We start from the raw sequence: 288,358 nt of genomic DNA on the forward strand, positions 1-288,358 counted from the left end.
AGAAAGAAGGGAAATATTGGAAATCTCCATTAGTTTAGCTTGAATTTCATTATTTCCTGTCTCTAAAATACTATTTCAAAGCCAGTGTTACAATGTACACATTAGGTCGGCTTGTTTTGGTATATAGAAGTTCAGAAAGAAGGGAAAAATTGGAAATCTCCATTAGTTTAGCTTGAATTTCCTTCTTTCCAGTTATTAATATTCTACTGTAAAGCCAGGTTTACAGTGTATACATTAGGTCGGCTTGTTTTGGTATGTAGAAGTTCAGAAAGAAGGGAAATATTGGAAATCTCCATTAGTTTAGCTTGAATTTCATTATTTCCTGTCTCTAAAATACTATTTCAAAGCCAGAGTTACAATGTACACATTAGGTCGGCTTGTTTTGGTATATAGAAGTTCAGAAAGAAGGGAAAAATTGGAAATCTCCATTAGTTTAGCTTGAATTTCCTTCTTTCCAGTTATTAATATTCTACTGTAAAGCCAGGTTTACAGTGTATACATTAGGTCGGCTTGTTTTGGTATGTAGAAGTTCAGAAAGAAGGGAAATATTGGAAATCTCCATTAGTTTAGCTTGAATTTCCTTCTTTCCAGTTATTAATATTCTACTATAAAGCCAGGTTTACAGTGTATACATTAGGTCGGCTTGTTTTGGAATGTAGAAGTTCAGAAAGAAGGGAAATATTGGAAATCTCCATTAGTTTAGCTTGAATTTCCTTCTTTCCAGTTATTAATATTCTACTGTAAAGCCAGGTTTACAGTGTATACATTAGGTCGGCTTGTTTTGGTATGTAGAAGTTCAGAAAGAAGGGAAATATTGGAAATCTCCATTAGTTTAGCTTGAATTTCCTTCTTTCCAGTTATTAATATTCTACTGTAAAGCCAGGTTTACAGTGTATACATTAGGTCGGCTTGTTTTGGAATGTAGAAGTTCAGAAAGAAGGGAAATATTGGAAATCTCCATTAGTTTAGCTTGAATTTCCTTCTTTCCAGTTATTAATATTCTACTGTAAAGCCAGGTTTACAGTGTATACATTAGGTCGGCTTGTTTTGGAATGTAGAAGTTCAGAAAGAAGGGAAATATTGGAAATCTCCATTAGTTTAGCTTGAATTTCATTATTTCCTGTCTCTAAAATACTATTTCAAAGCCAGAGTTACAATGTACACATTAGGTCGGCTTGTTTTGGTATATAGAAGTTCAGAAAGAAGGGAAAAATTGGAAATCTCCATTAGTTTAGCTTGAATTTCCTTCTTTCCAGTTATTAATATTCTACTGTAAAGCCAGGTTTACAGTGTATACATTAGGTCGGCTTGTTTTGGTATGTAGAAGTTCAGAAAGAAGGGAAATATTGGAAATCTCCATTAGTTTAGCTTGAATTTCATTATTTCCAGTTATTAATATTCTACTGTAAAGCCAGGTTTACAGTGTATACATTAGGTCGGCTTGTTTTGGTATGTAGAAGTTCAGAAAGAAGGGAAATATTGGAAATCTCCATTAGTTTAGCTTGAATTTCATTATTTCCAGTTATTAATATTCTACTGTAAAGCCAGGTTTACAGTGTATACATTAGGTCGGCTTGTTTTGGAATGTAGAAGTTCAGAAAAAAGGGAAATATTGGAAATCTCCATTAGTTTAGCTTGAATTTCATTATTTCCAGTTATTAATATTCTACTGTAAAGCCAGGTTTACAGTGTATACATTAGGTCGGCTTGTTTTGGTATGTAGAAGTTCAGAAAGAAGGGAAATATTGGAAATCTCCATTAGTTTAGCTTGAATTTCCTTCTTTCCATTTATTAATATTCTACTGTAAAGCCAGGTTTACAGTGTATACATTAGGTCGGCTTGTTTTGGAATGTAGAAGTTCAGAAAGAAGGGAAATATTGGAAATCTCCATTAGTTTAGCTTGAATTTCCTTCTTTCCAGTTATTAATATTCTACTGTAAAGCCAAGTTTACAGTGTATACATTAGGTCGGCTTGTTTTGGTATGTAGAAGTTCAGAAAGAAGGGAAATATTGGAAATCTCCATTAGTTTAGCTTGAATTTCCTTCTTTCCAGTTATTAATATTCTACTGTAAAGCCAGGTTTACAGTGTATACATTAGGTCGGCTTGTTTTGGTATGTAGAAGTTCAGAAAGAAGGGAAATATTGGAAATCTCCATTAGTTTAGCTTGAATTTCCTTCTTTCCAGTTATTAATATTCTACTGTAAAGCCAGGTTTACAGTGTATACATTAGGTCGGCTTGTTTTGGTATGTAGAAGTTCAGAAAGAAGAGAAATATTGGAAATCTCCATTAGTTTAGCTTGAATTTCCTTCTTTCCAGTTATTAATATTCTACTATAAAGCCAGGTTTACAGTGTATACATTAGGTCGGCTTGTTTTGGTATGTAGAAGTTCAGAAAGAAGGGAAATATTGGAAATCTCCATTAGTTTAGCTTGAATTTCCTTCTTTCCAGTTATTAATATTCTACTGTAAAGCCAGGTTTACAGTGTATACATTAGGTCGGCTTGTTTTGGTATGTAGAAGTTCAGAAAGAAGGGAAATATTGGAAATCTCCATTAGTTTAGCTTGAATTTCATTATTTCCTGTCTCTAAAATACTATTTCAAAGCCAGAGTTACAATGTACACATTAGGTCGGCTTGTTTTGGAATGTAGAAGTTCAGAAAGAAGGGAAATATTGGAAATCTCCATTAGTTTAGCTTGAATTTCCTTCTTTCCAGTTATTAATATTCTACTATAAAGCCAGGTTTACAGTGTATACATTAGGTCGGCTTGTTTTGGAATGTAGAAGTTCAGAAAGAAGGGAAATATTGGAAATCTCCATTAGTTTAGCTTGAATTTCCTTCTTTCCAGTTATTAATATTCTACTGTAAAGCCAGGTTTACAGTGTATACATTAGGTCGGCTTGTTTTGGAATGTAGAAGTTCAGAAAGAAGGGAAATATTGGAAATCTCCATTAGTTTAGCTTGAATTTCCTTCTTTCCAGTTATTAATATTCTACTGTAAAGCCAGGTTTACAGTGTATACATTAGGTCGGCTTGTTTTGGAATGTAGAAGTTCAGAAAGAAGGGAAATATTGGAAATCTCCATTAGTTTAGCTTGAATTTCATTATTTCCTGTCTCTAAAATACTATTTCAAAGCCAGTGTTACAATGTACACATTAGGTCGGCTTGTTTTGGTATATAGAAGTTCAGAAAGAAGGGAAAAATTGGAAATCTCCATTAGTTTAGCTTGAATTTCCTTCTTTCCAGTTATTAATATTCTACTGTAAAGCCAGGTTTACAGTGTATACATTAGGTCGGCTTGTTTTGGTATGTAGAAGTTCAGAAAGAAGGGAAATATTGGAAATCTCCATTAGTTTAGCTTGAATTTCATTATTTCCTGTCTCTAAAATACTATTTCAAAGCCAGAGTTACAATGTACACATTAGGTCGGCTTGTTTTGGTATATAGAAGTTCAGAAAGAAGGGAAAAATTGGAAATCTCCATTAGTTTAGCTTGAATTTCCTTCTTTCCAGTTATTAATATTCTACTGTAAAGCCAGGTTTACAGTGTATACATTAGGTCGGCTTGTTTTGGTATGTAGAAGTTCAGAAAGAAGGGAAATATTGGAAATCTCCATTAGTTTAGCTTGAATTTCCTTCTTTCCAGTTATTAATATTCTACTATAAAGCCAGGTTTACAGTGTATACATTAGGTCGGCTTGTTTTGGAATGTAGAAGTTCAGAAAGAAGGGAAATATTGGAAATCTCCATTAGTTTAGCTTGAATTTCCTTCTTTCCAGTTATTAATATTCTACTGTAAAGCCAGGTTTACAGTGTATACATTAGGTCGGCTTGTTTTGGTATGTAGAAGTTCAGAAAGAAGGGAAATATTGGAAATCTCCATTAGTTTAGCTTGAATTTCCTTCTTTCCAGTTATTAATATTCTACTGTAAAGCCAGGTTTACAGTGTATACATTAGGTCGGCTTGTTTTGGAATGTAGAAGTTCAGAAAGAAGGGAAATATTGGAAATCTCCATTAGTTTAGCTTGAATTTCCTTCTTTCCAGTTATTAATATTCTACTGTAAAGCCAGGTTTACAGTGTATACATTAGGTCGGCTTGTTTTGGAATGTAGAAGTTCAGAAAGAAGGGAAATATTGGAAATCTCCATTAGTTTAGCTTGAATTTCATTATTTCCTGTCTCTAAAATACTATTTCAAAGCCAGAGTTACAATGTACACATTAGGTCGGCTTGTTTTGGTATATAGAAGTTCAGAAAGAAGGGAAAAATTGGAAATCTCCATTAGTTTAGCTTGAATTTCCTTCTTTCCAGTTATTAATATTCTACTGTAAAGCCAGGTTTACAGTGTATACATTAGGTCGGCTTGTTTTGGTATGTAGAAGTTCAGAAAGAAGGGAAATATTGGAAATCTCCATTAGTTTAGCTTGAATTTCATTATTTCCAGTTATTAATATTCTACTGTAAAGCCAGGTTTACAGTGTATACATTAGGTCGGCTTGTTTTGGTATGTAGAAGTTCAGAAAGAAGGGAAATATTGGAAATCTCCATTAGTTTAGCTTGAATTTCATTATTTCCAGTTATTAATATTCTACTGTAAAGCCAGGTTTACAGTGTATACATTAGGTCGGCTTGTTTTGGAATGTAGAAGTTCAGAAAAAAGGGAAATATTGGAAATCTCCATTAGTTTAGCTTGAATTTCATTATTTCCAGTTATTAATATTCTACTGTAAAGCCAGGTTTACAGTGTATACATTAGGTCGGCTTGTTTTGGTATGTAGAAGTTCAGAAAGAAGGGAAATATTGGAAATCTCCATTAGTTTAGCTTGAATTTCCTTCTTTCCATTTATTAATATTCTACTGTAAAGCCAGGTTTACAGTGTATACATTAGGTCGGCTTGTTTTGGAATGTAGAAGTTCAGAAAGAAGGGAAATATTGGAAATCTCCATTAGTTTAGCTTGAATTTCCTTCTTTCCAGTTATTAATATTCTACTGTAAAGCCAAGTTTACAGTGTATACATTAGGTCGGCTTGTTTTGGTATGTAGAAGTTCAGAAAGAAGGGAAATATTGGAAATCTCCATTAGTTTAGCTTGAATTTCCTTCTTTCCAGTTATTAATATTCTACTGTAAAGCCAGGTTTACAGTGTATACATTAGGTCGGCTTGTTTTGGAATGTAGAAGTTCAGAAAGAAGGGAAATATTGGAAATCTCCATTAGTTTAGCTTGAATTTCCTTCTTTCCAGTTATTAATATTCTACTGTAAAGCCAGGTTTACAGTGTATACATTAGGTCGGCTTGTTTTGGAATGTAGAAGTTCAGAAAGAAGGGAAATATTGGAAATCTCCATTAGTTTACCTTGAATTTCCTTCTTTCCAGTTATTAATATTCTACTGTAAAGCCAGGTTTACAGTGTATACATTAGGTCGGCTTGTTTTGGAATGTAGAAGTTCAGAAAGAAGGGAAATATTGGAAATCTCCATTAGTTTAGCTTGAATTTCCTTCTTTCCAGTTATTAATATTCTACTGTAAAGCCAGGTTTACAGTGTATACATTAGGTCGGCTTGTTTTGGTATGTAGAATTTCAGAAAGAAGGGAAATATTGGAAATCTCCATTAGTTTAGCTTGAATTTCATTATTTCCTGTCTCTAAAATACTATTTCAAAGCCAGAGTTACAATGTACACATTAGGTCGGCTTGTTTTGGTATATAGAAGTTCAGAAAGAAGGGAAAAATTGGAAATCTCCATTAGTTTAGCTTGAATTTCCTTCTTTCCAGTTATTAATATTCTACTGTAAAGCCAGGTTTACAGTGTATACATTAGGTCGGCTTGTTTTGGTATGTAGAAGTTCAGAAAGAAGGGAAATATTGGAAATCTCCATTAGTTTAGCTTGAATTTCCTTCTTTCCAGTTATTAATATTCTACTATAAAGCCAGGTTTACAGTGTATACATTAGGTCGGCTTGTTTTGGAATGTAGAAGTTCAGAAAGAAGGGAAATATTGGAAATCTCCATTAGTTTAGCTTGAATTTCCTTCTTTCCAGTTATTAATATTCTACTGTAAAGCCAGGTTTACAGTGTATACATTAGGTCGGCTTGTTTTGGTATGTAGAAGTTCAGAAAGAAGGGAAATATTGGAAATCTCCATTAGTTTAGCTTGAATTTCCTTCTTTCCAGTTATTAATATTCTACTGTAAAGCCAGGTTTACAGTGTATACATTAGGTCGGCTTGTTTTGGAATGTAGAAGTTCAGAAAGAAGGGAAATATTGGAAATCTCCATTAGTTTAGCTTGAATTTCCTTCTTTCCAGTTATTAATATTCTACTGTAAAGCCAGGTTTACAGTGTATAGATTAGGTCGGCTTGTTTTGGAATGTAGAAGTTCAGAAAGAAGGGAATTATTGGAAATCTCCATTAGTTTAGCTTGTATTTCATTATTTCCTGTCTCTAAAATACTATTTCAAAGCCAGAGTTACAATGTACACATTAGGTCGGCTTGTTTTGGTATATAGAAGTTCAGAAAGAAGGGAAAAATTGGAAATCTCCATTAGTTTAGCTTGAATTTCCTTCTTTCCAGTTATTAATATTCTACTGTAAAGCCAGGTTTACAGTGTATACATTAGGTCGGCTTGTTTTGGTATGTAGAAGTTCAGAAAGAAGGGAAATATTGGAAATCTCCATTAGTTTAGCTTGAATTTCCTTCTTTCCAGTTATTAATATTCTACTATAAAGCCAGGTTTACAGTGTATACATTAGGTCGGCTTGTTTTGGAATGTAGAAGTTCAGAAAGAAGGGAAATATTGGAAATCTCCATTAGTTTAGCTTGAATTTCCTTCTTTCCAGTTATTAATATTCTACTGTAAAGCCAGGTTTACAGTGTATACATTAGGTCGGCTTGTTTTGGTATGTAGAAGTTCAGAAAGAAGGGAAATATTGGAAATCTCCATTAGTTTAGCTTGAATTTCCTTCTTTCCAGTTATTAATATTCTACTGTAAAGCCAGGTTTACAGTGTATACATTAGGTCGGCTTGTTTTGGAATGTAGAAGTTCAGAAAGAAGGGAAATATTGGAAATCTCCATTAGTTTAGCTTGAATTTCCTTCTTTCCAGTTATTAATATTCTACTGTAAAGCCAGGTTTACAGTGTATACATTAGGTCGGCTTGTTTTGGAATGTAGAAGTTCAGAAAGAAGGGAAATATTGGAAATCTCCATTAGTTTAGCTTGAATTTCATTATTTCCTGTCTCTAAAATACTATTTCAAAGCCAGAGTTACAATGTACACATTAGGTCGGCTTGTTTTGGTATATAGAAGTTCAGAAAGAAGGGAAAAATTGGAAATCTCCATTAGTTTAGCTTGAATTTCCTTCTTTCCAGTTATTAATATTCTACTGTAAAGCCAGGTTTACAGTGTATACATTAGGTCGGCTTGTTTTGGTATGTAGAAGTTCAGAAAGAAGGGAAATATTGGAAATCTCCATTAGTTTAGCTTGAATTTCCTTCTTTCCAGTTATTAATATTCTACTATAAAGCCAGGTTTACAGTGTATACATTAGGTCGGCTTGTTTTGGAATGTAGAAGTTCAGAAAGAAGGGAAATATTGGAAATCTCCATTAGTTTAGCTTGAATTTCCTTCTTTCCAGTTATTAATATTCTACTGTAAAGCCAGGTTTACAGTGTATACATTAGGTCGGCTTGTTTTGGAATGTAGAAGTTCAGAAAGAAGGGAAATATTGGAAATCTCCATTAGTTTAGCTTGAATTTCCTTCTTTCCAGTTATTAATATTCTACTGTAAAGCCAGGTTTACAGTGTATACATTAGGTCGGCTTGTTTTGGAATGTAGAAGTTCAGAAAGAAGGGAAATATTGGAAATCTCCATTAGTTTACCTTGAATTTCCTTCTTTCCAGTTATTAATATTCTACTGTAAAGCCAGGTTTACAGTGTATACATTAGGTCGGCTTGTTTTGGAATGTAGAAGTTCAGAAAGAAGGGAAATATTGGAAATCTCCATTAGTTTAGCTTGAATTTCCTTCTTTCCAGTTATTAATATTCTACTGTAAAGCCAGGTTTACAGTGTATACATTAGGTCGGCTTGTTTTGGTATGTAGAATTTCAGAAAGAAGGGAAATATTGGAAATCTCCATTAGTTTAGCTTGAATTTCATTATTTCCTGTCTCTAAAATACTATTTCAAAGCCAGAGTTACAATGTACACATTAGGTCGGCTTGTTTTGGTATATAGAAGTTCAGAAAGAAGGGAAAAATTGGAAATCTCCATTAGTTTAGCTTGAATTTCCTTCTTTCCAGTTATTAATATTCTACTGTAAAGCCAGGTTTACAGTGTATACATTAGGTCGGCTTGTTTTGGTATGTAGAAGTTCAGAAAGAAGGGAAATATTGGAAATCTCCATTAGTTTAGCTTGAATTTCCTTCTTTCCAGTTATTAATATTCTACTATAAAGCCAGGTTTACAGTGTATACATTAGGTCGGCTTGTTTTGGAATGTAGAAGTTCAGAAAGAAGGGAAATATTGGAAATCTCCATTAGTTTAGCTTGAATTTCCTTCTTTCCAGTTATTAATATTCTACTGTAAAGCCAGGTTTACAGTGTATACATTAGGTCGGCTTGTTTTGGTATGTAGAAGTTCAGAAAGAAGGGAAATATTGGAAATCTCCATTAGTTTAGCTTGAATTTCCTTCTTTCCAGTTATTAATATTCTACTGTAAAGCCAGGTTTACAGTGTATACATTAGGTCGGCTTGTTTTGGAATGTAGAAGTTCAGAAAGAAGGGAAATATTGGAAATCTCCATTAGTTTAGCTTGAATTTCCTTCTTTCCAGTTATTAATATTCTACTGTAAAGCCAGGTTTACAGTGTATAGATTAGGTCGGCTTGTTTTGGAATGTAGAAGTTCAGAAAGAAGGGAATTATTGGAAATCTCCATTAGTTTAGCTTGAATTTCATTATTTCCTGTCTCTAAAATACTATTTCAAAGCCAGAGTTACAATGTACACATTAGGTCGGCTTGTTTTGGTATATAGAAGTTCAGAAAGAAGGGAAAAATTGGAAATCTCCATTAGTTTAGCTTGAATTTCCTTCTTTCCAGTTATTAATATTCTACTGTAAAGCCAGGTTTACAGTGTATACATTAGGTCGGCTTGTTTTGGTATGTAGAAGTTCAGAAAGAAGGGAAATATTGGAAATCTCCATTAGTTTAGCTTGAATTTCCTTCTTTCCAGTTATTAATATTCTACTATAAAGCCAGGTTTACAGTGTATACATTAGGTCGGCTTGTTTTGGAATGTAGAAGTTCAGAAAGAAGGGAAATATTGGAAATCTCCATTAGTTTAGCTTGAATTTCCTTCTTTCCAGTTATTAATATTCTACTGTAAAGCCAGGTTTACAGTGTATACATTAGGTCGGCTTGTTTTGGTATGTAGAAGTTCAGAAAGAAGGGAAATATTGGAAATCTCCATTAGTTTAGCTTGAATTTCCTTCTTTCCAGTTATTAATATTCTACTGTAAAGCCAGGTTTACAGTGTATACATTAGGTCGGCTTGTTTTGGAATGTAGAAGTTCAGAAAGAAGGGAAATATTGGAAATCTCCATTAGTTTAGCTTGAATTTCCTTCTTTCCAGTTATTAATATTCTACTGTAAAGCCAGGTTTACAGTGTATACATTAGGTCGGCTTGTTTTGGAATGTAGAAGTTCAGAAAGAAGGGAAATATTGGAAATCTCCATTAGTTTAGCTTGAATTTCATTATTTCCTGTCTCTAAAATACTATTTCAAAGCCAGAGTTACAATGTACACATTAGGTCGGCTTGTTTTGGTATATAGAAGTTCAGAAAGAAGGGAAAAATTGGAAATCTCCATTAGTTTAGCTTGAATTTCCTTCTTTCCAGTTATTAATATTCTACTGTAAAGCCAGGTTTACAGTGTATACATTAGGTCGGCTTGTTTTGGTATGTAGAAGTTCAGAAAGAAGGGAAATATTGGAAATCTCCATTAGTTTAGCTTGAATTTCCTTCTTTCCAGTTATTAATATTCTACTATAAAGCCAGGTTTACAGTGTATACATTAGGTCGGCTTGTTTTGGAATGTAGAAGTTCAGAAAGAAGGGAAATATTGGAAATCTCCATTAGTTTAGCTTGAATTTCCTTCTTTCCAGTTATTAATATTCTACTGTAAAGCCAGGTTTACAGTGTATACATTAGGTCGGCTTGTTTTGGAATGTAGAAGTTCAGAAAGAAGGGAAATATTGGAAATCTCCATTAGTTTAGCTTGAATTTCCTTCTTTCCAGTTATTAATATTCTACTGTAAAGCCAGGTTTACAGTGTATACATTAGGTCGGCTTGTTTTGGAATGTAGAAGTTCAGAAAGAAGGGAAAAATTGGAAATCTCCATTAGTTTAGCTTGAATTTCCTTCTTTCCAGTTATTAATATTCTACTGTAAAGCCAGGTTTACAGTGTATACATTAGGTCGGCTTGTTTTGGAATGTAGAAGTTCAGAAAGAAGGGAAATATTGGAAATCTCCATTAGTTTAGCTTGAATTTCCTTCTTTCCAGTTATTAATATTCTACTGTAAAGCCAGGTTTACAGTGTATACATTAGGTCGGCTTGTTTTGGAATGTAGAAGTTCAGAAAGAAGGGAAATATTGGAAATCTCCATTAGTTTAGCTTGAATTTCCTTCTTTCCAGTTATTAATATTCTACTGTAAAGCCAGGTTTACAGTGTATACATTAGGTCGCCTTGTTCTGGTATGTAGAAGTTCAGAAAGAAGGGAAATATTGGAAATCTCCATTAGTTTAGCTTGAATTTCCTTCTTTCCAGTTATTAATATTCTACTGTAAAGCCAGGTTTACAGTGTATACATTAGGTCGGCTTGTTTTGGAATGTAGAAGTTCAGAAAGAAGGGAAATATTGGAAATCTCCATTAGTTTAGCTTGAATTTCCTTCTTTCCAGTTATTAATATTCTACTGTAAAGCCAGGTTTACAGTGTATACATTAGGTCGGCTTGTTTTGGAATGTAGAAGTTCAGAAAGAAGGGAAATATTGGAAATCTCCATTAGTTTAGCTTGAATTTCCTTCTTTCCAGTTATTAATATTCTACTGTAAAGCCAGGTTTACAGTGTATACATTAGGTCGCCTTGTTTTGGAATGTAGAAGTTCAGAAAGAAGGGAAATATTGGAAATCTCCATTAGTTTAGCTTGAATTTCCTTCTTTCCAGTTATTAATATTCTACTGTAAAGCCAGGTTTACAGTGTATACATTAGGTCGGCTTGTTTTGGAATGTAGAAGTTCAGAAAGAAGGGAAATATTGGAAATCTCCATTAGTTTAGCTTGAATTTCATTATTTCCTGTCTCTAAAATACTATTTCAAAGCCAGAGTTACAATGTACACATTAGGTCGGCTTGTTTTGGTATATAGAAGTTCAGAAAGAAGGGAAAAATTGGAAATCTCCATTAGTTTAGCTTGAATTTCCTTCTTTCCAGTTATTAATATTCTACTGTAAAGCCAGGTTTACAGTGTATACATTAGGTCGCCTTGTTCTGGTATGTAGAAGTTCAGAAAGAAGGGAAATATTGGAAATCTCCATTAGTTTAGCTTGAATTTCCTTCTTTCCAGTTATTAATATTCTACTGTAAAGCCAGGTTTACAGTGTATACATTAGGTCGGCTTGTTTTGGAATGTAGAAGTTCAGAAAGAAGGGAAATATTGGAAATCTCCATTAGTTTAGCTTGAATTTCATTATTTCCTGTCTCTAAAATACTATTTCAAAGCCAGAGTTACAATGTACACATTAGGTCGGCTTGTTTTGGTATATAGAAGTTCAGAAAGAAGGGAAAAATTGGAAATCTCCATTAGTTTAGCTTGAATTTCCTTCTTTCCAGTTATTAATATTCTACTATAAAGCCAGGTTTACAGTGTATACATTACGTCGGCTTGTTTTGATATGTAGAAGTTCAGAAAGAAGGGAAATATTGGAAATCTCCATTAGTTTAGCTTGAATTTCATTATTTCCTGTCTCTAAAATACTATTTCAAAGCCAGAGTTACAATGTACACATTAGGTCGGCTTGTTTTGGAATGTAGAAGTTCAGAAAGAAGGGAAATATTGGAAATCTCCATTAGTTTAGCTTGAATTTCATTATTTCCTGTCTCTAAAATACTATTTCAAAGCCAGGCTTACAGTGTATACATTAGGTCGGCTTGTTTTGTTATGTAGAAGTTCAGAAAGAAGGGAAATATTGGTAATCTCCATTAGTTTAGCTTGAATTTCCTTGTTTCCAGTTGCAGACGTACAATGTACACATTCGTTCACCTTGTTTTGGTGATCATCAAAATAAAAAAATGATAGTACTATTTATGAAGTCAACATTAGGTATACCCACAATATTAATCTTATATATTCTATTGAATGCAATACAATATAATAATTGTATTTTCTTTAATTAAATATGTATTATTGGGTTCAATGTGTTGTCCAATAAACGTGTAAAAGTAAATTGGTATGCTATCTAGCGGCGATTTGTAAAATTACAATTCTTTTGTAGTTCTAGCAAGCGCCACTAGATAGTCTTGGTTTGGGCAATTATTGGTTGTTCTAAGTAATTGTTTCACAAAGTAAACCATTATCTTTGGCTGTCGTTATCTTTGAATAGAGATTTGAGAAACAATGGTAAGTGCTTCCTTTCAGGATAGGTGATGTGGGTAGGATTAATGGATACGTATTTTTGTGCTTTTTATTAGGTGATAGTCTTAATTTGATGATGGAATCGTGTAATCGTTTTTGTTTTTTCTAAGTACGTGTGTTGTATGTTTTTGTTGATGAAGTCTATCGTTTTGTTAACATAGTCTGAGTGTGTTAAGATTATGAGTTACCTTTATCCGCTTTACTTTATACGAGATTATTATATCTTATTTTATTCTTAGATTATTTGCTGTTCGTAGAACCTGATAAGCGGCATAGTTCTGTGTCTTCAGTTTTGTATGTATATTTTTGATAGTATGAGCAGCTAAGTGATTGCATGTTCTTGAGTATCATGAATTTGATGAATAAGTGAATGTTACTGCCACTCCTGCCTGGATAGTTAGATGTTCATTGTTTTTGGTGTGGTTATTATTTTGTTGGGTATTTAAGTCCTTTGTTATTAGCAGTTGTGAATGTTGGTTTGGTGAAATTCAAATGGACACTAAGCAAACACAAAAACACTAATTAATAGCATTTTCATTTATGTCTTTCAAAATATTACTTATTTAAGTACTTTTTAAGTAATTGTAATAATTATTTCCCTGAACAAATAAAAAAAAATACAATTTTGCGTTTTCAACTTAAATTCGCAGCCCTCCCTTAATAGTAGAACTCTAACTTAACAATTAAAAATGCTCTAAACGTACCAAACATAGTAAAAAGTACTATGTTTAGTAATTTTTATTTCATTATTTTTTCAAAATATTTTACGATTTAATTAGCATTTGTATAACCACCATGTAACCTTCCCCACTAAGTCAGCAGGTGGTGTGCAAGATGGAAGCATGGCGTAGTAATACTTTATCGCTATGGACTAAAGTAAAATCTTTGTTGGCTTGCTGCTCAGTAATGCTAAGCTATCATGTGGAAGTTGGAAAATGTTAGATGGACCTTATCCTTTCTATTCTGGAGAGTGAAGAAGTCAAGGAAATCTACCTTCCACTTGGCATTTGGAAATGATCTTCAGGTAAGCTTATCCATCATTTAGTACGTTTAAAGTATTACATCATTAACTAACACCTTTTTTATAGTGATTAATGTTTTCATTTGAGTCGGAATAAGTAATATTTCCACTTTCGTATAAGATAGGTTAAGATCAATTTACATGTACAACGTGCTGTACCAATTTTTAATCAAATGAAACTTTTTCAGTCAATTTAAATCTTTAGTTAATATTATTAACTCTTTCTTTGATTTTTTTGGGGAGGGGCTTAAAAGTTTTCTTTAATGGAATAAGTTTAAATTGTATTCAAACGTTGTTTATAAAAATGTTTTTTAATTTTTTAGACAATTAAACCTAATTAACAGTAAAATAGTTATTTTACAAAAAAACTTAGTACTTTTAGAGTGTATTTAATTGAATTTTGAATTGATTAAAATCTGTATATTTTTCGCATTTGTGCTCTCCAGAGTGCAGGTTTATTCAAGTTAGAAAAAATTTACTTTTACTTTCGCGAAATTCAGCAGTAATACAGTCTACTACTTCTACAACAATATTTCTTATTGTGGTAACACTTGTAATAATGGTAGAGCCAATGCTTGAACTGTCATTTTTTATTCCTTGCAGTTGATTGTTTAACAGTGTAACATCCTGTTGAACCATTTTCATTTATTTCACTTCTTAAACTTCTATTTTTTATTTAGAAATTTTGCTGTAAGGTGGTGTTAACTTTGTAGGTACGTAAATAAAAGGGAGCTATTTTTAAATGCAAAGGTTTTTATTTACCCTTATACCATTTGTACATTTATATATTTTTACATATAACTTTTAGGCAAAATTTTCACTACAGAATATGAAGTACATGGCAAATTTATATATTTATAAATCAATTACAATCTTCTTAATTTAATATTTATAATATACATAAATTGTTATAGCTTTTTTTTCTGTAGCTTCTTAATACTAGGTAAAACTCAGTAAACATTACAATATTACAAAAAACATTACATTACATACAATATTACAGAAACATTATAATAAATAATGCTGATTTTCAGAAAGACTACTGTTGATACCAGAGCACTGCCTGCAAAACTGTTCATCAATGGAAGCCCAAGTGAAAAAGACATAAAACACCAACCCAATGTGAATATATCAACAAACATTGGTTAGGAATCTATATTAAAAACAAAAAAAGTAAGTGGTTATTGTACGTAATGCATGTTTTTATCAAAAGTAAAAAATTGCATGTTAAAACTGTCCGGTAGAACAGTTGTATAAGGGTTGATCGTCAAAAAATGCCCGAAAAAGCGTAACGTTGAAAAACACCAAACTTTGACAATTTTTTTCTCTTTTTCTATAAAAGATAAAATTCCCTAATTTTCTTTATAATATAGGGCAAATCCTCCTTTATGACTGTAATTTTTTGCAACAACACAGATCTAATAGATTTCGAGAAAAAAGTTGCTGAAAATGAGCAAAAACGGCATTTTTAAAAATTGTTCTTGTTCTTGTTACCTTTTTTGTAAACAACGTAGCGCCTGAACGCGATAACCGATTTTCATGAATGAGGGGTCATTCGATTCGGACTTTTATGTAGATGTGCCTTTTGGGGGTCTCGATGCTGTACATTGAATGGGAGAGGAGTTAGCCCCCTTTATGTAAGGCCCCCTCCAAAATGATTATTAAAAATTTGGTAGGTTGATAGGGTTATGGCTCCCCTACGTAACAATAAAGCGACGATCTGCTGTTACACTTATTAAGGGGAAGTATAGCAATCGTTTCAAATTATCGACATGTGAACCGATTTTCATGAATGAATTATCATTCGAATCGACATTTTGTACAGATTTACCCTTTAAAAGTCACGACGCTGTGCCTCATAAGGAGGGGAGTTCGCCCCACCCAAATAAGGCCCTTTCTAAAACTATTATTACCAATATTTCTATAACGCTTAGTCCGATTTTGATAAAATTCAGCTCGAATAAGTGGTTAAAGCTCCTCTACGTTGCTGTGAAGTGCTATCATGCTCTTGCACCTACTAAGAGGAAGTACTGTAATCGTTTAAATTATCAATGAGTGAACTCTAACTTTGTCTTTTTCTACTTTAACATGCATGTACGTATATGTGATTTATCATAATTATAACAAAAAAATATTATGAATGAAGTGGCCAGCATAAGGGTCTGTGACATCTAATAAATTCTAAAAAATAACTTATTAATGAAAATTAATGCAGTAGAATTAATTAAATATTAATGAAGTATTAATGAAATGTTGGGTACTCGCTGATTTGTGTACCTTTTGGCATTTAATCAACCCTTATACTTAACATTTTAAACTGTAAGTTTTTGTTAAGGAGATTTAAAAAAAGTGTAATTTTGTTACTAAAAAAAGTGTCTTTTAAATCTAAAATTATTTAATTTATTTTTCTATTTAATCTGTTAATTAATGTGAAAAAGTAAAAATACAACGTAAAAAATTAATAATAATAGGCGATACATTTTACATTAAGGTGAAACTTGCGCTAATATTCTAAAACTATTCTAAAAAAATTAAATTAAATTTTGTCAAGAAAACTGAATGTAGAGTGGTTTATTTTGGAACTGCTTGACAAGAGATTTAGTTAAACTGGAAAATAATTGATTGGTTATAACTAATTCGCATTCATTCTATTTCCGTTAATAAACTATGTTCTTGGGGGTAATTTTATCGATTATTTAATACGATTAAAGTAATGAAACAAAAAACTAAATTTTTTAAAAAATATTATTTGAATCTTTTCCTTTGTATCTGAAAAAGAAGTTTAATATTTTTGTTGTTTCAATTTGGATTAAATATTAAACATCAAACGTGCGTGTTAATTCTGTATCATTTTCCAATTACTTAAAGCTATATTTAGTCGAGCTGATGATTTTTAAATTCATTTTCATTAAATATACAGGTTTAAGTTCTTAAATAAATTATTTTAATCTATATATCAATGTTTTAATTCAATTACAATCAACAGTTATTTAATTTTTATGGATAATACTTTACCAATTGTTACAGTTGTTTTTCTCAAACTTCTAATTCAAGATCAAACTTAGTAAACACCGCTGATACTAGAGTACAGGCTGCAAAACTGTTTATCAATGGAAGCCAAGTGAAAAAGACGTAAAACATCTATCCATAATACATTTTGTCAGGAATCAATGAATAAATCAAGTATGTAGTTATTATATTTAATTTGTTTGTTCATTTGTAGCTAATGCATGCAAACTGCTCGAGTGCAACGACTAATTTAGCCGTTAGTAAAATTTTTTATTGTTCATCATTGGCCTTAGCCGTGATTAGCTTATAATTTTTTAATTCATTTTCATAGAAATAATTCCATAATAATGTTCGTAGATTATGTGTGTTATTTTATTTTTCCAATCAAATTAATTTTATTCTAAAGGAATAAGTGTGTTTTATGGAAATTTATTTCATTATCATTGAATGAAAAGATTTAGGTTTTTTTAAAAAAAGTCAATTCTTTAGGTTAATTACAGTCTTCTTTATTTAACTTATATAATATACATCAACTTGTTACAGATGTTTTTCTCTAGCTGTTTAATGCTAGGTAAAACTCACTAAACATTTTAATTGTTTAAATTACAATAAATAATGCTTTTCAGAATCAATGCTGGTGATATCCAGAGTACTGGCTGCAAAACTGTTCATCAATGGAAGCCTAAGTGGAAAAGTCGTGAAACATCAATCTCAACATACATTGGTTAGGAATCTATAAAAAAAAAAAGTAAGTGGTTATTGTACGTAATATGCATGGTTTTATCAAAATTAAAAAATTGCATGTTAAAAAAAAAGTGTAATTTTGTTGCTAAAAAAGTCATAAAAAATTATTTAATTTATTTTTCTATTTAATGTGTTAATTAATATGAAAAAGTAGAAATAAAACGTAAAAAATTAATAATATTTTATTAATATTTCAAAGTGATGAAGAAAATGCGAAAAAATAAAAAGGATAACCTAAAAGGAAGGTTACAGGGTCTAGAGAGTGGTAGAAGTAAGAAAGAAAACCTTTAGGGAAGGTTTAAAAGTGGCTGGCAGAGTCGTGAGAGTGTGCAGGAGCAACTGATCAGCTGGACGATCTGGTGGGCACTGGCGATCAGGTGAGTTGACTGCCGCCATCTTGCTCTGGGAGGCTATATAACTAAGTTCGTTGGAAGGGCGGGGTAGGGTGGGGAGAACCGTCGAAGCGACAACATCTCCTCACCTCACCTTCATGATTCTTTGGGAGAGAGGTGATGAATGTTAGACTAGACTAGATAAGATAGTTTTGTTTGGAGCGACAGAGCGACCTTCCCCCCTGCATCACTCAAGTCGTACTGACGAAAATTTCTTCTGCTGCCGTATATATAGGGAAGGCTACAGCACTGTTATCTACTTTCTAACAAACAGCTGGTAGGTGGCGCCCTCTGGCGGATTTCTTTGGAACTAACAGTTTCTGTTTTGTGGCGCCCTCTGACGGATTTTTCTGGAACTAATCTTTGATTCCTTTTTTTGTTACTTTTACCTTTTTTAGCACTTCTTTTTGCACTTTATAATTGAAACATATATTTTTTTTCTTACAATTAAATATGTAAAAGAATAGAGATGCAAATAAATATTTTTTTTAAAAAAAATTAAAGGTTTTTTTCTTATTCTCCTACTAGAATATAATTTTCTTTATATAAAAGTAAAAATATCATATAAGATTGCAACATAAACAGGCACATTACATATTACAACTAAAAACCTTTTGTTGGCTTTGATTCAGTTTAACAAATTTTACAAAAAATAAAACGTTATTTATTCTGACTCAAAGGAAAAGATAATTTATCAAAAAAATACGATTAGTTTATGTTGCAATACTTAGAAGGTATAAAATAATAGATAAGTCTACCTGAAAAACAATCTTACAAAGGCAGAGAGGTAAGTAGAGATTTCCTTCTTCATTCTCCAGAATAGGTTTAATGAGAATCTCCTAATATTTTCGGTTGGATATGAAGTAGGGTTCACAGAGATAATCATTTCCAGATGAAAGCTGAGCATTACTAGGCTGCTACTTGGTACATATAGGGAGAATACAGCACTCCTATCTGGTGGCAAATATTTACGTTTTCTTTTGTATTTCATTAATTTATATATACATTTCTTTAATAAAACATTATCAAAACTAGGTCTTCGTAAAAATAGGACGTACATAAATATATATTTTTTAACATAAAGGTTTTTATTAAACCTTTTATTAAAAAACCTAATCCACTAAATAATAATCATTAAGACAAGAAAGAAAAATCTCGAGTGAAGGTGGTATTAATTACTCTATTGTCGAATCCTACATAATTTAACAGTCATTTAATGAAAACATAAATAAAATAGTTACTAATTGGTTAGGAACTATTTTATTGAAAAAAAAGGTTAATTTTACATAATCAGAAAAGTTACTTACTGAATAAGTAAGTCATGAAGAAGCAAAATAGAGATGAAACCGACACTTTTATAACAAGATACGTTCAAATGTATTGAAATAGTTTATTTTCAAAGATTTAACAAATCAAATGGCAATTAACATATTTGCAGTTATTTACGACGTATATAAAAATGAATTCTAATTATATAAACACAATAAAAGGTTTTAGTAACGGTATTTACTACAGAACAATATAACAATGGAATGTTCACTTACCTAGAAATATAGGCCATCATTTTGTTTGAGAGAAAAACTCAAAATGTAGACCTTCGTAATGTAGAAGACGTTAGTGGTAACATGGGATGGAAGATTGAACCGCAGTATGGATTTTTCACTAGCTAAAATTTACCAATCTAAATTGCTTGAAAAACTAGAAAAGAATACATATTTGAAATACAACAGAGAATAGATATCATAGTCACAAGCGATTTGAAAAGATTGATATGAAAATATAAAAATTGACATGCCCGCACAATCTAGCGGCACAGTTAGAAACTATAACTATTTACAGTTCACAATTACTCCGCTAGATAGTGATCTATGTACCAAGCTTTTAAATCTAAGAGAAAGCTCTGGTCAGAGAAAAAAGTTTTATTTTCTGTTAAAAAGAATTTAACTTATATTATCACGTTTGTTGGCAATCATAGAAAGGAGTAGAGCTTCAGTAATAATAAGTCTTAAGAACTAATGAGAAATAAATATTTTCTTACTTAATTCTCCAAAAGCCTGTCACCTCCGCCATTTCTATTCGAGGTAAGTAGAGATTTCCTTGACTTCTTCATTCTCCAGAATAGGTTTAATGAGAATCTCCTAATATTTTCGGTTGCTGGATGTGAAGTAGGGTCCATAGAGATAATCATTTCCAGATGAAAGCTGAGCATTACTAGGCTGCAACTTGGTGGAGTAGGGTGAGGACAATAGTTGCTTTCCGACAGTCAAAGCGACATCTCCCTAACCATTATACTACATCATGATTTTTTGAGAGAGTATTGGCTTTTTCTATCAGAAAAATCATTATTATTCAATGAAATAAAGAGTTCATAAGAGTTAATCTTGAATTGAAAAGAGTTCAATTCATTGACACTACAAATTTTAACTGAACCATTTTTAAGTATGCATTTTTTACTTATTCCTTTAGGAATTTAAGGAATTAATTTAAAAAAATGAAAATAAAAATATAAAGTTTAATCTTTTTCGATGATGATCTTTTCTTTTTCTTTGATCTTTTACGATGAACTCGTAGCATTGTAAAACATCGTAATAGTATATTATTTGAATCTGAATAGCTCCAACGTTGCAATTTTACTTTCTATTACACTTGTTCTAGTCAAGTTGCACTTACTGCCATAAATTAAGTTTTGATTAAGTTTTTAACAAAAATAAACCGTTTTACTGTTAATTTTGTTCAAAATTATTTAATTTTAATTATAAAACCTACATTTGGTAAAGTATTATTCATAAAAAAGTAAATAACTGTGAGTGTAATTTAACTAAAGCATTTATATGAAATTAAGATCTATTGGAGTAAAAAAATACATCAAATTTAAAATCTTCTAATATTTTCATTCTAATTCTATTATCTTCTAATTTTTTTTTCAAGAAAATGAAATAAAAAAATGTTTAACTGGACTAGAAATAGTTCAATCTGATTGAAAAGATATTCAGAATTCACATGCGCCTAGGACGTTGAATTTTGAATCAAATTAAAACCTACTTTCCACAAAAATTAAAACTTTTTTCAAATTAAATATAAAAAATTTAATATTTCTGGAAAAAAAGGATTTAGTTTCTGCTGTAATATTGATACATATGAAATAATAGATTAGCCTACCTAAACAACAAGTTCCACAGACTGAGCGATAGATTTCCTCGACTTCTTTATAGTCCGAATAGAATGAATGAGAATCGACTTACATTTACCAGCTTCGTGCAGCATGTAATGAAGGGACAATAGAGATAATCACTTCAGACGAAAGATGAGCGTTAATGTGCTCAAGCTGGTTGGAAAGGTCCATGGATGAAAGCACTGGATAATGGAAAAGAATATTGTATTAACAATTACAATTTAATTCTCATCTAGAGTAAGATTGTAGAAATCGGAGCATTTTCTGCTAAGGAAGCAGTTCTAGTCCGTGGCAACCAATATAAACCATTCAGTTTTCTTTTTGTTTCAGATGATTAACTTTTTTCATTAATATTATCAAATAAATAGCTAATTTGCATCAGTACAAAAACCAATAACAATAGGAAGCAGAAGAGAAATAGTAGAGGAGAAGTAGGAAAATAAAATTTTGCTCAATATTTTTAGCTATTAAATCTTAAGGAATATTTAATTGAAATGAACGAATTGAATAAAGCTACTGCTTTAACATGTACCGTAAAACTAGTTATTAAGAAGTTTAAACTTTTTTCATTAATAAAACAAAATATACACGGATAAAATATGATTTTATTAGCGATTGGGTTAAACTGTGATAAATAAATTATACATAAATTGTGTGAACCTCAAAAATTAAAAAATTTTTAAGAATAAAAATGAAAAGTTTTACACGATATGTAAAAAAATGTTTTGCTTAATTCAAAACAGTAAGTTTAAATCAACAGAATTATCGTTTTATTTGACCGAAAATGATAGGAATAAATTCTTAATTTCATTTAATACTCAACATTACAATTAATCTTAAACCGTTTTTGTAAAGATTAATAATCAAAATGTTTGTTTTTGAGTAAACACTTCATCGCATTAAAGCTATCTGAAGGACATTTCCACAGGCAAAGTGGTTACAAGATTTTCTTTGTAACCAGAGAATAGACAAAGATAGCCTTGGTAACCAAAATAATGGAAACCATAGATAGGGTGTAATCCAGTTAAAATAATCAACTTAAAAAAGTTACCTTCCCTAAAATCTCTTTTCCATTTAGGGAAGTTGGTTTGTAATAGAAGTATTAATTTTTAAATAATATCTTAAAACATGCTCATTTTGAAATGTCACTAAGCATTAATATTTATTTTACCTGAATGAAAAGTGTATCGCTGATTTCGTCCATTGTAGTGCACTATTTGTTGAATCCCTAATAGGTTTTGTACTTTTTATTAACTATCAGACGATAATTAATCAGTTTAAATACATATAAGTTGGTTTATCCTACTTGCAACTATGTTTCCAATACACACTTCACTCGGTAACTGAGGAAGGTTATATTCATGGTTACAAGATATCACATGTGTTGATGAGTAAGATATTAAAATGTAAATGATCTGTAAATCATTTTTGGAAAAATACTAAAATAAAATTAATGAAACTTAGTATGTAAAGATAAAAAAAAATAAACTTGCGTAATTTTTTTAATTTTAATAATTTACAAAATTGTATTTTATATGAGGGGGCGCGCTTATGAGAGCAGAAGACACTGCATTTTACCAAGTTCATTTGTACTTACAAATATGGTAAAATTAAAAGAAATTATTATAAATAAGTGATATTATTTAATAAATAATGCGTTAATATTAAACTCTGGAAAACCTTGAACAATAAAGATCAAACAACATACTAAAACAGATACGCTTTTTATTTTATTTTTTGTACAATAGTTTCGGTAAAGTTTGCTCAACTCTTTCTTCGTTTGGAACGGAATGACTTTAAATAGCGTGTCCGAGTTATATGTAGTTAATTTTGGTCGCTAAAGTTGTTATATTAATTTTTTTAACGGCTTTCTGTTTGTATATTTCTATTCTTTCTATGATGTCCATACGTCTTTCTTTTCTTTCCTATGTATTAGCATTTTGAGGCCTAGTTTCAGTAAAAGGTAACTTAGTTTGTAAGACCCGTTTCTGATGTAAGTAATCTTAGAGAACTTGTTGGATGGTTTACTGGTTTTGGCAATTTTATTTGTACTAGGTATTATTTTAATGATGGAATTCTAATCGTTATTTGTGAATATTGTTCGAATAGTGTTGAGTTCTCACTTGTAGTTGGTTGGTTTAGTTTTCAATCTGTCAGGAGTCTGAGTGTGGCTAGTTTATAGTGAGCACGATGAAGGGCACTCAGTGTATAATAATGTCAGTGGCCGCAGACTTTCTTGGATTGTTTATTTCGTATTCTAATTGTTGTCATTTCTAGTAAGTATGATATCCAAATAGTTGAAATTTCTGGCATTTTTTATAGTTCATTAAAATTTTAACATAAACCTTCCTCACACATTTAGCAAGACGTTAACGTAATTGAAGACAAAAATCTCTACGCTAAACTGATTAATCTACTTCTGTTGATGGAGCAAAAAACGAAACCGTTAAGGGATACTAGAAATACGCACGCTACGACAAGTAAAATCAAAGACAAGAGACAATTCATAAAGAACTATCACTAGACAGTAAAGAAGTAACAGTAAATGAAGAAAAACATGAACTTGTGCTTTATATTTATGATCTAATTGCACCTGAGTACAACTAAATGGTGGCCGTGCACTCTGCGCTATTCTCAGTAAATGAGCGCAAGATAATTTGTATTTACATTTCACAAGAGTAGGTAAATGGAAAATGTTATCTGCTTACACTGAACTTACCTCTTTGGTAAAAAGACTTTTTCACAAATTGTTACGAAATCTGTACGCTTCTGAACCCAAAAATATATATAACAAAAATGTATTTTTAAACTCGTCAAGTATCTAAAAACAAATATAAAAAGTACGCAATATCTTTTTAAAAAAGAAGAAAGAATGTTGTCAATTTCATAATTTTTTATTTTTTCTACCGAAGATCATCTTCAGGGCTTAATATTATTATAACAATTATTATATTTGTTTACATTGTTAACATCTAGGGATAGTATGTCTTCTGCCTGATTTTTTTACCCTAAACCTAGACAGTCACGACAGAAGCTATTTATAAAATAAATAATATACTATGCATATAATATATAACATATCCCATGATATTTTGATGAGTCAGAGAATTTTTATACACGCAAGTAAAATTTTCTAAAACATCTAAGATAAAAATGAATTAAAGAATAAAGTAAGGGAATTAGAGAATAGAGTAAAAGGATATCTTTTTTTAAATTAAACGTAACAAGTAACTTACCATAACAACAAAAATTAAAAAAAAATTCTGTTATAATGAGCAGATGTAGATGCAATAAGTCGTTAGTAAATCCAATAATGCTTTTCATCCAAGCATCATTCCCGGTATTTTGATGCAATAAATATCTCTACGTTAATATAAAGCTTACTATATTTCCTGTAACAAAATGAACATACCGTAAGTTTTACAGAAAAAAAATTGAAGTGGATTATAACATTAAGAAAGAAAAAAAACTTAGTTCTGAACTTCTATTAAACAAAAGAATTTTCATCTATCAGAGGCTTACTCAAACTGTTTAGGATTTGTACAAAAATGAGCACATTATTAATCTGGACCAATTACATTTATGATAATGCTAAATGCAATTATTATAAAGAATTTTCTTCACTTTTAATATTTTTCTATCAAGTATGATATTCTCTTACAAACCTGGAAGTTCTAATTCTATCATTTAACATAGTTCCTATTTTCTTTAATTAAAATGACAAATTTTCATAACTTCTTACAGACATCTGGCAAGAAGTAACTTTGAACCAGGTTTGAAAACAAAATCCATTTAATAATATTAAACCTTGCAAGTTAAAACAACTAGTCTTATTACTTTTAAATGTATCAAACAATTCAATAATGTACGTTTTATGCACTTATAAAGTTTCTACTAACGACTTTTAACATTTTAACTATTTTTATCCAAATTCTCACGTACTTGAGTGAAAAATTAATTTTGTTTTCAGAGTCACTTTATTTTAAATGAGACTACTATAATGCTTTAAGTGAGAAAAAACAGCCCTTTTTTCTAAAAAAAACAAGTTAGCCAGATAAGTTTTTTACAAAATTGAAAATTCTCAATGTCCTAGTTCGAGATTCTCTTAGTAAAAATACGTCTCTGGACACCCAATGTTGAATAGAACATTAGATGCAACCAAAATAAATATAATGGCTCAGCCGATGCCTAAACATAACTTTTTTATTTAACAACTTTTAAGCATTAATTATTGCCTCTGAAAGAAATTAATCTAGAGCTGTTAATTGGCAGTGTACTAATTTTGAAACTACTAAATCGCTAACAATAAAGTTTCCGAACACCTGTGTAAATACTTTTATATTATAAAATAGGAACCTTTGTACCTTATGGTTTGTTCTATAATACACTAATACCTTGAAGTGATTTAGTTTGATATTAGCCTTCAGTAAGGAAATTCCCTGCCCATATGAATAGAGATATAATAGCTGAGAAGCTATTATTAATTTACATAAAAAAGGCAAATCTATTCGTAAAATAGGAAAAATCTTTGAGAAACCACCAGGGATGATTCATAACATAATTGCTCGGTACAGAGAGCTTGGCACAGTCAACAACAGACCTCGTACTGGCCGCCCAGAAAGTTGAACCGCATCTAAAAGCTAGCAGTTCTCAAGGAAATTCATAGCAACCCATCAACAAATGCTCCAGAAATAGCAGCTACTCTTCAACGGGAATATAATGTTTCAGTTACACCCCAAACGGTTCGAAACACTTTAAAAAAAAACATAACTTACATGGTCGTACGTCTAGAAATAAGCCGTACATCAGTAAGAAGAACAAGGAAAAACGCCTTGCATTTGCAAAGGAATATTTGAATAAGCATGAACATTTTTGGGAGACAGTCATTTTCACGGATGAGATCAAGTTCAACGTATTAGGGTCAGATGGGAAAAAAGTGTGGCGTAAGCCTGGGGAGCATTTAAAACTAAAAAACATGTAGTCACACGGTAAAACATGGAGGTGGTGGAGTGCTTGTATGGGCCAGGCTGGAGTTGGCAATTTACATATTATAGAAGAAATCATGGATTAAATTTGTTTACATATACATTCTGAAAAAAAAATTTAATTCCCAGCGTAATTAAACTCATCCTAAAAAGCATTTTCCGTTTCCAACATGATAATGATCCCAAACAGAAAGACAGAAGAGTGGCTGCTCATAGTGCTCCTAGACAGGTTCGGACTCCAGCTCAATCACCTGATTTGAATCCTATAAAACACTTATGGGACCATATTGGAAGTAACTTCAAAAAATTAAAAACAAAAATCAACTGAAAGAATAACTTTTACGGTGTCCTGATATACCGCCGTCTGTGACAACATTAGTGCAATCCACACAGATGTTTTGTCTGTAAAATTTTGATGTTCGGAAACATTTTTTGCCTGACATTTTAATTGTGAAGGCTATTGTTATAGTTTCATATAATCAAATTTATGATAGTTCTTCTGCTGTACGATTATGTTAAATAAAAAAGTTTTAAGTATCTATAAAAGTCCATTTTACTTCAATATTCACCCATGACTTATTAAATTAAAGGTGTCACATAAATTTTCCTAGAGGAGTTCGAAGACGTTTTTTACTGAGTGTTCATCAGCATTAATGCAGACTGTCATGATTCATTGTGATGTCAGTATAGAAGCTTCTTCCAGGCTTCTTTTGCTGAAAATTACTTCCAGCAGTTCAACTGCAACCACAAAATAGAATAAAAATAATTGGAACCAATATTATCAGCTGTTAGTTTTGTTTTTAAATATTACGTCTATATTTATGGTCACACAACTATTAACTACAGTTCACAAAAGACCCTTCTATATATTGAGCATTAAAAAAGAAACGAAATATACAATCTTAGTTTTATAGTTTAAACTTTTTGAAAAAACGAATTTATTTTAGAACATTTACCTGGTTCTATGAACTTATTTGGTTTTATCTCCCGAATAGTCCTCAATAGTTGCCGAATAGCAACAATAACTAATAAAATGATAAGAGAATAATAATTTAAAACAAAAAACTAGTTTTGTTGAGTTTACATTTGGTGTAAAAGAGTTTATCAGTAATTACCGTTCATTATTTTAAGTGACTGATTCATTCATTATTGCCTTAGGTTGAAAAAGTAAATATCAATTTCAGTCATGGTATTTATTTATTGTACCGAGCTTTCGACATAGGGACTAGTCATCTTCAGGGCTTATTGTCTAATGGTATTTTTACATTGTTATTGTTAAGTTGGTGTATCCACTGTCTTGTCTGCTAAGGAACTGACTGAAATTGGCATTTATTTTTTTTCAACCTGTTATTAGTAATAATTAAAAACAATACTAAAAAAAAAGAAAATGCTGTTACTATTCTTTTTCCAATTTTTTTAAGTTAAAATGTTTAATTTGCGAAGAGGTGCTAAAAGTGAATGCCCATGCTATATGTTAGAATAAGTAAGATCGACTTACACTTGATAAATTCCGATTCATTTCCAATATTTTTTTTATCATCACCATTTCAATTCAAAAACACATACAATCCCTGAAAGATTTAAGCTAGACTTGCGTTCGGACGAATCGCAATACTCTCTCCTTCTTCCAACATTGTATTTGAAAAAGTTGAAACCAATCTATAACCTCCTGTGAGTTGATATGCGCATGTCCAGTGGGCTCTCTAGGTACCCAGAGCACAAGACATAAAAATGCTATGCAGCACTTTCTAACGGACTAATCAAAAACTATTCTTGAGTTTTAGGACTACTCTAGCCACTAGGCATGAACAGACTAAAAAATAAATTGTTAAAATATAGGAGCACCTAAGCCATTACATAAATAATATGCATGATTTTTGTTTTATTAAGGAGTTCCCTAAATGAGGAATTCCTCAACAAATATGTATTTTTATTACAGGTTTTCCCTTTGTACTCATACGTTTCTCAACTAGTGCTACCTACTCCAGCAAAAACCATATCATATTCTTAATCTTCAAGGCAATCTTGGCTTCCCTTTCTTCTGATACAAGAAATATGCGTACAAGACGTCTGATAAAAGACGGATAAAATCAAAGATACTGTTTTATTAGCATTCATTTATTAGTATGTCTCTTCAAATACCTTTAATATTCTCATTAACTCTTAACTTGGAATTTTTAATCTTTTAGGCTATAGCCTAGTAACATTTAACTCCCATCTTCTAAGTTTCGTTCCAATTATGCATCAAGCAGCAACAGAGAGATGTAGCTAGCTAGTCCTTAGGTCTATTACATGGGTCATTCTCTTTTGGATAAGGCGCCCATGACAATTTTATATTCTTCACGCTCTTCTGAAAAAAGAGGGCTCCAAGGAGATGAATGCAAACAATATTTTTTGGACGTATCACATTTGGATTTATAAATTTTTTGAAAAATAGTCTTTAGATAGACAAATATTAAAAGAAAAACTCAGTGGTCGTTAACTAAGGTGACAAAAAATTGAGGATTTTCTCACAAATGTGCTAAAGATGTATAAAAGGAAAATTAAAAAAAAAATGAAAATATTTATAGGAAATTGATATTCTTTAATAAATTTTTATTCTCCAATACATCAATAGTTTACTACACAACATATTTTAGTAGGATTCTTTCCTTGTTTATTTTATTTTTTGTATTTTTTTTTGTATTTATATATCCATTATTAATAATTTAAAGGTTTCATTTTTTATTTTCAATCATTGATAAGACATAATAATGTTTCATTAAACAAACAACTTATGCCAAAATACATATTTCTACAAAATAGAGTTTTGAACATCCAAATGTTAACACATTCATTGAGGAAACAAATGTTTACCATAATGCCATTAGTTTATTTTTTTTTTTAAATAGTTTTGTTATTAAATATTTTTATTAGTTATATTAATAATTTGTCAATTTTATCAATCATAACCGTATAAATATTATTTGGAGATCTGTTTTCCACATTTATTTTTAGCCCCATAAATAATATGTGATTTTTCCCCCGAAATTTTTTATTTTTTGTGATTTTGATTTACCTTGATTTGATATTTTCAAATTTTCTTGTCGTTCAGATTTAGGAAAGAACATAATTACAAAAAAAAAAAAAATCAAAATTAACAATAAATACGTTTTTAAGAAATGAAAAAAGACAAACTAATCGAAAAAGTTTTTGTTGTGAAAAATGTTAATAATTATTTTCCTCTTTTAAATAAAAATTTATAATTGATAGGCCTACACAATGTTACCCTTTTTGTTCGGTCATAGGGAGTTTTTAATTTTTCAAAACACTTATGAACAACTCTTCAAACATACACACTGAAATTTTCTTTTCTTTTTTTCCATTATTTTTTCAAATGCTACAAAATAGATTTTATAATTATTATTTTTCAGAAAAGCTATAGGAACTAAATTTTATTATTTTTTTAAGCATAATTAATTAGCTTCATTTTTGTTCTTTTTTTTTTTTTAATTTCCGTAATTTTAGGACATTAATTTCCGTGGGGAGTGTTTTTTTGGGCATTTTTTTTTTTTTGTAATTTAGCTTGAATAAAATCCATAAAAAAATAAAACTTTGCACAGCAATTTTTGTAATTTTAATTTCATTTTAGAGTTTTTGTCTGTAAATGGACGTTCTATATTTTTTTCTAATTAATTTTACACGATTCTATTAAAAAAATTTACATAATTATAAAATTTACAATACAGACTATAAATTTTGTTTTTGCTTCAAATATATTTTTGTGTCTTTTAAATACTATTATTATTTTGGAACATTAACCATTAAAAATTTCGCGATTCTTGCAATGTATGTTTATTTTAATTATTAAAAAAAAATCTAATGAAGGAGATTTCGTCTTCTTTTAATTTTGTATTAACATTAAAGCTTCTTTTTTGTTCTGAAATAATTTAAATTTTAACTACTTTTTTCCCCTAAATGTTGTCCTATGCTTTACATTAAGAACTGATCGTTCGTAGAAAATGACACTTCATAACCAAATATGAGCGCTACAAAATCCTCTTGCTAATAGATCTTTTCTCATTAGATTCACAATTGATCAACGCTCGGATAATAAATTTATTATTGAGAAAGAGTTAATAATAATTCTATATAATACCTCTAAATAAAAAGAGCCAAAGAAGTCCATGTGTTTTCGCAACATTAGAAAGCAAAATTCATAAGCTAAAAATTGCGCCAATCTAATTTAAGACCCAGCAAACTGAAATATTTTAGGAAACCAACACAAATAGAGCTAACGTTTTAATCAGGAGAGACCTTTTTAAAAGTAAAGTAGCCTAGATTGTAAATGATGAACAGATTTGCAGGATGATAAAATCATGACAAAAACTAGCTGGCAGTAATTTTTACCAGCTTGTACAAGTTTTAAGTAACGAAACAAATTGTCAAGGTTAAGGATCTTCTAAGGTGAATTGACTACACCAAATAGAGGCAACTTTGGATAAGGAGCGGCAACTAAAGAATACAAAAAAAAAAAAAAAAAAGGTGAGGGAGTATGATCAGACGAAAAGATCTTGTATATAACATGGTTCCCGACTAAAGAAAGTGGAGCAAGAGCGACATAGATCAACCAAAGTGGTTCCTCAACAGAAGAGATGGAAGACAAGTGATATATTGTAAATTTCTTTTTCATTGAACGATCTTACTTAATGTAAATCAATATTTCAGTCAAATAGAAATATTTTCAAGTTGTTTTTAACAAACAAAAATGCTTACAAAAAAAACAAAGAATTAATTAAAATAAAAATGAAAATTAAAAAAAATATTGATCCTTTTTTTTAAGTCATGAATTCATGAAATATAATTTTCATTTTAAACATGGAAAACAATACTATTAGACCAAAAAACTTCTTTTCTTATTTTAATACCAAATAAATTTTGATTCATTTATTTTTTTTCTCAATTTTGCTGTTTTTATAATTGATTGTAATGTGTTTCATTTATTCATTATTATTATTAAATTGATTTTGTTTAAAGAAAATTTCGGATTTCTTTTTTTTTGGAAGATGATTTTGGTTTTTCTTCTTTTTTTTTTTGGAATTTTCAGAAAATGATTTTTGTTATTGTGTACGCATAAATGTTGTGTTTTTTTTAAAGCAATTTTTAATAGTTTTTTTTGCTGTTTATGTAATGTGCTTTAGACAACCATGGCAAACAAACAAACAAACATTAACATTTCTTACTGATTACACCTATGAGAATTAGAGAGATAGAGCGATAGTGAAGAGTTTTGTTTTCAGAGAGAGAGAGAGAGAGAGAACGAGTGAGTGAGTGAGAGAAGAGTTTTCAGAGAGAGAGATAATGAGAGAGAGTACTTATTATTTATATAAACTGCATTATGGTTATTTGTTTTATTAATATTTTAATGTTTATCTAATAAATACCGTGGCTACTAAGTTTTAATAACCTGTAAACTAGTTTTGTTTTAAAAATTACTGTTACAAAAAAAATTAAAAAATTGTTTAAATATACTATTAATTAATTTCTTTTTATTTAATTATTTATTACTGTCATAGCAATTACAAAATTGGACTTATTGTACCAAATTTTTTTTTTTTTTATTATGTAAATATAAAATAGTAACCTGACTTTTATTAACTATTACATATTTTTCATGTTCACATATATGTGAGTGTAATTATCATAATTGATTATTATGATAAAAAGAATCTATTGTAATTTTATATTTAACTATTGTAATTTTTTTAAAAGTGGAATATGGCATTGAAATTGCTTATATAGTTGAGACGGAGAAACAGAATTTTTGCAAACAGATATTTAAAGATATCTGGTTTTTAGAAATCAGGTTACTATTCTAATCAATTTGTATCTGACCAATATATTACTGGTTTCTAGATCCCACATTATTCATACAGTCTGCCGAGTTGTTTGTTTTTTTAACACGCAAATTATGGTTAACCATTTTAAATTATATAACAAAATTGTTGCCTAAGTATTTGTGTTCAACAGTTTATCTCACATAAATAAATTAAAAAAAAAAAACAGAATTGTCCTAGTTAACAAAATTGCACTAAATTAAACAAAAATTGAAGAAAACAAAAATATATAGTAAAAAAAAAATATAACAGGTTTTCTTACAACAAGGTTTTCCAATTTAAAAAAAAATGAATAACAGAAAATTTACGGTCTATTCTTATGTTATGTTTAGTTTAATTAGACTAAAACCTATTTTAACTGCAATTATTTATTTTAACATAAAGAAGAAAAAATTAAATTAACAATAATAGACTAAATCTCGGCGAAAAACGAACGTTTTCCTGTACGATATAATTGTGGGTCCACACAAAATGGTTTTTGCGTTAATTGATGCGTTTAAATAGTTAAAAAATGTAAAACATTCATTTGTTACTTTAACAGTTCCTTACTTAGCAAAGTAAATAATAATCATAGAAGCAAAAAACACTATTGTACTAGAATATGGTATTTTGTTTTTTCTTACATTTTTCAGAATTGTTTTGTTTGGTTCAATCAAATGATTTTTTTTAGGAAGGCTATATCTGTTTTTGTTTTAGAATGATGTTTCAACGAGTCCTGTACAAGTATTTTTCCGAATTTGGAGGTCTTTTTTTTTTGCCATAATTAATAAAATATAAGGAGGCCCGTTTATAGATCAGCAATTTTTTCCCCTTCAAAATCGTAAGATTTTTTTTATTTTTAAGAACTAGAATCCGGATTTTAGTAAAAAATGGTTTGGATTTTTTTAATAAACTGAAATGTTTCTAATTTTTGAAAAAAATCAGTAAATGAATTAAATAAATTAAAATTTATAATTTACACATAAACACTTCCCTCTTCAAACACTGAAAAAGATATTCTTTGTTTTCTTATAAATGAATTTTATCTTTAATAACCAGTACAAACTCACCTGGTTCTGGGTTGCTGGAGGTAAATGGCAAATAGGCTGACGTCCCATTTAGCTTTAAAGGTTAGGTTCCCTATTATCCAGTTTCACATATAGGAACTGTTTAAGCATTCCCTACGAATGCTTTTTTCCTCAGTTTAACCTACCGTCACCATACAGCTGACCGTTTTTCAAAATTACGAGTTAATAGCAGGCCTTGGGAGGCAACTAAGTTAATTAAGTAATTGGGTGGGGCACCTTGTCCTTGGTAAAATCTAAAGATGTGCCTCGACGAGTCTTGACAGCTGAAGAAAATTGTAGGAAGAGGTCAGCTGATCCAACTTCCAATGCCCCCTAGTCTTCCACTCGGAAGGTTATGCAGCTTATAAAATCCAAACCATGTAAAAAAAGTCAATTAAGCTTGGGCCTCATGATATAAAATGTTAAACCTAGAAATCAGCTTATTAATAAATATATATTGTACTTAAAAAAAAAAATATATAATTCGATATTCACCTTTTTGAATTTTTAAAAATGCTGATCTTACAAATTTTAAAGAGCACATTTATTTTAAAAATATGAGATCCAATTTTCTTTTTTTTAAATTTAAATAGCAGCCAAAAGAGGATAAACATTTCAAAGATTTTTTACTTGTACAGTAATCGCTTTCCAAATAAAAAATACAATTTTTTCTTTTTTTTTTAATGCAGACAGTAAAAATTGAGATTTACAAACAATCTACTCAATCAAATTAATTACCTAAAAAGGCAACAAATACTATTAAAAAAAACAAAACAAGTATTTTTAATTTTAATGGAAGGAAAGAATGGAAGAGTAAATTTGAGGAAAGGATTTTATTAGAGGTTAGTTTGTTTCTCAAAAACAAAGAAGGAATTCAGGTGTAATTTTGTTGTTTCTGTTCTGAAGTTTCACAATATAAACTAAAAAAAAAAAAAAAACGATTTGATCCTGTCTTTTGTATAGTTTAATGAAAGGTAATAAAACAAATAGCAGAAAAACGTAAAAGAGAAAACAAAAATCTGGAGAAACTGCACAGCAAACAAATTTATAGTTAATTAAATATTACTGAGAAATATAATTTCAACTATTTCTTTAAAAAAAGTGATTCATTCAAGAATATTACAGCTTATTAATTATTTGGTTGTGTTTGTTATCATCTGTAACTTAACATATTACTAAGAACAAATTTATTACTAATTAATATTTTGTTTTAATGGTTTTTTTTTTTGTATATAATTAATAATTAACATTCCATTTTCAAGAAAAAAAAAATTAAACGGATTTTTCTTAGGAAGGGTTATTATTTAAATATTACTTATTGTTTTTTTTTTTTGTGGCAATAACGGGCTTCACTTTAATAACTTTACTTTACTGTATTTTTATTGGAGTCCGAGACCGCCTTTATTTTTTTAAAAAATATTATAGGGAATATAAGTACGCTTTTTTTAAATTTTTATAAAAATTTTAAAACCGGCTATTTTTTTTTTTGGAATTTAAAAAAAAGCGTCCCAAGGGTTTGTGCAAATACTCTTATTACATAATAGTATTTGACAATTATGTATAGACACTGATAGAGTAGTAATAAAATCCAGATAAGTAGTTTAATTTTGTTGTCTTTCTTACAACAAATGATGTAGTGATATCATTCCTTTTTTTTTTCAAGCCTAACTTATCTGGTTTTTTTTTTTTTGTGATATAAAGGGCTTATGCACATGATGTTTTGCTTCTTTAAAGTTTTAGTTTTACAACATCATGCTTTAATACCCTTTACTTTAGCGTATTTTTTTTGGCAAGAACTGTATATTGTAATGCACTATACAGAAGAATCTTCCAAGCAATTATTAATATTATTATTTTTTTTTTTGTTATATTTCAAATAAATAACGAAATAGAGGACAAGACAAAGAAAATAATTTTGTTCTAGAAGATCCTCTTGTACAGGCTGTGTATTGTAGATACGTAGAAATAATTTACAAAAATCATATTTTTCTTTTTGTAAACATTTCAACGTATTTGGGCTATTGTACTTTAAGAAAACATTTTTGTTATTTTTCTCTCTTTTTTTTTCATAATATTGTGTATTATGGTGTGCCAGCTTTTCTAACGGTTTACCCCTTAAAAGATTAAACTAAAAAAGAAAGTGAAAATACTAAAAAAGTAAATTATTTCATTTCTTTTTATTTTAATCTTTTTATTTATTTATTTTTTTGGTATTATAGTGAAGGGTTTACCCGTGTAAAAAAATCATGACACAATGGGCTATTGCAGCGTTCAAATAAAATGACTCGAATAGACCAACAACGGTATACGGAACAAATTAACAATTACTTATATATATGTATAATTATATGTATATGTCTATTTTACAAGTATTAAATACGGTCTATTGCGGTCTATTAGTACATAATAGTGCCATACTATTTATGTAATTATTTTTTACTTCTTTTTTTTTTTAAAGCAAATTTCAAATTTAATTTAAAAATGTTTACTTTCAATTGTTTTTAAGATATATACAACATCGGTACACAATAGTGTCACTATTATGCGTTGAACACCGTTACTATTTCAATCCATTATTTGTGTATTTGTATGTGGAGTACATATTTTTTAATTAAAAAAATATATGTACTTTTGTTTATTACTATTGCGTCATTGGGAAAAAAAGGTGAGTAAATTGAGCACATCTCAGCGTCCGACTGAGATGGCTTTGGGCTATTGCAATCTTAAGTCCGTGAATTGTTTGTATATGGTACACGATACAATTTTCTTTCTATATACTTTATTTTATATTATGTATTATATAATATATATTATTAATATTACTTATAATCTAATTATATAGAAATACGATCATATCGTGTATTAGTAACTATTACATAATATGGAAAATTTTTAATAAATAAATTTGTATTTAACCAGCTTTGTACACAATAGTGATTTGACTATTTTGTACTGATATCGGTACACTGTGAACAAAAATTTAAATTTTTAATTATTTTGATGGGCGGTTCAGAGAATTTAGAAATTAAAAAATTGTGTGTTTTATTTTTTAGTATTGGTATTTCTTTTTTCTTTTTGTATTGACTGTATTATTATATTTCTATTATGTGTGGTTATGTATTGTTTCATTTTTTCATAAAATTTTGATGAACTGTAATTAAAAATGAAATGTTTTCTTAACGAAAAAAAATTATTTTAAAATGAAACTAGAATTCATTATTTCTTTTTATGTATAAAAGCTGCAGTATTTCAAATTTGGCAATAAACAAAAAAAAAATATTTAAAAAAGTGTACACAAATAACAAAATTGTAATTATCCAATTATTCCGAATTAAGGACAGGGAAATTGATAATATTTTGTTTATATAAATTTTTTTAATTATACGTTTCTCAAAACTGATTTTTTTGGGGGGTTTCACTGAATCAAAGGATTTTTTATTTATAAAAATTTTGATTTCTTAAAAGAAAATTTAACTGCCTTCCACGTGCTGTTTAGTATAATTTATTTTTCATTTCATAAAATTTTAATTTTATTAGAGATTTCTGTGTAATTTTTTTTAACATTCGGACGCGGAAAATACAAAAATAATAATAATTAAATAAAGTACATAAATCCGTAGATATTAGAAATTTTATTAGAGAAACATTTATTTTTTTAAAAAAATAATAAATTAATAAATTGGGGCGGAATCAAGATTTTGGCTTTGTTTTTTTTTTTTTTTTAAAAAAAATTATGTTTTACATGTGTCTTTTGTTTGTATTTTTTCAGTTACCTTCTAATGTATGTTATGTGTATGTCTTTGTAGAACAAAAATCCTGGTTCTACTTTTTGAGCGTGAGTTAAATTGTGTTTTATGTTGTGTGTAATGTAAGAAGAGTCAAATCCGGGTTTTTTTTTTTTAAAATTACTTTGAGAGTCACATCAGTTTTACTTGATTTCTTTCACTTATATAGTTTCTGCAAATGGCTCTATTATTATTATTTTTTTTTCTTATTATAAAGTGTGACAGCCCTTTAAATTTAGGTCCTACTCCTCTTTTTAGATAAATTTCTTAAGACCTAAAAAGGCTGTTTCCACTTTTAAAAAGAGCCGTGCAAAAAAAAAAAATTAAAAAAGAAAACTATAAAAATGAAAATCAAAACAGAAAAATTTGAAAAAGCTAGTATCTGTAATTAATATTTCTATTAATATTTATATTATTTACAATTAATATATAAAATGACGAAGAAAAATTGTTAAAACTAAAAATCGTAAAATATGTATTTGCAAAAAATTCATAAATTTTACTTTCAACCTGGCACCGCCGCCTCAGCAATCATTTTCTCTCTATTATTTTATTAGGGGGAGCAATAGGATTGGTTACAACTAGTTTTATTTTGCTTTACATTATTACTATTTATATTGTATTTTTTTTTTGTTTTATTGTAAAATGTTTCATTTGTATTTGTTACAACACTATAAATACCGGGAGAAGCGTATTTACAAAATATGATTTAAGTAGGAAAATATTTAAAGATTAAAATATAAAAAAAAAACTTTGGTGTGTAATTAATTAAACTGGGTCTATTTTCAATTATTTTTGGAGTTGCTTTTATTTTAAATATATAATATATAATTTAATTTTTTATATTTTATAATTAATAAAAAATAGGCGGTGGGGTTGGGGCATTTTTTTTGTTAAAAAATTATTTTCATTTCTTCCTAAGTATTGTCAACAAGGCTTTTCTTTTTTTAAAATATCTATATTTTCAATATTTTTTTTTTGTCCTTAAAAAAAGGTATTTACGATATTTTTGGGATTAGGATTTAGTAGGGTCCAACGTTTTTTTTCTCTCGTTTTTGTTTGTGCCATATTTCTTCTTTAGAGAAGTTTAAAGCCAAAAAAAGATTTGTTAAGCGAATAAAACTTTCCGAACGTTTTTTTTTTTTTAAAATCGTACAATTAATACTTTTTACGACATCTTTAATTGAATGCAATAGTCTCACCATTTTTTTTAGCATTACCACTATTTCCCCTAATTAGCTCTCACAAATACCTCTGATTATTTTTTATGCTTTATAGCACAACTTGGTTCGTTTTTTTTTTTTGCTGGCCTTGGTTATGTTCGGATATCTAAAGTATACACCCTGCCGCAATACATGGGGGACGAAGCATAGACTAAATACTGTCTGGGGCTTACGTAGAAATACACATGTACGAGGCTGGCTGGTTACGCAGCTTGGAGAAGTCTTTAACCTTTATTTTGTGCTCTATGAAGCTTCCGAACAAGGAAGGGAAAACAGGGAGGCAAAGAGTATACATGAGCAGGCCGGGAAGCAAAGATATAAAGAAGGCCAGAATCCAATTCATTGATTTCTAGCGTCACTGGTGAAGGAAGATAATGCGAGAAAAAACTCTCGAGGAAAATGCCTACAAAAAAAAATTTTTGACCTATCAAAAAATATTTGGACAACTAGCTTATTTAAAGAACCGGCTTGGACAAAGTCAAGAAGGTAGACTCTGCATGCCATAGAACACAAAATGAGAATGAGCTAATTGAATTCCAGGGTAAAATGGGCTAGCATCAGTATAATTCATCGCCAGGAGGCATTAGAGGTCTGGAAGAAGAAGTACTGAAATAAGAGCTAGGACCCCCTAAGTTGTTAGTTGCTTAAGATGGAAATAGGGCTAAACAGAAGATGACGTGGTCAACGCATACTGCAGTTATTTCTGCATTAAACGATGTAGATTTTAAAATGGTAAAAAAAAAAAAACAGCAGGAGTTTTATTATTAAAAAAAATAAAACACAATTAAATCAGAAATTTTAGTTTGAAACTGCTTCATTCAAATCAACTCATAAAGGTCCAAATGAAGACTCTATTAGAAATTACAGTCACATGATGATTCACAAAAGATGAGGAAGGCCATTTAATCCGAACCCTATAAAAGTTTAATTATACAAAAAAAAAAAATAAATAAAGCAAAGGTAATGTGATATTTGGAGCTAATTAGAAAAAAAGGTGTGCATGGAAAAAAAAAAAAAATGGTTCGACTAATTTGCACCATACAAACCAATGCCGTACATTCACTGTCATGGGAACAAATGTCATGGAGCCTAAAATCATTGTGTAGCAAATATAAAAAGCAAACGATCATATAAAACAATTAATAAAACAAAAGAACAAATAAAAAAAGTTTAAAACAAAGAAAAACAAACAATGGATTTATAAATAAAAACATTTAAACCCTTCATTGCAAGTCCTCGCGCAATTTTTAATTTAATTTTTTTTAAATTATTTTTCTCCCTTAATTTGTTTTTTAATTTTTATTAACTACAACAAATTAAATATATTTCCCCTGATTTAGTTTTTTAGTTTTAATTTTAATTTTCGTTTAAATACTAATTATAATACGGTCAGAATCTTTTTTTAAAAAAAATCGTAATCGCTTCATTTATTTATTCTTTTTTTTGTAATTTCCGAACTCTAAATATATAATATACTTTTTTAAATATATAAAAACATCTCATATAGGTATTAATAATATATAATATATTTTCTGACAAGTCGAGGAATCTTTTTTTTTTTAGATTTAATTTAATTTCTTTAATTTAAAATACAAAATTCTAAAAAATATCCCCAATTAAAAAATAGGGTAATAAATATATTTAGTAAATCCATGTGAGAAACAATAAACAAATAATATAAGTAACATTATACTAGGTAGTGTACTTTCTTTTTCTCTTTAGTATTTAAATTTACTTTTTTTAAAAAAAACTATTCTTTTTATTTATTTTTGTACATAAAAAGGAAATTATAAAAAAAATTAATATCGTTAATAAAATATAAAATAGAAAATAATAAACTTCTTTTTCTTTAATCATTGCAAACCCCGGTTCTTATAACAAAAATTTTAAAAATATATGTATATCTTAAGCCAAAAAGCAATTAGTTTTCTATCAAATGGCTGTTCGTTTTTGAACATTGAGACATCAAAATCAATCTTGATCTCTTCAAAACTATCAGTGAAATGACAATGAAAGAATGAAACAGTCAAGAAGGTTCTAGAATAAAAACAAACCTCCAAAAGCAGATAGAAGACAAAGTACTCTTTTGTTAAGACATACCTCCCTTTGCAGGGAATTAAAAAAAAAAAAAATAATAAAGAAAAGAAAACAGGACGAGCATAAAATCCCAAACTGTTTATAATGTAGATAGTTTTTAATTGGTAATTTTTGAAGTTGTCACCTTTATTTAGTAAGTAATCATGAAAAAAAAATGGGATCTGCTATACTCGAACAATACTTGACACAACTGGTTACACTACAGTTTTGGACAACTCAACGTTGAGCTTTACACTCATGTCAAAAGTTATCTTTAGAGTTAATACTTAACAAAAGAAGAGTTCCTCGGACTTTCTAATGCGAACTGGACTGTTTTTGTTTCGTTAAAATAGCTACAATAATAAATTTTCCTTTAAATTTTTTACCATTTTATCGACTTGAACTTCGAATTTTGTTTAAACAAGTATAAAATAAAATTACAAATTTTCTCCGTTAACCAGTTGTTGCAGAACAAAAGAATCTGCTAACATTAAAAATACAAAGAAACCAAAGAGATGTTTAAAGATAGCAAACTAAACATTCATCTAAAAAGATTGATTAAGTTCCAGGTCTAGTTTTATAATTTTTTTCCCCTCCAATAACATTAAGACGTTTTGAAGAATTCATGATATTCTCAGAACTGGTTTTGAGGTAGTGATAGTTTTAAAATTGGAAAAAAAAAAATCTCGCTTAATTTTCAATTTAATTTAACTTAAAACATTGTTCAAAATGAATCTAAACCTAGAACACGATCCCCGAATAGAATTTTTTTATTTTTCAGAACTGTTTTAATTTTATGTATTTTAATTAATAAATAAATTACTTTCAATTCATTCCCTTCCTATTTTAATCAACTTTCTACTTTATTGAGGTTGTAAAAGAATAGCATGAATCGTTTTCTAAATATGCATCCCCTGATTATAATAATGAAGACACTTCAATTTAGGATATTGAATGTGGAATCGGCAATTCTTCAAGAAGACCTTAACATAAAAATGTTTGTAGCCGGGCAGGACCTTTTACAAAAAGTTTAATTTCAGAATGAGGGATGTCATTGAGCATAACTAAAACTACCAAATTTTCAATTTCGAAGAAATAAATTTAAAAACGTAACCAACACTAAAAACAGAAAGGAACTTCTTGCGCATCCAAAATTTTAAAAAAAGAATCTAATTTTAATTAAACAAACAAACAAAAAATTAATTAATCAGTCGAATTAGATTTTTTCACTCTTTTAAATATGATATATTAATTAAAAAATATATATATTTTCAAAATATAAACAAATTATTGTATTTATATTATTTATAATTAACTGGTGTTGATAACTAGACGACTGTACACAATTTCATACAAGCGTACACGACGCAATAAAACAATTAAAAAAAAAATTAATAAGAAAAAAATAAACAGAAATCGAAACTAATGATAATAAAGGGGGGAAAATAGAATCAATAATAATTAAAAAAAATATATATTATTAACGATCACTATTCGTTGGTATCTAATTTCATTGTTTCAAAAAAATACACTAATTTACTATTCTTATCTCGTCAATATTTTATTGTGATGCTTTTGTGTGTTGTGTGTTTTTTGTTTCATTTAATTTTTGAGAGCGGCCGTTTTAGTTAGAAATAGAAAAGAAAAAACCCTAAAGACCCTATGTGATGAAGAAAGAGAGGTATAGCCGTAGGATTCGGTGGGGGTCAGGCAAGGGGGTTTTATTTTTGGAACCTTTGGATATTAGAAGAAAAACGGCCTGATCCTCTTCTGTTGGCCGGGGGCAAGCTAACCGGAAACTAACTTTTATCACTTCTTTTCAGTCGTATTTTTTTTTTTTATATTTTTTTAAATTTTTTTGCCAAATTCACTCCATCAGTGTAATATCCGGCTAGCCATAAATTCCAATTTAATAATATTTTTTGTTTAAATTAATTTTTTTTTTGTATATTTTTTTCTCTAAGATAATTATAAAATATCCTTAACAATTAATAATGCCCAAATAGGAGGATTTGAATTTATATACTCCCGTCAACAGAAGATTTGATAATTTAAAGACCAGGCCGTCCTGCAGAAGGGGGAGGACGGTGTTAGCCGGGGCTATTTCCAATTTTATATATATTTATATTTATATATATATATATGTATGTATATATTTACAACGAGTAAATCATTTGTACATATTGACTAAATTGTAATAACTATACAGTGAAGAGGGATTCTCCTAAGTTCAGAAATAGGAGAACCCTCATGGGTTAATATGGTGTTGCTGCGTATTGGACAGGGAGAACCCTAGGGCTCGAGGATCACCATGTAGCCTTAACGCCTGCTCTAACCTTTGTTCTTGCAGCCTCAGCGCTTCAGTTAAATCAGGTGACACTTGACCCGTGTGATGATGATACTGTGGCGTAGCACCACCGCCCTGTTGTCCGGCAGACACCTGTTGTTGGGCCGTTTGGCTAGTTGCGTTCGTACCAGCTGCTCCTTGGTTGGTACCATTACCTTGGCCCGGCTGTCCACCTTGATTCGTTCGCATACCATTGTCCGACGAGGTAGAGGCGACCACAGCTTGTGTAACCGCCAAACGTAAGGCTGCTTCAGCCTGTGATCTAAGAATAGCCTCTTGCATGCGCAACGCTGCTGGCGATTCCTGTTGTGTTTGCAATTGATGGTTATTTTCCATTACCATAGAAGTCATTGAGGCCCTTACCGCTGCATTCATCAGTTGCATAGCAGAGGACATGCTTTCGGCGTTCGTGCCAACCTGACCGTTACTACAGTAATAAAACAGAAAATATTGTTAATTTTTTAAATAAAATGTAAAAGGAATTTATGTCAGTATCATAATAATAATTAAACGTTCTTTGATTAATGCTAACAATAATATTTTATTCACACAACACTCTCTACACCGAAAGACAGTAATGTATCTATTTATGTATTTTAATTAATAAATAAATTACTTTCAATTCATTCCCTTCCTATTTTAATCAACTTTCTATTTTATTGAGGTTCTAAAAGAGTAGCATGAGCCGTTTTCTAAATATGCATCCCCTGATTATAATAATGAAGACACTTCAATTTAGGATATCGAATGTGGAATCAGCAATTCTTCAAGAAGTATTATTAAAACTTAAATTCTTTTTTTAAATCTTTCCAAAATCCAAAAATCATGAAAAAAAGTCAATACAATTGCGTTTCCACATCAATTAATGAAGATTTTACGGTTTTAATGAATGAGTTGAGTTTTCGTGCAATCAGATCATTAAAATAAAATCTACATTAAGAAAGCCTCGAACCTAGAAATCTATTAAAACTGGAAACCAATTGCAGTAAAATAAAATAAGTTGAAGAACTTACCTATGGACCTGTTGGTTTTGCTGCAGTGAAGATGCTGTAGTCATTCTCATTGCAGCAGCGGCGAAATTAGCTGCAGCAACTTGGACTACAGACGCCGCCGGATTGTTTGTATCCTGGCCCATAGCAGCTGCAGCAGCTACAGCAGCTTGCTGCTGGCCAACCGCTATCAGGGCACTTGCAGCACGTTGCAGATCATCCGGATTGTATTGACCTGCTGCTGTCTGGTTCAGGAACGGCAGTCCATTGCTGCCGCCCGCATCTACCAGACCTGCAACCAGAGCTACATTGTAGGAAACAATATTCAGATTAATAGTCTGTTCCCTCTCTGTTTGCATTAAATATTTTTTTTAAAATGAAACCAATATACCAATATAACCAACCTGATCTAGCTGCCATCAGTTCTGCTAATTTAGCTGTTGCCGTGTTGTTATTATTGTTGTTATTATGTAAAAGTAGTGCGGAATTTGGTGCTGTATCAGAACCAGCCGAACTCAGTCTACCTTCACCTCCCTGAGAAGAACTATCGGAGGCGGCAGAAGGAGATCCAGGCTGTTGGTTGGGCACGCCTTGGCCGGGTCCACCGCCGCCCGCAGCTGTGGGCGCACCGCCTCCTAAGCCTGCCAACCCTAGACCGGCTCCTGCTGCGGCCGCTGCTATCATACTCTCCCGCTCTCGCCTTTCCGCTGCCGCTCGAGACAAAACATATTGCGCTGCAAACTGGTGCTTCGGGTCCATTCTCATATGCTCCATATGAGTCAGTAAACCTATAAGAAATGACCTTCAATTAGCTCACTTGAAATAAAATAAAAAAAGGTTGAACAAAAAGTCCTTAAAATTGATCATGAATAAATTATACAAAGAGTGAGACAAAAAGACTATCGATTAAAAAAAAAAGATTATTACCTAAGTACGTTCACTTATGGAAACTTAGCTGGTAATGTATCAATCCTTTATCTTTGATACAATTTTCTTTAGACACAATTTAAATTTGTATTGCTCAGTCAAAATTTTAACTTCCGTCTGTGCAATATGGCTGTTATATACGAAATTTTACTGATTCTGAGAAATTTTTGGAAAAAGGGATGTTCTACCGACGAAGTACTGAAGAAAATTTATGAATGACTCATTGGATGACCGAACGCTAAAGTTGGATTCACAAATTCAAGTATAAACTCTAGCTTGGACAAAAAGTACTGGCGAACATCACTAGTAGATAAGGACAATTTAATCCGCTCAGAGCAAAAGATCAAGTCAACTTTCTTCAACGGACACAGTCTCAATCTACTTGCTGTAAACTAGCACTCATACAACGGTAAATAGGAGAGAGTGGTAAAATTCTTCACGAGTTCACTTAAGCACATGTTCAGCGTCGTTTAGAAACTTACCGATAATCCATTAGGTGATCGCTTTTTCAATCGAACGGTTTTAAATGAGATTAAAAGAGAATTTACTGGATTAATCTAGACTACAGTCACCAATGGTTAAGTCGTGATCCATCAACTCAGTTCATTAGAAAACATGCTAAAATTTTCTTATTTTATTTTATTATTGTTTTTTTAATGATATAAGGCGCGTCTACATCTGAGGTTATTTGCGCCCGGAGCTTTTTTCAGTGCACTGCCGGCCTCCGGACAGCCTTATCTCGTTACAGATAACAATGTCCATCACCAGATAGTGAGCTGTAAGAAGCTCCTAGAAAGAGAAAATCTAAGGGTCAGCAGCTGGATTCGAACCCGGGTCCTCCGCGTGGGAATCCAATATGCTAACCGCATAGCTAATCCCTTCCTTTCTTATTTTATTATTATTATTTTGAAAGATTTGGTTATAAGAGAAAAAAAAAATGATGTTACAGCCAGTTGGAATGATGTAGTTGTAAGATTCTAACTGCAGCGATTTCTCTGATTTTATTTTTTTAATCATTAAAATCTATATTTAGTGCAGATAATTGCTGCAAACGCTTCATTAGAGCCTTATTATATCTGATGGTAAAAAGAACATGTAATTTTAGTCTTCGAATGATAATACTCTCTATGAGACTTATTATCTTTAGTCAGATCATTCGAAGAATTAATAATACTAATAAAAAAGAACTAAAAAAGTATGTACTTTGAAAGGGTAGATCAAGGATAATTCTTTACTACTTATTTCACATAGCCTGTTAGAGGCAAAAGTAAGAAGCTTTAAAGAGCTTTCTGGTACAAATTTTTTATAAAATAGGTCGATGTGGTTTCTTTGCTTAATGAAGAATAAAAATATCATGCCAGATCCTCAGTTAATAGTGAACAATTCAAGTGAATAGCTAACCTGATTCATGAGTGAATACCGCTTGACACACCGAGCATGGCCACATCCTAAGAGTAGTTGCAAATTGTGCAGTCTCTGGATGGCAGGCTAAATGCTTTCTAAGGGAACCTTCATTCACATAATGTTTACCACATACTGGACATGGATGGTTAGCTGTACGTCGCTTGGCAATGTACGGACTGCCCGCTGTCACGTCAGAGTATCCACCGCCTGGATAAACGCCTACTCCACCTGTAAAATATATTTTCAGAATTAGAAACTGGGTTAGTAAAAAAAAAAGGAAACCTTAAGTTATTTTATTTCTTTTAAGAAGTTTGCCATATTCATAAGTAACTTTATGTAATGGAAATGCGACCTTTTAATGAAATTGGTAAGGCACCTGACAGGCTGAGGAGTCAAAATAAGATCAATCATTATGGATTGAGTACATAATTTGATGCAAAAACACCGAAGAAGTATAAGATTTTTCACGAGGAAAGCTGAGTAAGGCAACTTATTTGTCTTACAAGCGTTAAGCTTTGTAAGAATATCGCCATTATTGCGTACTAAATGAACCTTCAAATTCGTTATTAAGTTTACCAACAATGAACAATGAACTGCCTACCTCAACAACTTTGAATTAATTTAAAAAAATAGAAATAAGAATATTTAATTATTTAAAAAAAAAACTTAAAAAGAACACTACTTTTCTTTTTGGATAGTTCCAAATATGACCAACAGATGAGCTAGATTTCAATATTTGAGCTAGCATATTACAATATTTTTTACGCAAAATAAATCAATCAATCTGATATATTTTCTCTTATGTAAGAGCAAATATTCTCTTATACTTAATAGTTATGCTATAGTTTCCAAATAGTTAAGAATGACAATACACCATAAATTTATTGTTAGAGAAAGAATTACTATTTCTATGTTTCATACACTAACTAATAGGGTTCCCATGAACACGGAAAAGAGAAAAGGTTTTTACAATGCAGAATGTTTGTGTCTTTTGGTTTTGAATAAAACGAGCTTACCTCGTTACTAAGTAGATTTTCACTTTAATTTTTTTATAATTATAGAGTGTTTTAGTTCAATGGCTCACACGTATATTGTTGGGAAGAATTATTTTAATTTTTTTGAACCATTTAACCTTCAGATTTTTAATAAAAGAAGGTCGTGTTCATTCCAGATTTAGATTTGCATAGATTTTGATCAAATAGTTTCAAATTTGTGTGCCTTTAATTCAGAAAATAGTTTGGAATAAATATGATATTCTACAGGTTATAAGCGAACCTTTAAGCGATCAATACCTTGATTCTTCCTTTAATCGAACATGAATTTACTCTGTATCTTTGCATTTAATTATATATAAATAATTATTATTTTTATAACTGCAGGACAAAGGTAACAAATAATAGGGCTTTGTAGTAATGTGAAGGGAATATTATTGTAACGCTGTTGCATTCATAATGCAATGCAACATAATATGACCAAGCAAGGCATAGTGCAGGTATTTTCAGTTTTGGGCTTCAGCACAGGCTCTGTTTGGGAAATATAATAACAGAGTAGTGGTGGTATTGATCTGTAAGGCTAATTAATGTCCTCTGCTCACATACTGTAGCCCCTAGCGGCCGCACGCATGTAACTTCAAATATAACATGCACATACGCGCGCACACTCTCTTAAAATATACACATAGTAACTACTACATATACAAGTTTACGCGTAATAATTTAAATGCGCAACCCTGTTATAGTCTGGGCTCACCCTGCTAGCAGTGCATTGCCGGTCAGCTGACACTACCCTCCTTTCTATCTTCAAATTCCCCAGTCAAAAACCATTTCCCAACGTCACATGACCCACTGGCCTCTCACTCTGCAACTGTACGGCCCTTCCTCCCCACATCATCTTGTATTTGACAAACAAATGACAATTCAATGTTTTGCCAGAATTCTATTATAAATACATTCTATCCTGAAAACTCGATAGTAAGTTCCAGAACTCTCCCAAAATTGAAGTGGTGATTTGAATGTTATATGCTTTCTCGCAAATCTCTCCTACCCTACCAAAAAAACATTAGCCTGTCCCAGTGAAAACCAAAAGCAGCGCAGCCTAAAACCACCAACCCCTTTCTGTAGATCTGACTCTACAGACCCGGGGTGTGTAACCTCCACAAAAGCTTTTGGATATAAACCTGTTGGACTTACCGCGGTATACTCGGCCATCAGAGAGCTTGTTTATTATTTATAGTTAATCAAACAAATGAAACTGGTCGAGCGAGCGACCATGTTTGAATAACTTACACAGCTTCTCACTTATAAACAACTAAATTACACACACACGCACGAACTGTAGATTTACTTGATTTTATGCACATAGTAACAACTGCTGTGATGTTTGTATACTGCATAAATTTATAATGCACTTGTTCAAAATATATTAATACGCAATTCTATAACATTAAAAATATCTAGAAGAATGATTACTAGATTTGTTGAGTACTTTACAAAATAGCTAATATCAACAAAACCTAAAAAAACGCAAAGGAACAACAAACTTACATTTTTATTTATATTCATTCTACTTAAAAGAAGATAAAGAAATACAAACACCATATAATGCAACCTTAAATGAAGTACTTGGTAACTGAATGGAAAAGGTAATTATACTGTTTACTTATCCTACACATTATTCAATCAATAGTTGCCATAATCGATAGGAAATTAATAGTTTGCTGTTTTATTTACGGGAAAGTTAAAATCCTACAACTTCATAGAACAAAAAAATCATCCTCTCCTTGGAGAATAACTTACATAAAGCAACGCACAGACCTGATCAGCAATTTGGCTTTTTCCGCTATGGCATCAAAAAGTTAAAATTGATACGATATGCAGTAATCGAGTTGAAGACTGGTTACATCTTTCCCATTTAGTCTTGTTAGCTGTTATCATGAAATTGATACAAGACCACTACTTCTACATTGCCAACCATTATCATTTATTTTCTCATGCAACAATAGAAATAAAATCGGACAAATCAGTCAAGGGTTGCACTTGTATCAGTGAACGAAACGCTTAATGATTCCTAATGCCTATTTGTTACAAGATGTTGTTTAGTTGGAAATAAAAATTATGAAAAAATGGAAACAAATGAACAATATCAAATGCCTCAGCAAATTTCTTATTTCGATAGGAAGTATTTTGCAGAAGAATTCAAAGTTGCCTTATGTGTAGAACATAAACAAAGGATTGTTCCAAATTAAATTAAACTTAAAAAGGAAATAAAACTCTGCATTTTTCTCCTGAACTAGTGTCACTTTGGAAACTCAGCAACGAATATTCATTAACCAAAAAATATGTTCACGGTTTCAATGAAACTGAATAAATAACATTTTTGATTATAACTCGGTCATTCTTAACTTATCTAAAAAAATAAAATATTACTCACCTGTGACTTGGGCACCAGGATTATTTGGATCCTTATGTGAATGCTTCATATGATCCATTAATGCTTCAGTTCCCAAAAACATCTTGTGGCAGACAGGACATGTGGTTGTGTTCGGCCCGCCGATCAATGCAGCATGTTGCTGCAACACATCTACTCGTAGCTCTGCCTCCTGTAACATTAATAACATTCTAGGTCATAAAATAGGTTTGGATAAATATTAACAAAACATTAGAAATTGGTGAAGTAACTTAGTAAATTTATCTTATAAGATTTATATAAAAAGAAAACTGGTACTGGATTCTTTAAACAAAAAAGCTAGAGAGAAAAATTATTAATTACTACTTTACTTTAAAATACAACGTTTAAACTCCTATAAAAGTAAAATAGGAAATGTATAAGAAAACCTTATACGTAAGCCGCTTGATTCCTAAGTATCATCAGTGTGCCTCGATTTTGGTTTTTACTTTTTTCACATTTAGAAATCTATTTCGTTGAATTTAGGCTCAGAAAATTATTTTATATATTCTGCTAAACTATTTTGGCACCTTGGCTAACTACTACGATGGCTAGTGGCTCTCTACTGTGCTCACGTGCGAAGTGATACTACATCTGTTCAGGTTATAATAATAACTGCAATGGTGGCACGTTGCTACGGCCTTCTTGATTGAGTTTGATTAAGTATATATAATATATTATTATTATGTTTTAAGTATTTTCTTTTTTATTTTATGTAATTGTTTTTATTTAATGATTTATAGGTATCAATAGATAAATGGAATACCGAAATCTTCTAGGATTTTTTAAAGACTTAAACACAAGTCTTTATCACTTTCATCAATATTAATAATAAAATTTCGACTTATAGTTCACAATTTTATGATGATTGCTAATCTATGTTCAAGAGAATCTGGTTTGTAAGATTCTTACTTTAAGATTGATTCTAGTCGTGCCATTTCATTCAACAGTACTCATTCATAATCACAATATTATTTTAAACATATTTTGGTGTTTAATATATTTTTTAAAATAAAAATCTGCCTTCAAAATATGGAATGTAAATAAAATATTCGCACTTATAGAATGAACACCAAGAATAGCGACATGCAAATTAGAGATTTTTTCAAAAATAAAAATAACGATATCAATTTTACAAACGGAGGTGGTTAATAGTTTTTTAAAATTGTTAGAATGCAAGAAGCCATGGATTGAGGGAAGAAGCCATGGATTGAGTGGACAAAAAAGGAAGAAAATAGGTTGGCGCCGCACTGGTGTAGTGCGAAGCTCTAGAAAAGATACCCCAACTGGTTTTGTTGGATGCGATGAGGAAAGAAGTACAGGATCGTAGGCAAAAAAGGGGTCGATTTATGATATAAGAGAAGTGGGTGGTTTGGGCGGAGGAAAGGTCATTGCCTAAACCCTTGGCCCTTATTATTTCTCGTTGTGCGCGCCTCTCTAGTCCATCACTTGGTACGCCACTTAAAATTATCACTTCTTCTCCACGCGCTGCCTACCAGTCTGAGAGAGAGAGAGAGAGAGAGAGAGAGAGAGAGATATTCACTGCTTTTGTTGATTACTTGAGCTTACCCGGCGCATCAAAGCAATAAATATGCGGTCCTCAGAACGGCATTGTGCCTCACTGTTTGGGGAACAGTATTTTTAACCGGTCCATAACCTCACTTCCCTCATCTTAGTAATATAGCGTTTCACAATTCCTTTATTCTTTTTTTATTCTCGTATACTACAGCCCCGATAGACTAACTTTTATATCAACCCACGGTAAAATTGACATTATTTGAATCATTAATTTCTCTGTTTCTTTTTATTAATGGAACTTCTTCAACTTTAAAAAAAGTTATGAATTGGTTATTGACAAAACTTGAAATATTACTTAAAAATTAAGGGATTCCTTAAATGTCAGTGAGACAGGAAGGATTCAGTTCTCTCCAGGCCCAAATATATTTCTAACTTCCGGCACAGTGATGGTGTGACGAAGAGTAAATTTATTGCTTACTTATGGTTATTGTAAATGATAATGCAAGTTCATTTTTTTTTTTTTAACTTCTCGAAAGAAGCTTTTAAATGTTGGGCCAGTGAGCAATGAGAACTGGTTTTTCATCTGACTCCTAGCGCTCGCACAAATACCCGTCTTACAATGGAGAGTGGAGACTGTAACAAAAATAAACAACCTGCACACGACGAGAAAACGTAAACCTAGAGCAAAAAGGGGAATGACTCGGCTAGTTTGACCGTCTCCAGCCGGCGCTTCGAGAGCTTCCGCTTCTTCATTCAAAAAAAAAGGATCTAACTCTCTCTCTCTCTCTCTCTCACACACACACACATTCACTTTGCTCTCAGGTACTGAGTCTTCAGCGGAGTAGGTAGAGCATCCATCCTCTAGCTGGTAACGTTACACGAATAAAAACAGAAATAGACTAAAGGAATGTGACGAGTTCACGTTATTGAAAGAAGAAGAAGAAAAAACGAATGTCTTTATACATTGGACCTATCCCAATAAGTACTTGGTTAACACGTTAGGGTTACCTGGTTCAGATTAGTTGCTTTTCTGGTCCCTACAAATCTTTAAGCTTCATAGTTGAGCCGTATTTTACAAAATACCAATCGTAGCTTTCATTACTATCTATATTTCAACCCACTAACACAGTTATCATTAAAAAATAATTATTATTATTCTTTTTTTTAATTTTTTATAAATTTGCGACTGCAACGGTTGTTGCAACAAGCAAATGTGATGTTATGTAAGGTTTTGAATGTAGATTGGAGAAGGCACCCAGTGGCGACACTCCATTAACGTGAACAGATACACTATACTGCTCTTATGAGGGAGAGTAGATCGCGGGGCCATCTTCTCTTCCAATCTCCTTGGAGGATTGCCTGGTAATGTGGAAGGAAGATAAGTGTTCAATTAAAGGATTAGGATGAGCTGCTGTAAAGGAATGAAATTTTAAGAAACGGGTTTTTGTAAGGTCGTTAATGAAAGGGATGTTGAGATCATTATGGATAGTGAGGTAGAATGGTAGAATGGAGCGTTAAGTAGTTTTCGTAGTATTTTTGATTGAACGTTCAGTCGATCCCCATACTTCGATGCCGTATGACCAAATAGGTCGCAGTAACAATTATATTGTTTAAATTTAATTTTCATTTAATGAAGACAAAAAGTTAAAACTAAACTATTTACTCGAAACTCGTAACAATGCTTGATCGGAAATTGACACGCCATTTTCAAAAACGGTTTCGTGTGTATTTCAGCCAGGTACTTAAAAAAATGTACAGTATTATTCAGTAAATTATACATATTTATTCGCACACAAATTAATCTTTTCTTAATTTCACTTAAATAGAATCATTTTTATTTACTTAAAGCTGTTTTTAAAATATCGGTAAATATGTTTCTCTTTCACTGATGCGCAATCGGTAATTATTTTAGATAATTGTGAACAATAAATGAGACATAATAATGAATCAATGGTTAATTTAGGTTCAAATCACTCGTAATAAAAAAAATAAACGATTAAAAATAAAAAAAAATTACAGTCAAGATAAAAAGAAGAAAGCTGACTCCATTTTGTCGCCAGTTCGTGGCAGATAAAGGCCGGAGCTTTGGTTTGGGACAGTGAGCAAGTAGATAATAAAAATTGGCCCAACCCCCCCAGGGTTGGAATGGAAAAAAAATGGGCAGGCCAGCGGACAGGGCAAGCGCATTTCACAAGGGTTGGAAAAAAAAATTCAGCAGTGGGGGAGAGGCCACCGAAGGCGGGTAAAAAAAAGTCTCTCCACCCTTCTGTTGCAGTCAGCAGGGTGGCAAATGGGCGGGCTTTTTTTTAGATTTTTTTCCCTTTTTTTTTATCCCTAGCTCCACCTATAATACGACCCCCTTTTGTAATAGGTGGAGATATTCCTTTTTGGGACAGTACTAATGCCAAGAACTATTGGAACGTATGTTTACTGCGTTTAACGTATTCAGTTTACTTCTACGCAACATCAGTAATAAAACTTTTATTATTAAGTTTATTGCATCGATAAGCAGGATGACCTGAGGGGATAAGCCTCTCACTACTTCTACAAAAAAATAATTCTCTAGTCTCAAATACCAACGCAACAATAAGCTAACTTATGTTAACTCACAACTTCTAATTCTTGTAAAGCGTAGAACTGACCCCACAAAACTATTGTAGGGTATTATTCATCTTTTTTTTTTTGGTGACTGATTTATTAATCCAAAAGTAAGAATTTCAGTCATAATTCAGCCAATTTCAGGCACAATTTTTTTATTCATTTTATTGCTAAGCTTTCGGTTCTAGGGACTGCGATATATACAGAGGGCTGTGAAACACATTTTTTACAGAAACAGAATACAATGTAAATTGATTCGATATAAAAAATTGATAACAAAAATTATTTAACATCATCTAATCAATTTACTTTGTAATCTATTTCTGTAAAATATTTTCATCAAGTCCTGAAGATGACCTAGTCTCTAAAAGGTTCCCAACCTTTTTTATGACCAGGGACCATTTTAATATTTTTGTTCAATATCACAGTGAACTACTTTTAGATTTTAAAAATAAACTTCAATTAACATTGTGATGATTATGTTTTCAGTTATATTAATTTGCTTTTTGAGCTTGCATTTTCTTAACAATATGGGTAATCCTGGGATTGATGAGATTGTTCAAAGCGATACGCACATCATCATTTGCTTTTAGTCGACCCCTGGACTTGTTTTTTAGGCGCTCTACGCTCGCTCGATGTCTCACTCACCGTGCCATCGTCGCACACGCGGCCGCATGTCAAATAAATATATTATTATTTTAAAAATGTGTTTCGCGGACCATATTTTACGTCTTGCGGACCACAGGTTGGGAACCACTGTTCTAGATAGTCCCTAAATTGGCAATGAAACAAATAAAAGAAATATGACTGAAATTGGGAAGAAGAAAACTTATAGTTCAAAATAGGTCTTTGTTAAATTTAAAATGAGATTTAATGTAAGGGATTTTGTTGAAATCTAAAAAGTGCATCGCTCTGCGTCCTCTAGATACTCTCTTTTCCGTTTAAAATAATAAATTTTAATGCACAAAAAGAACTGTAAAGCTGATATGTATTGTGGAAACTGGGTTCGATTCCCGGTCTCAAGGCCTTGGATTTTATTTAATGGTTAATAGGGGAATTTACAGTAAAGTATGTTTGCTAGTCGCTTCCGTCCACGACACCTAATTAGGTAGTTGGACGTAAAGTCCGCCTGAAAAAAATAGGCATTACTTTAAATGCACAAAACTCCATAAAACACTATTGAATTGGCAAATAAAGAAATTACCGATGGAGAATAAAAAGTTCTTGTTCGGAACAAAGAAAGATCTACTGTACGTCTAGTGCCAGTAGTTTTTTTTAAATTTAAACGAGAAAGATCACGGTAAAATAAGATGAACCGGTAATAGCATAGGGCCCCCTCCGGCCGGGGTGACCCCTTGACCAATGGCCAACTTGCCCCCCCCCCAGGCGATGTTAGAGCTCTGTCTTGCCCGGCCACTCTAGGGCTAATATTCAATACTCCCACAACTGCGGCCGGTACACGGCTCTAAGACTTCAGTCCAGTAAAACCGGTCCCTTTTAATAGCGTACCTCCGATCGGACAATACTCTCAATTTACCTATAACTACTCTAAGCTCATTATCTATAAGCTTTTTTACTCTCACTCACAATTCCTTGTTTAGTTTCTTTTAAAATAGCTTTATTCACATCTTACTCTGGTTTTTACTATTGTACAAATCATAATTTAGCCAGCTAATTGTTGAGGAGAAAAGCAACCTTTTACAGTTTATATTACCTAAATTCCCTAATGCTAACTCCAGCTCAACATCAATAACACACCTTACAAACTACGGATATCGCTAGGCTAAAACAAGCGACGCTCAAGCCGTTGGAGATAGCAGAAGATCTTTTACTTACACTTCAAACAAATCTTGCAAGGAAATACATGAAGAAGTAAAGGCTACGCTTAGTGTGAAGAGTGACAAGAACCACCAACAGCGCTTATATCTTATTTTCAAAACTTCTCAAAATTTGGGTACATAACAATATATATAAGTATATATATAATATTTCCCCTAGAACTACATGATCAAACAATGTCCAATATTATTAATGAATTGATAGAATGCCCTTGTATTATATACGAATTATAGTAGCGATATTCTATGTAATATAAACAATATAGTATAAGGTAGATTGTGTTTATTAATGTTCGTTCAGACTCGATTAGTTATTCACGAGAATTGCTGACAAAACAACTAGCTCGAAACAAGGTGTGTTACTAAAACACTAGGCACAGTTCAGACAGACAATTTGACAAAACTAAGCTGGTTTCATAAGTTAAAAAAAACAGAAATCTTGTGCGACCACTTACATGACTTTGTTGCACTTTTCAAGAATATTCCTAAATTAACTTGAAAATAGGAAAAAAGGGAAATAGTAATTCAGGCTGGTTGATTTTCTTTAAAAGAAAAACTTAGTAGTCAAATTACTAAATTACTAGAATATGTTATGTTTCAAAACGTATGATTACGAAAACAAAGTTGAAAGCACAATTATCTGAAGCCTCTGATGCTTGCAAATTTTTTGAAGGAAGAACCCAAAAAATCAATATTACTTAATATTCTTCGTACATGATAGAAAGCAAAATACTAAATAAGGATAACAAAGCGCTTGCACAACATATGTTAAATCAAGATAAACAGAACCAGAGAGGAAACAGAATTGTAATAATGAATAAGAAAACAATATATTTTTATATAGTTAAAACAAAGAGGTAATATACTCGAAGCAGGTGTATGTACGCAAGACTTCGAGTCATTGCGTTCTTACTTCAAGTGTTTGGATACTGAACAGGTGCTTCTTATGTTGGAGCTAAGCAATGATATATGGACTGATCATCCATATTTTGTTTCTTAGTATTTTCTAATTTACATTATACTTGTACTACAAGCAATGGTGAGTGTTATTTCGTTGTTTTTTTCCCTTTCTTAAAGTTGTAGAAAACATTTTTTTCAGTTCGATAATAATCTGTCATTTTCTGTCTTAAGTGATGAGAAAGAATAATTAAGGGATATACATAATACAAAGATAAGTTCAATTTAATCTCAACAATAAGTTCCAAAAATTCTGAAGAATCTTACCAATAAACAGCCAGGGCTATCATTAATGTACCGGGGGGGGGGGGGCTTAGCCAATCCAAAAATGATTTGCAAATTGACTAATTCAATGAACTGGGCACAGAAAAAGAAGTCACCCTTTATGCAAGCTGCTGAAGGATGCTGGACGTGATACGAAAAGGTACATACATACCTAATTTGGTTCAACAGTAATTTTACCTTGCAGGGCCAATGGAACTTTTGTAAATAACAATATGACTATTGAAGTAAACACTTAAAAGAATGATTAATAACTTACATGTATAGAAAAAACATTGATTGATTGTTGATTGAATGAGAAAAAGAAGCAATCAATTTCCTCTAAATAAGCGAACAGAAGCGAAATATAGGTTACTGGAAATGGCAGCAACGTCTGATCATTGTACTAAGGTAGTACATCAGCTGGTTTACAGCTGTGACGTAGCTTTCTCATTGCCATCTAAATCATTAAATTAATAATAACAAAAAAAAAAACGAAAATTGCGTGGGTTAAAAATAGAGAGCCACACTTCTACTGATGATTAACGGACAAAGATGGAAAATGAAAAGGAGAGCTGAAGAGGAAGTGAGAGAGAAATAAAATTGAAAAAAAAGGGGAGAAGTTGATAGGAGTGAGTCATAAAAAGACTATGGGGCTTACACTTAGTCTTTGCACAACCCTTTCAAGTACTAACAACCGTAAAGGAATACTGTCACAGTCTGTAGGGTACTCGATCAACAGGGAGAGTGAGCACTGTCTCAATTCATCTGGCTCTTCTTGTTGAATGGCTCCGAGTTTTCCGGAAATCTCTTCCAAATATTTCGGCTCTTTGTCCCCAAAAATACTCATAATAATCTGCCTGAATTTAGTATTTAGCTTTATTGGAAACTTTATTAAGAACTGGTCCATTTTGGACTTGGGGATTTCTAAAATTTGAGCAATTAAGGGCTCAGAGTGGTTTACGTCTTAGTTCATACTCACAGACAAATAAAAAAACGTTGATTGTGTAGAATCAGTGTTACAACTAGATCTTTTTTTTTTTATCACGTAGGTTGATTTGATTTGGGACGTCAAGACATCACTCTTTGAATAATATCTTCCATTTAATCCGTCGTGGAACGCATGTTTATTGTATCACTGACCGAATTGTGCCCCTCATCCATCATCAAAGGTAGATAAATCACTTTGGTGAGAGACTTGATTTAATGGAAGACGCAAAACATAGGTGAAGTCAAAATCTCTTCACCAATCTGATTAATCTATTTCTTATAAAGACTGAAAGGCACAAATCGATCAGTGATACAATAAACATGAGTACTACGACTGATTTAATCAACGAAATTTATTATTGATAGAAATTAATCATTAAGTAATTACTTACAATAAAAAGCTTGTGCCCGTTCTGGGTAAGCAAAATCAGAACTTAGAAGACGCTAAGGTTTGATAGCGAATCAGATTAGTTTGATGACTGATTTCCTTACAGAACCTACTAGGTTCTTGAAACCATCTTCACAGTATGAGGGTTTATTTAACCCGAAACCTTTGAGGAGGGCTCTGCCAGATAGAGAAGGAAACGTCTTAGCACATCCCATTGATGTTACTCTGTTACCAGAATATTAGCGGAGAAGTTCCTGAGCTTTGTAATAAGAAACAGGGATTTATCTGGATAGACCTATCCAAGGATTGGTACAATAAGCCTTCAGGGGCTGTTTGTGGGAAAGGAGTTAGATCCGCGCTCTTTAGGTCAGTAATAAGAATAATTACATTAAACTTGAGGACTCTGTAAGAAGCCTGAACGGCACCAAGACAGATAATGGGGTTGGGAGCCAAAATTTACGGCATTAATAAAAAGTATTTGATCAAAATCTGCCTTCGGGAAAAGCAACACTTCATGGAAATCACAGAAGAACAAAGAAGAGCCAAAATTTACTGCATTAATACAAAGTATTTGATCAAAATCTGCCTTCGGGAAAAGCAACACTTCATGGAAATCACAGAAGAACAAAGAAATTTAACTATATACTGACCGAACACGCTAAGGGTTCTGTAAATATCCTTTAACGAACCCAATCGTGATGATTCTTAATCCCTCAGGTTACTCCTACTTTACCATTCATTAACTGATCCTGGAGAACTTCCAACTTCTTGTCACCTTTCGTTATTAATATATATATATATATATATTTTTTTTTACTGAAAATAAACACTGAAGCTGCAATCTTGTTTTAGCCCACTCTTATCTTTCTCCTTGATACTTCAACCCCTTGTTAAGACAGCAAGAAAGAAAAAGAAAGGGTTACGTACTAATTTCTTTTTCAATCTTCCCGAGGGATAATATTAGCAACAACAATGTTGGTAAAAAAAAGGAGGTAAAGGCGATAATGAGGTTATAAATAAAGCTGAGAAAGAGGAAAAAAAGTTACACTTTTACAGGTTACTTCTCTCATTAACCAGTGATTGCAGCTGCAGATAAATAGGCATTACTCTTACTTTATTAGAGAGAGATGTAGATGCAGGACTTAGTTAAATACTTTGTAATTAATTGAAATTTTAGAGTGTTTTATTATTTGTGAAATCTTATTGAAATGCAGCTCTTAAAATTAAAAAAACAAATTAAAACCTAGTTGTTTGTTATTCACCAAATTAACATCAGTGTAATTTCTTTTTCCAAGTTTTTATGCTAGAACTGAATTTTGGCATGCTAATTAAATTTGATTTACGAGAAAACTGAGTGAACAGAATGGAAATTTTATCATTATTTAAGAGCGCTTAATTATATGGCTGGAATGACTAGAAACAACAAAATTTTGGTATAAGACTACATTCAAAGCTTTTAGAAATAGTATTAAACGAGATAATAATCAATTTATGAATTAAATTGTGTTTCTATTTCCATTAAGACTCTGATTAAAAGAAGTAGAACTTGAGAATGATGCAGCAGCTAGCTATAAAATGGATAAAGCTAGGATCTTTACGAACTACAATATTCTTTGCGGTACTGTAAGGATGCACAGAGTTTACCCGTAGAATACACTTGTCTGCACAGGGAATACGATGGGTAACTTGGAATAATTATAGAGATACCCTTCAAGGATGTCAATGATTCTACTGATTGCCTCATGAGCTGTCTTACAACTGCACCGTCTCAGTTCAAAGAACGTATGTTTTACCATACTTCTACGATGTCCATTGCTGCTTACAATATTGGTGCACCATCACTTTAGACAATCAATGCAATTTATAATGATTAGGATAGATGATTTGATTGCATTTAGGGCAAAACGTTGAATTTTACTGGCAACTTAAAATTGAATTTAATATGGAACCTTGGACGCTTTATATATTCAAATCCTTATTTTAAAAAACCTGTATTTTTCGCAGTGAATTATTACATTGTAAAAAGGAAATTTCAGACTGTTTTTTTAAGAAATATAATGAATTCCTCTTTTAAACACAATAAGAAATTAAATAAACAAAAATTAAAATATTCTAGATCTACCTTTAGCGTAGTTAGAGTAAAATATTTAGCCATAAAAAGTGAAACGATGCTTCTTTAAGCTTGCCGAACAAACTTTTTAAAGTTTCCTTGAACTTTTTGTTGATATTATTGCGGTTTAAAAAGTAAAGGAACTCAAGGGGTGGGGGGAGTAATGGTCGGAATTTTTGTTTATTTATTTTAAAATGGGGGCGCCGGTTAACAAATTTTTATTGATCTATATACTTTACATACTTTGCACTTTTCTTACCTTAGTAAGAGACAAATTTTGTGATTAGCTGAACTGTAATATAAAATCAAGGCTAGTTAGAAATTAGGGTACCGATATATCGATTAGGGAACGCGATATTTGGATTTAAGTCACCAGGAAATGCGACAAGATTTTAAGGACTTTACAGAAAGGGTTTCAGATAATTTTCTTAATCAGAGATAAGAAACTGTTCCTTAGGCCGAACTTTTCCCGCCTTTATAGGAGCTTAGTAAATGTTCTAAGTTTAAAAAACAAAAATTATGTAAACTGCGGTTAAGAGCAAATCTTCCTTAATGTTTATTCAGTTTTTTTAAAATATAATATTAACTGTAAACCTTCTCTGAATGGCTAACCTTTTTTCCAGTCAATAAATTTTAATGTATATTTTCAAAGTGATCATCTTGAACAGGAAATTAATGAAATAGGACGGCAAATTCGTTTAAAGAACAAGAGGGACGGTCCTGGTAGAAAGTGGAGGTCTCTTCAGAGCTCTGGCTGGCTCTGACGAGGAATAACTTCAGGGCCAGAAGAGAGAGAAAGAAAAAAAGGGAATAGGACTTAACGACGATCGGATACAAGCCGAGAGGGGTGGACAACTGTCGTGCTTCCCCCCTAGAGGTAGGCTGGCTGACGGGGGGAACCTCTTACAGTTTAGATTTAGAAAATGATGAAAAGGGGCCATAGTCAGTAAGAGAGAGAGAGAGAACGAGCGGACGAGCGAGAGAGAGAGAACTTAGGAAGAGGAGGACAATTTTTATGATTGGAGACATTGCGTGATATTTGGATAGATAGGTGCTCCCCCATACCTCGAAGATAGATGGACTCTGCTGAAGAAAATTGAACGCTGCACGGAACTACCACAAATTATATATACATATATAGAAAAAAAAGCTGGTTCTTCCCAATAATTTTATATCATACGGTAGTAATCTTGTAAATCCTACAAAATCAAAAAATCCATTTGCCACCACAACGAATACCATCCCTGAGAAGATCTATAAGGAAGTGGAAGTGAGTATTCCTTCCTCAAAGAAGGGCAAAAAGGAAACCCCAAAAATCTGGTTGCGAGCAAAATCTAAATGAGATCCGGGAATAGCTTTTAATTGATTTACTTCTTCTATATTGTTCCTCTATTTCTTGAAAGAGGTAGCCGAAGAACAGGTTATAATATTGGTATAGTTTGAAATGAAATTCATTATTATAGGATTGGCCCTTTATGGCCCTGTACATGATGGATAGAGTTAGAGAATCAGGAAAACCGGGAAGTATATGCTTTGTTCAAGGAACCGGATATCGCCAAAATTATAAAACTCGGAAGGCTGCGATGGGCAGGGCACGTGGCAAGGATGGGGGATGAAGAAATACCCCCAAAAAAATTATGGATGGTAGCGAACAAAGCCCCAGGAGGGTAGGCAGACCAAGAACGCGATGGCAGGACTGTGTGGCAAGAGATGCTTTGGCAATGCTAGGATTTTGTAACTGGAGCGGCGGACTCTACAGGAGTTGTAGCGCCATTTAAGAAGTAGAAGAATTGGCGCTAGGTCAAAAAAAAAAAAAAAAAAATTGGGATTTTAAGATCAAACTGAATAGACTGTAAGTCCAGAAAGGAGCGTAGGATGCGGTTAAGATTAGAACGCTTTGCAGTTAAGTACAGTTTAAGTCTGCATTTCCAGATTGGTGATAATAGGTCTGGGTACAGTTTCTTATTGTTTGTTAAAGACCATTTGGATCGATTGTCGAGTAGGGTCATTCCATGTCAAATCAACACGGGGTCTGAACCTCACCATCTCGGATTTTCTTGAAATTTGGCACATGTGTACTATTGGTATAGACTTGGAAAAATATGAAATTTTACTGTGATATGTCAACTGGTTTATGAGTTACAGGGCTGTAAAGTTGCCAAAAATGGGCCGAAAAACAGGGAACCCCGTGTTTTTGAATTACTGTAGAAGCTTTCCTAAGTGAGCTACAGACTTGGGATTGGTGTCATTTTATAGCATATATAATGCCCTTTCCTGTGATATGCGACACCATATGGGTTAGGATTAATAAAGTTTGTTAAATTTAAATTTAAAATTTAAATTTTAAATTTTTTAAAAAGTACATATTTTAAAATTTTAAAATTAATTCTATGAATAGCTAATAGTGTTATGAATCACTGGGCAAAATATTAATTTGGGACGACAATGGCTTCATTGTTAAAAAAAATTAAGTCTAAAGCTCCAATCCGATTAATTCAACTCTGAATTCATGTTAATATAATAATGCTAATAATAATTCCACTAATAAGTCCAAAGTAAAACATACTGTTAAGTAATAGGATCTCTTTATTATTTTAAGCTTGAAAAGGCTTCATTTGTTTGATATGCATCACTTTCTAGAAGGACATATGTAAGTTCTTCCTGTCAGAGTCACAGGATCAATTTTTATCAAAACATCCACTACTGAGACCCAAAGAATATCAGCATTTCTTGGATACGAGATAATTTAGAGGGTCCAGCTGGATGAAGAAAAGTTACTTTTACTTCATCAAGTTCTTCATTTTTCTCTAAAACATATCCAAGCCACCAGTTTCTTTATAGACTACACTGATATAACCTGATATGTCGGCTAATTTTAGTTTATCAGGGAATTTTGAAACTTCGCAAGCTTCTGATTTCATAGAAACGTTTTTAACCAATATTTTGGATTGACTTCTGGGAATGAAAGCATGGTATTGCTGTGTTCCTTTAATAGCCAATGCTTGAGCAAACCGATTTTTTAAAAAGCACTCAGATTCAACATAGTCTTCCTGGGTTGAATATGCAAAGTCTATGTTGGTGATGTTTTCTACTGCCCATTCAAAAAGTTGTAGTGAAGTTTGGATTTGATTTCCATAGGGTCGTTGCAAACTGGCACGAGCTGCCAGTCTCTTTACCGAACCCCCTACGCCATCACAAGGCCCTTTGCCGACTTAAACCAACTTAAAGAGGCTGTTATCTCAGCCAAAGAAGACTGTTCTTAAACAAAGATATTGAATTGAATTATTTTTGTATAATTTGATTAACTGCATAATTTCATTAAAATAATATATTATAATTAATATGAATAATTACTGTAATCATAATTATTAATTCTAAAAATGATTTCAAAATCAATATTTTAAATCTTAATAACTATTAATTATGATTCATTGATTCATTATTACTATTTTCAATTTATTTATTACTTTAATTTTATTAAAATATATTTTCCATGAAAAGGAGCTTTAGTCTTAAATTTTTTTAACAATGAAGCCATTGTCGTCCCAAATTAATATTTTGCCCAGTGATTCATAACACTATTAGCTATTCATAGAATTAATTTTAAAATTTTAAAATATGTACTTTTTAAAAAATTTAAAATTTAAATTTTAAATTTAAATTTAACAAACTTTATTAATCCTAACCCATATGGTATCGCATATCACAGGAAAGGGCATTATATACGCTATAAAATGACACCAATCCCAAGTCTGTAGCTCACTTAGGAAAGCTTCTACAGTAATTCAAAAACACGGGGTTCCCTGTTTTTCGGCCCATTTTTGGCAACTTTACAGCCCTGTAACTCATAAACCAGTTGACATATCACAGTAAAATTTCATATTTTTCTAAGTCTATACCAATAGTACACATGTGCCAAATTTCAAGAAAATCCGAGATGGTGAGGTCAAAAATGGTCTTTTTTTGTGTTGATTTGACATGGAATGACCCAGTAGTCTTTTTATAATTCGAAGATTTAAGTTCCTGTCGATTGGGTCGGATGTGAAGATTATCTGTTGATGGCCGAAGTTATAGTCCGAGATATCTCAGTTTATTTGCCGGAAGGATAGGAATATGGTTCAGATAGATTGTAAGGAGTACTTTATGATACAGCGTAAATGTTATGTCGTGGAATATCAAATATATTTTTTAGAAGATCTGAAGTTGTCACAAGAAAAAGGACCTCAATTTTTCCCTCAAAAAAAAAACAGTCCGAAAATTCCCCCTAAAATAAAAAAACTAAAAACGATCAGAATATAATCCACATAAATGATCTTTTGGTTAAATTAAAGCAACCCTCTAAACAATACTAACTAACCGAATACGATGCTAGCGGCTGGCTAACAATTGTTGTTGTTTGCTTATAGTCACACATGCATTTCTGTAACTGCTTTGTAACAAACTATTGCCGTTGGGTGAGAATCTCTTTGGAATGATAGTCTCTTGTTATTACAACTGAATTACATTGTGTACATAGAGTGTTCGAAATTATGTAAATATGAGAGATAGGAGTTGGGTTTGTTAAAGGGGATGACCCATGGTTTATAACATTAATTGAGAGTATTACACTGTTCAATATTCCCCAACATATTTGTGAAGATATGTTGTTTTGAAGTAGATAATATTATATGCATCTACAAAATTCATAGTGGGAAAACAACAAATATGAAATATACGCAGTTTTGGATTCGTTTAAACATCAAAAAATTTGTGAAAAGTTACACAAAATATCATGCTCAATTGAATTAAATATAAAAAAATCTTTTAAATGAAGAATGATCCACACCGAGAGCTCGTACCGCTTTATCATCATACAATGCGAAGGATTGATTGTTGAGATAATGAAAAATCGATTGTGCCTACTCTAAATTATACATTATCATTGTTACAATTCCAAAAAAGAAAATGATAATTTTATGTTTACACCATGCGATCTTTATCTGGATGAACGGAGAACAGAAATGTGCATGTTCTTTGGTTAGATAATGAGCCGTAAGTATCTACACGAAGTAATCACCTTCCGATCTAGAAGCGAGCAGCTGTTTATTCTGATCAGGTACTCCAAAGGTGTAAAAACTATTTCATGCAACATTTTTATGAAGTCGTAATCTTTTTTTTCCTGCATTTTCTTCTCCGCAAGCGTATGAGGCGTCGAAATTTTCAAAATTGGAGGAAGCTAAATTTTGTTCATTTTCAGATTGTTAATACTATTCTTCGGAAGTGTCATTTTGGCACAGATAATAACAATGTACCTCAATGGGCAGCGAGTCAAAGGGGGTACCCAGGAAATGATACTTTAGTGGCAAGATGAGCTGGGCTTAATCTCGGGGGGACTTCCGGCTAAAACCTCTGAGCTAATCCTTTCCATTATCTATTTAAAACCTAAGTATCGCCTTCGAAATTCTCAGATAGGACGTCAACCAAAAAATGGGCATTTTAACTTTGAATTCTCTCAAAGAGTTATTTATTTATTTTGGAGGTGAAAAAGATCCCCTTAAATCGTCCCCTTTAAGTGGGGGATATTTTAGGTGATATTAATAAATAATGAAGTAAAATAACTACCTGATTCTTCGGGGGGGGGGGGGAATTAAATTTAAATAACGATATCACAGCTCAAACAGTTCATCCAAGTCGCTTAAGTCTCGTTCTTAATTCTTCTTCTCTCTTCTCTGTGGTTTGAAATATGTAACCTTAGACACTTCCGAACGCCATTTTTTCCTTTTACCTTTTTTTGGTTTCCAGCGTAAATTTGGCTTGCCTCTTAGACAAACGAACTACAGCAATCTAAATGTATCTGCCAAAGCCACAAGATCGGGGTTGTTGGCCAGTTTTTGGAGTGTCATACATGATAACCTTCTCCAGCTGTTTCCATTTTATATTTTGTTTGTTGGCTTCCTGTCTGTGCAGATTAGCCAGGGATGTACTAATGTATTATTTAATGGGATGTGTTATGGGTACTATTGCTATTTTTGCTTTTAGTTACGGTTATTTTTTTAATTTTTTCAAAGTTTGATTTTGTTCTTAGTAAAGAAGTGTAAAGTAGCTAAATATATTTCGGGTGTTGGTTCTGTGAGGATGGCATGTAGGTTGGCAGGAAGTGGACATTTCGCTTTTATAACTGCGTTCCATAGTTTGTCCCTATCATCCTGGTGTCTAGTGCATTCTAGGATCAGGTGGTTGGCGTCTATTATATAGTGTCAGAAGAGCAAGAGCAAATTGGAGGGACTGATATTCCTATAGGGCTGAGATGGTGGGGCGAGAAGTTGAAGCGCAGTCGTGTCAAAGTAGTAAAGAACTTTCTACCTTCTGCGAAGTCAGTGAACCACGTGAGGTGTAAAATTTACCTTTGGCATATTTTGATTTTTCTTACTCTATAGACCATTCTCTGTAATAGGTACGTTTAGAAAGGTTCTTTATAACTGCAATTAACATTTTCTCAAGCATTAGGTTCTCCAGGTGTATTGCCTCCTTAGCCTTGGAGTCTGCAATTTCATTACCAGGTAACCCTGAGTGGCCCCTAATCCATATCAATCGTACCGTCTTTCCATTGAGACCCGCTCTCTTTAGGAGGTGGACAGTTTCGAGGACGATGAATTCAACGTTATGCCCATTTTATGTTGACCATTTATTTTATTGTTGCTTTAAAATGTTTACCCCCCGGAAAAATTTCACGTACTTCAAGATTTTTGTCTTCTTTTTTCTTCCAGAATGTAACAATTAATGGCAATTGATGTAATAAAAATATAGTTAAAAGTCTTTATAAACTGGCCGCCATAAGAATTGAGAAATAAAAGAAACGCGCTCTAATTTATTCATAAAAACAAAAGAAGTATAAATATTGTTGCGGCGATATAATCTAATATCTGGAAGGCATAGGTTCCTTTTTCTTTTTTCCTGATGCCTCAGTTTGTTTTATTACATCTGTTAATCACAACAACAACTCAACAACCACCAAGTTCTACTTCTTTTTTCTACTCTTGATGACAAGATAAACACATTGCTTTACTGTTAAAACAAATTAATTAAGTATTTAGACAAGTGAGCGCAGAGGGGAAATGAAGTATACTTGAAGGTGGTTGAGAGGGAGGGAGATAACCACTTGGTCAGCGCACTTAGACAGTTCTGGTTGCCCAGGGTCTTCTGGTGTGGTCACAAAAGCCTTCTCTACTGAACTCACAAGTACACATGTAAAAGGGTCTTGAGTTAGTACTTCCTTGGCCATTTGTCTAACCCTTTCTTTTCCTTTTGCTTTTTTTCCCCTCCTCCTATTATCCCCTTCACTGAATGTTTCTATCCCCCACAAGCTTCACTGACCTAAGTAAATTATCTTCAATATTTGTACAGGAAATTAATAAAACAATTGGAAATAATGAGTGTGGTGTACGATTAATGTTTTTGAATGGTTCCGCTTTTCAAGAGGTAGAATTGCATGGAACCACCCAGAATAAGGATATAATAAATAGTCTAGTTTAGTGAAAATCTTTGAAGCCATTTTCATGGAAATAAGGAAAAACAGAAAAATTGGTTCAAAAAATTGGCATTTACGGGTAGCAGATTTGGTCCAAAAGATCGATCTTACTGTGGCATCGATTTGAAATATTAACTTTGAACATTCAGCAATTTTCTGTTTTTGAATTATGCTGCTTATTCAGGGTGGTAACATAGAGAGAGGGTGACCAACAAGTAAAAATCCACTTTTTGGGACTTAAAATTCTTAACTTATACTTTACAAAACACTATAACGACCAATATGGACATATGGAGCAGAATTGTGGGGCTCCGCTAAACCATCCAACATCCAACCTATCCAAACTTTCCAGTCTAAAGTCCTCCGCTGAATCGTTAACTATTCTATGTCCTCCAATTGCATCCTCCATCACGATCACAATATTTCTCTATGTAAATAGAATTAATTCACACCCGATTCTCTAAATTTTCACAGCAAAACTCTCTGATCACCCAAAAACCCCTGGCTCAATCACTATATCCTGACAATCCTCCACGTCGCTTAAAACGGCGTTGGCCACGTGACCTCACATTACTTCCTAAACCCCAATAAGTTCCTAGAGAGTTCCAGCGCTGGCTGGTTTCTCTCATCCCGTCATCCCGACATCGAATGTTTATTTATATTACACTTAAAAAGAAAACTCCTTAAATGGAAATAGCTAAAGAAAACCCCAACTGCAGCATCTATACAATTGCAATACCGCTTTTTACGAGTAGAGTAAATAATTAAAAAAAAATCCTTACTTAATTAAATTTAATCAATTAAATGGAAATAGTTCTCAAAAAAATTTCAGACAGTTTTGAAACCTGTCTTCTTCATCAAACGTAATTTTACTAATTTAAGTTAAGCACATTGATTTTTTTGCCTGTTTTCATTTTAATCGACATTTCAGCTACATTGAGATGAAACAGTTCAGATATTGAACTGGGTCCGATTAAAAACACCCTTCTAGCAGCACGATAATACCACACCGGATGAGCGATGTACAAACATTATAAAAATAATGTTGTGAAGTGAAAGCGTCATTTATTTTAGTATGAATGGGGAGTCGAGGTTTTGTTAGGGTGGTAGTTCGCATCCGGTACCGCCAAAACAACGCACTTCCGTAAAAAGCAAAACAAACGTCCCACTTAATGGGCGCGTCGTATACCTTTAATCGTAGTTTTGTTTTTAACCCATTTGCTATACTTGAGTTATATACTTTAGAGGATGGGAAAGAAGATAGGTAGGTGAAGGAGGATAGCTATCAGAGTGAGATTCTTGAACCCACCCTTCTGCAGCCAAAGTGGAGTCTATCATCAGTTTGATGGAGCTGAGAGCAGGCAATTATTATCATCTCTTTTATATTTTTATACAATATTATTTTTGACTAGTAAAAGCGCAACATAAACAAATAATCAATGAATTCCGCAGGAAAATTAATTAAAAATCTTGCATATAAATTGAATCTAGTGTAAGTGTTGGTTATGTCCCAGCACTGGGATTACTTCTAGGAGACATGAAGATCACTTGAAGAAGTGGTTTTGGTCGTTTTCCGCTTCCTCGAAACAAACGAGTTATTAAATTATAACAACATAAAAGTGACGCTCTCAAAGTTACTTAAAGTTTTGGAATTTAGATGATCTTTTTCTGAAGGGTGATTGTTGAAAAAGCTCTAGCCGTGTCCCATTGAATTGCTATAGAATATCACACACTCTCACTAGAACAGTATTTACTACAACTCGCACAATCACAAAGAACAAAGAGACGAAGGTAAGGTTTCCAATCAATTTAGGATCACCGCCTCTGGTAAAAAATCTGCTTTAGAAGACTCTTTTATAGGTATCTTGTACAAGAAATGGAAATAACAAGAAGACTTCCGTTAGACTCCTGAAGCTTTAGAGAGGCGTGATCATTATGACTATGACTTACCTAAAGTATCTTCAGACGGTAACCCAAAAAGATAACCTCAAATTTGTATGTAACCTGGTTACTTGAGTAACCAGTTTCTAAAAAAAAATACTTCATTAAACTGTAGAAACCTTAACAATACAAATTTACGGCGAAAATTCTGTCTCAACTTAGTTTTCCTTTGAGAAGCTTTAAAGCGTTTACAAGAAAAAGTTCTACAATTTATATATGTATATATAGAAATATAAAGTAGTCTTAATTCGGAGCTTTTTTAGAAGTAATAAATCTAAACAGTAAGATAAAATAAGATTAATAGATTATAGACTTCTAAAATAGAATTAAGTGCTTAAAACGAGAACGAATGGTTTTTTGGTATCTTCAACGCACAACTACGTTATAAACAAAGAATCGATAATATCATTTGAATAGTGAGTGTGAATGAGCCAGAAGGCATATTTTTCTCTCGCAAGATAGATAAAAATGTAATTATCGAATCGAAGTATAATTATGTTGATATATGGGTTGAAGTAGATGATTGGCACTTCTTACTAACTACGGAAGTAGTCGACAAGAGAGCAGCCAAAGTCGAGGAAGGTTACTGTTGTGTGTTGTGGTTTTACTTTTAGTGTTTATAAATACTAAGACAGTAGTAGTACGGTGCTACAAGTATCTTATGCAAACTAGCAACCGGGGCTGGCTATAGTAACCACGGACATCGAGGTACTCTTGCTTCGTCGGCTGGCTGGCTTCTTCTAAGAACACATTAATCTCCTCATTCCCTTCTGAATTCGCCAGCACACATACAATACTCTCTTCTCCAGTTTCTTCTAGGGTTGGGTACTCCTTTTTCTGGTTCTCCTGCGTTAATCTAGTTACTTCCCTGCAACCCTTTCTCTAAGCTACATCCTCAACCCACTACATCCTCGCAAGCCATAGTTATTTGTATGTCACGGCAATATATTTTCTTGAATAAAAATTTCCCTTTTTGCTCAGCCGACAGAACGGCCAACCCTTTTTCTTTCCGGTTTTTTTCCTCTTGTTCCCTTATACGTACTTCCTCTAAAACCCTTACACTGACGCAATACTCGCGTTCACTTTAGGGGGGAATGCAGGCAGTATTCTTGCAGTCAAATTAACACGCTGCAAACCATTAAAATAATCATTGAATAAGAGAAGTTTTTATGAGCAGATGGGACTCCTCTATGGGATTGAAATCTCAAGATAGGGGAATCGTGAAGATAAGGATGATAAAGAAGGCAATTACTTAACAAACAGCCTTCTTCTGATCCTTATCCTTTTTCCTTCAAAAGAGAATCAGGAATTTTATCTATTGATTAGCATTTACCATTCTATATATACATAACTTGCAGCAGGAAATGAAACTTGGACTATCAAGTCAAACTTCTTGAGCACCAGTTCGGTGGCCAGGTTTTAGCTGAGAAAGACGTTGCATCTTATACTCTGCAAGTGACAAAGCGAGGTTCCTGAAATTGGGCATGACCAGCTTTTGAACATTATGCTAGCAGCCTACCTTGCCTCTAACCGGCAAATGTTACAACAGAACTTGATAAATCACAGGTGCAAACTATGAGGCTTCGAGATCCTGATTATTATACAATTTATTTCTATTTCTGGAAACTAGATACAAGAAATTGATTCACCATGCCGTTTGCATGCATTTGAATAAGATATTCAAGCATATAACAATTGCATTTTACACTGCAGTTATTATTTAAAGTTCATGTTCATGTGGAGTATATGTTTTTACGTTAATGCGTCAGTAACATGTATAAATGCATCAAGAAAGTCCTTGGATTTACCGTCCCTTATCCTTTATTTTTTTTCACCTCTCCCCATCCATAACTAAAAATCAATGGCGTAAAAGGAAAACTTTCTGTTCTCTATGGCCGTACAGAGGTGAAGGAAACTGAAAAGAGGGATTGCCAACACTCACGTCGTACCGTTCAGATAAACCCAGGGACTAGTTGGATAGGCTGTTACCTGGGCTACGCACGCAACGCCTCCAAGCTGGATATATACCTGCACAAGCCGTAGGCCAGTTTGTATGGTGGAAGTGACGTGATTTAGGCGTCAGTCGCCTGTCTCGCGAAGATCTAGATATCCATTCTTAACTTCCCTTTCTAATCCTTATTTTATTGCTGAAGGTGGTAAAGCGTCAAGCAAACTTCTATCGCGCAACCCCCACTCTATCCACACTTATAGCTCTTCTCTTAAGTACTTTGAGAGATTTTAAACCTCATTTTATAGTCTATAAACACGGCAATAGAAATTATTGCATTCTTTGCTTATAGATCTTAGTTTTTATACAGAAATTTATTATTATTATTATTATTATTATTATTTATAATTTAATGTTAAAAACAAGAATTAATTCCAGTACCCACGGTTTTCTTATTTTGATACCCTTTCACAAATACCCATTTACAATCACAAATAAGTAATCATATGTCTTACCCCAGAAAGCTTCTATTGACTACCAAGCCTTTTCTATCTTTGTCGGATTTTTCGATTTCTGGGACAAATTAAAATTAGAAGATAACTATAAATGAAGTCCCCTTAATATTTTTTAGTATCTATACAGGCGCCACGGTAGCCGAGCGGTTAGAGGCAAGATTCCTCTAAACCTACTATCTGAGCCGATCCTTTCATTGCCTCTTTTTCGGGGCATCAGCCTCCGTCCACCAGGGATTCTAATAGGGAATCTTTCCACCTGGTCCTAGGTATTCCTCTTCTTCTTCTTCTTCTTCTTCTTCTTCCCTCAACCGTCATCTCGTACATTCAAAACTGTTCAAATGTCCGCATTTCTTATATTTCCTTCTTCTGGATCTACCTGCTGACCTCCTCCAGTAGTACATTTCGGAGGATACCCAATCTATTTCTTTCTGTTTTTTATTTAGAGTCCAGGTTTCTGCTCCGTATAGCACAATACTTTCAAATATAGCCTTTTAGATGCTTTCTGCTTCAGGAAATACTCTTATTCCACAGCACTGGTTTTGAGCAACCCTATGACTCTTTTCTCTAATTCTTCTGTAACTGTAAAGCTAATATGTATTGTGGTACTGGGTTCGATTCCAGGTCTAGGCCTTGGCCTTTAATGGTTAATAAAAGAAATTTATAGTAGTTTGCTAGTCGCCTCCGTCCACGTCACCTAATTTGGTAGTTGGACGTAAAGCCCACCTGAACAAATAGCCATTACTTCACTTTTTACTTTAGTATCTATAAGCTTTTGAGAAACATAATTCAAAATAGAAACAGCGAAGAAACCAATTCAATTTATTTAAGTTTTCTATAAAATTTCTTATTTCCCTGAAAAACTTACAGTTTGATGAAAAGAAACTTAGAAAAAGTTTTAAAAAGAAAATCTGGTTTCCATGGCTACAAACCTGTTATTAGCGCAATAGCGGTAACTACCTGTTCTCCACATGATATAAAGCGGTACAAATTCGAAGAGATTTTGTTCATGAAAGACTTTTATAATCGCTTTAATCTAATCATAAAAAAGAAAAACCTTCCGTGCTCTGAGTTCTTGCTAGTTCGCCGTCTTTGAATTAGCCTCATTCTTTAACCCCAGCCATTTTCACAACAACCTTTTCCAAACTTACTAATTAATTTTAATTAAAAACGATAACAATTAACAATCCATCATTGGCTGTTCACAATCCGGACGGACGGCAGGTAACCGATATAGATAGAGCCCATGAAGAAGGGTGGGTAGTGAGATACAATGATGGCCCTCTACTGGGGCGTTCTCTCCCAGCCCCAGAAAGGGGGTCTTAACTGGCTCCTGAGGAAAGAAAAAAAAAACCCTCTAGTCAGGAAAGGATCCCAGTTCGCGTGATAACCGACAGTTCTCCGGCTCATCCAAACCCCTCGTCACAGCTGGAAAAAGAAAAGCTAGGGGGGGGGGGGTTACAACTCGTGGCGATTTATTCTACTACCTGCCGCCTGCTCCCCCAGAAAAAGAAGCCTAACCCAACTAAACTTCTGGGTTTAAACGAGTCAGCTGGTAAAGGTTTGGAAAGAAAAGTAAAGTTGGAAAATATAATATTGCCTTCAAAGTCTTGGGCGGGGTAGGCTAAGGGGGCCGCCGAAACGACTCCCTCTCGCCCATCACAGACATGAACTTTAAAAAATAATAACAAAATGTTTGGGGGGTGCCCCTACTACACCCAGTAAATTCTAACAGTATTACCAACAAACTTTATGATTTATGTAAATTGTTTGTCAAAAACTTTTTATTGTACATTATTATTATTATCAGGGTGATTTGATGATTCTGCTCTTTTATTTTTAAACTAGGGCAATAAAAAAATATTTTCTCTCCAGTGAATTAACTTTATGAGTTCATAAATGCTGAGTTAAACGAGGAGAGACAGAATATTTCCCTGGTTCACGTAATCCCGCCGTTCGATCTCTGAGAGCAATCCCAATATCTAGGGAGGAGATGGTGCTAGATTTTTTGTGGTTTTCTTATGGCTGTAAATTACAGATATTGTTCGTAAATATGTAGTTAACGATAACTTTATAAATCCTCTGTTAACACTGAGTCACACGAAGTCAATGGAATGAAGTAAAATCTCACAAGAAGATAGATTCTTTCAATACTTTCAATAAGTCATGGAGAAGATCACCAAGGATTGAATGACCTACGGACTAAGTAAACCGAGTAAAGAAGACTGGATTTGGCCAGACTAGTGTTCAAAATTTTGCTGCCAAGTCTCTGTGAAGAGATCGCTGATTACTGTAAACGTTCAACAACTTAATTAAGCATTTTAAATAAATTCCCCCAAATCGTTATTATAATTAACCCTTATTATTTGTTAATCTGCAATCTGGATGAGAAATACAAATAGAATGAAAAAAGATAAAGTAAAAGAATGCTTGTAATTTCCAATTCTTCATCATTCCAATGAATCACCGCTATTCTTTTTGGTTAATTTGTTTAAAACTTAATATTTAATTTTCTTTGCATTTGGGGGGGGGGGGGTTGCCCCTGAAATCCCAAGTTTCTAATTTAAAAATACTTCTAAAAATTACAGCTCACTCTAGAATACTTCTGTAATATCAACAATATCACTTATTTTATTTAAAGAAAAAAAAGAAAACATAAAACATATAGATATGTGTATAGGATAGTAAATAAAAATGTGAACTTTAAAAAAGATAACACCCATGCACATTAAAAACAACAATTTCCCAAATTTCCCAATAAGTAAGTCTACACTAATATTTTCTATAATACCAAAATATTATTCTGTATTTCGCAACACAGAATAATTGACAAAAATAAATTAATAAGACAACAAAAATTACGAAGGCACAATTTAGTTACGAATATTACAATCATACCAATGTGTATTTGTAAAATTGCCAATAATAAAATGTAATAAATTTTCATTGAACAAAAAAGTAAGAAAATAGTTAATAAAGGAATTAAGGATTCTATCAGCTGAATTGCTAGCGTTCATAAATGATTTCCCAGAGCAGGAAAATCGCCGGTAGCAATAGAATAGAATGGTAGGAGAATTGAAGCAGTTAAACTCTGAATTAATGTCAGTCGTTTTAATGATTCCTGTCTTAGAAAATTAAAAAAAGAAAATAGAAAAACTAAGTGAAAATAAATAGCTAATAAATAAAATAATAACGGCTAACAATTAGTTTAAGCAGCAGACGGTGATTTACAGGACGTCCATTGGGCCAGCGTGTGAGATAAGGGGAAGGAGACAGTTTATCTAAAACGGAAAGTGTGAATACTTACTGACGTAATCATTTAGCTTGTTAACGGAAGTTAGAACAGTGTTTACTATTGCTAGGCCTACAATTGGCCCACTGAGAGATGGTTTAAAAGTAGCCTTCATGGCGGCCCAATTAGTGGTGGCCGTTAGTTGATTTCTCATTCTGTTTCTCATTAAAATGTGATATTCCGTTTTCTCTTCTAACAGATGTGTACCAGAATTTACATTTTATACAAATAGATCAGTATTTAAGGATAGGGGGGGGGGGTTGTCTGTTTTTCGCACCGCAGGATGGGAACACTATACGGAAGTGGCCAATTATTGAAGCAGAGGTTTGAACAGAAATTGGTCTGCTCCATTACACCCCGAATGTAGGTACATATGAAATTTTTAGTAAGAGGGGGTTAATGTCAATGAAGAATACTCGTGAATATTTGGAAGGGTAAGCATAGTGATCAGTTTAATCTTCAGATACTGAAGGTAACAAATCTGATTTTTTCCCTTAACTGATCTTGAAGAGGTACCCTTGTTCATTGTAAAGCAAAAAAACCCTCGGGTGTTGAAATGGTTCCCACAGTAACAGTATTGTACTATTTCTAAAACAATCTTCTGAGAAGTTGTTGATTAGATTGACCCAAAGTTTACCCCATCTAGAGCAACAAGTTCCAGGCAAACGATCTTTCGCAGTAGATAATTCTCCGGAGAGTACTCGCGGAAAACTCCCCCCCCCCCCAATCTTAATATATTCACAAGACTTTCCTTCTGGGGAAAAACTTGTTTCCCAAAAATAAAAATTAAATCAATGAATCCGCAAATGGTCTGTCTCCTAGTTTTTTTGCAATATTGGACTTTCAAATGGGTTTTTAAGTCCATAGTTATTGAACCTAAAAAGGCAAGACTAACCCGTTAATCCCATGTTAGTCAGGGTTTATTAAACCGTTTTTCTGAAACCGATAACAACGCAAGCAAGCCCAGCCTGTTAATATTTCTCTAAATTTTTTGAAATAATTTTTTATAAACTAAATATTGTTAAAAAAAAAGATTTGAATTTTTCACAGTAGACATCATTGCCCATATAACTCGCCACAGATCTGAGGCCACTTTTTTTTGGGGGGGGGGGGACTAAAATACACTTTTAGAGAAAGCCGTGTGTGTATGTGTATTCATATAAATAAATAAAAACAGCAAAATCTATCAACCAAAAAAACACTGGGTGAAGGATGTGCAAAATTTAAATACCAATTAATAAAGATATAAAATAAATAATTGCTTTTTAAATATAGTTGGTATTTGTTCAGTTATTATGCTCGCAACAATTAACAATAAAACAAAGTGAAGTTTAAAGAATTTAAAAAAAATAACACAAAAGTAAAACACAAAATAATGGAAACTAAAAGATGGGGGTGAATTGAAAAGAAGAAACAAAAAATGGAAATTTTTTTTGCTAAAATAAACAGAAAAAAAAAATAAAGTAATAAAAAAAATAAACAAAAATAATAATAAATAAAAAAAAAATGTTTTAAAGAGAATAGTGTAGCTACTCACCGGCTGCTGTTCATTGAGCTGAGTTTGACAGAATCTCCAGAGGATGGTCGGGTCCATAGCTCCGACCCTGGCCGATTGTTCGCACTAACCACACAGAGATAACAGACAACCAGTGAGTAACACAGTTTCTATCCAGTTACCTTTTTTAATTTTTTTTTTTGGTTGTTTAATATTTTGTTTTGTTTAAATTAAAATAAATAAAGAAAAATTGAGGCAAAACAAAAGAAAACTCATGAAAGCACAGAGAGAAAAAAGGCGGGGGTGATTTATATGAAAAAAACTAAAATAAAATAAATAAAATAGAAATATGGGGGCTCCCTCGAGTGTAGCCGCCTCGGTCGCTTCTCACATTTATTTAAAAAAAAAGAAAAAAAAAGAAGACAAACTGTACTTCCGTTTCTTTTTTCATTTATTTATTTATTTTTTTGTATCTCCACATCCTGACTATTTCGAGTTTAAACTCTTAATAAAAGGAGATAAAGCGTCGAAACACCACAAACAGCATTTTGAGTTCAAATACCACCCACCAGTAGTAGACAAAAGTTTTACCAAAATTAATTCCAAAATAAAAATTCTGGCATAAATATGCTATAAGACAAAAAAATAGTATCATTAAAAGTTTGTAAAAATAAGTATAAAACAATTTATTAATCATAAATTCATTTTATAAAAAATATAGCCTACTCTCGATTTTAGAGAAACTAATCATCATAGCTCGTACTCTAAAATTTTTCTATCTGAGAATATAGGAAATTCAACTACCACAAATTCGGTGTCGAAGACTGAGGCGACTAGACAGCATACTTTATTATAAAGTTCTAATATTAACAACATTAAATAAAATCCAAGGACTAGAGACCAGGAGAATCGAACCCACTAAACCAACAATACATCTTAGCTTTGCGGGTCTAGCCTATAACCGCCTAACATACTTTACTATAAAGATCTCATATTAACCATTAAATAAAATCCAAGGCATAGAGACCGGGAGCAGAACCCACTAAACCAACAATACATCTTAGCTTTGCGGGTCTAGCCTATAACCGCCCAGCATACTTTACAATAAATTTCTCATATTAACCATTAAATAAAATCCAAGGACTAGAGACCAGGAGAATCGAACCCACTAACCAACAATACATCTTAGCTTTGCGGGTCTAGCCTATAACCGCCTAACATACTTTATTATAAAGATCTCATATTAACCATTAAATAAAATACAAGGCATAGAGACCGGGAGCAGAACCCACTAAACCAACAATACATCTTAGCTTTGCGGGTCTAGCCTATAAACCGCCTTGCACACTTTACTATAAATTTTTCATATTAACCATTAAATAAAATCCAAGGCCTAGAGACCGGGAGCAGAACCCACTAAACCAACAATATAGCTTAGCTTTGCGGGTCCAGCCTATTAACCATTGGGCGCCTTGTAGTTTCGCTTGACAAGTTGGGTTTTCTTTCCATAAAGGCCAATTGGAACTTCAGCGGCCAATAGGAACTTTAAGCTTCATATAATTATTAAAAGAAAGCTTTAAATATCTGGACACATTTGGCGTTGAAATTTTTATTAGATTGTAGTTTGTAGATTGTTTTAGACGGGCGGCTCCACCAGAAAAGGGTAAGGAACGCAGGCAATCCAAAATGCCCATTGTTCCCCGCTTTAAAACAACAAATCCGGCTAAAGTTTGCCAGATGCCGAAACAATAAACTAATAAAGTAGTAACAGGACACTAGAGAGCATGGCGACTCAATTGCTCAGCTGAAATTTTTCATTAAGGAAAATGTAGAAATAAGCGTAAGATTCAGGTCTGAAAACGGAAGTTTCTTTGCTGCTTGAAGGTCACTTCCTCTGTAGGTCAAGTTGAACCACAATTACGTAACGAGTAGAGTTCAATAAGGATAATGAATGAGCCTTAAAGATAAGGGTAGAAAGATAGGTTCCAAAAGAAAGAACAAACACACAAAGAACTATAAACGAAAATGGAGCCCGAAGGAAAAGGAAATAGGGATTATGATTGCGTATCTTGAAAAGTAGGATGAATAACTCAAGAGAAGAGCTCCACGAAGTGGTCCAGGAAGGCGGCGGGCAGGAGAATATAAAGAAGAAGAAGGGATAGACTTCTTGGATTGCGGTACAATGTAAAGCAAGATCTACCAAAGAGATATGTGTGAACGAATTTGCGCACTACTTCTGAAGCAGCAATACATTGTAGGCCTACTGAAGAAACTGGACTATAGCACCCACATTATCCTGGTAATTGAACAAAACTCATCAGAGATTCAGGTATCAAAAAACTGAAGGAACAATACTTTGAGGCATCTTTGAGCGCAGTATAACAACCCTCCCTCTTCAGCTAATGAGAGAGGAAATGTAAGGCTGGATACATAGTGGAGCGGCGAGCAAAGCGGCGATGATAGCGAAGAGCAAAGCGGCGAAAACAAACACAAGTTAACATATTATGAGACCGCGCATAGTGGAGAGCAAAGCGAAGATAGAGCAACGCTATCTATAGAGAGTGTTTGTTTTCGCCGCTTTGCTATTCGCTATCATCACCGCTTTGCTCGCCGCTCCACTATGTTTCCAGCCTAAGGAAACAAAGGAAAATCTTTAAGGCAACAATTTTGTGGCTGGTAATCAGATAAAGAAAGAGAAATTCACATAGATCTTGGATCTTGATTGGTTCTACCGGCGACTGATGCCTAAAATAATGCCTAATAGTTCTAACTGAGGAGAGGAGCTGCCTCAAAGCGGAGATACTAATGCTTTAAAATGCAGAAAACTTTCCCCGGAAGTCAGATTTTGTTAAAAATAAAAAAGAAAACACTATAATACCTAATAAATTTTTGGGAAAAAGCATGTATGTACTTCTTTTTTAATAAATATATAACATTTATTAGTTAGAATAATCATTAAATGTTGTAATTAACTTAATTGGAATTTTTTATTAATTTTATGACCTCTAAGCCAACTAGTTACTGTCTTCTTTTTTTAAACTCTAAGAAATCATAGAAGTGTGAATCCAATTTCAGTCCAAGAACGTAATTAAAATGAAAAACACCTTTAGACTTGAAAACTGTAATTATCGCACTAGAGTTCACAATAGTTTTCGCAACATAAACTATTTGCGTAGAAAACTATAAAAAAAAAAGAAAGAAAATCTCTAGCAGTTTTTTCTGAATATTCAGTTAAACAAAAAAGATAAGAGAAATTGGGAAGCTAAATAATTTAGAAACGTACCTTAGTAGTATGAGTCCTCAGTGAAGATTCAGTGGCGAATCCTTTGCCACAGATGGTACAATGAAACGGCCGATTTTTGGCACGTTCCACTTGGGCGTCGTGATTTCTGAGGTGCTGTTGCAGATTCGACAATTGGATGAACGCACGGCCGCATTCGGCCAAATGACAACGATATGGTCGTTCTCCTATTAACATATCAAAAAAGAGAGAAAACCCAAATTAAATATATTTCATCTAAATTTTATTAATAATTAAAAAAAATTTTTAAATTATTTTTCAACGATTATTCTATCCTTCAAAGGAATGATTATTTTCTATATATTCTGGATGTGTTTCGGATTTTCATCTATGTTCAGTTTTTGGTTTATTCAGAGGTTTTTAAAACGTAATTTAATATTTAGAACATACAATCTTGATAAATAGATCTCTGAAGATGGTAGAAAGTTTTAAATTAGGCCAATTTAAAGCATTCCTTGATGAATATAATGATCGAAAAAAAATTATATAAATACTCAAAACATTTAATTAACAAAGTTATATTATACTTGGATTTTATTGGTGGTTAAAATGTGGTACATCTTGGGATGATTCCTGATTATTATTATTTTTTTTTGTTATTTAGCTTTTGATTTTACTCTAAATTCGTTCGCTTTTTAGTCCGTCTGCAAGATGAAATTTTTCAGTTTGTATGGCGGCCAACAAAAATTTGTTGCCCAATCGCAAAATGACCTGCAGTTACTGGCAATGGACAACTCTAGTCAAACCAATTAACAAAATGTTGTTTAAAAATAGATCTTGAAATAGTTTTATGATTTTGTAAAAAACAAAAAAGGAAAAAAAAACCTGCCTAAAGCGCGATGTTATGTGAAAATAAAAAAATAATTTAGATTTTAAAGGGTGAATCGAACTACTCTACAAAACAACGATTCTTTAGGATTTGATCGTGAAATGATGCTTCATTTTTTTTTTTTTAGGATGACCCAGAATGGATTGAGGAAATCTAAAAAGGTCAACTCACATGGGAACTGTTTATCCTGACACTGATCCATCTAATTAAGGAGGCCTTGGAGTAACACATAATGTTGAATATAAGAACTTTTAGAGGGTGTCTAGACCAAAATGCATCCTAAGAAGATAGTGCGAAGAACCATTCTGGAACAGGACTTCTTTATTTTGAGCTGAACTCCAGGGATAAGGGAGGAGACACGCGTTGAAACAGAAATCTTTGCTTTTTCTTTTTTGGAAGTTTCTTTGTTTGGTAAGAGGTCGCTATCAAATACGAACTATCTTTCTTCTAGGGCAACATTTCGTGAAGATTATTCACTTCTTCTAGGGCTACGAAAGAGCAAATTTTTAAAGGTCAACAAACGGAATTGATAACATTATTAGTATTATTAATTGTTAATATAAATCTGTAAAATGTTTTGAACCTGAGAAGTTTAAGAATACATCTGAACTCAAGTTATTCTTTTTTGTTTTACATCTATGCATTTTTACAGTAAATATTGCTCACGTCAATAAATTTCACGAAATTCTGGCTTAGAAGATAGAAAGATTACATCTGATTAACCTCTTTTCAAAATAAAAATTAAAAAAGAAAAAGTATCTCAAAAAGAAGAGAGATAATCAAACCGACAAACAGAAATCTCGATAAAATTTTTCGACGTTCACAAAACTTATAAAATATTATAAAAAAATGTAATAATAATTAATCACTTTTTTGACTACCTGTCCAAATATTATCTAAAAAAGTATTTGATTCAAGTTGGGAAAGTCAGAATTCTTTCTAGTTGCTAATTCTAACCAAATTAGTACAATCATTCCGTGATTTTAAAGTAGTAGATTGATTTTTAAGAGGTCAAATAATTATTTGATTTCTCTAAATGAAGTCTTTAGTAGTTTTTATCTCTTTTTTTTTTCCAGCAATAGAAAAAAATCCGCGAACAATTTACGCGTTCGGAGGGCGTACTTGAATTCGATTTCCGGTAAACCAAAAAAAAACAAAACAAAAAATTAAAGGGAAAAACAAAAGTAAGGCCTAGAATTAAAATGTATACAAAATATACTAATATATTTATATAGTAATGTATGTTGCAACTCACCTCCGTACACGACACCTGACCGGTAGTTGGTCTTAGAGCCCGCTTGAAAAAATAGAAATTACTTTTACTTAACTCGTTGGCAAAACAGGGTTTTCTTAGTTTGGGGTGGGTGCAAGGAGGGACAAGAGAGAGTAATTATATTATTGGGGGGGGGGGGGGGACAATAAACCCGAGTTATTCTAAATTTTTTTTGGGGGGGGGGGTTGAAAAATAAATTCAAAAAAATAAATAAATAAACTCTTTACAAACTTTATTTTTTATGAGAACTTTCTTGACTCGAATGTGTTATTTTCAAGATCAATTTCATCTTGTTACCGTCTCAAGTTTTTCTTACGCTTTTAATTGAGTTTAGAAGAGAGTATGAGTGAGTGAGAGAGAGGTATGAATTTCCGAAACGCGAATAAACGAGGGCTTTTTTTATTCCAAATTTCACGATCACCCTAGGGCTTCACGATTATGCCAATTTAAAATAAAACTATAATTCAATTAAAGAATATTTTTTTTAATTAAAACATCCTGAAGTTCTTTACTAATTTTCTACTTAATAGTTTTCAATCATAATCTCACATATATAATAAATAAATAAAATTAAAAATAAAGAACATATTGAATGGTAATAAAATATTTCTTATTTTTTTTATTCATACGTACATTCATCATTCATAGACATGTAATAAACTCCGAGTAAATAATATGTGATTATTGTAATTGGTAATAAAAACCAGTTAATTGATGGGTGTTAATTGTACATCTTTATATTATATATTGATACTGCAGCTAGCTATAAACCAGTCAGTCTATCATGTGTTTAAGAGGGAAGAATTACTCTCTCTGTTTCTTTCATTATTTTTGCCTTTAATTTATCCACCAGTTGTCCTTCTGACCAATCACGAAAACGTTCAATTGGTTGATACTAAGTACTAAATAGTACTGTTCTATCAATCAAAGTTTTCTTTTAATAAGTCACTTCAAACCAGAGAAGTTATAAAACTGGTACATTTAGGAAATAACAACTTTTACACTTGTTCTTAAGCGAAACAAGATCAGAAGATGCTGCAGTACTTTTTCCAAGCTAATTGCCAACAAGAAACGCTGGTACCAGCTATTAGGGAGGTACCCAGGGCTAAATAATGTTGTCTTCTATTTTAGGGTCTTCATCTTAAATCCCAGGATTCCTTTCAAGTTTACGAAGTCTGAATCTAATTGGACTACTAATAATACATAGTTTATCACAAATTGCGAGTAAATCACATTAATTTCAGGCTTCTTTCCAACTGTGATTAACAATATTTACCCAGGCTATCATTTTTAAGGCTCAGCGATGCGCACTTTTTTGTTTCTAACAAGGACTTGTTATGTAATCTACCCCTGAAGTTCTTCTGTCTAGACCAAAATGCATCCTGAGAAGATAGTGCGAAAAACCATTCTAGAACAGGACATTTGTTTTTATTTTGAGCTGAACTCCAGGGATAAGGGAGGAGACACGCGTTGAAACAGAAATCTTTGCTTTTTCTTTTTTGGAAGTTTCTTTGTTTGGTAAGAGGTCGCTATCAAATACGAACTATCTTTCTTCTAGGGCAACATTTCGTGAAGATTATTCACTTCTTCTAGGGCTACGAAAGAGCAAATTTTTAAAGGTTAACAAACGGAATTGATAACATTAATAGTATTATTAATTATTAATATATATCTGTAAAATGTTTTGAACCTGAGAAGTTTAAGAATACATCTGAACTCAAGTTATTCTTTTTTGTTTTACATCTATGCATTTTTATTGTAAATATTGTACACGTGGTAGTCTCGAGTTAGTGTTCTCTGTTCACAGGAATGGACAGTGGTCTCTTGTTCTTGTAAAAGAAGGAATTCTGTGGGAGCAAACTTGCATTACGAGTACCGGTGTCTGCCAATGAGAAAATCTTCTCTCCTTTCCGTCCTAATTCATGGTAAAATTTGGACACGGATTGTAATAACTGGGGTCACATACTTTCTGATAAGGCCACAAAATGATTCCAGTTTTATGACTTAAAGTTAAGGGCATTGACGTGCGCAAAATTAGTTTTGATTATCAATCCTTATAAGGAATCTCAATAATCATCCAAATTGAATCCAATCAATCCTAAATTAAGACAAGGCTTCCAGAGAGCCTCTTTGGCTTACTGAACATTCTAGATTCTCATTTAAAAATCGCACAAATAATTGCACCACAATCCTGTCTCACAGCAAGCCAGAGATTCTCCCCTCTGCTAATTTTTTAATGAGGTAATTATTTTGAATTTAGCCCCTAGCACAATGTCAATACAATTAGTGTCATTGGCAGAGTTAGGTGAATAACCAAGCCTGGAGTGAATATAATAGTGTAAATAAAAATTTAAAAAAAAGAAAAACGAGATTACCCGAATTTCGAGCTCAGTATGTGTGGGTGCAGTTTAACTAGATATCCGCAGTGTGGGTGGAGCGCTGTGTTGCCGCCCTGACAGAATTTTTATTTGTTTTTATCCTTTTTTTCCCTCCTTTTTCCGTTCGCCCTCCTAATTCCTGGCCGTGCTGCTGGACAATTGTGCTCATGTGCCAAGGGGTGGGCTCTTCACACACCCCTTCACACGAACGGCGCCCCGTAAACAAAAAAAAAGAAGGAAAACCTAAGGGGTGGTAGTAAAATAAAAGAAGTGGAAAAAAAAGGCTTCTGTGGAAAAAAAGCCTCTGCGTTCAAAGGGGGCGTGGTTTGTCAGCCGCAGAACTGGCTGTCTCTAACTGTTCCAACATCGGCTAGCTGTAATTTTGTATTTCATTTCCTTTATTACGAGGTCTCCCCTTGTTCCGTTCATTATTATTACTTTAATGCTATTATTTCAATCGCAAGAAGAAATATCAACATGGTTTTTGGAAATATTTATTTTGGAATACGAGTGAAGAGATTGGAGTTGATTAATTCTCCCCAGAGAAGGTAACCCAGTTAAGTCTAGTGGAGGGGCCGCAGATGTTCATGTACGTATATGACATGATAAAAGAAAAAATGGAAAAAAGAAGCGAGTTCAGGTATCCAATTGAACAGGTAAGAACAATCTAAACATCTTACTCTATGCAGACGATGTAATAATATTAACAGAAGAATGAGGAAGATTTACAACGCTCAGTGTATAAAACTTCATCAACTTGGCAGACAGTATAATTTAAATACATCAACTACAAAGACAAAAGGTTATGGCCCACTCTGGGAAGCATCCACTTCGTTCTAAAATAGTAATAGATGATAAGCCACTGGAACAGGTCTTGAATTTCAATTATTTGGGTTGAGAAGGGTTAGCTTTCATCCAGATAATGATGTACAAAATAAAATAAGTAAATTTCAAGCTATCTGAAGGTGCAATAAACAGGACACTCAAAAATAAAACAACACCGGAAACAAAACTAAAATTTTACAAAAAAACTATGGCTGTGCCTCTGCTCACTGACGGAAGCGAGTGTTGGGTTACCAGAGATAAAGATAAAAGTAATATACAAAGTGCAGAGATGCAGAAGAGTTAAGGGCTGCCATAAAAAGAGAAGAGGATACAGAATGTTGACATACGGGAGGAATTGAATAAATTTAGTATCAACGAATTTATAGATGAAGGTAGATATAGAGAGATGGTGAGAGCACCTAAATCGTGTGCCAAGTACAAAAAAAGTACCTGCAATGGTCATTTTTTCGTTTTTAAAAAAATCATTTTTCTGAGCACTCGATTTGAGTTTTTCTTTGAGAAAAGTAATTTGTTTTTCTTCCCTTTAAAGTGTCAAGATTATTTTTAATTTTACCCTAATAAAGTTGAGAGAAAATAAAGAAGTTTATATAACATATAAGCGTAGGTATAGAACAGAAAAGTTGATTTCAACAAATCAGTTTTTCCTTGTTTATTTTTATTTTAATAAAGGAAAAAGAAAATGGAAGAGATTTTTCTCCGAAAATCAATTTAAAGGAAAGCCTAAGGATGCTCCATATTTCAGTACCACGCTCTCAAGATTGTGAAGGCACGCGCGCCCGCTAGGCCGTGAGAAAAGAGAAGTATTCCAGTCTCTTTCTCCAGTTAGTCCAGCTAATCGATTCAATGAGAAAGATGTACCTTTTTTTTTTTCTCAAGGTTCTGCTCCACGACTTCTAGTTGAATATAAATATAATTACTTTATTATTACGGCAAAGAGGATTGAGGATTCAACCAAAGTGTATTTATAAGCTAATTCTATGAGGGAAATCTAATACTTTATAATAAACTGACTAGCCTAATCTACCACTATACAATGATTCATCAATTTTTGGTTATTTTGCTAATTTCAGTCACAATTTTTTTTAATAATTTTATTGCCAAGCTTTCAGTCTAGGGACTGAGATATACAGAGGGCTGTAGAACATATTTTACAGTAACAGAATCTGTTTTCCCTTATTAAATTCCGATTTTTAAACTGTAAAATAGCAGTTGAACAAGAATAAAGCCAAAAAATATGAATTGTGCAGACAAAAAAACAAGCGGAAAACTGCAGTAAATTTAAATAAATAAATAATAAAATGCTCACTACAAATAAAACTAGGTTTCAGTGGAAATTCAACTCTAAATACTTATTTGAAGAGAAAGTGGTTGTGGAAAAGTGAGCAGAGAGCGGATAAAAAAAATTTCCCGCCCACACTTAAAAATTTTCTATCATCAGTGTATTGATTACAAGGAAAACTGCTTGTCCGGCTAGTTCAAATGAACTGGAATAGATTGAATATCATTACTAGGAATATACTGCTTAGTATCTAATTTTCACAAAAATTTACTACAAGTAAAAAAAGTCAAAAATAGTTAAAGTAATAGATTAATAGAGAGAAAAATAATTCTGAGTAACTATGAAACAAATATTTTTCAGCCAGCGTTTAGCACATGTGACAGTTAGCAAAGATCTTTCTTCAAGTTACCTGGTTGCTCTGCAACAGTTACCTACTTTGTGTAAACGGAAATAGTTTTTCTGAATGTTCCAGCTATAGCAGAAACTTCCGCTATGCCAACTAATTACATAAAATTCCCCCTAAAACTTAAAATTTGAATAGTTTTTGTTTGATTAAAGTTCATTACATTACTATTGGTAAATTTAGTTTACCTGAAGGAAAGATAGTGTTTTATCTCAAATTGTCCTTAAGTTTCAGCAGGGGTTGTATGGCTTTATAAGGAGAATTGTAATGGTAATGGTGGAGGACCATCCACTCCTTCAATATCCTTTGCATCCCATCCTAACTCAATAAACCCAGATCGCCAACATTTACAGAGACTCAATAAGTCCAACTAATTTATTAAAACGGCCTAAGATGTTGCCCATTCAGTGGGCAACTTGTGGATTACCGTAACCCAACAGCCCAAACTTACCGTTCATTATCACCCAAAACTCATTTCCATTTAAAAAAAACGTCTACATTCTTTTGTATAAATCACTTACAATTATGGAAGTCACAATTAATATGTTAGGATTGCTTTAGATTTAGGCCACAATAAGTCATCCACTCTCTTCAATCTACAATCTGTGCGTGGAGGTTATAATAACCTACTGTTAAGGTTATTATCAGCTGTTTGCTACCCGTAATGGTGTAGATCTAGTTTTCAAGGAAGACGCTTTTTATGGGAGTTCCTAGAGAAAAAAAAGTGTCACATAAGCGTAATTGACTGTATTATACATTTATATAGGAATTCCAAATTATGTAGGAATTCAATACGTATGATTTCAAAATTTTAAGAAAATTGAGTGAACTGAAATGCAATTTTATTAAAAATAAATTTTATATTAATTATTTTGAATTTTATTGTTATTGCGCAAAGAGCAGGTCGCACGTTTCTCTAACCAGACCACTTATTCAATTATTTTTTAATTTTTTAGCTATATAAAATAAAAAATAAATAAATACTGTGTTCTTTTTTAATAAAACAAAAATTAAATAAATGTACGTATTTAAATGGAAGAACAGTGTGTTAATATTTTGCATGAATTAAAGTGAGAACGTTCCTACTATTTGAAACATGCATAGTGAAAGGACATTTCGAGTTCGGTTTATGGGTTTAGTTATGTGCATATACACACTGATGTACACTTATATATACATATTATATATATAAATGGGAGTGTGTGTTATTTTGAAATATATGAATGTTTAATAGCTACAAGCAAGTAAAGCCTGGGTACAGAGAAATGGTATATATATATCGTATGGTGTGCAGGAGAATGCAAACATAACACCAAGTATATGTTAGTATGTGTGAGTGCAACTGGACACTATGCAGCAGCAGCAACTGCAGCAGCAGCAGCCCAGGGGCACCACCAATGTCCCTTCATCCATATAGGAGAGCTGGCCAGAGCAAAGGGGAGGGGCAAGCCTGTGTATATACACTGGACACTCATCTGACATGACACCTTGACACTTAATAATTAGTCACATTTTAGGGAGTGCGAGGTAGGAGTCGACGGCCACACCGTTCGTTCGCACGAACACTACCACGCCAGTCGTACATTTTGCACAAGTTCTATTGCTGCTGGTGGCGGTACTAACTTCCACAACGAAACTAGACTGTTTCCAGTCCGCAGAGCTACACGACAAGGTGGAAAACATAAATTTAGTACCCTCCTCTGTCCCTAGGTGTACATTAGTCAGTGAGACAGAGGGAGGTGTCCAGTTACACGTCATGACTTGCCTAAAACATTTAATTTATTTAAATTAATTAATGGTGGCAATTATGACGAATTAAATTATCTACTTATCAATTATCAGCCAGCCAGGTTTCAGTTTGTATGTAGAACGTTTTTTTTTTAGATTTCTCGCATTTACTTGTTAGATTTTCTATAAACTAAATATAGAGAAGTGGTTAAGCTCAGCGGTTAGTGCACTGGACTCCCACATGGACTGAATTCAACCATTTTTTAGGAGCCTACGCAATCCACTGTCCAAGATTGACAGGGCACTTGAAAAAGCACTACGACTTGTTTAAAACGCCTTGAATAAAAAAGAAATCTTTACTTCAACAATTCTTTCCCAAAAATGAAAGAAGAGCAGCTTTTTCTTTGGGGGGAGGAGATATCTGTAGGCTAAACTTCTAACGTATTATTTCAGAAATATATACGACTTTACAAACTCTAAGAAGTTACAAAAATTGTAATTATTTTTTTCCAGCAAGTTCAGTATTCGAAGTGTACTAAATTATTTTTTAATTAAAGTATTTATTCCAATACAAGATGAAATGCATACAATATTTAAATATGATAAGCAGCTAACGGAAACTGAATGCGATAAGATGTGCATTATTAAAATATAAATATACTTAACGAAACGCATTCTTCGAGGAGGAAGAAAGACCGGTTTCTGGGTAGAACTAGAAACGCACCAGAGAGAGGACGGATGAAAAAGAAATCCTTCTTGATAAGGAATATGTATTTAGAAACAGAACCAAGGATAAAGGACGAAGAAGAAGAGGAATAGCAAAATGTGTGTACCATGTACCACACACTCACAACAGTATATGCTGGCCATCTGCGGACAAGATTCATCCATGTCTTTGTGCTGGTAGTGGGGTATGAGCGGACATTGAAGAGGTTAATAGGGTCAAACAAATATCTCAATAAAGTATATACTCAATACTGGCTCTTTTATACTACTTATATATAAAAGTATAAAAGATCTAAACATTATGATAACAGAAACCAATAATCGAACAAGACAAATTTGTGATTACTTTTCTAATTATGTTTCTCGGAGATGGCTCATTTAATTTGTTATCATTCTTTCTCCGTTTGTTCGTTTTGTTTTAATCTTTTCTTCTCTCAATAATTGATTTTCTCAAGAAAAAGTTGGCAAATCAATTATATATTAAGAAGTTATATTATTTGCTCTCTTGGCTGACCAATGCAGGAGTCTTTGATGAACAATTGTGTTTATCAAGACATTCCTGGAAGATCGTTATAAAGATTCGAATAAAATATTTACTAACTTTCAATAATAACTGAACATTTCAAATTTCATTTCGGGAAGACAACTTAAAAATCACTTCCGCTGCATAAAAGAATCTGGTAATATGGGCATGTGATTCTCTACGTGATGGAAGTTACACTTTACATAAAGCCAATACTCGTCCATCATAACTCAGTACCAAAAAAGAATATAAACCTGAAAGTTTTTGAAGCTTTGTAAGGCAAATGAGAAGTTTAAAATTGAAAGATAAATTTTCGAAAGAGTCTCAGAAATGTGATCTTTCTATTCAAAGAAATTTTTTGCTGGAATCTACTTCAAAAATTGGAATTTGGAATCAACCATTTATTAATCTGCGCCCATAACTTCCTCAAGACCGGAACTTTGGTTAGTAGACAAAGCGGAAATGGCACACGTCCAAGGCCTTTACCTGGCCTTACTGGCTTCCAGAAGAACAGATCGAGTGCTCATGTCGGCTTAATTTGGGCCTTAGCATTTTTTCTGTAGGGCCCTACACAGAGTTTAGTCTACAAGGTTGGGTCTAGCCTCTATGCTGCATGTGTAGCACAGGAGTTGTAGCAAGTTAGATGCAGTCTGATTGCTTTTAATCGCTTGTTTGCGATAAACACTTGTCAAGAATAGAGGAACAATCGCCGAAACGACTAGACGGAAAGAAAGGTTAGGAGAACTGTTAGGCTGTAATGCCTAGAAAATAGAAACTGCCCCTTATTGCAATCTGGTAGAACCAAGATTAAATAAATAAGCAAAGTATGGATTTCGAAAAATACGTAATAAAATCACGAGGTTTTTTTTAAACATCAATGAGCTTAAATTTGTTTTTCTCTGCCACGTGGTAACTCAATAAAGATTTTTTACTTTTTAAAAACAGAAAACATTGAATGGAATAAATGCAGTCGCATCAATTGAAGCAAATACGCACGCACCATCAATTTAAAAAAAAAAAAAAAATCAACTTCAATTACCAACTATTGAAGAAAAGAGCCTTACGACGACCGAATTAAGTTGTTCCATGTGTTAGTGTGTAGTGTGTGTTCTGTTTTGGACAACCGATGAAATATAAATATGCACCTTTCAGACCAGTGAATGCGTCACCAACAAAACAAGAGAAATGCATTCATACAGAACGCATGCCCCCACCTCTCTGACCCGCCGCTATATATGCGTAAGCCCAGCAAATGCAAAAGGCACGCATATGACTTTATGACCCTTCATATGTTGACCTCACATTAATCAAAACAAAATATAACATTTATATTGTTTTATAAATAATTACGGTCAAATAAATATTGTCCGTGGGTATTTAATTTTAAATAATCGATAAAAAGTTTCGATCGTACGTCGATCTTTTTCAAATTCTGTAAACGATCTCCATTATTATTTTATTTTTTCTCAAAATAGTGCAAGAAAATAAAAATTCATAATTTATTTTAATTCGTGAAAGGTAGGAAATATAATGACGCTTCATGTAAATAAGGCGGGAAACAGGGCTAACTCAGGCCAGGTGGATGCACCCTCTCTCTCTTATATATATATTGTATACATATGCAAATAGATCTAATTTAACTAAGACAATAGTGTAAGCAAGGCACCCTCTTTTGTTTTGTGTCTGGCGTGTTACCTCACTCTAGTCAGTGAGACGGCAGTAACCTTCCCGGAGGACTCCCTTTCAAAGGCTCCTTACGTCCCTTTTTCGACGCAAACATTCTTTCCCTTTCACATAAGCATATTTTTTGTCTTTTAATTTTAATTTTTATTTCCCCATCTTGCAGCCTCCTAGATATGTTCTCTACTACCAGGGGATTAAGTATTCTTTTGTTTCCTGCAAGTTTTATTTCTCTTCGTTTTTTCTAGTCATTGTTCTAGTCATGTTAATGATTTATATTTCTCTCAGTGTCCTTTTTCTTTTTTTTACATTCTCTCCGAGCCCCTTTTTAGCGTGTTCTTAATCTCGAAAGTAAGACAATAAATTGTGGGTTTTTTGCTACTTGTCATGTTACATATTCTGTAAGACAAATTCTCTTTCCTGTATGGTCTAGAGCAACGGACCCATCTCTTACTAAGAGAATGAAGACGACAGCTGGAAAGCTTTTTTTTCCCCCCTATTTCCTTTCCCACATATTCCTCTTTGTCTAAAGTTTAACAGTCAGTAGAAATATTGTCTTCCGATGAAGAAACACCTCCTACTTCACGAAAAAGCAAAAAAAGAAATTGTATTTCAAGGTTTGCGAGAAACTAAGTCTTAAAACCATCATGTAAGAAAAACCTTAAACAACCTTCCAAAGATCTCGAGGTTTAAGGGATCAAAATTTAAATTTTTTGAAACACTTAATTCTAGTTGGTAACATTATATAGTTGGTAGAACTATACAAGATACTGAAAAGGCACTTTATAGAGACGCCTACCAAGATTATTATTTTGTTATTAAAAATTGTTCAGATCGTAATTCTTGACAAAAATCATTAACATAAGAACTATTGGATCAGAATGGGTAGAATTATTAGTAGATGTTCTAATTATTCATAAAAAAATAAAATAATTTAATTTGGATAACTAAACTTAATTATTTTTCTGTTTTTCATCTAGCAGACCATTCAATAAACTAGGGAACGGATTAGCTATGCGGTTAGCTAATTGGATTCCCACGCGGAGGTCTAGGGTTCGAATCCAGCTACTGGCGCTTAGATTTCCTTTTCCTAGGAGCTCACTGTCCGGTGATAGTGGTGTCTGTAACGAGAGAATACTGTCCATAGGCCGGCAGTACACAGAAAAAAGCTCCGGGCGCCAACAACCTCAGATGTTGACGCGCCTTAAATCATTAAAAATAATAAATAAACTCTTATGATTTTATATATCTTCAATAATATAATTTTTATTTGACATTTTAGAATGACTATCGTTTAAACCGAAATCTATGATTCAGATTTAAACCTCGAATAGACCATACTGTCTAATCCAAGCAAGAAAAGAAGCTTCATCAAAGTGTGAGGTATAAGGACAACGTTTCGTGAGCAGTTAAAGTGAACTTCGTATCAAAATTTATATTTTTATTATTCAGAAGGCTTTTTCTGTTTTATCTCCTTCTATGAATCGTATAAAGATAGAAATCTCAAAACAGCTTATTATTATTTGTTTATTATATATATATATAAATAAAACAAAGAACGAAGCAAGATAATAAACAATAAATTGAGTTGCAATAAAACAACAGATAATCCTGGCTGGGAATTAACAATAAAGAGACATTTTCCCTTGAGTTTTTTTCTCCCTTCACCTTGTCTTTTCAAATAATGGGATAAGGAACAGGTGAGGGAGATAATTTCTGAGAAATCTGTCGTAAAAAGTGGACACACATGGGATGAACAATATGAGCAAAAGACAGTTTGGAAGCTGTAGATCTGGCTATTAGCTACATGAAGCTTATTCTTTCAAGAAAGCTATTCTAGGATTTTTAGGCCCAAAAGGCTGTTCTAGTCTTTGAAGGAGTGTCCTGAAGGAGGCTTCCTATTCAAGCCAGTAAGACATTAAGACTTCCTCTGCTACAACGAAGGCAGGTTTCACAAGAGAACCATCGCAGTTTCTTGTTGAATAACGTTGCATCCAAAAATTCTGAATATACTTTGTAGCGCATGAAAAGAATTCAATGAAAATGTTTATTTACACAAAACTTAGCGCATATTTACATATAAAGAAAAATGAATGCTTAGGAGTCAAACTTCTGAGATCGCTAAACTTTTTTTTATTAATACAAGAGTTAGAACTTGGAAGAGATTTTCAAAGCACGCCTAGGCTCCGCGATTTTTTAATAGTAGAAATTGTTGCTGTTCTCTATCGTACAGACTAAGAACAATTTTGTTTCCTTCGAGAGACTACGTTGTTTAATCAGCTCAAGGCCCAGAACAATATGGATTCCATTTTAATTGAATTCAATTGAGTTGAAATGACAAAAAATATTCAAAAATGTTTAAATTCAATTTAATTTAATTTCAAATCTAAAAAAAAGATAATGGGCTATCAAACTGAGCGAAACAAAATCTCAAAACATTATCTTCGACGCATCACTCTTCCTCCTGTCTTTTACAATCCTATTCCTTTACTAGTAGTCAACGTAGTCCGCTACCTTGGGCTTTACCTTGACAGAAGACTTACATGGAACCCTCATACTCGACTTAAGAGAACAGAACTCAACAGACGTTTCCGACAACTGAAAAGACTACTCGACAACAGATCAAAACTCACTCTGGACAACAAAAGACTTATACATGTAAGTATATTAGAGCCAGTCTGGGCTTATGGCATCGAAATGTGGAGGTTCAACCAAACGTTCAAATCTGCAAAGGATCTAGTCTTTTGAATATTTCTATAGTAAACACACAGATTTGAACATTCCTTTCGTGCAACACAAGTTGCAAAAACACGTTACAGAAAATTGCATCTTAACATTCAAACACATCACAATCCAATCGTACAACATCTATCTTCCAGAACATTTCCAGACAACACTTCCGGACGTCTTAAAAGACAGTGGCCTCGCGATCTCCTCTCTGATGAAGAGAGTCAGTAGAATGTAGAATGTTATTGGAGTGTTACCGCTGGGGTAACTTCTCCACTCTGATATGTGAATGTTATTTATTGTTATCATTGTTACTTATAACGCGAAATGCGTTGATTGTAACTAAATAAATGATTTTTTTTTTAAAAAAAGGCAAAATTAGAAAAATATTTTATTTAGATAATAATAATTTTTAGTCATATTTAAACATATTGTTTTATTAAATATTATAACATATTTACCCTGTTCAATTTCAAATTAGAGGGAGCGAGAGGGTGGAGAAGCGATAAAAACCATCGCCATCATCATAAAACAACAGAAAAAAAAAGATGATTTCGAACAGGAAATAAGAAGACAAAAGGGAAGGTGTTATTTCCGGAACAAATTATATTTGTTGATTTATTCACAGAAGAGGTAGTGTGTGACAAACGTGTTATTGTAGTGTGTTAACAGATCATCACCTTTAATTCTTTATTGACGTTACAGGAACCCACACATATGCCATCCCCATTTCTTTCTCAAATCATCAGACCGTCAGCAATGAATGATATTAAAAAGAGAGTTGGTAAAAAGCACACAAAAAACTGGTCTAAGATAGAACAATAACTCGAGGTTGGAGAAAAAAAGTTACATATGAAACGAATTGAAAGGGTTGCTATGGGAATCATGAAGGTAAATAGGGCTGAGTTACTTTCATTTTAAGCGCACAGAACACTTGTACATACAGACAGACAAAAGCTACTATAACTTGTAACACAACTCTGTATAACACTTTCTCCACAACTCCGTTATAAATAAAAGTAAAGCCGGGAGGGGCCAAAACGGCAGAGAGAGAGGCTCCAAATTAAAACAATAACTTTTAATTTTATTCAGATCGCTGTCACAGAGTTCATTATGAATACAAAAATATGAATTAAAAATTAAAAAAAAAAATAATAATAAAAAAATTGAAAGAGAAAAAAGTTTAGGATAATGGTTAACTGGAAGACTATAAAGCAATGTTATTCAGTGGGTAACAAAAAAACTCTTTGTGAAAAACTTACAATAATGTTTTCTCTTTTAACTAAAAAGTTTTTCTCAATTTTGAAAACCCTCAAAAGAGAAAGATAGATATACGTACGAAGTATCAATCTACCAAACATTGCAACCTTCTTAACAAGTGAGGATAACAAGAAAGATTAAGGTGTAGGTTAAGAATGCAGGGAAAAAGGAAGGAAAAATCTGCAGGTAAGTTAGAGAAGGATGTATAGGAGGCTATGTCGCGGCAGAGTGGGTTAGGATGACAGTCTAGAGTGGGAAAAGGAGTTTCAGCAGACTGATTTTGGATGTAGGAGTGTACAGGGTGATAATGGATGCAGTTTTCGTGGAGTGAGTCAATGACTAGTGCGTCAAGGTGAGTCTGTCGCGAGTCTGAGTTATTTGTTCTGTGTTGTGTCTTGGAGTTTCTTGATGTTGCTACTACAGGTCCGGCTCCAGTCACGAACTATGACGGATATCGCGGTTGTAAAGGAAATCCAAAATGATCAAAGCGACTTAAACATAGAGTGATGAGGTAGAACTTACTTTAGGTTTTTGCTTAGCCACCACTTTCTTTTGTAACATCTATGAGTACTAGTTGCGCAAAGTAAGGATTGGAGGATCAGCGAAAAGGAAGACAATTGTTGCATGTTTTGAACTCCTGTACTGATTACTGAATCAATAGGAAAATGAAAATAAATTTCCCAAGCATTGAGCGAACGTAGTTTAATGAAATTGAGCCAGTTTTCCAATGCGGAGATCACGGGTTTGAATCCAGCTTGACCCTTAGCGACTTCTTTATCCAATGATGATTGGCAGTATTGCCTGTAACGAGAGAAAAACTGTCCGTAGGCCGGAAGTGCCCTGATAAAATGGGGAGAAAAAATATGGAATGCAGTAGATATTGTGGGTAACTATTATCACAAGTAAGTTGCCTCAAAATTAGGGCATAGCGCCCTCTGTATTTAGTTTTCTGTTTTAGAATACTCCATGAATTTTGGAATAGCTGTCACAAAAAATAATGATTTCCAGAAATTTATTATTTTTTTAATACTTTTTTGTTTAATTATTTTTGTAAATTAACAAATTCATACTGGCAGACATAATATACATTTTTAAACTAGACATTTTTATTTAAATATTTAATATACGAAGGCATTATTAACTCAAATTGCTTTCCTAATGTTTTCTACCATATTTTATTTTATATCTCTACTTTTATTTATTTATATTATTTTTTCCAGCAGGGAGCGTATCTCTGTCTAAATGGAGTTTTAAATGAATTCCAGAAATCTCATTTAGATTCTTCCACTTCCCGGATCTGTGTAATATCTGGAAGTACAGGGTAAAACCCCGGTGTAATTTTTACTTCACAACCGACGGCTGTTCGCTCAGAAATGACACTCGTCAGAAGGCCACTAGAATTAACCTAATTCTTCTCCTTTTTCCCACTCACCCTTTAATCTTTCTCAAGTAATTTTTGCCCCTTCACAGTTGGAAAACCTCCGCTCTCCTCACTTCCATCTGGTTTTCTCGTTTTTTTTTTTTTTTAAATGAACAGAGAGCGAGAGCTAGAGGGTCCAGGGTAAGTGAGGAAGTTAACACAGAAAAAGTGAACGATGAACGAGGGTGTTAACGAAATTCTCAGCATTTAAAATGTTGACGGTAGAAAAGTGCGTAAGTCAATTCGTCGAGTCGGAGGAAGGATTTTATTTTTTATTTTTTTACCAGGAGAGAGTTGAAAAAAGATTGGTTGGTATGGGTGGGATGTAACTACAGAAAATTATCAAGTATTCACTGTTCTCCAGGGACTAACTAAGAGGGAGCGCGCGAGGGGGTCTAGCAAGACATCCCTGGAGTTGTTCACAAGATATGTTTGGACAAGAGCACTAATTCTCTGGGTTATTTTATTCTTTATTTTTCTCACTTATTTACTTTGTAAAACTCCCCTTATTTAAATAGCATTTTTTTTTTCTCTTTATCTTTAGAATTTTCTCCACATTTTGTAGAATACATTTTATTTTGGTTTTTCACAGATTTGTATAACCTTTATTCCATTTCCTTTAGCCTTTGAAGAAGTTATGAAATAAAAATAGTAATTTTTGCCGGGCAGAAATATAACAAAAAAAAAAAGTATTATAAAAATAACGTTACGCGTAATGAGAGAATAAAGTAAATAAAAATAAGCCCTACTTTTTCAATGGAGCTCTTTACCTCCAACTACCCGATCAAATATCTTAGAGGGATGCAGATAATTTTTACGTAATAAAAGGAGTTTTAACCAAAAGTCCAGAACGTCTGACTTTTGGCCACTTCTGAATCAGATCGCCCAGAATGTAGGATACCTATTTCCTGTAAAGAGCCTCTCAAAACCACCCAAATTAAAATAGATAGATTAAATTAGAGCGGCCACAAGGCCTACGCCACCGCGACCCCTATGGATCTATTGTGGCTCCCCGACTTTAGAGCTCACCCTCCAGACCCGTCCGCTTGATCAGACACTTAATGCTGGAGAGCGACTCTTGGATAAAGCTATCAGGCCTTGGTTTTTCCTCCACGAGAAGTAACATCCTTAGCCAGACAAGCCCCTCACACTTACACAATACGTGCAGTGCCGTTTCCTCTTCTTCCTGACATAACCTACAAAAGGCTATCATCTGCCAGGCCCATGCGATACATGTGTTTTCTGAGCCTGCAGTGGCCAGTTAATAGGCCTACAATTATCCTTATAGCCCCACGGCCTCGGCGAATAGCCACTGATGAACTCCTTCGCCTGTCTCTGCCCAGTGATGGCAAGCCACCCACTCTTGAGACCTACTCTGCGCCAATAAGTTAATGGCAGCCGACTTAACACATTTTGAAACCCTAAAGCAGGGCTCCAGGCCAACGAAGTGTCCCGCAGAGCCTTCCCGGGCCAATAAATCTGCCACTTCGTTTCCCACCCAAATTAAAATAGTAGACGTTCTAGATAAGATACCGATCTTGCAACAACTACATCCTGCCACTACTTTAAGGGATATGACATATTTTCTTTTTAAAAATTCCTATCTTAAAAATGAATTAGAATCTCTACACTCCAGCCCAGAAATTAGTGAAATATCTAATTCCAAAAAATCCGACAATAACGTACCAAATTAAAAAAAAAAAGAGAGAAGAATTTAACAAACAAAATCACAAAATAACAGATTATAATTATTTAGAAATAAATAATTTATAATTATTTAAATAAATAAATCCATTGCCGAAAATATTTACTGTTATTTATTTTGAGTTAAACATCAATCTCCCTTTCCTCTACAATTTTTACCCAGATCCAGGCTGGAAATCCCTGCAGGCAATCCCCAGGGTCAAGAAAAGATTGTTTTACTTATTAGAAAATTCTTTTCCCGACACTCTTTCTTCTTCTACTTCTTCTTCTTGTGTTATTTTCCTTAACTCAGGAAGAAATTGCTTGTAAAGATTGTTTTTCTTTTACCATTCCTCTGTTTTATTTTATTTATTTTTTTAATAAAAAAGAAAATCTCTTAGAAACCGTCTCGTTTTGAAGAATCGATCCTTGTTGGAGAAATGAGATCAAGTGGCAAGTAGGAGGAAAGGAGATAAAGTAAACTTAAAAAGTAAAAAGTATTAGAAAAGTGGAAATGGGATGAATTGTCAAGAATTAAAAAGGTGATTGTGAAAATTAAAGAACTTTTCAAACTGACGGTGAAAATAAAGTTTTTAAAAGGGCTGCGCAGGATGCGGGAAAATAAAGAAAGGGACTTTTCCCTTTCTCCTTTCTTTTTTCTTATTTTTGTAAAAATAACAGAATTTATTTCATTTTCAGTTCCAATAACCGCTCAGAAAATTACTTTTATCAAAATCGTAAACTCTAAGTTTTAAAATAAAAATAAATAACAAAAATATGAATTCTATTTTATTCTAGATAAAAAAAGAAGAAGCAATTCTGTATCGATTACAGTTTGCATTAAGTAGCAAATTCGATTTGATGGATTTTGGTCCAATTTGTACCATTTTACACAGAAATTTCCTCAAGCATCTTAAGAGGCAAGCTCTAAGCTCCTACACGGGAAGTTGGACAGAAATATAGCAACGCCCAGTCTTGCCAAATATTTACTTTAAAATGAATGATTAAAATGCTCACTTATAAGCAAGATGGATTATTAAGACTGTCCGGGAAAAACAATTGTATAAGGGTTGATCGTCAAAAAGTGCACGAAAAAGTGTAACGTTAAAAAACACCCAACTTTGGCAATTTTTTTTCTCTTTTTCTATAAAAGATAAAATTCCCAAATTTTCTCTACAATATAGGGCAAATCCTCCTTTATGACTGTAATTTTGTAGCAACAACATAGATTAAATAGATTTCGAGAAATACGTTGCTGAAAATGAGCAAAAACGGCATTTTCAGAAAATGTTCTTGTTACCTTTTTTTGTAAACAATGTAGCGCCTAAACGCGTAAACCGATTTTCATGAATGAGCTGTCAATCGTTAGTTTATAACACATAAGAAACAGAAAATGAAAGGCTAATACAATCTAGATTTGAACCCAGGGATTATCGGCTAGCTAGTACACCATGCTACCAACTGACCTAATCTCAACCACAAATAACCTGACACCTGGATGGTTTCATTTCCAGTTCCCAATTTTCTTTATTTCCCAGCAAAGTTCGATAAAGTTTTAGATTTGCTAGGGGAGAAAAATTGGATTATGGATGGAACGTGAAACCTTTTTTTTTTTTTTTTTTTTTTTTTAAAATAAAAAAACGTGTTCACGGTAACTAAAAAGAACAGTTCAACTGTAAATGTGTGACATCATTGAATCAACAGGATTCGAATCGTAAAAATTATACGACCACACAAAGTAAAAGGTTATACAGCGTAAAAAACTTCCAATTAGATTCATTTTATTAATCAAACGGAATCATTGAGTAACATATCAATGAAAATGCTGCCAATGAATGAGTGGACATTGCCATAAATAATGAATAACACTTGTTAACACAACTTGTTCCAAAATTGTGGAAACACTAATTAATAAGTATGTTAATGATGTCATCATTGCCCTTGATGCTTTTTTTTGTTTTTTCTTTTTTGCAACTTCTCCTCCTCCATTCCAGCCGTTTTATACCTGTTTTATTTTCCGCCAGTCATTAAAAAAGTCCTACCCTCTAGTTGGCGGCCAAAACTGGTGTAGATGGCGCGCGCCAGCGGGCAAAACCATCATGCGACGGATGAATTCATCAAAACTTTGTTCATCTTCTCAGTGGATGATGCTTATTTTTTTTTAAAATTACAAACACGCGATTTCAAGTTCATTTTTCCTCATTTTTATTGGTTCTTTTCCTTAAGAGAAATTATATCACACTTAAGAGATTTAACAGTTTATTTTTACTGTACAAATATTAGAATTAAATGAAAAATTTCCGTGGCAATAATTTATGCAAATTAAAATTTATTTTCAGTGAATTTAATGATCATAAATTTGGCCTTTTTGTGAAGATTTGATTAATGTGATTACCACTCTAGAACAGCTGGCGTTCAAGATGGCAGCTAGCTAAGGTTGTGGAATAATATTTGTTTCTAATTTCTTTTATTTTCCACTGAGGATAGGTAGGAAAATGTGTTTTCTTGTAGTATAAATTCTTTCTGGTTATCTTCCTGTTTCCTTTTGCCTGTCTGTCTGTATGTCTGAAGAGTAAAAACCTTTCCTGGCCGGCTCTTCTTTAGTTACAGGAAGGCGGAGGGAGATATATGTAGAAAGGCCTGCCAACGTTCCGTGTTTAAACTGAATATTTTATTTTCCCTTTTCTCTTCCTTATTACAACACATTCACTCACACAAAGAGGAGGAAGAAGTCTGTACAGGGTGTAGTTTGTTACAACAGAAGAGTCCAGTAGTAAAAAACCTCTTCGCCCTAAGGAGATGGGGGAATCTTTCCCTTCCTCTTGCATTTCTAGAACTTCTGTATCACTTCATCCTTTCTTGTGCATACCCTTTTTCCACAACTGGCGAAATAAAAAAAAAAAATCCAACCCGCGTCTATTTTGCCGAGCTCACCCAGATATGGACGCAGAATATGGCCTTGCGGAGTAAAGAGGGCTAGCTAATTAAGTGTGGAGTATTGGCGCTAAGGAAGTCCAGTCACGATTCTTACTGCACCCAAGGCTCCAACCTCCCTCAGAAGAGCTACCCCAGCTCCGCTTTTGGACCTCAACGCGTTCTCGTACTGCGCCAAATAAAAGATGGTCCCTCCTTTTTTAAAAGACTTTCTTTTTCCCATCCTCCTTCCACCCAAAAAGTAAAGAAAACAAGAGCCTACATTACATCCTGCTTCGTACGATTCAGTGTTGAGAAAAAACACACAGAATACGGAAGGGAAAAAAGGGTTAAAATATTGCATATTTTACTAAGGGACACGTCCCTACGCTATCATCTCTTCTGGCATCTCCTACTCCACCGCCAGTAATACTCTCCATTCCCTTTCTAGGGAGTGTAAGACGTGATGCTAGATTTTTATCGTTTTCTCCCTGGGCTAAAAAAAGAAAAAAGCCTACCGCTTGTTAACAAACCGCAAAAAAAAGCCTAATTTTTCATCGAGACTCTAAACACTTCACCCCCACTCTTTCATAATATCCCCTCTCTAAAATAAATATTTATGTAAAAACGAAAGAAGGGGTGTCATCTATTTTTATGTACGTATGCGAATTGACTTAATTTAATCTTATTCGTTGATTTTTCTCTGACGTAGCACGCATGTTTACAGGTATCCCTAACCGAATTCGTACTCTAATTCAACATTAGAAGTAGATTAATCAGTTTAGTACTTCACTTATATTTCCGCTTCACATTCACAGAATCAGCAACTTAGTCTGAAACGGAAATATAAATAATACAATAAACACGCGTTTTGCGCATATTTCTTCTAAAATCCATCACTGAGGACCTAACCACAGATTCAATACTGTTCATCATCGGACAGTGAGCTGCAAAAAAGAAGCTCCTAGAAAGAGAAAAATCTATTGGGCGACAGATGAATTTGAATCTGAGATCACCGCTTGGGAATCCAATTGTACTAATCCCTTCTTATACGGGAATTATTTGCTAGAGAATTCCTTATGAGTGTTTCAAAATGGATTCCCAGACTTGATATTAAATCTTTTTAAGTGCTTTATTGCCAATCGTGAAATTGAGCACGTTTAGGGCCCCCCAAAATAATTCAAGCAATTGAAACAAACGATTTCTTGTGAAATTCAGTGACCCACACACTGTGAGAAATCGCACATATTTTTGGGTGTGATTTAGTAAAAAGTAAACAACAACGGCAACCAAGAAAATAAAACAAAATACGCACTAATATTTGCTAATTTTTTTTTGTTCCTTTTCTAAGTTTGTTCCTTGAGTATAATTAAGGGCCAGATGGTTGACCAATTGACGTAGAACTAATCTAAAAACACCACAGGGAGTCTGCGAACGTCTTATTAAGGAACAGGAAAGAGAAGAAAGAACAGAAGTTACACGAACTTGACAAATTAAAGATGGAGATTGAACGTTCCAAGGTGATAACGAACCTCACTTAGGGTAATGCAGATAAATTTATTAGTTGTCAGAATAACGAAACGTTATATTTATTATCTATTTTTTAAAGAGGATATTGTGGTAAGAAAAATTAAAGTAATGTCTATTTTTTGAGGCAAGCTTTACGTCCAATTACCAAATTAGGTATCGTGGACGGAGGCGACTAGCAAACATACTTTACTGAAAATGTCTCATATTACACATTAAATAAAATCCAAGGCTTAAGACCGAGAATCGAACCCACTAAACCAACAATACATCTTAGCTTTGCGGGTCTAGCCTATAACTGCCTAACATACTTTAATGTAAATTTCTCATATTAACCATTGGGAATATAGACTAGTACCGCAACACATCTTAGCTGTGCGGGTCTAGCATATAACCGCCTAACATACTTTACTACAAATTTCTCATATTAAACATTAAAAATAAAATCCAATCTCCAGACTGGGAATGTAGGCTAGTACCGCAATACATCTTAGCTTTGCGGGTCTAGCCTATAACTGCCTAACATACTTTAATGTAAATTTCTCATATTAACCATTGGGAATATAGACTAGTACCGCAACACATCTTAGCTGTGCGGGTCTAGCATATAACCGCCTAACATACTTTACTACAAATTTCTCATATTAAACATTAAAAATAAAATCCAATCTCCAGACTGGGAATGTAGGCTAGTACCGCAATACATCTTAGCTTTGCGGGTCTAGCATATAACTGCCTAACATACTTTACTATAAATTTCTCATATTAAACATTAAAAATAAAATCCAATCTCCAGACTGGGAATGTAGGCTAGTACCGCAATACATCTTAGCTTTGCGGGTCTAGTTTATTAACCATTCGGCTATCTTGTCACTTAGTAAGAATATGAACATTGCAACTGCTATCTATCATACACATTGTCTAGCATTTGATGCACCTTATCTTAATGTGACCATTTAGTTGCTACATCAAAATTCAAGAGATTAGCTAGGCGGTGAGCGTACCGAAATACCCGTAGAGTTCATTAGGTTCAGAGGGAATGGGGGCCTTTTCCCTTAAAAAGGGCTGGATCATATTTTATAGTTAATGCCAAATAATAAAGGACTTTTTTTTTTGAAGCGCCTAATAATTAATCTACTTTTTAGTCGAGCTTGAGATAAATTAAAAGCTGACTTCCTTGTTTTACGTATTTCCCCAGTATTTTCTCAAGCAATATTCCCTAAAACCGTATTTAACTATAAATATATAACTATAATAAATTCCATTTAAAGGAAAACAAAGTGGTTAAAGTACCAAATACGTTTTACTTCAAATTAGGTATCATTATGAGAGTACATTTAGTAGAGCCCAAGGAAACTAAGATATATAAGGACTACTATATCTGAAGAAAAATATCTTAGGAAAAGCCGAAAAACAGTGAAAAACAAAAACAACCAACTGTAATAGTGTACCAGCAGACATTTGAAGACGTTTAAAAAAAAGGAGAGCACGCTAATATCCACTACAAAACCACTACTAACCCCTTTTAAAGTTGAGGCAATTCCTCCCCAAATACCCTCACACAAACACTGAGAGAGAAATAGAAGACCCTCATTGCTCACAGGACCCCGTTGTCTCACTACTGTCTCCTTATGCCTTATAAACCCCACGGAATGTTGGAACGGTTTTACTTCTTCTTTTTTTTTTTTTTAAAGACTGGTAACGATCCTCTAAACTTTATATCTTTACCATCCACCGTTCTGCCCTACCAGAAGAGCACCATCTTCATATCTAACTCTTTATTATATCATAAACTTTCTGTTTTGGCACATTTTACCCCCGGTTTATCTTTATATATGTATATACTTCCATCTTTATTTAATCTTCCGCTCCTTACCATTCCCTTCCCCTTTAACATCGTCAAGGGGAGAAAAAAACAAAAAATTAATAAATAAAAGACTTCATAATATTGTCTTTCTATGTCTTGGTAGTTCTTTTATTTGGATAAATCGTAACGACTCTTTATTATATCTTTGGCGTTACCAGTTTTATTCATAGCTTCAATATTTTCTAGATTTAATAAAATAAAATATCTATTTGTAATAGTTAAATTTAAGATTTAAACAAAAATTATTTAACTTCCACGAATTATATTTTAAGATAAAATAGTATACGTGAGCTAACTCTGCAGACACCGAGTGTTCAGGACCAAGTACTTAGAATAGCTGATTTGAGTAATTTTTTTCGTGTTAGAGCAAAGGATTACAATCGTGCCAAAAATTTAGAAAATTTCAAGATTCACTAAATAAAGAACTAAGTTTTATTAGCGCATAGAATTTATTTCCTGTGCATAAATGGACTAACACAAGAAGGTAAAGGTGGAGAAGGTGGCTAACCTGAAAGATTACCATTTTTTCTGGTTCTTTTTGTCCCTGAAATGGTTCTTACTGTTACCACCTACCCGAAACCCCATTCAAAACTATTTTTTTTCTGGATCCACAAAAGGAACCCTTTACTTCCCTTCAAGTAAATCATTCAAAGTCATCATAGGAGTAAATTTTTCAGGCTTAAAAAAAGGATGTTTGGTATCATTTTTGGCCAAAAATGGTAAAAAAAATATACACAATAAACGTTCAGGAGGACAAACACTACTGTTTTTCATAATTTTCCCATATCTCGGCCATCTTTTTATATCTACTATATCCAATGTGATATAAAATGTGTTTTTAATAACCAAAAACAATTTATTGTCTTTTGTCTAACGTTGTGTAAATTCAAAGCAAGTTTTTTTAAAATTTATTTTATGTTTTAATAATACATAAGGTCCGTGCGCCATATTGTTTGTTAAGTTTTAGGGTCAATGTTTTGTCCATCAAAGGCAACTAGAAAAATTAAATTAAAAAATTAAAAAGAAGATTTTGGAAACGTTTTTGGTATAAATTTTAAATTTATGATCGATAAAATAAGAAATTAGGATAGGCTGCCAAATTAGGCACCACTTTCTTTCCTATTCTCAATCATGAACCTGGTTTTGAAGCGTCTACAGCTAGCTACATGGCAATTCTAGTATCCAGGAATGGACTATTAGAGGATTCTTCTTAATGTGCGAGCACAAATGGTTTGACGGAAGTCTGAAAATGCTGAGACTATTTCGTGTTAGTCAAGGTTATCTCTCAGTCTATCGGGCAACATCCTTCATTGAGCATTACGATTTAAGGAGACACTGACCGCCCCCGTAGAGTTTGGAAGATAGAGCAGGAACCACTCAATCAATTGGACTGGAGAGTGAAGAAATTAAGATAAAAGATATTTGGTTGGAACAAGTTAATGATTACAGAGCTTTGTGGGGGGGGGGGGCTTTTTGGGAAAGTTCTTGCTTGGGATAGCATGAATCCTTAAGCGCAACGTATCGACTTGTTGCATTATTAATATTATTGATAATAAAAGCATGTTTTCTTGATTATTCAATTATTCGATTTTGCATCAACCCAAAAACATGTTTTATTGGTTTAAAATTTAGCCACTAGATATCAGTGTATACATGCAGACAACAAGGGGGGGGAGAAACTGGTTAATAATATTACATAAAAGATCCATTAGATTTTGAAAGCTGCATTATTATTGGAAGAATGACAATTTATGGAAAGAACGGCCAGTAACTACAATGGAGGAGAGGTAAACTGGTTAGTGTAGTGGGTTTTCTGTATTGTTGGGAGAAAACAATTTTGAGGGAAATAGAGGTGAATTTTATAGCCTGCAGTGTGTGGGTGCAGGAGCAAAAATGCATTGCATGTCAACATGCACACACATTCATTTTAGGCGCACAATTGTGTTGCAACTCAGTGGGAGGTTCGTGTGTGCAGTGGGCGTGGCCAGGGTTTGATTGACAGCCACTATGGCCGTCCGGTCGACCAACCTCGCTCCACTGAGTGCCTCGTCTCTAAACACATATGTGGCACCTAGTATATATATATATATATATGCACACAACATGCACCGCGGCACAGTCCAAGAGAGAGAGAGAGTGACAGAGACAGAAGTGTGTGGTGCATACGTTAAGGGGGTTAGTTTATTGCAATTCCGCCCTTCTACCCTAGTGCATACACAGAACTAAGTGCATATAAACCTCATGTGGTGCACATACACATTCTAGCTGTACTGCTAGTGAATTATTACACACATCTAACACCCCCACCCCGTCCACCTCAACGGTAGCCTCGTCTGATCTGGGATGATCCTCGGTTGCAAGTATTGTGAACTGCAAGTTGCACACATACACACACTGGGTGGATATTGGACAAGTGCAATTGCCTTCCTCCCATTTTGAAACGGCGCGTGCAATAATCACCCAAACCTCCTCGCCTCGTACCGTCTCCACAGTCCCCTGGGCGCGTCACACAAAAGCAGACATAGTGTCCCCGGAGAGTGCACTGCACTCGGAAATTATTTACTCGCTTGCCACGTAGTACAGAGGGGGTGGGGGGAATTGTGCAAGAGTTATACCCCAATATGTATAAACCATGGCCCCGTATGAGAATAGTGGGTATGCTGGTCTGTCTGTATTTGCTTCGTGAGCAAGTATTGGGCTAGATCAAATGGGAGAGAACAAACAAGCTTCTGTGGGTGAGACTGAGTCGAGGAAGAAGTGAGGAATGATCACCCACTCAGCGCACGCGCTGAATATCACCCAGGGAGGATATGCCCCCTAAAACCTCATGGGCTAGCGTTACGAGTATTTCATAGGGAATAGTTTCGGAAGGGGGATCATTTGAATTATTGTCCATTGCACCACACACACACACACGATCCTCTTGCAGTTTTGCAGCTTTAGACTGGAGGAAGGTGCTAGAGAAGGATAGAATGCAATTCTATAGAGAGGGTTTCCAGTGAAATGGAAAATATTAGTAAACCCAACGGATATCTAAAACCCAAGAGGGAGGGATTGATAGTCGAACTCAGGATGGAGGTAGAAATGATTGGGTTTTGTGAATATTAACCCACGAAAACCCATACTTCACTCCTCCTCCAATTCCTTTCCCTCCAGCAATTATCGCACACATACATAAACAAATCGTATGTTTTGGTTGCATTCGCTGCAACAACAGATGTGATGTACAAACCCGACCGGCGGCATGGACATTTAGGATGCCCTAACTGTTCTACATGCAATTTGGGACCTCTTGTTTGCATAATTAGAGGGCGAGAGAGAGAGAGAGTAAGAGAGCCCCAGTACACAACACACCCTCTGGTCAGCTCCCGGAGGCGGGCTACCTAGGACACACCCCCCAATCCGCCCTCAAATATAACACACAAATATATAACATAAAACCTGTATGTGGTTTATACCACATTCAGCTTTTGCTATTTATGCTAACGCAAGATGGAAAATGTTATTTAACGTTATTATTTTGGGACAGCAAAAGCTCATTAAAGTATAAATTTAATAATGTTTGTTAGTTATTATAAATGTCTGCCGAACAAGGAGTGAACAGTTATTTTGTCATAAAATTGACGCGATTTCAACCATTATTGCACTTTATAAATCTAACAGACAATTGGATCTTTATTTGTAATTGCACTATTTCATTTTGTTTAAAAAATTTTAAGTTTCAACAGAATTGAAAAGCGAGTCTTTTCCATTCGATTACCAAGATACACAATTGCTATGAAAAACGGGAAAAACGAAATAAACAAGGAAAATTATATAACATTCTATATAATCACATGAGTGTTCAGGAATAACTAGAGGTTTCAAGATCTAAATGAAGGGTATGATCGGATGGAAGGAAGAATTTGAGTATTGGGTTGATTTCTTCCGCAAAGAATCTGAACGGGAATTAGAAAGAAATTGTGTTGTGAATCAACACCTACAGCTTAGGAGGAATCAAATGCCAAATTCAGTGCTTCCAAAATTTCAGCCTCCATGATTTTCAGAAAATGGTTTTTTTTAGAATAAGCTGATTTAACTATTTTCAGGTCCTAAATTAAGGCTCTTCTTTAACTTAATCAGAGCCATCCTAAGAGTATAGGTGCTGCCTTCGACAAGTGTTTTCTCCTTAAATATAACACAGTTTATTACTAAACAAGAAGCTGTGCAGGGGCTCTAAGAAAGGAAACCAAATCAAAGAGCAGGAACTGGACTGAACTTCTAAAAATTTGTAATGTCAAATCCATTTGTTATAATTGAGAATCTTTATTTGGGCAAATGTCAAGATATGTACGTCATGAAGGTTTAGTAAAACTTTGTAAATTTAACGAATTTTAAATAGTTGTATAAATAGTTATATTGGACAAAGTGTAAAGACTTAGGTTTACCACGAAAAGTACTTGGGCAAATTGACGGTCCAATTTACTGATTAAGTAAACGGATTATTAAAAATAAGGACTGTAAGCTAATTAAGGATATAAATTTAGGTTAAATAAAAATTAAATGCGCAAATTAAGTATGCTCATTAAAGTGCAGGAAGCAAAGAACAACAGAGTAGCAAAAGTTTGGTGCGGAAAACAGATTAAGTTTAAGCTGTAGTTGCTGAAGTTAAAGTGGGTGAGTTCCGCCAGATGTCCGTCTGTCAAGAGGACAATAGATGCGCATATATGGATGTATCAATCATCGAAGCTCTTTGAAGGTTGAAATCTTAGAATTTTCATTTTCTCCTATCCCCCAACACCGTCAAATTCGGTCATACTTTTTTGGCAATCCAGATAAACAAAATCTCAAGAGCTTCTATTTCTTAAGTATTCAAAAGCGGCGCGCTTATTCCCTGACATTTTTGTTGGGAAATCCCAAAGAAATGTAATGATCCTAAAGAAGAAGAAGACTTTCAACCCTGAACCTGCAAACGGTGAGAATCTTTCTCTTTAACTGCCTTCGGGTTCTCTTGGATAGGAAAAAGGGAAACTAGATAGTAAATCACGAAGTAAATTTGACCAAGAAAATCAAGGAAATTTGTACCTTATTGGAAAATTGAAATTGAAAAACCCAGATATCAATCGTTTACTTAATAAACCTTTAATATGCAGATTTACTTTCAAGTTGTAAGTTATATTTTTAAAAAACTATTTCAGCCTTAAAGTACTTTAAAAACAAGAGTGTTCACCAGAAAAGAAAAACAAAGAAAACCTGTAATTTCCAAGAGTCGACAGGGAAATGTGTTTTCTTGAATTTTATCTAACAAACTGGATGGTAAAATCCAGAAATTTTAGAGTAATTCTTTTGTTCTTTGCTTGTAAGAAGTCGGACTAAGTTCGAGTCAGTCTCACATTTACTAGCGAATTAGTGAAAAATTAATTTTTCCAAAGATAATTTTACAAAAAATATTAAAGGAAAACTGTTGAAACTTTCAACTTCTGCTATTTAATTAGGAAAAATGTATCTTTATTCTAAAATAAATAATTAAAAAAATATATAATATAGGATAAAAATGGCTGCCTTTGGTCCTGTTTTATCAATGGTTACTGTGCAAATCTAAGTTTCTGGACTAAATTTTGAATTGCAAACCCTAGGTGAATTTGGTTTATATATACACGAAGTTGCAGCATAAAGCGAATGTGACTGTGTGTGTGTGTGAATGTGAATGTTTAGCGTTACTCTTTGGCAGAATGTACAACAAACAGCGAAAACAGATCGATAGAGCGGCGAAACTATTGTTAGGCGACAAACTCCTCAATACAATGGCGCGTGTGTTAGTGTGTGTATAGTTTAGCGAAACTAGCCAACCGCACCCTCTGGGTGTTAGGGTGTTCACCAATGAGCGAACCAGTCGAATATAATGGCTCCCCAAAAGCGTCCAGTTTTGTATGTGCATTTCTAGCGGTTGGTATCGTTAATATTTTACAAAGTTAAAAGGTTGTTACTTGTGATAGTTTTGGGTACGCTTGGTTGGTTGACTGTGTACGTATGTATTAGTAAAGCAATCTCCCAGGGTGCAGTACCTTAGTGCACTTCTCTATACTCTAAATCTAACTAAAACCATATCCTGTAGGCGGTGCAATGTGTGCTACTGCAAACCCCATAGAAATTATGTAAACTTAAGGGACCTAACTAAATTCTATTTCCTTTTGCAAATCATTCGACCATAACATGCTGCCATAAAATATTAGAACTTCATCATTCTTCCTTCTTTAAATTTAAAATTCATTTCTTTGGCTAAACGATAGATAATTTTTATAAAATATAGCAATGCTTAACTTATAATAAGTAATAATTTTAAAGTTTCGGAAATAAAACTTTAGAATTAAGATTCTACCAACGAACTACCAACAAAAAAGTGTATGATTCATGGAAAATAAATATTAAATAAAATTGAGAAAAAACTAAGATCTCCCTTTAAAGATACTTCAAGTTTTAGATTTGAGATTAATACCTAAATCGAGAATCAAACTTTGTGCTTAGTCAGAAGATGTTCCAAAACATATGCATTCCATTTACAAACGCAAATCCTCCAGCTCAAGAACTCGTCCTGACAACCCAAAACAAGTAGCCTCGTGATCTCCTCCCTAGTGAAAGAGGGTAGTGACTAATATACTGGGTTTTTTTGAGTGTTACCACTAGAGGTAACTTCTCCTTTCTGTGAAACAGTATCTGCTACTGTTCAACGTCATCATAGTTACTTACAGAGCCAAAAGCGCCGATTGTAGTACAAAATAAAGCGGATACAAAAATACATTTGCGTAATCACACTTAACAAAGTAACTCTAATTTTTTGTTTTAATTGCGGGACTTATTAATATTGCGGGGAAAATTTCAAATTATATAAATTCAATAACATCGCAAAACTTTTCCGAAGAGCTCCTATTAGATAAACAGAACTTATAGGAGTCTAAAAAAAAGAGTAATGTTTTAACAAATCACAGTAAAGAAAGAAAAGAATATTAATTTAAATAATAATTAATTAAATTTCTAAAACACGAAGTTTGTATTTATATTAAACATATTATATTAATATAAATAACATATTTGTACTAACTACATATTATTATTGTTACAGTAAACATTACCAGAATATGGTAAAAGAGGAAGATAAAATAGTCATATTGTTATATCATAGATTAGCTGTTTACATTAAATTGACTTACGTTATTAAGTTAATTATTATGCATATATATTTATAATTGTAAAGATAGCAGGGAATAATGGATAGCGAGCAGACGGGGGGTGTGCAACAAATGCATGTTGTTTTACTGTTTCGCAACATAAACATATGCGCCACGGCCACCGCAAGTTACCCTCGCCTAACTATAGTAATTATCTCGGACATTATCATGTTTTAGAAAAAAAAATTATCAGCATAATAATTTTGCAGGGATAATTTTTTATTCTCAATTTTATTTAAATTCTAGTAAGTTATTCTAGAATGACCTGAACCGTGTGCAAGATCTGGAGAGGAGGGTGCGAACACAATGTGACCTGGAATTAAAGGAAGGTCATGATGTTAGCGGTTCTATCATCTCCGGATTCTTTTGGTAACCACCCAAGTACAAATGAATGTCTATCCTGGAAAGAACTATTCCAAATCTCCAAAAAGTCCATTCCTAAACTGGGTCCTTTATAGTGGGGGTCCTAATGTGGATTTAGTGAAAGAAAATGGATCTTGGAATTAATTTCTAAAATGATTCTATTTTCCTACTTCCTTCCTGAATTCCGTTACCAATACTTCATACAAACCACCATTACCAAGAAGCCCTAAGACCATTCTACACCCGTCAACCTTTCCAATTCAAATCTTCTGTTCACTGCCACCCTATTCTGTTTGACGCCATTTTAATGAACCCTATATGTGCAACTTATTGAGATTTGCTCAAAAAAATTTGATTTTGAAACATTTTATCGGGAAAATTCGTTTAAAAGCACTTTTGGGTAAAGAGGGTACTTACTTTGTCCTTCAACGTTCCATTTTAGGATAATGTATTGGTCATGATTGCCTATTAAGTATTCGGGAAAAGTCGATAATCTCCATCAGAGGATGCGAACTCCCTGCGACTATATCTCCTAAGCAATATGCTTTAGGCACCATACTTTGCTTGTACCAGTTTCAAAGAAAGCCTAGTTGCAAGAATTAGTTCGAAGGCACACCTCCAGTCTACCTTAATCAAGGACTTTACTAGCTCATAAATAAAAAAACAAATATGAGAGAACCAAATAATTGTTAATTCATTTTTAGGATTGACTCCGTAAATTTATGATTCCGAATATACGAGATTTATGACACATATGTGGATCTACATAGATTTGATACTCCAATTTTAGATTTTACAACAGATATTGGATACAGAAAGTTTATATACCGAAGCTTTACATAAATATACATATTTATTGTAGAGAAAATAGTTGTACGTAACATCTATACATCACCAGATAAACAACCATTTCGCTAACATATCGCCCATACTGTATATAGTTTGACAATAGTTTACATTGAATACCATACGTCAATCACTATTTTGATTTGCACATTAACCCTTAGTTTCCACAGCTTAACCATAGAAAATGACATATGAAATACACACATATATACACAAATGCTGAAATTTCAATGTTGACTCTTACATGAAATTTTACATATTACGTCAATGTGCCCTGGATATTTTGATAGAATATACATACTCGTATATCTGTTCAGAGAAAATGTTTTATAGTATGACGTGTTAGGACAGAAATATGGAAATAAACAAGTGAAATTTTCTCTGGACAATTTACTAAATGACTCTCTGGATATTATTAATCCATTTAGGGCGAAATTCTACTTTAATATTTATGAAAACGTGGAAAAAAGGAAATAACCCCATTATTCTGGTTTGTAATTAGGGGGGGCACCAATTGAGCAAGGCGATGTGGGAAAATCTCCAAATCCATCTCATAAATCTTTTTAGTTTTATAGAACTTGAAATCTGCAGTAAAGTAATCGCCTTTTTATCTTCAGACGAAGCTTAACGTTGGCGGCACACTTGTAATCATTATACATCCTTAGACGCTTTGGTAGAGTAGCACAAAATAGGCGAAAGAGCAAGTACATTTTCTTATAATTTTAGAAAAATTTTCCTGGCCAGTGTGTCATACTACAAGAGAATTAAATACCAAAATAAAACCAAAGAGTCACGTTATTACAGAATATCTCTCATCAGTTCTAATTAATGAAACAGTGGATAATTCGATTTAATAAAATGTTTTTAATATCTGTGGCCTAAATTTTATTAAATTGCTTTCGGGCGTAACTAGATGATCTTTCACAAAATATATGTTTTGGGATAAACTTGTAGAAAGCGAAACTTGCATCAATGATCTGGAAAGAAGGTAACAGAATTTATATTTTTCTAAAATATGGAATATATTAGCACCAACAAGGAATTTTGGAAAACTCTGGAAAAATTAGTGAAAGCATTTCTAGAATGTTTCTAAAATGTGCAAACCGATTTTCGTTTTAGATTTTCATTCTCCTAATTTTAACAATCTCAAATTGATTCAGCTTGGTTCAGATTGAGACATGCGAACATTTAACAGTTTAACTTGAAGGTGTTACGCTGTTTTATTTGAAGCTAGAAGGATAGATTTGTTTGATCGCATTGTAGTAACTAACATATCTCTCCAAATCAAGAGCTCAGAATGAGGGATACAGTTTGGAATAGCCGATGGTTTAGAAGCAGAAGTGGCCAACTTTTATCTACTTTTTATCTTAAACGACTTGTTGTCATAGGCGTAGTCTAAGGGGGATGAAGGGGTGTGAAATGCATACTTTTTATACACTGTGTTTCAGTATAAGGTGCATTCCAGCGAGGTATGGGTTGATAAGTAAAATGTATTTATTTTTTAAATCACTTATTTTTAAATTTTAAATCATTAAGTTTTCAAGATATAGGCTCATGAAGAAAATAAATTTCCAGACCCAATTTTTGATAGCAGCATTCCGTAATTAGATTTTCCGACGCTTTTTCAAGATAGATTTTTACTAACTTAAAATGCAATTTAATTTTTTTTTTTTTGTCAACTGCAATTTATAAATGTCTGGCAAATTCCCAGAATGTATTACAGTATTGCTAGAAAGTTTTGTCTTCTATAATCGCTTCAAAGTCCATGGTAGACGGAACGCCACCCAAGACATTGCAAGCGATCGACGATCGACTAAAACTGGCCTAGCGATCGACTTGTTGGCCACCCTTGGTTTAGAGTACCTACTTTTCCCCTAAAAATAAATTAGCTACTTTTGGTTAGCTGAATATTTCCAAACTTGAATCCAATCAAAACATAGGCACTTAATGCACTTGCAAGGATCGAGGCAAAGAAGCAGATTAAGTTGAAAATAAAATTAAGTACAAAAAGTACATCAATTAGAAACTACAAATAATATCTCAAACATTTCATACATCTATCAAGCAATAGTATCAGGCGGATATCTTGTAAAGTGAGAAGCCATATATTTACACTAGAAGTAACATATTATTTTGTAATTACGTTCAGAAAACAAAAATAATTAAAAAAAAAAAATTAAGTAAAGAAAGAGGAGTGGGGAACTGCTTTAAGTACCAATTAAAAACTAACTAATTACTTATTATTGTTCTGAGACTTCAATAAAGGCGTGTTATTAATGATTGAAAATGTCTCTGAAGCTGTACGGGGTGTATGTGTGAGCGTAGGTATGACAGATTGAGAGAGAGAGAGAGAGAGAGAGAGAGAGAGAGAGAGAGAGAGAGAGAGCTACGTATTAGTTGGGATGCTGTAATACAGAGGAACAGAGCCGGTGCAGTATACGCCAAGACCTAGGTGTTAAGGTGCAGTATTGGTATTGGTGCACAAATGATTGGTACGTCCCGAGTGCAGTGATGTTGGAGGCAAGTGGACATGATATAGTGGCTCTCAATCATGATTGCCACAGCAGCAGCAGCAGCAGCAGCATCATCAACAGCTATAACGGCCAGAGGAGTATATGTGGTCCCACTATAATTCTCATACTATATTCCTATTGGTTGAAAGATCTCACTTATTCCCCGCCAAAACAATCATTTAATTTATCAGTAACACTAAAATATTCGCTCAAAATTATTTTACAATAATATTGTAAAATTTAAAATTTTCTACTCGATAATAATTATTTTTTCAATGATAATTTACTTCATAATGGCACCTGCCACTTTTGATTTTACTATTTTAGATAGAAATATTCGATTTAATCAATTTAATGTGAACCTAGAATAATGTGACAAAGACATTTGAAGAAGATACCCAGTGGTATCACTTCATGGCGTTGGAATTAGTGAAGATGATCAAGAGGCCCTCAGGCGCTTCAGTCATCTAAGCGGGGGTATTGGGTAAGGATAGGCTTGAAAGCTGCTGTTCAAGAAGTACTTGATGAAAAAGGAGTTGTGGAAATCTCCTTTTTTTCACTCAATGCCGACATTACCGAAAAAAATTCTCTTTTAAAGATTATCACTTGATAATCGCCACAGTTCAGTACATTGCCAATAAATCTATCCACAGAATACAGAATTTACATAAAAACAGGGTATTTAAAAAAAATATATATATTTATAACAAATTAATAAAGACTTCAATCAAAAAATTAATAAAAGTTCTTTTAGTCTCTGCAATTAAAAGAGGAGCTATGAGTTGGTTATCACCTACAACATATTTATGGGTACAGCAAACTGCTGCTAGGAGCTTTTGAGTAATCTCGATATCTTTTTTTTTTTCAGCAGACAGTGTTTTGCCCCTCAAGTACAGATCAACAAGTGATGCAAACAACTATAAAATGGCCATATTACAAGAGGATCGATTAAGAAATGCAAGAAGATTGAAAGTGATATTGCGAAGTGGAGAATATCGTATCGTAGTGATCGGTCACACTCAGTCCATGAGCAGACAAGATAGAAGAAAACACATTAACTCTTTAATGATGTAAAATATTACATTAGTCAATTAGCCCTGAAGATTTGTCTAGTCCCTAGGTCGAAAGCTCGGCATAATAATAAAAATATCATGACTGAAACTGGCAGTTATTTTTTCTTCAACCTAATAAAACTATGAATCAGTCACCAAAAATAATGAACAGTACTTATAAATGAAGTATTGGCAGATCTATTACAGAAATAAGTGGTACTTCTTTTTCGGATAGGATGCTGTAATAGTTCATATAATCGCCACAGAAAGATTTGAACACAAACATTGAAGAAGACTTTTTTTAAGCTGAGTTTGAAGTTTGAAAAGCCCAATTGAATAATTAAAAAAAAACTTGATTTTAGCCTTAAACTTCTAGCGTTAAAGAGAAGACGTTTCCACAAAATGTAGCCTAGTTTAAAGGGGTATTTAGTCAGATTTTTTGTGTGAAGCTATTGATTTGTAATCAGAGTAACTTTTGAGGTTTCCTTAAGTTTAATGAATCAGTGATCAGTAAATCCATCTTGTACTGAAATTTTATACAGCTTAAAGTTATTAATTAGAATTTTAATGGCTTCTGATAATAACTTCTTATTCATAAGCGACGAAGTAATGAAGTTCAGAAGTTGTAATTACAATAATGCTTACCATAATTTCATATTTTATGTTTGGTAAGCATTAAAAAAATGGAAAGGAAGGAATTGATGACAAAGAGCTAGACTAATAAGTGGAATGGAAATTATAAATAGAAGCTATTCAGACTTGACTGAGCCAGTGTGATGGTCGCCAGGGTTGTAACCCTTTCTCTTCGGCTAGGGTGGAGATGCAAGAGGGTTATGGAGCAGAAAAATAAAAAAAGAAGAAGATGAAAATATTGTTCACCCTCGTTCACCACAACTTTTATTAGGCTGTTAACAGCAAGACTCAGTAGACTTGCAACTAGAGGCGATTTGTCAGTACGTGGGTGAGTAGGGGCCAGCAGGAGTCGTCCTGGCTCCCACCACCCCAAAGCGAAGAGACACATTTGCAAAATATGGTAGTTAGGATGGAGCAAGCAAAAAAAAAGAAGTAAGACCGTCATGTAACGGTTTAGAGATTGCTTCTACCGACCCCCACAACTGGGAGAGGGGTCCCACTATGAAAATGTGACTGGGGGCGAAACATGAAAATTGGGCTCTCTATCTTTGTCCAAGGATTCAGGAAGAATTGCTGAGTAAATCTCTTTTAATGTCACCGAGGCTATTTTTTTTTTTGTCTCCTTAGCGATTCCCCCCTTTTGTGTATGCTTTTCCAGGTTTACTGGAGAAAGAGAGAGAGATAGAACTGGAGGAAGACGAAAGATGCCAGCACTTTGCTGGCCCAATCACTGAGAGAAATATAAAAAGAATAAAGAGCAACCCCCTATTTCGACTTTTTATTCTCTACCTCCATGTTCACCTCCCTCTACGGACAATCTCCATGAACTCCAGGGCGCCAACCCCCAAGCGCAATTTTCCCTTTTCCTTGCCCACTGTGAACATTCTTCTATTGTTGTCATTTCTTTTACATCTTCTTCCACTTCTTCATATTGACACATTGTAAAATATTTTTTAATTCCATTTAATACCCTAACAGGCTTCCCTTTGTAACGCCTCTCCTCCCTCTTACAATTCCATCATTTCGTTTCTTTTTTATTTATTTTATTTCTCGCCGCTTTTCTAACGGATTCTCCCCCCCCCCCAATGTGTTCCACTATTCAATCAATGTGGTTATTCGAATAAAAGAAATTATTGATTTCATTCAACTAAAATGACCTGTAAAATATTAATAATTCACGATTTAAAACGCTCCATTACGCTGTCTGTATTAGAATTGTCACATTTTCCAAAAATTATCTACATTTTTTCTTTTAATATAACCGTTCTGTGGCGCCTTCTGTTCAAAAACGTTTTTGGAAAAAAATAAACCATTACAAGACGAAAAGTTATCGTTGTTTCCGATTTTTTGTTGATTCATTAATCAAATAATTTATTTTTCAAATTTGAAAAATACTGGATTTAAAAAAAAAAATAAATTTGCCGCTTTAAAAATGCATGAATGAATGAAAATAAATTTATTATCCTGGGACTACTGTCCTCTTAGAATAAATACATGTACAGTTTGGAGGTGAGAAATAGGCAAGTATTTACAAAAAGTAAGAATAAAAATTAAGGATTCAATTATTATTTCGGAGGAAGCTGAGTAGAAAGGAGGTAATTGAACAGAAAGGATTTAAAGATGGAAAAGGTAGGAGCATGGCGGACAGATGAAGGTAAGGAGTTCCAGAGAGAGGTAGCACGAATTAAGAAAGATTCGTCAAAATAAATAAGTAAAAATAAAATTTTAAACAAAGAAATCGCCCCCCAAAAAATCGTTGAACTTAAATGCTACCATATGAATTTGATCAATTTATATTAAATTAAACATAAATAATAAAAAACGATAGTTTAATAGTTCTTAATACAAAATTTTTATAAAATTACAATAAAAGTCGGATCTTATAAATTAATCGATTAGATAATTACTTGTTCGAATAATAATTAATTCAATTGGACAGTAACCCAAAGGTGGAGGTCTCATGTCTCATCAGGTGACATGACGACCCAATTCTCTATCGATATCTCAGTCTCCATGTTGTGGCTGTATGTGTTCGTATTTATGGTAGAAATGGTTCGCACATTCCGTTCCAGCTGATGACAATATCTAGCTGGTTAATTTACCCGAAGGAAATGTACTAATCATCGAAATTAACCCCTAATTAGATGGCTAAATATCATTTCAATTGTTAATCGATATCTTAGTGTTTGGTAGAATAGTTGTTTTTTGCTTCTTTCTATTGTATAAATACCAACTATTTTCTTATAATCAGTATTATTATTATTTTTTTAAATGTTCAATATATGTAAGGACCAAGGCAGCCAGAATTCTATCTTCAATTCATTCAAATACTTTTTGCCATTCATTACTAAGATTTTTGGGAAATCCAATGTTTTTATTTTTTTGCATGAACACACCTGTTTGTGGTAGTTTAATTTCCTATCTGACAAGTCAAACTAATTGACCTCCGCTTTTTACCGAAGAAAGTTCTTGTAATTTATTCTATAAAACGTAAAATTATCAGAATGTCTAAAAACCTCATGAACGAAGGGAATTCGAGTGATGTTCCAGTACGTCGCTTTGTAGGTTAGTATTAATTTAACCAACACCACATACTTCTCCTTTTTTTTTATTTACGTAATTTAAGGCGCATCAATATCTGACGTCATTGGCGCCCAGAGCTCATTTTTTGGTCTCCGAACGGTTTTCACTCGTTACAGACAACAATTTCCATCACCGGACAGTCAGCTGATTTAGATAATCCGTTCACATAAACTAACATAGTCAAACCTTCCCTTAAAATCTTTGAATTTTTCCAAAAAATACACTCGATCACAATACACCCACATATTAGGGGAAAGAGGAAATAAAAATTATTTTATGGAGTAACGTGGTTGATTATTTAGAAGGCATTAGGTTTTGTAGCTCCTATTTACAAAATTTCTAAAAGGACATTGAACCCTAGTCTGTGCATCCGATACATTCCAGTTTGGGATGCCTAATTGCTCTTTGCGAATGTGTACATTCCAGTAAATGAGAATAATTAATTACATACAATGACAGTATATGATTCCATATGAAACACAGAGCCTCTGAGATTTAGGATAATTGGAAAGGATCAAAGACAAGGGCAGAAAATATCACAAAGTTATGGGAGAGCTCTCCCATAACTGGGCATGTATTCCCCAAAAGCGTCTGGTCAATTTTCCCCTATTCGGTCTAGTGGAGCGGAAGTGGGCAATACACAGATGTGGACTTGCCAGTGGAAAGGGATTAATGATCACATTGGGGTTTCATGTCCGAATTGGTTAATACGATGAACTTAAAAGCTTTCGATGGTTTATAACATCCAGCAGCACTAATTTCTAGCTGAAAACCTCCCGAACGGGATGTACGAGTACTCCTGATTTCCCTTCCACCCCTATCCTTTTTTTTTTTATCATCAAATCCCCTCTTTTAAGAAGAAAAGTTGAACTTCTTTCACAATCGATTTGGTCCATTATTGTGGGTGCCAATCCCCTGTTGTCATTGTCCTCTCAATAATAAAGTAGAAAACTGGATGCAGGATGGTGATGGCCCCCAGTACCAGCAAAAAAAAAAAGAAAAAGAAGAATGAATGAGTGAGAGCTACAAATTGGTTTAAGGGAGGACTTCCGTCATTTCCTGGCCCTATCAACTAGAGCAGGCAGGATGTTCAGAGGAGGAGATAGGGAAGGACAGTGAAGAGTTGAGAAAAAAGCCAAAAGAGATGGGAAAGTGAGTTTGAATGAAAAGTTGGTAGAGAAAGTACAAAAGGTTTTTCCGACAACATTTGAGTTCGGACCTAAAGTGAGGACTATTCTACCATCCTCCACTTCCAGGCATGGGGCCGTTCACCTACCATCTCCCCTCCGCATTTCCACCAGATGTTTCGTGAACAGACATGGAGTGGTGGGGGAGAGGTTAACAGAATTTTTGTGAAGTTTTTCCTCCGTCCATTGTTTTTTAACACAAGAGGGAAACTCTAGGACGTTAAGGGTACACTGTAATAAGTACCATGGGGGTTGGGCAAGGAGGAGGAGGAGCAGGAGAGTTTCGTCCTTCCTGTTTGGAACCTGGTGAATTTTTTATTTGATGTAACTTGTACACCCTGGACTTCCTACTTTCAACTTCAGGTATAACATTCTTTCATAGGCAGTTCTGACATTTATAAGGTTTGAAGAAGCTTATTTTACTTTTTCTTTTTTTTTTTTTATCCTCTGATATACGAAAGGAAAAGTAGGGTGCAAAAGGTTTGGAGAAAAGGTAAAAGCAAAGTTACACCCTCTGGAATCTCTGGCCAGCTCGGAACTCATTGGAAGAAGGCCGCCAAAAAAAGGAGGGTAAATGAATGGTAATTTATTTAAGTAATCTGGATGCTGTGTGGGAGTATGCGGGAGATGAAATTGGCAAGAAATTAAAAAACCCGTCTTGAGTATACAGGATTAGCTGCAGGTGAAGAAAGTCCGAGGGGGTAGAGACCTGGGCAGGATGCTAAGTAAAAGTGTTTTTCATCATTTTTCCCCCATCTTGAAGAAGAAGGAAGCACTGCGGTAAGTAGCAAAAGTCTGGCAGTTAGCGGAGTTTCTGGAATTAACACTTAATCAACAGTTTGGCGGTGACCCCTTTTTTTTCTCTTACTTTTAATAACCCTTGAACCCACTCATCATACCTTTTGAACCCCAGAGAGAAAAAAAATATTATTTTTAATTTGTGTGAAAATGCGACGTAATGAAAAAAGAGTAAAAAGTTGTGGAATTCATTGCTTATACTTCAGCTACCTGGAAGACAATTTTTGCCTTCTAAGTGGACGGACTTGAAGACGGAGTCTTCTTTCTAGCGAAAAGTTGTACACTTCTTTTAAAAACAGTGGAAGCCCAACGAAGGGAATGGCTAATGCAATAAAAACCTTCATCCCGCGCCAACAGAACTGGGAGAAGGTACGCCAGCAACTCCACCCTAGTCTTCGTTCCTATCCCTCCCCCCATTCTCCTACTTTAAAATCCAATAAAGGATTTCCACTTTTTGAATACTCTTCATTGAGCTCACTTGGGTTTGCCTGGGATGGCGTTCTCTCTCCTTTTTAAAATAAAAGTAATCACAAAATTATCGCTCTCCGGCGTAACTCCCCCTCCCTCTACCTCCCACACCTAATTCCCCATAGCTTTTCCTGTTTTATATTTTCCCTTCGAACGCCTTTTAAAAATTAATTTTAAGGTCTTCGTTTTTCATTCAGTTAACGGCAGGCTAAAGGTAATGGTGCTTAGTAAAAGCTCCTCCTTGTACCTCCTATTACTTCCCCCGACAAAGATTCTGTCAACTCCTTGGACACTAACCTGATTTTATGGAAAAACCTTCTTTTCATAAATAACAGCCGGATGGGCAAAAATAATTTGGTAGTGAAGAAATATCTTAATGACATCATAATCAGCTAAATTAACGTTGAATGAAAAACCTAATTTTTGAACAATTACCGCCTTATTAAAAATATATAAATATATAATTAACAAAATCTAGAGCCGGATCAACAAAAGGTCCTCTCCTCTTTGCGTAGATTGCAATGAGGAGGAGGATTTCAAACATGTAATAATGATATGTCCACGTTATGTGGTAGAAAGGAAACGAATGTTTGACAACATATACAGGTATTTAGATGCACCATTTCGCTACGAAGACAATATTCTCCACCAACATCTATGTGCTTGAGTCTATAGCAGAGCTAGCTAAGAAATATGAATGTATTTAAAAGTTATAGCCGATTAGAGTGAATGGAAGAAAATGCTTAGAGAAGGATTACGTGATTTTAATTTAGGTTAAGCTATAAGGATGGCAGGAATATAGAGTACTGATCCATCCATTAGTTGTAAGTTTGTATGTAAGCGAATGTATTTATAAGTAAGAATAGATATTCTAGTGATATTCTAGTGATAAGCACCTAGACGATGCTGGCTGTATGGCGGAAGTCAATGCCAAAAAAAAGGCAAAAAAAATCTAGAGCCTAGAATCTAGTCATGATCTTGACTTTTTTTTCATAGCCATTCACTCATACATTTATCTCTTAAAGAACGAATCTAAAAAAATTAAAATGTTTTTGAAAGAAATGATGGTTACAAACAAATTTAAACGTCTTGTTTACACGCACGATACGCACGATTTTCTATATTTTTTTTTTTTAACTGGATATTGTAAGCATCTAATCAGCAAGGATAACGCACGAGACGGTAACATAAGAGGAAACAAAATTCTCTACACCTCTCGATCGAAAAAAAATCGATCAGGGATACAATAAACTTGCATGGCTACAATGGATATAAATTAAAAGATATTTTAATAATTCTTTTTCAGGCAAGAGATTAGCTATGTGGTTAGAGTAGTGGATTCCCGACTCGCGGAAATACCGACTCCGAATCCAGTTGTTGGCCCTTAGATTTAGGAGCTTCTTTCAGCTCACTGCCCGGTTGTGGACAGTGTTGTCTGTAACGAGAGAACACTGCCTAGAGGCCGGACAGTGCACTGGAAAAAAGCTCCGGGCGGCAATAAGCTCAGATGTTGATGCGCCTTAAATCATTATAAAAAAAATAAATAATTATTTTTCAATTTAGTAGTGATTATACTAGTACCGCAATACATAAACATCATGCATGGTTAGCAGAACTGTAGTGTACAAATTATTACAGCACAAGTTTCAATCCATTTTTAAAGTTTCAATCCATTCCTCATTGTATCTAATCTTTTATTTTAATCATTTTTTGTAAAATTCTAAAAGAATGGGTAATTATTCTTCCCTCTAAACTAACATTTTAGGAAAGGATTGGCATTAAATTTAATTCGAAATTTTAAAGGAAATGCATAAATTGAATTTTGATTGAGAATTATAGAATATTAAAGTAAGTTGAGAGGTTATTCAAAAATTATTTCTTTTCAAATGTGATTCGAAAGCAATGAATACAATCCTAGTGACCCACTCAGTTATAAAATCAATGTTTAATTCCTGCAGATCGTTTTTTTTCAGATCGCAGAGAAAGGGTTGTACGTTGTTATGAGCTCAGAAAAGAAGGGTTGTACTAGAAAAAAAAAGAAGAGGAATAAGTGAGTGGTTGGGTTAGTAACAAGGAGATGGGTTCATAAATAAGGAGCAAGGAATGCTTAAACATTACCCACGGAACATAATATAGAAGGAGGAGGAGATCAATTTCCATATAACCCACTCGGCAGGCTTAACGAGAGGAAGAGTTAAATAGCGGCAGCATCAGCCAGAAAGAGAGATTTTTAATTTAAGAGATGCGCAGCATCCCCTGGCTCCATGGTGGGGGAGGGGCGGACTGTGGCATTCTCCTCGACTTGACCATTGTATAATTTTTTTTTTTTCCAAAAGGGAAGTTCCTGTCCACTCTCATTCAACATCCCCCATCTACTTCTTCTTTTTTTTAACTTCCCTTTTGTATACAAACAAATACTTGGATGTAAACAAACCATAGTAAATGTAAAACGAAGAACTAATGGCCCACAATTATTACTATTACAGAATAAAGACATAGCCAATTTTGCATAATTAGAAATGTTGATTCAAGAAAAATCAGAATAATCTGAAAGGAAGGACTTAACAATGAGATAAAATGCATCAGTTTGAAGGACTCGTACTAAAATTATTTGGTTTCCAATTCCCTGTTTTTTTTTTTTGTTTTTTTTAGATGATTTAAGGCGCGTCAACATCTAAGGTTATTGGCGCCCGGAGCTTTTTTTCAGTGCACTGCTAGCCTCCGCACAGTGCTCTCTCTCATACAGACAACACTGTCCATCACCGGACAGTGAGCTGTAAGAAGCTCCTAGGAAGAGAAAGCTCCTAGAAAGGGTCAGTAGCTGGATTCGAACCGGGGACCTCCGCGTGGGAATCCAATACACTAACCGCATAGCTAATCCCTTCCCTAAATTCACCTAAATGGAATAAAATCGTTTGTAGATACCACAAGTTTTACATTTTAAATTTTTGGTCCAAAAAAAATGTGCTCAAAAGTTCCGATAATGATTTAATGGGCAGTACCCAGAGTGAATACATTTTTTTTTTTTTGACCAAATTTGATCTCAACGTTTCGGGTACCATAAATTGCTCTTTATACCAGGAGCTTTACTTTTTAGACGTGGAAAGAAGTATGCGTTATAACCGAATTCATTTTGTTGGCAAGCATTCAAGCCTGTACGGTTACAATATACCATTTTTCTCATCCTTAATGGAGCTCCTAGATACAGGACACCAATGATCACCGAAATGTTGAAAATACTTAGGGTAAAAAACATAAAATCGGTCATTTTTCTCTTTATTACGTAAGGGAAAGTTAAAAAAGAAGCATGAAGTACAAAAAAAGAAAATTCAGACTCAAAATTTTACTAGTACCTAAGAAGGTACAAAGTACAAGAATCGTTCACCATCTTTATTAAATACCTGTCCTGGAAACCAAATTCTAGTCCTACAACCAGCATTATGTTCCTAAATTCATGACCTTCCCCATAATCTAGGAAGCAATGCTCAATTTAATGATGAAAGACGACACTGGCGCAGAATATAAAGCTGCGGTGAAAGAAGGTATTTTATAACTTGTTAAGGAATTCAATACGTGTAGTTTCGATAGAAGAATCGAATCGAAACTAAAAATTTATCAGTAATTTTACATCAAAATGCACGAATAATCGAATCAGTTCTGCCACAAAAAAAGAAGAAGAACTTCAAAACATAAATCCTGCAATAAAAACTTTTATTAAATGATAAAGTTATCGTTTCCCTCAGTTTTATTACAATTATTGCTTTTAATTTTATTTTTAATTTTTTTAATCTAACTCTTATTTTTTTGCCCTGTTTTAATCTACTTCTTTTTTTCGAGAGGATTCTAAATCTCAAGAATGCGTATCATTAGGCACTCTCGATTGTAAAAATACACGTGGCGTCCTTAATATTTTTTTTCTTTTATTAATTTTTATTACTATTTTTATCAAAGAATAATACTGGTAATTAAAATTAAAATAATTAAACCTCTTTTTTAATTTTTACTCAAACTGTTAAAAGTAAATTATTATTAAATTTTTTTTGCAGATAAGGTTTCGAGGTCAGAGGTGGTGAGCACATATTACAATTTACTATAAATCGAAAAGCCTCTTTATACTAGGATAAGGTCTAAGATTCAAGCCCAGAGTATAGGCAAGACATCTGTAATCATGTTTCTTAATTGAAAATAGAAAATCGCTAAAACTGATTCATTGTAAAAAATCATTTACATTTTGGTTTTTAAATAAAAATTATTGGCAAATTCTACGAGGGTCGTTTGAAAAGTCCGTGCAAAGTCAGAGAGATAGCACTACTGGCGCGTATCGACGTTATGTTTAGTTAGTAGCATCTCTTGGAAGAACACACACCAAGTTTCAGCCAGATCGGTCTATTTCTTTGTGTTTGGCATTCGTTTGAATCGAGGAAGTAGAGTGATTTTCAAAAAATAGACGAAAAAGAATTTCGTGTGTTGATTAAACACTACTTTATGAAAGGCAAAACGCCTCAGGAGACTAAAGAGAAGCTTGATAAACATTATGGTGACTCTGCACCTTCGATTAGAACAGTTTATAAGTGGTTTCAAAATTTTCGGAGCGGCCGTATGGGCACAAGTGACGCTGAACGTTCTGGACGCCCTGTTGAGGTTACTACTCCAGAAATCATTGATAAAATCCATTATATGGTGATGGATGACAGAAGAGTGAAGGTGCGTGAGATTGCTAGTGCTGTGGGCATCTCGAATGAACGGGTACATAATATTTTGCATCAACATTTGGACATGACAAAGCTATCCGCAAGATGGGTGCCGCGATTGCTCACGCTTGACCAAAAACGAAATCGTGTGAACTGTTGCAAGGACGGTTTGCAGCTGTTCCAGAAGAATCCGCAGGACTTTAAGCGTCGTTTCGTCACTGTGGATGAAACATGGATACATCACTACACTCCTGAGACCAAAGAACAAACTAAACAATGGGTTACCAAGGGGGAATCTGCGCCAAAAAAGGCGAAGACCGTTCCTTCGGCTGGAAAGATTATGGCGACTGTCTTTTGGGATTCGCAAGGAATAATCCTCATCGACTATCTGGAAAAGGGTAAAACTATTACAGGTGCATATTATTCATCGTTATTGGACTGTTTGAAAACCGAGCTGCAAGAAAAACGCCCACGATTGGCCCACAAACCATCACGACAACGCACCAGCTCACACCTCAGCAGTTGTGGTCGCAAAATTAATGGAAATAGGGTTCCAACTCGTTACACATCCCCCCCATTCACCATATTTGGCTCCCTCGGACTACTATTTGTTCCCAAATATGAAGAAATGGCTGGCGGGAAAAAGATTTTATTCAAACGAGGAGGTGATTGCAGAAACGAATGGCTATTTTTCAGACTTGGACAAATCCTATTATTCGGAAGGGATCAACAAACTAGAGCAGCGTTGGACGAAGTGTATAAGCCTAAAAGGAGACTATGTTGAAAAATAAAAAAGGTTTACCCCCAAAAATTAAGTAGTTTTTATTTTTGCACGGACTTTTCAAACGACCCTCGTATTTAATCTTTAAAAAATAATAATTTTTCGGAATGAACCTTGGGTTTCCTTAAGTCCTAAAATTAAAAAAAGAAAAAAAGAAAAAAGTAACTTGTGCAACAGGTGTTTTCTCCTATTCTTTTAGTTCTGACCATATATATAATATATTGGACCCTATATAATATAACATGTATTGAATAACTATATAGAATGGTTTATGGGTTAATATTGTATCAAATACTTTCACACACGCGCACATTATGTAAACATTACTTTGTATGTAAAAGACCCACACGCACACTCAAGAGTATCAATAGCAGGTTGTCATGGTAACGAAAAGCTGGACCACTAGTGTTATAACCTTCTACCCCCACTACCCCTCCGCTCTTTGGTATTGATCCATTAAAACTATCCCCTAGAACCACATGGCACTTGTAACCAAATATCTATGTATATATGTATACACCTAACCTATACATTATAGACCATGTAAAATTTGCAATCATCAATATTTCACCAGGATAAAGTCAAAAAATTTATTTTAAAAGAAAATGAAAAGTAGAAGAATATTGAAGAAGGGTAGTTTTTTCAATTCACTTGTGGAAAATAGTAATGATGAAAATGATAATTTTAACATTTTGGAAAATCGTATCGAAAAAAGTTTATTTCTATCGGAAAAACTAATTCTAGTTTTCATTTTTAGTTATTAAATTACATCATTGGAGGCTACAATATACAGGGTGGAACCGGATAAGTGACGAAAATTTTTTCTGTTAAACTACATTCAAAATGTAGTACAACGCCGCCTCAACGAGTGTCCTATCTCTATCTGTTAGAAAGTTATGATTTTTTCAGGTTTTTTTCGACTAAACCCGACCTTACGTCATAAAAACACTATTTCTCATCTTGTGCCTCACTTATTTACATTTTTCACCTCATTTTCGGATTTAGCATTAAATTTCCTATAATAATAGATCAATTTCGTAGTTATTTAACTTTAATCAGATTCATTTATTACAATAAGAACGTTAATTTTTTTAGGAATTTAGAATTTTCATGAATTTTCAAAAATTAGCCTCTTCGACAAAATTGGTGGGGGGCAATGCGAAAACGCGCTCGGTTATACGTCAGGAATCGAGGTCGGCATTTTGAGAACATAATACATCAATAATTACTAAATAATTATGTATTTTACATGCTTAAAGAAATGATTTTGTTAATAAATAATAATTTTGATATGCGAGTACGCTTCATCCAGTCCCCTTTGCTTCCTTCGCTAACACCGTGTTTTTCAGCACTTTCTCAGTAATAGACCAAAGAAAACAGCTATTATTGAAACTGATTATTATACCATTGAAAAGAGTATTAAAAGGAGCAGTTTTTGGGAAATTTGACAGCCTCTAAGATCAATTTTGTCGAAGAGGCTAATTTTTGAAAATTCATGAAAATTCTAAATTCCAAAAAAAATTAACGTTCTTATTGTAATAAATGAATCTGTTTAAAGTTAAATACCTACGAAATTGATCTATTATTATAGGAAATTTAATGCTGAATCTGAAAATAAGGTGAAAAATGTAAATAAGTGAGGCACAAGTTGAGAAATAGTATTTTTATGACGTAAGGTCGGGTTTAGTCGAAAAAAACCTGAAAAAATCATAACTTTTATCCGGTTCCACCCTGTATATTGTCATACAACTAACGAACATCAGCTTAAAAATTAATTCAAGAACTTAAAAAAACAAAAAGATTACGAAAGAATATACAATTTAAAAACGCTATACGAAATTGGTAAGAACAACTAGCGATGAACAAGGTGCCAAAATTCGATTTTAATACTTCCTTTTATGAAAATACGAAACAAAAAAGTTTCAAATTCATACTTCCGCATTAGCAGTTTCCATTAAACTTAAAAGATTTTTAGTAAAAATTTATTGAATTTTCCCTAAGATTAATTGGTAAAAACCGTACAATTCATTTAAAATGGGCAAATCAAGTGTCCTTAACTCTAAACAGCATCTAGAACTGGATCTCGGTAAGCTCCATTGTAAGAACTACAGAAATGGTATTTTTTGGAAAAAATTGTGAGATATTATGGACACGGCAAAAAAAGCACAAATGATTCTCTCTCTAACAAAGTCAATATTATTATTGAACAAATTGTTGAATTTAACCTAAAAACAGAGGAAAATTTTGTAGGGCGCTGAGATTAGAACAAAAAAGATGATCAAAAGTTCTAAGAAAGGTCCACCAAAAAAATGGAGGCTCATTCTCTGATTTACACCCATAAATGGAGCAAAGGGTCAAGATTATCCGGCTCCTGATGACCAGCATCATAGACCCTCAATTTTGGGAACTACTTCTTATTACATGACGTTAACTTTATATACCAAAACAGGTCACCAAAAGTACCCGGAAACATAGAATGCTAATAAAAAGGACTTGATATCCTTATTATATCCTACTCAACATTTAAAACCTGACGAATTATGAAACACGAGAAAATTAAATAAGAAAATCTGAACTATAAATAACTTTAAAATGTGATTAGGGTTGGAATATATTTGACTTTATCCGTCTTAGAATGCATCTTTAGCGCATCCCTAACCAGTTTAGGACTTTAAAGCATAAGAATTCAACTAAAGAGAGAATTCAACTTCCATTATATTTCCGCCTCACACTACACTTCTTAATAGTTGAAATCAAAATTACCTCTGATGAGAGATGCAAGTTCGAATCAGGAATACAAGAAACAAACATACTATGGCGGGTAAAAATTAGCAATATACTTTGTTTTAATGTTAACATTGGCTAATCCAATTATTGTCCCAAACTTTTATCTAGTATGCATTCACTTAATGCATTTTAATATAAACAAAGTTTACGAAACTATAACCGAAACAAAACTTCTTCTTTTTTTGGGGGCGAGGTAAGAAGAGGAAACGGAAGGAATTACTCTTAACTCTGTACAAAGGTGCTGACAAAATTATTATAGAGAATATTATAGAGATAAGATATTAGTTGTGTGAAGGGTTATATTTTCCATTATTAAAGGGAAGAAGGGTCACATTCAGGGCTTGTAGCCGACAACATGTGCATATATTGATCATAGGCACTGTAATAAGGCGCATATGTGGGCCATATTAAGTGTGGAAGAATTAAACTTAGTTTTTTGTAAATTTTTTTTATTAACGAATTCTGTTTAAATAAACAACTTATTTTAAAAAAGTATTTGAATATTTTGTTATTTCGCGTATTATTGATATCGCAAGTTTTATTTCTTCTGAATGATATTCGCTTCATTGGTGTTAAGGATTGGAATTTTGATTTGTCGTGAATAGATTTAAATTTAATCGCGTAGTGTTAGCTAAAATTTGGAAAATTTAATTTTCTCCATATTATTATTGATTTTATTGTCTTTTAATGCGGACGAATGCTGGACGGATGCTTTTCAGATTAGCATCTTGGATATAAGAAAATAAGTTACCTAAATTCCAAAGTGTCCGGTTATAAGAGCGGCAATTTAAAACGAATCTCCATTAAGTTTTGAAAACGTCTAGTAAAATATGGCGATTCTTCTAATACGACTTCCTAGACTTTTTAAGAATATCCTAAACTTGTACATTAAACAATGGATATGTTACGGTAAAAGGTAGATATTGCGGCAAATGTACACATTTTCCGGTAAATGTGCACATTTTCCTCCTCGTTTTGGTAATGTGCATTCAATTAACATTTACAATTTCAAAGAAGGGAAATGTACATTGAATTCACAATGACCATGTCATTTTGGTAAATGTGAGCATACAAAATACGAAATACATTCTTTATTTAATGTTTTGCTCTTCACTTCTTTCTTCATCTCTACTTTCTTAAGGGGAATTTTCAAAAAAACTTATAAACTTTTACCCCTGGCAAATATTTAACAAAATTTTGTTATACTCCCGATAAATATTTGCACAGTTATAATAAAGAAAAGTATGTTATTATTATTATTATTTGTTTGCTTCCCATCGTATTGGTCCTGAAAAACTAGGACGAAAATTGTATTTATGAATATTGGGATCATAACCTACGACATATTATATAATATGCAAAGAAAAGTATGTTTTGTTTGTCATTTACATTTTTTAATTAAAATAATTTTCGTTATTAAAGCCTTTTGTATTATGTTTATTTAAATAAATATTTTTTGACTGCAACAACATTTTTAATTTATTTGTATTCCAACTTTTCTTAAAACATGAAGGTAAGAGTATACATTTACCAAAACGTGAAGGCAAGAGTACACATTTGCCGGGAAATGTACATATACATTATATTCAGTTCACATACGAGCCTAACTTTTTAGGAAATGTACACATTTTACGGTAAAAGTGTACATATCCCAAGAGTGTACATTTACCGTAACATATATATATATAAGCTTAAGGAGTTATCAGGAAACTAACTTTATATCCTATAGTGCGAGAAGAACCCTAAAGAACATACAAGGAGTTGGAAGAAAAGTCTTAATTATGGGACCAAAATTTGTGGGAACAAAGCTATTTACAGCTAGCAGACCACCAGAACATCATCTACTATTTCAATGCACAGCTAGATAATGGAAGGAGCTCCTGTTTTTGGGTTTTCGATTGAAAAGGGAGGGGGGGGGGAACACCGTCCGGAAAGAGGAGACTTGAGTTTCGAGAAAACACTATCCGGTTTCCCCATTTTAAAAATTATTTACTTGAATTAAGAAGTTTAATTTATTTGACATAGACCATTTGGCTTCGAAACCACCAAAAGAAACTCGTACTATAAATACTAAAGAACTGAAAGAATTAAGTATTACTTTTATATTAAGACTCGAGAATTTATATTCACAAGGGACATTTATTCAGATCCTCCTTCTTATTTTGTGTTTTAGAAAAAAAAAGGGAATATAACCACCAAAAATTTAAAAACAAAAAACAAAAAATAAATATAAAAATCATTTAAAAAAACACAATAAAAAAAAAACACTAACCTGTATGTAACCTCGTATGCTGTTGTACGTGCGATAATTGTTTGAACCTGCGTTCGCAATAGGAACACTTGTACGGTTTCTCTCCCGTATGGACCCTTATATGCTGCACCAATTGGTGATTTGAGGAAAATGATTTTAGGCACTGTTGGCACTGGTGCGGCTTGTTTACTTCCGGCGGTCGTTGCAGTTCCCGAGCGTGCATCTGCATAGCGGACTTCCGCATGAAGATCTGCAAAAAATATATATATATATATTAACAAAGTTTTTGTTATAATAATTTCTGAGAGAGAGAACCAAAAAACCGAAAAGATAATAAATCTAAAAAATATGTAAAGAAATTATCACCTAAAATAAAATAGAGAAATAAATATATAATAATGGTAAAACGTTTTATTTTTTTTTGGATAAAGTAAATTTATTAAAAGTTTTGAAAAAATGAATACATATTTTAAAATCGTTCCCTCTTCTCAGACACCAACTTTATAACTTCCGATAATCCATTAACTAATTAAAAATTTACTTTAAAATTGTTTATTATTATTTTATTTTTTTTGAATTTATCAATTCTACGGAAATTGGTACGCACACAATCTTTTTTACTGAAATTTATTAAAGTTTAAGGTAAATCTTATTTTCACTTTATTTTAAAGTTAATTAATTTTTAATATTTCCTTTTTGTTTGTTTTAAATTTAAAAGAAAATAACCCCCCCCCCCCGAAACTTTTCGTATAAGAATATTTGATAATGGTTGTGTACACGTTTTGAAAATTTACGATGAATTTTTTAATCAGAATTAAACTTTTCACTTAATGATTTGTGAAGTAAATATTTGTAATCTTGTCAGATATTTTTTTTGAGGGGCGGAAATGAATTTCCATAAGAAATACATATTTTCTGATTTTAAAAAGTTTTCCTGCAACTAGTATGTACATAGGTATGGCGGTACACATATGGAATGCATAACTTTAAGAACAGAAAACCATGGTAAATTCAAACGATATTTCTTTGAGGTTTTCCTTTGTAAAGGACAATATAAATATATCAGTTTTCCGTTTTATTGTGGAAAACGTTTCCAATGTTTCCCTTTATGCTCATGCATACATATTTATTTTAAAATATCTAAGAAATACCTTATTTAAATCGTTATTTGCCAAGAAAAATGGAATTTCCACGAAGTACTGAGGGCATTCAAAAAGTATGTTCTTTGCGAGGAGTACTGTCCGAGGTGGAGGTTACATTTTGTTATAGTTACAATCAGGTGATTTCAATAGAGTTACTGCCTTATTTTTATTTATTTATTTATTTTTTTTGGCGCATCGACTGCTGAGGTCATTAGCGCCCCTAATCATTTTAGTCTTATCTCTTGTTTTATCCACTAGAGCTGGGTCGGCACGCGGTTCCTTCGGGCTTCCACATACTGCACCTTGCCGAGCAAGGTAGGGTGGAGCCCAGTACTGCCTTATTAATTGACATTTCCTTAATGTAATATTAATTACAGAAGAAAGACAAACAAATTAAAAGAAAAAGAAAAAGAATAACTTAAAGCTCAACTGGATCAAGGCACCATTGAAGTCACCTGACTACAGCTTAACCTGACTTAAATTTTTTACCCCAAGTTTAAAATTGAAAGAAAATTTTTTTAAAAAATTTAGAGGGCACCACTTGTTTGCTGTTTACTTTTAATAAAAGGAAAATTCGTACTCTGATAATATTTTTATTTCTTTCTTTTTCCAGTAAAGTGATATTTTCGGTGTATTTTGGTAAAAACGATCCAAAAAAATTTAACACTTCCTTTTTATCGAAACTGAGCGGAGAGCAATATAAATTTACTTGATTTTTCTTTAAATTTAATGCCCAATTTTATTTTATTCGATTTAATAATTGGGACAGTTAAATTTTTTAAAAAAATAATTATTAATACTTTTGAAGTTATTGAAAAACGCTAGATAAAGAATACTTGCGTAAATAAACATAAATACAAAATAGTAATCTACAATTCTGTAAAATTCAAACTCCTGATGTAATGAAAAGGACAAGATAAAAAAAATGAAGGGAAAGAAATCAACTCAAGATGAATAAGGATCATGCAATCAACAAAAATCAATCAATCAAATTACTCATGCATAACTTTTCTTTTTTTTTTTTCTTTGATTTTAAATCATAATAAAAACTTGATCATTACATGATTTTTATAAAGTAAATTTTGTACATCAGCATTGTTGTAAGCTGCGCTGTAATCAGCAGTCTTCATCATCTGTAAGCAGTCCAATAACACGGAGGAATAAACTTTAGTTTGGAAATTGTTATTAATATTAATTAAATCCTTACCCATAGATGGAGTGTAAGTTTTTAATTTAATTTAATTGAATGTGTAATGGCTGTTCTGTGTGTGTGTGTGTGTGTATGAGAGTTTCTTTTTTGGCGGAAACCACAATCAAATTTTAAACGCGAAATTCTAATTAACCTTGTAAATTGTTCTCAGCAAATAATAATTTAACAAAAAAAAAACAATAATAATCGATTTTCCTGATTATAATATTGAATATTCTACAATTAATTAAGGTCAAAATTTAATTAAATTTATTTAGGTAATGTTTGAGTATGTGTACAATGCGACTGGAGTTTCCATTATAGGGAAATATACACCCTGGCCAGAATGTGTTGGGTCAATAAATTTGTGAAAAATTTAAAATCAACTTTTCTCAACCGGGCCGGAAACTGTTACTAATAAAATCTAATAAATTATAGTAAAAAGGGGTATGTTAACAGTTTTTAACAAAAACAGTATATAAACAGATAATGCGAAGTTGGTTTAAGAAGTTAATCATCAAAAAACTGCACCTATACGAGGTGTGGCGATTAAATAACGAGACAATTGCTGTAAAATATTTTATTTTAAATTTATATATATTTAGTTATTATCACCTTCAATATATACCCCTCCCCTATCCCTATAACGCTCCATGCGAATTTACCATTGTTCGAAACGGTGCTGGAAGTCTTTTTCTGTGAGCTCCTGCAATGACGCGTGCCGCTCTTTCACAGCTTCAACGGACTGAAATCGTGCTCCTTTCAATGCAGACTTTGACTTTGGGGAACAGATCTAAAGACACATGGGGCCAGATCAGGTGAATAAGGAGGATGGTCTAAAACTGGAGATATTGTACTTGGCTAGAAACGTCGTCTTGACGGACAATGCAGTGTGAGCCGGCGTGTTGTCTTGTCACGGAGAACCCCGTGACTTGTTCTTTCACAAATCGGGTCGTCGTTTTTTTTCCTTACTCTTTCACGGAGTTGAGTGAGCACCTCACCGGTAGTAATGTTTGATTAATTATAATCAATATTTTCATCCGTTTTGGACGTGGAAAGGCGACCCGGGCGGTCATCATCTCCGACGTCTTCTCGGGCCATCTTGAAAACGCTTGAACCACTCAAAAACTCGCGCACGTGATAAAACATTCATCCAGCCATAAACTTCTTTTAATAAAAGATAAGTATCAGAAGCGGTTTTACCAAGTTTTGATGTGAAATTTCACGACAATTTCGTTACTCAACTACACATGTGTAGTATCCTGTTTTTCGGCAAAACGAAACTAACACCTCTTACACAAACGACGGTTCCGGTCAGACAGATTTCTCTACAAACACGTGAGACGCTGCAATAGTTAAGAGAAGGCTTTACGCTGTACAGCTGTCGGTCGTTAGGATTTGGCGCATGCATTGTAGCAGCATCAGTCTCGTTATTAAATAGCCAAAACTCGTAGATTGGAAAACAGCCCAAATCTTCTTTAAAGAATGGGGCACATCCTCTTTTAAGGGTGTAAATATTTGCAACAACATGGATCAAATTAATTACGAGTAAAAAAAAACGTGTGCCCCCTCCAAAAATGGGCAAAAACGGCCTTTTCAAAAAATTGTTCTTGCTGTTATTGTGGTTCTTATTTTTTTTAAAAAAAATATTTTTATTAAATTATAACCTTCTTAGTTACCCTCAAAATTTCAATTAATTTAATTTTAATCGTGTCCTAATAAAAAAATAAAACTAAACAAATCGAACCACAGTTTCGATAATAGCAGACAAAATAAAATAGCGCTTTCAACCCAACTTAGAAACAATTCAATGAACTGTACAAACTGAAAACTTTTTAATTGAAAATTTTATCAATGACCTCGCTCATTTTCTGGAAATCAGTATCTGTTTTAGCATTATATTCGCCCGAACAAACCGTCCTAATAAATATTGTCTGTAGGTTGTTTTGAATTGAAAATTTTTTATAAAACATTTTTTTGGGGAAAAATAACTATTTAAATTTTCTATTAATTCATTAATTGCGCTAAATTTATTTAAGTTATTCATTATCCAAAAAATTGTTAAAGAAAATTTGCAAAAATTTGTGTACTTTCAATATTCTTACTAAAATATCGTTAAGAAAATGTTAGAAATATTTATCATTATACAAAATAAAGATTCCTTAGAGAATTGCCTGGATATACAAAATTACTCCTAAGATAGTCATCTGGTCTTATTTAACATAATTGTAGACGCAACAACGAACAGAAAAACAAAAAAGATCGGCCAATGGTGGAAAAGAAATGAACTATAATTCATCATTCTTTTATCTTGGAGGTAATTTTTCCGATGTTCATTAGATAATTTTCCTCTCTTTCTGCTCCCATTTCTACTTTCCCTAAAGAATTGGGTGAATAAAAATTAGGGAGTTAGAGAGACAGAGAATGAGCGACTGTTTTCATTATTAGGATGAATAATAATAGAATAAAATAGAATACAAAAAAACAAGAATAATGGAATATAGAGAATTTTTCCCTTGAATATTTTAACTTGCCAAAAATAAATAAATAAATAAAAAAAATAAAGAAGATAAAGCCGAGAAGAATAAATGATAGTTTCCAAACGTGCTTATTTTCAAGAATATATAATGAAACTTTATTAAAGATAAGAGAAAAATAAATATTTATGTATTTACAGTGTATTGTGGATTTATCTCAACTTAATCTTCACGTGGATTTCCCCTTTTACCGTCCCGTTTTACCATACTTCTGGACTTTATATTTGAATAATCGCCTTAAATTAGGTACAAAATCAACATATTCATTGTGAATGTTATAAATTTTTAATGAACAGACAGATAAAAAAGCCAAAAAAAAGAGAAGGAACAAAAAGTTGTAAGATTCCATTAAAAAGAGATGGTGAACAATCAATAAAAATAATAATAACTCGGCAGGAAACACTCTCGTGACTGTATCAAATGTATGAGAGATGTAATATATGGACATATTATTACAGGCTAGCCTACCAAATACCATAAAATAAAGTCTACTAATTAAAAGACTTCCAGAATAGTGTATCTAGTAAATTAGAATTTGCTTTAAAGTATCATTTAATTGAATTTTGAGTTCTGCAACCACTAAACACTAAATATGTTGCTGAAAGTTCAAATTTGGGTGGGAAGGGGAAATCACTTTACCGGAAATGGTGAATCTCTTGGAACGATTACGTCAAGAGATGTCTTGGGAGGATACATTTAGATGCACTAGGCTCAAATCTGGCTATCTTGAATAGTAGGGCTTATTCTGAATAAGTTTTAATGTTTGAAACTTTAGATCAGCGTTTCCCAACCTTTTTTTTTTGGCTCGCGTACCACTCTGTCAGTGGTGTACCACTTCGTAATTCGTGAAATTTGTTATACCGAGTGTGTTATTTCATTATTATTTACCTTTACTTGTATAGAGTTACAAACGTATCTGTTACAAAGGAGTTCAGGTTCATCTTTACTTTATAAACTTAGTAAAGTGTAAGATCTTACTTTTTAAACTTTTTATTTAAATAATTAAAAATTGCGTTAATTTTTTTTTTCTCTTCAAGATTATTGTACTAAAATTTATTTTGTAATTTACAAGCTGTATAAATATATACAATAAGTAAAAAGGAGGTGAATGAGATGAACTGGAGCGGGAAGAGCATGGAGGAGAGAAGCTACCCAGCGGTAGCACTCTCTATCTGAGAGAGGAGAAACGTGAGGAGGAGAATATGAGTGGGAGAGAGGAGAGATTTAGGTCTCAGACCTCAAGGAAGTCGCGGGGCCACTGGCGATTCAGTCGTCGAGGAGTATTAGGGATGTCAGAGGAGGCGAAAGACTGTACAAGAGGATTTGTGTTAGTAGAGAGAGCAGTATGGAATTTTTGATATTTAGTCTTAGCGAGTTGGTCTATGAAGGGAATGTTGAGGTCGTTGTGAAGAGCGAGGTTAGTCACCGTAGAAAGGTGCGTCAGCTATCTGTCGGAGGAGTTTTGACTGAAATGTTTGTATAGTCCGTATGTTTGTAGGTTTGACTGAACCCCACAGCTCTAGTCCGTAAGTTCACCATAGGTTTGAGAATAGTGTTGTATATTAAACGTTTGAGTTCAATGGGTAATTTGGAGCGTCGTCCAAGTAGTCTATAAAGCAGTTTCGCACGTTTTAGAGCCCAAGGTAGCGCACCAGATCTGTATGAGGAAGAGTATTGCTGTTGAAGAGGACAGGTGGACAGGAGCCCCGCCGGAGAGTAAACGTGGCGTGCTGGCATTTCTGTGGGTTCATTTTAATCCGCCACTTCTTTGCCCAGGATTCTATTTTATGTAAGTGTGACTGTAATTTGTATGAAGCTGATGTAGGATGTGTACTTGAAGCTAATATGGCTGCATCGTCTGCATATGTACAGAGTAGTGCTAAAAATAATTCTATTAAATTTTCTTCATCTTTTATCGATAATGATGTAGCTTTTCCTAAATTTTCTTTATAGAAGGGAGTTTGAAATCCAATTATCATGCTGTATTTTCCGGTTTTGGAAAATACTACATGAAAGACAATTTTAATACTCTTGAATGTGCTATCATATTTTCTCTTATATCTTGAGGCAGACTAAACTTGCCTGTACAATATTAACAACTTTACTGTATAATATTATTAATTAAAATAATATTTATGTATTAGAAGAAAAAACGTTTTCTATGATATTTTTATGCTTTATTTTTCTATGTCCGCCATTATTGATTATTATTCGCGTACCACAGGTTGGGAAACGCTGCTTTAGATGAATCTCAAATTACTGGTTCGTTAGACCAGGTTTGAATGTGCTAATGTAAAATTTTCAAGTCCGTTGATTAAAGGAATTCAGCAGTTTTTTAACAATTGCTTGTCTTTAAGTCGAATAGGAGGGGATTCCCAGAGAATCGCTTTGAACTGTCGATTAAATCGAGTACTCAAGAACTTCAAAGTTATTTGAAATCTAAAAAGTACAAGATAATAGTTGTAATAATCTGGGACAAAATATGGCCTAATAAAGAACCCAACAAAAAGTAAAAACAAAGAAACATCCATAAAATAAAAACATTTTTATTGCGGTAAAGAACCCCCCCCCCCCAAATTATGACCACATAAAACAATATAAAAGTTACATAAAACATAACTTTATTCATAAAAATAAAAGTTGCGTTATTTTTTTGTTTCATTTTTTTTTTTTGCTAAAAAGTTGTTTCAATTAAGTTTGTGAGCCGGCCCCCCCCGCTAAGTAACATCAGGGCTTGGAGATAATCTCTAAAAGGGCCACTAAACGGCTGGAAAACAGAAGGGAGAAGTTTTTTTCTACCCTCCCTAAAGCTCATCCCTATAATAAAGAGATAATTTTCAAGGGAAGAAGGATAAAAAAAAAAGAGCAAATCTATGCCAACATTATCCTTTTCTTTTAACCCGCGCCTTTCAGATTTCCTTCAACGTAATTTTTTTTTTTTTTTCCTCTTCGCCCTAAATAAGGGAATTTACTCTGTAAAGTGGTAGAAGGTTAGGGGCAAACTTGGGTAGGTTAAGTAGGCCGTGAAGTACGAAAGAATCCTTATACTCTTTTTTTTTTGTAATCGGCTTTGGCTTTGTTGCTCAAATCTCTTAAACAGGGGCATCATCTCGCTGGACCTCATCTCACGCTAAAAGGGAGCACATTCCTCCGTATCCATTCAGTAATCAATTCTTTAATACTGGCCCTTTTCAATTGACCCATTCTCAGTAATCCGGAAAGTATTACGAGGATACAGAGAAGTGAAGATTGTTTTTCTTTTTTTCAAGAGAGTAATAAGTGATGAGTGGAAGGTTATAGGGGGAGCTGATTTGTTTATATAACCTTCGTAGATATCACAAGTCCATCAAACTGTAAAATCTCGATTCTTATCTTGCTCTCTTCCCCCACTACTTCTATTCCTTTTTATTTGTGAGCCCATCTTTATTAATTGCGTTTTGTGTGCAAAGAAAATATTACCATACAAAACAAGCTTTCATTGGATAAAAATTTTTTTTTATATTTTTTTAATAAAAAGGTAGAAGCTTGTTTAAATAAAAGAATGGCTTCTATTTGGGGAGAAGATACCCCCCTCTTGAATTCTTATTTTTTTTTTTTTCAATTAACGTCAATAATGGGAACGGTTAGCATAATGGATTCCCAGGCAGAAATCCTGTGGTACAATTCACTTGATGGCCCTTAGATTTACGAGCATTTTACAGCCCATTATCTGGAGATGGGCAGTGTTAAAAGTAACGAGAGAACACTGTTCGGAGACCGGCAGATCACTGAAGAAAGCTACAAGCGCCAATGAACTCAATTTTTTTTTTTTTTTTTTTGTCAAAGTAATAATAATACATTATAGATTTAGTAAATTAATAATTTTTACCCCGCAACCTACTCAATGAAATGGGATTATATGAGAAGTAGTTGAGTTCATCTCCAGCATCAATCACTCCCAAATTTAAAGATAAATCTTTACCAGAACTTCAGATAATCTAGATCATCTAGGTCCCCAAACTACGGCCCGCGGGCCACATGCGGCCGGCCCTTTAAGGCTACTTATTCGGCCCCCGCCACACTTCCGGAAGGGTAGCTCTTTCATTGGTGATATGTGACGGCGTCGCTCACGTACAGTACTACTTCTGGCGATGTGGGACGCACGCGTTACGGCTCCGAAAACAGTGTGAAATAACAGCAGAAGTAAGAAGAAAGGCAAAGCACTAGAACTAAACCGGACATTGACCATCTCATTAGCCACAAGCAGGCCCATAGTTCCCACAGAAATACTGGCCAGTTTGTTGATTTAAATTTACTTGTTCTTTATTTGAAATATTCTATTTGTTCCCGTTTTGTTATTTTACTTTAAGATAAGATATGTGTAATGCGCATAAGGAATAGTTCTTAGTTTTTTTATATAGTCCGGCCCTCCAACGGTTTGAACTGGCCTTCTGTGTAAAAAGTTTGGGGACCCCTGATCTAGATAGTCCAAATTTCTCAGCTAATCTTAATAAAACAAAGAAACCTGTAATCTAACTCGTTCTAGAACAGAGATTTCCAGAGAAAGGAAAATGCATTTCAATGACTGGAAGGTTCATTAAGATTCACTAGCCCTACATCAGTTAGCCAAGGGACAAACACTCACAAAAATCGACTTTAGACAAAGACAGTAAAAAAAAAAATTTAGGAATCACTAAATATACGCATTTCTCGAGATGGTAAAAACAAGAGTTTAGCGCCCTGAAGAGTCACAACCAAACAAACAACTAAGTGTTAACATCTTTTGGTTAAAACAAAAGTATAATTGTTAATTAAACAGTTATAAGTACTGAAGACGACGAAAGTGCCTAGGTCGAAAACTTGGTACAAATAAAATCTTCGTTTTCTTGGTTATATTAAAATAATAGCCTGCCCCCCAAAAAAGATTTACAATTTGAATTAAGAGGTACAGTTACAGCTTTTTGGCTCGAAGAATTAACACAATACTTTCCTCAAATCTTCAAAAAAAATTCCATCAAGGAATTTGAATGGACAACTAACAGTTTTATTGCAAAAATAAGCCTAAATTTATAAAGATTAATGATTCATCGAATCTCACGGTAATTGTAGCCGCGTTTAGTTGACTAAACATTAGACCATGTGGGTCTCACTATTAAGCTAACAGTTAAATGGAAAGTTTAAGGTTGCTAGCAGATGAATTGTAAATTTCATCGTTTTATGGTGGCTAATTCAGACTGAACAGATTGGTTTCTCTCAAAAAGAGAACCAAAAATGATCCGCACTTCAATACAGCTTCTATTTGAGAATGGGTATATTTGGATCCGTCTCCTATGGTTTTAAAGAACTTCAAATTATAATAGAACATTAACTTGAATAGAATAGAATTTTTTTAAAAAAACAATTTTCAAAATGAGTAGAACAAAAAAATTTTACAATTCCCATATTTTTTTTTAAATAGTTTTAAGTAGAAAATGACATATTATTGGTACAATTGCGTAGGCTAGCTCTATCATAGGGTATGTTGAAACATAACTGGCAGTTTGATTATTGTTTACCTTAGCCACTAGCGTGGTTACAAAATGGCCGCACTAACCTATTGTGTGGAAAACCAACAGAGCGTCACAGCTTCCACCATATTCTGGTAGACACAGGTGATTGTAGTTACGACAACTTCTCACATTAGATTTTACACACAATCGTATTATACCTGTTTATTTAATTTTTTTTTTAAAAACTTTATTTTATGACTAGATTTTATAAATTTTTAAAATTGAAATCATAGTTTCAAAAGCTTTAATAAACTACGAAATTAAATATTTTTAAAAAACTATTAATAATTTAGTTAATTTTAATATTTAAGATTTTATTTGCGTAGATTGCAATGAGGAGGAGGATTTCAAAAGTACAATAATGATTTGTCCACGTTATGTGGTAGAAAGGAAACGAATGTTTGACGACATATACAGGTATTTAGATGCACCATTTCGCTATGAAGACATAATATTCTCCACCAACATCTATGTGCTTAAGTCTATAGCAGAGCTAGCAATGAAATATGAATGTATTTAAAAGTTATAGAATGAATGGAAGAAAATGATTAGAGAAGGATTACGTGATTTTAATTTAGGTTAAGCTATAAGGATGGCAGGAATATAGAGTACTGATCCATCCATTAGTTGGTAAGTTTGTATGTAAATAGTTGTATATAGTAGAGGGATGAATGAGTGAAGCGAATGTATTTATAAGTAAGAATGGAGAGTGATATTCTAGTGATAAGCACCTAGACGATGCTGGCTGTATGGCGGAAGCCAATGACAAAAAAGGCAAAAAAAAAGAAGATTTTATTTATTGTTAACGTTTAAAAATAAATATTTTGTTCGTGTTTAATTTCTGAAACATGGAATAAAACCGGAAATAATCTAACGGGCGTAACGGAACTATATTATTATTTTTTTTTGCAATTTTGCAATATTTAAAAAGTATGGACCATATTCTTATGTAAGATGAGATACAAGTAATATTGCAGAGTTCTTGATTTTTTAAATTGAATTAAGAACTAATATTTACAAACTGAAGTGAAGATAGGTCTGACTTTTTTTTCTATGGCCAGCATGATTCTACGATATGTTACATTTAGATGCTATTTAGATGATTTAGATTTACTCAAAATTTATCTTAAAAAAAACTTGTAGCTTTTCTTTGAAATCTTTTAATAAATCTGGGAACTTAAAAAACCGAGTAAGATGTAAACCATAATTTCTATTTATTTAGATTCAATAATTAAAACTGTCCGGTAGGACAGTTGTATAAGGGTTGATCATCAAAAACTGCACGAAAAAGCGTAACGTTGAAAAACACCCAACTTTGACAATTTTTTTCTCTTTTTCTATAAAAGATAAAATTCCCAAATTTTCTTTATAATATAGGGAAAATCCTCCTTTATGACTGTAATTTTTTTGCAACAACCTAGATTTGATAGATATAGATTCAAAACATTTTTAGTTTCATATTTGATACCAGATAACTTAAAGGTTAAGAATATTTGCTATCCGTTTATATCCGTTTTAAAGACATGTTTAGACTTTGTCTGTAAATTTAATTACAAAGTGGTCTAATTCATGGCTTTCACAAAACCAATTATAAACTTACTTAAAACTATTAAAAATAGTTGTATAATTAATAATATTGATTATAGCAATAAAATAAGAATATATGTAATTATTGAAAGTTTAAGAGAGAAAATTGCTTAAAATTTTAATTGGATGAAAAAAAAATAAAAATTGGCATTTATTTTTTTTCATCCAATCGAAACAATGAATCAGTCATCAATAATTATGGGCAGTAATTTAAATTTTAATTGATTGATATGAACGAAGGGCTACAATTTAAATTAAAACTAATTAGGGCCAAGAATAGTCCATTTTTCAGAATGGGCACCGAGAATTTCAGGCCGATTTTAGCAGGCTCAGCGCACATTCTGCTCACAATGGCGCGATTTACATGAGCCTCCAAGGGCCTAGGAAAGAATTTAAGGGTTAAGCTTGATCTGAGCATGAGTATGCCTTGAGAATTGGACTTGCTGCAAGAGAATCGTATCAACAATCAACACTACCTCTAAAGCAAGAACAGCTTGCAGTTCGAGAGCTACGAGTTTTGATAAAAGACAAACCATTTAATACTCCATAATTCACCCAGATAAGCTAAAACATTTAAATTACAGATATCATTTTTCAAATAATGTAGATAATGACCCACAATGTAATGGCAAGGTACTTGTTAGAAGTGGCGATTCATAACAATAAAAAACTGGTCTAAACCTTGGCTAAAAAAATTAAAATACAATGAAAGATTTTTAATTAAAAATTCTCTCATTGTGCTCTTCCATTTCTTAAGTGGACAAACTTCTCAATTACTTTGTGATTAATTTGTGGAGAACTGGTTATAACAAGATAAAGAGTCAGCTTGCTCCTCCAGAACGTCTGTACGTCTAGACGTAAGATTAGGGTTATAAATCGACTGGACTAAACCCACCAAAACTAGTACTAAAGTTCAGGGTTAAATAAAGTGCAAGAAAAACTGGGCAAATAGATGTGCAGTTCGTTTATAGCGCATTAGTAATGCATTTGGTATACGAGGATCGTTTGAAAAGTCCGTGCAAAGTCAGAGAGATAGCACCACTGGCGCGTATCGAGGTTATGTTTAGTTAGTAGCATCTCTTGGAAGAACACACGCCAAGTTTCAGCCAGATCGGTCTATTTCTTTGTGTTTGGCATTCGTTTGAATCGAGGATGTCGAGTGATTTTCAAAAAATGGACGAAAAAGAATTTCGTGTGTTGATTAAACACTACTTTATGAAAGGCAAAACGCCTCAGGAGACTAAAGAGAAGCTTGATAAACATTATGGTGACTCTGTACCTTCGATTAGAACAGTTTATAAGTGGTTTCAAAATCTTCGGAGTGGCCATATGGGCACAAGTGACGCTGAACGTTCTGGACGCCCTGTTGAGGTTACTCCTCCAGAAATCATTGATAAAATCCATGATATGGTGATGGATGACAGAAGAGTGAAGGTGCGTGAGATTGCTAGTGCTGTGGGCATCTCGAATGAACGGGTACATAATATTTTGCATCAACATTTGGATATGACAAAGCTATCCGCAAGATGGGTGCCGCGATTGCTCACGCTTGACCAAAAACGAAATCGTGTGAAGTGTTGCAAGGACGGTTTGCAGCTGTCACTGTGGATGAAACATGGATACATCACAACACTCCTGAGACCAAAGAACAATCTAAACAATGGGTTACCAAGGGGGAATCTGCGCCAAAAAAGGCGAAGACCGTTCCTTCGGCCGGAAAGAATATGGCGACTGTCTTTTGGGATTCGCAAGGAATAATCCTCATCGACTATCTGGAAAAGGGTAAAACTATTACAGGTGCATATTATTCATCCTTATTGGACCGTTTGAAAACCGAGCTGCAAGAAAAACGCCCACGATTGGCCCACAAAAAAGTCCTTTTCCATCACGACAACGCACCAGCTCACACCTCAGCAGTTGTGGTCGCAAAATTAATGGAAATAGGGTTCCAACTCGTTTCACATCCCCCCTATTCACCAGACTTAGCTCCCTCGGACTTCTATTTGTTCCCCAATATGAAGAAATGGCTGGCGGGAAAAAGATATTATTCAAACGAGGACGTAATTGCAGAAACGAATGGCTATTTTACAGACTTGGACAAATCCTATTATTCGGCAGGGATCAACAAACTAGAGCAGCGTTGGACGAAGTGTATAAGCCTAAAAAGAGACTATGTTGAAAAATAAAAAAGGTTTACCCCAAAAAATTAAGTAGTTTTTATTTTTGCACGGACTTTTCAAACGACCCTCGTAGCTCAAGAAGAAAGGGTCTTTTTTGACTCCCAGTTTTTGGGGCCCCTAATGACAATCTGTCTTAGATTTATGAAATACTGTTACATATTCACTCAGACCAATCTACCAACAAGGCAGTGATAATCGCAGAAATTTGGATAATTTATTTTTTTCTCATTTATTTTTGCTACAATCAGCGCGGTGGTGGTTAACAGTAAATATAATTAGACACAATAAGAGTGGAAAAGTTGACTCATTGATAAGTCCAAAACAAATGGAACACACTAGAGAGAGTTTGATGAAGTAGAAGATATGGATGTAGGGGTTGCAGATTGAAAGGGAATTACCAGCATCTGATTTTGGTGAATTGGTTGATGAAAGGGATTCTGTATCCCCCGATTTTGGGTAGAAAACCAAAGGTAAAAAAGTAAACAATAAATCTAGCGGCCCTTACAAAAAAACTTAACTTGGAAAAGAAATTTTACAATTAATGGGAAAAACTGGAGTATATTTTTTACAAAAGCTTAAAGCACTGTTCGTGTTCCGAGCAATGAATACAAAAAAAGTCTACTGAAGTCGAAAAAATACTGAACATTACTCAAGGAATGTAATTGGTGGAGAAAAATAAATAATGTTGATTTCCCTTAGCCAACGCCCGCCTCCCGTTTTAGCCTCTCTCATTTACTAAATGATTCCCTTGTGTTGCTCTTCTTCTTTTTTTTTTTTGTGTAGCCAGCCGCCTTTTTAAAAGACAGGGCATCATCGCTACTGAGCACTCTCCCGCTATATCATCATGCTTCCCGCCTTTTTTCACCACACCGATTTTTCCTGCATACGATCCTGCGCGCAAGCAAAGCGGGCAAACGCGCTCACGAGTAAAGAAGAAGAAGGAAAAAAAATCCTGTGCCAGTAAGGAAGAGGCGCTTTTGCTCCTCCTAATATTTTCAAGAAGCATTTTACAGAATTGAAAGTTTTTCACGATGAAGGCACAAATCATATCCTTAATCTATTCCTTTCTCACTTTCTCTTTCCTTCTTCCTTCGAAGTCCTTTTTTTTTTTTTTTACTGCCACCGCCCGCACCATCCCGTCCATACTTTACTTAGTCCTACTTGAACAGAAAAACTAATTACAAGGGATAAATATTCAGAGGGCCTATCTGGCCGCCTCTTCCTGCTGTCTGTGCCGCCCCCAATGCGTTGGATTAAGAAATAGAGAGAGCAAGGAGAGTAAAAGAGAAAAAAGAGAGAAAAAACCGCACCACCTTTTCAGCAACCTTTTAAGGCTCGCCAATCAATTTGAGAAAATATTTTAACACTTTAATTAATATTCTACAATAATTACTCCAGTCTTATTTTTAACAATAATAAATTGAATAAGAAGACTTCTTTTTGTTTACAATAGTTGAACTAGCCCAAACCCTTAAATTACACAAAAAAAGATATCTTTAGAGCGGAAGTCTTCCCTAAAATTGGCAAAAAAATAGAAATTTTCTGCAGAAAAATTAACCAAATAAAAGCTATGAAGGTGCGAATATACAACAAGTGTACAGTTTAGGGAAAATCGTAGCCACCAATTTCAAAAAAGGGAAAAAAAGGGCCATCCGGTATTTCCGGTTTTTGAACTAAAAAGGGATTAATTGTGGGAGCAAATCCTCAACCTAGACGATTTTTTTTAGCTGTTCATGGTTCTTTTTCCTTAAAATGCTTGCAATCTTAAAAAATTTACTTATTGCACATACATTACGTAGATTCATTTTTTGAAATAAAATTCAATTAAAGGCACTTACTAAAGAGAAGCTGGTATTTACGCTTCCCTCTTAAATTTTTTTTTTTTTTATCTTATCTAAAGTCGTATCGGTAAAACAAAAAATCGAAGGGCACCTATTTTTATTTTTTTAATGATTTAAGGCGCATCAACATCTAAGGTTATTGGCGCCCGGAGCTTTTTTCAGTGCACAGCCGGCCTCCGGACAGTGTTCTCTCGTTACAGGCAACACTATCGATCACTGGACAGTGAGCTGTAAGAAGCTCCTAGGAAGAGAAAATCTAAGGGTCAGCAGCTGGATTCGAACCCGGGACCTCCGCGTGGGAGTCCAGTACGCTAACCGCATAGCTAATCCCTTCCTTTCCTATGTTTTATTATTATCCTTTTTGGAAGCATTAAATAAATATACTAAGTACATAAAAATATGTTTAAAATTAATATACCTAATTTTAATGGAAAAAAATTTATTGACAGTGGACTACTAAAAGCTCAGGAAAGATACAGATGGTTTAGGAGGCTGTAATATCTAGTAGAACTGTAAAGAGATAGTGGCTTCTTTCCCAACACTCAGAGTGAACATCCCCTCAGACCCCACTGGGCTTACCAGGTTAAGAGAAAGAAGTGCAAGGGCTAAAAAAAGAAAGAAAAACAGACGGAAGTACCCCAGTTTTTCCAAAGAATAATGACCATGTTTAATTTCCGCAGGAGTACCTCCCACTTCCCTCGTCTTGGTTCTTTCTGTTTCAAAACTGAGAGTACTTCGTGCCCTCTCTCTCGCTCTATTGCCCTCATGCCAGTCCTACCGAAACCCTTTCTTCTACTTCACAATAACAATGTTTTAAGTGATGAAAACTCGGAAAAAAGAAAAGAAGTGGAATAAGGTAGATATACCAAGAGAAGGTTTTTGTACAATTTAGTTTTAATTTTGCCCAATTAAACGCTGCGAAGTGGTATCTATTTAATTTTTACTTTTATTTTAATGAAAACTGTTCTCTCATTTTTCCCGCTCATTATCAACGTTTTTCACTTTAAAAAGAAGAAAATTATTAAAATATTTAATCTTACTAATGGCCATATTGTTTTCTATTTATTATCTTAAAATATTTTAACTAGCTAAATAATTGTTTAAATAAAGCGGATTCGCCATTTTTATGGACCGGAAATCATTTTAATGATACATCCGCTAAATTAATTAAAAAATAAAGTGAACACGCATGAATTTTCTTTTACCCAACGAGCTACCAAATTCTAAATTGAAGAGCTTGGTGCAAAAAGGAGTTATCTACATTTTTTTTCAGAAAATGTGTTCAGTGGCGCCCCCTATTGTATGTTCAATTCTACATCTTTTGGTCCATAGTCTTTATGCAGACTCGTTTATTATTACTTATTCTCTAACCTAGGTTAGATTTGGAGCAAAAATGAGTTTTCTACTGCAGATAACTATCTTTTGCTCCAAACAGAAAAGATGACGCAATCAATAAAAAAAAAAAAAAAATTATTAGGTCTATTTAATGTTTATATTAGGTAGAGATTATTATTTTTCTTTTTGATAGGCGTAATAATATATCTAACATTCGCTTCGACAAGACACAAAAAATGCCACTTAAAAGCTCAAAAACAAGAAATCTGTTGACTAAAGTACTTAATATGTACTCAAATTTTACTGAAAAATTATGATTTTGGTGCAAAAAAAGAGTTAGCTGCAAAATAACTTTTGCATATAGCAAGCTTAAAGAATGCCCTAGAAAGTTCAAATTGAGCCCCAAATGATCCCCATCACAATATATTAACTAATCCTTACAGCAGACACAACATAAGGAATACATCTTAAAGCATATTTAGTTTTTTGTCCCTAATAAAAATTTTAAAAAACTGTAGATAACTCCTTTTTGCACTCCTTTTCTAAATCTACCTGGAAAGTAGACCAACTTATTAGAGACTAATACCCGTCAGACTAAATAGGGCTAAACAGGAGAAGCGGTAAACTAGAAGCCTTCTTCGCCCGAACTACGACGTGAACACTGAAAACCGACAAAAATCGGAAATCCCCACCAATTTGCGATGTACAAAAATGGGAATTTCCTGTACACTTTAACATCAAGAGAATTGGAGCACTTCCAATCGAAAAGCCTAAAATAAAACAAACAATAAGATTGATTCAAACGATAATGCCATCCTTCTTGGCGATTAAAGTAAGCATCCTAAACTTGGGAAAACTGAGCCTATCATGATGTTTGCAACGAAATAAATTCTTCGAGTTGCCATATTTATAGAGAACTGAGACACTTCGTGCAAAGTTTGGTAAACTTTTTGCTTATCTTAATAATAATTTTTGAATCAATATTTCAAAAAGTAAAACAAAATAAAAAGAAATATAGATATTATACTTTTTTAAAGTAATTTTTACTGACAGTTAAAAAAGAATCTATCTAGAATTTGTGATTGCCTTAAATAATTAATCGTGTTAAAGTAGAAAGGAAGAGCCTGGGCTAAGTGGTGGTTGCTTTAATATTCTGAACCGGAAGAAAGAATTAAAACGGAAAGCAAAAAAACAACGAAGGAAGCTTCATAATCATATGTCCAAAGGTTTTTTTGAAATAGCCTTGAAAATGACCTTCCTCCCTTCTTTCAATAATAATATTTCTTTAGGGTTAGCCACGCGCCCTTAACCTTCACTTCCACCCTTTACCACGTGTCTCTCACATGTCTCACACGTGGTCAATTATGAATATAAGGAGGGAGGGTATGACTAAAAATGTTTTTTATAAAGTAAAAACATATATTTTTAAGGAAAACTTTAATAAGAGTTTTTTGTTTCGTAAAGTGGAAGAGGCGTACCCCCCAAAAAAAACAGGATACGCTCCAAGTAAGGGGTTATTCTATAAAAATATAATAAGTTCTCCAGGTAATGAGTCCTGGAGAACAGTTTTGTGCAAAGGCCAAGTAATGAGTGGGAGTAAGATAAATGCATATTACAAAAAAAAGGTCTTTCACCAATGTTTGTTCTTTATTTTGTAGTAAGATGCACCTCAGGAAGTAAAGCCTACTTGTGTAAGGTGTTGGTTGGTACACGTGTCTTCTTTTAACTGTGCTCCCGCGCAATTTCACACCAGTTTCCCGCCCCCTACTACTATCTTCAATATTAACATATGGCTAGCGAAGACTTTATCGTAACCCTTTAAAGATGTTAGGGTATGTTAGGGTTATGTGAATATTGAATGGGGGGGGCCAGGGGGATAAATTAATACTTAATAATATTCCCCTAACGCCCCTAATGACGGATGAAGTCTCCCATTATTTTGAAACGAAATGTTGTGTATTGGAGAAGCCGGTAAAATTATCAATGAAAAATTAAGCACTTTTTTTTTTCTTTTTTACAAAGAAAGTGAATACTAAAACCAAGTCTAGTAATGGTATGCACGAACGTTAGTGAGAGGCGCTCTGTTAGAAGAATGCAGTTACTGGAGTGCATATTCGATTTTATGCACTGTTCTCTTATACAGCACTTCTCCTTTTTCTTTTTCTCCTACCATCTACTTTGGTTTTATATTTTTTATTATTTTGTAGCTTGCACATTTTTATTTTTTATTTTTTAACTGAGGCCTACTTGGTTCGAGGGGAAAAAAAGCATCAACAAAGAAATAATAAAAGATTTGCAAGCACACACACCAAGGTCGACTCCTCCGCTTGTATACAGACAGACAAACTCACTAGATGAACAGCATCCTTGCCTGGACCATTAAAAGAACAGATTAACACACACACACCTCACTTATAAGTTTAAACTGATTCTTTTTTCTTTTTTTTTTTCTGTAATCTTAAACTACAACGTACATAAATTTAATTTCTTTCTTTGTAATTTTTTTTTATTTTTTATATATCTAATTCTTTTTAAACACGTCAGGAACTTCTTTTATTTTAACCACATACTGGGACTCAAATATAGAGTGGAGCCTTCGGAGAGAGAAAGACCTTAAAGAACTAAAAAGAAAGCAATCACTAATGTGGATCATAAGGTATATATAATTCTTTGATCCAGCCTATATAGCTGGAACAGCCTCATCATCATCACCGTCTAATACTTCAGTACCCTGGTATTTAGAGACCTTGTACAAGGTCATCGACATATATCTCCTCCATCTTATTTACATTATATTTCCTTCTTCTACAATTTATATACGTCAGCAAGTTATTAATTTCCAATTACAATTTCTTACCGGCCGCAAGAGATGATTAGTAGACGGTTTTATTTATTTTAAAAAGTTATTCTGAGTATTTAAATTAGATTTCGTCTGTGTGTTTCTCACTCGCTTGAATTTCTCTCGCGTAATTTAGATAAATAATTTTCTTAAATAATAAAGAACTTTTTTCCCAAAAAGAAATTATTTTTTCTCTCACTTTATTTGTCATATTTACACCTACAACAAATGTTGCATCAAGTAAATTTGATGAAACTGGTTAAGTTCTCATGAAAGACATGTAAGAGTCACCACCCACTGGTGCAAACTCTTTCTAGTGGATTGCACTCACAACAGTAGGTCCCTAGGCCACCTCCGCTTCAAGCGACGAGGAGGATTGTCTGGAAGGTGAGGAGAGGAAAGTTGTTGGACAAGAGGATTAGGATGGAGAGCTAGGAGGCTGTGAAAGTTGCGGTAGCGAGACTTTATTAGATCAGAGATAAAGGGGATGTGAAGGTCAGTATGAATGGTAAGGTTAGAAATGTAGTATGGAGCATTCAGGATTTTCCGTAGGATTTTAGACTGTAGTGTCTGCAGGCGTTTGGAGTTAGAAGGTTTGGTTGAGCCCCACACTTCTGCTCCGTATGTGTTTTAACAGTGTCTTGTAAATTGTCAGTTTTTGAATTAAAGTCGAGTTTGGATCTACGGTCAAGTAGACTAGTAAGTTGCTTGTAGCGTCTGTTCACGTCAAAGTCGTTTCAGTCGAGTATGTGGGTTCCAGGTGAGTTTCTTGTCAATGTACAGTCAATGTCACTGTCACAATACGTAGTACGATATTGTACTACGTCAGCTGGAGGAATCGTTACACCGTTCAGTCGAATTGGTGGACTCGCAGATTTTCGTAAAGTAAACGTAATGTGTACTGACTTTTGTTCATTAATTTCCATTTTCGGAACCAGGTTTCGAGAAGCTTTAAAAGTGAGTTTGAATATTCTGACTGGCTTGCACCGGATCGGAGTGAGATGAAAGTATAGCAGTATCGTCAGCGAATGTTGAAACTAAAAGTATTTTGGGATAGAGGTAAGTCAGCAGTATATATTAGAAAAAGGAAAGGGCCCAGAATGCTTCCTTGAGGGACTCCAGCTTTTATGGGGTATAAAGGACGAGAGGGCCTGCCCTTGACCCAAAATTAAATCCAAATTTTAACTTAAATATAAACTGTTAAAAAATTTTGGTTAGCTCCTCATTGCTGAGTCAGCTTTGTTAAAACGAGAAGGAAACTTAAATGAAATCGAAATTTTTACATCAAACCTTATCTTCTGATCATTAATGAAAATCTGAAATCGGAGGAGGAGGCTTTTTTTTTCGAGAAAATCTCGAAAATATGGTAAAAATATTTTTGGTAAAGTACTACTACCGGCCTATTGTTTTTTTTTTTATTTTAAAATTTAGTAATTTAGTTCTACAAGTGATTTTTAGTATATAAGTGGCAAAAATTATACGAGGTGTGTTCAAAAAGTAACGGGAATTTTTAAATTTCGCGGGTTTGGAGAGTCTGATTGTAAATTTTTTTTTTTATTATGTTGGTACACATGCCCCTGAAGTACGATAAAATTTTCAGTAATATTCATTGTTTACTTCTTAAGTGGCAGCCGTTAAGGTTAGACGTGTTTTTCGAGCTTGGCGATTTTTGTTTGTTAAAAAAAATGGATCAAAGAATTTGTATTAAATTTTGCGTAAAAAATGAAATAAAGTGTAATAAAGTGTGTGAAATGTTAATAAAGGCATATGGTGAGTCTGCTATGAGTAAAACAAGGATTTACGAGTGGTATAAGCGTTTCCAAGATGGCCGCGAAAACGTTGAAGATGACGAACGACCTGGACGTCCAAGCACATCAACAACCGATGAAAACGTGAAAAAAGTGAAAGAAATGGTTATGAACGATCGCCGAATCACAATCAGAGAAGTCGCTGATGATGTTGCCATATCAATTGGCTCATGCCATGAAATTTTTTCGGATGTTTTGGGTATGAAACGTGTGGCAGCAAAATTTGTTCCAAAATTGTTGAATTTCGAACAAAAACAGCGGAGAATGGAAGTTGCTCAAGAGTCACCCAATGAAGTCGACAACGATGCGGATCTACTGAAACGTGTTATAACAGGTGACGAAACATGGGTTTACGGATATGATGTCGAAACTAAGGCTCAATCGTCCCAGTGGAGGCATTCTGGATCGCCAAGACCGAAAAAGGCTCGACAAGTGCGGTCGAATGTGAAGGTTATGCTCACTGTGTTCTTCGATTTTAATGGCATAGTGCATCATGAATTTTTGCCACAAGGTCAAACAATCAATAAGGAGTACTACCTACAAGTTCAACGCCGTTTGCGTGAAGCAATCCGAAAAAACGCCCGGATTTGTGGCAAAACAATTCATGGATTTTGCACCACGATAATGCACCTGCTCACACTTCATTGCTTGTTCGTGAATTTTTGGCCAAAAACAAAACTTTAACGATGCCCCAGCCTCCATATTCGCCAGACATGGCTCCATGTGACTTTTTTCTATTTCCAAACATAAAGAGAACATTAAAAGGCCGTCGTTTTACAAGCATAGATGACATTAAAAGCGAATCGCTGAAAGAGCTGAAAGCTATCACAAAGATCGAGTTTCAGAAGTGTTTCGAGGATTGGAAAAAGCGCTGGCACAAGTGTATTGTATGCGAAGGGGACTACATTGAAGGCGACAATATTAATGTAGAGGAATAAATAAATATTTTTTTCAAAAAACGAAAATTCCCGTTACTTTTTGAACACACCTCGTACTATTGTAAAGAATATACAATAATGGTACATGTAAAGGGAGCCCAATTTAGCCCCTTATCCAAAAATTTGCCCTTAAATGATTTTTTTTTTTTTTAATGTAGCAAAGAAAAGATTTCCGTGTACACGATTGGTACACTAGTTTAAAGGAAATCGTTAGAGGCATTATTCAAATATTGAAATATAGTAAAGGGAGTACTTCCGGTGGATCGATTTTCACCAAAACCCTCTGGTTAGCACTTTAAATGATCTATCAAAAATTTTAACTTTCTATTAGTTGTAAATTTTTTGAATTAACTAGGATAATATAGACAGACACAATCTCCGACTATTTTAGGAAAAAAACACTTTTTTTTAGACTCAAAAAATAACCTTAAAACTGGAATAATTCCGCTGGAGGAGAAAAAGGAAATTACAGCATCATCAAAAACTTTGGAACATTTTTACAATCAATCTTTCACACAATCAGACGCAGTACGGAACGAGTCGAAGATCTACAAAAACCATAAATACGAAAAAAAAAAATTGTCTGTAGGTTTGTCTGTAAGTTTTTGTGGTTGAATGTCAAGTTAACTGAGAGAGAGACAGAGATTGTGAAAGAGAAACGAGGCAGTCATCTTGCTAGCAGTAAATTCCACCTATCAGATACTCGTATCTATCACTCCTGATAAGTCCAGAAAATTATTGTAATTACGCAATTTTTATGGCAACAGCATACTATATATTCATTTAGTAATTAAGTTTTATTAATCAGTACTTTGCTTAGAGCGCCATTCAATGAGGCAGAATGAAAAAGCCAACATTATTCAACTATGGTGAATCCTCAATGATTTTGTAATCAAAAATAGATAAAAAATTACAATGAAATAGATAAGATTACAACTAATAGGGAAGTAATTCTTTAAAAAAAATTACAAAAATGAATTTTCTTGAATGAAGTTAATTCAGAGTTTTACACACATCAAAAATTAAGGTGGTAAAGAAAAACGGAACATTCATAATAAAAATTGTATGAATCTAAAGCCAAAAATATCCACTCAGACATGTAAGCTAGGAAGGGCTTAAAAGCAAAAGGGATAGAGAGAGGAAAAAAAAGGGTTGAATCCCTTCTTCTCTCCTTATTAAGTCCTTCATAATGCGAACGCACCCCACAATTGTAGCTCCTGATTTAAAAAAAAAAAGCACTAGTGGGAAAAAAAGATGCAGTTGTTATCAGTTTTAATGAAAATTCTTATGTCATTCTACTACACTTAGGCTAAGTTAACATGAACTTTAATTTGTTTGTTCTGAATTCTTTGCAGGCTCACTTTGTTTAAAAAAAAGTTTAACTTGTGTAACTAGCTGAACTAGTAGATTAGAAAAATAATTGGAATACATACTGTTTTTTTATAATTATAAATGCAGTGATTGTTTACGGTTATCTAAAAGGAAGAGGGGGGGGGGGGTTGAATCCAGTGCCGAACCCTAGCTAGCATTGCAGTCCACACACAATTCGGGCAGAAACCTTGAGGAGATATAAGTCGTAAGTTGGTGGGAAGTTGCCACAAAGCAGAATCTTGGTTTAGATTCTGGGTTTTCAGAACTGGGGAGGCAAGTTACCAAAATTAGGGTACGTGAGACGTGTTCTACGCCGTCGATGCTAGCGTCAGTGCTGAATTGAGTAGTAACCGCTGAAAAACTTTGGGGATAAAGTTGTAGTTACTTAGAAGTGGCTACAGCTTCTACTGGTCTTAGGTAAGCGGTCAAATCCCACCAAGCACAGAAACTAACTGCTTGCAGGTCCCAGACAAAAAAAAAAAGCTGATTGCCAATGTCCAGTTAATTTGGCCCTTCTGGTCCTCTTAGTATGTTCAAGAAACCTCTTCACGCCTGGACCTGGACCTTTCTTAAATCACCACCAAAGATCTAACTTACGACATCACCACCTACTCCACACTGTACAAGAACTCGCCACCATAATTATTAGATTACACCCAGAATAAATATTTATATACTTTAAACCCTAACAGCTCAGCAATGTTGAAAGCTCCGTGTTCTGGATCTTTCCAGAACACAAGGTAACATCATATTTTACTAAAACGAAAATGTAAAATTTTAATAATGTTTCTTGCTGATTTATTTCACGAGTTCCTCAACAATGATCCTTAAACAATAAAAATCAAATTAATTACTATATATATTAACAAAAAGGCACCACGATAGCCTAGCGGTTATCCAACGAGGGCCGCAAAGTAAATAAGTATTGTGGTACTGGGTTCGATTCCCCGGTCTTAGGCCTTGGATTTTATTTAATGATTAATATGAGGAATTTATAGTGCAGTAAATTTGCTAGTCGCCTCCGTCCACGACACCTAATTTGGGGTAGCTGGACGTAAAGCCCGTCTGCAAAAATAGACAGTACATTGCTTTAAGATACGAGTTGGAACCCTATTTCCATTAATTTTGCGACCACAACTGCTGAGGTGTGAGCTGGTGCGTTGTCGTGATGGAAAAGGACTTTTTTGTGGGCCAATCGTGGGCGTTTTTCTTGCAGCTCGGTTTTCAAACGGTCCAATAAAGATGAATAATATGCACCTGTAATAGTTTTACCCTTTTCCAGATAGTCGATGAGGATTATTCCTTGCGAATCCCAAAAGACAGTCGCCATAATCTTTCCGGCCGAAGGAACGGTCTTCGCCTTTTTTGGCGCAGATTCCCCCTTGGTAACCCATTGTTTAGATTGTTCTTTGGTCTCAAGAGTGTAGTGATGTATCCATGTTTCATCCACAGTGACGAAACGACGCTTAAAGGCCTGCGGATTCTTCTGGAACAGCTGCAAACCGTCCTTGCAACACTTCACACGATTTCGTTTTTGGTCAAGCGTGAGCAATCGCGGCACCCATCTTGCGGATAGCTTTGTCATGTCCAAATGTTGATGCAAAATATTATGTACCCGTTCATTCGAGATGCCCACAGCACTAGCAATCTCATGCACCTTCACTCTTCTGTCATCCATCACCATATCATGGATTTTATCAATGATTTCTGGAGTAGTAACCTCAACAGGGCGTCCAGAACGTTCAGCGTCACTTGTGCCCCATATGGCCACTCCGAAAATTTTGAAACCACTTATAAACTGTTCTAATCGAAGGTGCAGAGTCACCATAATGTTTATCAAGTTTCTCTTTAGTCTCCTGTGCGTTTTGCCTTTCATAAAGTAGTGTTTAATCAACACACGAAATTCTTTTTCGTCCATTTTTTGAAAATCACTCGACTTCCTCGATTCAAACGAATGCCAAACACAAAGAAATAGACCGATCTGGCTGAAACTTGGTGTGTGTTCTTCCAAGAGATGCTACTAACTAAACATAACCTCGATATACGCGCCAGTGGTGCTATCTCTCTGACTTTGCACGGACTTTTCAAACGACCCTCGTATATATTAACAAAAAGGCACCACGATAGCCTAGCGGTTATCCAACGAGGACCGCAAAGTAAATAAGTATTGTGGTACTGGGTTCGATTCCCCGGTCTTAGGCCTTGGATATTATTTAATGATTAATATGAGAAATTTATAGTACAGTAAATTTGCTAGTCGCCTCCGTCCACGACACCTAATTTGAGGTAGTTGGACGTAAAGCTCGTCTGCAAAAATAGACAGTACTTTACTTTAAGATATAGTTTGAATTTATTAAAGAACTACTTATTAAAATAAAAAAATACTGGAAAATAAGATTATTTCAAGTATGTAGATTCATTGTCTTGATATTTATATTTATGGGATATGATGAAAGAGAATAAAAAAATAAATAAATCGGAGCATTAATATTAATATTGCGGTTTAAATAGATAATAAAAATAACTCGATAAGCTGCGATAAGCAGCGATGTTCTTTTTTATTGCATCTTTTTTTTTTTAAATAAAAAAACTATTATTTTAAATGCACCATTTATCTCGCGGAAATGCAAATAATATTTTTAGATTAATATAGGAATAACATTATCTCTACTTTTTTAAATATCTGAATAGTTTAATTTTCCGAATTATTTATTTAAATTTAAAGAAAATGGGTAATCATGATAAAGATATCAAAAATATGAATTTTATAAAAGCTTGTTTTTCACGGAAAAATACAAACTGCATCCTGAAAAATTGTTGCATTAGAAATTAATTAGGCTTAAAATTTGTCCACAAAGTTCATCTATTCTGTTGATTGTCGATTTTCTTTGTTAAATTTGATTCATGATATCACACAGCGAACAGTGAAAATTTTTTATATTTATTTGAGAGCATTTTTTCCAGCAACAATTTTTGCTGGGTGCTCTTCCGAAGTATTGATTACAAATAGTAGAACTTTCCTAAAAAAGTATTTATTTATATTTTTGGAAAACTTAAAAATTATTAAGTTCTGTAAAGTTTAGTTTACATTTTATTGTATTTTACCCTTATTTTATTAATTTAAAAAGAATATATTTTTTAGGTTTTGTTCAAATTAACATGTTTTATTTATCATTCGATAGATTGTAACTTTTTTTCTTATCAATGTCTCAGTTTATTCAGATGCATTAATACAACAATAAATTTTGGTTAAAATCAATGATACAGGCTTGAGAAAGATCATGCGATATAAAACCGATAAAGATCATACGATCATGAATCTAAAGAAAAACCATCAACAGCATCTTTAAGACTAAATTAATTGGGTAGTTTTTCCTCGGTAAGTTATTTGCTCATTTTTTTGGGGGACTACTATACATTTTTTGTTTTTGTTGTTTTTCCAGTGACTCACAACTATTTTGCTTTTAGGAAAGCCACAAAGGAGTCTTTACTAAGTTTAGTTCTTGGTCTCGCCTTTTAAAAGAATGATAATGATAGCTACAGATTCTTTGGAAAACCCCAAAAAAGTGCCTCAAATGTGGAATTTGGGTAAGAAATTACTAGAAAAGGTACAACATAACTAATCGAGTAATTTCTTTAAACTGATTTGAGTTTTCTACATCCAATAAGCTTGTATGCTTCAACTTTATTGGTTTTCAAAAAAGGATAACAAAGCTAAATGGAGTCTATGAGCAAAAAATTGTCACCTGAACGCCCAATAATGGCTCTAAAACAATTAGGAAATCCGAAATTCCAACATTTTGCGGCTGAATTATGAAAGAACCTACAGACTGATTGAAAATCGTATTTTACCTTCAGTGTTAAAGACCAAGAAATAAAACTCTGGTAAAATGGTGTTTCAATGTGAATGAAATTGTTAACCGATACGACAAATGTAATGGAATTTTGAAGAAAAACGTGGTTCCGGAAAACAAGAAATGACCATGTGCTTAAACTATAATACTGTTTCCGTCTTATCTATACAAAACTGTAACCCAAGAAGGAAGTTATACAATAAATAATTTTATAGATAATTGAGGAAATCTTCGTTTAGTGAGTGAAATTAAACAGCTGATAGATTGTAGCAAACAAAAAATAAATGAAAGAAACGTCGACTAGAACAAAAACAAGTTGCATAAAAGTGCATTTGGCGCACAGAAACATAACAGTCAGATGTTTTTGTTCGTTTATTTACATAAAACAGATGCACTTGTTGGTTTTTTTTTTTAACGTTTTTGTCTTTTTTTTTATGCACTACTGACAGACAGACATGACTGACAGACCAGCTGACTCACCCACTTTCAATTTCTTCCGACAAAACTAACGACAAGAACATAATACCTTGAACGAGTTCACAGTTTTAGTTTGTGAGTGTTAGTGGGCCGTAGTAATAGTAGAGGGAGGGTATTGGTTATGTTATAAAAGATATGCCAAGCAGGGCATAGTTGAGGCAGGTCTGGGGCCTATTTTAAACCAAAACCGGTTAGGTACCCCTCTCGACGCCTACCTCTCCACCAACCACCTGCCCCCCCCCGTGTCCATACTTCCCTTCTCCAAGATCGGGTGTAAACAGTGAGAGTTAGGATTGTTGGAAGAGTTTAAGAGAATACAGAACAAATCTCCGACTCCCCCACTCACGAGAGTGTTTGTTATCAATTCAAGGAGCTGCTACAACTCGTGCTGGAGAGTTGTAAAACACAGGACTAGGGATAGAATATTTCATGGGATAACACGGGGAATTTGGAGTAGTGGTCCGGTAGTTTGATTACGAGCGCTATTGATGTGTTTAGCGAAGCTGAAGGGAATTAGAAAGAGAGAGGGAGTTGCAACATTGATAACAGATAACTTACCTCTGTCATGGTCATGTCCACAAAGTGGCCCAAACTTCTTATTTTTCTTTTGATACATAAAAAAAACTGAATTCCAAAATAATAAATAAATAAACTTGATAAAACCACTGATCAAACTAATTCCCCCCAAAAAAACACTTAAATTGTAACAACAAAAATCTTCACTGAATGTTGCTCTGGCCAAGTCTATACTACATACTTAAGCTGGATCCCTGTGTTAAGGCGAGAAAGACCGGCCGAAGAATCTGTGGAAGAAGGAGGTGTGGGCTTATAGCCGTAGACCGAGATACAAAGACGCAAGGAGTCTGTTTTACAAGGCGAGACGCAGGGCAGTGGGGATAGACCACGTGACCAACTTCCCCTCCTCTTCATTTCTTCTTTTTTTTTTAACCCCTTATCCCCACACAGACACAAAAACACTCATTTACTATATACATTCCCTTCTTAGTTATACACACCAGGACTACTTTTGTTTTATATTTATATTTTTTAATACTGTAAACGCTTTCTATATATACAGGGATATATGTATACACACGAACTTGGCGGGCTCCACAACTGCCGCGCGCGGTTCTGGCGGGTACAGTCTGTTACAGTGGTGCAGGTCAGTACCATGAAGAACACAAACGCCCACATTTGCAGTCTCATACGGGGTAGTATATACACGCATTTCTTTTGCAGCAAACATAGCTTCTTCTTCTATTTTTTTTTCTTAGTCTATACCGTTCCCTTTATTTACCAAGACTGCAGAGAGCGCAATACTCTCTGAAAGCGTTCTTATCTCGAAGCGACTACTCAAGGATATCCCACGCAATGTCTTTTCCGTTACATACACTAAGAATAAAATTAAATACATCGAATTTGTATGTTTTATTCAAATTCATGGCGATTAAACGTCTTAAAAATTAATATTATTAGAAAAGAAAGTTTCCCAAATATGGTAATAATTCATTTCAATAATTTTTACAAAAAATAAACTTTTTAGATATACCCAAAATATTGGTGAATGCCCTAAATAAGTCTATGTTTGCCTAGTACGCTACTGCTACCAAATTTTTGTATAAAAACTGTCCAGAATCATTACAATGTTAAAGAAAAACATTATAACGGTAGATTTAAGGCCCAGAAAATTGATTAGAGATTAATGAGACGATGAATGGCCTCAGTGGAGAGGATTAGGAAAAATGAAGTATTGTATCAGATTGGTCGTCGGTTGTGGAGAGAGAATGGAGGAGTACAGACTGCCTAAAAGGCTCCTCCTATGGTCGAACCGGTGGAGCTCGCCAGAGAGGAAGACCTCGCTTGCACTGGGCTGGGACAATTTCCAAGATGAGCTCACCTCAATGGGTGTTGGGGCGGTGAAGAATGAAGGCCAAAGACAAGAGGATGTTCGGCAGAAGTTTGGGGACGAGGCTTTAGGACTGGTATCTCAGAATGTTTCCTCCGACAAGAAATGAGAGGTTTGCTTTGACTAAAATTAAAATTATCACACTGAATGGCATCAAAATGAACCACTGAATGAACTATTCACTTAATTAAAGAAAAATTAATTAAAAAACCTGATTTTTCACTTATTTCCATGAATTGAGTAACCTCAAACTTTACACTACGTAAAAAAAGCAATCCCTTTCTCACAATGAATGAGCAGAGAGAGAGAGAGAAGGAGCGATAGAATCAAGGAGAAACAATAAAAACAATTAAAGTAATCAGGAAATTAATTAAAGATTTCCATGCTTACAACACATTAGTTGACAAAAAAAAATTAATTAAAAAAAATAATCTGTGAATAGAAATTAAAAAAGAGTTACTTCGATAAATAGTCTCTCTCTCTGTCCCACTCTCTATTAACTAATTGGCCTTTTTGAACAGCTGATAGAACTTTAACAGCTGTTAGTGTGCTTATTAATTGATGAAGGTTATTAGCAATAACTACCCTAAATACTTAACTAAGTTGTAAAACGCTAATGTTTTATTAAAAGGAAGTAAGAAAAACATTGCATATTGTCGCGTGTTTTTATCTATTTATCTCTTGATTTAAATTTTTTAAGCATAGCGGGTATTTAAGGATGCTGATTTAATAAATTTTACGTAATTTTATGGAATTTGAAAAAACAAAAACTTTGATGATCCAAAATTATTAAATATTTTTCAATTATTCAGTTTTTCTGTTTGAAGACTAAACGGGAATCTATCCAAATTGTAGGTACAACTAAACTGTCGCGAAGGGCGGCTAGAAATTTGACAATTCGAATACCTCTACATGAATCGTTCAGCTTTATATGATCTAGATTTTAGAAGATAATCCAGCTCAATCTAGGTTACAATTTCAATAATCACCGTAGAGTATAATCATTATCTCATGAGCTGATTGAATAGATTAATATTAAATTTAAACTATGATTCTCTTTGAATTTTGCGACCGTCTTTTTTTGAGGCTAGGAAAGCAGATGTTAGGACTCGTATATAATGAGATGATTCTTGGTTAGAAACAAGGAAGTTTCATGAGTCTTTGGACTTTCTACTTGTTTCCTTTTTTTCCTCCTCACTTGAACTTGTGGGCAATCAAAATTGAATGGAAACTTACATATACGAGGTCTGTAAATTTGGGAATCATTCACTGTTCTGAGCATCTCTAAAAATTAAGAAATTCCGACTTAAGAGCTGTCGTCATCAAAAAATCTCTTGCGTAATTTGTAATTATTTATTTTTATTTTTAAATTTAAGATAAGCTAATATCTGTGATCATTATTGGCACCCGCAGCTTTTTTTTCACAGCACTACCGGCCTGCGGTCAGTTTTCTCTCGTTACAGAATCGATAGAAGTTCCCAGAAAGAGAATATCTAAGGGCCAGATGTTAATTTTGAATTCGGGATTTCAGTTCGTGAGAATCCAGTGCGCTAATCACTGAGCTAAATCCCGGAGCCCAGTAGTTTTGTATAATTTTTAAGAAAGCTATTTCTGGTGATTAAAAAATGTGATATTTTGTATATTTTTTTAAAAATGGATAAATAAAAGAAGGAAACCCATTATGCGAGCTTTGAAATTGAGCTTAATCGTGAAATTACCCCATGATTATACCGTTTACATGTACATATCTATATACATGTAATTACCATGATTATTGATGACGGTAATGAAGGAACTAGCTGGAGTGGGGATGCAATAATTGAAAATTAGATTTATATATGATTATAATAATACATGCGTTGGTATGGCATAAACACCAGCCCCTCTAGCTTTAAGTTTGACGGCGGCAACTGAATTGCCGTAGCCGCGAGCCGATGCTATATAGCAAGCTAGCAAGCAAAGCAAGGCGACCGTCCCCCCCATACTAAGGTAAATGTCATGTTAGATTCAGGCATGTCTCTGCCGCCCCCAAACATGGTAAGCAGCGGCAATTGCACATCTGCTATGAATCAGACCAACAATTGCCCAATGCACTACTCAAGATCCTCTGTCAAGTTTAATGTACGACCCTGTTGAGATATTAAGGGGTGAGCACGGGGGGGGGGTTGAGTTGGAAGTTCAGTGTACGGGGTATCCATGCAAGTTGCTTAGGTATCCACCGTCGCCTGAATGAGAAGCGCCTGTCCACCCTAAGATGAACACGAGAATATATATGTGCTTGGTGCTTGGAACTTGTGCATTATGCTTGCGTTGAAGGTGGTCACACTAAGTAATATTTATGAGCGTGTTTCCCGTTTTGATGGCCGTCTGTGTCTCTCCTTAACAATGATCCTCTATTAATTGCCCTAAGAAAATTTGCTGATTCAAGTCCATCTTCCTTGATTGATTAAGCAATTCGCTTAACATAGTCAATATATTCGGCAATGAATGGCTTAACTTATTATATGAACCGTAAAACAATACAAGTAACCAATGGCTGCAAAATTTCAATTACGTTTAATTAATAATCAATTTGAGGCCTAATACTAGGAATAATTTCTCATTAATATATTTTAATTAATATATGTAATTATTATAGTAATATATTAAAAAAAAACAGCCACGAGTTTTGGTGCAGTGGTTACGGAGTGTGGCTTTGTAAGTGGCAGATCCCCGCTCGTATCCTGCCTATTATTCCACGACACCTAATTGGTAGTTGGGCGTTAAGCCCCGCCTGCCAAAAATAGGCCAATTACTTTACTTTATTAATAATAAAAAAAATGATTTCATTCTTAACGAAATCCTTCATCAGTTTATCTTTTACTTATTACAAAACTCTGATTAAAACATTAGCAATTATTACGCCCGATCCGTTCTTAGATGCAATTGATTGTAAGTTATGCATCTATACTAAGTTTAGAAACAATCGATGTAGGTATTTTTTTGAATTAAATCTAGGGAAATTACAAATAAATCGATTCATAGAAGTTTATTTCTTTGTATGGAATTCTCTTCAAATTTGGAATATTTGGAACACATTCATCTCTTCTTTGTAACCAATAAGAATAGGACAGTACAATATACTGGAGCAGCACTTTAGAGAAAGCAAACCAGCTCGACTTCGATTTTCCAAAAACCTGAAGACGGCCATTTCTAGCGAAAAGTCAATCATCACTGACGTAATAATTTACTTTTCTCGTTTCAGTCTTGCATAGAAGAGTTTACATGGTAAAAAAATTTGATATTTTATGAATTCGAATTAAGTTTTAACCAATTTCTTGATCAAAATAAAAGTGTAGGTATAAGGGTAGACCCGGAAATATTCTCAACATCAAGTCTAAGAGATTATCCTAGTTTAAATTGTGTGACACGTACGTTTATTAATGCACAAACTGGGGTTACAATTAAGCTGATTAGTGGGAATCAATATATTGGTAACAGAGCACAGGAGTTACGTAGGCGAGTAAAACACTACTCAAAATGGACTCAATTTAAGCTTTATTGAGTACAACAATGACAAATTAAGTATTAAAGCAGCATTCATTAAAGTAATTGTCATAAAAAAAAAAGGTTACTGTACGCAATAAATTTTAATAAAATGGGAAAATGATTCGGAAAGTTAGGAAAAACAGAAAAATTACTGGAATTGAATGTTTCATTATAATGAGGCTGATATACTTATCTCAGATATATAGAGCGTGCAATTAAATAAATAGTGTATTTAATACTTGCATACTAAATACCAATGACCTGAACTTACAGCCTTGGAAGAGTCATTTAATGGATATAAGTTCAAGGAGGTATTAAAAAAAACAAATTGTAAACGCTAAAAAAGGCCCATAAAAAGGGTAATAAAAACCGAATAGCTTTTTTAAATGAAAAAATATCTGAATTAAATTAATTTTCAAAATTGAGAAACATTTAAAAATGGACAAAAAATGAAAATAGATGATAAATGTCGTGAAAAAGTCGGCGTATTTTAAAATACTGCGTCAAATTTTGGAAAAAAGAGTGTTTTCATTAGAATTACAAAGTTCTGAGTTCGAAAGATTTTTTCCAGCAATTAGAGATGAATTGCAGGAAAATTCTGAACATGAATAAAAACTTCCTACTCGTGTTAAATTTGGTTTTACTTTCCATTCTATGCCTCTACTTTTGAAACTGATAATTTTCTCTACACCCTAAAAAACTGTGAACACGCTATGGCGTATTTTAATGTTTGCTAGCACACCTTAGTGGAAACCACCAACTAGTTGGGAAATAGCTAGAAAGGCGTGACTTTTCCTTAAAAACTATTTCTCACAGAAGATTAGTCCTTTATTTTGTTATTATTTTCACCTGACTGGGTGATTATGTTGGTTTTTAGAGAGTTTTGTACAAAAGTGTTCATTATATTTTATTGTTTCCAGGTGGAAAAGTGTGCCGCCGTTATCTTGGGAGTTTTCCTTCGACAAAATAAAAAAAATAAATAAAGAAAACTTTTGTTCGCCCACTAACTTGGTAACTCAAGTGAAACAATCTCAAACCAATATTGTAATCCAGAAAACTTGTTAGTTTATATTGATCTGAGTTTCATTTCCATCACCCAATGTTTCTCTGTTTGTTTTAAGATTATTCCTAAGACTGTCTGTGTGTGTGTTAATGGCGATATTATGTGATTCCTTTTGTAATCCAGAATTCTTCCGGTAATTTTACAAATAATTATGATTTTTTTTCCTCCTCGATAAGATTTCCCGTGACAAAGAAAATTGTAACCACAAAAGTTTTCCTTTATTTGTACTTAGAAGTAGTGTAAATTTTGTTAGTAAAACTTAAGCAATTAGACTTAAACCTTTTTTTGTGTTTTGAACTGCGACTAGCTTATACTTTCCGGAGAAGAACATCTTAGGCAATGTTTATCTTTTGCAAGTGTCCGACCTACTTCTTTGAAGAGAACCACTGGTTTTTGGGTGTCCTCTGTTCAGTCTTATACTTTCATCAAGCCAAAGAATATGATCTTCATGCACTTTTTTTTTTTAGCAGCTTCATTGTTTTGTTTTTTTTAAAGCTTTCCACAAAAACTGGGCTCAAATAACTTCCTTAATGCACATTTTTTTCTGCATCTTCAGTATTTTCTACGTACGAGGGTCGTTTGTCCGTGCAAAGTCAGAGAGATAGCACTACTGGCGCGTATCGAGGTTATGTTTAGTTAGTAGCATCTCTTGGAAGAACACACACCAAGTTTCAGCCAGATCGGTCTATTTCTTTGTGTTTGGCATTCGTTTGAATCGAGGAAGTCGAGTGATTTTCAAAAAATGGACGAAAAAGAATTTCGTGTGTTGATTAAACACTACTTTATGAAAGGCAAAACGCCTCAGGAGACTAAAGAGAAGCTTGATAAACATTATGGTGACTCTGCACCTTCGATTAGAACAGTTTATAAGTGGTTTCAAAATTTTCGGAGTGGCCATATGGGCACAAGTGACGCAGAACGTTCTGGACGCCCTGTTGAGGTTACTACTCCAGAAATCATTGATAAAATCCATGATATGGTGATGGATGACAGCAGAGTGAAGGTGTGTGAGATTGCTAGTGCTGTGGGCATCTCGAATCAACGGGTACATAATATTTTGCATCAACATTTGGACATGACAAAGCTATCCGCAAGATGGGTGCCGCGATTGCTCACGCTTGACCAAAAACAAAATCGTGTGAAGTGTTGCAAGGACGGTTTGCAGCTGTTCCAGAAGAATCCGCAGGACTTTAAGCGTCGTTTCGTCACTGTGGATGAAACATGAATATCACTACACTCCTGAGACCAAAGAACAATCTAAACAATGGGTTACCAAGGGGGAATCTGCGCCAAAAAAGGCGAAGACCGTTCCTTCGGCCGGAAAGATTATGGCGACTGTCTTTTGGGATTCGCAAGGAATAATCCTCATCGACTATCTGGAAAAGGGTAAAACTATTACAGGTGCATATTATTCATCGTTATTGGACCGTTTGAAAACCGAACTGCAAGAAAAACGCCCACGATTGGCCCACAAAAAAGTCCTTTTCCATCACGACAACGCACCAGCTCACACCTCAGCAGTTGTGGTCGCAAAATTAATGGAAATAGGGTTCCAACTCGTTTCACATCCCCCCTATTCTCCAGACTTGGCTCCCTCGGACTACTATTTGTTCCCCAATATGAAGAAATGGCTGGCGGGAAAAAGATTTTATTCAAACGAGGAGGTGATTGCAGAAACGAATGGCTATTTTTCAGACTTGGACAAATCCTATTATTCGGAAGGGATCAACAAACTAGAGCAGCGTTGGACGAAGTGTATAAGCCTAAAAGGAGACTATGTTGAAAAATAAAAAAGGTTTACCCCAAAAAATTAAGTAGTTTTTATTTTTGCACGGACTTTTCAAACGACCCTCGTATTTTTTGAAAAACAGTAAGCGCCCAGCTGAAATTTAATTTAGCTCTGTTAAGTTATACAGCATAGATTTCAGATTTTCTCCTCTAATTGACACGAAAGCGGCTCTTCATCAGAGACTCCCAAATAATTAAGGATCTTTAAAACATCCTTGTACAAGTTCCAATGAAGAAGGATATCAAATCGTAGCTTCCAGACAATGTAAACCGCCGCAAGTTTTTTTAATTGGAACTTAGAACCTATCATTTTAACAATATTTAAAAAACCATGATTCCCAAATATCTCGTCGTTCCATCCATATCCTAAAGCAGTTTAATAGTTCCCGTCACCTTTTTCCAATTAAGGACCTGGCAACTCCTAGTTTCCTCTCTTATATTCCCCTATTTCGACTATGGTTGGTTAGTGTATGACGCGGTCTATCTGGTGATATTGAAGCTAAGCTCAAGTGCCTCCATGAAGTGCTTCATAAGATTTATATTCAGCATTTCCAGAGACTCTCGCATTTCGCATTACTACGATGAGTTTAAGTGGCTTTTTCCTGTCTATCGCCGCCAATATTTTTTTGCTTCTTTCCTTTTTCAAGTCATCCAGTCTCAAAGGCCTTCCTATATTTTTCAACTCCTTAAGTTTAAATCCTCGATCCATTCCCGTAATACTAGATCTCGCTCATCTGATCTCTATATTCCCTCACACCGTACCTCATCCTTTGACTATGGAACTCCTTGCCATCATCTGTACGCCATGCTCTTACCCTTTCTATCTTTAAATCCCGTCTATTCAGTTATCTCCTTTCTATCCAGCTTCCTCCGGAATTTTAATTGTTTTAATTGATTCCCTTAATTTCTATTGTTATTTTTATTTTCATTTTTTGTAAATTCTTACATATATTTTCCGTTTAATCAAAGGCCAAACTGTTAAGGCCTCTATTTGTTCCTGTATTTATTCTTAGGGGACAATTGTCCCAGAATAATAAATTTCTTTTCTATTTCTATTCTATTTACAGTAAACCACACTTTTTCTATCAGATACAATGTGTACTTATCTAAAGACTAATTTCACCTTTCCAACAACTTGATGATAAATATTTAAATTTATAGTGAATTCTGGAGGAAATTGAGCGAGGAAAAACCAAAAGAAACTTCCAAAATGAGTGGGTCAAGCTGGTAACTAGAACTTGACTGCAATTATTTCTAGAAAAAAAACAATTGAACGACAAACACTATAAATTGAATATATTTATATAAGTCCAGGACGCAGGAGAACAATAGAAGAGGACCCAGGCCGGCTCTAGGCCGCCGGGTACACAGGATCTTATGTCCTTTCTTCCCCTCCCTTTATGCGCATTCAATTTATTCTCTGGATTCCTCCAGGCGGGCTTGCAAGTTTATTTTTTATTTATTTATTTATTCTTTCTCTTATTTATTTTCGTATTTTTTCTTTTTTATACTCCCGCAGGCTGGCAGAGAGTTCGCCGACCTGTGAAGGGAATGTATGCACTGCTACGGCTGTGACACTCTCTGACTCTTTACAATCTCCTCTTTCTCCCATTACCTCTCTTTCTCTTTCTCTCAATCTCTGTAGAAAAGTTAAAAAGTTGTTTGCGCGTGAAAAATAGACGAATAAGAAAATACCGTAGAAGTTGGAGCTAGTTAGACAAAAGTTAATTGTTGCTGCCTCTTTTATCAGTTTTAAAAGATAAAAGAAAAGTTAAAAAGACTGTTCTTTCTAGTATGTGTGTGTAAGAGACAGAGAGGGGGGGGGGGGAAGCCGAGCGGGTGGTCCAGGAATAGAAGGAGCCTGTGTACTTGGTAAGATAATAAATCTGAAGTCAGCGTCCTAGTTGGGTGTACACGAAGATGTATACTCCCAGTATTATTTATTCTTACAGAACAATAAGTTTTATTCCATTTTATACATTCATTTTTTATTTAGTGTTTTAAGTGTGATAGTTTATTACAGAAATGCATCGATATTTTTACTTATCATCACGAAGAAATCGATCTACTACTATAAACTCGAAGGAGATTATCATAAAAGGGCAAATGAAAATTATCGTAACAAAATAAAAAAGTAAAGTAAAGTAATCGCCTATTTTTTCCAGGCGGGGCTTAACGTCCAACTACCAAATTAGGTATCGTGGACGGAGGCGACTAGTAAACATACTTTACTGTTAATTTCTTTTATTAACCATTAAATAAAATCCAAGGCCTAAAACCAGGGAATCGAACCCACTAAACCATACATCTTAGTTTTGCGGGTCTAGTCTATAACCGCCTAACATACTTTACTATAAATTTCTCATATTAACCATTAAATAAAATCCAAGGCCTAGACCGGGGAATCGAATCCACTAACCAACAATACATCTTAGCTTTGCGGGTCTAGCCTATAACCGCCTTACATACTTTCACTATAAATTTCTCATATTAACCATTAAATAAAATCCAAGGCCTAAGACCGGGGAATCGAACCCACTAAACCAACAATACATCTTAGCTTTGCGGGCCTAGTCTATAACCGCCTAACATACTATACTAGAAATTTCTCATATTAACCATTAAATAAAATCCAAGGTCTAGACCAGGAGAATCGAACCCACTAAACAAACAATACATCCTAGCTTTGCGGGTCTAGTCTATAACCGCCTAACATACTTTACTATAAATTTCTCATATTAACCATTAAATAAAATCCAAGGCCTAGACCGGGGGAATCGAACCCATTAAACCAACAATACTTTGCAGGTCTAGCCTATAACCGCTCGGCTATGGTGGCGCCCATCGTAACAATTTGAGATCAAATTATCAAAATTTGTGATTCAACTTCATTATAAATATATTCATTATAAATGATCATTTATATTTATTATATTGTTTCAGTAACTTGTTTCCTCAAGCAAAAACTGGCAATTCTATAAATCGCCAAAATACGTAAACTTTGAAACAATTTACCAAAGAATTTACTAAAGAAAAAATTATGGGACTATTTTAATCTACTATAAAACCCAACAATGTTAATTTTGAATCATATTAACGATCACACAGCGATCAGATGAATTTATATGAATGAAAACAAAAGAAAAAAGTAAGATTTCAAATAAGAAAAAAAAACCAGCTGAAGTGAATGCGACACATCTAAATTGCTCTTATGTGGAGTACGCCTGAAACAAGGTCGATCAGATGCGAGGATGTTGTGTCTGGAACTACGGGACAAGTGAGTCACTAACACATTCAACAAAAACAAGCCAACTTTACCACACACTGAGAGCAGAGACAAAGTGGCGCACAAATCTGGTTTGTCTGTCTGTAGAATGATAAAAATTTATTTTATTATTATTTAGCTGTTTTATCTTTATTGCATTTTTTTAACCGTATTTCTTTTTTAGCTCTTTTTTTTCAATATGTTTTTTTCAACTTCACATTTGGTTTATACTACTCAAAATGATTTGACACCTTTTTTCATAGCTCAGCGATGTTTAAATGATAGCTCAGTTTTAAGAATTATTCACTGTATTATCGCGTTTATTAGTATTATTTTGTTTTAATAAAATAATTACGGTTAACTGGAACTGATGCTGAAAACTAAAGCGTTAATATCCTACCAATTTTTACAGGATCTTTTGCTGATCTGACGAATAGCAAATGTTTTGTTAAACGAAGTTCTCTAGGACCTGCAAGGATTATACCAAACGAACCCTAAATAAAAGCAATCCAAGCATGGTCCAGGATGAACATTCAGTCCCAGGTGTGAGTCACTCTAAGATTAACACAGTTCGAATAAACAGACCAAAGATCTTGGACCTAACAACCTCCATACTACAATCCGTGAGATAAAGGCTATCACCAATTCTATTTCACTTCCTGTACTAATGGAACTGGTATTACATCCATCCATAAGGATGATTGTTGTCCGTGAAAATCTTCCTTATTCGGAGACCCAACAACCACTAATTCCACCCTAACCACTAAGCTCATCTGTAAATAAGAACATTGCGAAGCCATAACATTGTTGGAATCTACATACGTACGTACGTTTTTTCTGTTCAGTTATGCAAACAGGAATGATCTGCATTAAACAAGTAGTAAAATGGTCCCTAATTTGAATAAACAATCCTGAATTTGGCAAAAACACATATAATGGCTTTCTAAGTAGAAATACAAACCCTAACTGGAGAAAACTCTTCCAGCTAACCGGAAAATTCTAGGCACAATTTTGAAATAAAGACACAAGAATTGAAAAATCATTAGGGAATTTTTTTGAATCTCAGTTTTCACTTGCTGCTCTGAAATTCTACAATGAACATCATAATCCTCAGTTTGGAAGGTTAGTTCTACATTCAGTGACGATATCGGCAGCTCCAGTCTTTCCGATCTTGGAGGAACCATCCTGGAAATATTCTAGGCACTAAAAAAAATACTTGAGATTACCAAATATCACACCTAGGTGAACTCATCTTTAACCAGTTCTGTAAGAATTACCAAAAAAACAATAACTGTCACGATTATATAAACCTGAAATGAGATCTTTACTTCGTCAAACCCTTTCTTTGCCAAAGAAACCTGTTTATTCCATTACCATAGTTTTGGAACTCCACAAAGAGAGGTGGAATTAGGTTACATCTTGAATTTGTCTCATGAGAATCATTCCTTTAAAAATTGCATATAAAATTTAAAGTGATTTCAATGCACCAGACAGATGAACTTTATAGAATCTTGGTTACTTCCTTTTTTTGCGGTATATTTATCTAATCAGAGCATATCAAACTCAAGTTCATTCTCACTGCCACACAATGACGCTAGGAGAGTGTAAAGAGGATGTGGTTCTAGAGAATGAATCATCATATCAGACCATAAAAAGGAGAGTCATCGCTGGACAGCTCTCCATATACGTTGATCAAGTAAGCAGGACAAAAACGGCCATTAGTATAAATGTAAAGATATTTCTTAACTTAAGAGATGTTTGCAAAAGCGAAGCAACTTTAAACAATTTGAACTTTTCTAAACCTAAGATCGTTTTTTGTTACAAGTTTTTCACAAATTTTAATAACGGTATGAAATTCTCAAAATGGCCAATGAAGAGAAGAGTTCAAATAACTCTAGAAGATCCCCAACGGCGCAAAATAATATATTGTTGAAGAAGAGCTCCATTCTAGTTTCCCTGATTTGTCTCAGTCTGTCCATCTATCTCTTCCACTCCACTCGATATCTCTCTCGCTTTCTAACGGCCACCCCAAAAGAATAATGCCGTTAAATAACGAAACACTGGACACACTAGAAATGGGTCTATAAAGCAGAAGAGATTTGCCCAACAGAAAGGACTGTTGTAACCGTCACCTGATCAATAATGAAGAACAATACATTTGAATGATTCAGAGACTTAATTTCACCAGCCAGCCAATGGCCACTTCATTAAAATGTCCGTTACATTTAATAAAAGTCCCAAATTCCCACAGAGATAGTTGTATAGGACAGATAGCCATGCTGCTGCTTTAGGGCAGTCTCAGGGTTCACCTCTAAGTTTAGGTCCGTTAAGCATAAAACTTTTTTCTTTTCCATAAACAATGGACATTACTGGTTCTTTATTTCATCCTCTACTGTTTAAGGACCCCTCATATCACTAATTATTAACCTAGATGTGCGTGCGTATGTGGAAAAAGTTCGTTAGCGATGAGATTCTCCCTTTTGCATTCTTCTGTCTACAACCAGGGATGGTGAGCAAGAGAGAGAGAGAGACGTACACCCCTCTTAAGACAATAGACCTGCAGTGAACTCTCTCAAGGGTGGTCCCTAGCTGGACTGTCAAGACAATAGTTTACAAATCCCCTTCTTTTTGGCAGCTACCTGACACTCACTAGCATTCAAATTAGGGATAAGAGAGATACAGTGGGAGAGCCGTCTACGCACACAGATAAAAAAATAAAATAAAAAAATCTCAGAGGTAATAATAAAAGACAATAAGATTATGCTAAAAAGTATATCAGGCTGCACAAATATATACACAACAATAGTACGAAGAATGAAACATAAAAAGTAAAGGAAGACGAATTATATTTTGTGGGAAGTGAAGGAAGGAAGCTGGGAGGTCACATCCGTCTTCTATTCACATGATGAAGCAGGTAAGTTAGGAAATTACTTCCGTTTCTGGTTACCTTATACAATCTGTCGCAATTATTATTAAATTTTAAATATTCAATTAGTTGAATGATATTCGAAAAACAGTGTAGAAATTATAAATTACAGAAATATTTTTATAAAGTTCAACAAAACTGCATCTTCAGAATTTTGGGCTTTGAGTTTGTCATTAGACAGAATTGATTTCGCTGCTGGCTAAGCGATTAGGTATATTCTGACATATCCTCACTTACACTGGCTACATCTACCGGCTCCAAGTACTGAAGTCACGAATTCTACATTTCAGACTAAGTTTCTGACAGAATCTATTCGCTCCGATTCATTCTCGCCTATTCGCACATCCTAGACCTTCCTCATTGATCCAGCTTTCATCTTTTACTCTTCCTGACAATTCACTCGGCGGAGCAGCTCAATAATTGGCTCATCGGATAGTCACCGATGGATAGTAAGTAACTCCTCTCATGTCAGTCATATATTTTACTTGTTGCAGGAACAACTAACTGCACATGCACTTTTAAATTGTAATAAAGTTATTTTTTCACAAACCTTTTATAAAGTAGTAAATGAAGGCAGTATAATCAGCAAATTCCTAAACGGGGTTTTCTCCTGCAAGTTTAAATTTGGAGAAAAATACCCTTTTTTTCCAGAAAATTGTTTAAAAAGTACAATATATTGAGAGCTAACAAAATAATGTACACAAGTTTTCATTTAAAATTACCAATGGCTGTTTGTAAGTAAGTTCTGTGGTGATCAAGTTCACTGCTAGGTAATGGTGTGGTACTGGTTCTGTAGTATCCAGAAATAAGTGTGTAGTACTGTCTATGAAGTATTTTACTGTGGGTACTCCCAGCTTCCACAAGGAAGAATGGACCTGTAGTCTTACTAGTAACTACAGGACTAGTCACTAACCCACATGGAGCAAGCGTAAAGATATACAATGCAAACAAGACTCTACAAGTATTGAGACTTCAGAGGTGTCCGTTGGTTAAATAGAAGCTAGAGCTGTTCTGACAGTTTGATAGGTATCACTTAATTCCAGTGTAGTGTTTGGAGAAGTACAAGGTTATTCTCATGTCGAGGTTCTAAGCAAGGTTATTTTAAGGTTTCATCTGTCTTTTCAACTTCATATTTGATCATTTCTATTGAACGCTGACAACGAGGCACCTCCTCCCCCTCACCACCGAAAAGAAAAAGTTTCCAACAAAAGCATTGACAGAGAAAAGATACCAACTTTTCAGTTTCTATCAATGATCAACAGAAAATCAACTGTTGAGAGAATTGAACAATCGTAACATCAGTATCAAAGCAACAAACCTAACCATTTTATAATACACACGGAACCCAAATGTAGTCAGCTAAGAGTACAGCAGTAATCCCTTCAAAATGGCAACTATAACCCACTTACATATATCTGGTCTCCTACAATGTACAGCAGAGAACCTTCAGGTCATCCGCGAGGGTAAGATTTGGTGAAGAGAGAGAGTAATTGCCTATTTTTTTTTTGACATCCATCAAATTAGGTGTCGAAGATGGAGACGACTAGCAAACATGCTTAACTGTAAATTCCCCTATTAACCATTAAATAAAATCCAAGTCCTAGACCGGGAATCGAACCTAGACCAACAATACTTATTAGTTTAGTAGACCTAGCCTCTAACCGCTCGGCTACCGTGAAGAAAGTTTAATATTCAACCACTCTATTTAAAGCTAAAAGCAACTTCAACAATACTTAGTTTTTTTCTTTTAGTTGAACGGAAACCTATTACTATTTCCGTTGTCACACGAAACTGTCATCAAAATTATAAGCATGAATCCAAACCCAATAAAATCAAACATTTTATTGGGTTTTCACCAAAAAAAACACCATTAAATGTCAATGAGAACCCTTTCGTCAAGCAATACATTCAGTTTCCTGAAGACAGTACGCACATAACCCCGCTTACCACCTGTCACTTGGCTCTGTGATCGGGCTAACCCATTAAACTGGATGAATATATGGTACCTCAAAGTATGGAACAGATGTTCCGTTGTTTCTTGTACAGTTTTTTTATGATCATCAATTTTTTTTAGAGAAAAAAAAGAGAAATCATCGAATAACAATTTGAACAAATGTGAAACGATTATGTCAATGACAGGAACTTAGTTCCGTTTCAAGATTCGTAAAGAGACTAGCATCAGGTGGGTATCCAGCTTTCAATTTATTGGTTATGCCCATTCGATTTAACATAGACTAACTGTGGCTAACTCCTGGTAGGTCGAAGTATGATCAATAACCAATGAAGACTTCAAGTGATTATATACCGGAACTTAAACTCTGAAAATGGATGAAAATCCGAAACCAATGTGATGAAATAAAAGAAAGTTGTAATCACCTAAAGACGGATAAAATCATACGAATAAAATTGTTCAATAATTTTTAAGTCAAATCTAGATCAATTGTCTTTTTTGTCCTTCTTTTTCAATAAAGAAAATGATTAATAATAAATTAATAATATCCGGGAAACTTTAATAATAATAAAGTAATATATTAAAGCAATTTAGTAAAGTTAATTACAAAATGATAGACCGGTTTATTGCCTACATTCCAACCGCATGCAATAATGACGTTCTAGAGAGGTGCATATTTCTAATATAGACTGGTTTTCCATTCTACAGTACTATATCAATAATAAATTTGAATATTTATAAAAATGGAGAAAAGCCATTGGTTGTATAAATACAGAGACACTAGCATTTCTCTCATTTTATTCATTAATTAAATGTGATTGGATGATTTTTCAAGAGTAAAATATTAATTAGAGATTTATTCTTCTCTTGTTTTTATTCTACCTGTAATCGGGAACATATTTCGACTAACAAATTCCCTCTCCCCAAAATTCCACAGGAAGAGAAAAGATATTTTGTAGCCAAAATTCAGAAAAAGTAAGAAGACTATGGCCTCCCTGTTTTCAAAAAGAAAAACCACACGTGAAATCCGCATTGTGAGGTAAAACGTTAAGAGAATCTCTCTCTAGCTGCGTTGAGAGTTCCGTTTCTTCTGCGTTAAGTGAAAGAGAAATGGCAAAGATTGGTGAAGAAGGCCCGCCGAGTTCTTCAAGAACCGCAACGATGAAGGGTCCTTAGGTAGGTGAATATTTCTTAAAAACACATGCAGTAGTTAGTTTCTATTTCTTTTGCACTTTCTGGGCCAAATTTTATTTATATCCTGTCTAGATTCATTATATAAATAAATAACACAAGAAATAAAATTTGTTTAATAAAATAAAAAGCTTAAGCCATTATTTATCGAGCTTATAATCCCGCTTTGGATAAAGATGGAATAGAAAAACCGGAATATGGTTTCACATAAATTAGTTAAGTACCCAGTGGGAGCAGTTAGTTCTACGCCTACACATTCGGTCTGCTGCATGCTGCACACATGGTGCAATACTAGTTTTATTTTTATTATTACTATTTTTGCATTAATGCAATAATTAATATACGTTATTATTAAAATGAAAAGCAACATTTCAATATGTTGGTTTGATAATAAAAAAATACTGAGTAAAGAAGGTCTCAGAACTTTGATGCAAAGGTTTGTTGTTTTATTTCTCAAGAGAAACGATTATCTATCAGGAATAGTTTAAGATTTGTGTGATTAAGATTTGAAGCACAATTAGATGAAGCCAAAGTTACATCTTAACTTATAGAAAGAATGTTGCAGCAAGAAAAGGATTCAAATAATTGAGTTGTCTTTCACAAAGATAAAAATATAACCTCATTGTTCCATATTTGACAAATCGGTAACCAAATAAATCTACAAAACAAATGTATGTGGTTAGGACAAAATAGTAAGATGCATTTTCGAAAAAAAGGTCAGTAAAGTTAACTTTTTTAGCCATACATAAGACACAGGACCTTAAATTATACCAGAAATGGTACTTTTTGAAGTAAACCTATCCAATCTTTCATTCAAAGTAGTGCCTTATCAAGTTTTTTAAACACAAGGAAAAATCTTTTTTACAAAAAAAAAAAGCTGTAGAGCAACATGAGGACACTAAAACATTCATCAATTTTCAGAAAATCTTTGCATTTGAATTTTAGCTAAACATTAAAATCATCTGTATTAATAAAATTTGCAGACAAAAACCTAAAATTGCAATGAACAAGACTAAACAAGTGCCCAGAGAAAAAAATGAACAAATAAGAATTTTGTAGACCAACTTGTGTTAATTGTGAGAACAAAGTTAAGCTATACTTAAAAACTAGAGCTTCAAAAAAAAAGCATTACAATATTTTATTCTTATAGTAAGCATGTTTAAACATGATTTCAGATTTCAGTTGGGAAAGTGTACGCGCAAATCTAAGTGAAATCGAAATCTCTTCCTTAAAAACCGATTAATACTAACACCGAACTAAAGATGAAGATCCAAGTCTTGGGTCAAGGGATACAACAAAAAAAAATATGCAAGCTTTGACTAAATAAAATCAAAGATATCATGCTGCAAATTATTGCATTTTACAAACAGAATTTCTGAGAGTTCTCCAGCACATATGAGATCAATTTAATTGCCACCAAGTTTTAGCTTAGAAATGGTTTATCACCCAAAAAAAAAAAGATCTTTAAAGAGCACAGATCTTTAAAATCAGGTTAAAAATACTCATCACTACAAAATATACCTTTAGGTACTCAGATATTTTATAAACATTCCACATTGAAGACAAGTTTCTTGGTTAGAATTATAATAATAATTTTAGTAAGAAAAGTAATGTGAGTGAATCACACCAGACCTTTTTTTGGGGAGAGAACTCATTCAGCAAGCAAACAACTAATGAAGAATATAAACAGTTACCCGTCAAGACTTGATGATTTATTGCTCTTTGTTTGAGCACAAAAAAAAGCAAAAGTTCGAATTAACATCAGTTTTTTCTTCTATTTCCTAAACCTTCAACAAGAGGGTTCTATTTCTCACATAGCTGCTCCATGCAAATGAATATATCTCTACCGTCTTCTTTGTGAATTCAATTCTTAATTCTACCCTCTAAACGGAACGTTTTTTTAAATATTCAGTGTTTACATGGTAGTGAAATGAATTGTAATCAGATGAGGTATATCTAAAACGTTTAGGGGGATCTCTTTCTCAATATTAAAAAAAAAGTAATCTAAATATCTCACTTAAGCACTTACAGAAACCTGTTCGCAATTATTTTATTTAAAATGTTCACCTTAACTCTTATATTTGGGGAATTACTTTTCTTTTTTTGATTTTAAGTATTAATGAAAAATCTCCCCGGCGATTGTTAGACCACAATGAGAAAAAAAAGTCAATTAATCTGTTAGAAACCTTATGAAATTTGACAAAGTGGAAAAGATATCCGAATCTGAATTAGTCCCTATGTGGACGGACAGCTAACATGTTTCAATGATACTGTCAAAACTTTGGCAGACATATATGTTAGACTACAGAGTAAGAGAATATATTTAATCTGACAGCAACCTAAAGGCCTAAGATTTAACTGAGGAGTGAGTTTATCACTGAGTTTCACATACAGAATCTCAAGAAATGAAAAGCTACGCTTGCCATGAGCTTTAAGAAGAAAAACAAAAAAGATGTTGTTCAAAACACTTTCCACAACTTTCCAATCATGAATTATTACCCATAATCGTCGCACTAATTCGAGAATACAAAAACTTTTCACTTAAGATGAAAAGATAAGTTCGTTTTTTTTTAGAATTAACTTGAGCTTTAGAAAGTATAAAAAGTAAGAAACAAATTGAAATTGTTCTCATATATGTTAACTCCATTTTTATAGATACTTAAATTGTACTTACAGTAGTTCCAATACAGGCATGATAGGCAATCGTACTGTTGAGTAGTGGCCACTATTATAGTAGTAAGTTTTAAACAAGTTATCCATCACTATTTCTGAACCCAAATTGATTTAAAACGCGAAACACTTTTCAGACAAAAATACTCGTATTTATCACACTATCACAGAAAAAATTACGGCACAATATCGCGAGGTTAGTTGAAACAGTATGCAAGAAGGTTTCTCTCAGGTTACCAGAACCATGGGTAACTGTATAATTTTTTAAATTTATGGCTAATTTATCATTTTAAATTTAAAATTGTATTTATTAATACTGAATTTGACAATTCTTATTTCATTTTAAATGATTGTATGTTAAATTTAGAATATTACTCTGTTTATGTGAAATAATGTACAAGTGAGAACTTATTAATCAAGTACATGATTAATGATTAAATAATTAATTTTTATAGCTTTTTTTATCAGTCGAAGAAAATGTAAATTACGATAGATGAATCTATTATTTTTTTATATTTTTTTAAAAGGAATTTGGGGCAGACACGATTTTTTGTATAGAAATTTTAAACAATAAATTTGTGACGATATCTACTTAATTTTTGTTTTAATCTAAAATAGTGACAATACTGTCTTAGCTGCCATTACAAATCATTAAATAAATAATCAGCATTATAAAAAGAAATAAATTACTTATTCCAATCATCTAAAATTAGCGAAAACTTGTACAGAATCAAATGTAATCCATGTGAAGCCATATCTAAATCTAATTAAACTTGAAAGAGTTAAGAACCAATTCAGTAGTGTACTTTTTACAGTTGTGTGTTTTGTTAAACAAATTCCTTTAAAAAAAAAAAAAACTATGCCACATGGATTTTTTAATTAATCCCTGATTAAAATAAAATATAAAACTGAAGCTCCCTTATAAAGTGCCAGAGAGTTAATTGTTATCCAATCTTAATAATAATAATGATCGAACAGCCGTCAAAAAAGGGCAACTGTGACAACATTCAATTCCAACGTTTCTGATTTTTTTTTTTTAATTTTTTATTTTTGAAACCATATGGAACCCCCTTTTGTCAAAAAGCTTACTAGAACAATGGGTTCATTAACAATACGCGCAGCCTCTCCCCACTTAGTTTAGTTACTTATTATTATTATTATTTTTTTTTAAGTCCGCTTACAAAAAGAAATCATAATGGAAAAAATGTTCCAATACATAAGCGTAGTGCTGCACGAGACCGAGACGAGGCGAGACTTTATGCAGTCTCGATCTCGGTCTCGGTCTCGGTCGCTCAAGTCTCGGTCTCGGTCTCGGTCTCGTCGAGATATCTCGGTCTCGGTTTTTTGAATTTTTGTTTAAGTATCAAAAGCGGTTTGCTATTAATAATCTTTTCAAAAAATGTTATTATTTTCTAATAATTATTTTAATTTATATATTGGTAATGAAAATGTGTGTAAAAGAAGACAACTACTTACACTTCAATGCATCATATATTACTATTACTGTTATATATCTTTATATAATTTCAAAAAGATGTTAAAAACGCGCCAAATGAAAGACCCAAATAACATATCTGCCTGCTATAACAAGTCGATTCGTGAAATAAAAAATACACCTCCCAACAAACTTCCCGCTCCATTAGTTATGGCTGTTGGTGAAGATAAAGAATCTGATGATTCACCTTTTGACGACGACGACGACTGCATCAATATTTTTGCACCTTTTGCTCAAAAATCAGCAAATATCACCGAAGCATGGAAGACAGAAATAATTTATTACACCAAATTAGACCAAGCACCAGTAGACGTTGACATTTTAGAATGGTGGAAAACACTTGAGAATTCCTTCAAAAATTTGTCTAGAATGGCGAAAGATATTTTTAGTATCTGTGCAACTTCAGTGCCATCTGAAAGATTATTTTCGCAAGCTGCGATGATAATGACCAATAGAAGATCTTCTCTAACTTCTGACTCAGTAAAAGCTCTTTTATGAATCAATGCTTGGGCAAAGTGTATCTTAAAAACGAAAATTTGTGGCAATATTTTTTAGGTGCATAGATAGTCTTTTTTTTCAAATTCATTAATTCACTAATTCTAAAATATAATTCAAATAATATCTAAGTTCAAAGTATTAGATTATTAATAGTGAAATTTATGAAATTGAATAAATGAATGATATGAATAGTGAAATTTAGTGAATTTATGTAAAAATTAGGTAATTCGAAGGGGGCCGCCACGGTAGCCGAGCGGTGCGAGACCTGCGAAGCTAATGTGTATTGTGGTACTGGGTTCGATTCCCGGTCTTAGGCCTTGGATTTTATTTAATGGTTAATATGAGAAATTTACAGTAAAGTATGTTTGCTAGTCGCCTCCGTCCGCGACACCTAATTGGTAGTTGGCCTGAAAAAATAGGCGATTACTTTACTTTGCTTACTTTACTTATGTAATTCGAAGTCAAATAGATGTAGTAATATTGAACATATATAATAAAATCGTATCTTTTAATAATTAATTCAATACCCGTAATGATTATTTATTAATAAAGAACACAATTTTATAATTTTGTAGCTAAAAATTAATATTTGAAAAACCGAGACGCGACCGAGATTTCTCGACGAGATATATATCATGTCTCGATCTCGGTCTCGGTCTCGGTTGCTTAAGTCTCGTCTCGGTCTCGGTTGCTTGAGTCTCGTCTCGGTCTCGGTCTCGGTACCGAGACCGAGATTTGTCTCGTTTCTCGTGCAGCACTACATAAGCGGCCATAATTTATTTGCCCTTCAATGAATTTGTGTACGTACTTCTATGAAAGTTCAACTAATTTAGTCCCAAGCGGTAAAAAAAAATAAATCATGCTTAATTTTAAGTAAATTGGTTATTCATATAAAGTATAATCATTTAAAATTTTAAATTTACTGAGTACACATCAAATGTATTGATACTTTAGAAGTGTTGAGTAGCTGCTGCAAGTTGATTACTAGTGGCCAAGTCATCTCCATTACATCGTTTCTGATCTTCCAGAATTAATTATCGTTTTGTTGTTTTATTAGTAATTGTTTATTTGTTCTACTGGGAAATGTGTTGTCTCATTTAGAGTGACCGCAAACTTAGCCGCCCGGTCAGGTTTCTCTTCTGTCATTCCCCTAACAATGACAGGACATTCTCTGAACTTGATGTTGTTTAAACTTAAAATTCTCTTTGTTTTGAAACTATTACTATTTTATAAAATGAGACTTTTAATTTTTTTTTTTTTTAGAAATAGAATTAAGAAAAAGGAAACAGTTAACAGCGGTTTTCTTTGCGCTAAACACAGCATAGAACTTAACCTTCTTTTTGAATCTTACGGCGAAATGGTCCAGTCATTGCTAAAGAGATTTCTAGTCTAACAATACCGCTGTAAGTACTCACATTGACAACTGAGCAAGAATCTGAATAAGTTATTAATTTTTTTGCAACTGTAATTTGTTTTTTAACTTCTAAAGCCGAAATCAATTCAATAACCTACCTAGACTTCAGCAGGCAGCCTTTTTGTCTAAGTTTAGAGTTTATCTTCTAAATTACTGAAACTTAACAATTTAATATTGAACAATTTAGGTTTTTATTCGCCCGTTCTAGTTACCCACTCGCAGCGCTAGTTTGGGCCAAAACCTGGACTCGGTGAGTGGTACCCTTACAATAAGCTACTAAGGGAAGGGATTAGCTATGAGGTTAGCATACTGGACTCCCACGCGGAGGTCCCGGGTTCGAATCCAAGCTGCTGACCCTTAGATTTTCTCTTCCTAGGAGCTTCTTACAGCTCACTGTCCGGTGATGGACATTGTAACGAGAGAACACTGTCCGGAGGCCGGCAGTGCACTAGAAAAAAGCTCTGGGCGCCAATAACCTTAGATGTTGACGCGCCTTAAATCATAAAACAAAAAGAAAAAAAAGAAATTAACTACTATCTATTCTAGCGACTATCCACAGATTAGAATATATTACTTCTTTTCATTGCTTGGATACAGCTCAGAACAATCACCAGCTAACAAAGAATGTCTTATATCTGCTTCCTATGGACCACTGTCGACAAAAAGAGCTGTAGAACTAAATTCATATCCCGACTCATCCATCCCCAAAATCCTTGGTCATTTGCACTAAAACTACCCGATTTAACTATCCAAACTTAATACTGATCTCAATATTTCTTTTAACTTCATTCTAGTCAAGAACTATACACACCAATCATCACATTAACATCTTTTAGCCTAAACTCCTTTCCTTTTTTACGACCAGCTTAATGAGCTGGTGGTGCCGCGATGCAGATATTGGCAAACAATTATTGGATAGTTACCATTTATATTCATTTTGTACATACGTCAGTCCAGCATTACTCATTCAACTTTACATATTGTAAATTTTTTATAGTTCTTAATTTTAAATTTAATACTAGACTGAAAAGACAAGAAACTAACCAACGCAACAAAACTTCTCGCCAGACTACTTGACAAACGTTCGAAACTTAACCTACAAAACAAAAGACTCTTATATCTGCTGTTACTGCGACCTATTTGGTAATACGGCATCGAAGTATGGGGGATCGACTAAGCGTTCCAACTCACTACGCCTCCAGACATTACAGTCAGAAAATACTTCGAAAACTTCTTAACGCTCCGTTCTATGTATCTAACCTCACTATCCATAATGACCTCAAAATCCCTTTCATTACAGATCTTGCTAACACTCGTTTCTTCAAATTTCATTCCACTCTACAGCAGCTTATCCTAACCCTCTCTTAGAACACCTATCTTCCTCCACATTACCAGGTTATCCTCTAAGGAGATTGAAGAGAATGCCATCACCATTCATGATTTTCTTTTATTTCTACAACAACTGTTGCAGTGGTAAATTCCAATAAATGATTTAACCAGACCTCAGAGCGATTCATATTTTCACCTTTCCGCATGCCACTTTTGGCCATACTTTGCTCCAATCCAACTCTAGCTCATATTAGACACCAATATGATGTTTAAATTTTACAAAATTCTCACATTATGAAAATCGCAAGAGCTAACAAAATCTATAATCTGACAAGATTAGGATTTCAAACAAATTTGAAATCCCACTGTAGTGATCCTTTCAAAAACTTAATCCGAGCGTATTTCCACAAGCAGCCGGATACAGCATCCTGTGTATTCTAGCGCTAGTTATCATCGGATGATTATCATTCAAGACTTTGTATAATAACAACTTAGTAAATTTAAATTTATTGCGATTTATTAGGTGTCATTATTTGTTTTATAAGATTAATAATAAATTTTTTAAAAATTACGTCAATATTGCCTGATTTTCGTAAATATGAAGAAAATTATATAGTTTTCATTATCTTCTATTATCAGCTGTATGATAATTGTTTAAATAAATATATAAATAATAATACCAAAAGCTTTGTACGCCATAAAAACATACATAGAATTGCTAAATACTAGAACATGGTATTTATACTATATGTGGATAAGAAAGGAGATATTGTTAGCACGTAGTTTTCTGTTTTTAATTACTTTTGCAGAAAATTATGTGCGTGTATAGAAAAGTATTTTACCAGTGTTTTCGTGCAGCACGATAAAATTGTTTGCATGCAGAATGAAAGGGTACACACACACATGCTCTTTTAGACTGAATTTCTTTTTTTCTTTTTTCTTATTCTTTTAGAAAACATGCAGCAAAAAGAATAGTTTTCCTTTTTTGTTTTTTTGGGTCTAAAAAAGACTTCAAAGTTACCCGCAATAAAATGTTCCAAGCGAAATTTCAGATTTATGCTTTTTTCTTGCTTTTACTTAGGCAATTATAAGGGACAGCGATAAATATTGATGATAATGTTTAGGCAATAAATATAAAATTTGATAATTTACGAACCGATAATGATAAATAAAGAAAATTAAATGATTTTATTGTTAAAATAAATTATGTAACAATTAACAATTATTTCTCTCTCTTACTACTGAATCGTAAATCGGATCTTTACAAAGTTTTCGGCACGTGAAGTCTGAAAACAGGAAAATGCAAAACGTCCGAGAGTATTAATTAATATGTTTTTCCCCGCAATTAATTTTCCGAACAGAATTAATTGAAAAAGGAATTCAATGTGCCACGCTTCTCGAAAAAGATAAATGACTAGTTAATTTTTTTAAAATTTTGAATAAGGAAAATAGATTATTTCGGATTTACACAATGAAAATTGGAAAAATCAGAAAAAAAATTGATCTAAGAAAAAGCGCCTTGAATTGTTTTCCACCCAAGAAGATATCATTTGCAATAAAAACTGTAAAACTTTCAAGATATAATGAGAAGTTAGGGTAATTACGTAAAGTTATGGAATTCTAAGTTTTTTATTCAGTGAACTTTATCGTTGAAGGACTTATGCTTAATCTTAACGTAAACAAAATTACTTTTAAAAGCGTTATTGGTTCATTTTTTACTTTATGCAGCAAGACACGAAATAGTAAAATTACGTGAAAGTAACGAAGATATTTTTAGACGAACCAATGTACAAAATGCGTTACACAAAAATAAATAATCGCCGAACTTGTGATTTTTCTAAAAGCTATTTGATTTTTCAACAAGAGGAAACGATCTTTTAACTCAATTACAATTAATAAAAGCTAGAAAATTTAGAAAAAACTTATTCCTTCTATATTCCGGAAATAAGGTAACTTTAAAGTTAAAATTTCATGCAGAAAAAACATCTAATAATAAGAAAAAACCCCCTGTCAATATAAATTTTTCTTTTAATTTTTTAAAGATTCTTTTAAAGAGAAAAACTACTCACCCTTTGTAGGGTGTTCCAGCATTCTTCCAGGGTACGGTCTGAAATTACGCCAGACCTGTTCTGTTTATTTTCCACGTCCAAAAGCAAATGTAGGCAAGAAAAAACAAAAACAAAAACAAAATGACAAAAAGAAATCAAAATATTAGAAAAAAAAAAGCTACAAAGATATTTTTTTAAATTTCTAATTCTATTAATATTAGTAATATTTATTTTATGACAAATTTGAAAGCCAGCCATTTAGAAGAGAAAAGACGAAGGGTTGTGTTTTTATTTAGAACACGTAGAGACATCTAGCGGCTATGTAGTTAAACCAGCGCTAAATTAACCCCCTTCCTGTGTTAGTCGTTCAACATAATAACTATAAGCTTGTTAATAAAATTCCAAAAATTAAATACCAACACCTTATTTTTTACATTAAAAACCAAAATTACTAACACCTTGTGCCAAATTTATAGCAATACATTTTCTTATTTTTTGTAAAAATGCCAAATTTTAATTAATACACAAAATCCAACACCATGTATAAGTTATTTTACGTAATTTTCATTTGAGTTGGGTGAATATTAGAGGAATTAAGGAAAATTTCGAGTAAAAGTTTATTTTATTGAAGCTTTAAAGTCTCTTTACCAAGTTTGGCTTTTCCTTTTTTGTAAAGGAAAAATTGCACAAATGCTCAATTTAATTTAATAAAATCAAATTCTTTTATTTTAATTTTTTAAAGTTCAATCCGTTTTATACGGAGACTTCATTCCTCGACTACAAACATGTCCCTGCTACATCTAAGCAAGCCAACTTTCAAGTGACTCTAATACTTCAGGTTTGAGTTTCTAGAATGAATTTTGGTGGGGATAAAAGGAGGCTGATAGGGGAAGTGATTGCGCGCGCATATCCTATACAGAGAAGGGGTAACCACCCCTTACTCTATCACCCCCAATTATTCTCCTTGAGGGAAAAAAAAAATAATTTCCCACCTTTTACAGTTTTCTCCTTCAAACTAAAACCCCCCCCCCCCACGTTCTGCGCGCGTAAAAATTGGTATTTAAGGGGGGGGGGGTCAATAAAACTCAATTTTTAGATCATTTAAAAGAAATCAGAAAAATTTAAGATCAAAAATAAATAAAAATGAAACAAAATCAAACCCATAAAATAAATTAAAAAATTCATTTATTTTTTTAAAAAATTGGGCAAAATTTTAATTTAAACCAAAAAAAAAAACACTTTATTTTTAATATTTTTAATAAACCGTCAAAAAAAAAAAAAAAAAAAAAATGGGTTTATTTATTTATTTTTTTTACTCATAGTAAATTTTTTAACTAATTTATTTAATTTATTTAAAGATAATTTTGTTTTTATTTATTTTTTTTACTCAAAGTAAATTTTTTAACTAATTTATTTAATTTATTTAAAGATAATTTTGTTTTTATTTATTTTTTTTACTCAAAGTAAATTTTTTAACTAATTTATTTAATTTATTTAAAGATAATTTTGTTTTTATTTATTTTTTTTAAGTATGAATAAACTTGGGTATTTTGATAGAAATTTAATCAATAATTAAAATAAATAAATAATAATAAAGATTAAATAAAGAATAAAGACGAACTTTCACGCAAAACGGAAAAAATTTAAATAGATAAAAATAAATTATGCACATAATAAAGTAGAATTATTTAAAAAATATTAAAAATTGCACTAAAAATTAATATAAATAAATAAAGGCGCGTAAAAATAAATAAATAAAAAATAATATAAAATAAAATTTTACATTAAGACGATGTTCTTAACGATGAAACAGAAATTACTAATTGAAAATTTAAAGCTCACGCGAAAACGCGTAAAAAATTAAATAAATAGATTTTATTCGCTAAAAAACAACAATTTTTTTTAAAAAAAAAATCAAAAACTTAAAAATAATTTAATTTTTTTAAATTTGTGGATTTTTTTTTTAAAAAATAATTAAATGGATGAATTTTAAAATGTTAAATTTATGCGTAATTTATCTGAGATAATTAGCAACAAAAATTTTTGAAATGTATTTGGTCATACATTTTTTTAGCACGCGTTTACTTTTTTTTTTTTAATTTTTTAAATTATTTGAATACATTTTGAAAATGCCCAGGTATTATTATTATAATTAAAGTTTTTTGGATTTTCATTTTATCATATATATATATAATATTATTATTTTTTTTAAAGTATTATAAATGTAATTATTACTATTTTTTTAATTACTTTATATTAAAATAATTGCAGAAAAGAAAAAAAATGAAATAAAATCTATAGAAAATTAATGTTATGATTTAAGGTAAATATTTTGGAAAAAATTAATTATTTTTTGGGGGGATTTTAAGTGTTTATTAATTATTTTAATTAATTTTTAAGCATTAATGTTATTTTTTTAAATTAATTATTAGAGTTAGACAAGACGCGCTAATATATTTTTATTTTTCTTTTACGAACCAGTCTTTTAATTATTATTAAATTTAGGTATTTATTTTTTTTAATGATTTTTGTATCTTTACTTTTTCATTTTATTATTTTTTAAATTATATTTGCTTTTTGAAATTTACTATTTTTTGCTGTTTCAATTTAATAAAGATTTTTTTAATTTTTGAAATTAAATGAACCATAAGAAACGTTAATTTGTTTAAATTTAATATTTTGACGGAGGGTTGTTGGCGATATTTGTGCGATAGTAAGGGTAGGAGGGATGGAATGTTGGTAGGCAGTGAACTTGATGAACGGTAGGGTGTGGAAACCACGTGGACACCCGAGATGCCGCCGGCATGCGAGGTTACACTTAACAACTTCTCTCCACTTTTACCAATTTTTGCCCAAGTTTTCCATTTTTCTAAGTGCTATTTTTTAAGTTTTAATAAATAATATTTTTAATTTACTTTATTTGTGACCAATTAAATCAATTTATTTTAAAATTTTATCCAAATAACTTGACCACTAACCTGGAGTTCACTGACCAACTTTTCAGTCATTGCTTTTGGGTCAGGCAGCTGTAAGGACGGGCTGACACTAGGTACTTGTAGATCCTGAGGCATATCTTGTGTTTGTTGCTGAGGCTGTGTTTGCGGCTGAATCTGTTGTTGTTGTTGTTGCTGCTGCTGTTGCTGCTGTTGTGGCGGTGGTTGTTGTGATAATAATTGTTGAGGGTTAGTTTGTTGTTGTTGCACTTGCTGTTGCACTTGTTGCGGTGAATGTTGTAACTGTTGTTGCGGGGAGTGCACTATGGGCGGTGTGGAATGCGGTTGTTGTTGTTGTTGTTGTTGTGAGGCATCGCCACCAAGATGCTGCGGTTGCTGCTGCTGTGGTGGCGAATGTACAGGCTGAGGTGGTTGTGGCACCTGTATCTGTTGTTGAATTTGTTGACAATCCGGCGGCGGCTGTTGTACAACTTGGTCCTGCTGTTGCAGCTGTTGTTGCTGCATTTGCTGTTGCTGATGTTGCTGTTGCACAGCCTGTTGTTGTTGTTGTTGTACAACAGCCTGTTGTTGTTGTTGTTGTTGTACAACAGCTTGCTGTTGATAATCAGGTTGTCCATTGTGTGGGGGTTCAGGGCTAAGCTGAGGGCTCGCTGTGGGCGCTGGCCCTCTTTGTTGCCAAAAGTCTGCCCCCGGATTCATCTTAAAGACGGGCCTTTGAATAAGCACCGCCTGTTGTATGTCGGCCGACATTTGGTCCCCCGAAGAGGAACGAAGGTCCAAAGGTGTTGAGATAATCTTGAGGCCGGTGTAAAGTCCTTTGTGATTAACGATTCTTATTAAACAAAACAAATATATTCACTGCTCTCCCAATTACCGGAGGCCGTTTACAACGTTATTAACACTGTCCTTAATTAAAGCGTACACTTTACAAATAATAACGCGCGCACTGTCCGAACGAGGGATCAGATCACAAGCACATATTGGTTGATTGGCGACTGTCTTGTCCTCCAGTAAGCCGCAGTCGTTGCTTTTGATACCCTCACACTGTAACAACAAAAGCACAAGAACACAAAATTGTTTGTGATTATTAGTAAGACGTTACGTATTTAAATAAATATAAAGGAAAGAGATAGGAGGGGCCCCGGGGTTAGTCCCTGTCCTGAAGTCGGTACGCGACTGAGATACCAGGCCCAAGTAACTGGCAGACTTATAGCGCGGGGGTGGAGGGGCACGTAAGAAACCACCACCGCTGCCTCCGCCACCGCCGCCGCCGAGTAAGGAAAAAGGGGGCGGCAGGGACGGAGGAAGAGAAGGTTGAGGTGGAGAAGGCTAAAGTCTAAGAAGGGGAGTTTTGGTTAGGTGGAGGGGGCTGAGGAAAAAATAAGCACTTTTGGATGGTTAGGGCGCGCGCGTTCTCTCACTCGGCACAGTTCGGCCTGGGGGCAGAGTGCCGCCGGTGACTGAGCCCAGCCAGCCAAGACTGCCGCCTCTTAGAAAAACCGTCTGCCCCTCCAGTGGTGGTGTTGAGCATGAGAGGGGGCTTCCTTACAGTTTTACCCTCGCGCCGGCGTCTGGAGTCGACTCCCCACTCTTACATCCTCACCGCCTCCACTGCCACCCCCGCTAAGATTTCACCCTTCAACTTCTATCCCTTCTCTTTTGCCACCTTATACTCTATGTACGTACGAAAACACAAACACTAGAACACAAAGACACTTGTTCAGAGAGCTCAAGTGTGAACTGGAGGTACTGATAAAAAATTGTTACTGACCCTCTTAGGAGAGTCGTGAGGAAAGAGTTGACCACCTAACCACCCCCTAGATCTATCACCCTCTGCTGGGAACATCTAGGGGAGATGATAAGAAGGAGAACGATGGTCTGGCGAGGGGACAAGCTGTGGGGCAGAGATCTAAGAATATAAAAATACACTTCACAGGGTGGTAGTGTAAGATTACTAGCGCCTTTGTCTGTGTGCGTGAAGCAGGTAGTGGGGGTGGGCTCCTTAGGAAATAGTGGGGGAAATCCTCTTCTTGTAGGGGAAACTCTCTCTCCTCACAAACCTCCCCTATAAGACAGCACACACTGATAAACCACCAAAGCAATCCTTCAACCAATTTTTGTTATACGATTGGTGGACTATCACACCTCGGCCAAGCATGATGACCAGTGGTCAACTATCTGTCCAACTATTTGCTAATAAATTTTTAATTAAGAATTTTTTAACAAAAAAGAAAACATCTTAAATTAATCGAAGCGAATCACTGTTCTAAAAAAGAGAAAGATATTCTTGGAGGTTATGTATTGTGTAATAATGCAAGTTTGAAGTACCTCCATTGAAGTACATTGATAGAATTGCGTAGACAGTTTAGAGTAGAAGCTTTTAAACAATGTGACGGCTAATAAAACGTTATCTGCACTTCAGACAAATTGCATCAAAGTTTTCGGCGTCTTTACGACAAATAAAAGTCACCCTGGATCCCTTAGCTCTCACCCATACATTCAAGATGGGCTCATCGAAAAACTAGCCAGTATTTGAAGTTTAGTAGGACCTAGAATATCGCTTCAATGACAATTTTGTAGATATGGATTAGTAGGGAATCCTTACATGTCACAGTAGATCGTTTCGTAAAGGGCAATGGCTTGATCTTGATGAACTTGTTAAAGGGCGATAGGGAGAAATAAGGTAAATTACTGTTACAAACAAAAAAGCCATCCTACTTACACTACTTTAAAAAAATAAATAATAAAAATCCAAAGTTCTTTGATTGAAACAATAATCAAGAAATAGGGAAGGCTGAATGTTGAGAGAATACTGGAGTCCAAGGCGCAGATCGCGAGTTCGAATCCAGCTGATGGTCTTTAGATTATCTCTTTCTAGGAGCTCCTTACCGCTTCTTTAATCGGCCACAAAATCCTATACAATGAGAACTATAAACTTTCAAGGTGCTTACTGTATACTGCGGTTATTCCAGCCTAACATCATGAACTAAACTACCATTTGGCACCAAATGGATGGATGACATCCACCATGAGGACACCTTCACATCACACAAAACCAAAGACATTTTGGGACTTACAAGAGCTAGTTGCTATATTTAATCATTTTGTGATTAACAAGAACCGTAGGTTGAGCTGAAAGATTCAATTCTTCTGATTCAGTTCTACAGGCGTTCACTCTCTTTAAGAGGACGCAAAATTGTTTTTAAAAAAAAAGAAAAAAAAAGTTTGTCTATTTGTAATTTAGCTTGGCGTATTCCAAATTATGAGATAAACTTTACAAAATTTAGTCTAATTAAATGAATGGAATAATTGGGACTCAAAATATTAAAAATTCACCATTAAATAAAAAAAAAAAAATTAAAGCACCAAATTTTCGAGAAATTTAATTTTAAAATAACATAACAAAAATCTAATAAAACTTGATAAGAACCAAAGTACGTTCAATTCAGCGTAAAAGTAGAAGCCGTCCGGTGGCGCTCCTTACGACACACCCTTAAACTAACAAATAACCCTTCTCCCTTTTTAACAGAGTATTAAAACCATCAGTACCCCAGTATGTAGAGTGTGACCCTTCATGTTAGACAGGTATCATTTATGTACAAGGCTAATTTTTTTTTGTTGACCCTTATGAAGTATTTTCGTTTTTAATTGTTATTTATTTATTTTTTTTCTGCAGTTTTTTTAAAAATTGCTTATCATTTAATCCATCATCATCAGATAACCTCTTCTTGGGCGATAAATAATTTATAATAATTGGTATGTACTGCAATTTACTCGTAAGTTATTATTTGTTTTAAATTTTATTAATGGCTTGACAAAAAATTAAGTAGATTTTTTTTTGGCTTCTAAAAACTTAAATCTATATCCTTACACAAAACAAAACAATCTTAAACTAATTTTGAAACTGTAGTTACCTTAATAATACAGAAATTAATTATTTGAAAAAAGGTTCATGTTAACATAAGATCTTAAATCGTCCCAATTTTAGTATAGTATGTAACCGCCGAAGCGAGTACATATACGAGGGTCGTTTGAAAAGTCCGTGCAAAAATAAAAACTACTTAATTTTTTGGGGTAAACCTTTTTTATTTTTCAACATAGTCTCCTTTTAGGCTTATACACTTCGTCCAACGCTGCTCTAGTTTGTTGATCCCTTCCGAATAATAGGATTTGTCCAAGTCTGAAAAATAGCCATTCGTTTCTGCAATCACCTCCTCGTTTGAATAAAATCTTTTTCCCGCCAGCCATTTCTTCATATTGGGAAACAAATAGTAGTCCGAGGGAGCCAAGTCTGGTGAATAGGGGGGGATGTGAAACGAGTTGGAACCCTATTTCCATTAATTTTGCGACCACAACTGCTGAGGTGTGAGCTGGTGCGTTGTCGTGATGGAAAAGGACTTTTTTGTGGGCCAATCGTGGGCGTTTTTCTTGCAGCTCGGTTTTCAAACGGTCCAATAACGATGAATAATATGCACCTGTAATAGTTTTACCCTTTTCCAGATAGTCGATGAGGATTATTCCTTGCGAATCCCAAAAGACAGTCGCCATAATCTTTCCGGCCGAAGGAACGGTCTTCGCCTTTTTTGGCGCAGATTCCCCCTTGGTAACCCATTTAGATTGTTCTTTGGTCTCAGGAGTGTAGTAATGTATCCATGTTTCATCCACAGTGACGAAACGACGCTTAAAGTCCTGCGGATTCTTCTGGAACAGCTGCAAACCGTCCTTGCAACACTTCACACGATTTCATTTTTGGTCAAGCGTGAGCAATCGCGGCACCCATCTTGCGGATAGCTTGTGTCATGTCCAAATGTTGATGCAAAATATTATTTACCCGTTCATTCGAGATGCCCACAGCACTAGCAATCTCACGCACCTTCACTCTTCTGTCATCCATCACCATATCATGGATTTTATCAATGATTTCTGGAGTAGTAACCTCAAACAGGGCGTCCAGAACGTTCAGCGTCACTTGTGCCCCATATGGCCACTCCGAAAATTTTGAAACCACTTATAAACTGTTCTAATCGAAGGTGCAGAGTCACCATAATGTTTATCAAGCTTCTCTTTAGTCTCCTGAGGCGTTTTGCCTTTCATAAAGTAGTGTTTAATCAACACACGAAATTCTTTTTCGTCCATTTTTTGAAAATCACTCGACTTCCTCGATTCAAACGAATGCCAAACACAAAGAAATAGACCGATCTGGCTGAAACTTGGTGTGTGTTCTTCCAAGAGATGCTACTAACTAAACATAACCTCGATACGCGCCAGTGGTGCTATCTCTCCGACTTTGCACGGACTTTTCAAACGACCCTCGTAGGTATGAATGTAATTTATGGTGTGAATGAATCTTAAGTTTAAGTACATAGCTTTAAGAATATGATTCCGTAAGTGGGGTTGTTTATAAAAGGTTGTGGATGAAGTTGGCATATGCACTGCCAAAGAACTAATAATTAATAATTATTATCAAAGATTAAATAAATAAATTGACAAAATAATGGAAACTGAATTTTTTATTTTTTAATTTTAATTATTTTTTATTTTTATTATTATGGTGTATATATATTTTTTTTATCTTATCACTATAATTATTATTATAAAAGATTGCAAAATGCATTTAAAAAAAAATGCATTTTTTTTGTTTTGTTTTTGTTTAAAATGATTATGAGTATTGTAAAATGCGCAATGGTTTCAATAACTTTTGTAGATTGAATTATTTTTAAAGTGATTTATTTTTCAACTTCTAGAATCTATGATTTCTTGAGAATGGACTTGAAATTTCTTCTTGCTTTAAGTTTAGTCTAAGCCAGTGGTCGGCAAAATGCGGCTCCAGAGCCGCATGTGGCTCTTTGGCTCCTTAAGTGCGGCTCTGGCACAAATATCCACGGAAGGCGCAATAATATTTTCATTTAAAAAGAAAACTTGGTAAGAAAAAAATTACATCTTATTTTGATAAATTAAAATTTAAAATCGAGAACATTTATAATTTTTTGTTTAAGTTAAAAGATAGATGGGTAATTAAAATTTTATATTGTTGTAAAAATACGTAATGAACATGGAGTTTAATTTTATTAGTTTTCGTAAACGTAAACACAAACCATGTACAAGCTATCGGCTAAAATTGTTCGTATGTTATAGCAGGTTTCAGGAATTCAAAAACAGCAGAGCAACTTTAGCATTTGTCAAAAATCCTCTTAATGCTACGATAACCGAGTTGAAATTTTCTCCTTTTGAAACTGACATTGGTAGCTTTGAAATACAATTGCTGGATTTAAAAAACAAGGAGATATGGCGCTCTAAATTCGAACGCCTTTGTGTTGAATTGGAAATATTGGAGAAGAAAAAATGTGATCTTAGTTCACAACACAAGTGGTCTGCTTTGAATGACCTGGAGAAGGAAGACATGATCATTTTCAACGTACTACTTATTTAGTGTAATAAAAGTTTACTAAACAAGCAGATTTGGCTCCCAATTTTTTTTTTAAATCGTTGTAATGTTCTTATTTGGCTCTTTGGCTAATAAGTTTGCCGACCACTGGTCTAAGCAATACTGCTTAGTTTTATTATTCAACTAAATTCAGTTAGGCTTCTGGTCATAATTAAAGATCACAGGAGTCTTATCCAGGATTTGTGCTGACGATTCTGTCTTTCTTTTTATTAATTTTTTTTTTTTGTAATACACTCTACCTAAAGTGAAAGAGGTTTTTCTTATAGAATCCCTATTCTAGGTTTTCTATCCTACAGAATTACACAAGAACACCAATGTTTTGATCATTAAATGCTTTAAATGCATCAGGAATGAACAGATTCTAAGAAAAAAGAGGTTAATGGCTGATTAGGCCCCTTTTCCTCAATCATCTGCTCCTAACTAGCGGTTATCGTGGTTTTGGGATATAGTACAGCTTCCAGTAATGGTTAGCTTCATAGCGTTTATCTCTGGGTTGTTGGTAGCTAAAAAAAAAACCAGGTTGATACCATAGCCAGGTTGAGGAGGATATACGATCGTATGCATGAGTATTTGGGCTATGAGTAGACTAGATTTAGAATCCTTAGACTGGACAGTTGCATTGGAAGCAGAGCTAAGGCGCTGCATTCCCATTAAGGTAAGTACAGAGTAAGTAATCGCTTATTTTCTTTCAGGCAGAGCTTAATGTTCAATTACCAAGTAGTTGTCTTGGACAGAGGCAGAAGTAAATACTTTGCCATGAACATTTCTTTTTCTAAAAAAAAACAAAAATTAGCTGTTTTAAAGCATAATTGTGAAATAATATTGATTAGGTTTCTGAAGAGATAATGTAGATCTACAGGGTCCTGATTTAGATAACCTTCAAGGCTATTCAGAGGTTTCGGAAAGCTGAGAAAGTTAAAATTCGGAAATACATATATATTTTTTTAAAGGTGAGATTGTTTCGAACTCTTTTATCTAAAAATTCTGCATTATTAATAATTCTACCGGATATTTTCTAATTTTTAAATGATCAATATTTTATTAATTCCCTTCCGAAGTTGGGGCGGATGTTGGTGTAGTGGGTATAAGCGTGAATCTCAAAGTGGGAGATCTTAGTACTTTTTATATGGAAGAAATAATGTTAATAGTAAAGTAAGTTTGCTAGTTGCCTCCGTCAAAATTAAATAAATATTTCCAATTTAATAATCCAATCAATTCAATTTTACCCACCCTTTACCACATCCGTACACCTGAGAAAATGTTTCACCTTTTCTCACATTTTCTTTAAATAAAAATAGAAAAGGGGGGAAAAAAATGAAAATATAAATCACGTGACTATAACAGGAGTTTAGTTTAAATAGGAAATGATAACGGACCTTCAAATACAGTTGCAGTAAGTAAATATAACAAGTGCCAGTCTGTCTTATCAGTTAAACTGATAACGGAACAACATTGACCTAGAATAGATCGATCTGTACAACAATCTGCCCCTCTATCTCCGTCTTGTCGTCTTCTCCTTAGTATTATTATTAGAAATTAGGTCTTTTATATTTGAATCATTTATTTTACAACTTTATTGCTATTTATTATTGTAATTTATTTCTGCAGAAAACTCGATAGTAGCTGTAATTAATATGAACTTGAGCTATTTTTTCTCCAAAATTGAGTTGTTTTACTTGATATGTTTTGCAAAACTCTTTCGAGTTTGGAAAGTTTATAGCAGCTGAAACCTTTTTCCTGGACTGAGCACTACAACTATTAGTTTAAAAAGAGAAAAAAAAAGAAAAGTTAACCGGAAATAGGTAAACAACCCCGCGCGTGGTACTTTTATCAAAGTGTTGGCAACATAATTTTTTCTAAAATTAACGGAAATTCTAAAACTGCCGTATGTTCAGATTATAATTTCAGATTTTGGAATAGTAGAACACTGTCTACGATTTAATAAGCTTTCACGATTATTTAACGTAAGGAAAATTAAGTAAGCAGTTATTTTACTAGCCTTTAGAAAAACTGAAAACTCCTAACAGAGCAAAACAATGGATAGAGTTCATACGGTTGTTATAAAGGTAGCAGCGATGGTAAATAAAAAGCAATGAGTACGGGAATAAAGATAACACACAAAAAAAGACAAAAGTCGTAGAAGAACAAAAGTGATACGGACACACAAAAAAAGTTGCGACCAGAATTCAAATAAAATCAAAAAAAGAAGTAGAGGGCACAAACAATAACAAAGCGACACATTCATGGAGAATGTGAAACAATTGTGGAGAAGTTTGTAAAAGGGCAAAACACGAACGGCCCTTTAGTTTTGTAAAAGGTGGGTGTAGCTTCTAGATATGTGTGTAGACGAGGGTAGACAAATTAGCGGCTTCAACCTTTTTTTTGTGTTACCAACTAGACACCAAAAGGGGAAAACAGAGAAGCGAATATAAAGTGCAAGGTGAAACAAGGATACAAAAAGAGTGAGAGGCGGTTGGCATTTTTATATTGTTCTTTGCGACCCCCAGGTGACGCATGTAAGTCTAACTTCTGAACGCTCAGGATAATGATCTAATTTTTATCAGACCTGGTCTTTCTTTTTTTCTTTTTCTTTTTTAAACTTTCCTTTATTTAATTAAACTGAAACAAAATCGATATTGCGGACAAAAGGATGAAATCAGATATTCATTCACCTTAGTCTAACAATTTCAAATTTAACAAGAAAGGTGTTTGTTTAAAGCAAGCTTAATTTGCAACAAACTTTAAACAAATCATGAGTGATTTTTCCGCTTCGATATACCGGAAATCTGCCCCAATTCTGAGTATAAATAAATAAAACTAAAAGAGAAGGATACCTTTATAAGGCCAGTCAAAAAATAAGGCCCTGTAAACTTTAAAAGAGCTAAGTGTTTTATACAAATTTTTAAATGATATTATTAATTTATTTATAATTTATTAAGTTATCTACAATCTGTATATACATTGTATACAATAAGTAAATCAGGAAGTACTAAGATCAATTGGTACGTGAAGAGTAGGAGGAGAGAAACTACCCAGTGTTAGCACTCTCAACGGGATATAATGATCTTTAGGTTTTCAGACTTCCAAGGAAGTCGCGTGGCCACTGGCGATCCAGTTTGCGAGGAGGATTGTCAGAGGAGACGAGAGACAATACAAGAGGATTGGAGCAAGTAGAGAGAGCAGTATGGAATTTTTGATATTTAATTTCTTGGCGATTTGGTGTGTACGAATGGGGATGTTGAGGTCATTGTGAAGAGTGTGGTTAGTCACCGTAGAAAGGAGCGTCAGCTATCTGTCGAAGGAGTTTTGATTGAAATGTTTGCACTGTCCGTACGTTTTTAGGTTTGGCTGAACCCCCCACAGCTCTAGTCCGTAAGTCCACATAGGTATGAGGATAATACTGTATATTAAGCGTTTGTGTTCAATGGACAATTTGGTGCGTCGTCCAAGACGATAAACCAAGCTACGGCCTTTAACTCCCTAAGTAATGCAGAAAAGAGTTTAATACGTCATTGAAGACTTGATATTGCTAATTCTTAGTTCTACATGATTTAATAGATAATAGCACCAACTTAAGAAACCTAAAACCGAAACATCACCTGTTCCTATCTTTAAAAAATCCACAGCATGCCATTCACATCTGACCACGATTCCCTCAAAAAATAGTCTATTGAATATTCTCAACAAATCATACGAGGGTCGTTTGAAAAGTCTGTGCAAAGTCAGAGAGATAGCACCACTGGCGCGTATCGAGGTTATGTTTAGTTAGTAGCATCTCTTGGAAGAACACACACCAAGTTTCAGCCAGACCGGTCTATTTCTTTGTGTTTGGCATTCGTTTGAATCGAGGAATCCTAGTGATTTGCAGCTGTTCCAGAAGAATCCGCAGGACTTTAAGCGTCGTTTCGTCACTGTGGATGAAACATGGATACATCACTACACTCCTGAGACCAAAGAACAATCTAAACAATGGGTTACCAAGGGGGAATCTGTGCCAAAAAAAGGCGAAGACCGTTCCTTCGGCCGGAAAGATTATGGCGACTGTCTTTTGGGATTCGCAAGGAATAATCCTCATCGACTATCTGGAAAATGGTAAAACTATTACTGGTGCATATTATTCATCGTTATTGGACCGTTTGATAACCAAGCTGCAAGAAAAACGCCCACGATTGGCCCACAAAAAAAGTCCTTTTCCATCACGACAACGCACCAGCTCACACCTCAGCAGTTGTGGTCGCAAAATTAATGGAAATAGGGTTCCAATTCGTTTCACATCCCCCCTATTCTCCAGACTTGGCTCCCTCGGTCTACTATTTGTTCCCCAATATGAAGAAATGGCTGGCGGGAAAATGATTTTATTCAAACGAGGAGGTGATTGCAGAAACGAATGGCTATTTTTCAGACTTGGACAAATCCTATTATTCGGAAGGGATCAACAAACTAGAGCAGCGTTGGACGAAGTGTATAAGCCTAAAAGGAGACTATGTTGAAAAATAAAAAAGGTTTACCCCAAAAAATTAAGTAGTTTTTATTTTTGCACGGACTTTTCAAACGGCCCTCGTACTGAATTTTGTACGTGTACTGAAATGAATTTTTTTTTTGTAAAATAAAATCAGGCGTAAGTAACAATTGTGGCTCGCTAGCCTTAATTAATAGTATAATTAATTTTGTATTTTTTATGATTAATTTTTAATTTAAACTCTGATCAAATATCGCCTGCAAAGAAAATTCTATTTTTTATTTCAATAAAAAGGAGGAAAATTCAAAAAACAGAAAACTGAAATAGCTTCTTGGATAATGCCTTGGTTATCAAAATAAAAAATTATCATACAAAAAAATAAGAAAAACAGAGATTATCATTAACTAAAATATAAAAAAATGATAACAACGACTCTTCATGTATTGTGATAGTGTTTAATTAAAAATTTGAAAAAACAAAAACAATAATACCATTAAATAAATAACGTAAATTAATCGAACAACTTCCTTACATTGTGAATTGCTACAATTCTAATATTATACTTGAAGGGGGGGGGGGGAAATCACAAACGTTTAGACAATATAAATAAAGACGGTCACTGATAAGAGCTGTGAATCGGTCACTGTAGACAGATTGCAATTTACACTCCTAAACTGCTTCTTTGTACAGCAGACAAACGTATTGAGCGAGCAGATTCCTCCGAAAAGGAATGCGAAAATTCTCCTAAAAAATCCAAAAAAGTACGTTACAAAGAAAAGAAAAATGTATACAAATATGCAAGAGGATGAAAAGCTCCCAAGTTTACTGAAACCGCTTATTAAAAGATTTTGGAGCAGTATTCAATTGGTTGAAGCTGAAATTGGAGCTTAAAAAGCAGAGCTCCTGCCCAAAATGATTTTCTAAACTTCAAATAAAATGGATAAGAATTTAGGTGGGTATATAATACACAACATTTAAAAAAAGTCGTTTAGTCATTTTTTTTGAAACAATCGATAAAATAATGGTCAAGTAAAATATCTAATAATTTTTACAAAATATATATATTTATTAGCACAATTTATGTAAATTAATAATATTTCTTGTTTTTATACAGGTGGCCGTGGAAATTTTGGAAAACTGAAGAGTTCTGAAGTTCTGTGAGAGAACAAGTTCTGAAGCGGAACTTCCAATATAAAGTTTTTAAAATTAAATTAAATTTTAAATATGACGCTTTTTAAACCATGGTTCTTAGATTGTGATTAGCTTTAGACAGACTAGAAGTTGGTTGATGCTATACTTGGGTACAATTGGGCATACGGAACTCTTCGATATGTCCAAGAGAATTGAGGAACCGATATGTGTACCTTAGTCGTCGTATCACTACACCTTTAAGAGTCTTCATTTTTACTGGTATATTAATAAGATATAAATACATTTTAATTGTAAGGAGCTGGAGATGGCTAAGTGGTTAAACGTACTGGATTTTCACGCTAAGATGCCGGGTTCGAATCCAGTTACTGGCTCTTAGATTCCGTTTTCCCAGGAAGAGTTTCTTCCATCACACTGTCCTGGTGATAGACTATGTTGTCTGTAAAGAGAAAACACTGTCTGGCGGAGATCAGTGCACAGAAAAAGCTCAGGGTGCCATTACCACAGATTTAACGCACCTTAAATTAACAACAAATATTCTAAAGAAGTTTATTTTGTTGAGAAAATTAACTTGCATCATTTTGAGACTGCTGAGCAGCTGCTATAGAAGGAGTACTCTAAAGAAAACTGAAATGGAAACCCAAGCAAAAAGCTATTAGCAACTTGGTTGCTGTCAGAAAAAGGAAAATGAGTTGAGGAAAACCAACTGTTTTCTGATATAAAACACAACTAAGTGTTTGGCTTTGTAAGGTAAGTTATAACGTTGAAGAAATACGATCTTCAGGAAGTCACATTTTCAAAACGCTCCTAAAACCAGACTGAAAAAGGCAGAATATTTACTTGTAGTTAAGAAACTATTTTGAGATTTCAGTTGAGCTTCTTTAATAAAAATCATTTTTCCATCTTAATAGTTTTCTTAATTTCCCTAGGTTCTTTATATAATAGAGAAAATGGAATTTTAACAAAACCAGGCTAATCTCTAATTTAGATTATAGACTCAAACATATATACAAAATTAAGTAATAATTATTATTGACTAAAGTAAGACTGATGCACCTGGAACCTACTTATGCACAGTTGTATAATGTATAGCAGATGCACTTTAAGTGCATGTCAGTATAGCCAAATTATTTACTAATGTCGCCGATGTTATTCACACAGAAATTTAACAATGATCTTGAACAGACCAGATGTTACTTTTTAAAGTAGTTCTATTTAAAGTTAACAAAATTATGGAACTAATTTTGTTAACTTTACCAAATTTCATTTATTGGGAATTTTATTTTTAACTTATGGCTAGCTAAAGAGCAAGAATTGAATTTTTAATTTTTAGAGAGAATACTCGTAAAATAGAAATTTATTTTAAAGGGCCTATGATTTTATCAGTTGTAGTGCGCATGCTTATTGTATCTCTGATCAGCTTCAGACTTTCAGTCATTCTCAGTGGCAGATAAATCAGTTTGATGAAGAGATTTTAACTTCACTTGCCCATTTCGCACTGCATTACTCTGGTATAAGAGTTAAGTCAACCAAATCGTGTATTATATAGTTAATGCACTTTTAGAGACTTTTTTTTTCTGTACTTTAGAAGTTTTGGACAAATTAAATCAAACAAATTTATGATTATATATTTTTACCATTGTTTGTAAGATACCATCACCATGGCTTCCAAAGTTTGGAACCTCAGGCATAGATGATATTCTTTGATGCATCTAGGTATGGAAACTTCTGCTTTGAGGGTCAATATGCAGTAGTGTGTTTTATAATATCGATACGTAAAAAAATCTGGTGGCGTTTTTACTATACACACACTTGGAGTTCGCCGCGAGAAAGAGAAATTTCGATTGTGGGAGAGAGAGAGAGAGAGAATAACAAAACGAAAACGCGATAGAATGACAACACTAGAACTGTATCATCAACAACAACAGCAACAACAACAACAGCAACGGCACTGCACTCCCGCGGCTTGCTTGTAGGTGCATACACAAGTGCAACACAGTCTGATACTAGTTTACCAGAGACTTCGAAGTATACATTACACATACACCACTCACATACAAACACTCATACCTCTTCTACATACACATACCCTATATACACATACACATAGACAATACATATACGTGGCAATAGTAGGAGGTCAGAATGCAGCAGACAAGATGGCCGCCCTACAGCGCACTCTACATATCCCCTCTCTCTCTCAATCCATCTCACTCTCGCAGGCCTCTTGTGACAACACACATACAAACACACGGAGCCCAAGAACACCCACACGTACATTGCAATACTACACATATATATATATAATACTAAAGCACAATATAATAGATGCATCAGTATAGGATGCAGAGACCTAAAATCCTCGGGTGTATGGTGTAACCGTGAAGAGAGAAGGTCGCAAGCCAGTTCAGTTTGTGAACCCAAAATACCCATTCTGTCTCTCTCCCACACAAAGTAAGGCCCATACTGTGTACTGTTCTATGCAAAGAGCCCTAGCCCGATACGTGCACACCAATGAAGAGCCAGCCCAGAAACTATAGCCCAAACTGGCAAACCAAACCATACTATACTAACTACCCTGAAAACGTCATCTCCTGTTTTCTATGAATTTTGCCTAGTTTCCCTGTTAGAGCTACCTAACCTAGGTTTGATATTGCTTTTGCTGCTGTTGTAACGTTTTATATTCTTCAGAATGCAAGGATTTCTTTTCATCCATATCCATATCATCGTACAAGCTCATCTGAACCAGATTGCCCAGCTTCTGCTCTCTAATTCAGTGACACTCGAGAGATCACCTCTTGCCTTAAACTGACTCTCTCCAACACATACATTGTTATGATCATACATCAAATCCTAGTGAAAAAAGCTGCACAAAAAAGCACAGCTTTTAAAATTAAAAACCAAAAAACAAACAGGAGTTTGCTTCGCCGAATATTTTGCTAACAACGTCTAACATTATTCAAACTACTAGCTGAAAGAGCTAGTTTAGCTGAGACTGATCTAGAAACATATAGATTAGAATAAACAGTGTTCTCAATATCGGATGATTCTACGTATCTGGAGACTCACGGACTTCTATGGAGGATAAAGTTGAAAATTATATTGAATAGAAATGAATAAAAATCGCTTCAGTTTCACCAAAGGAAGTTTCAGCAAGGTTGGCCAAAGAAAGTCAGAAATGAGGAACTTTGAGATCATTCCAGCTGAGCTAAGAAACATGACCACCCTAGTCGCAGGTCCTAATCAGGAACTACTTTGTAGGAAATGTGACCTGAAGGAATAAACTTCATTTCATATTGCTGGGGAATGCGATTACTAATGTTTAGCATTACTAATGTTAAATCCTAAAGTTTAGAGTCTGCAAGTTGCTGGAGTCAGCGAAAACGCTTACAGTTTAAAATGTTAAGTATAAGGGTTGATTAAACGCCAAAAGGTACACAAAATTTTGGAAGGGGCCTTACATATAGGGGGCTAACTCCTCCCCAATTCAATATACAGCATTGAGACCCCCAAAAGGCACTTTCACTAGGATTTCATGTATGATCATGTAGCTGTTTTGAATTTTTTTTTTCAGGTAACAAGATGGACCTGAATTACAAGTTAGCCCATGTGTGACTCATTTAGTAGGTAAACCTTGACTTTTATTGCAAATAGGAACTAAGATAGAATTTTCACAATCGTAGCTCCATGAAGGGACCAGGGCGTGCAAGATTTCCAGTAAAGAAAGCGAAGAGCAAATTGATGTGAGTGCGGGCCAGTTTCGTACAGATCTTATGTCCTCATGATGAAGCTAATTTTCTTGCTAAGCAATGACAACAGCAAATCATAGGCCTGGCAAAATTGCACCACTCATGAAAGGCTAGTAAAGAAGAGCTCTCATTCATAAAAATAAAAAGGTGGAGAAAGCCTTGAGCGTTACACTTAGAAGTGCTAAGAGCCCTAGGAGGTAATGAGCACTCGGGCATTAGGAGCTCAGGAAATAGGAAATAGCCCAAAAAGGAGATTTTAGGGTCAAGAAGCTTGGAAACAACTAGTAGTTGTATAAGGGTTAATTGTCAAAAACTACACGAAAAAGCGTAACGTTGAAAAGCACACAACTTTGACAATTTTTTCCTCTTTTTCTATAAATGATAAAATCCCCAAATTTTCTTTAAAATATAGGGCAAACCCTCCTTTATAACTGTATAACTTATAACTTTATAACTTTTTGGCAACAACATACGAGTATATGCAATAACATATTAAAATGGATTTCGAGAAATACGTTGCTGAAAATGGGCCAAAAAACGGCATTTTCAGAAAATGTTCTTATTCTTGTTACCTTTTTTGTAAACAACGTAGCGCCTAAACGCATGAACCGATTTTCATGAATGAGGTGTCGTTCGATTCAAAATTTTATGTAGATGTGCCTTTTGGGGGTCTCGACGCTGTACATCGAATGGGAGAGGAGTTAGTCCCCTTTATGTAAGGCCCCCTCCAAAATTTTCTGTACCTTTTGGCGTTTAATCAACCCTTTTTTACTTAACATTTTAAACTGTAAGTTTTTGTTAAGGAGTTTTTTATTCCACAATGTCCAGTTTTATGATATTTCATTGTTATAATACTAAGCAGTTTAATGTAATTCAATTGTTGAACACTTGTTTCCAGCATGACTCTCAAGACCTATCTACACATCACGCCATCGTGGCGTTGGATATTTAGTGGTTCCATCTATTCCTTGCTTAAATGCGGAAATGAAGATCATCAGCAACGACCTCATTTAACCTACAATATAACAAGAACTAGCTAATCGCTGGAAACTGGACGAAAAAAAAATTCATAGGCATAAAATTTTTGGACAAACAGAATTACTATTGTAACCCATTTTCTTTGTTTCTATAAGATAAAAACAAATCTAGAATTAAGTTTTCAGAATCAAATTTAGCTTTAGCCTAAATGTTTTTAGAAATGCAGTAACATATAGATAGTTACAGCATGGTAGTTTATTGATCGATTTGACACCACTTTGACAGCACAATAGTTTGAATATAACAAGTGACTTTAAGTCAAGTGATGATGTTTCAACATCGAAACTCATAATGCTAATATAATCAATACGATTCTGTCAACTGATAGGATATCACAAATAAATTTATTTTTAGCTAATCCTTTTAGAATTAAATATTTTTTTAAGAGAAAAAACTATATGGACTAGCCACTTTTTCAAGGAACAGAACTCGAGACGTAGCCTCTACAGGTTTTACCACCAGCTCCCCTAGGAAAAAGGTTTGATACAAAGACACCAATACGAAAGAAACTTAGCAGGCAAAATTGGGTAAAGAAGCTCAGCAATGGGCATTTAAAGGATTTAAACACGAAAAGCAACAAGATGTTCCTTAAATGCGCTAAATATGGAAGTTCCCTGAACGCCCCTTTAGTCATATGGGAAGGGTAGATCTTCATGTGCATCCGTTGAATATAAAATTGCACCAATTCCAATTAATAAATTTTGTTTCTAAACAGTACTTAACTGAAGATCAAGTCTGAGCTTGTTTCGATATTTCATTTTGAAGATATGATGAAGTCACAAACACCCACACATAGATGCTTACCGAAGAAGGTTAGTCACATGAAGTAGTCCATCTCTAATTAGTTAGTAGGCAAATAAATGCACTACGATTCTATGGAACCAAAGCCGTAAGCGGCAACAGGGAAACTAGGGCATTACTTTACAAGATCCAAACTAATCAATCCGTTTCATGAGAACAATTAATCAGACCAGGCTTGGAAACAGGAATACTACAGTGCGCGCATTGTGGGCCTCGAAGAGCCACGCTGATTAGGACTTAGTGTTCATCCAGGAATTCTTTGGCCATTCTTCCTGGAACTTAGCTGTTTTTTTGGGGGGGGAAATCTCCTTTAAGCAAACATTTAGCCAACGTTTTGGAGAATATCCAAATCTTAAACGCAACAAGGCGTCCAATCGAATGTCGACAACCCTTTGGCGTTTGGCACGAGAACCGAGTAAATAATGAAACAATGCAATTTTTTTTATGGTTCAGGAAGCATATGTACAAGATGGGGCCTTATTAGCTTGGAGCCGTTGTGTCAGGAAGAGGAGGAAACGGCCTCTCACTTGTTGTTCGACTGCGTTGCAATCGAGTGGTTGCGCTATGAAACCTTTGGCTCTTCGAGACCAAAGGAGATAGTAGTGCAAAAAGAACTAGTAGGGAAAGACCTCAACCTCTTTAGTAGGGGAGGTTTCCTCTACTAGATCCAAATGGGAAGGCACAATAAGCGGTGCCGTGCCGTATAGGTTCCGTCCCGCTATTGTAATCGTAATTGTAGCCAACTTTTTAAAGGCAATCCCTGTAATTCAAGTCCCAAAATTTTGACAATATCCAATTCTCCCAGTATAACTCGTGCTAGAAATGAGAAATGGGAATAAATGAATTATGTACTAAGATATATGTATATATTCTATACTATATACTCATATTTTCCCTGTGAAATGAGGGGATTTTAGTTTAATTAATTACCCGTGTTATCCACAAGGTTATCTAGAATCTTTTGAAATTTCATTATTATCAAATCATTCTTCATAAATAGAATGTTTCTCTTCTTTCTACAGCTTCGTCTTTTTTTAATTTTTACCTTTTCATAAAACTAATTAATCATTTAAATAAAGATCTGTTTTTTCTTTTTTAATTCTTAATTTTTTTCTTGATTTTTTAAAAAAATAAATAAATAATTTTAATAAATTTAAAATATTTTATCACAGTACTGATACTTTGCCCTTAAGGGCTTTCGCCACTGGTTTATAACTTTGTAGAAGGGAAAATTTAATTAAATTAAGTCCTAATTAATTTATATTATCACGGCGTTATATATGTATATACATAATTAGTAGTGAATTGCATTAATTCTAATTATTCTATAGTTGTGTCAGTGTAACTAAAATAACTCTAAAATTAATTCACTATGCAGCTATTGTGCATCTGCATTAATAAAGCTGAACTTGGTTTTATAACCTTAGTTATAGAGAGAGAGATTCAATAACTTAGGTAAAGTTAGGTTTCATTTTAGTTAAATTCAAACAATGCAAATCATCATGAAATCTTGTGTTCAAAACATTTTGCAAAGGAAAATGTTAGGGATGGTTTGAAATCCTATAAAAAAGGGGATGGCCTAGGGCTAAGTAAGTTTTCGGTTTACTTCAAACTTTGGAACAATAAAACTGACTTACTGTAATAGCACTCCAGGGAAGTGATTAGACTCCCTCCAACCCAAAGAACAATGCTTGTAAGTTTCCAATAAAAATGGTTACAAACAAAAACAATAGATCCATGTGTATGATTTATAGATACAAAGTTTAAAAAAATGTATCAGAACCTTTTTTTTTATCGAAAAAAAATCTTTAAAATTTAATAAAATCAAATAATAAAGTAACAGTCTCAGTTAATCATTATTAAATACAGAGGCTAACTCCTCTCCCATTCGATGCACGGTGTCGAGACCCCTAAAAGGCACATCTACATAAAATTCCGAATCGAATGACACCTCAATGATGAAAATCGGTTGGCGCGTTTAGGCGCTACGTTGTTTACAAAAAAAAAGTAACAACAAGAACAAGACCAATTTTTGAAAAAGCCGTTTTTCTCAAAAATCTATCAGATCTGGGTGGTTGGAAAAGAATTACATTCATAAAGGAGGATTTTGTCTGTATTTTGCAGAAAATTTGGGAATTTTATCTTTTATAGAAAAAGAGAAAAAAATTGTCAAAGTTGGGTGTTTTTCAACGTTCCCTTTTTCGTGCACTTTTTGACGATCAACCTTTCCGTACAGTTTTAATATGACTTATTTAATTATTTTTTTAAATTAAGACGACAGATGGAACATTACGTTTGGCAAATTAGGCCTGCAACTGCCCTAAAAATGCACTTAAATGGAACCTTCCTGATTACGATATTTGAAATAATAGTTATAAAACTACCAATCTGTGTACTTATTGGGTATGCGAAGCTTAAAAATCATTTAAAGCCGTTTTCGTGATAAAAAAACAAAAAACTGAAAAAATATAAGTTAAATAGTATTTCCGGTTGGCTTTTTATAATTTTATTAATGGATTCGCTTTGATTTGCAGTTTCTGCGACTTTTCTTTTTTTTGGAGACCACCCAAGGCTTACGATCAGATTGAGCGATAGACAGAACATACAGACACTGACATATTTTAAAAATTAATACTCTTTCCTACTCAGAAGACCTCAAGAGCTGCACTTCCAGTAACAATTCAAAACATAATCTGCATGAATGCTTGCTATTAAGTTGGTTTCAAGTAACAGGGATCTAAAGACGAAAATAGTGGTAGTTCTAGCCTAGAGATGGGCTGAAGAATAAGGAAAGGTAAAAGTGTAATTAGGGCTCTGGATTAGAAGCATTTCAATAAGAATTAAGCAACCTTACATGTAGCACCATTTCTGAAAGTATAGTACTGTGAGTTGCAGACACCTGTACCCTTGGATAAGCATGAAAGAGCAAGACTTTTGGCCATCAAAATGGACTACTGGAGAAGATCGACAGGGAAATCCAGAGAAGAGATAAATGAAGGAACGGTGGACATTGGAAATGAGCTGCTGGGAAACGATCACATCATTCATGCAATAGATTAGGATGCCTATTTAGGATGGATGAATACCCCGAATACCCCAGTTTTTTTGACTGGAAAGGGACAACGGCTAGGCTAAGGAGTGAAGAAGGAAGGGGTCAGGGAAACCATGGCCAACCACAAGATAGGAGCAGATGGAGAAGTCAGCTTGAATCGAGAGCACCTACGCAACGTAGAATACGGCTAAGAAAGACGAAGATGAAGAAAAAATAACGTGGAAATCCTAAGATAGACAAAGTAATCGCTCTGAATATAGAATACTTAGTGAAGACCGAATGAATGGACCACTTCAATGCTGAGATAACTAACCCTTTGACACTCTACTACATATGTCCTCTCCAAAAAACCTTGAGCACTTAGGGCACTATAAAGGCAAGGTGTTCACCAATCTGAGGGGCGCCGATACCACGTGTTGGCGCAGTTGAATATGACCACGTGCTAGACCAGGTGCATTAGGCTAGAGAGGGGGCCAACTATTTGACCGACCCCAATCTGACCTTTGGGTAGGTCAACCCTTCTTAAAATATAAATTTACAGTAGTGTTTCTATATATAAAAAAAAGCTTCTAAATGCATCCATGAAGATAGGGTCACCCTTTTTGTTAGCCCTATAGGTTAGCATTTACTAGATTGTCACACAGACAAAACCCTAAAATGGTCCAATTTTTTCCTTATTTTTTGTTTAAAGAAGAAGGGCATATGATGGGTCCCACCTTTTACTATTTTTTACTACTAAGTCCATTCTTATTAAAAGGGCAGCTTTTTTGTTTTTTTTGGTTTCCCATTCATAATTTTAATTCCTGCGTTTTCATATGAATGGCCCAAAACAAAAAAACTAATGAATAGTTTGTAATAATTACAATAACATTAGTTAGCTCCCGGTTTGAGTACAGTCAGTGGTCCGGCTTTGTCCATTTCAAAAACATCTGCTCGTAACTTTTTGGGAGGGGTTGATCTATTGTTTAATTAAAATAATAATCTTTTAAAACAATTGCCAGCTAACGGAAGTGGAAATATTCAGTCAGCATTGTTTTTAACGCCCAGGGACACAATCACCAACTTTAGGGTCAGCCGTTCCCCCAAGATTCGGTCTTAGGTCCTATCCTGTTCATCACTTACATCAAACCTCTCCCCAAACCTTCTCATGTGGTTTTATACACGTCATCTTGTAGAATGGACACCATCTCTTGCTACCGACAGACTAACCAAAGTCTGCACTAAGTGGAGAATTAAAATAAACCATGATAAGACTAACGTTAAACTCTACACCAAACGCAGACCCTTCTTTTATTCGACAAATTAGACACAATAATTCTCTGATCCCGTGGTCTACCCACGTTAAATACCTAGGCCTAACTTTGGACAACAAACTGACTTTCACTCACACACGTTCAGGACAAAGTAAAGAAACAAACTGGACTACAAGACTGCTATTTCCTCTACTCTCACGTGACTCCAAAATAACTGTGACCAACAAACTTCTCCTTTACAGAGTGGTTATCAGGATGATGTTGCTCTAAGCCTGCTGCGCCAGGAGCCTGAACCTATAGTAGTAACATCAAGAAACTCCAGGACAATACAGAACCAATTTCTCAGGTTATCACTCCACGAGACTGCATCCATTAACCCCGTACACTCCTATACCCAAAATCGTCTTCTGAAACTCCTAACCCACTCTGCCACGACAAAGCCTCCTACGAACCTTCTATTCCTTACAGACACAAAAGAATTAAATACATATTGCTCTAACTTTCTACACTAGCTGCAGGTTTTTGCTTCCTTCCAACTTTAGGAAGCCAACGAAAGATCTTTTGGTACCTACTATAAATTTGAACAGAGAAATCTAAAAAAATCCTTAGAAATTACCGGCTTCTTCCGAGAATGACCAGCTTCACAGCATTTATTCTTAAAGACGATAACGATGTGTTCTCGTCAGTCTGAAATGTTGATTTCAGATTTTGGGTTATAAAAAATTAGGTTCAGCATCTCTGGAGGATGAAAGAGAGCTTAGATATTATTCGGACAGCCTTGATTCTTGACAGGCTCAAGTTTGGGAATATATTTTTGACCCGAATTCGGTTTGCAGCTTAGGGTAACTATGTTAGGCTAATATAGATTTCACTCTAAAGACGAAACATTCTGAAGATGGAAGAACATGAATTACCATCATGGAATTGAGAGAAACATAAAGAGTTCAAAATAGATAGTTTCTCAGTTTAAGATTTCAAATCTCTAGAATAGATAACACATTATTTTAGGGCTTTATCAATTAAAAAACTTCACTATAGCGACTAACTCATCATAACAACACTAGGAAGCAAGAGTCCTAGCTAGGGCTAGCAATTGCCATGTCTTGTTACGTCTTAGAATCAGCTTTAAGGAGTAGAAAACTTCTATGAAATATGCCCATGAAGAAGCGGTTTATTGGCACTAGAAAAAGTTACTTATATGTTAAACACGAACAGTTTTCTACAGCACGGAAATTGTTGTGGATTTGTTATTATCTTTTGTAACTAGTAATATTAGGTTATTAATCAATTAGGCTACTTTTATTTAAATTACACTTTGAAAACTATAGTTTGAACTAGTTTACTCACATATATCACAAAACTTTTATAGTATTTACGTGTAAGAATTGGAAGTTTAGCTTTATTCATAATGTTGCACAAGAAGGGGCTGTACTGTTGATGTGATAATATGCTTTGTAAACTTTTGTACACTTTAAGCAGTTAGTTACACGCTATGTTATAAAACATTTATGATCAACCCAAGATCTAAAACGTACGATCGACGTCACAGGGAGAGCCAGCCCTCAGCATTTACTACCAGGAAGGTATGATAGTTTGTGAATTAAAACAAAAACTGTAAAGGGCAAAATGTTGACTTCATCAACGACCTGAGCTAGGGTTTCCATTACCTCTCCTCCGCCCAGCCAGCCAGCCGGATAGAGAGGACGCGAGCTGATGATGGCTAGCCAAACAAAATCAACTACTTACCGACAGACTTCCACCAAACACAAACACATAAATGATTGTTTTCAGTCTGAATATGGTTTATCAAAATATACAACAATAACCAAATGATAATGATGATATAACACACTTATTTATCAGTGTGCTTGAATTCCGGTTATGGTACAATATTGAATGATGCTACGTATACCCTGGATATATATATATATATGTATATATAGCCTACAAGTGCATTGTCCTATGTTTATCTAAAAGTGTTTGTTTCAAAATGACAACTATTCATTACTGAGATTGCAAATCATTGGGTGGGCAGTAAATTTAAGTAAAAAGTCAATATTAAATGTTTTTAGTTGTCTAGCTCTAAATGATAAAATTACTTTTTCAAAGCATCATTTAATCTGAATTATTAATTTAATACGCCATCCATTATTCTAAAGAATACTGATTAACTGAATCTCAGCAAAATTTAAAAAGTCTTAAATTAAATAATAAAATAGAGAAGAAAGTCATAAAAAATTGTCAGATGATGTGCAGCTTCGAACAATGGATAAACATCACAAGGTATAGAAGAAGAAAGAATATCAAAGAATATGCCTAGATAAAAGTAAGCCCCTTAGTTTAAATTCTTGAATAAAAAAAATTAATTATAATAGCCAATCAGATTTTAGAAGGTGGAATATGGAATAAAATTCTCAAATTTTGATAGTTACAGAAATTTAAACTTAAAACGTAGAATGGAGGAGATTATTCTCCCCACCATCTAGCCAGGATTGGGGTGGAAACATCTCACCAGTGTTCCTGAACATCTGGAGTAATAGTAGACGCCAATCATCTAATCCTGGAATGTGCTAACAACACTAAAGGAAGAGAACGATTGTGGAGGGCTTGTGGATAGCGACTGGATGTCACTTTACCTGCCACCAATTTAAATACTATCCCAGCAGCTGATGATGGCAGCATTTACACAGAGCTCTTTGAGTTCATAATAAAACAACAAGATAACTCAGTCAAATATTCAATATACTAAAGAAGCTTCGAAAGAAGAATGTAAATGGCTGATTTGCTAGAGAGGCCGATAACAAAGAGGGGGGTGGAAATAAGAAGGAGACTAAGCACATCAATTACATCCTTCTACAGAAGTAGGAGAAGAATTTTAAATCCTTTGTTAAGCAAGTTTTGAAATAAACAATGATTAAATCTGTAAAATTGATCACTTAGCAAAAAATTAAGAAACAAAAAAACGAACATTAAGAAAAGAAAATTGTAAGAATAGGTTAAGAAATAACTATAGTTAAGTATTAATAGAAAAAGAAGGTGAATTCTTTGGAGCATGAAGTAATTTCCTTAAATGGCAGCAAGTAGGAATGGTGAAAAAACTAATCTTTTGAAAGAATAGAAAATAGTAGACAAGCTAGACAATGTTATCTAAGTTTTTAATCCAAACCTGCTCAAGCGAGTGTCATAGAACTGTTATAGAGGGGAGGTTATATAAGTGGAAGAATTTTTATTTATTATTTGAAACCTAACAGAAGGAATGCCATGTTTTTGCTTTAAGAAGGAAATGCTTGAATAATAGAGAGGACAAAAGAAATTACTTTGGAAACTACAGATAAGTGATCGATTCAGGAAAACTTAAAGACCAATAGTCGAAAGAAGTTAGTAAACTAATTAGTATTTCCATTAATTGGAACTTTTAATTTCTTTTTCGAAACATGAAGAGTCTTCTTTTGGTTGTAAAGAAATTTGGGTTTAGTGTGAACACAAAACTCACGGGCTGGTACTACGACACCAAAGTGTCGAAATGAAAGTTTATCTAAATTGGGTGTTTTGGAAAATAGGGTTTAAACTATAGAAATTGAAAATCAGTTCCCTTCTTTTGCGTCTTCATACTTTTGAAGGTAAACCCGGCAATCCCTTGCACAGTGTGAGATAGAAATGGGTCCATAAAATTGTCCAAAGGTAGTTGCTTAAAATCCAAGCCCTCATAGGGCTTCCTGGGATAAGTCAGGCTTCTTGCATTGTTTCAACTTAGAAGGTCTTAAACGTCCATCACTAAGCAGAGGAGGCAGAAGACTTTGGATTTGCTACTTTGCTAGGAAAACCCAGTTTGTTTGCTCTCTCTTCTTATTCAGTTCTAACCATCAAAAATGAGAGAACATAGGACACATGGTTGATTCGATGGAACCAAAAACTGGTGCTAAGGATCACCTTATTTAAGTTATCTAAGTCCTAATGGTGTGGTATAAAGTATAAAGCCAATAATGACTACCCTATAAGATCCTCTAATAACCATAAGTGCAGGACCCAAGTTGAAATTGAAGACTGTGATAAACAGTCAGTCGTTATGGTTGAAAATCTAGAGGGGGGAATTTAACCCCCTCAAAAAAATCGGATGTTTGGTGTGAAAAAACTCTTTTTTGCGACAAAGTTCTTCTTTAGAAACCAAATTTTCTTTTCTAATGCGTCACTTCCGCTCAATTGATTTCCTTCATATTTTGATTTCTATTAATATTACACAAAATTTTAATAGTTAATAGTTTAATAGTTAATTTTAATAGTTAATTTTAATAGCAGTTTAATAGTTCCCGTCACCTTTTTCCAATTAAAACCCGGCAACTCCTAGTTTTCTCTCTTATATTCCCCCATTTCGACTATGGCGGTCTTTCTGGTGATATTGAAGCTAAGCTCAAGCGCCTCCATGAACTGCTTCATAAGATTTATTTTCAGCATTTCCAGAGACTCTCGCATTTCGCACTGCTACGATGAGTTGAAGTGGCTTTTTCCTGTCTATCGCCGCCAATAACTTTTGGCTTCTTTCCTTTTTCAAGCCATCCAGTCTCAAAGGCCATCCTATATTTTTCAACTCCTTAAGTGTAAATCCTCGGTACATTCCCGTAATACCAGATCTCGCTCATCCGATCTCTATATTCCCTCTCACCGTACCTCATCCTTTGACAAGTCCTTCCTAATACGTGCTACCTCTCTCTGGAACTCCTTGCCATCATCTGTCCGCCATGCTCCTACCCTATCTATCTTTAAATCCCTTCTATTCAGTTATCTCCTTTCTATTCAGCTTCCTCCGAAATTCTAATTGTTTTAATATATTTCCTTAATTTCTGCTGTTATTTTGATTTTCACTTTTTGTAAATACTTATTTATTTATTTATTTTCTGTTTAATCACAGGCCAAACTATTAAGGTCTCTATTTGTACCTGTATTTATTCTTAGGGGACAATTGTCCCAGAATAATAAATTTCTTTTCTATTCTAAAATTTTGAGGCCTCTCATTGAACTTAAATCAAATTTTAGAGGAAACTTGATCCATCACTCTCTTTCTCTCTCTCCCATTACTGCCTTAAAGTGCATTTTTGTAAAAAAAATGCTTCAAATAGAAGTTATAGATATACATGTGCCCAATAAGCATAGTTTAGAAAAGCAGATTTTGAGAAACTTCCCCTAAAAAATTAAAAAATTTATTTATTGGTACTCTGAGCTGGCAGTCTTTGTCTGTAAAAGGTTATTACTAGGTTCCAATGGCGGTACCGAATTAAATCATAAAAATTTGAACTTTTTGCGATTAATAATAAAAAAAATATAAATTCTTTTCCAGAACCTCAACGTCTCCTATCTCTTTAGTCTCAAATATTCTTTAATTCGATAATAATATAACCTTAACTGTTATACAAGCGGAAAGTATATTATTTAAACAAAATGGAGGTTAAATTACATGAGGCGTGGTTGCTTTAATTGGTAACACAACCTGGAAGGTTCTCTATGCGGCGGCGGTGGTAGTGGCTTTGGATCGATAAAGGTAACTTGTAACAATGTATGTAACCCCCAACTTGATTTACTGTACACATTCACCTTATGAGATTGTAAGCTATTTGTGTACATTATATATACTTTGGTTAAGCATTATACAAAGATGATCCAAGCATTGAGAAGTTCAAAATTTATATGCAATTGAAGGGATACAGATTAATCTAAATCCAAGTATCGATTGTCAAAAACTGCACAAAAAAGCGTAACGTTGATTTACGTAGGTGTGAAAACTTACGTTATGTATTTAAAAATAATCTATATTGGGTATATTTATATAAGACACCACCTATTTGATTGACATTGTTATTATATAGAACTATAGAACAATGCAACATACGCTTTATAAGGACAAACATTAAGTCCAATATGGTAACCAAATTGGAATCTAGTATAAACCTATGAGTATATGGATACTCACCAAATTCAACTAATATCCCATGAACCCATATAACTTATATGCACATAGTATGTAATACGTGTTTATACAAATTTGTGTGACTGTAGCTGATCACAGTAAACTGATCTGTTGCTTTAGGATTCTAGTCGAGAACAATGTTAGTTTTAAACAAACTTCAAACAGGTTAATCAATATCCAATTTAAGCGATTGTAAGCGTACCAAGTATAATAGTATGATTATACAGAGAATATATGGGCTAGAACCTGTGCAATAACTTCTTTAATAAATATAAATAATATTTTCAATTTATTTTTGTTTGATTTTGACCCAAAGGAAGGTAATCAAATACTTTAAAAATACTTTTTTGAGACTGCCGGATGTTTCTGAAATTCTAACTTCCAAGTTCTCTTCTTAAAATAAAAGCAAAACTAATACCAAAAGGGGGTCTCAAGATTTAAAATGGCAGTAAGAGGAAACCACCTATCCTTCATATTGCGTAAATTCGATATAAATCGATTTTGACTTCTATTATGCAGCATATTATTATTTATTAATGATCTGTGAGGCAAAATAAAGCGCCAATCGCGCCATGTTAATACACGTAACGCAATAAGTTCAAAGAAATTTCTATGAAAGACACTGGATCTTAGAAGCAGCCACCTGAATTGTGCTGCGATCATGATAACAGTTAATGCTATAATTAGAAATATTGTCAAGCAAGCGGTTTAACAAAAAAATTAATGGAACTAGAAGAGAAATATTTATAAGCTGGAGGAAATTTTGGTGAAGCAAAGGGCATTTTGTTGCATTTGTTCGCTAAGGACAAAATTACATTTCCTAAGGGCTAATTGTAACTACCCAGAAAGAAACTTGACTTAGGGTAAACAAAAAACTTGAATAATTTAAAGTGGTACTTCTGAAGTTTTGGTCTGAACTTCAAAACGGGAAGCATCAATAGTTCTTAAGGCTCAGATCTTCGATGGAGGGATACTTTTTTAAATAGAGTGGATCCAAAATCAAATCTAAGTTAACAAAGAATTTAATATTAAGAGTATTTTAAATAGACCAATGGGGAAAAATTCATAGTTACCAAAAATATTAAGACTATAACTTATTCATAAATAAATCATTTGATAAGACCATCAATAATTTGGTAACTTGATTCACAGTTAAGTCAAATTTGAAATTACTAATTACTTTAAAAACAAAAAACATAAAAAGAAAAAGTTACGTAATTATTATACAATTAATGTGAGTCTTTAAATTTAAAGACTTTAAATAGAATCATAACAATAACCCGTATATGTAGGGGAGCCTTAGACCTTTCATCCTGCCAAATTTTATCGCAAGATTGGGCTAAGATATTTGTAATCAAAATTTTGGAGGGTGCTATATACTCGTATACATGGGGCTAACTTCTCTCTTATTCGATGTACAGCGTCGAGGCTCCTAAAAGGCACATCTAAATATAATTCTGAATCGAATGACACCTAATTCATGAAAATAGGCTTAAATAGGAAAATAGTTTTTGTTGTTTACAAAAATGGTAACTACAACCCACAAGAAGAACAATCTTTGAAAATGCCATTTTTGCTAATTTTCTGCGTTTTTCTCGAAAACTATTTTGATCTACGTTGTTTCAGAAAATTACAGTTATAAACGAGGATATACCCTTTATTTTTAAAGAAAATTTGGGAATTTTAATTAATACGCGCACAGTACTCAGACCGCTTTAAGATTATCATCCATTTTCAGAGATAGAATCATCAGATTTGATCCTAGAAATGAAATTTTCACTTACTCAGTCACGATTTCTTCAGATTATCAGACTCAAATCCACCCATCGTTAGCATGTGACAGGAGCTTTAAAAGTGGAAAATAAAATTTCTCTTCCCTAACCTGATCTATTTTACCTCTGAAGATGGATTAATATCCAAAAACGGTTAAAGCTAAAAAAACAAAAGTATGCTCTGATGGATGAGATAATTGATATTTACAGATTATTTCACATTACAGATCAACTCCACAGCTAACCTACTTCCGTTTTCTCGTATTATAACTGGCCGGAAGGACAGTTGTATAAGGGTTGATCGTCAAAATACTTAACTTTTAAAACTGTAACTAAACTGTAACTGGAGATTATTTTTTATATTTTGGGATACTGAAGTTCAAAAATGTCTCAGAAAATAGCGTGATGGAGTGAATCTCAAAAATGCTGATCGTTAATCTCGCTTTAATGCAAACTTAAACGCGTTTCTAATATCAATAACAAAACTATCTCTTAGATTAATAGTGCTGCCTTTAAATTAAATACAATTTTTATTGTTTTTTTTTATTGTTCTATTAAAGAAACTATCATACATATATTTAAATAACTATATGTGATCTATTTGCCAGGATCAATAACCCAGATCTTCACGATTTATTATATTAACATCAACAATGGCGTAAAACTAAGCCATTGTTTGTGACAACTTTAATACTATTACCTTCACAAAGATGAAAGTTTCTACGCTTTGTGACTTTGTCTTTGTAAACAGCTTGTTGTTAATACTGTTGCAATGTTAATTATTAACGTATAACTTAACTATAGGGAACATAATATAATATGTTAGAGCCACAGTTATATGATTGATTTTTCGCATTCATATTACTTTAATCAATCATCCTATCAAAGGATTTAAAGAATTACAATAAGTCAAGATATTAAGAAACGAGAATTGATGAATATAAGAATAAAGAGATCTAAATTTCTCCAGAAGAAACTGATGACGTTAAAAACAGTAAACCGAACCTGAGTGTAACGAATTCTGAAATTTGACGCAAAGACTTCAATCGATTTGTTCACACGAAGTTTGCTCACAAGCGCAGTCTTCCACAGTTTTCAATTAGAATAGAAATAGAATAAATATTTATTTCAATGAAATAAATAATTAAGTGTAATTTACAAAAACATTGTAACCTTCATATCAGTTCTAATTAGAAAGATTAAGATGAGCAGAATAAGAATGCAGGGAAAAAAGTAAAGGAAAAACCTGCAGCTAGTGTTTTCAATTAGTTCTAATTGCATTTAAGGACTAATTCTTTTTAACCTGCAGTTAGAATTTCTTAACGGAAATGACGATATTTTAATTCTTCCTTACATTTTATTGTTTTAAAAACTATGAATTACTAGCCTTCTGATCTATGTGACTATGCAACAGAGGATCAGAATTTTTAAGGTCACTTCCTGCCTAAAAAGAACTCCGCTAATTGATCAAAAATATTAAATTCGTATCTTGCCAATAAATAATACAAATATAAGAAATTTTTAATAATAAATGGAGCGCTAACAATACGAAAAATGAAAGCAAATGACTAAATTCAGATTAAATTTCAGCACTTCAGGGAGCTTCAAAAACACGAATGAAAATCTTCAATATCAGAGGATTTATTTTAAACCAATAGTAATCATTAATCAAGAAATGAATCCTCATGATTAATAAATAATAATTAAATGAAATTGCAATCAATCAAGGACTACTTAAGGCAGGAATTGGGGAAATAAAGATTATAATCAGTGCTTTCAGCGCACCTCCAAGTATTCTACTTTCAGATCCTGCAAACGTCTACTAGGAATAATAATGAAAGAATAATATTTATTACAAATAAAAGAGTTGAAAAATTAATAAACCAAGACGAGTTTGGTGGGCCCAAGAATTCTTGCTTCACCGCCCGTAGGTATCTCTCGAGCCTAACTGTTTAAACTATCATTACAAGTGATTAACCTTTAGAAAATTTTTCTAAATTTTTTTCTTAAGTTTTTATTATTAATTAATTAATAAGGTTTTTAAAAAATTAAAAATAATTTTTGGTATAACTAACATACATTGTTTTAATTGGAATTTGTCTTAAAATACTAGAAGTGTGTATGTTATTGCAGTATAATGCAATAATTAGGTTTAATATATTTGTGCAGTCAATATGTCAATCATTTTTAAGGTCAACTGAAATATTTTTATTGATAATAGTCAAATAAGCATTTTTCTTAAATATTATTGCAATAAAATAATTATATTAATAAAATAATTAAAATAACTAAGTGCAAACTTAGTGGATATACGTTCTTATTTTGAATATTAGTATAATGTAAGATATCTGCTAAGATCTAATTAGTTTTCCAAATCTGACTAAATAAGAGAATTAAGAATTTGTAATTAATGAATTTAAAAAATAAAATCAATTATAAAATTCTTTATAATTATAAAGAATAGCTTTTTATGGAATTCTATTAGGTTCTATTTTTAAAAAACAGAAAACACCTCAATAAATATAGTTACTTTATTTTACTTATCAAACTTTATTATTTAAATTAATTATTTTAATTTAATAAAAGTGTAATTAATTTAGGCAACAAAAATTTCCTGGGTTTTTAACATTTAAAAAAATAAAAAATTCGATTAAAATGAAAGCGAACAGTTTATTTTAAAACTGCGAGTGGGACAGCATTGTCAGGAGTTGTGAGTAGACTATCCTGTGATACCGGAGTGTCAAACAGTGTTTGCCTAAACTGGTTACAGTCAAACAACCACCCTTCAACAGTTGGTTATGTTTAATAAAATTTTAGGAATGAAAATAAATGCTTATATTATTTATTTATATTTAATAAATTATTAAACTGTAGATTTAGGACTCTATTTTCATTTTAAAATATAATTTTTTCTAAAGCTTAACCCAAGTTTCATTTGTTTAAAAAAAAAGGAGGCGTTAGGCAAACATACTTTACGTTAAGTTATGTAAACTAATGCCTAATCTTTTTGGAAGCTTTTTTTTAAGCGGTTAACGAAGTACAGCTTACAGCTGTACTCAAATTTGCTCTTAAATATTTTATGAAATATTAATAATACTGATATCTACAAACAGTCGATTCAAGGCCAAGACTGGAAATCGATTACATACTGCAAGCTAAAATCGATACCGTTTCTCTAAGAAACAATTAATGCAACAATATTTAACAAATTCATTTTTAATTTTCTCTTATTTCTAGAAGTAATTTTAATATGGCGTCATGCCAAAAGTTTAAAATTGAGTTTAGGGCCGGAAATAGATTTTTTTAGGGTGAACCAACATAAATGTATATTATATCTCCTTAACAAAAACTTACAGTTTAAAAAGTTAAGTATAAGGGTTGATTAAACGCCAAAAGGTACACAAATCAGCAAGTACCCAACATTTCATTAATACTTCATTGATATTATTTTAGTAATTTTACTGCATTAACTTTTCCTTCACATTTTTTAGAATTTATTAGATGTCACAGACCCTTATGCTGGCCATTTTCGTCTACAAAATATTTACTCAAGTAACACACCATTTAACTTAGATTGACTGTAATATCTATTTATCTATAATAATCAAACTATTAATCACAGGTGAAAAAGAAAACGTTATAAAAAATATAAAAAAAATAAGAGGCTAAAAAATTCATAAACTTTTTTTACATCAATGATTTTATGCATTTATTTTTATTTTTAAATAAAAATCATTGGTTTAAGTTCATTCTTCGATTAAAGTAATTGTTATTTTATGTTGTAGTCAAACGTTTGTAATAATAAGTAATAAATAATCTGGCTTTATCGCAAATAATATAGTTTTCTTCAATTACATTCTCAATCTAGGTGTTCTTCCCACAATGTTATATATATGTAATATAAAATAAAGAAAATAAAGATATGCATATTTTTAGGACAGCTAATTATTCCAGTATTTTACCATAAGTAAAATTAGGGGGACTAAATTAAATTACAATTGAGAAATGAGTAAATATTGTTGAATAATCTACTTGTTATTAAATGTATGTTATTTGTGCTCACGAATATTTCGGTAAGACGAATTTAAGACTGAAATATTGTTTTGAATCCTCCGTGATTGAAATTTAAAAAGTGGCCGACTCTAACTTTGTTTTTTTCTACTTTAACATGCATGTATATGTGACTACTCAGAATAATTCATCACTCATTTTATCATAATTATAATAAAAAAATATTATGAATGAACTGGCCAGCATAAGGGTCTGTGACATCTAATAAATTCTAAAAAATGTGAAGGAAAAGTTAATGCAGTAAAATTACTAAAATAATATCAATGAAGTATTAATGAAATGTTGGGTACTTGCTGATTTGTGTACCTTTTGGCGTTTAATCAACCCTTATACTTAACTTTTTAAACTGTAAGTTTTTGTTAAGGAGATTTTTGTACCTTTTGGATAAATTTTCCTTTTTGTCTATTAGCAAAGTTACGTCTGCTTTACAGATTTTTTTAAAATTTGGAATAAGCTATTCTATCATTATAACCTGATAAGGTGTTAAATCGGAACCGTAACTACCACTGGAGAGATCTTTTTAAAGAATGGTTATAGTTGCGGTCCCCAAACCATCCTCAATAACCATTTTTTTGAGAAAGCGTTTTGAATAAAATAGGAAGGTATTTGTACGTAAATAACAAAATTAAACTGCGATTTCAGTACTTCCTTTTAAGAGGAGCAAGAAAAATAAACTGCGATTACAGTACTTCTCCCTAAAAGGCAAAGATTTTGAATCGAACGACAATTCATTGATGTAAATCGGTTCACTCATTGATAATTTTAACGATTGCAGTACTTCCTCTTAGTAGGTGTAAGAGCATGATGGCACTTCGCAGCCACGTAGAGGAGCTTTAACCACTTATTTGAGCTAAATTTTATCAAAATCGGACTAAGCTTTGTAGAAATATTGGTAATAATAGTTTTAGAAAGGGCCTTATTTGGGTGGGGCGAACTCCCCTCCTTATGAGGCATAGCGTCGAGACTTTTAAAGTACAAATCTGTACAAAATTTCGATTCGAATGACACTTCATTCATGAAAATCGGTTCACGTGTCGATAATTTGAAACGATTGCTATACTTCCCCTTAACAAGTGTAAGAGCAGATCGTCGCTTTATTGTTAGGTAGGGGAGCTCTAACCCTATCATCCTACCAAATTTTATCAAAATCGGGCCAAGATTTACAGAGTAATTAGTAATAATAATTTTGGAGGGGGCCTTACATAAAGGGGGCTAACTCCTCTCCCATTCAATGTACAGGGCCGAGACCCCCAAAAGGCACATCTACATAAAATTCCGAATCGAATGACACCTCATTCTTGAAAATCGGTTCACGCGTTTAGGCGCTACGTTGTTTACAAAAAAGGTAACAAGAACAAGAAGAAGAAGAAGAAGAAGAAGAAGAAGAACAAGAACAAGAACATTTTTTGAAAAAGCCGTTTTTGCTCATTTTCGGCAACTTTTTTCTCGAAACCTATTAGATCTGGGTGGTTGCAAAAAAATTACAGTTATAAAGGAGGATTTGCCCTATATTATAAAGAAAATTTGGGAATTTTATCTTTTATACAAAAATAGAAAAAAATTGTCAAAGTTGGGTGTTTTTCAACGTTACACTTTTTCGTGCAGTTTTTGATGGTCAACCCTTATACAACTGTCCTACCGGACAGTTTTAATTAAAAAAAAAACCCAAATTTGAAATTCATTTTAGATGATACGAAAGTTTGGGCCAAAATTTATTGTCCGGAAGTAAAATTCTACTGATGCTATTTTTTTAACTTTTCAAAATTCTCTCGTCAATGGTTTTAACGACTTCCTACTTCATTTCACCCACGCCAAACGCCGATAACTTTTATCTGCCAGTATTTTTCACCAAAACTGATTATTATTTTTTGGTATTCTTAGATACCAGCAACTCAGAGAACACTTATTCTAAAGTTCCGATTCATTATTAAGTTCGGTTTCATACAATATAATATAAAGAAGCGTTGAAAGCATTGCTAGAATTCAAATTGGGGAAAAAACCGGAAGTGAGAATATGACACTGCTAATTACTGTAGTCTTGGAGCCCTAAATTCGAACTGAAGGTCTAGTTTAATTTAATGCGATTGAAAGGTTTAGACATCGTTAGAAGTCTATTTGTGATAGGGATGTGGGCTTTTTGAAGAACTTATTGCACTAAAGAATAAAGTTATGGTTATTTGATGCAAAAAAAATGCATAAACCATAAGAAAGTCTAAAGATTGTTCCAATTATCCAAATTAGTTAAGGTTCAGGACATCAAAATAAGAATTACAGGAAGAGAAATAGATCTAAATTGATCGCCACTTCCATGACGTTCATCAGGCTCCAGGAGATTAGAATCACATGACCCTTACAATTCTATAAATTGTTCTGGAACAATTATGTTAACTTCAATTATAGCCTGCGAAGATATCAATATCTACTAGAAATGGTACTTCTGAAGAAGAAAACCCTTGTCCTAAGAAAGAATTTAGATGGAAGAACAATAAATAAAGAACCAAAGAACAGAATTCATAAAGAAGAAAAGTTTCGAAGAGTTTGGGACAACAAAGTTCCTGGATGATACAGGTTGTTAAAATTCTCAATGAAGTTTAGACGTAGAATGAACAAAAATAACTTCAGTTTTTGGAATGATGTAAGAGCTATTTTTAGACTAATACCTGAATTCTTTAAGATATTTCGGACCATCCAGAACTGATACTCAGTGTACTAAGAGTTACGTCATTTAAATACTAATTATTCAAATTAATTAACTCATTCAACTGATTCCGTCAAAATTTCAGCCTTTTGTTTATTGAATATTAATTAAAATACAACAGTTTTGTGTAACCATGTGGTTCTTAGATTCAAGATCTATTGCCTAAGTTTAAATAACATCATGAGTCAGGTTTTAAGCTCATCAAGCGTTGGTCGAGACTCCAATCTCAAAAGATATTTAATTCAACTTTTGCATGAACCCAATTATATTTTAACTAAAAACTTATGAGGTTTACTTAATAGCCTAAATTAATGGCTGGTTTTGGATATAAAATTTTGACAAAATCAATTAAAATACATTTCTTTTTTCTTTTTAAATACGTATACTTAGTTATTTACAACCTGTATAATATATAAAATAAGTAAATAGGAATATATACGATAAATGGATGCGTGATGAGCAGGAGAAGAGAAACTACCCAGCGATAACACTCTTTACAGGATATGAATGATGTTTATAATCTTCAGACTGCAAGGAAATCGCGTGGCCATCGGCGATTCACTCAGAGGATGTCAGAGGAGGCAAGAGACCAGTACGAGAGGATTGAAGCAAGTAGAGAGAGCATTATAGTACTGGCGATATTTCGTCTTGGCCTCGAATGGAATGTTGAGGTCGTTGTGAAGAGTGTCGTTAGTCATTTTGAGTATGACCCGAACGTCTTTAAGAATTGATAGTTTCTTTTCTAAAAATCATTCCTTTAAACTATTCTTAATATCGGTCCCTAATAAGACGATTAGCTATTTCTCTCGTTTCAGATAACACTATCATTTGAACTACAGATTATTCTAGGAAGAATAAATCTAAGATCAGCCAGCTGGACTCGAAATTCAATAATTATATCTTAATATTATAATAATCTAAATTTAATATTAGAGTCAACTAACTCTTTTAATTAAGTAAATTGCGGGAAAAAGAAGTAATTGAGAATGTCCACCTGTTTTTTCATTCATCATTTTTGAGTGCTACAGACCCAGAACATAACCTGAACACAAAAAAATAAACTTACAAATACGGTTGCTAATTTGGATAATGGATAACGTTAGACGTAATGAAATCATCATAGAACCTAAGCTAACATGGGCCCTGTGGTTATTATTTCATTGCATATTGCACTTCTATATGTGGAACTTGTTTGTGCATCTGCTTGTCTTTATGAGAAATGCATGTTTGTACATGCATATTATGTGTGAGTAAAGTGAGGTTTTCCCTGTGTGTTTTGTTGCATACAGTTGGGATACTTTAATACATTAAGAGATTATTATTGTCGGGTCCTTTTATATATAGATATATATATATATATATATCTATAATAGAACAGTAATCAGCACTAACATATTTAGAGTTTGTTTGTAAGTGTATGTTGGTTTGTGAGTACTGCAAGAAAGTGCGTGGACTCCATTTTCGTCTGGGCAAATCAATCAAATTCACAATAGGATGTGTCTACTTTATTGGGATTCCGTATAACAGAGAAGTCTGGAGGAAGAGGAAGATACACAGGAGCGAATTAAGATTTTTTTTTTTTTGGAAGGGGGAGTCCCTTTAAAGCTAGAACAGGAATGACTAAATTGGAGGAGCAGTTTGATGAGATGGTAAGTGTGTAAGAGAGAGGAGAGATAGAGCTCCCCAAATTACCCTTTCGGCCAACATCTCTCTTTCTCTCTTGGTACTACCATGAGGAAGCCGATATGGATGCTGAGGAGGAAATGTATTCTCCAGGTTCTCCCCCAATTTATATATATATATACGACAAATTTCCTCCCTTCTACCCCACACACAAAACCGGGTGCTCTCGCTTTAGGTGGGCTCCGTCCGGGGAGGTTAATAATTGTGATTTATATGCAATTGTTGGTGTGGTGTGCACTACTTAAACATGCACATACACACACACACACACACACACAGACGTGCGCCGCACTTTACTTGTATAAAGAGCTATACAAGCACACACTAGTGGGCGGCAGTTTGGGAGCGGCAAGGCGGCAGCACTCGAAGGCAGGCGATGAGGGGGTGGCATTGGACAAAATGGCGGGTGGGCGGTCTATGTTGTGCGTATACCCTGGTCACCGAAGAGGGGACTATAGCTGACCAATAGCATAGGACCTAGCCGGTGGGGACCAATCACCCAACGAGCCACACCCTGTATATAGAACACAACCCTGAACAACCCTTCCCCTCTTCTAACTTATACGAATAAACAAAAGCTAAATACATCCTCTTAGTTACGACATTTCTAAAGATTAAAATAAATTTTTGCAAAAAATAAATAATAATAAAAAAAAATATTTATTTAAAAAAATATATATATCTATATGCGAAAGATATATTTTCAGAGGAACAAAAGCTGTATGGGGGGAGGGGAAGTGTATATTGGCCCCCCCCTGTATTGGGGCACCCCTTTTTGTCTCCATCATTGTACAGCCAGCAACGCCTGATAGTTGAGCTATTGATTGAGGCCGCCCTCAGGCCAGAAATGGCTGGCGAGTTACGGGGGGGGGAGGTTTTACAAGAAAATACAAAAAAATTGAAAATAAATAAAACCCTCTCTAGGGGGGGGCAAACTAAAATTGAAGGAAAAAAAAAAACTAAACGGAAGCCAGCTTTTGCCAACCTTGTTTTTTTATTTTTTTTATTTTCCCATTGAGTTTGGACTGGATGAAAAAGTTTATTTTTCATGAAAAAATATATATTGCTTCCACCTTTCTCTTTCTCCATCATAAAAGCTCTGTTTTGATTGAACTGCCAAAAAATACATTATTCTATCACGGGCCCCCTCCATATTTATACGCGCGCGCAAAAAAAAACGACAGCAAGTTGCAATTTTTTTAAAATGAAAAATACAAGGGAAATAAACGAAGTACATTCTATAAATATACACGTACTACATCCAGGTAATCCAGTGAAATGGATCAAGGCAATAGGGAATTCCATTCTATAGGGGGGAAAAAATATCCAATTTAATAAAAATAAATACACAAAAAAAAACAGGAAACAAAAATTTAATTAAAACAATTCCAACCAATCAAAAAATTGACTCGAAGGAATTGGGCACTTTTTATTTTTATTACTTTGGGCAAAACATTTATTGAATTTTTGGACGGAATCAGTAAGGGGATGATTACCAGATCGAGTGCCCCGTGTAAGTTTTATTCGTACGGAAACAGTTAGTAGTAAAGTATATGAACTTCCGCCAACCGTTCACTATGCCTAGTTAGTAATTGGTCGTTAAGCGCCGCAATTACAAAAAAATAGGCGATCACTTTACTTGTTTAGTCAACCCTCCTTTAGCTGCCATCTTAATGAGGATTCTCCTCAGCTGATTCGATTTAAAAGGGCTTCCAAGATACGCGCCCTTTTTATTAAAACAGTCAACCCCCCCCCCCCCCAATAGACGAGTAAAATTACTTAGTCACCACAACTTTAGGTATAAATAATAATTTTCTTCCATTTACAGGAAAACGTTGAAAATACTTTTGTGGGTTAGACGAACAAAGGGAGTCTTGATTTTTGACGTCACATGTTGGGCGCGTTGAATTTTTGGCGTCATTAAAAAAAAAAAAACTAGCGCGTTGCTTTAATACGTAGCTTGTACTTGGAAACACTTTTATGCGCTCAATTCAGCGTTTAAGGCGCTAAATAAACTATTACAGCACCATTAGAGTGTGTGCAGTCACTTTAAAGTAAGTTTTTTTTTAGTTGCAATGTTATAGAGCAGTGATTCCCAAAGTGCGCGCCGCGGCTCCCCGGAGCGCCGCGGTGCCGTCATAAGGGCGCCGCGAAAAAATTAAATTAAACAATTCGGCAATTTTCTTGGAATTTCCAATTCTCGAATTTTATATCCAATTTTATTCCGAGATTTGAGAAGCTGTGTAGTGAACATCAAGCCCATCCATCCCATTAATAATTTAAATAATGTTAATCATCAAGGGACGTTCAATAAATTGTTTGTGAATTTAAAATTCGTGTTTAATTTATTTTTCAACCAACCTAACCACATGGTGGTTGTGGATATACTCGATATGGATATTACAGAAACAGATGAAATTAGATATTTTATATTATCCCAAGGAAAATAGTAAGTATCTGTTTTTAATTTTTCACTATTAAATGGGAAATCGCTTTTGAAAAGGAAAGTTTTCTAATTTTTCAAGAAAGTCAAAAATTTAGAAAAAATCTTATGTATTAAGGGCGCCGCGGAAAAAATCCGATTATTTTGGGAACCGCAAACCGAATAAGATTGGGAATCTCTGTTATAGAGTGAGTACAAGCTACTTAGTATTTACTTCTCTACAACCATACTGCTCCTTACAGAATGGTCAGTGACGACCTCTGCAGGTCTACTTTTGCGAGAGCTCCAAATGGCTGCTCAAAATTTGAGATTAGCGCTAAATTATACCCATAACCTTTCAATCTAAAAAGAATGTCTGCCCTTTCATGGCTAAACGCTCAATTTAATAAGAGAATACCGGCCGATTGATCTATTGAATGATTGTAATTAACATCCAAACTGTGATTACTCAAAAATGATTGCTCCTAAAAAGAGAGAAAAAAAATCTTTCAGATTTATATAAATAATAAAGTTCTGAAATTGGAAGATATTAGCAGAGTGGACAGTTGAATTGTAATTAAAATCATTTGTATCTAGTTTTTCTTTTTTCCGGAAAATGAAAATTATATCAGTAGCTTATTTCCTTTAATTTTTTTTCATTTTCATTTTCATTTTAATTTAAAAATAATCAGTCTAGGGCAGACGGTTTTCCACGTCTTTGATTACACTTATCTTTTTTTTGTATTAATACTGTAGGTATATATCGGTTTAATAAAGAATTATTATTATTGGTCACGAAGAATTCAATACATGCTTATTTTAAGTTGCAATAAACATTTCCGGTTCGATCATTTGAACGCAAAATAAAATATTAGTTTGCTTCGTAAAAAAACCGCTATTTTCAGTGATTTTCAATAATTCCCAAAGATTAAATCGACAAAATTTAGAAACTTAAGAAAACAGAAACGAGGTAAGACGTTGTCCATGTTTTCAAGTGAATCCATTCACGGCTACAAGCTTCAAACATTAACTATTTTTTTTTGGAGTATTCTGTGTTAAAGCCATCGAGTTATTTGAGTTGAATTGTAACAAGAGTTAACCATTATCCATTTTTCTCTCTTCTGTACGCTGATTCTTGGTCTAAGATAATGAATGAACAATTTAAACAATTTTAGGAGCCTTTGCAATAATGTGGCTATAGAGAGAGATTTGAGTTGCGTTATTGAGGCAGCAGTAATTTTTTTAAAAAAATATGTGCACGTTTCTTTAATGGATGCTGGAGCTGGATATATGTTCCGAATCTAACTTCCGGTTTAATCAATATTAATAACAATAGATTTTCATCAAGAAGAAGAAGAAACGGCAAGGCTATATCCTCAAATTTGGAGGGCCATCAAAAATGAAAAAATATACTATTTACTAAACGATTCAAAAAAATTTTAAAAAAATCAAAGAGCAGTTAATAGAATAGATGAAAATTAACTATTCAGCCGATTAATTATTCCAAACAGGCGATCAAATAAAATGCAGAGAGGAGATAAAAATATTGACCATAAAAAAAAGAGCAAAAGGAAAAACCACCAATGAATTCGCAATAAAAATTCCAATACTCCCGCTAAAAAGGGGGGGGGGGAAAGCGGCAAAAAGTGAACGCAGATAAATGATAATGAAAGAGCGAGATGGTGAAGGCGAGAGTGGTAATGTGCGGGAAAACAAGTGTTGACCCAATAAAAAGTGAGATAATGAAATTTTCTCGCGGGGTTTTAAAAAACATTGCGCGGCGGCCACTCTTCCACATAAATACATACACACACTCACACACAAATGATGAAAACTCTTTCACTCATTTGCCCGCCCTAAGCGTATAGCCCATTGGAAATGTTGGTTTTACTATTTGTATGAATGGAAAATTCCATCGTATTTACAGACAAGTGGTCGCTAAACAACAACTAAAACATACGCAAAAAATATACGTATTTACTACAAATACACTCTTTCATCCCTGATCTAGTATACTAGCCATTAAAAAAAAGGGTCAATATTGAATGCGAATAAAATCGATAGCTATTATCGCCACAATCAACAAGTATTTTACTTTTTTAAACCTACGTCAATGAAACAAAGAAAAATGTGATTATTTTTAAATATTACTTGTATTCAGTTCAGAAAAATTAATTATTTTAGACGTAGAAAGCATAAAGTATAAATCTGACGTAACTTTGTGAGTATAAGATCTAACTAAGCCTAAATATGGCGCGCCAATTTTTATTCTGTTTTCAGAAACCTCTTTACATAGAAAGGACTGGTTATCTTTATATTAAGTTGTATTTAAATAATTACTTTTAGTTCAGTAAAACAACCAATATAATGGGGAAAAAAATTGTTGCCAGCAACGATAGTGAAATAACTATCGAATAATTGCACCTCTTCACACAGAATTGGTAATAATTAAGTGTACTAAATGCAGCCGAAAATTATAAGAACACGTTGGAAATTAAGTTGCACTTCTTTTAAAAATACGATTATTACTAACAATATTGGCTATCGATTAACGTTTATTTTCGTTTTTGTTTCCGTTTTTTACAAAACAGAATGTTTTAGCGACAAGACGCATACCGGAAATCCTCGGTTCAAGTCGGTACAGTGTTATCCTTTGTTTTCTGTTTGGGTAAATACTATCTTGTAGGCGGCAGAATAAAGAGAATACCACCGTAGACATTTTTAAAAGTTTGAAAACGTAAAAGAAAAAATTCAACGCTGTGTTTCATTTTCTTTTTTGTTTTAAATTCTCTAATCAATTGTTTCCGTTTTAACGATGATTTTAAACTAAAATAATATTCTACGAAAAACTAGTAAAACGTTTAAAAACTAAAAATAAACTATGCCTACCAAATAACGCTCAAATAAAACAGGTTGGCTATCCTGTTATTTACAAAAGACTACTTCCTTTATTCTAGAATGAAATCTCTTTTGGGGGAGTGTACCTTCACCCTATACTTTTGTATGTCTGTGTATGGTGTATTCTATTGTAGAAGACCGGTCTTGAAATAATGTTAGTAATTCTATAAGAAATATAAAAGGAGCGCCCCCACTATATATCTTTTAGGATAATCGTTTCTCAAATGGTACCCCTGTAATATACAACGGGTTGTCTCACTTTACTGGTCCGGATTTGAGATTTTTTTTAAAAAATATTTTTTAAAAAAGTTAGCACCAATTGAAACACAAAAATTATAAGTTTTTTTTTTGTTTTTTTTTGCAAAAGTACACTAAGTTTTAATTAAGATATTTTACAGTGTGCTCCTAGGAGGAGTCAAGAATCTTTACAAATAGATTAAGTATTAAATAATTTATATTTTTTTTAATCAAAATTTTCAGCAAAAGGCGACAAATTCAAAAGACTAAATACAAAACTGTTTAATTTAATATAAAACTATGCATTTTAGGATCAAATTTTAGATTCACTTTAATGAGCAAAAGCGTACAGAGAATTAATAAAAAATTTAACAAAAAACAAATCTATCACTTATCTTGATCATATAGGTGTTATGTCCAAAAGTTTGAAAATTGAAGAAATTATTTTAAAAGCAATTGAAATATATAAACCGAATGGGCGGAAAATGTTTCTTCTGGCTTTACCATCAATTGACTTTTGAGATACATCCGGTAAAAGCTTTGTAAGGAAAACTCGGCTTAAATCTGATGGAAAAAGTTTCCTGAATTTGATAAGACAAATCAACCAGAATGAAGATAAGAATGCAGCTCTAAGATTGAATTAAGTAATCAGCCGTGCATGCAAGATATCAAAATCGGTAAGAATAACTAAACCATAACTAGTAAAAATAACAATAACTATACAAATCTCGCTAAAACGGGCTGTTTTAAAACAATACCATTAATATTTACAAACTGGCCAGTTATTTATTATGATTCTTTTGTAAACTTGGTAAAGACTAAGTAAAAAAATGTTTACAATAAAACAATAAAGAATTATTATCGTTTGAAAAACTACAACATTATGTTTAAAGTCGTGAGTTGAGAGTTCTATTGTCCGTTTTTAAAATGTAAACTTTTCTGCAGTTAAATGTCATACGAAATAGACATTTACATTCAATTTATCCATTTGTACGGTTGCGAGCCGAGTATTACAAAAAAAAGGTGTCATAAATTTATGTGCAATGTGATTAAAAATCTTTAAAAAAAAAAAGATATTTTTTATTGAAATACTTCAATAACTAACTTCAAACCAAAGAAATGATGCTGGGGATGATTTTTACCGCACAGTGTAATGAGAGTTGCTAAATTAAATGCAGTAATGGTGTAGTAAAATGAAAAACCAAAGGGGAGCCGAATTATCCTGCAATTGTTGACTATACGGGATGTCGGAATATGTATACATTTTTTAAGGCTTTTTTTTTTGTTTGCAAATTAACATCCGTTTTTAATTAATTTAAGAGACTGTTTCCTATTTAGATAATTCCGCTCAATTTTTGTTTTGTTTTAAACTTATTTATTTTGTTAATTAAGCTACTTTTGATTTTTAAGTTTAGTTTAGTTTAAATGTCATTCAAATAAATATTAATTCAGTTGATTTATTTTATTTTAAGAGGATCTACAAAAAGGCTTTTTAGATGAAAACAACACGTTTTACTAGGCCATGCTTAAACAGCTTCCAAAGAATGGATAAGCTCAAAGAAGAAACACCTTCTTGAAACCATCAACCCTGAGGTAGCATCAACAAGATGTTAGCAATGGTAAGGCAGTTTTATATAAAGGAAATCTTTTGATTGCCGATTCTTTTAAAGTGCCGCAATTTTCAATTAAACCGCATTTCAATTCTAAATTTACAATTAAAATTGAAGCGCTTTTTTAGTGTGCTGCTTCGAGATAATTCATTCAAAAAATCTGAATTAATTTTTAATTTATTTAATCAAATTTTTTATTAGAACATTTATTGTTTACAGAAAGATAGAATTTGTTTACATTTTTACCAATCCATTTATTAAATTAATTATTTTATAGTTTTTTTTAGAAACAAATTAAATCAGTAAAGAAATAAGTTAATATAAAAACGATTTTTCAGGTTTAATAAGTGCAATTTAAATGACTAGCGAACAGTTTGAAAAGACTTGAACGCTCTCATCGTGCTGCAAGTTTTAAGCCCTGATAAGGAATATAATTTCAAGTAAAATGTTAATAGATAATAGTTTATTTAAAACTTTAATGAGAAACTTATTCAGGAACAAAATTAGAAGTCCCTAACACGGATAGATAGGCATGGCGATTCAGGTTTGCCGCGTACCTATAAACCAAAATTAAATAATAACTTGTTCCTTATAGTTTTCAGCAATCTAATATGAGTTATTTATTCAATTTTGTATATCTAATTTCAGTCATTGTTTGTTTTTGTACATAAGAGAAGTGTATCCTACAAATTATTTGTAGACATATTGTTGAACCAACAAGCGATACGCACATTAAACATTCAAGTTTTGATACTAATAGCAAGTTCATTCGTTTTAGCCGGGAAAAACACATCGTAATATGGAAGAAAAATGGAAGTTTCTGGTGATAAAACGATTACCAACTTCAGGACAGAGATTGGGGCGAAAAAATTGGCGGAACATAGAAATAATACAAACAAATATATGTATATAATAGATATAAAGAAAAAGGAGACAATTTTACAGAAATTTGAATGCTTTTAAAGGAAATACCTGTTACTAAATCCATTGGCAGCCTGTTGATATGTTAAATGCACAGATAAATGGTTATGTGAATAGGAAAAAAGAATATAATAAAACTAAAGATCTCTTACCTAAATAATATTGAAGATGTCCTCAAAGAATATTGTTGGGATGAAATGTATTTTTTTTTTTTCTGAGGCTGTCTTGTGTAACAGATCTCCAAAATTATTTATTTCGTCGTTGAGTCGTTTATAATTGTCCGTCAAATTTAATTAATTTTCTTCTTTTTTTTTTGATTAATAATAATTATTAATAATAATAAAACCCAGTCTTTCTTAGAAAAATATCACAACCATTTTGTATCACAAGTTTTTTTTCGACCGTTTATAAACAATAAAAACTAACTAACGACTAAAAATTATATCTTTTTTTTTTTCTTGTTTAATATAACCTTAAGCCCTATCAATATAATTTGTATTCTTTTAAGTTGTTGGTTACAAATCCTTAAATACACTTGGAATTTCTCTCCACAAGATATAAAATTTACATTTCTTTGTGTTTTTTTAATAAAGGTTTTTAATAGGCCACGAATTACTATCAGACGATATTTTAAACAAAAGAGAAAAATGAAAGAGAATTTTCTTTTATGACGATTTTTGGACGTCTAGGATATAAAGAGAAATAGCGAAATGAGAAAAATAATCACAATATATATTATTTTTTTCTTTTTTTTTAAAAAAATTTTTTAATTATATATAAAAATGAAATTTTTTTTTACTTCTTTTTAGTCAACAAATTATTCAAAATGTCCACGAATAACAAATAGTCCCTCTTCTAAAATATAATAATAATAATAGGCACATGAGGAATATCTTTTTTGACAAAACTTTACCGAACAATTTTTATAAATTTTCACCTAAAAAGATCACAATTTTTTGTTTTTTTTGATTTAAAATAAAAACCAAGGGCACGTTCTACAATTTTATTGTATTTTTTTTGGGGGGGGGGGGAGTTATTTTTGAGTCAATAGAACGGCTCTTGTATACCCGTCGAAACAATTACTTTTTGTTTTTATATAAATAGTTCCAGATTTAGAATTTTGCTTAATAATTTCTTTAAAAAAATTTAGTTTTTCGTTGAGGTCTTACTTCTTTTTTTTTGGAATTTCAACAAAATTTTTCTTTTAGTTTCTTTTTTGTTTTCTTTATTATTATTATAATATAAATTTTCTTTTCTTTTTAAAATTTTTTAAATAATTTGGGGTTCTTTTTTTTTTTTGATTAATAATATATAAAATTAGTAGTTATATATATACTTTTTTGGAAGTTTTATTTTTTGAATCTTTGTGGAAGGATAACCGTTTTTGGAAAGTTTATGATCGTCTCGGTAACGGGCCCGTGTTGTAATGCTTGTGGTATGGCTAGGGTAGGATTGTAACTGGGAGAGGGAATGGAGCCTGTAAGGGGTCTTTCAAATGTAGACTAGAGCATGGGAAGATGATTAAGGCCTTGTTCGGCCTAAAGTCGCACGGAACCTCTAACTTTAGTGGGGTCCCGTGTGACTATCCAGTTCGTTTTGGGTTTTTTGGGCGCGGAATTTTGGGTTTTTTTTTTTTGCACCCTACATCTGTCCCGGACCGGTCATCATGTCACAATTTAAAAAACACACTTCAAGAGTCTTTGAAAAATGAAATTAAAAAAAAAAAAAAAAAAAAAAAAAATTGTCTTCTGATAGAATGAGATTGTCCTTTATGGTTTATGTTTTGGGTTTTTCTTTTTCTTTTATTTTGAACGAACACTGGATTCGCGGCGCGAGAAGCGTTGCCTGCGGCAGTGGTCCGCACTTCAGTGGTCGACCCCCTCCATCACACCTGCAACAGGAGGAACACACTCTTTTATCTGACCACTCATCATCTTCTAATTAACCCCCCCGGAAATTTATCATTTAAAACAAAACAAAACAATCAAAAATTTAAACAACACCCCGTACAATTATTTTTTTTTGAAAAATGATTTTAATTTTTTTGTCTTAAGATGACTTTAAAACAAAAAAAAAAAAAGAGAGAGAAAAAAAAAGAAAACACCACTGCCTACCGGAGTCTTGCTGACTGGAGCGGGACGAGCGATCTCTCAAAAACTGACGGCAGGTGACGATGCAGTTTTCCCTCTACACAGACCTGTTGTCCTCACTGCAACTAACAACTGCCCAGTGCACTCTCGTGCAGATTTCTAGCTACTAGCGCTACAGCCGACCGATTTCGCGCGTCCCCTACCGAGCGCATCTATAAAGCGCCCGCCCCCTGGCGGTCCCCGACACAAAACCTACCTCTTCCCCCTTCCACCCCCCTTGCCCTGTTGTTTGCACATCCCTTTGCCCGGCAACACACGCACACACCCTTGCGAAATCAACCCCCACTCTTTGCCCGGACCGGTTTGCGCAAATTTTTCCAACTCCCCCCCTACAAGTTTTGGGGGGTGCATAGCCAACCTTCCCTTCCACTCCACCCCCCCCCCCCCCCCCCACGACCACCCACGTAACTACCCTTGCCTTCATCGCTCACCCATACCACACTCCGTGCCAAAAATTGTTTAACCCTGTAAAATATAATTGTGAAAGAGGGATGAAAAAATAAACCAAAAAGAAAAAATATAAATAAAAAACAAAAATAGTAATAAATCTAAAGCCTCCCAAAATGAACACCATCCTAGCCCCTGAACTCTAGCCACTACTCCCACCCATCACTACAGCTTTATTATATGAAGAAAAATTTTTTTAATTGAATTAAAACATTCAAATAAATTCGCAAAATGCATATGAGCTGTGTATATGCAAAGGAGTAAAAACAGGTTCATGTAAAATGCATAGCTAAGCACAGCAAGTAAATGCATTTACTGTGTACCAGTTTTGAACACCAGGCTGAGAAACATCTTCGATCCAGCATCCTAACCAAGGACTCTACATTCCTGGTCATACCACCACCCAACCTCGAGTACTTACTACCTCTTTCCACCACACCCCCCTTTTCCGAAACAGGATGCCTCAAGCTTGTGGTCCAAATCATTCATCCCTCTTAACAATTAAATGCAGTTTTTAGTTGTTTTTCTTTTCTGGAGCCTGTATGTTTTTTGTGTGAACTCAAAAAACGAGGAAACACAGAAAGTTGATAGTTCGCTTATTTGCCACCAGGGCAGAATAGACCATATGGTTTTTAGCCAAATTTGGAGGACGGTCAATAAATAGAATTTTTGTAAATTTCCTTTAGAAAAGCTTCCACGATTTTGTCTTTAAACTTTACGTTACGTACATCCATGTACATTTAAAACTTTTTTTCCCCTTAAATGAAAATTAACTTACAGGGCACATCAAGGAGCAACTGGTTTCTATGGCTACCATCCAAGGCAGCGTTCTCAACTTTATCTTGGCTCTCCGAACGGTAAAATGTGTGAACAAATTTTGCGGATCAGCGGTCTTTATTTGCACAAAAAATTTGCTAGATATTAAAGAACTACTACATAAGTTATTTGCCACATTTTTTGTTATAATTTATCCACAGCAATATTTAAATAAAAATTTTAAGTAATTATTTTAATTAATGTGTGTGTGTAAGTATATCTAAAAAAGGAAAATCACGGAAAACCTTAAAAACCCAAAATTATGGACTCTAGATCCTAAAATTATGGAGTTAGCGCCAAAAAAAAAAAATTATCATTATTATTGTTTGAATAAGAAAATCTTTTTAAAGCGGACAGGTGAAAAATCTCCAAGTCAAACTTTTCCAGTCCATCGGAACAGCGATTGATAAGATGTGACCTAAAGTACCACTTTAGTGCTAGATGGAGTACAAGGGTCTTTCTCATTTATTATCTACTTACGGATCTTTTAAGGAACAGAGCGTCGCTGAGGGGGCGCGAACAGATCGGTAGGCAGTCTCCCTTCTCACAAGGTTTAGAAAAAGTATTGGGCAAAAAAAAAGAAAGACGTAACTTCTTTCAAGAAGTAACTGGGGTAACTAAGCAACTATCTAGGTCAGTTCAACCGAAGTGGAAAAGTCTTTATCCCCCTAACAATCGACTTAGTACAAAAAACCAAATCTCTCGTCGTTCCATCCATATCCTTAAGCAGTTTAATAGTTCCCGTCACCTTTTTCCAATTAAGACCCGGCAACTCCTAGTTTCCTCTCTAATATTCCCCCATTTCGACTATGGTTGTTTAGTGTATGGCGGTCTTTCTGGTGATATTGAAGCTAAGCTTAAGCGCCTCATGAACTGCTTCATAAGATTTATTTTCAGCATTTCCAGAGACTCTCGCATTTCGCACTGCTACGATGAGTTGAAGTGGCTTTTTCCTGTCTATCGCCGCCAATATTTTTTGGCTTCTTTCCTTTTTCAAGTCATCCAGTCTCAAAGGCCTTCCTATATTTTTCAACTCCTTAAGTTTAAATCCTCCATCCATTCCCGTAACACTAGATCTCGCTCATCTGATCTCTATATTCCCTCTCACCGTACCTCATCCTTTGACAAGTCCTTCCTAATACGTGCTACCTCTCTCTGGAACTCCTTGCCTTCATCTGTCCGCCATGCTCCTACCCTATCCATCTTTAAATCCCGCCTATTCAGTTATCTACTTTCTATTCAGCTTCCTCCGAAATTCTAATTGTTTTAATTTATTTCCTTAATTTCTGCTGTTTTATTATTTTATTTTTACTTTCATTTTCACTTATTATATTTTCACTTTTGTAAATACTTATTTATTTATTTAATTTCTGTATAATCACAGGCCAAACTGTTAAGGCCTCTATTTGTTCCTGTATTTATTCTTAGGGGACAATTGTCCCAGAATAATAAATTTCTTTTCTATTCTATTCTAAAATACACCTTTTTTTTGGCCTACATGAAAGAGACATTGATGACTGATTACCAGTTAACAGTTTAAGATCAAGTTCTCCGAAACACGTGAAAGAGCTTTAAGTAATTAGTTCGCCGCCAGTCAAGTAGTCCGTGGAGTTTAGTCTTAGTAGCTGTGTCTTTGGGGGTGGTTTGGTGGATAGGATCTTGCAGGCAATCTCTTTAGAATTTGTGCAGAAATTCTGGCTTACAAAGATGGTCCATCAATGGGCCCAAAGAAGAATGGGCTTCTGTGGATATCAAAAATTCTTTTTCGTAATTTTAGAGGTTGAAGATTTTTAGAGGTTAGAGCTTCCACGTAAAAAGTAAAATTTTTTTTAAGTTTACGTGACTTCACTTACAAACGAATAAAATTTAATCTTTATTTTCTTATTCAATCTTTTTCCTTAAATATTTTTGCACACTTCACTTTTCTCTTATTTTTATTAAAAATAATTATGGCGGTCTAGTTTCCCACCGGAATACATATTTTAAGGTCTCATGAACTAAATTGATTTTAACAAATAGATGGCTGTTTGGGTATATACTGACAGAATATAACAAAATACTTATGTTCATAATCCATTTTGATACTACTGTCGCATTAACGTTTCGATTAAAATCTGTCACAGAAAGTGCCCAGACTTAACTGATAGATAAATAGATAGATACTTCATTACAAAATATATATTTTAGTTACAATAATAATGAAGTTACAATGTATTTGCATAACAATCTTCATTAGACAGTTTAGGGAGGACGTTCAGCAAGAGACGAAGATATCATTGGTAGGGAAAAAGGAATAGAAATATCCGCAGCTAGAGGAAAAAATTAGAGAAGGCTTTTGTTTCAAAGGAATGGATGGATCTTAGGTGACTATTTCACGGCAGAGTGGGTTAGGATAGCAATCTAGAATGCACAGGAATTTTGGAAAATATTTCGTGGTGGAAATCGATTCTAGTGTCTCGATAAGATTACATGTCAGGCTTCAAGGAATAGAGTAATATCGGGCTAATGTCCACTTTGTAGAGGAGAAGTTCGTTCTGTATAGTCATCTACGAGTCTCGAGCGTTGTAGTCAGTTTACCAGAGAATTCAAGTGAGTTTGTGGTCAAAAGTTGAGCCGAGATACTTGACGTGGGTTAGAATAGAGGATCAGAGTATTGTTATGTCTAATTTGTCTGTTGAGAAAGGGTCTGCGTTTAGTTTAAGAGTACGGCGATAGTGTTCTCATGGTTTATTTTAATTTTGTATTTAGTGCAGTATTTAGTCTGATTCTAAAGTAAGTCAGTTGGTGATGGTGTCGATTCTCTATGTAGTACAAAGCTACATCATCAGCAAGGCTGACATGACAGGATGAGAATATATACAGGGTGAACCAGTAAGTATTGTCCATAGGCCTGCTGTGTGTAGTACATCTAAAAATGGAGTTCAATGACGAATTGAACATATTTTCCACTGTTCTTGAGTGATGTCACTTTAATTTTTTTTTCTAAAATCATTACTTTTTTCCAATAAAAATGTTATTACTCAGAAAGTTTTTAGTCCGAATTCGATTCTGATGACACGGTTAGAAAGACAGATAAATTTTCTAAAAATTAATACCATTTTGAAGCATAAGTTATTCTCTAAACAGCCTCAATCTTCCTCCGGAAACTGAGAAATATAAAAGTAGTCGAAATTTTTAAGAAAACTCGTTAGGCTCTTACGTGATCATTATCAGACCTAGGTGCTGGCACTTTTTATAAAAGTTTCCTAGTCTATTGGGCTTTCTAACGGTATATCTTTTCCAGGATTCCTTTGATCTTCGTATGAGAAATTACGTTTGTTTTGCAAGAAAACGTGTTCACGAGCACTCAAGAGTGTTAGTTATCAAGTTGTTTAATTCATTGAAAACTCTTTTAGATGGACCAGTAGTCAATTTTTAACTAGATTGTCTTAAAATAAGGAAGTCAACACACAGTAGGCCTATGAACAATACTTACTGGTTCACCCTGTATATTAAAGCAATTTTTCTAGGATCATTTGCTTTTTTCTCGCAAACGGCTCCAAATAACTTCGACTTAACTTCGTACTCAATTGACTAATTTTGAAAATATCAAGACTCTTTTTTTATGAAACTTTCTTAAGAGAAAAATTGACCATTTCCAAAGGTTCTTAGGAAGCTGTAACTTTAGGCGTCTCTCATAGTGATCACAGATAACTGGGTAAAACTCTTTCTAAGTGGTTTTAGAATTTTGGAAAATTAGTGACTTGGAGTGCAAACTATTTAGACGCGATTCTGCCCAATGAACTGTAGGGAAATATAACGTCCTAATCCCAGAATCAACAGTTATCCCTCCTTTTGTATTTAATTGAAACTAAATTCTTGAAATCAATTAGTTATTTATAAGCGTAATTACTGGACATGGTGAAAGGTGTATGAAGGACCCACCAAGGGATTTTCATTTTAAGGTCAATGCAAGGACAATTAAGCCACTAAGTAGAAAGAACAAAGTATTTGATCCAGGGCTGGTGCATTCCTGTACTTAAAGTTGAGAATATGGAGGGAGAGATATTAGAAGGAGCAAAGTATGATTGAGAGAGATTCTTAAAGGGTTTTTTTCTTGTATACATCCACTGGGTATCCCCTTTTTGTCAAACACTTCTCTTTAACGGACAGTGTGGCAAGCCTGCCCCGTGGGAAGATGTCTGTCTTTTTACGGGTCATATGGAAATAAAAAAAAATAAAAATATAAAAAAAACAGGTTTTTTTTGAGCTCTCTCGCTCTTTGAAAAATAAAAACGCTAACCCCTCTTTGGGTCGTTAAATAAATAGTGAAAGCAGGGGGAGGTTTAGACAAGGATAGCATGTGTGCACAAAGGAGACAGAGCGAGTGGAGGCGAAGGGATGAATTAAAAAAAAATTGTTATCAGAATGTAGCCCTTATATTTTTTTGCAACACCCTTTCTTATCAATGTCCCCTTCTTCCTGCAATTAATCATCGCCCTCAACCGGCCGAATTTTATTTCTCCCTCTGGAACATCTCTCCTCTCTCTCTCATGGCTGGCTCCCAACAATAACCTTACAATACTGGTCGGACCAAGGTGGAAAGATCTGCACATGCAGAATCCCTCCTGCAATAGCAGCATTGCTGGAACTGGAGTAAGAAGCTCTTTAAATTCTAACGTCATCGTGTATATGTGCATTTAGAGCCTGTAGGTACGTAGCACCTTGCACACTGAAATGTCCCCATTGCATACTCTACCACACTTCTCCATACGGGCTTGCATAGTTCTCTCTATCTTTGTGTCCCTCCTGAATATGTGTGAATGCATGGTAAAGTGCATGGGTGTTTACGTTTGCATGTGTGCATGTGTATGGGTCGCGCATGTTCTACTATATGCCATTCTCTCTCTCTCTTCACAGACACACAGACACAGATACAGACATGCAAACAAACCTATAGGGATGACTCAGCCTGCAAATGTGCAACATCCCTAATCACTAGTACGTATTGATTTTTGGTTCGCAATACAGATTATCCCAATCTAAACTTCAATTCATTTAATTGCAAAAAACATTTTCATCCTTTCCTATATAATATAATAGAACTTGCCAAGGATTTGAGGGTGGAATTTAGCCTCCTGGATACGATTCCTTTTTTTCCTTTCGTACAAAATTTTTTTATTTCTTCAAAAATACGTATAGTCTATTTTATTGTTAGACTATTCGTGAGAAACTTCTTGGACGACACTTGCTTGTAGTACGAAAGGGCCTAAATATTTATACCAAACTGATTTATCTACTTCTAGATGAAAGCATGAAACTGATCAGGGATACAATAAACAGGCGCGCTACAACAGATAAAATCAAAGTTATTCTCGAGTTTCTCAGAGGGGAAGGTGTTGCTATGGATCTTTGGCGCAATATGAGAACACGTAAGTTTAGAAAAGAAGCGCTATCGTTGGAAATACTGCTAAAGAGGATATTTAGATATAGACAAGTTGATCGACCTAGTTGTCGACGCACGGACATTACACCGCGTACAAGATGGATGGTACTATTGTGCGTCTACTGGTGTCAGATGAACCCTATTTACGCTAAAGCACTACTTGTTTGTTAAAACCACTTCACCCAGGTTGTTTAGGAATGTTCTAGGAATGAAGCGGAGCGAGTATTCAGAGAAAAACTATGCTCTATACTAAATCCCCTTCCATCCAAAGCCCTCGAAAGATATTCTGGTGAAGAATTCCAGGAGGATAGATCATCTTCTCCTTGGTCCCAAGCTCAACAAGGAAATCTTAGCATGAAACTAACAATAAGGAATAACGGCTCCTCAAGAAGTCAGCGCATCTTTGACTCTTGGACTTACTTAAATGGCTGTCCTGGAGTAATTCTTCTTTAGGGGAGTTTTTTTGGGAAGAGGTAGGAGTTAACTATACGTACACTCCTCCAACAACGCTTTCTCTAAATTCCGATGTCTCTAATTAACAATTTGGGAGGTTCTTTGGAGCGTTTATACTCCTCCTAAGAGCAGAAAACAGGTGATAATCTTTAAGACGGTCTGGACTCAGGTTTCGAGTCATAATACTACATCTACACGTTAATAATGGTAAGGGTGCCACTGGTAAGAGCTGTTACTATAGTTAGGCTCTTAGATTCGTCGGCACAGACTCCTTGCTTTCTGAAGATATCGCTAGTTCGCTTCCCCCTGTGGGACATAAGATGGTCTATTTGCTAAATGTCACAAAAGACTGCTTCCATTTTCTTTATATCTGTCCATTAGTTAATAGAGATATCATCATGGTTTGTACAAGATTTAAGGAAGTCAACTAAGCTACTAGACCATCAATGAATACCGTTACGAGTAAATGAACAATAATCAATGATATATGACACAATAATTTCTACAATTGGATATAAAGTTATCTCTCAATTGATTATGTAAGCTGTGGATGATATCTATATCTTATACTTCATCTTCTGGTTTAATACACGTGTAAAGAAACGGCTCATAGTGAGGATAGATACTTGGATGAGAGACGACAATAATGGAAAAGAGAAAATATGGCAAATAAATATGTCTGGTACATCATTGCAGTTAGATTTGCATGAGTAAAGTTGCAAAAACCTGTATCAATAAATTACATTAGTGAATCAGAATTGATATTTATTGGGTAGGTGGACATCTTCATCAACTAGTGTATACGTGTGAATGTGTTAGTGTAGGTAGGTTGTAGATATAGAAAACTGGTGGTTATAGAATCATAGAACCATGTGACGCACAGAAATACGGACAAGCCAGTTGGTTGTAATGATTTATAGAAAACTGCCTTTATTATAATGAGAATAGCGCTATTATTATTATTAATAATAATAATATTAACATCAACTTTGCGTTCATATTATCTATTATGTCATGGCGGCTTTAATATCTAAATATAATTTCTAATAACTATAGTACTACTATTAGGTTTGTGCAATATTAGAGAACTGTATTATGCGATATTGAGAGAGAATAGTTTACTGCATTGAACTATATCATTTCCTAAAACTAAATTTTTTCATACTAAAAACATTTTTAACGATAAGAAAATTTGACATAATATATGATACCTGGAAAATGTTCGACTGAACTATCGATTCGACTAGGAGGTGTAAAAGAATATCGAGAAGAATCGAAATGATCTAGTAGTGAAGATTAATATCCCCAGTTTTCTCTGTGACCCGCAAAGATTCGAAAATTGTTAGAAGGGAAAATTGTTCGGGAAAATCTAAGAAAGTGAAAAATATTATACAAAAAAGTGGTAATTTCGTATCAGGAATTTTCTACGCTCTCTGAATATAAGTCACTCAATTTTAATTCAACTTCATAGTATATTGTATATCAGAATTAGAACTATAGATTCTGCTGAATTGCCGCTTAAAGGGAATGACAACTGAATCTCCCCGCCCCCGCCAAAACTGACCTTAATCCAATTTTTTGGGGGGAAAACAAGAAAAAGGTGAAAATTTCTTCAGTGAAATGGTTCTTCCGGTAGAAGATTTGGATCATTAAATTACAATCATGTTTCCGGGAAGGACTGAATAGAGTTATTGAGTTCCTACTTCCTGCGATTTCTCATTTTTGAGTTGTACTCAAACGTACTTTTTTTTCAACTCAAGATTTCTCAAAAAAACAGAAAGTATTTCCAATGAAACACTTTTTCGTAAACTTAGAATAATGGCCATACTTTCTACACCAGTAAGAGAAATGAGTAAAGACCAATCCTGTTAAAAATGATTCAGGATATCAGTTCAATTGCTCATAAATCCTAAATTTGAATTATGTACATAGATTACATTTAAAAAAAATTAAGACTTTTGATATAACAGCAATGATTGTTAAATCTTGTTATTATTGCCTTTACTTACACACTATACAGGGTGTTCATTTTAAGATGGCTCAAATGCATTTCATGCTTAAACGGTTGATCTGAGCAAAAAATGGTAGAGGAAAAATTTGTTACCTCTAGTTTCAGAATATGTGACTTGATTTTAGATTTCTGCCCGCATACGCGCCAGACGCGTGCCCAAAAGTGAGGGTTTGCAGTTGACCTCCATTTTCATATACACAGTTTTAAAGAGTATAAAAAAATATGAAAGAAACCGGAAACCGCAATTCGATTAAAGGTGCTAGGCAATTTCAAAATCTGGTATTTATTAATAATATTTCAGTTTTTTAACTTGTTATCAAAGAGAAAGAAGAGCACGCGATTGGTCATTTTTATGAATTTTTTCATCCCCTTTCTACTAAAAATATTGCCAAGGCAGTAAAGCTATAGGTTAACCTAAATATAGGATATCTTTCTAAGAAAGATCAAATGTTAAGAGCTTTAGATGTTCTCGAGCATGCACAAAATGGCTAAAAATTAATTTTATATCTGTTACAAACAAGAAGGTTTAATAATTATTTGGTAATTTTGGGAGAGTTGCGTTTAATCACCAAAAAAGTTGGAAACCTCCTGCCACATATTTAAGTGATCAATATCTTTCATGTAAAGGATCAAACTTATTCCTTAATTTATCAAATAATGCACTTTACGCAGCTTGTGCAGCATTTACTGTGCCTTCAAAGGTGCCTCCTCTTGCTCGCAAGCCAGGTAGGCCAGGAGGTTATCAACTGCTCTCTGTACCTGAGGTGGCACCTTTGAAGGCACAGTACATGCTGCGAAAGTGCATTATTTGATGATTAAAGGAGTAAGTCACAGACAAAGTTCCAACTAGAGGTGACGGGCAACAAATTTTTCCTCTACCATTTTTTGCTCAGATCAACCGTTTAAGCATGAAATGCATTTGAGCCGTCTTAAAATGAAGACCCTGTATAATGATAAATTTACCACGTTCCCCTTATAAGGCGGCCTTCCAATAACAATGACAAAAAGTAAAAAAATAAAATTACTCGGTAGCCTGAAAACAAATATATTACATAATCTTTGAATTGAACCTAGTCGAGCGGTAAACAATATTCACTTAAGTAGATGCTAAAATGATTAAAGATAAAGATCAAGTAAATAAGGAGCAAATTTAATTAAAGCCACGAGAACTGCAAAGGCAGTGGCTGTCTTACCCACAACTAGATTCTAAGATATTAAATCAAGGTAATTATTAAAAATAGATTCATTTAAATAAAATTAAAAGAATAATAATCAAAATAATAATTGGATAGAAAACTAATAAAATAGATAATTTTACAATTAATTAGATAAATAAAATACTTCATCTAAGGTCAGATATCTAACCTTTAGCTACTAACAACTATTATTAGTTAAACAATAAACTATTCCTGTTACAATTACTGTAAATGTTAATAGGTTTTTATCTGATTACAACTACAGCCTCAGAAGAAACTAGTCGGAACGGCTAGGATAATTAGTTTTCCCCTGACTTTGAGGACATCAAAGAAGCTTTTTGTTTTGTGCATAAGTTTTTCGAAAATAGTTTTACAAGAATTTAAGAGTAAGAAAGTTACAAGCATCAAATAGATTGCGGCTGGATGTAAGAAAGAAGTAGTGGGAAAGACAGAAAGATGGTGGACAACTTCCCAGGAGTTGGATGGATATTATGGCTAAGGGAGGAGTTAGCTGAAAAAATGAAAATTAAGTTGGAACTTTTTTGTAGGGAGACTCCCGGAAAATGGGAGTTCATAGCTCCACCTCTAAGTCCCCGTTAATTTATAATTTTTAGGGGAATGGGTCTATTAACTATGAAAATGTTTCAGCGAATCAGAATAGGTTGTTAAGTTTCCCAGATTGTATAGAAAATTTGTCTTTTACATTTTCCGGACGATATCCGTGCATTTTACTTACAAATCAGACATTTTTTTTTTCGTATTTAAGAGATTTTTTTGTATTCCGAACTGAGAGGAAAATATCCGTATATTTCCGTTTAGTTGGAAAAATGAAAATCTGAATAATTGTAAATGAAGAGAATGAAACTACATACAAAACTTTGTTTGACATTCTATGGCCAACGACAAAATATTAGTAGCATTTTAATTAAGATTTTAACGAACTAATTACTACTTTATGACATATAATGGACCACAGTTAGGTTCAATAATAAACACGTTGAACATTTATTATCAAATTATTCGACCAATGGAATTGAGGAAAAGAGAGTACATCAATTTTAAATTCTGCAAATTTATTAAAACTGTTCAGAAGTAAAATGTTCAAATATTGTAATGATCTATTTTTGGATGCAGGTAATTGTAACATGTTAATAATATATCATCTTATGGTTTTTGTCATTATAACCGAACTGTTTGGTTAATTATGTATGTCGCATTTGGTTAATTATAAATGGTAAAAATTTATTGATATGCTTAAAATTAGTTATGTCTTCATTTATGTTATATCACTTTATTTGACTGCCAAAAACTAAAGATAGAAAGTTTGATAATTGAAACAACATAAGCCATGAAAATTTGTATTTTTAAATGTAGTTAATATCAGAATTTTGAAGCTGAAAAGATTAAATGTATGTAATATTTAAAATAATTTGTGTATTTTGTATCAAACTGCTTATTTGATTAATTAATTGAAGGAAAGAGCGATTCCCTCAAGAGGGGGAAGGAACGCAGGAAATCCAAAATGCCCATTGTTGCCCGCCCACCCTTCACCTAATTAGGGACACCGGGGCTTCAAGATCAACAAATCCGTCTAAAAATGGCCGGAAAACAATAAACTAATAAAGTAGTGACAGGACACTGGGGAGAATGGCAACTCAACCGCCTCAGTGCACTGAATAAACGTAGAAAGTTCTGGTAAAGATTACCGGATGCCACAATCTCCGGGAAGGGGAACATTTAACCTCCCGAAGACGATAAAATCTAAATTTAGAACAAACTGGACACACCTCTACAAAGTGCCGAACAGACTCGTTGGATTCCACCACAGCCAGCGCTGATGATACCATAAGATGATATATTATTATGTTATAATGATTACAGCATCCAAAAATAGATTGTTACAATATTTGAACATTTTACTTTTGAACAATTTGCAGAATTTAAAATTTATTGGCTGATTGGCGAGACTGGGTAAGGCTACGCTAAATTCGCCTGTACACTCAACCAACCTGAACCAACTGACGGATCCGGGACCTGCTGAAGCCAACCACAGCCGTTTTAGACTGGTCAAGAATTTCCTTAGCCTGACGGCAATCAGCTAGGCATCTCCACCGTTTAACGGTGTTCCAAAAACTGCTTATTCACAAATATAATATTTTCCCATTTGCGAATTTTCTTCAGCAATGTCTACTTCATATAGTTGGGCCTTTTTTTTTGAGAAAAGAAAAACAATTATGCCGCAAAGTCGTACTTCCCAATGAGGTTTGCCTATCGTTTAAGTTACAGTCAGCTTATAGAAGTATAGGGTTTTAGATTTTTCATTAAATCTTAATAATTATTAAGATAATTAGAATTATTAGAAAAATTTCTTGTAGTAACTTTTAATGTATAATTTTTGGGGGAAGGTATCCATTAATTATGAAAATGTTTCAGCGAATCAGAATAGGTTGTTAAGTTTCCCAGATTGTATAGAAAATTTGTCATTTACATTTTCCGGACGATATCCGTGCATTTTACTTACAAATCAGACATTTTTTTTTTCGTATTTAAGAGATTTTTTTGTATTCCGAACTGAGAGGAAAATATCCGTATATTTCCGTTTAGTTGGAAAAATGAAAATCTGAATAATTGTAAATGAAGAGAATGAAACTACATATAAACTTTGTTTGACATTCTATGGCCGACGACAAAATATTAGTAGCATTTTAATTAAAATAAATTTGGCGAGATCTTAGTACTTTTCTAACCCGAAGTAAGAGATGATCCGAAATGAGATTTCTCCGCCGGGTCGAACGGAAAACTAAGCGAGAAAAATCAGAAATGAAACAATAAGGAGCAGCTTAGAGGTACAACCCTTCGTAACTAAGTTGGAGAAACGGCAGTTGGGGTGCTTTGGCCACGTCTGCAGGAGAAGAGAAGAGGAGAAGATTAGATGCTTGATGGAGGCCAAATCAGAAGGCCGTAGACCAAGAGGCAGACCAAGATTGGGCTATTGGCACAAAAGCGAGGTCAGACTAGGCCCTCTATCCAAAAATTGGCAAGCAACAGGGAAGAGTACATCCGCTGGTTAAAGGCCTGCGTAACTAAAGCTCGACGCTAAAAGGCATAAGAGCATTAGACAAAGAAGAAGAAGTAAGAGATGATATAAACAAAATTAGGTGAGACTAACTAGCACGAAAGGGAGGATAATAAAGAAGAGATAAAAGGTTGATGAAGAACCAACCACCTGTTGTGGCAGAATGTGGCCAGCAATTGGCCACAGTGCTGCTACCTTCAGCTAAATAACAGTATAATGGATCAAAAAAAAAAAAAAAAAAAGCACAGCCTTGTTTCCTACTAGGTGGAATTGCTCATCCATATCCATTCCAGAAAACACTGGCAGTTAAACGAGCATCACAAAAAAAGAGAAGAAAGAACAACCACGTACCAGTTAGCCACTAAAACGATTGATGTCGCACACTCTGGTAGACTCAGATGTTTGGAAAGTGAATGGATGAAGCTGCGAGAGGGGTACTGACAGCTGAGAGGGGGAGTATTTAGGCAACCCTCTTCTACTCCTGGATATGGCTCACGACCAAACAAAAAAATGCTGAATATACTTCACCACTTGACACTCGGACTGCTAGTCCCCCCCCCCAAAAAAATCTTTTATTTAATTCTATTTTTTCCCCAATCTACCTGCCACTTTTTTAAAAAAAATGAAACATATCCCCAGTGTATATATAGTAATAGAGTGGGTACCAAACCAGAACTGGTTGTGTATATAGGTGTCTACACGACGGCAACGAAGGGTGAAGACTAATAGAGACACAACAGGTGGTCATGCCTATAAAAGGAACAAAAAAAAATGACGTAAAAAAAATTCTCCACTCGTGTGAGTGCACCAATATGGATGCAGAAAAAAAAGAACAAGAAGGTTTAATTGAGTTTTATTTCCTTTTTTTGTTCTGTTTTGTTCTTGTTTTGTGGTCACATTTATTTTCTCTCCTGACCAGCCACCAGAAGAAGGAAAATAGAACCTGCAGTGATCTCTTTCAGGACCTTTTACCCTTTCTTATATTCATCGACTTCTAATTCTACAAACTATGAAAGTTGCCTTTTTAAAGCTGTCCGGTAGGACAGTTGTATAAGGGTTGATCGTCAAAAAAGTGCACAAAAAAGCCTAACGTTGAAAAAAAAAACAACTTTAACAATTTTTTTTCTCTTTTCCTATAAAAGATAAAATTCCCAAATTTTCTGCAAAATATAGGGCAAATCCTCCTTTATAAAAGTAATTTTTTTCATAATAACATAGATTTTCTACTAAGGGATATCCCAAAGACTATAGGGTATAAGGTATTTGAAAATGTGCATTTTGGAATCCATAAATTTAAGACAATCAGCGAGTCTTGTAACCGAAAAAATTAAAATGAAACCTTCCGGCAGCCAGTACTATTTGGTTGTTCAGAAACAGCTGAAGATTAGTAGCCTGCCAGATAGAACGAAGGTCCTTATTTACAAAACAAATCATAAAACCTGAGGTCACTTAGCGTTGGCAAAACCTAGGTACTTAAGAAAGGAACAGAGAGAATGCTAAATATATGATAAAGGAAGGTAATCAGAGCAATGGATCTGTCTGTAACAATGGGTTCTGCAGAATAAGAGAGCACGCTGAGATTAAGTCATGTCTATAGTGAAGCAGAAGTGGTTTCGTTTGTAAGAAGAAGAAGAAGAAAAACCAGTCAAGATGGCTGGGATTATGGAACGAATCCCTGAAGACAGGATTACAAAAAACGCTTATTTTTTCCAGGATAGTCTTAGCTTTACGTCCAACTACCAAATTAGGTAACGGAGGCGAATAGCAAACATACTTTACTGTAAAGTTCTCATATTAACCATTGGGTATATAGACTAGTACCGCAATACATCTTAGCTTTGCGGGTCTAGTCTATAACCGCCTAACATACTTTACAATGAATTTCTCATATTTACCATTTGGGAATATAGGCTAGGACCGCAATACATCTTAGCTTTGCGGGTCTAGTCTCTAACCGCCTAACATACTTTACAATGAATTTCTCATATTTACCATTTGGGAATATAGACTAGTACCGCAATACATCTTAGCTTTGCGGGTCTAGTCTATAACCGCCTAACATACTTTACAATGAATTTCTCATATTTACCATTTGGGAATATAGGCTAGGACCGCAATACATCTTAGCTTTGCGGGTCTAGCCTATAACCGCTCGGCCTTATGAGTACAGTGTACATGTACATATAGTTTATAATAATCATTGGAGACAAAATTTCAAATAAATAATTACTAATTAAAGAAGTCTTCCGGTTTAGATATTTAGATAACTAAATTCCTAACGATTCCATAATGGATCCGAATCAAAATATAAAATTTCGCCTTCATGCGAGCCTTAATTTTTATAAAATTTCGTTCACAAACAATGGTTTTCCCCATTTATCTGAGCTATAATCAGCGCACTTTGGCTTTAAAGTAACAATACTCGTAATATAAAACAATTAGTATCAATAAGTAAACCAGTTACTTAGTGAAGAGAAGTTATCCAGTGGTAACACTCCAAAAACATTAGGCTATTAGTCACTCTGTTCACTAGAGAGGAGAGATCACGAGGCCACACTGTCTCTTAAGACATCTTGTCAGGTTGTTGTCAGGAAGTTTTCTTGAAGAAAGATTTTGAGCTAGAGGATTTGCGTGAAGTTATAGGTTGAAATGAAGCTGTATCGAGTTTTGGAGACTTGTGGATACACATAAATTGGAGCGTTTACTATAGATCGAAGAATTTTGTATTGTAGAGATTAATTCTTTGGTGATTGGTGCGTTTGGCTGAACCCACAGCTCTTTTCAGCCCAGATGGGTTTTAAAATAGCAGTATAAATTATTTTTTTTCTGGTCTAGATGCAGTTTAGATCTATCGTCAAAAGCGTCTCTTTAGTTCTGTTCTTTTAAGTCTAGTATAAGAACAATTTCTTTATTTCCTTTTCCGGACTCAAGAGACCTAAGAGAACATAAAGCGCAAGATCTTTGTACAGTATTCATCCAAATATATTGTTCAGACTAAAATTCTATTTTCCCAGGCAATTTGGATGATTGAAAAAACAAAAGCACACAAATTTTGATCGATTTCTACTAAAAAATAAAAGATAGGTATCTAAGAACCTTCATCACGTACAGATTTGCGCAAATTAGGGGCTAGCATTTCCCTGAGTTAATCCAAATAAATACAAATTTTATGTAATTGCCTATTATTTTCTGGCGGGCTTAACGTCCAACTACTAAATTAGGTGTAGTGGACGGAGGGGACTAGCAAACATACTTTACTGTAAATTCCTTTTATTTACCTTTAAATAAAATCCAAGGCCTAAAGACCGGGGAATCGAACCAAGTACCACAATGCATTATTAGCTTTACAGGTCTTTATATATAAGTAAATAATATGTAAAATTAATTTCATCTAGACAACACCCCGTATTAATTATTGTCTATCTATCCTATGAACATCTGTTTTCCTTATTTACACGCTCTGTATAAAGACGTAGCCAGATTATCATGTGTTACATGTTATGCAAATAGCAATTGGCTTTGAAGGTAATAAATATGATTTCGGTTTTCGGTGTGGGTGGGAGTAAGGTTGTACTCTAGTTACATACATCTATATCTATGTTAAGCAAATATTGATGCATCCTACATATGTCTGAGAAAACTAATTTTTATCTATTTTCTAACTCTCCCATTTATCTTATTTTCCATTTAGCACTTCCTAATCTAAAAATATATTTCCGTTCTCTAATTCCTTTTCACAGGATATTGACGTATTTGCGGGTCCGATCCTCCCTAATCATGCAAAAGTAGTTTTGAAAAAAATTGTCTGGATAAGTTAAGTAAGCGCCAAAAATTATTAATAAAAAAATAAAAATAAAATAATTAATATTTCGTTAAGGTGCCATCATGGGACTGACAATAAACTTTTAAGGAAAACCCTAACGGTTGAATTTCCCTTTACTGAATAGAGTTTTCCATTTTTCAAGGGTGGATTTCCCCTCAAAAAGCGGCCCACAGCTAATCTTTTTATGTGCAAAAATTTATTTAAGGACACTCTTAGAACTATGAGGTTGTCTTCCAGTAAAACTGCCGTTTCAGAAAAGACAAACAAGGAACGTTTTCCAGACAAACATTTAGTAATTAAATTTATAACCAAATTTCCAAATTTAAAGGAAATGAAAAGACCGTGAGTAGCCAATTACTGAGGGCAGCTTCCAATTTTTAACAATTTCTTTTCCGGTTATTACTATAATATAAATGTTGCTACAAAATTACAGTTATAAAGGAGGATTTGCCCTATATTATAAAGAAAATTTGGGAATTTTATCTTTTATAGAAAAAGAGAAAAAAATTGTCAAAGTTTGGTGTTTTTCAACGTTACGCTTTTTCGTGCAGTTTTTGATGGTCAACCCTTATACAACTGTCCTACCGGACAGTTTTAATCTATCATATTTATTGGTAACATTTTTTTCTATCATCCAATCAAATTAGGTGTCTTGGACCAGAAACGTAAGCACATACTTTACTGTTAATATTTTTTTTTTTCTGAAATAACAAGTAGCCAAACGCAGGATTCAAACTGAGAGAAATCTCCTACTCAAAATCCAGGCTCTGTATCCCCCCTACACCAGACATCAGCCGGTGTACTGTTTCAATTAACACCAGATTTAATCATTCCCAAAACATATCCTGATGGAATACAATTATTCAACATGAACTTATAAGCAATTGAAGAAAATTAAAAAGAAAAAAATATCTGTTAAAATTTAAAAGTAAAAATACAAGCAACGCCTTAGTATAAAATTACATTACATTATTACATGTCAACAATACATAAACTTATATGTAACAGGACAGTAGGTAACATGTAATAATATGCATATATATTTATATTTAAATATTTAAAAGTGTTATATTTCTTTCGAGTTGCGCACAAACACACTCTACAGGAAAGAATTATTACTAAACTTAAGTTGGCCATAATTCAAATACATAAATTTTTTATAAATAATTTATCTAGCATTATTTTCCTTTGTTCGTAATATTGTGAGATTATTTATTTGAATTTCATATATTTTAAAGGAATAGAGCAAAAAAATAACTACATAAATTTGAACTTAACTCAAATTTACGCGTCTACAATTACGTGTATTACTATTTGTAATAAATAAGACGAAGTATGAAAACACTTTTAAATTTTCGTATCAAAATTTTACACCGGAAGTACACTTTTTCAAGAGAAAAAGAAAGAAGAATTTTCCGCTTGTTTAAGGAATGGTGAGAAATTGAACTCTTTGATCAGAGTTAGATTTAATCAGTTTGGCGTAGAGACTACGACTTCACTTCCGTTACCTTCTTGCACTACCTTGCTGTAGTAATTAATGGTAACGGTAACGAAGGTTACCTCGAAACTGAATAATCAACCTCTGATAGTGGATGTATGTCCCGAAGGTTAGGGATACAAATAAACATGTGTGCTACGACGAATAAAATCTAGGAAATTACCCAGCACTGCTAACCTAACCACATTTTCAATTAATTTACTTTTATGTACTACTTAGCATCTATACTTAGTATTTATAATTAAATAAGATATATTTACGATGCATTTATTGAATATACGTTTGCACGTTAAAGGCAATGTAACAAAGATTGGGTTAAAATGGTTGTTCAGTAATTATAAGGAGTATCGGAGATGTACGTAAGTATATAAGGAATGCTGTGGTTTAATTCTTGGCTCTGCCTTAAGAGTGCGGTAGTACATTAGCTGGCCGCTAAGTGGCTAATATATTGTGTGCACTACTGTGGAACTGTGTACAGTCTGTGTCGATAAGGTATGCAACAAGACTTCTGCATCATTTACCGCGCGCTGATAACGAAATAAAGTTTCTCTCTTTCTCTTTCGAATACTCTCTCTCACTCTCTCTCAAAAAGGGGGAAAAAACGCAAGAAGTAAGATCATTTAGAGACGAGTTAAAACAATTATACATGTAGTTAGGGAAGAGATTAGCTGTGCGGTTAGCGTATTGGATTTCAACGCGGATCCAATCCAGCTGCTGGACCCTTAGATTTTCTCTTCTTAGGAGCTCCTTACAGCTCTCTGTCCAGTGATGGACAAGTGTTGTCTGTAAAGAGAGAACACTGTCCGGAGGCCGGTAGTGCTCCGAAAAAAGCTCCGGGAGATAATAACCTTAGATGTTGAAGCGCCTTAAATCATTTTTTTTTAAAAAAGGCAACAGTTTTTACTTTCTCCTGACAGTTAAAAGAAAAAGGGGGGAAAAACAAGACGATTTTATATTTTGAGTTTCACCGTAAAGACAAGTTTTTAGATCTAAGCAAACTACGAAGGTCGTTTGAAAAGTCCGTGCAAAAATAAAAACTACTTAATTTTTTGGGGTAAACCTTTTTTATTTTTCAACAAAGTCTCCTTTTAGGCTTATACACTTCGTCCAACGCTGCTCTAGTTTGTTGATCCCTTCCGAATAATAGGATTTGTCCAAGTCTGAAAAATAGCCATTCGTTTCTGCAATCACCTCCTCGTTTGAATAAAATCTTTTTCCCGCCAGCCATTTCTTCATATTGGGGAACAAATAATAGTCCGAGGGAGCCAAGTCTGGAGAATAGGGGGGATGCGAAACGAGTTGGAACCCTATTTCCATTAATTTTGCGACCACAACTGCTGAGGTGTGAGCTGGTGCGTTGTCGTGATGGAAAAGGACTTTTTTGTGGGCCAATCGTGGGCGTTTTTCTTGCAGCTCGGTTTTCAAACGGTCCAATAACGATGAATAATATGCACCTGTAATAGTTTTACCCTTTTCCAGATAGTCGATGAGGATTATTCCTTGCGAATCCAAAAAGACAGTCGCCATAATCTTTCCGGCCGAAGGAAACGGTCTTCGCCTTTTTTGGCGCAGATTCCCCCTTGGTAACCCATTGTTTAGATTGTTCTTTGCTCTCAGGAGTGTTGTGATGTATCCATGTTTCATCCACAGTGACGAAACGACGCTTAAAGTCCTGCGGATTCTTCTGGAACAGCTGCAAACCGTCCTTGCAACACTTCACACGATTATCGTTTTTGGTCAAGCGTGAGCAATCGCGGCACCCATCTTGCGGATAGCTTTGTCATGTCCAAATGTTGATGCAAAATATTATGTACCCGTTCATTCGAGATGCCCACAGCACTAGCAATCTCACGCACCTTCACTCTTCTGTCATCCATCACCATATCATTGATTTTATCAATGATTTCTGGAGTAGTAACCTCAACCTGGGCGTCCAGAACGTTCAGCGTCACTTGTGCCCATATGGCCAATGCGAAAATTTTGAAACCACTTATAAACTGTTCTAATCGAAGGTGCAGAGTCACCATAATGTTTATCAAGCTTCTCTTTAGTCTCCTGAGGCGTTTTGCCTTTCTTAAAGTAGTGTTTAATCAACACACGAAATTCTTTTTCGTCCATTTTTTGAAAATCACTCGACTTCCTCGATTCAAACGAATGCCAAACACAAAGAAATAGACCGATCTGGCTGAAACTTGGTGTGTGTTCTTCCAAGAGATGCTACTAACTAAACATAACCTCGATACGCGCCAGTAGTGCTATCTCTCGGACTTTGCACGGACTTTTCAAACGACCCTCGTAAGTGGCCAGTCATTCTCAGTAAAAGCTCCACCTTTTAAATTTAAAATATTTACAGGAATAAGGAGAAATAAAAATATATTATCAAGGAGAACTGGGAGCTCGTAACAAGCCCCTTTATCATACAAAAAAATTAATAATAATAAAAGATATGTTTTTATTATTTATTATAGCGAACATCTTAAATTATTCAAAAACAAACTTGTTTATTTTATCTTTATTAGAAAACTTTTACACGTATAAAAAATAAATATTTCATGATTAAAAAAAAGAAAAATCCCTACAAGGAAAATAAAAACAATGAAAAAAGGGGAAATATTTAGACCGTGATAAACTGGTGAGATACAGTTTTTATGTTAACAAAAGCTTTATGTTCAGAAATTTATTTTAAAAAATAAATTAAAAATAAATAAAAACAAAAACCGAAATAAAAAAAAAATCTGGTTTCCACTAAGTGTTATGTATCAGGGTGAGGTTGCGTAGATAACAAAAGCTGGATAAAATGGAATCAAAATTCAAATATATATTGTATAATATATTGTATAATATATGCAAAATAAAAAATAATTCTGTATAATATTTATTTTTATTTTTGTTTTATTTTTAATTTTTTTGGGGGAAAGGGATGAAACTGGGCGAAACGTAAAGGGGTTCATTTCCGCTTGCTCATCCTAAAATCTGGCCGGATGGAATATATTTGTTCGTTCGCTTTATTTATATTTATTTATTTTTACGCACTTCCGTTTCCTATAAAAATTATGATGCACGATTTTATTTATTTATTGATACATTTGGCGGTAACTCTTTCATTGAATTTTTGCACTTTTACTTTCAGTTAAAGCCCCGCATTTCTGTTACTTCAATTCTAAAAAAATTGCCTAAAATTATGTATTTATTTATTGAAAAATTTACAACTGCAAAAATTATCATCTAGTAAATATGATGAAGGGAAGAGATGAGCCCAAGAGTGGAGCAGTTGTCCACTGACAACTCTCGTGAGATATTGTCAAACAGTGAGCAATGAGAAATATGCAGGCGATAGATTGTGAATGTGATTAAAACTGTCCGGTAGGACAGTTGTATAAGGGTTGATCGTCAAAAACTGTACGAAAAAGCGTAACGTTGAAAAACACCCAACTTTGACATTTTTTTTTCTCTTTTTCTATAAAAGATAAAATTCCCAAATTTTCTTTAAATTATAGGGCAAACCCTCCTTTATAACTGTAATTTTTTTTTTGCAACAACCCAGATTAAATAGGTTTCGAGAAATAAAGTTGCCGAAAATGAGCAAAAACGGCTTTTTCTAAAAATGTTCTTGTTCTTGTTGTTGTTACCTTTTTTTTGTAAACAGCGTAGCGCCTAAAAGCTGTAAACCGATTTTCATGAATGAGGTGTCATTCGATTCAGATTCGGTCTCGACGCTGTACATCAAATGGGAGAGGGAGTTAGCCCCACGTATGTAAGGCCCCCTCCAAAATTATTATTACTAATAAGGAATAGTGAACAACTTGAGCTGAGCCAGATGAGAGTAATTAGCAAAGTAATAGAACTGAGTAAGAATAGTGACTGAATGAGAACAGAGAGGGATATTTACATATTTAGAAAGGAAAAATTATAGCACAGTAAAAGCTCCTTATTCGCGCTTCCTTCATTCGCGTTTTCACTATTATCGGATTAAAAAAATGCGACCCAATTCCTATATTCGCGGATATTCGCGGAAGTACACTATGATAATAAAAGGATTCCAATAGGTATCCAACCCAATATCCTTTGTAAATGCCGTCAAATGGACTAATAAAAAAAGTAAAATAGATCTTATTACAACTTTGCCTAAAGTATGTTGTTAAATGATATCGCCGAGGACTTTGACATAAGCCGCCTTCGCCGCGATCGGTGTTTTTGAGAATGTAAACGCACAGAATGAAAGCAATTGTTCGTGATCCAGCAATAGAAAAAATGGAAGTGGCGTTGCCATTATGGATCGAAGACCGCAATCAAAAAAGGGTGCCCCTGAGTGGTCCAATGGTCCGGGTGAAGGCAAAGTAGCTTTACGCTCATTTTAAAGAACCTGATGGTAGTTGTAGTGGCAAGTTCAAACTTTGACTGCAAACAAAAGCTTTTAAAAACTGCCAAGCAAGAGAAAATTACAAAATTCTTCAAACCATTGCCTAAGCCTTAAGATAATTAATCAAAATGTTCAAAAACTTCAATTAAGTTGATTTTTTTATATTTGTTTTTTTTTTTTATTTTGTCAGCTAGGAACGTATCCTCTATAATCCCATATAAATTACCATTCCGTATTCACGGTTTCTGTATTCGCGGCATATTTATGGAACATATACCCCGCGAATAAAGAGCTTTTACTATACATCAATTTTACTCCATCAGTAGATCTCTTGGCCAGCGTCGTCTAAGTCTTCTATTGGGATTCCCAGGAACGGAGTGGGAAGAAAGTTCTTGGATTAACGGATTGTAGTGGAGATAGAGAGAGAGATATATGAAATTCTTTTGTACCGAGATATGATGAGGTCGCGTACAAAAGGAACATTGAGATCTTTTGAATGGTTTGGGTGGAAACGTAAAATGGAGCATCAGTGATTCTGCGCAGCCTAAAATTAAAATTTGTTATCTGTTTTTTTAAATATACCTGCTAAAAGGGCTCTTGGATACCGCTTCACAACATAAAAAGGTCTGCTCAAAAAAACGCTTCTGCGATATTTTTTTTTTAATTTGTGCAAAATTTGAGTAAATGTAGATCTATAACGTTTCATTGAAACAGTTCTTTTTCAGGGTAATTCGACTGAGAAACTTCCAGAAGTTGGGAATGGTCAGTCATTCCTTTAACGTGCCATTACAGTTGATTGTACTGTTTTACCACCACAACAATATTAATGAGAATCAAATGTTGGACTAGATTTCAAAATTTGTACAAAAACACGACTGACCGCAAATGTCACTGTGCTGAATAGATATTTTATTATTATTTTGAGTTTTCCTCAAAATTAGGCCCTAAAATTTTATTGTAAATATAATGCCAACAAAATTTTCATTTGGAAAATCCCCCCTCCCAGAAAATTCGATTAACAGTACTGCTAGGAGCGGAAATAGATAGCTTTCCTTTAAAGTTCCATATTTTGGGTAATTTTTTTTGGTTCCTATCTCTTGTGTAATGATAAGAAGGATTTTTTTGGGGGGGGATTAAAATTCTTAAATTTGAGGAAAACTCCTCCGAATGGCTTCTAGAATTTTCCGCAAACTTTTCATACACATTTTATACAAACTTGAAATTTGTACTGTGCAATAGATTACGGCAACGTTTCAGTGTAATTGTTTTACAAACTTTACATATATTGGCAAGAATTAATTATAAATTTTGTTCTTCCTTTGTGTAAACAACTTGCTAGAAATTTTGGTGTGTGTTTAAAGAACAATTTTATTAGTTTATAAAGACTTTTAATGACCAACTTTGTCATTAAATAATAATTTGAAAGTGGTTTTTTAATTATTAAATAAATTCACCCTTTCCCATCTTAATTTAAGGAAAGAAGTTACAAAACAAATTACAACTGTAAGTGATATAACCTAATTATTTATTTATTACTAACAAAAACAAAGAGAAAAGGAAAAATACAAATATTAACCTCCTCGGCGGCTTAGACATGGATCTAAGCGAGACCGACATTGGAGGATCCATCTCTGGTAGCGAATCTACTACTTCATCATTAAACCGATCCAAAAGAACTTCAAACACTCTTAACCTTTCTCCAGATAAAAAGAAAAAGAAAAAAAGAAATAAAATCCCTCAGGTCACTTCACCTCCTTTAACACGACAAGCAAATTCTGGACTTTCTCAGATTCCGCAACAAAACCAAACAACTTTTATGCATAACTTACCGGAAACAACCTCATCAGCACCTCCACAACAGGTGCAGTTTGTATCAGATTTTGCGACGCACAATAAATTTAATATACTGCCAGAAGTCAATGACCAACCCGAGCACAAACCGCCTCCTATCTATTTGTACAAAGTCTCCAACTATATAACGCTCAACAACGAACTCAGACAACTCCTTGGAGCAGAGAATTACTCTTGTAAAGCACGCAGTGACAATATTCTGGTTTCAGCCAACACCATTGCAACATACAGGGCAACAATTCGGTACCTGCACGAAAAAAATATTGAATACCACACATACCAACTAAAAAAAGACAAAGCCTTTAGAGTCGTTCTGCGCCATTTACATCACTCCATACCGCCTGAAGAGATCAAAGCGGAAATACAGTCTAAAGGGTTCAGAGTACGAAATGTTAGCAACGTAAGGCGCCCGATCGAGAAGACTCCTCTTCCTCTATTCTTCATAGATCTAGAACCTGACAACAACAACAAAAACATTTTTAACCTCACCAAGATACTCAACACAATTGTCCGGGTGGAGGAGCCCTATAAAACAAAGGAAATTGCCCAGTGCAAGAGGTGCCAACAATACGGGCACACCCGCACATACTGTCATGTCTCTCCAAGATGCGTCAAATGCGCAGGGCCCCATTTCGGGGAAAACTGCAACAAAAACACAGAAACTCCGCCTACCTGTGCACTCTGCCATAAACAGCACTTTGCCAGCTACCGTGGATGCGAAGTTCACAAGGAATTGCAAAGGATCCGTCGAGAACGAATGCAACTTCGAGGCCAAGGAGCAGCTGTTAGGACGCAACCTCCTCAAGTCTCTTCTCGAAGAGACTTTCCAGTTTTTCCATCAACTCCGCAACAGCAACAACCTCCGCAGCAGCAACCACAACAACCTTACTACAATGGAACTTCCACTGCTAGGCTCTCTTATTCAGAAATCGCGAGGTCACATCCTTCATATCATTCTCATCAACCATCTGCACATCATTCTCCTCAATCATCTACACATCCTGCACATCATTCTCCTCAATCTTCTGCACATCCTCCACATCATCCTCAATCACCTGCACCTGCACAACCGGATATAACCTCAGTACTGAACTCCTTTTTCCAAAGATTTGAAACCCTCCTCACTCCTCTCATCAGTCTCTTAAACACTCTTATTACTCACCTCCTTCCAGGCATAAAACCATGATCTCTCCAACACAACATTCTTTAACCATCCTTCTCTGGAATGCGAACGGGTTGAACTCCCACAGAGACGAACTTAATACTTTGCTACATAACAAACGTATTGACGTGGCCCTACTGACGGAAACACACTTTACAAGTAGATCACACTTTTACATTTCAGACTATCAGACATACAGGACTGATCATCCTGATGATACTGCTCACGGTGGCGCGGCAATATTGGTCAGAAACTCCTTACTTCATAATGCTCTCCCTTCATCTGCTACAGACTATCTTCAATCCTCTGCAATCTCCTTATTCGCTCATCCACATAAAATTAATCTTGCTGCAGTGTACTGTCCACCGAATAAATCTGTTTCTGAGCTACAATTTATCTCCTACTTTAATTCTCTCGGAACTAAATTTCTTGCAGGAGGAGACTATAACGCGAAAAACCAACAATGGGGATGTCGCACGACTAACCCTCGCGGGCGTACACTCATGAATGTCCTTATTTCAAAAAACTACAACATTGTTTCACCTAACCAGCCTACCTACTGGCCCACATCCTTATCCAAACTCCCTGACATTCTTGACTTCTTCATACTTTCTCAGGTAACTCACTACTTTGAAGTTTCGACCTTGACAGAACTTTCTTCAGACCATAGCCCTGTTTTAATTACTCTCAACACTTGTCCCGTCCACAGACCTTCCAAACCATCTCTCATCACTGGCCCCGTAGATTGGGAAAAATTCCAATTTGAAATAGAAAGTAACATAGACTTACGTATTCCTCTTAAATCAAAAGAAGATATTGACAATGCGGTAGAACAATTTACTAAAACTATACAAGAATCTATGAGACAATCAACTTTACACCACACTAACCAACAACGAACTCGCACATCCAATATCCCTTTGTTTATACGGACTCTTATTATGGATAAACGACGTGCAAGAGCTAAGTGGCAACGAACTCGCTACCCATCTGATAGACGACTCTACAATAGGCTAACGCACCAACTTAAAACTGAACTTAAACAGTTGAAGGATGAACGTTTCCAAGACTACACACTAACACTAACTACGGAAGACAACTCGCTTTGGACTGCTACTAAGAAAATCTTGTCTTACAAAACCATTCCAACACCTCTCCGTCGTGTTGACGGCTCTTGGGCTGCATCTGACGAAGACAAAGCTTCCTTGTTTGCCTCTCATTTTTCCTCAGTTTTTACCCCTCATCAAGATATGATCAATACTTCATTTCACGAATCCTTACGATCAGATCTTGACCTACCTCTTCCTCTCTCCTTACCACCAAAACATTTCACTCCTTCTGACATTCTATTTATTATTAAACATCTCTCTCTTAAGAAAGCTCCGGGCCCTGATCTCATAACTGCTAAAATTCTTCGACATCTTCCCAAAAAAGCAATAGTCCTCTTAACTACTATCTACAATTCAGTACTAAGAACAACTTACTTCCCGATTCTATGGAAATCCTCCTTAATTTACCCTATTCCTAAACCTAACCAGCCACTTCATCTTTCTTCTTCTTACCGACCAATTAGTCTACTGCCAATTCTTGGCAAAATTCTTGAGAAACTTCTTTTAAAACAAATTCTTCCCATACTCGAATCCTCTAATATAATTCCAGACCATCAGTTTGGATTTAGACGACAACACTCTACTGTACAACAGTGCCATCGAGTGGTAGACACGATTTCATCCTCCCTTGAGAAGAAAGAGTGTTGCTCGGGTGTCTTTCTCGATGTGAAGCAAGCCTTCGATCGAGTATGGCACCCGGGCTTGCTCTGGAAACTCAAGGGCATTCTTCCGTTCACTCACTTCCTCATCTTGAAGTCCTATTTGTCTGATCGTCATTTTCAAATCCAAATCGGGACATCGTTTTCAGCTAAACATCGTATTGAAGCGGGTGTTCCTCAAGGAAGCATCTTAGGACCTATCCTATATGTTATATACACTGCAGACATACCAATCCATCCTGAAACTGTCCTTCTAACTTATGCAGATGATACCGCGATACTTTCTCCTCACATTGATCCGGTAACTTCACACAGAAACCTTCAAACTCATCTCTTTTCTCTTGAGGAATGGTTTAAAAAATGGAAAATCAAGTTAAATGAAACCAAATCTCAAAATATTACTTTTACTCTCCGCCGCATCACTCTTCCTCCGATCTTCTATGACTCAATTCCAATTCCTCCTGCCAATGTTGTCCGTTATCTTGGGCTTTATTTAGACAAAAGACTGACTTGGAACCCGCATACACGACTTAAACGAACTGAAGTTAACAGGCGTTATCGACTACTTAAAAGACTACTAGACCAACGTTCAAAACTTTCACTTAACAACAAACGACTGATTTACAATTCCATACTAAAACCCGCCTGGACGTACGGTATTGAACTGTGGGGTTCAACGAAACGCTCCAATATTCAACGAATTCAATCTCTCCAGTCTAAAATTCTCCGCACTATCGTTAACGCTCCATTTTATGTTTCAAATCTAACCATCCACACAGACCTGGAAATTCCGTTTGTTGGTCAGGTTGCACGAACTCGCTATAAAAACTTTCATCAGAACTTGCACTCTCATTCCAATCCTCTTGTCCGCCACTTATCATCACATCACCATCCAGATCATCCTCCCAGACGACTGAAACGCCAGTGGCCTCGCGATTTCCTCTCTTCTGAGGAGAGTAGCTAATCCTAGAGATGACTTAGGGAGTGTTATCGCTGGGTAACTTCTCCCCTCAATTAGTTAGTTCGATGTCAGTTATTGTCATTGTTACTAATAGCGTGTCTAGCGCTGGTGTAACTTTACAAATAAAAAAAAAAAAAAAAAAAAAAAAAAAAAAAAAAATTTTGTTCTTTGAAGAAAATTTGAGAGTAAGAATAAATGGTTTGAGTCGTCAATTTTCTACCCCCCCCTCGCGTTTAGCTTGGATGCAGCCCGTTAACACGATTGCAAATCGGCCATCCTTTTTTCTTTATTTTTTTAATCAACGCGCATGCAATGCTTTTATTCCCCTTCCTCCCGCGCCCCCTAAACAACATGAGCTGTCCCATTTTTTATCATTGCACTCCAATTTGACTGATTACATTTTCATTGAGATTAATGCAGACCAGTTTTTTTTTTTTGCTCTCCTTTCAAATCCCCACTGTGTAACAATAATTTTTTGTTTTTGTTTTCAACTGTACGTTGGTAGAACTGTACTGTAAAACAGTTTCCTGACAAACAAACAAAAAAAAAAAAAAAACCGGAACCGAGTGTAAAGTGATACTTTTAATTTGACAAAAGTGAATGTGCGATTTCTTTTTTTTATGATCATTTGTTGTTGGTTTTGTTGTTTGTATTATTTATACGTTCGAAATGAAATATGAAACCGAGAAGCGAGCAAAAAGTGTGGACGTAAACGTGAGATACGAAGATAAAAAAAACGACAAATATATGAAATTGCAATCTAACAAATAGGCTTTTTTGGATATTAAATGGAAACTCTGTTAAAGAGAGAGGCAGAGACAAAGAGATCAAAATACCCCCCCCAAAAAAATGTAAAAATATTTTCAAAAAATAATTTGGTGGAGAAAATAGAAACAACTCAAAATTTATTCATCAACCATTTGGAAAAATACGGAAATCGGAAATGAAGAACACCTTCCAGGGAATTTGTTTAGCCAAATGGAACGTAAAATGGAAGAAATTACCATATTGGGAAAGACTAGAAGCTGCACATAGAAATATTCACACAAAATCTCACGATATTCACGATACTAATTGAAAAAAAAATAATCTGGATTACAGAAAATATAGTGGAAGTATGTTTTTGCGGTTATAATAACCTATTACAGATTACATACAGTCGAGCCTCCCTAAAAGGACACTCTCACTAGCGACCACCTCCATTTACGGACCAGTTTTTGGATTTCCCCGTTTTACCCCTTTACACTTTCTATATAAAAGAACCTCCGTCTAACAGTCACTCTACATAGCGACCGCGGACATTGATTTTGGGGAACTGATTATATGTTTCACCTCCCACCAACGACCATCTTATTATCATAAAAGTTCGTTTGACGCGGTCATAAAAAGTAATTATCCCCTCTCAAGTTTTTGGTTTTTTTTCCTGGTTTTTCCTAAAGTTTCCTATATAAGCTCCATACAACTTGTACCATTTTAATCATTTTTCAATATTACTTTGGACGAACAATATTATTTTTTTCGATATGTCTCTCAAACGAAAGTGGTTAACTCTAGAAGAGAAAATAAATGTGTTAGAAGATTTTGCAAAAATCAAATCGGATAATTAAGAGAAATTTGATGCATATCATATAGCTGCAATAATTATGCAATTATGTACGTTTTTAAATAGATGTTTGAAAAAAAAAAAACATATTTGTTCATTATGAAACTTGCCTACCTCCTTCTAACGGCCACCTCCAAACAGTGGCCACTTTGCTTTCCCCCGCCAGTGACCGTTATTGAGAGATTCGACCGTATTGCAACAATATTTATACCAATAATTCACTATCTACCATCCAATAAAAACTTTATATCATTTCAAATAGATAAGAATTAATTTATATACTAGTATCAAAGTAGATGTAATATTGAAATAAAACATCTCTGAAAGAGAAAGTAAGATAGATAGAAGGAAATACGAGCAAGACAAGGCGTGTCTTCTGTATCTGATTTACGATGGAAGGATGTACGTGGGAAGCTGGGTACAAGATGAAGGAGTATCGGGGCTAAAGGGGATGCATAGCTAATGAAACATATGTCCCCATTTTTTGTGTTTCTTTGTTCCCGTTTCCTGTGGCTGGACTGTCTGTATATCTGTTTGTGTATCTAGTGAGTTCTATTTTTTTTTTAAATTAAATTTTCATTTCCAATCGGACATAGTGGTACACGTTGATCGTAATGCGATCCTAGTTAGAAGAACAAATAGAACCATTTCTAAGTTGTGCGACATAAAAAATGTATCAAAAAAATATTATTCACAAATAGAATGAATGTTACAAAAAATATAAGGTCCTATTCGCTGAGAGAACTTAGAACTTAGGACTCCAAAAACTATGATGTTCGCTCCCAAATCGTCTCCGATTGTTCTTCGTTATCGGAGAACTACTAATTGTAGTAATCACTTCAGAAAAATTCACAATTTAGCGACCTACGAACAATAATACCAATGATCTTTGTAAATACTAGTGGAATTCTAAGACTGAAAAAGAAAATAGTTTAATAGCAGTAAAACTGACTTTTGAGTTTGTTTTTTTGTCTTCAGAACTTAAGAAAAGAAGTGCTGCATCGATTTTATTTAAATTTCCCTCACTAATTAGCCGATAAAATGCCCTTAACTTATATTTAAAAATTTTTAAAGGTAACGCTGAGAAAATTTCTCAGCAAGTTTTCACAATCCGTAATAATAATAATAATTTTTTTATTGAATTATGAGAAGAGTGAAATAAAAATAAACTTATATTTTTTCAGAGGCGAATCTACGACGAGAAACCCAATCAATGAAGGTGTTATTCATTCAATAAAAAAGATAATTTTGAGTGCATCTACATTAATTCATGAAAATCAGTTCACGTGTTCGATAATTTGAAACGATTGCCATGCTTCCCCTTAACAGATGTAAGAGCAGAACGCTCGCTTTACATAGGGGAGCCCTGACTCTTTGATCCTGCCAAATTTTATCAAAATCGAGCCAAAATTTACAGATTATTTATTAGAAATAATAATTTTGAAGGGGGCCTTACATACATGGCGCTAACTCCTTTCCCATTTGATGTACAGCATCGAGACCCCCCCAAAAAAGCACATCTACATAAAATTCTGAATCGAATGACACCTCATTCATGAAAATCGGTTCTCCCGTTTAAGCGCTACGTTGTTTACAAAAAAGGTAACATCAGCAACAACCATTTTTTGTATATGCCGTTTTGGCTCATTTTCAGCAACTTTACGCTTGCCCTATATTATAAAGAAAATTTAGGAATTTTATCTTTTATAGAAAAAGAGAAAAAAATTATTAAAGTCGGATGTTTTTCAACGTTACGCTTTTTAGTGCACTTCTTGACGATCAACCCTCATAGGGGACAGTTTCCCCATACTTCAATGCCGTACGACCGTAACAGTAGATATAAGAGTCTTTTGTTATGAAGGTTAAGTTTCGAACGTTTGTCAAGTAGTCTGGCCAGAAGTTTGTAGCGTTGGTTAGTTTCTTATCTTTTCAGTCTAGTGTGGGGGTATTCCATGTCAACCGTTTGCTTCTAGGTATAGTCCAAGGTAGCGTACTTTGTCCACAGCTGGCATAGGAGTTTGGTTCAAGATGATAGGAGGTAGGATTTCCCGTCTAAGAGTAAATACTATAAATTTTGATTTCGTAACGTTGGTTTTGATTCTCCATTTGAAAAGTCACTCCAGTAAGTGGTTGATGTGTGTTTGTAGAGTTCGTGTAGCGATAAGAGGATTGAAATGAGGAGATAAGATAGTAGTAGTTATTGGCTCCAACCCACTCCTTAAATCATTGGCTCCTCTTCCTAATCTTTTCCTTTACAATACCCCAATAAAATATTGTTCCTCTGTGAAAAACCTTGGTATCACTTTCGATCAAAACCTATCCTGGAAAAACCATGTTTCCCAAATCTCTCGTCGTTCCATCCATATCCTTAAGCAGTTTAATAGTTCCCGTCACCTTTTTCCAATTAAGACCCGGCAACTCCTAGTTTCCTCTCTTATATTCCCCCATTTCGACTAGACTTGTTTAGTGTATGGCGGTCTTTCTGGTGATATTGAAGCTAAGTTTAAGCGCCTCATGAACTGCTTCATAAGATTTATTTTCAGCATTTCCAGAGACTCTCGCATTTCACACTGCTACGATGAGTTGAAGTGGCTTTTTCCTGTCTATCGCCGCCAATATCTTTTGGCTTCTTACCTTTTTCAAGTCATCCAGTCTCAAAGGCCTTCCTATATTTTTCAACTCCTTAAGTTTAAATCCTCCATCCATTCCCGTAACACTAGATCTCGCTCATCTGATCTCTATATTCCCTCTCACCGTACCTCATCCTTTGACAAGTCCTTCCTAATACGTGCTACCTCTCTCTGGAACTCCTTGCTTTCATCTGTCCGCCATGCTCCTACCCTATCCATCTTTAAATCCCGTCTATTCAGTTATCTCCTTTCTATTCAGCTTCCTCCGAAATTCTAATTGTTTTAATTTATTTCCTTAATTTCTGCTGTTTTATTATTTTATTTTTACTTTCATTTTCACTTATTATATTTTCACTTTTGTAAATACTTATTTATTTATTTAATTTCTGTATAATCACAGGCCAAACTGTTAAGGCCTCTATTTGTTCCTGTATTTATTCTTAGGGGAGAATTGTCCCAGAATAATAAATTTCTTTTCTATTCTATTCTATTCTATCGTCAGCAAAGGTAGAAAGAATGGTATTTGGTTGTTGAGATATGTCTGCTGTATATAAGGAGTAAAGAAGAGGACCTAGGGCACTGCCCTGAGGAACACCAGCTCAAGCTAGATGGATATCAGAGTCTGCTGCTCCACAGTTGACTCTGAAATATCGATCTTTTAGGTAGGATTTGAGGATGAGGTAGTAAGTACGAGGAAGAATCTCCTTCAGCTTAAACAGTAATTACTTTCGAAATCTTTTCTTTAATTTTCAAACTTAAACATTAAAGTTAACCTAACATTTGATTGAAATAATTGCTAATTGATTAAAACGATTGCAGAGAAAAACCAATTATATTTAGCAGCAGAAGAAAAACGTTTTCCCAGACACTCATTCAGATGCTTAAACTTATGTGTAAAAGTAACATTTCCTCATTACCACAATAATAATTATTTAAATCAATCGTTGAAAAGTAAAAAAACAAAACTAATTCCTCATTTAAAAAAACCATTGAATTTCACACCTTACAACTTACGATATAATTTGGAGAGATCATTTCGATACGATAATGAGATACGATAATATGCCTTAATGAGTACATTCATGATTACAGGTTTTTTTTTGTTAATGATATTGATTGCGTGGGCCAACATTAGCGTAATTGAAGGGGGGCGCGCAATGATGGTGCTTATTACCACTACGTTTTACACCACAGATACATGTAGAGTACTCTTTTTTAATTAATCTTGATGAATGAAAGTGTAATTTTTTGGTCCTACGGGGATCGACTAAAAATTCCAATTCTTTACGCATCTAGACTTTACAGTCAAAAATATTCCGAAAACTACTTAACGCTCCATTCTATTTTTCTAACCTCACCATTCATAATGATCTCAAAAAATCCCTTTCATTAACGACCTTACTAAAACTCGTTTCTTAAAATTTCATTCATTTACAGCAGCTCAACCTAATCCTTTAATTGTACACTTATCTTCCTTCCACATTACCAGGTAATCCTCCAAGTAGATTGAAGAGAAGATGGCCCCCCGCGACCTACTCACCTCATAAGAGCAGTATAGTGTATCTGTTCACGTTAATGGAGTGTGGCCACTGGGTGCCTTCTCCAATCTTCAATCAAGACACTATATTACATCGCATTTGCTTGTTGCAACAACCGTTGCAGTCGCAAATTTCAATAAAAGATTTTAAAAAAAATTTCTTGTACGAGAGACTTCTTAGACTTTTTGCATATTTCACCTTTTTTTATCGCTCCTAAGCTTTAATTATTTCTCGAGCAGTTTCTGGAGACATATACTGATGAACTACATGAAAGGGTCCGATATATTCCCGTACACCCTTAGTAGTTATGAGAGTATAAGATATGAGTTATAGGTAGGCGATAGTTATGAGAAAATAAGTGTCCAAATGGTGCAGAACCTACAGAATCGTAGATTCTTATATCTATGCGACCACAGATGAAGAGTGGTTATTTTTAGGCCTTCATATACAAAGTACTAAAAAGGTACCACAGTAGATTTATAGTTGTGAGATCAAATTGTGCTTGAATATTTAATTCGCAACTTAAGGCTTGACGATTCGTTAATCAGTTTAAATGAAACAGTTCATCAATTAAATCTTCTCTTTAATTGACAATCTGTTCACTTTTACAGCGTCATCATTTCCTTCAAATTTACTTATGCACATTTCCTTTTTCTTTGCGTCAAAAACAAAGTTTTTTAAATAACTTTTTCCTTTTTCATCAGTTACATCACATTAAAATGGAAATCGAAAAAAGGAAAACTACAATAAGGAAGATGAAGAGTGACATAAAGTGCTTGGCAACACTTACTGACCAAGAAAAAAATCTACAAAGTGTGTGCGGTTCAAGGATTTGTGTGAGTAGAATAAAAATTTAGCCTCGAATCTAAATTCAGCTTCCAAGGTGAATTAAATAAATTGTACACGCCTTTATAAATAAAGACAAAATTTTCCATCTACAACATTCTATAAGAATGATTTTTCTTTAACTGCGCCAATTCTAAAATATTTCAAAAAGGAAGTCCTTCTAAAATATTTTATTCAGACGTAAATATTGTTATAACATTGACTAGATTATATTCTTAACAAATTTGTAAATTAGTATTATATTTTCGTAACATGTAAGCGAAATATTTATAGTGATTGGTCAAACATAAGAAAGTCGACAGACAATTTAGAGCTAAGCCTATTTCGTAAGTAACAAATATTGTTAATATTTTTACTCTATTTAAATTTATTTTTACAGCACTTCCGCTGATTGCTCCTAAGAGGAAGTACTATTCAAATTTGATATTCCGTTTAAGTGACACTACAGGAAGTGAACATAAATTTTTGGCCAAAATAGGTACACCGGAAGTACCACTTTGCCGAATAGATTTTTCACTTTTTTAACTTTTTCTAAAAAAACTGCTTTTCCGATTTTCTCCAAACTTGGTATAATTATAGCTCACAAATAGCTCTTCAACTTTTATACGAAACATTTTTCCGTAATACCTCGATTAAGGGTACTTTTTGGGGGAGGGGGTGGTTGGGCAGTCTGGTAGAATGCCAGTTCCCAGTAATATATGGACTTACTTCCTCATTAAACATTAATTAGAATTAAATTTGAAACTAAAATTCTTTATTTGAAGAAAATTGTTCAACCGGAAATACCAATAAACAAAATCGATTTTACAGTTTTTCCGAGTTTTGCAGCAAGTTAGTACCATTATTTTGTTCAAACCGGAAGTTTCTATTTTTTGAAAATACGTATTTTTCAAATTTTATTTTTCCTTATTTCCTTACTGTGCGGGCATTGAAATTGGGCAGATTTTCTATTTTGATTTTTCACGGGTGATATACGTTTTTGTTTTTTTTTAGTCCGAAATAGTTTTTTTTTAGCATACCAAAATTTAGCGGGAAATAACTGTTAATAAATTTGCTATTTCCAAAATGATGCAATGAAAAACTATTTTCTTTTCACGGAACAAATTTCTTTTTTTTAAAAAAAAGACAAAAAAAACTGCAGTTTATAAACATTGCAACCCTCTTCTTTCCTCTAAACTGCACAACCATTAATACGTAAACACACACACAGAAAAAACTGCGTAAAGTGAAAAAAAAAAAAAAAATACTGGCCACGTCACGGCCCATCGACCTAAATTACTAATAAATAAAATGAAAACTAAAAAATGCATGACAGGGCCTGCAGAAAAGGGAAAGGAGAAGGGGCGGTGACAGAGAAGGGAGAGAAATTCGGCACGTGGACAGACAGACCTGCATCCTGTCTGCCGGTTACCCAACCAAAAATTATTTTTGTAACGCTGGTTTTTTTTATACAGTTTTTTTTTTTTTTTTTTTACGCGTCAGTTACCCTTAACAAGTTAAAATCGATTTATAAAAAACCGCACATTCAATTTAAGGGTAAAAATGTGTTAGGTACTGTCTCTCTCTTTCAGTACCTCCTCCTCTATCTCTTTCTATTTCTGAATCTCTAAATCCTTGAAAGAAAAGTATCGGTTCTACTTTGCGGTGTTGATCTTAACTGAAATATGCTTTTTTAATATACTCTGAGTCCATAAACAAAGGGTAAGAGTAGAGGCGCCAAGCTAAGATGTATTGTGATATAGTTGGTTCGATTCCCAGTCTAGGCCTTGGATTTTATTTAATGGTTAATATGAGAAATTTATAGTGAAAGTATGTTAGGCGTTATAGGCTAGACCCGACAAAGCTAAGATGTATTGTTGGTTTAGTGGGTTCGATTCCCCTAGTCTAGGCCTTGGATTTTATTTAATGGTTAATATGAGAAATTTATAGTAAAGTAAGTTAGGCGGTTATAGGCTAGACCCGCAATGCTAAGATGTATTGTTGGTTTAGTGGGTTCGATTCTTTTAATGGTTAATGTGAGAAGTTTGTAGTAAAGTAAGTTAGGCGGTTATAGGCTAGACCCGCAATGCTAAGATGTATTGTTGGTTTAGTGGGTTCGATTCTTTTAATGGTTAATGTGAGAAGTTTGTAGTAAAGTATGTTAGGTAGCTATAGGCTAGACCCGCAATGCTAAGATGTATTGTTGGTTTAGTGGGTTCGATTCTTTTAATGGTTAATATGAGAAATTTATAGTTAAGTATGAATATATAGATTTCGTGACCGTAAATTTTTCAGTTTCTGTAACTCAAACAACCCGCATAGCCACGCCCTGAAGAAGACAATATATTTGTCGAAACGTTGGCAAAAAGACGAGTTGTTGTTGTTATTAGACCGTTTCCTCGCCAATTTTGAATCCTTAATAGTAGAGTATGTTAGGGGCTAGAGAATAGACCCGCAAAGCTAAGATGTATTGTTGGTTTAGTGGGTTCGATTCCTAGTCTAAGCCTTGGATTTTACGAGATTTAATGTTTTTAATTTAATGTCGTATTTAATGTTTAATAATAAAAAAAAAAATAGTAAAGTATGTTTGTTGTTCCCTCTGTCCACGACACCTTGGCAAAAATAGGCATTACTTTAATTTACTTTTGATCTGTGTGCCATCAAAGTCAACCTATTCTTCTTATAGCGGTTGGGGAAATTTTCTTTATCCTCGTATTTCTCATTTATTTCTCCTCATCATAGAACTGTACAAAGGGTCAAAAAGATACTTTAGACCCTGCTTCCCTCTTAGAAATGCCCTTAATCCAATTTGGCTTGAAAAATGTTTTAAACAAAAGTGATAGATCTACAACTGTGCAATGAGGACATCCTGTTCAAAGAGTACCCACCGGAATTTAGACAGACTCCTACGAGTAACAACCCCAAAATGAAGGACTAAGCAGTGCACAAAATGCTCCTTGGTTCACCAGAAACATATTTTCAACGAGAAATTGACCTTCAAGTTATTTACACACACACACGCGCGACTGAAGACTTCTTCTTATCCCCTCCTAAACCATTCTCAGCAACCTCAGTAACCCTTAGTCTGAGCCACGTTTTAAGAAGATTGAAACCTAAGCTATTAGCGTACTGGAATGCCACAAAGAGATCCAGGGATTGAATCCAGCTGCTGGCCCTTAAATGTTTTTTTTGTTTGCCTTCCTAGGAGCTTCTTACAGCTCACTAATGGAGAGTATTGAGCATGATGGAGCCCAACAGTGCACGGAAAAAAACTCCGGGCGCCACTGACCACAGTTGTTGACGCGCCTTAAATTGGGAGGAAACAATAAGTACAGCTCTAAGTGAGCTGGTTTTGTTTTCTTTTTGGAAACGTCACTAGTTCGGGTAGTTTGGTAAATAGATTTTACTTAGGAGCCACTTTTGGGTAATGCATCATCCAGATATGTGTTTGTGTTCTATGATCAAGAGCCAATAAAAGAATAAAAGAAAATTTTTGGGAAAATTTAAAACATTGTTAAGTTTTTCTCGAAAATGGAGCGTTGGAGTAAATTTATATTTTAATATAATGTACGGTTTAAACTGTAAAATGTTAGTCGAAATTTAATGTGACTCAAACTTCAGAAGTTTTATGAGATAGTCTTAATAGCAGTGGTAAGGGGAAGTCGTGCGAGTGTGAACCACAGACTTCCTGTTCCCAAGAGTTACCCGAAAAAATATTTAAAAAGAATTAAATTAAAATAATAAATAAATAAAAACAGAAAATTTGGAATTAGATTCGGAAACGGAACTCTACAACCAGGAAGGGTTTAAAAAAAAAAAAAAAAAAAAAATGGGTAGAGGAGGATGTTCACCACGTGAGTGACTGGCAGCGGGGGTGGAAACGCTTCAGTTGTCGTTCCGGTTGATTTTTGCAATGCAACCACCCCCCACATGGAGGGGAGAGTTTGCGGGATATTGTTCTCTCTCTGTCTCTTTCCAACTCCCTATCAACTCTTATGGATTGGAAACTGCGTGCACACAACAGCAACAGCCAACTGGACTGCATCACAGCCTGTAGGTTCCCTGTTATAAACAGGGCGTCAGGTCGTCATCAAGAACGGAGAAAGGACGTTCGATATATTTTCTCTGTGTATATATGTGTGTGAGTTTGGGAACAGTGCATGGTCAACTGCATGGCAGAGAGGGTGTCCTGTACAGGGAACAAAGCTAGAGGGAGAGAGAGGCTCCTACATGGCAAAGAGCAGGAGCGGGATTTTCGGGGAGGGAGAGGAGAGAGGGTATAGTTCAAGAGTAGAAAGGAGGAAAACCGGGTGCATAATTTCCATAGGCGTTGTTCTCCTGCTCCTGCTCCTGCTGCTACTCCTGCCCCCTCAACTAAGTACACATACCCACGCACACTGTCCAGCATCATTGCATCCAATCAATATCCTTATGGACCTTTACAAAACACTAGTACACTAGCACACCGACTACCATCTCGCACATACAGTACATACATACAAGCCAACGTGCACCAAGTGAAGTGTACACACTGACACACCGGCATACTCAAAACGGCGGCCGGGGTAGAGTGCTTGTGCATTGCCGGACGCACAATTAGCCCAATGGGCAAAGTGTCGGTCTCTTCACGCCACGGACACAGAGAGAACAATCGGCTACGTCACATCAACCGCCCCAATAGCACCACCTCTCTTTCTCTCTTGCACACCACATTTGATTCTCTCTTCGGGCCTCCAAAATTTATTTATCTTTTTATTTTACAAAAACAAAAAATATTCTCAATAAATTGTTTAAATAAATAACCAAAATTTAAGTTCCTACGGTATTTTTTTGCGTCGGTTTTATTTGTTTTGAAGTTGGTTTTGTTAAAAATAAGTTCGATGTTACTTTCTCGCGAAAATTTCCTCAGAGGAGCCAATATTAGCGATTATGCAGGTCCTCCATATTGAACTTACAACGGAAATGCACGCATTGAGGTCTCCTGAACCAGAAAAAGTGGTTTTTACCAAAAAAAAAACGACGAGTAAGTAATCCCCTTTTTTTTACAGGCGGGGCTTAACGTCCAACTACCAATTAGGTGTCGAGTACGGAGGCGACTAGCTACTTTACTATAAATTTCTTTTATTAACCATTAAATAAAATCCAAGGCCTAAGACCGGGGAATCGAACCCAGTACCACAATGCATATTAGCTTCGCAGGTTTGAAAAAATAAGTGTTCCAAAAGACGAGTATGTCAGTCTATCAGTGGCCATTCTGCCTCAGAGACAAGAACTAATAGGGGGCCCTAATGTAAGTTTTTTACCTCTAAATCTTTGGCAAGAGAGAGCAGTTATTCCTGATGCCCAGCTCTGCTCTTCCAATCTTCTGTAAGAGTTTGAATAATAATTCAGTTTTAAGAACTTCGACGATGCTCAGTGTTAGGAGAAAGAGTGAAGGAATGAGTGTGTTATCAAGAGAACCAGAGTGGGTTAGAGAACTGCTAAGGAGACTAGAGTCTCAGTACTAAGTATGATGTAATCGGTAAATTTCTCAGCTTCTTCCAATCGGAAATTCATGCACAAGAAAAAACGCGTCCAATTTATCCTCTTATGGATAAAATATTGAATTCAGGAAATTGTGGTTCTGGGTTCGATTACCGGTCTTAGCCTTGGAATTTTATTTAATGGTTAAATGAGAAATAGTAAAGTACGTTTGTTAGTCGCCTCCGACCACGACACCTAGTTAATGGTAGTTCGACATTAAGCCCCGCCTGAAAAAATAGGCGATTGCTTTACTTTACTTTACTTTTATTGAATTCAGGAAACTGTTATAATTTTTACTGTTCATTATTTTTGGCGACTGATTCATAGTTTCAATAGGATGAAAATATAACTGTCAGTTTCAGTAATGATAAACTTTATTATGCCGAGCTTTCACATTTAGTCCATGAACAGACAAGGCAGAAGACACACCAACTCACTAATGATGTGAAACAGTATATTGTAAATCAGCCCTGAGGATGGCCCTAGTCCCTAGGTCGAAAGCTCGGCATAATAAAGTTTATAATGACTGAAAATGGCATTAATTTTTCATCCTATTGTTATAATTTTTGATAATCAGATCGCCATTAAAAGAAAGCACTGACCTTTCTTTCGCTTAAAATGGTTTGGAAAAAAAGTCACGGTGTGCTCTCTATGTCCTGGGTTGCAAAGTCGGAAAAGCAATATACCCCCCAATTTACTGTGATGTCATCAATCGAGGAAGAATTAGATGCTTATGCAGTTATCAGGTAATTTGAAAAGGATATCAAAGGATAATGGCAGCTGAGACGATTACTGTCCAGAAGAGTAATACGACCACCTATCAATTTATGTTATTAGTTCCAGCTGTATCATTATGAAGTTTGGGGATGCGCGTCAAACCATAAAATCTCAATAGAATGTAGACTTTCCAGATGCACTGATGCACATTTCTAACATAATTCAACTCACCGATCTTACCTTTCTGATATTACTGATTCAATTAAAGCAAAATACAAAAAAAAAAATTCTAGAAACACTCCAACAGCAAGAAGTCTGAAGAGGAAATGGTACAAGAATATGCTGGGCAACTGAATTTTTCTACGCTGGGGTATCATCAATGGAAATTACTCAATGGATGGCTTCTCAATGCACAATAACAGTCCAAAGGCGATTAATGCAGTTGTTGTTTTCATAGGGTTGGCTAAATTCGCGATCAAATTTTGATAAATTTTATGATAAAGCAAGTTTTGAAGCCCGGATATATTTCAATAATAATATATGTATAACATTTCCGAAAGAGCACCACAGTCTATATCCAGACCTACCCCTGTAGATCCTACTCTCACAAATACTCATTTATAGCAAAAGCTTTATCATCATTTCTGGTAATAGATAAAACATAGTTATAGACCCAAACCTAGGAGAACCGGTAGTTTACAATCAACATTTCTACTGGTAGGTAATATATAGCAGACTAGCACAATGGTTTTCCATCGTATCCTATCGGTTCAACGTTTGCTTTAATATTACCATTTCCCAACTAGGTGTTATTAGATGTTTTGATAGATAACATAGGAGAACATACGTATATACATATGCTGTCTGTTCTGCACATATGTGCTCGTATATGGTTTTGCATTATACAAACTATACTACTTCTAATATCACACTGCACATATCCTGGACTGGACCGATATCTTACCATTTTATCGCCCGACCAACTATCCCGATTTAGTTAAAATTAAGGAAACTGCATGCACATGCTGTTCCAGCCAATAAACATTCATACTTGATATATTGCACTGATTATATTTAATATCGATAATTATGATACATGGAAAGCTGAATGGAAAGAGGAGTCGATTATTTACATCATTGGGGAATCCTTCAAAGTGAATTCACTTTGCTGACCACGTTCTATTTTGGAGATAGTTATTTTTGATTTTTAAAGATAACAACCGAACTTTATCTACCAGCAAATTTGAAATTAGGTTTCCTTCAGGAAATAACATACACTCATTTTTATGGGAGCTTGCTGAAACCCATAAGTAGAGTCACTGTTTTCTGTGAGTTCATATCTGATATTGGCAATGAGTTTGAAATAAAACATCTCTAACTTTTCTTTAATTTAAGGCGCGTCAACTTCTGAGGTCTTTGGCGCCCCACAGCTTTTTTTCAGTGCACTACCGACTTCTGGGCAGTGTCCCCTCGTTATAGATAATGCCTAGTATTGGACGATGAGCTATAAGAAGCTCCCTAGGAAGATAAAATCTAAGGGTCAGCAAGTGTATTCGAACCAGGGATCTTGGCGTGGGTATATATTCTTCTTCTTTCTTTTTTTTAATTTTTTTGTAAACAATGCAGCGCCTCAACGCGTGATCGATTCGAAATGCAGATGTGCCCTTTAGGATTCCACGCGGTTCCTCTAATGCAAAGGAGTTAACCAAGGAGTCAATACAAGTCTGACCCCCTCTAAAATTATTGTTAATAATTTATCTCGGCGAAATACAGCTTGACTTGATGAAATGTGACCAGAGAATAAAGTTTTACAACTTCTGCCCACAGGAAAATCCTATTATTATTACTAATTACGAGGAGCTGCTGTAATCGTGTCAAATTTTGTACATAACATTTTCCCGAACATAACTAACTAGGCGCTAATGAACACAGACGTCGATGCGCCGAAAAAAACTAACTTTAACAATTTATGAAAGTAAGAAAAAGTAAAGTAATTGCCTATTTTTTACAGGTGAGGCTTAACGTCCAACTATTAATAAATTGTCGCGAACGGGGAGCGGAAGCTCATACTTTACTACTTTTTTTTACAATAAAAAAGTAGTCGTACGCGGGATTCGAACCAAGGATCCCCCAATTACAAAGCCACGTTCTTGAGATCACTAGACCAACCTTCCATAAACCTTTTTTATAAGTTGATATTTCAGAGGCAAGATATTTCAGTTGTCAAATCTTAGGCATTTTAGCATATAGAAGGTCGTCTTTTTACATTCTTTTTAATACTGGTATTCCCCTTAAGAGGTGATGCCGTTAAACAGGGCTTTATCATCTTCCATAGCTTCCTATCCTTTCTAAAAAGGAGTTAGATTATCGAGTATTCTTTTGGGACTTTGAAGAATAATTCTTGGAAGGTTATAGATTTGAAGGGTCCCCGTCATCAAAGGAGATTGTTTTCTTGTAACTTCAGAATAATTTTAAACGTTACAAATTAAATCCCAAACTATGAATGTAAATTTAAAGGGCTAAAACATTATTTTTAAATTCTTATTTTACAAACTTTATGCGGGATAGAGTCCTAGAGAGTTTAAAGGAAGATTGAGTGAAGGAAAAGGATGCTGTGGATAGAATATTGTAGATGAGCGACCTGCTTAATATCTTAGATCCCCTCCCCATAAACAGGAGAATCATGACGAAAAAGAAATGAAAATATTAAAAAGAAACGGAAATTTCTTTTTACTTTTCACGAAAACGCTAAAGGAAATCATTAACAAAAATGAAGTAAAAAATTTAAAGCATTATTTTCAAGCGCTGCCACTTTAGGAGCAATTAAAATTGGATACAATTTACATTATTACAATTTATTTTAACAATAAATTTGAGGGACAAAAATGGGGACCCAAACTAAATTTATAGTTTGGTAATTAAAATTGGTTTGTTTTAATATTTAAAACTATAATATATCCGAGATCGCGATTATCTGTAACGAATACTTACGATTACTTCTTGATGTTTAATTATCGTCCAAATTAATTGAAATTAAATTGATTTAAAAAAAAAATTATTTTATGGATAATAAGCCTTAAAAGGATGACAAAGAACTTTTTTAGAAAGAACCTACCTGTTCCATCCTGATGTTCTGGAGGTTGGAGGATGGATTCTGCTAATCTGCAGTACATGTTTTCTGTTCTGGTCCATCCAGCGTTCTATCCTGTAAAAAGAAAAGATTTTTACATTAAATTTAAAAAAATAAATAAATGCTATTTACAAAAAATTAAAATTAATAAAACTAAAAAACTGGTCTGTAAAACTTTCTTGTTTAGGCTGTTAAAAAGAAATTGAAAATATAACTTTAAATGTTACTGGTTTTATTTTTAGAGAAAGACTCGTAATGTCTTGGGTTTTGAAAGAACTTTCAGGAGAATTCTTACTTTTAAATTGATTTATTAGTGAAGGATGTTACAAAATTATTTTACAAAGAAAAGCGAAGACGGAGTGCTCTAGTCTAGGACTTGTGCACCGGACCCTAAAATCTCTTCACTTACCAAAATTTAAAGAACTGAAACTTTATTTCAGAATTTAAACAGCGTAATTATTTCTTCTTAATAATTTAAAAAGAGAAAGTGAAGGAGTGTCCATTGCTGCTTCCGGTTTTGAGGATTTGATATACATCTATATATATATATACACAAAAAAAAAAAATCTAAAAAATCGAAACTTAAAATTTAACATTTTTTTTGGAAAATATGCACTTCCGGAATGATCCAATTTACTTCAATCTTGAAGTTTTAGCCCCATTTTTAAACATATTAGTCAGTGGCGCGCGACTTGTAGTCTTAAGATCATAATCACTATCAATATCCTGAAGAGAGAGCTACCGCTGGGTAGCTTCTCTCCTCCTACTCTTCCTGCACCAATCTCATCCACCTTCTAATTTATTTATTGTATATATTTATACAGATTCTAAATAACTAAATAAATTTAAAAAAAAATAATAATAATGATGTACAGTGTCATCAATGATGCCCACGACCCATCCAATTTCTTCAAAGCCCGACTTAGATCCAATTGTTTATTTTATTAACTCTTCCGAGAAAGCGGATGTGAATTTAGTGCAGTGGAGAGGGTGGCGTACCGTGCAGTGGAGAGGTCATCCGAAGCTACCAGCTTCCCTCTAATCCTTAGGATTGTGCACCTGTATTTACGATAGTTAATTTGATAATTAATTCAACTTAGTAAGACAATCATTGTTTAGACCGAAAACCCAAATTTAGTTTTCTAAATAAATAAATTACAAATATTACAAAATACAGAAAGCCCAAAAGAGGTGGGGAGGCGAATGGTTAGAAGAAGACGTCACTGCTGTTTGGTTGTCAGGGCTGAAAAATTGACTGAAATGTCATTCGAGTATTCATTCTTTTGTTTCCTGCTTTTTTCCCCAGTAAAATAAGGGTTTTCTCACCCTTTTTTAGGACATCTCTGGTCTATCCAAACCTCTTGCTGCGGGGGTGGTGTCGTCACCGCTTTGAGACACTTGTCCTCCACCTTCAGTTTTATCGACGACGTCAACCCTTCTTCCCGTCAGTGTCGGTGTTTACCAAGCTGGAGAGAGAGAGAGAGACGGTATGAATATGGATGGCCCAAGCGTGAGAGAGACGAGAAATCACCACCTCGTACTCCTATCTTACGTATTTACAACGTTACGAGAAACTTTTTCAAAACGACACTTTGTTTTAGTTATTATTTTTCATTTTGTTCCATTTTTTTGTTCGCTTTGTTTCGTTTTTTATTTGTTTTTTTTGTTCCTGTTTGCTTGTTATTTCCCAGTCTTATCTTCTTCTTCTTTTTTATAGTGCCTTTCTTGTTGGGTTGGATGTTGCTTTTTGGGAAACAGGTGTTTCTGCAGGACATTCCCCTCACTTAGACGGCATATTGGGCATTCGGTTATCAGTTTCACTTATTTTCGCTTTCACACAACTATGTATATGTCTTTGTTGCTACAAGAACTTTGCTAATGTCTTTGAAAACAATTGAACGACAAAGCATCATTTAAAAAAAATCAACAAAAAATGCATCACTTTTATGCATCTTTTACATATTGTTATCAGGTGATCATTTATTTCCTCTTCTTGAAATAAACGACAAATTATTTCATTAATTTTTTATACAATATTTCCAAATTTCAGGATAAAATGCTTATTACTCCCTAACACTATAAAATATAATAGGGCTACATAGACTAGACATGGAATCTGCGTAAAAGTCTTAAATCTTCCAGAACTAGAGAGAGAATTTCAAGAAGGCTCTGCTGAAACCGATTATGTACTCAGATACGGGCTAGAAGTGTGAAGATTAGTTCAACAATCTAATTAATCTAATAATCTAATAATAACAGTCTAATCAATTAGAAGAACAATCTAGCATCGCCGTCTCTAATCATCGCAGACCACAATTCTTCTCCTAATAACTAATGCACCATATTGTATTTCCTATTAAACAATCCATTATGTTTTTAATGTACCACTCATCCAGGAGATCATATCATCCCACTACTAAAAGTATCATATTGAAGATAACTACTTTTTAGTACAAGTTGCAAGTTTCAAAAAGAATCAACTACACAAACTGGGTAAGAAAAATTCGTGTGTGTGTTTAAAGATTTTTAAAAATATTCCTTTCAGCAGTTCAGATATTTCAGTATAATTTTTTTTTTTTAAACTTTCAGATTTATTTTAAAAAAATATAAATTATAAACAGAATATAGCAATTATTATAGAAAATAAAATAAAATGGAATATCCTGCATTTAGACAGAAACATGCACCCAACGGAGCGTTTAAATTACTGCATTTCATAATAAAAGGGTAGTTTTTTGTTTTTAGCATCATTCCACTTTTTCATTGGCACACCCTCCTGCGCAAATGTGCACGTGAGTGTGTTGTTGGCAAAAAGGGGTGAAGGTTTAACGAGAGGAAGCTAACGGAAGGTAGTTGAAGGAGTGCAATGCATTCAATGCAACCAGGCCGTCAGAAGGTACTGACTGACTGCAGTACAGTGCAGCGCACAAAATTTTGTTATTTACCGATCCGGTTGTGATGTGAAAGATCTATAACCATTGTATTTTTGGAATTGGAAGAGGGAAATAGTAGGGAAACGAGTTGAAAACGTTGACCCCGGAGGCCGTGTTCCTCCACTGGGTGGGGTGGAGCGGTGAAGAGTGAGAGAGGAAGGAGTGAATGTGCAATCGGTGAAGGGTGCACCCTTCAAAACAACAAAATATAAAACTGGAAAAGGGCATCCTAGTGCGTGGGGTACTGGTGAGGATGCAACAGGGAGACGGGAAAGATGCCACCCCCCAAAAAAAATAATAGGAAAAAAAAATAATCCAAAAATGCACCCAGCAAAACACATACACTGACACATATTGCATGTGGATTTCCCCGATGCAATTTTTTTTTTTTTCACCCCAGAAATAGGATTTTTAATTGAGTTGTTTTGACAGGACACGCTTTTGTAGAAGAGAGGAGGTTGTGCAATGTTGGGGATATTGGGCAACTTGGAATGGGGACGCAGGAATGGGTGAGTACACGAGATGCAATTCGTGCCAGTGAACCCCATATTTCCCTCCCAAATCGGGATAACATACAGA

General features: G+C 33.9%; 1 protein-coding gene and 2 long non-coding RNA genes across 5 annotated transcripts; 2 read left to right on the forward strand and 1 right to left on the reverse strand.

Moving 5' to 3' along the window:
• The first annotated feature begins 13,432 nt into the window (after positions 1-13,432).
• Positions 13,433-18,356, forward strand: LOC141451399 (uncharacterized). 2 transcript variants are annotated; one of them, XR_012456740.1, is made up of 5 exons: positions 13,433-13,722; positions 14,754-14,892; positions 16,747-16,902; positions 17,355-17,476; positions 17,672-18,356. It is a non-coding gene; the product is annotated as an uncharacterized lncRNA (long non-coding RNA). The 2 variants fall into 2 exon arrangements; XR_012456739.1 differs by lacking the exon at positions 17,672-18,356 and having other exon boundaries at positions 13,472-13,722; positions 17,355-17,543.
• A 10,226-nt stretch (positions 18,357-28,582) lies between these two features.
• On the reverse strand, positions 28,583-240,165 carry dati (zinc finger protein datilografo). The gene is made up of 13 exons (XM_074122726.1): positions 239,998-240,165; positions 238,036-239,774; positions 191,691-192,710; positions 188,734-188,793; positions 133,036-133,264; positions 81,879-81,920; positions 79,777-79,961; positions 76,536-76,619; positions 49,124-49,292; positions 45,692-45,922; positions 43,768-44,151; positions 43,388-43,667; positions 28,583-42,801 (listed from the first exon to the last, which is right to left on the reverse strand). The coding sequence occupies exons 3-13, from the start codon at positions 192,414-192,416 to the stop codon at positions 42,276-42,278; spliced, it is 2,916 nt and encodes a 971-aa protein (XP_073978827.1). The 5' UTR covers positions 192,417-192,710; positions 238,036-239,774; positions 239,998-240,165; the 3' UTR covers positions 28,583-42,275.
• On the forward strand, positions 195,223-204,627 carry LOC141451400 (uncharacterized). 2 transcript variants are annotated; one of them, XR_012456742.1, is made up of 3 exons: positions 195,224-195,251; positions 195,343-195,422; positions 203,685-204,627. It is a non-coding gene; the product is annotated as an uncharacterized lncRNA (long non-coding RNA). The 2 variants fall into 2 exon arrangements; XR_012456741.1 differs by having other exon boundaries at positions 195,223-195,422.
• Positions 240,166-288,358: the final 48,193 nt, after the last annotated feature.

This window comes from Rhodnius prolixus, unplaced genomic scaffold, assembly GCF_049639745.1.
Source record: "Rhodnius prolixus isolate KJV_2025 unplaced genomic scaffold, Rpr scaffold_8, whole genome shotgun sequence".
NCBI classification, from domain to species: domain Eukaryota; kingdom Metazoa; phylum Arthropoda; class Insecta; order Hemiptera; family Reduviidae; genus Rhodnius; species Rhodnius prolixus.

Coding starts and splice junctions, on each gene's coding strand:
- dati (XM_074122726.1), bottom strand. CDS start 192,416: ATGTCGGCCGACATACAACAGGCGGTGCTTATTCAAAGGCCCGTCTTT. Junction 81,921..133,035: donor GCATACGAGGTTACATACAG/GTTAGTGTTTTT, acceptor TATTTTTTCAAG/CGGGCTCTAAGACCAACTAC. Junction 79,962..81,878: donor GTCAGGTGTCGTGTACGGAG/GTGAGTTGCAAC, acceptor ATATGTTAATAG/GAGAACGACCATATCGTTGT.